The sequence below is a fragment of the Microcaecilia unicolor genome, chromosome 3 (assembly GCF_901765095.1).
Source record: "Microcaecilia unicolor chromosome 3, aMicUni1.1, whole genome shotgun sequence".
In the NCBI taxonomy this organism is placed as follows: domain Eukaryota; kingdom Metazoa; phylum Chordata; class Amphibia; order Gymnophiona; family Siphonopidae; genus Microcaecilia; species Microcaecilia unicolor.
In genome coordinates, this window is record NC_044033.1 from 261797235 (window position 1) to 262085592 (window position 288358).

Below are 288358 nucleotides of genomic sequence, written 5' to 3' on the forward strand. Positions count from 1 at the left end.
CCATCATCATCACTCCCTCCTCTATATTTCTCGCTGACACTGATGTTTTCCTATCTTCTTTTTCTCCACTTTTCTATTTGCTTCTCTGACCAATCATAGCTCCATTTCATCTCTTCTTTCTACCCTCACACACCATATTTTCCCTGTCCTAGTCCTTTCCTTGAGGTTAACATGGATGAGGCAGAGGACAGAGTATATGAGTGTACAGGATCCCTTGGGAAGATAATATATCTCACACCTTGATCTATGAATTGGTTTGGTCTTTGTCTTTTCAGTAGTCTGTGATTGCAATTGCCTTCTTGGTATGGACAAAATAGATGAAATCTCCCAGGAGTAATAACTTGTTGCTTCACTTTTTAAAAATTCTTCTTATTGGAACTGTAAACAGTTCATACTGCAATTAAGTGAAGTTTTAATACAAGTAAATTGTAAAATAATGTACTTTTATAATGTAGGTCTCTGTATTACATAACCTGAAATAAAAGATATGCCAGGATTTTACATTTGTTTGAATCTCAGTTGAACTGGTTGAGGTGAAGAGTCCTCCTTTTGCTGTGGCATTTTCTCTCCAAACCGTATTGCATTTGTCACCCTTTACGGAGTCTTCAACTGCTGCCTAACATCCTGGAGGCACTCTGCCATTTCATGGTTTGAACTGCGTAGAGCCCCATAGTTTTGCAAGATCTAGCAGCCCCATGTTCTTCAAATTGTAGAGAGAGACCAGAGTCCTGAACAGTGGTTCAAGCTCTTGGGGATGTTACTGGGAGCATTGTTCCTGAGGAGTTGAGGGTTACCTTGTACATTAATGTGTCACTAATTCTGTTATATAGAAGATTAATCTTTTACAGATAGACCCTTAACAGGGTCTCAGGTGCTGGGTGTTTCATTCTTTTCAGACAGATGTATTTTGTAGAATTAAATTTAAACAGAGATCTTTGTCTAGATTTCAGAAAGTTCTGAAAAGCTCTTCTGGTCTGCAGTCCAAGAGATATATCTGAAGGCTATAGCGATGTGAGCCATGTCACCCATGCTGGGTGGTTACCTGTATCTTTCCATTGCCTTTTTCTGTAGAATGGAGTGGTGGAACCGCTGCTTTTTGTGATGTACCCATCGTGTCCAGACGCTGGCTGCTTCTGCCACGTTCTGGCACTGGTACCTCCTGTCTCGTGGTGCTCTGGACACTGGCCGCTCCTGCTGTGCTCTGTCATGCGCCTCATGGCGCTTTGGATGCTGGCCGCTCCTGCTGTGCTCTGGTACCGGCGCCTCCTACCTTGCGACTTGTCTGCTTCCTGGCACTGGCCATTCCCTCCTACTGATGCACGGTTTCCATCGCGTTCAGCCTCTGGTGGCTTCCGCCACATTGCTCACCCTTGCAGTACCATAAACACTCTCTCAGCCCGCGGGCCAGGATGCAGGGTATTTCGGGGTGGGGCTTTGACGTCAGATGCCTCTCTTCCCCTTTATAAACTGCTCACATGCTGCAAACAGGGCCTCAGTATCAGGTTCTATATTCTGTGGTTTTGTCTGCATGTTTTTTGGTTTGCCTGATGTGACTCTTGCCTGGATGCCGATGCTGCCTGGATTGCTGCCTGACCTGATCCCTGCCTGGACGCCGATGCTGCCTGGATTGCTGCCTGACCTGACTCCTGCCTGGACGTCGACGCTGCCTGACCTGACTCCTGCCTGGACGCCGACGCTGCCTGACCTGACTCCTGCCTGGACGCCGACGCTGCCTGGATTGCTGCCTGACCTGACTTCTGCTTAGAATCCGGCTCTGCCTGGACCACCATCATCAGACCTAGAGTCGCTCTCAGCCCTTTCTGTTCTTGATGGCTCTGACCTGTGACTAAGGATTCCCAATGGCGTAGCTGGGGGGGGGGGGGCACAGGGGGAGCAACTGCTCCCTCGAAACAGATTTGGATAAAAACGGGGCCTATTTTGCTGCTGGACCCACTTCCTTCACTGGTCTGTCTTCCTCCCCTCTCTACTGATCATTTTGTTATACCTTTCAAGTTCAGCAGCAGTGCAGCAGCGGTATCAGCTGTAAGAACAAAGTGAAAGCACGTGGGACCATTTTCCTGTATGCACCACTGCTGCTCTGCTGATCACATAGCACGCCCCTCTGATCTTTCCCTTACTTTCCAACCTGCGATTCAGGCAAACATGCCTCTGTCCTCTGCTGCACACTTGTTGGCACCAAGCAAGGAGGTTGGTTGGCACGCCGCAATGAAATCATGCGCCCAAGTGCAATCTTATTGGCTGACTGCAGGGGAGGCTTGCAGGCATTGGCTGTGGCAAGCGCAAGGGCTGTTTTTGTTTTTCTCCGCGCCTCCCTTTCTCAATGCTTGTCTGTTGTCTCGTCTGTGTTTTTTGGCCCTCCTCCCAGAGCTGTGGCCGCCCAGCTCCCAGCCCTGATTCCTCTGCTGCTGCTGAGGAGGCTGTTGTTGATTTTGTTTATGTTGGCGGCGATTGGATTTGGCACAGGTACAAATTGTTGTGGATTGTGAATGAAGCAGCTTCCTGGGACAGAGGGAGTGTGGCTGACAGAGCAGCAGTAAAATGGTCCTGCGTATGCTTTCACTTTGTTTTTACTGCTAATACCGTGCTGCTCTTCCTCCAAACTTGAAACTGTTAAAGAAGATGATCAGGAGAGAAAGGGGAAGAGACAAAGGGGATGACACTGAATGTTGGGGTGAAGAGACCTACAAAAGGGATAAGAAATTCAGAAATGAGATGATATTTGATGAGAGAGTGATGGGGTGATACTTGATGGGTGGGGGGGGGGGACAGAGACTGCACATTGGTGGATGGGATAGTAGAGAAAGAGAGGAGAGATTAAAGGTAGAGAGAGAGATGGGTGATACTTGATTGGGGTGGGGGTGGGGGGGGGAAACAGAGACGTCACCATGCTGGATGAGGTACCAGAGAGAGAGAGAGAGAGAGAGAGAAATACTGGATGAGAAGAAGAGAGATAGTGATGCTGGGGGGGGGGGGTGATAGACAGGATAATGATGGAACTGGAGATGGGATGATATTGGATGGGGAGGAAGATTAAGAGATTATGCTGGATGGGGAATGAGAGACAGGGTGATGGTAGATAGGAAGAGAGAGAGATGGGGGATGAAAGGGAGACATTGATGCTGGGTGCGGGGCAGGAAGAGAGACAGGGTGATACTTATGGAGGAGGATAGGGAGTGATTTTGGATAGGAAGGAAGAGGGTGAGATGCTGAATGGGGGAAGAGAGAGAGACAAGGAGATGGTGGATGGGGTGAGAGATAGATGGGGTGAAGCTGAATTGGGTGGAAGAGAGAGAGAGGGCAATGATGGATGGGGAAGAGAGACGGATCACAATGCTGGATGGGAGAGAAGAGAAAAAGACACTAATGCTGAATGGGGGAGGAGAGAGAGAGAGATATGGGGTAATTCTGGATAACAGGGAAGAAAGAGAATGATGGGGCAATGCTGGATTTGGGGAAGTGAGAGAAAGAAAGAGAGATTAGGTGATGCTGGTTGGCAGGGAGAGAAAGAGATAGAAAGAGTGGAGATGCTGCATTTAGGTGGGGAAGAGAAAGAGATATTAAGAGGAGATGCTGCAAAGTGGAGGAGGGAGAAGGGGAGAAAAAGAAACAGAGAAGAGATGTTATATGACAGGGGGAAAGAGGAAAGAGTTAATGAAAGACTGGGAAATAAGAGAAAGGGGAATAGATGGGCTTGAGTGAGGGAAACATGGAAAAAATGTAGGTAGATTCAGTGAAAAGAGGCAGCTTAAAGACTGGTAGTGAGAATGAATAAAATCTAAATGGGTAGACATGCAGAAAAATAGAAGAAAGCTGAAAGATGTGTCAAGAGATGAATGTAGTGGAGGAAGTGTAGAAGAAAGGAGAGAGAAACAAGGAGAAATGGACAGAAAACCCTGGCAAGAGAGTTAAGAGAAGACTGAAGAAGCAGAACCCAGAGAAACTAAATGGCCAGACAAGAAAGGTAGAAAAAGAATTTTATTTGTAATTCTGATTTAATTAGTGTGGTAGCTACTTTAGGGCTTCTTTTACAAAGCTGTGCAAGTGATTCCTATGTGGCAAATGAGAGGAAGTCCATTGGAATTGAATGGGCTTCCTCTCATTTGCTGCGCCGGGAACCGCTAGTGCGGTTTAGTAAAAGAGGCTCTTAGTCAACTCCAAAAGTTAATTAACAAAAAAAAAAATTAAAAATGGAAAATTAGGTGATACTTTTTATTGGACCAACTTAATATATTTTTTGACCAGCTTTCACAGGCCAAAACCACCTTCCTCAGGTCAGGACAGTATACCTAAAAAGCATTATACCACCCTGGCCTGAGGAAAGAAGTTTTGGTCTTTGAAAGCTAACCAAAAAATGTGTTAAGTTAGTGCAATGAAAATATATCACCTTATGTGCTGTTTTTTTAAAATGTATTTGTATTTGTTAATTTCTAATGTAGTGATTGGAATATATCAGTTTTTGAAATTTGCAGCTGCTTTGTTTTGCACACATCACTGTTTCTTTATTTCTGGTGTTGCAATGTATTCAATGTATGGCTTCTTGGAGGTTCAGATTAATTTTTGTCTATATATTTATATTTTTAGGTTATGGTTACTTATTCTGTTTATGATGAGGGTCTGTATGTTCTGTGTGTGTGAAGGAGGCTAGGTATTCTGTTAAGCTGTGAATGTTGGTGTAGGATCAGTCTGTATTAATCTGGCTTGTTAATCTTTTTCAATAGGTATATTGATGTTCTAGTGCCCACTACAATATTTATGTTGCTGCTTTTTCCTAGGTAGACCCTAGATGCTCTACTGTTCCCAAATGACTTTTGTAGTTTTTTATATTACTTCATAATATGTGGGATGTGATCCCTGGCATCCCTGGTTCTCAGTCCACTTCTCTAACCCATTAGATAACAGTTAATACAGATAATTCTTTTTCAAAACATGTTTGGTAACTGTACACTAAACTAAAGACAGGCAGATCTAAAGCCTGTTGGCCATTTGGCAACTTAATAAAAAAAAATTTGATAGGGAGCTAGGACTGACTAGGAGTCTAACATTAAAGTACTTGCATATATTTCCAGAATACTGCAACTACTGTTCTGTTTAATTATTTGCATTATTGTGGTACATTAATGTTTTTGGCACATAATTCTCTGGAGTGTATTCAGTGTGCATACCAGTAGTCAAAAGTAGAGGCTGACAAAGGACGAATCACCACCGGAGATGTAAATCCAACAGTCTTTATTATTATTCCAAAAAGAAGGACCTGACAAGGGCTGTGTTTCGACGCATGCAAGTGTCTACATCAGGGGTCAAACAATAAACTCTTAACGGAGCATAGGATTGCAGTCCTGCTCAAGTTTAAAACTGTAGACTGTTCACAAATACTGTTGTAATCAAAGCAAGCGGACTTGTTTCTTAGAATGCATACCATCATCAGTAATAGAGATGCTAGGGGGTAATAGCTGGTGCATATGCACCAGAGACACAGTGAAGGAGTCCTTCACTGCTGTGTTCAAAAGTACCCCTACTATCCCTGTACTGCTTACGTGGTTATTGCCCCCACCCTAAGGATTTTAACTGGCCCACCCCAACCACACCCTAGCCTCCCAAAACAGCTGAGTCACTGACTGCATATGCCTATGAGGATTTTAACCCTCCCCTCCCTTCCAGCCTTTCAGCCTTGCACAGGCACCTATTTTAGAAAAGTCTGCTCTCCCTGATGTCAAAACCTGGCTACCTGCACCTACGGACTCAATCCAAGGGGAACGGTGGTTGATCCAGGTGAAGACCCCAGAGCTTATTGGCTGTCAACCATCTCTTGGTGATCACACTAGGGTTCACTTCTACTTCAAAGAGCGACATCGTGACACTTTTCAGGGAGTTAAGACTTTGGAATTTTAATTGGTGTGATAGTTCACCAATTACCTTAATTTAGCACCATGAAGTAGCATCCTTTCTTTTTAATCCAGCTAACAAATGGACTTCTTGATTTTGTCATACCTTGTATCAATTAAAATTTGCATGTACTATTGTACAGAAAATAAAAAGTTTATTATATTAATTAGGTACACATGACTAATCAATGAATGCTCTTTCTTTGCATCATACCTAAGTGGAGAAAAAAACCCCTCAGACTACTGTATATAGCTCCAAGACACAAGTCGTGAGCATGAACTGAGCCATTGTAGGTCAAAGAACTCCACTTCAAACTTATATATTTAAATAATTTGCTAAAAAAAGATTATTAAAGAAGCAGGAACAGTTCAAAGTAAAGCTCTACCAAAGTGCAATTGGGGAAATTCTATATATGGTGCAAAAAAAGGCATCCTATATAATAATTCTCACCTCCAACGTTCTAATGTGCCTGGTACCGTGGCTCCCTCGGAGGTGGTCTGCTAGGCAGTTTAGAATGCACTGACCTCAGTGATGTCACTGACAGCTGATTCCAAGGCAAGGGGTGTTTCCCTACTCCTCCCCCCTGCCTGGGAAACAGCTGTCAGTGCCCCTCCCTCGGCGCAACACCCAAGCCCCTGCCTTGCAAAACCGCGAGCCAGGCAGGGGGAGGAGTAGGGAAACACGCTCCGCCTACCAATCAGCTCTCAGTGCCCCCCCCTCGGCGCAACACCCAAGCTCCTCCGCCCCGACGCATCACCCAAGCCCCTCCCCCCGGCGCATCACCAAAGCCCCTACCCCCCCCTCTTGGGCACATCAACTCCCTCGCCACCCGCAGCCGCCAATACTAACGCTGTCCGGCCGCTGCTGCTTCTCCTGTGGAGCAGCAGCGGCCGGTACAAAAAGAAAAAAGCCAAAAAAAGATTTTTAACCTGAAACGCTGCTCCATAGACAGCCATCTGGCATTGGCTGTCGTCACTGCAGCCGCTCCTCCTCTCCCCTCCACGTCACTGCCCCTGCAGGAAGACCCCGGAGGAGCACAGCAACGTCAGAGGGGAGAGGAGGAGCGGCTGCAGAGATGACAGCCAATGCCAGATAGCTGTCTACGGAGCCGTGTTTCAGGTTTAAAATCTATTTTTGGCTTTTTTCTTTTTGTACCGGCCGCTGCTGCTCAACAGGAGACGCAGCAGCGGCCGGACAGCGTTAGTATTGGCGGCTGCGGGTGGCGAGGGGATTGATGTGCCCGAGGGGGGGGGGGGGGGGTAGAGGCTTGGGTGATGCGCTGGGGGAGGTAGGGGTTTGGGTGATGCGCCGAGGGGGGAGGGGAGGGTCGCTGGACATGGGTGGCTGGAGGGGGGCAGGGGGAGGGGAGGGTCGCTGGATATGGGTGGCTGCAGGGGGAGAGGAGGGTCGCTGGACATGGATGGCTGTGGGGGGGGCAGGGAAGAGGGAAGTGGGGAGGGGGTCCTGAGACCAGATGGGTGGCTGCAGGGGAGACAGAAGGGACGCTGCAGGGGGGCAGGAGGAGAGGAGGGTCACTGGACATGGGTGGCTGCAGGGGCGGCAGGGGAGATAGGTGGGTCGCTGGACATGGGTGGCTACAGGGGGGGCAAGGGGAAAGGAGAGGAGGGTTGTTGGACATGGGTGGCTTCAGGGGGCAAGGGAGAGGAGGGTCACTGGACATGGGTAGCTGCAGGGGGAGCAGGGGAGAGAGGAGGGCCGCTGCACATGCGTGGCTGCAGGGGCCGAGGAGGGTTGGTGGGGAGGGGGTCCTGAGACCAGATTGGTGGCTGCAGGGGGGGCAGGGGAGACAGGAAGGACGCTGCGGGGGGGGGGGGGGGATTACCTTGCTAGCGCCCGTTTCATTGCCTACCGAAACGGGCCTTTTATACTAGTTATTCTATAAACCGCTCTTAAAGTTAGACACGGTTTATAGAATAGCATCTATGCCTAGGGGTCATGCGTAAATATAGACACATTTGCACCAATGAAAATGCCTGAACCTAAATTTATGCCCAGAGACCCCATATCCTCTAATTATGTGCCAAACTCAAAACCACACCCCCAATCGGCCCCGAAGGCATGGATTTCTCACCTAAATTTACACGCGTACACGTCAATTAACTAATAAGTGCCAACAATAATTAGTGCCAGCAATTGCTTGTTAAAACACCAATTGGTGCTAATTAGCTTGTTTAAATTGCACACTCAGTTGTTAGCACTAGACCACTGTCCAGCTTTTCAGTTTCTTGAATACTACATTAAACGTTGTATATTTGTTTTCACTTGAAGAGCTATAAGCAATGCTTGGCACTGGTTCATAAGCTAATGCACCAAATTATATAGAGACTAGTAAAAAAAAGCCCCGTTTCTGATGCAAATGAAACGGGGGCTAGCAATGTTTTCTTTTGTGTGCATGTGGGAGTGTGTGTGTCCCTGCCCTCTGGCCTCTCTCCCCTCCCCTCTCTGAGTCCTTCACTGTTACAGAGCCAGCGATTTGATTTCGTGCTCTGCTGTTTTCCTTCACTGACTGTGTTACAGAGAGGGCGGGGCAGACACTCATAGGGAAACCGGATATCTCGCCCCCTTCACACTTCCGGCTGGAGGCTTCATAGAACGTTGGTGTTGCCTTTTATATAGAGAGATTTGGTAGTGTCTAAATAGCTTCAGCTATAGTTTTTCACAGAGGGCTACTGGGTGTGAGAGTTACCACATTACTCAGAAACAAATTGTGTTTGAACGAGTTCCTTTAGTAGCAAAGGATGATTATTTTACAGGTTACAATGCCTTAGAAGTAAATTACATTGTGGTAAAGAGACCTGAATACTTGGCGATAGGCTGTAACTTAAATGACTGTTATAATCATTTTTCCAATTATCTCCCGCACTGGAAACTTTTGATACTTAACTGGAAAAAAAAAAATCTAGCAAATGAGCAATCTGTTTATTTGTGCCTTCAGACCTCCATTTGCAACATGTTCTTTCCCTTTTTCTTATTTTTTAAGTAGAAATGTTTTAAAATCGTCCCTTTGTGACATGCAGCCACCTTGGGGATTCCTTTCTGAAACCTGATAATGAATGTAGGATATGACTGACTGGTGTGTGATCCTGTTGATGATTTGTCTTCTCTTGAGCCTGGTTTGAAAATCAGCTCTTTGCAGGGATGTTGCCCTGAGACTCGAATTACTGTTTTGTGAGCCTGCTGTGGGCAGCTTAGCAGCAGGTTGTCATGGCTGCCTGTAGGCTAATAAGCCAAAAGGATCTTAATCCCCTATTTGCTAGAAATGTTGACTTCTTCCCTTAAGCATGTCTTATTTGTCTTCAAATAAATAGGGCAAGGTTTTATTAAATTTTTGTAGAAATTACTTTTCATTTTCATTCACTTGTGATACAGGAAGAACATCAGTCATCTCTGTCCAGTTAATCATTACAGGTTGACTTGCTCTCCTACAGAGGTTTCTGGATTTCATGTTCAGCTGCATTCAGAGAATTTCAAACATATAAAATCAAGATAGAACCACTTAGGAACAAATGGCTGGTTGCTTGAGTACTGTTAATGTATATGTGTAGATATATAGAAAGATCCAGATGGATAGACATAGATATATGTAAATATAAATACACTGTGCACACACAGATATGGATATTCATACAACTATACATACAAATATATATATATATATATATATATATATATATATATATATATATATATATATGTGTGTGTGTATATGTAGAGAAAGAGAGAGAATACATATACACAAACACACAATCACTCTCTCGGGCCCAACACACACACACACTTGAATACATATATATATTTGTATGTAGAGGTGTACGTATATCTATATGTGTGTGTATAATCTCTGTCTATCAATATACCTGATATTCAAAGTGATTTGAGCTGGCAGGAGAAATTCCTGTCCACTTAAAATCACACTCAGTGGGCAGACTGATGATACTCAGCAGTACTTAACTGGGCAGTGCCACTGAATATTGGCACTAACTGGTCATTTTCAAAGCTAGGCAGGAGCCGGGGTGTTCCGGGGCAGAGTTGAGGAGGAACTGAGAGTTATGCAGCTCCTGGGAGTATTCAGTTTAGGTATCTGCATAGCTAACGGGGCATGTTTGACTGCATAAATATCAGTCCTAACTTTGCCAGGTGACCTATGCAGGTGCCGGCACTGAATATCAACCAGCACTCACATAACCTTCAGGTAGTGACCTGAAGCAGCACATAGTCTGCCCTTCTCCCAAAGAGCAATAGACCCCCTCCCTACATCCTGACCTCCCACACGAAGAGCAACAGCCCCCTCTTTTAGAGAAACAGCTCCCTACTAAAGCCCCCTAACCTCCCTGAAACCTGTATGCCCCACCTTCCTATCTTAACCTTCCCTGGTGGTCCAGTGAGGTCTTTGGGCAGAAGCAATCTTAAGTCACGCCTTCCTATGCCAACTGTGACCTCAAAATGGCTGCTGTGACCTCTAATGGCAGTCTTAGTACCACCACAGTATCCTCATTGAATATCCAGGTTTAATTTAGCTGGCAACAGTCAGTGTATTAAAAAAAAAAAACCCCACTGGCTTCATAAAAATCTGATCAATATGTAACCTGTTGCTGGGAGTTAACCAGGTATTACTGACATTCAGTAGCAGCACCCAGATGGCTACCTAGCTAACTTAGTACAGCCTTTTTGGTGGCAATGGCAGATACTTCCCAGAAGTTCAACATCAGTATCCAGCTAAGTGCCGTTGATTATCTGGTTTACACCCAGCAAGCAGGAAGTATACAGGGAGTAGCCGCTCCTAACTGGGTAACTCCCTTTTGGAAATGGACCTCAGTGTGTTTAATTCTAAGAATCCTATCAGGACCTTTACTACAGTGGCGTAGCCAAGGGTGGTCCTGGGTGGGCCCAGGCCCACCCAGTAGCAGCACACCTATGATGTGGTTGGCAGGGATCCCCAAGCCCCACCATCCTAAAACTCCCAACAACTGTCCCTCCTGTATACCTTGTAAATAGCAGATCTTTGCCTGCAGTGAGTAGCGACTGATGCATACTGCTCACTCTGGCCCCACAACCTTCCTTCTGATGTATTCCCGCCTATGCGGAAACAGGGAGTTGCATCAGAGGGAAGGTTGTGAGGCCAGCATGAGCAGTGGGTATTAGTTGCTGCTCGCTGCTGATGAAAATCTGCTAATTAAAAGGTTTGCAGGGGAAGGGGGATGTTTGAGACACCGTATGGCATGCAGGTGAGAAAGGGAGAGACCAAATCACTTGTGAGACAAGGCGGCGTTCTTCTGCCCACCCATCTTGGGCCCAGGCCTATCCAAAATTGGGTGTCTGGCTATGCCACTGCCTTACTAGTCCAGTATGCTGCTGGGTTCTGGACCATTATGTTAGTGTAGAACGGAAGTGTGCACCATTTGTTATAGTATCCCCATCTGGAATGCCTTTAATGGTTCTACCTGTCTCTATATAATCTTGAGACGCCCTAGGGTGTGTGTGTCTAGGATTTCTATGGTTGAGTGTCTTTGTGTTTCTTTGGACCCAGTTAGATTATGTTCAGTGGGAAGCTTCCCTTACTCCCTGTGCAGTTGCACTGCCTGCACAACATGCTATGGCACTGGGATAACCTAGCCTTGATCCTCAGTACAATCTATGTTGCAGGAAGCTGTTGAGTTTTTTCCCTTGGCTAGGTGCTGGATCGTGGCATGAGAGTCTCTGTTTTTAAACCAGGCAGCAGCGTTATCACACTGACTGGTTGAGTTTTATGCAGGGTCTTGGGAAAAAGGATTAAAAATCGGTGTGTGGGGGTGTACTTAAACCATTATTTCTTTCAGAGCAGTGGGGGTTAGCACACACATGCTTCCACCAATTCCTCTTGCTTTCTGTGCTTGTTCATGATGTCATGTGAGTTGCGGGGGGGGGGGGGGGCACAATTTTGAGGCTAGTTGGAGGCTAAAGCCCTGTCTGGGTTGAGGAGGCCTTTCTCACTGTTGGGGAGATGCTCAAAACTCTGGAGCTATATGGAACAGCACCTGAAAATACCACAAAAAAAAAACAGTGTAGCAAATTAACTTCCCAATGCTCACGCTAATAGTATGCAAATTTTATGCACGCTGTTAGCGTTGAGCATTGGGAAGTTAAGGAGGAGGAACTTGTCCAGTCAAACTGGAGAGCAGGAAACCCATGCTTGTGAGATTGTACAGTGCTTTTATAGTGAAATATCTTTATTGTCAAACATATCAGCAACTGCAAACAGTACATAGACGTAGAATCATTGACAAATAATAACAAACAATAGCTTATAAGAAAGACTAAACATTTTAGGAACTATACCCAACCCCATGTACAGCACTTTTAAATTCTCTCCCTCCCTCCCTCCCTACTTCAAAAACAAAATAAACCTTCCAGGATCAGAATCCACACATAGCCCAATCTAAGCATCCGCAGGTAGCTTTCCCCCCCCCCCCCTAAGCAAAAGTTTGAATATGTGACAGTAACACTGAAAACCCTTCCTCCAAGCACCCTACTGCCAGCTCAGAGCTGGCGATAGGTTTCCAGCATTAGAGGCAGCACTCTTTCCTGCGTTGTTTTCTGAACTTGAAAGGGAATACCGAATGACCCTCTTTAATATCCATTTGCATGCATTTAAATATCATTGGCGCTAATTTTTCGCGGACAGGTTGTTTCTGGCGCTAGAGCCTTCTGAGCAATGTGCACAGCTTAATGCAGTGGTATAGCTACAGGGGGTCTGTGTCCCCCAAATTGGCTCTGGGGCCCCTGGTTTGGCTAGTGGGGGTCCCCAACCCTCGCCAGCTGAAGCATTAGTCCAGCTCTGGTCTCCGGCTCTCTGCCACATTGCCCACCCTGCTCTTCCCCTCAAGTCGCATACATACTCGTTTTAGTGAAAATAAGCATGTGCGAAGCCTCGCATGCTCAGTTTCATTAAAATGAGCATGCACACGACGTAAGGGAAGAGTTGGGCAGGCAGTGCGGCGGGGACCAGCGCTGGACAAATGCTTCAGCTGGCGGGAGTTGGGGACCCCCGCTATCCAAGGTATGTGAGGTGACGGGGAGGCAGGCCAAAATGTGCCCCCCCACACTTTGTGCTCTGGACCCCCCCCCCCCCCCCGTTGAGGTGTGGCTACGCCACAGACCTAACGCCAGCACTATTCCAGTGCTGATTGCCTCTAGCACCAGCATTATGTTCTGAGTATCGGCCCATGAAATTGGTTAAAAGATTGCAAGTTGTGGTTCACTTGTGTTTTCATGTTTTAATGTCGTAGTATAGTTTCCATATTAATTTACTTGAATGAACAAAAATAAAGTTTAAGGAAAAAAAAAGTCTAAGGTGCTACTTCTTTCATTGTAGAAACATAAGACATTTCTCCCCGATTCTATATATGGCACCAGAATTTGGGTGTGCTCCTGTGATGCACCTGCAACTTAATTGGATAACGAGCTGTTAACCATCAATAGTTACTACTACTTAGCATAGCTCTACAAAGCGTATGCAGCGCTGTACACTTGAACATGAAGAGGCAATCCCTGCTCGACAGAGCTTACAATCTAATTAGGACAGACAAACAGGACAAATAAGAGATAAGGGAATAACAAAGGTGGTAATAATAAAATACAGGTACTTAACAAGTGAGTAAGGGTTAGGAGTTAAAAGCAGCATCAAAAAGGTGGGCCTTTAGCCTAGATTTGAAGACGGCCAGAGATGGAGCTTGACGTACCGGCTCAGGGAGTCTATTCCAGGCATAAGGTGCAGCAAGATAAAAGGACTGGAGTCTGGAGTTAGTGGTGGAGGAGAAGGTTGCAGATAAGAGAGATTTACCCAGTGAATGGAGTTCCCGGGGAGGAGTATAGGGAGAGATGAGAGTGGAGAGGTACTGAGGAGCTGCAGAGTGAATGCACTTGTAAGTCTCAATAAGAGGAGTTTGAACTGTATGCGAAAATGGATAGGGAGCAAGTGAAGTGACTTGAGGAGAGGGCTAATATGAGCATAGCAACACTGGCGGAATATAAGTCCTGCAGCAGAATTTTGAACAGATTGAAGAGGAGAGAGATGCCTAAGTGGGAGATTTGTGAGAAGCAAGTTGCAATAGTCTAAGCGAGAGGTGATAATAGTTGGATGCTAGCAACCAATTGTTGACATTAATTGGCACCAATTAGGATTTGCACCTTCATCTGGTTGCATGCTATTCTATAACTCTGGGCACCTAAATCCCATAGTGCACAACCCAAAAGGGGGTGGGTGTGTGGCCATGGGAGAGCCATGGGCGGGTCAGGGGTGTTCCAAAACGTTGCGTGCAGTGTTATAAAATGATGCTGTCAACGCATCCAACTTGGGTTCCAGCTTTTACACTAGGTTTTAGCAGGCGTAAGTCTGGCACCCAGAAAATCGGCGCAAGGCACAATTCTATAAAGGGCGGGCACCCTTTATAGAATCTCGTTTAGCAACAGTCTTTGAGTCCCCATTTCTGAGCGCTATTTATATTCCCCCTCTTTTTGACTATCTTTTGGGAACTAACACTCCCTTCTTTTCGAGTCAGAACAGAATGAGCCAAACAATGACTTTATGTGATTCATTTTGTAGTTTCTGGTAATATTATTTTGCCATTCTGACCCAAGGAAGAGCGACAGAACAGCTTCTAAGCTAGGTTATGGGGGGAAACTGATAGTCATCTAAAACACATAGTTTGAACTGAAGTGTCTGAAAAAGATACTGACAAGCCAGCACAGACAGAATATTCCAGGGGTGGGCAAACTTAGTCCTCGAGGGCTGCAAGCCAGCTGGGTTTTCAGGATTTCCGCAATGAATATGCATGAGCTCTATTTGCATGCAGCCTAGTGAATTACCCAACACAATATTTACTTTGTCATATGAAATGTACAGAGGTTGGTTTGCTCGTAGTGATACCCATTGTTGGCCTTCTTGACAAACCCAAATTCATAGAATGACCATCCGTTGGGAGTCAATGTCAACGTAAAGCTTGTTTGTTGCAGTTTCCCTTAAACAAGGGTTCAATATCATTTACAAATTAAAAATTACCCGACGTCAAAAGAAATATGTCTTCAACAATTTACAAAAGTTTAAATAATTCCTTTCAGCTCTAATAATTTCTAGAAGAGCGTTCCATAATGGTACCACAATCGCTACAAAAATTGTATTAAATATTTTATTGAATCTCATTTTACAAAGAATTAATTGACTGAAAAAATCTTGGTGTGTGGTTGAACAAATATTTTAAAATTATACTGATCAAAAGGTATGAGGTAGAACCAGAAAGAGTGAGGGTCAAGTCAATCACAATTTTTACCAGTGTTTGGTGAGCACATCATTAGTACAGTAATGGGTTAAAAGTATCCTATACAATAAAACGCACCTCCAACATTCTGAAGCTGACTGCATGGCTGAGGCATTCCTGCTCTCTGTATCCATCTCCTGAATTGACTTCACATACTTCAGGGTTCGTCACAAGCAGAAGTGACCAACCACACGAGGTTTCTCGGCTTCAGAATGTTGGAGGTGCATTCTATTAAATAGGATTGGTCAGTTCCTTGAAGCACAGCCAGAGCTCGGCATCCTGCACAGTAACGCTCAGACACCAGAGAGAGGGGGGGGGGGGGGGGGCTGACACCAGAGAGAGGGGAGGGGAGGTATCTCTTGTCACACACACTCTTTCTCTCTCACACACTCTCACAGTCAGTCTTTCTCTCTCTCACTCTCACACAGTCTCTCACACGCTCTATGTCTCACACTGTATCACATTCACTCTCTGTGTCACACAGTCACTCACACACTCTCTTGGTCTCATACACTCAGTCTCACAGAGAGACTGTCTCGCACACACACTCTCTCTCGCACACACTGTATCTATGTGAAACACACTCACACTGTCTCACATACACACTTGCACACTCATTCTCACACTCTCTCTCTCTCTCTCAAACACACATGCTCGCACATTCACTCTCTCACACACAGTCACTCTCACAGACACTCTCTCAAACATACACTCTCCAAGGAAAACCTTGCTAGCGCCCGTTTCATTCGTGTCAGAAACGGGCTTTTACTAGTAAAAGTATAATTTTGAGTTTGAGGCTTGCTAAGCAAGTAATGTTGAGACGTACTTTGCTCAGTCTTCCCTTCCCAGTATACCAGTAGAGAACCAACCACATTTTATTCGCACCTTGGGTCTTTTGAATTTAGCATTCATTGCGCATTGTAGCTCCCACATCAGAATTCCACAGTCAGACTTCAGAATGCTTCAGGGGATTTTTTTTTCCCCCACTGAATCAAGCTTTGGTGTTTAATAGTTTTGCATATGATTAACTTCCAGTTGCGTTCAGTCTTGTAGGAAGAAGCTTTTTATGTTCATCTAGCAAAATGTGCTGATAGCAGAAGAATGCAGTTTGTTTATGATGATGGTGGTGGTAGAGAAGGAAGGAAGGAAAAGCATAGAATGTGGCACATAAAACTCATATAAATTATTTCTTATAGTTGTGTTATACAATGTTTTCTTTAATTAAGGACTCAGATCAGTGATTCATATGAGTAAAGTGCTGCTTTTCTCCATGCTCATTATTGAGAAAAGATGGAGCTTGCAGTGCGGGTAGACTCTAAATTTCTAGCAAAACTCTTTTGAATCTCTTTTAAATATGTATTACTGAGTCTTCACTGTTTCTGCAGCCTAAAGAGCTCAGACTTTGGTGGGGGGTTTTTTTTTTTTTTGTTTTGTTTTGGGTTTTTTTTTGCTTGCTTTGGTTTCTTAAGATATTAAACAACTTTTGAGACACCCTATCAAGGTCACTTGCGTGCATGCATCATTAGCGCCAGTAATTGGCAATGACGTGTATATGCACTAGTCACTATTAAATAAACTCATTAAAATCATCCATAGTACCTGAAGATTGGAGGGTGACCAATATAATGCCGATTTTTAAAAAAGGTTCCAGGGGTGATCTGGGAAGTTACAGATCAGTAAGCCTGACATCAGTGCTATGCAAAACAGTAGAAACTATTATAAAGAATAAAATCACTGAACACATAGACAAATGGGACAGAGTCAGCGAGGATTCAGCTAAGGGAGGTCTTGCTTCACCAATTTACTTCATTTCTTTGAAGACATGACTTCCCCTGGCTGAATCCTTGCTGATTCTGTCCCATTTGTCTATGTAGTGTATCTAGATTTTCAGAAGCGTTTGACAAAGTCCCTCCTGAGAAAATTAAAAACCTATATGGGATAGGAGGCAATGTTCTGTTGTGGTTTAGGAATTGGATAGAAAAGAGAGGGTAGGATTAAATGACCATTTTTCTCAATGGAGGAGGGTATTGGAGGACTGGTGCTATTTAACATATTTATTAATGATCTGGGAATGGGAATGACGAGTGAGGTGATAAAGTTTGTAGATAACACAAAAGTATTCAAAGTTGTTAAAACACATGCAGATTGTTGAAAAATTGCAGGAAGACCTTAGAATGTTGAAAAACTGGGCATCCAAATGGCAGATGAGATTTAGGGCCCTGTTTAGTAAGGTGCGTTTGCGTTTTTAATGTGCCTACAGTTAGTGCGTGTGCTAACCATGTAGGCGCCTATAGAGAGATTGTAGGCATGTACACAGTTAACGTGCATTAAAAACAGTAATGCACCTATAACGCAGCTTCCTTAGCATCCCTCAGGACCGTCCCAGGGTTGGACTGATGGGTTGTGCACGCCTTCCAGCAGGTGGAGACTGAGAAACTTCTGACTCTAGATTGCCAATAAGAGCCCTGGCCATGTGACCCTATCCTCAGTATTTTCTCAGTCTCCAGCAGGTGGTAGAAGGTGAGCCCATTAGTCTCTCTCTCTCTTTCTCGCTCTCTACTTAAAAAAAAAATATTACCCTTCTGAGCATGGGGAATCCAGTATAGAAGCTAGGAAGAAAGCAATTTTTTCATCTCCTCTGGGGTGCTGAACTCGGGGGTTCCGGGTGCCTCCCTCACTTGCCCCCCCCCCCCCCCCCATCTCCCTTTGGTGCAAGGAAGGGCTAACCCTTTCGCAGGAAAGGTGTTTAGCCTTTGGGAGAGGCAGCCACTTTCACTTTTGATTGGAAAAAAAAAAAGCACCATTTGTTACCTTTCCTCTCCCCCAGGCAGCTCCATCGTGCTGCACTGATTTGTGAGCTTCTTCAGTTCCCCTCGTCTCTCAGCTTCTGTTTTGGGAACCCCCCCCCATGGCACGAACAAACAAGCAGCTCCGCTGGTTTCCTTTCAGCTGTCTCTCTTCCTCGCGTTCAGCGTCGGCTGCATTTGTAAAAAAAAAAGTAGAAAAAACTTCACAGGGGCGCAGAGCGAACAACGCTATGGCAGAGAAGTTAAAGCATTGTGCTGTGTGACAGCGCAGGGGAGTAGGTTCGCTCGGGGCGTGTAAATTTTGTACCGCGATTGCTGTACCAGAGCACCCCTTCTCCCGAATGCTTTGCAGGCTGCGCCTGTCTCAGCGTCCTCCGTTCATCCGCGGAGCTGGCTGGCTTGTTGGGTGTGGCAGGGAAGCTGGCCATCTTGCCTGCAACTTCAACCTCTGCAGCACGCGAGCTCCCATCTGCTGCACAGTCTTCAGTTCAGCCTGAGGCAGTGGCTGGAGGGCCTCAGGGGGAGGGTTTTTTCCCCCTGAGTTTGTTCTCCAGATGTACCAGGCTTTCCTCATGAAAAAGGCAGGGATGGGAATCACAGGTATAGGGGCATAGGCGTAGACTGGGGGGGGCGAGGGGGGGGCAATGCCCCCCCAAACGATGACGAGGCGCCGCCGCGCCATTAGTTTAAAAAAAAAAAACACACATGCAGGCATGCGCTCCTCTCCATCCGCTTGGCTTCCCTGCCCTCTCTGTCTGCATCCCGCCTTCCTCTGACGTCAGAGGAAGGCGGGACGCAGACAGAGAGGGCAGGGAAGCCAAGCGGACGGAGAGGAGCGTGTCTGTCTACCCCTCTCTCTTCCTCCCTTCCTCCGGCGCAGGCAGCAGTCTTTTTTAGCATTCCTGGCAGCGGTAGCAATGTACACGCTGCCTTCGGCTCTACCCCCAAAGCCTTCTCTTCAAGTTCCTGTTCCCGCATAGGTGGGAACAGGAACTTGAAGAGAAGGCTTCCGGGGCAGACCAAAGGCAGTGTGTACATCGCTACTGCTGCCAGGAACGCTGAAAAAGCTGAAGACTGTTGCCTGCACCGGAGGGAGGGAGGAAGAGAGGGGGTAAACGGAGTCACGATCTTGGACCTCGCGGGGGGGGGGCAGTAGAAGGAAGATGGATGGAACTGGGAGGGGTGGGGAGCAGAGGGATGGACCAGGAGATGGATGGGATTTGGAGAGGTCAGGCACAGCAGAGGGAAGGAGCAGAAGATGGATGGGACGGAGGGATGGTGAGCAGAGGGAAGGAACAGAAGATGGATGGGACTGGGAGGGGTGGGGAGCAGAGGGAAGGAGCAAGAGATGGATGGGACTGGGAGGGTGGGGAGCAGAGGGAAGCCTACTGGAAAGAAGACACTGCATAAAACAGAAGACACTGGGACCAAAGCGAATAGAAAAACTAAATGATCAGTCAACAAAGGTAGATAAAAGTATTTTATTCATAATTTAGCTTTTTGAAATGTGCATCTGTGATATTTTGCCTGTAAATTTCAATTCCTTCCTCCATATTAGCATATTCTTTTGCATATGTATATATGCAAATGGTATGCTAATATGCTCCGCCCATTCTTTGCCCCCCCCCCCCAAATGAAACAGTCAAACTACGCCTATGTATAGGGGAGTTGGCCTCCAGACCCTTTGCTTCCTCTAAAAGATCTCAAGCCTGCTTAGACCTGGAAGAGTATCCGGTTTTGGATCTGGACCCTTTCCTTGGTGAGGAGGAAGGATTAGAGGAAGAGTTTTGGGAAGACCAGCTACTTTCCAATCCCACGGCGGCTCCCTTGCCTCCGGGAAAAGATCCTTTGGTGGTCCGAATTTTTCATAAGGAGGACCTTCAGTAACTCATCTCCTTAATCTCATTCATGCTCCGTTTTGAAGAGGACCAGACCCCGTCTTCAGAAGTCCAAAAGGTGGACCTCTTAGTCAAAGGTACCAGGTCTTCACCGAGAACTTTTCCATGTATCAGGACATTCAGGATATCATTCAAACTCAGTGGAATGTTCCTGACTCCTCCTTTTGTCAAGCCCAATCGATGACTCACCTTTACCCGATGCCAGAGTCAGATAGGGCCCTTCTGAAGGTCCCAGTGGTCGACTCGGTCTCGGTGGACGGTGGTACTGTCCTCAGGGATGTTCAGGACCAGAGGTTGGATGCTCTCCTGAAGAACAGTTTTGATGTCTCCTCTCTGGCGGTTCAAGCGGCCATCTGCGGGTCATGGTAGCCAGGGCCTGCTTCTGCTGGTTGGAGAGAATGCTAGATAGGTCCTCGGACAGTCCGTCTTCTATCGATGCAGAGGTAGCCAAGATTGAGATGGGCTCTGCATTTTTGGCAGATGCCTTGTACGATCTCCTGAGAGCATTCTCCAAGTCCTTAGCTTTGGGGGTTTCGGCCCGCCACTCCCTATGATTGTGAGGTTGGTCGGCAGATGTGGCCTCCAAATCTAAGTTGAGCAAGTTTCCCTTCTGGGGTTCTCTGTTGTTTGGGGAAGATTTGGCCTCGTCTTCTGTGGTACCCAGACCTTCAGTGTCAACCATGCTCTGGTTGCATCGTCGGTCTACATCCCTGAATTATAGTCGTACCTGGAGGTTTTTTTTAGGCTTGGTGTGCAGATGGTGGTATTTCTCCCTTCCAGGCTTCGGTGGCGGAGATTATTTGCAGCATGGCTTTGATAAAGGCTTGTCTCTCTCGCCCCTTAAGGTACAGGTGGCGGCACTGTCCTGTTTCCGAGGATGGGTGCGAGGTAAGTCGTTGGCTACTCTTCCTGACGTTTCACATTTCCTAAAAGGGGTCAGCCTTCTTCGTCCACTAGTCAGAGCTGCCTTTCTGGCTTGGGATCTCAACCTGGTGCTTTCCGCACTGACGGGTCCTTCCTTTGAGCCGTTGTCTTCTTGTTCCCTTAAGGACTTAACTCTTAAGACCATGTTTTTGGTGGCTATTGCTTCTGCTCGGAGAGTCTGGGAGCTGCAAGCCTTTTCCTGTAGGCTCCATTTTTGGAGTTTTCTAAGGAGCGAGTGGTTTTGCACCCAGTGCCTTCTTTCTTACCTAAGGTACTGTCACGGTTTCATCTCTCCCAGTTGGTCTTTCTCCCTGTCCTGGGGTCTTCCTCAGGTAAGGGGTCTCAGAGGAAGTTGCGTACGTTGGACATTAAGAGAGTTCTTAAACGCTATCTGAGGGTTGCTGACTACTTTCAGCGCACGAATCGTCTGTTTGTACTTCACGCTGGTTTACATAAAGGTTTGGCCGCCTCTAAGCCCACTATTTCTCGGTGGCTCAAAGAGATGATAGCTTCTGCTTACGTGCTTGCCAGGAGAACGGTCTCGGAAGGTGCTAAGGCTCACTCCACAAGGGGACAAGCAGCTTCTTGGGTGGAGTGATTCTTGGTGCCACCCGCAGACATTTGTAAGGCGGCGACGTGGGCCTCATTTCATTCCTTTTCTAGACACTATAGACTGGATGTACAGTGTTGGCAGGAGGTGATTTTTGCAACTCAAGTGTTCACAGCGGGTTTGCTGGGGATCCCTCCCTTAGGTCTACTGCTTTGTTACTTCCCATCAGTCCAACCGTGGGCCGGTCCGGAGGGACGCTAAGAAAGGAGAAATTAGAACTTACCTGCTAATTTGCTTTCCTTTAGTTGCTCTGGACCGGCCCAGGTCCCTCCCGTGTTCTTTGAAGAGTGATTGTTTGTACATATAGTTCCGGAGTTCTACAATGGAGTTTCTCTGTGAGTTGACAGTTCATTTATTTATTATTTAAAAAATAAATAAATAAAACAAAACCCCGTTAAACCATACCTCTTCTCCTTGGCAGAGTTGTTGGTGAGCTTTGCTGCACGGCTTTGCCGTCCTTCAAGCACGGTTTATGACTGCTTGGTGGCTGCTTAGATTCCACAGAAGTTTGGGTCTTTCTCTTCTTTTCTGCTATGTTAGTCAAATACTGAGGCTAGGGTCACATGGCGAGGGCTCTTATTGGCTCTCTAGAGTCAGACGTTTCTCAGTCTCCACCTGCTGGAAGGCGCGTACAACCCATCAGTCCAACCCTGGGCCGGTCTGGAGGGACTAAAGGAAAGCAAATTAGCAGGTAAGGTCTAATTTCTCCTAATGGCCCTTAATGTGGACAAGTGCAAAGTAGTGGACAAGTGCAAAGTAATGCACATGGGAAGAATAATCCAAATCATAGTTATTTGATGCAAGGGTCTACCCTAGGAGTCAGCACCCAAGAAAAAGATCTCGATGTCATCATGGACAATACGCTGAAATATTCTGCCCAGTGTATGGCGGAGGGCAAAAAAAGCAAACAGAATGCTAGAAATTATTAAAAAAATGGATGGAAAATAAGCAAAGAATATTATAATGTGTCTGTATCACTCCATGGTGCGACCACACCTTGAGCATTGTGTGTGCAAATCTGGTCTCTATATCTTAAAAAAGATATAGCAGAATTAGAAAAGGTTCAAAGAAAGGCGACCAAATGATTAAGGGCATGTAACTCCTCTCATATGAGGAAATGCTTGAGAGGTTAGGACTCTTCAGCTTGGAAAAGAGATGGCTACAGGCGAGATATGATAGAGATCTACAGAATACTGAGGTGTGTAGAATGGGTAAACGTAAATTGATTTTTTACTCTTTCAAAAAGTACAATACTAGGGGACATTCAAGGAAGTTACACGGTATTACTTTAAAAATAAACAGGAGGAATTCATTTTGTACTCAACGAATAGTTAAGGTCTGGAACTCATTGCCAGAGGATGTGGTATCAGCGGTTAGTGTCTCTGGGTTTAAAAAAAAGGTTTGGACAAGTTCCTGGAGGGAAAGCCCATAGTCTTGTTATTGAGATGGACATGGGGAAGCCACTGCTAGCCCTGGGATTGGTAGCATGGAATCTTGCTACTGTTCGGGTTTCTGCCAGGTATTTGTGACCTGGATTAGCCACTGTTGGAACAGGATACTGGGCTAGATGGACCATTGGTCTGACCCAGTATGGCTACTCTTGTGTTCTTAAAATAATTATCAATGTGCCTAGTAGTTTTTCTTGCAGAGGCGATACAGAAGAATTAATACAAGGGTGAAAATTGTATCAACACTACCATCATCAGGAATGATTTAATTTATTTCCCTGAAACTTATTTATGAACCTCCAGGTTTATGAATAATAGATATATGCAGTTATGAAGACTCCTTAATATGGAGCTTGACAAAGGATTCAATATTTAACTGCATATTAATTTCTACATGCTATGAAGGTACAGTAAAAGCTTTTTAACTGGGAAAATGATAAAAAACTAGAACATACATTATTAAAATTCTTGCCTGCCTTAGCAGCAGAAAACAAGCTTAATTTGTTAAATAACAAAACACTATAAGATAATCTAATTTATTTTTACAAGCCTATGAAATAGTTCAAGTGACTAATGAGGAAGTAAATCTTCTTAAAAGGGGAACATTACACATGTGGAAGCAGGGAGTGGTTTCATCCATCATCAATTCTGAATGTAAACTATTATTTTAGAACAAATGGACAAGAGCCCTTTGGACACCTTTTTTTTCTGCACAAAGAGGCATTCATAAGTTACTTGCTGAAAGCACTCTTTGCAAACATTAGTTGTGATCTTTTGCTTTCATAATGCATTCTTTGACTTCTGCAGTCATTGGGCTCCAACTGTAATACTTTACCATAAGCATATCTGTTTTTGGTATGTAGGCTTTGTTTCAAAAATTTCTTTTAAATAGACTGAAAGCGGTTCAAAGAAAAGCTACAAAAATGGTATGGGATTTGCATTGCAGACTGTACAAGGAGAGACTTTCCGACCTGAATATGTATACCTTGCAGGAGAGGAGAAACAGGGGTTTCAAATACAGACGTTCAAATATTTGAAAGGTATTAATTTGCAAACAAACCTTTTCTGGAGATGGGAAGGCGGTAGAACTAGAGGACATGAATTGAGGTTGAAGGGGGGCAGACTCAGGAATATTGTCAGGAAATAGTTTTTCATGGAAAGGGTGGTAGATAGGTGGAATGCCCCCCTGCGGGAGGTGGTAGAGATGAAAATGATAATGGAATTCAAATGTGTGGAATAAACACAAAGGAATCCTGTTTGGAAGGAATTTGATCCACGGAATCTTAGCGGAGATTGAATGGCAACATTGGGAAGCGAAACCAGCGCTGGGCAGACTTCTACGGTCTATGCCCTGATCATGACTGAATAGATAGGGATGGGCTAGAGTGTAAATTTTAAGGGGCTTCAGAACTTTTAGTACAAGAACAGTGCTGGGCAGACTTCTATGGTCTGTGTCCTGAGTATGGCAAGGACAAATCAAACTTGGGTATATATATAAAGTATCACATACCATGTAAAATGAGTTTATCTTGTTGGGCAGACTGGATGGAGTGTACAAGTCTTTATCTGTCGTCATTTACTATATTACTATGTTACTTTTTACTGCGATGCTGTGATAGTGGAAAGATAACTTCCAGTAGGGCTGCATGCACACTTCCTGTATGTGGCCCTCTCAGTCACAGAATCCAGATTTCCCTCCCTTTTGGCCCTGGATTAAAAACTGGTTAAAAGAAAACAGAGAGCAGGGTTAAATGGTCAGTAATTTCAGTGGAGAAGGGTAGATAGTGGGGTTCCCTGGGGTCTGTGCTGGGACCGTTGCTTTTTAACATATTTATAAATGATCTAGAGATGGGAGTAACTAGTGAGGTAATTACATTTGCTGATGACACAAAGTTATTCAAAGTTGCTAAATCGCAAGAGGATTGTGAAAAATTACAAGAGGACCTTACAAGACTGGGAGACTGGGCATACAAATGGCAGATTACATTTAATGTGAGCAAGTGCGAAGTGATGCATGTGGGAAAGAGGAAGCCGAACTGTAGCTGTGTAATGCAAGGTTCTATGTTAGGAAGGGGACCTAGGCGTCATCGTTGATGATACATTGAAACCCTCTGCTCAGTGTGTGGTGGTGGTAAGAAAGCAAGTAGTATGTTAGGTATTATTAGGAATGGAAAACAAAAATGAAGCTGTTATAATGCCTTTGTATTGCTCCATGGTGCAACCACACCTTGAATATTGTGTGCAATTCTGGTCACTGCATCTCAAAAAAGATATGGTGGAATTAGAAAAAGGTACAGAGAAGAGCAACAAAAATGATAAAGGATGACTTCCCTATGTGGAAATGCTAAAGTGGCTAAGGCTCTTCAGCTTAGAGAAAAGACAGCTGAGGGGAGACATGATGGAGGACTATAAAATAGTGAGTAGAGTGGAATAGGTAGACGTGAATTGCTTGTTTACTCTTTCCAAAAATAGTAGGACTAGGGGGCATGCAATGAAGCTTCAAAGTAGTAAATTTAAAACAAATTGGAGAAAAATATTTCTTCACTCAACGTGTAATTAAATACTGAAATTTGTTGCCAGAGAATGTAGTAAAAGCAGTTAGCGGGGTTTAAAAAAGGTTTGGATAGTTTCCTAAAAGAAAAGTCCGTAAGCCATTATTAAAATGGACTTGGGGAAAATCCACTGCTTATAAGCAGCATAAAATGTATTGTACTGTTTTGGGATCTTGCCAGATACTTGTAACCTGAATTGGAAACAGTGTGCTGGGCTTGATGGACTTTCGATCTGTCCCAGTATGGCAATACTTATGTACTTATGTAAGACAGGTTCAAATCTTGCTGCTGTTCTTTGTGATCATGGGCAAGGTACTGAACTCTTCATTGCCTCAGGTACAAACATAAATTGTGAGTCCTCCAAGTACAGGAAAACAGTGTACCTAAATCTAACTCACCTTGAACTACTGAGAAAGGCATGAACTCAGTCCAAAATCTCTCTACCTATCCTAAAATTGGCATTTCAACAAAAGTTCTCTATTATAATAAAATTTCTTCAATTGTGATTATTTGGCATACAGTAAATTTACTGTATCGATTTCACATTCACAGGCAGTCAGGATTTCACCCTGTTAGGCTGTTCTTTAAGGCCCCTTTGCCTGAAATCTGTTTTTAACATTGACAAGCAGGATTGAATCAGGTGATGTGATCCAAAAGCCTCCAGGACAGAACTGCTCTCTCAGTGCTTGGAACCCAATGTAAATTTCAGAACATGGGCCGCCCTTCCTGTACACTGGAGTCTCCTCAGTTCCTCCTCCAGGGCATACTAAAAAGCTACTGTAATGGAGAATCTCCATTCCAGTTGTAAGTTAAATAATGGCTGCTTAGACATGACGTAATGTTCTTCACCGTCTTCAGTTATATTGTTCTTCTGCTGGACATATATTCATTGCCTTGTTATGAACCTTAAGTTGAAGTTCCATCAATCCTGTGTTAATATCTTTGCTTGATAGGTTAATTGCTAGCTGCTTAATTAACATTTTCTATTAAGTTGCTCCTGCTTCTGTTCGTGTTTACTAATGTGTTCCAGAAGGCTGACGGTTATGTTTCATTTGCAGTTTTTCTGTATCTTGCATACAAGAAAAACGGTCTGAACAGAATACATTCTTGCCTTTATGTTTGCTTTTTGCAGTTCTTTTCCTTTAGGGTTATTCCAAATGTGCTCTGGTTTCAGTTTAATTATCAATATGCAGTACTGAAAAGTCAAATCTCGGGAATGTATCCCTGTACTTACATCTTTGTCTATCATCCGGTCTTCTTATGTATCATTCTTATTCCCGCTTCCTAATGTGGTTGTGTACACATCAGTACTCAAGTTATGGAAAAAAAAGGATGGGGTGGGGAGTGGAGGCATGAAGAGCATGGCTTCTGCTAATATTTTTCACGGAGAGGGTTGTTGATACCTGGAATGCCCTCCCAAGGGAGGTGGTGGAGACAAAAATGATGACGGAATTCAAAAGGGCATGGTTATGAACACAGGATCTTTAATTAGAAAGAGGATAATATAAAAATGAAAATTAAATCACTATATGCATGTTGATGTTGTTGAGTGATACTTAGACAGTGACTGTGGCTCTGAGAAACTAAGGCTCGGGCAGACTTCTGCAGTCTGTGTGCTCATATGGCAAAGAAGGACCAGGATCAAGTATTTTATATCGCATTCATTGTTGGTTTAATCATGAATTGATAATGAGTGTGACTGTTGGGCAGACTGGATGGACTGTTCAGGTATTTATCTGCCATTGTCTACTATGTTACAATGGGGCTCATTTTCAAACAGAAAAATGTTTTAAAAGGCAGCACAAATCGGCATTTGGACATTTTGCTTGCCAAGAGGTTAAAATCGCTATTTTTGACACTCATTTTTTTAAACATTTTGCTATGTATTTCGTCAGTAGTGCATTCAAATCACAAGGCGGCATTGGGGTGGGATTAGGGCATTCCTAACATTTTTCCACCATAATGGAACAAACCAAAAACATCCAAGGCTACAATATAGACATTTTGGTCTAGACCTGTTTTTATCACAAATTCGTCAGAAAAACGTGCCCTAAATGACCAGGTGACCACTGGAGGGATTAAGACATGACCCCCCTTACTCCCCCCGTGGTCACTGACCCCCCTCCCAGCCCCCAAAGCTGTGAAAGAAACAGTACATACCAGCCTCTATGATAGCCTTATATGTTATGGCCAGTCCTGTTAGAGCAGCAAGCAAGTCCCTGGAGTAGCCTAGTGGTCGGTGCAGAGCACTGCAGAGAGGGAGACCTAGGTCTATATTCTACTTTACCTGTTACACTTGTGGTGGAAAGTGTGAGCCACTAAAACCTACTGTACCTAAATATAGGTGACACCTGCAGCTATTAGGGCTATTGTAGTGGTGTACAGTTGGATACATCAGGTTTTTGGTGGGTTTTGGAGGGCTCACCATACAATATAAGGGGGTAATGGTGAGATGTGTGCTTTTATATGAAGTCCACTGCATTGCCCCTAGGGTGCCCCATAGATCTACTGAGATAGATGCACTGAGTACAGCAATATCTAGCAAATGGCCGTTTTCAAAACAAAATGATAAATGTATTGCTGTTTTGAAAATCACTATATTCGACACTTGGATTTTGAATGTTTTGAGTAAAATGACCAAAGTCGGATTGAAAATATCTCTTTATGTTACTGTGTTGTGTTTCTAACCCCTCTGCATATGTATGAGTGTGTGTGTGTGTACAAGCATGTGAGTGTGTTTTATTGAGGCAGTAGTAGCAGGAGGGGTTGGGTCAGTTGTTAGGATGATTCGGTAGTTGCAGGAGGGTAGTTTTGAGGGATAAGGCAGGTGTTGGGACAGAGTGATAAAGAGGTATTTTTTTTAGGGGGGGAGGTTGGGCAGTTTGAGGGATGGTAGGGCACTTGCAGGGGCTAGTTTTTGGGATGGGATAGTTTGCAGGGTGGTGGGGCAGTTGTAGAGGGATAGTTTTCAGATAGGGTAGTTGTGAGGGCATACATTTTGGTTATGGAGCAGTTTGCAGGGTGGTGGAGTAGTTGTGGGGGCTAGTTTTTGATGATAGGGCATTTTGCTGGGTGATACAGCAATTGTTGTAGGGAGGGCTAGTTTTGGGGGATGAGGCAATGTGCAGGGAGAGAGGTTTTTGGATGGGCCAGTTTGTGCAGTGGGGCTGAGGATAGTTTTATGGGGGTAGAATCTATTTGGGAAGTTGGGGGAAGGACAGAATGGGGAGAGGCAGTGTGAAAGGAGGAATTCCCTAACTGCTGTGTTTCATTGTATGCAAGTTTCTGACCTACAGATGCTGGAACTCTTTCTCCTGTTGAAATGACACTGGGCCATTTTCTTGTGTGAGCTTAGCTCTATGAAATCCCCTGTCTGATTATGTCCATTTTTTAACTCTGTGTGGTTTTTTTCCTAGTTTTCCTATCCACCAGGTTTCATCTCATTCCATTAAATCTTAAAACAGCTATTTTGGCTCGAGATAGACAGGTGTTCATGCTTGATGTCTTCGTATAATACATTCCAACATTTGTTGGGTTGGAAAGACTAAATATTGGTTTCTCCTCCATCACTATGCATTGGACAGTTCCACTTGCTCATGGTTTCATAGGAAGTCATTAGTTGTTTAGCAGTTGATTGGTTTCCAACAACTATTTTTTTAAAAGAGTGAAAATACTCAGATAATTAAGCCATAACTGTATGTTTATTGCTCAACATGCTTCCTTTACCTAGTCAATCACCCTTGTGTAGACATCCTACAAGGCTTTACATTTCAAGGCCCATACCTTTTCACAAGGCTTTGTGACCCTGTTGTTGATTTTAAGTACAGTCCCACCCACCTTCCTGTGAATTGTTTTTTAAACGTCTACAGGAAGTGAGGTACCGTGGTGCTTGGGAAGAGCTGCGCATACTCAGAACTTTGCCCTAAATTCTGAGTTTTGGGAGAGCAGTTCTGCCCTGGCACCATTGAATGACATTACCCAGGTATGCCTTATTAATCCTACAAGAAAGTCTGCTATCCTCTTTCTACCTTGATGTACTGTGTTGGGCATAAGCTCCGTTTCTCCTTGGATGAGTAAAAAAACTTTGATCGCACCTCTGCAACATTGGCTGCCCAGATCGGTGTAAGTCATCTTCTCCCTGTATAATCACCATTCCTACTTGAAATGCTACACCAGATGTAAGGGATTACCTCATTCTATACTTCCCAAGCTATAAAAACATAAAATATAAGTCTGTGCTGACCAAACACTTTTCCCATCTTGATACCAAATGGTGGAATTCTGTTCCAGTGGAAGTAAGACTCATCAATAATTATATGACCTTCCGTAAATTCCTGAAAGCTTTCCTTATCAAAAAAATTCTTACACTTGCCTGCTACTGACCTGGCATAAATAGTTACACCTTAATTTAGGTGTGCCAATGAGGGTTTACGCTACTGTTCCAAAATGACATCTTGGCACCCAGTTGCCATTGTAGAATAAGTACTCTCTACTCTGCATTGGGATGTCTAAAAGGTGGGAGGGCACTTTATTATAGACTTGCCCTTAATTGAATTAAAATTCTGATGTAGTAGCAAATTTGTCTTCACTTTAAACCAAACTTATTTACTCACGAGTATACACACTATCTAACGTTTTCCCCTCTCACTTTGTATTGTGTAATTAATCCCATCTAAAACCAGAGTCTGTTGATCTCTCCACTGTTTTTGTTTCCCACAGGACCAATCATATTTTTTGCTTCTTTCTATGTGTTCAATATGCAAGGGGTTGGGAATGTCAGCTGAACTGAGAATGTTTCAAAACAAGGGAGGCCTCTGGAGAGGAACTGATTCTTTGGTAAATGTAATATGGTTAAAATATATTTTCCTTGTGGCAGCACAGGACTTGCACTGTTGCTTTAAAAGTGTAAATATTTCGAAAATGGGATTTTGTCAAGAAAATGGTAATGGGGAGGTGACAGGAGCTGTCAGAGCTGGCTCGAGATAAAGCTAGTCTTCAGAGAACTAAAAGGAAAGTGAAAGGGATGAATAGGAGATGCTCGTCACTGTTGAATATTTCATAACTCAGTTTTTTTTTAAAATATAGCTTGTACTTTCTGTGATCTTCATTCTGCTTTCTTCCAGTTTGACCAGGAAACAAACATTGCACAGAAAAGGAAAGATGGTATCTACAGAACTAATATTTATTTGTAGAATAATGTAAGCCAGGGAAAGTGTTTTCTACTATTAACCTGGGTCATGCTTAATTTTAATGCTTGCATACAAAGTAAGGCAATGAACTCCGTGTTTTGACTGTGCCCTTAGTAATGGGGATGTTGATTGCTATACAAAGGTTGGTGCTCTTTTCTCTTAAACTTAAAAAAATATATATATTGTCTACTTTAGGTTTCTCCTTGGTTAGTTAATGGTAAAGGGTAAACTGCTGTTTCCAGGAAATTAATTAAGTATGATGGTTAGAGAGTAACCTTTGTAACAGCAATTAAAAACCTTCTTTAGAAGAAACATGGTAACGTTATGCTACATGGGTGGCTGCTTTAAGCTGGAGCCCGAATTTGCTGTGGCCTCCTTTTGATGATATCCATTCATATTCTGAGGCTGAGGCAAAAATCCAGGCTAGAGAATTAGAATGAGTTTTTAATGTCCATGTTAGGAAAGTAGCCTATTACTGTACTCTACGTGATAAGCAATGAAATTCAGATCAGCATTGCATTAAAGTTCCACACTAACCCTGATAGCATAATTTTTACTGTGGTACTGTGGTAGGTGGCTTGATTGAATTTGTATTCTTGAGTGTTTTCTGTGTGCTGCCTTGGGAAGAGTTTCACAAATATTCTCAGAGGACTGGAGGTTGCGTATATGAGAGCCCCCAGACCTGCCTGTAATTGACAGTAGTGACTGGACCCCTTTATTCCATCTAAACTGAAACAGGACTTAAAAACTTCCTTCTTCCACCCTTTCCATTCTAGTAGCTGCTATCTGAGCTGAATGGCTTCATTTTGGCCCAATTCCACTATGTACCGATGTGTTATATTTCTTTGTTAAATTGGACCTAATACCTTGTTGATGTCACTGAAGTGCAGTTTTCAGGTCCCTAAAAAGGTTCAAATTGCTGAGCTCACTGTGTGGGATCTGTTAGAGAGAGGCACCAATTAATGATATCACAGTCCCTCTGTCCATGCTCACCCTATGTACCCACCTGATCTTACTTTTTCTCCCCGTCCAGGGATTCTATATTGCTTCCCACTCAATCCCACAGTCTTCACTCTCCCCTCCAAGTTCTTATTCTCTCACAGTCCTCACTCACTCATCTTCCCTATACCCAATCTAAATCCATGCTTTTCCTTCCCCAGATATCATTCTCCCCCATAATTATTTCCCTTTTCTAATCTCCTCCTCCTATTACACTCCATATTCCCGCTTTTGCACTCAGTCCCTGGCTGCCCCTTCTCCTATAACCAGGTCTCTTTCTCTCGCCCTGTTCTCCCTCTCCTCATACACAGAGAACACAGATAGAACCTCACCCACTATAGACTAAAGAACTACAAACAAAAAATAGAAATAATAGTGATAAACTAAACTGAACCCCCAATAAGCCAGCCTCTGTATATAGTGCAACGTTAGAGAAACAGCGATGCATGTTGTTCCCCATATTATATGAAATATAAAGACAGCAGACATAAATTTCAAACATCTGACAGATCCCAATCACTACATTACAAATTAACAAATAAAATAAAATAAATGGAAAATAATTTGATACCATTTCATTGGACGAAATATATTTTCCAATTAACTTTCAGAGGCTAAAACCTCCTTCCTCAGGTCAGGACAGTATACTACTGTTATGTATTCCGTCCTTACCTGCAGAAGGAGGTTTTGGTCTTTCTGAGTTAGTCAAAAATGTATTAAAATTGGTCCAGTAAAAAGATATTACTTTATTTCCATATGTAATATATATGTATTAACATTTATTAATATAGCTGCTACACTCCTATATCCTAAACTAAAAATAAGTCTTTTCTACCTTAGTTGCCTGGTGGCCATTTATTTTTTTCTAATTGTTTTATTCCCAGTCTCTGGTTCTGCTTTTCTTGTCATCTTTTAACTCTCTTGTCAAGATTTCCTGTCCATTTGTCATTTTGCTTATTTCTCCTTTTCCTTTCAGCTTTCTTCAAGTTAGCTTTCGGCCTCTCTTTCCAGATTGAATTTGTTCTAAATTATCCAGTCTTCACTTTCTCTGTTTTTAATGTGTCCACCTATATATAGCCTTTTCAACTGTTTCCCTCACACCAACTCTCCTATTTCCTATTATTCTTCAGTCTCTTACTGACTCTATTTTCAACTTTCTATCCAGCATCAACCCTCTCTCACTCCCACCTCACTCCCCTTCTTCTATTGAGCACTTGCCCCCACTCTCTTCCCCTCTTCCATCGAGCACCTGCATCCTCTGTCTACCTTCTTTTATCCAGAATCCGCCCTCTCTCTGCCCCCTACCATCCAGCATCTGCCCTCTCTCTCTCTGCCCCTTCCATTTAGCATGTGCTCTTCTCTCTCTGCCTCCTTCCATCCAGTGTTTTCCTCTCTCTCTGCCCCCTTCCTTTCAGAATCTGCCTCTCTCTCTCCCCCCCCCCCTTCCAGTCATCATCTGCCCTTCTCTCTCTCTCTTTCACTCTCTCTGAAGCCTTCCATCCAGAGTCTGCTCCCTCTCTCTCTCTCTCTCTCTCTCTGGCCCCTTCCATCCAGTGTCTAGCCCCATGTCTCTCCCACTCTTCCTTCCAGCATCCGCCCCCTCTCTCCCCCCTCTTCCTTTCAGCATCTGCTCCCTCTCTCACTGCCTTCCTTCAATCTAGTGTCTGCCTCTTCTGTCTTTCTCTTTCATCCAATGTTTGTCCCCTCTGTCTTCCTTTCTTCTATCCAGAGCCTGCCCATTCTCTCCCATTCAGTGTCTGCCCCTTGTCTCTTCCCATTTCATCCCAGTCTACCCCCCCTCTCTGTGGACGAGGTCCAGTAGGGGACCAAGGAAAAGTGCAGAATTTGTGTCAGTGGGGTCCAGTAGGAGACCAAGGAGAAATGGGAGAGTATGTGTCAGTCATATAAAGAAGAATTATTAAATTCATCTTTTGATGAGAGCTGTAATCTTGGAGGGAACGAGTTGTGAATATTATCTATTATCTGTAATTGCTGAACCAGAATGTACTATACAGGATCTTGAGAAACAATGCATAAGGGAGGAAATGTGTGTGTTGTCTAGCCAGGAAATGTGTATGTAGTTTAGCCAAAAATGATAAGGTGGGCTATGAATGTTGCAAGCAGTGTGTAAGAAAGAGAGAAGTATATTGTTCACCAAATTTGTAATTTTTTATGGAATGTACAGTCATGCTTATTTATTGCTAATAAAAAGCCAAAGCAGCTTAGAAGGGAAGCCAGTCAAGTAAGGCTGCTGGACTTTGCATCTATAAGACTGCTTCCCTAAAGCTTTAGCCTTATATATCTCTCTATTTATTTATCTCTCTCTCTCTTTTTTTTTTTTTTTTTTTGGTATGTGTGTCTTTATTCTTTCCTCTCGGACTCTGAGTCACAAGAGTCAAAGATACACATATTAGATACCCAGGCCAGAACCAGACCACATCTTTCCCCCTCTCTTTCTCTTCCATCCAGCATCTACCCTCCCCCCCCCCCTTGACAGCCCTACTGCTGCTGCTCTTGTCACTTCTCCAAACCATCAGCAGGAGTAGCTAAGCAAGTTAAAAACTATCATGGGGCCAACTCTGCAAATGCACTGCTACTGGCTCTACCCCAGAGCAGGAAGTGACATCGGGGGAGGGGGAGGGCAGAACCGGCTACTGCACCTATACAGAGTTGGCCCTGTGATAGCTTTGTTTAGCTGCTGCTGGTTTGGAGAAGCGGCAACAGCTGCAGGGCTGGCGGTGGGAGGGATGTGGAGAAAGTGGGACGTGCCGGGGCTGTGAGGCATGCTTTTAGATTTTTGCAGTTAAGCATGGAGAATCTTGGCTTATGAGTAGTGAGATTCCTAGCCATAGGAGCCAGCTTTGCTGAGCAACCCCTGATATTGAGCACGCTTGGTCATTGTGTCCAAGGAAGGGTACATTTGTGTTGTATTTGGCACCCCAAAACATTTTTACATTTTGGATGGTATGCTCCTAGCAATAGTATTTTCTTGTTTCATGACATTCTGCTGAGAAGAGTTGAAGGATCATCATTTGGTTTGCCATGCTCTTGCTTTCCAGTGGCTAAGAAGAAGATGATGCAACACCAGAGGTTCCACAGGAAGGATTGAGTTCTAAACTCTTAGCAATTTGGATGTAGGTTAGAAATAAAGTGAGAATTTAGGAGAAATCCCTGTTTATATCGTTTTGCTAACTTACCTCCCTTATCCACAACAGGTCGTCTAAATTGCATGCGTAAGTTTTATAGAACACTAGCACTTACATATGTGACTGCTATCGTTATGCGTGCTAGTGCTAGCCAAATATTCAGCAGTATTCTGTAACGTACGTGCACAACTGCTTTTAGCATATAAATGCAAGGCGGCATTCACAGGGGAAAGGGCATAGGCATGTCCAATATTTATCTGTATGACTTACAGAATACTGCAAGTTATGCGCTAATATGCTGCATTTGGGCAAGTCTATCATTGGCTGCTATGAACTTAACCTGCCAAAGCTGAATATCGACTGGGCCAGCTATGTTCTTGTAGCATGATATGAGGAATTTTTAGAGTTATTGATTTTGCTGGAATCAGATACAAATGTATATAAAATATACAGCTGCAAAGACTTATTGGAGCAGTATCTGATAAACTAGTCTGACTTTCACCCTCTCCTTGAAGCTGGGTTGATACTTACAGTCAATCACTACATCTCCAAAGAACAAAAGTCTGCATATTGACAGCAGTGAAAAAAATGGGATGAAACTCACAGACAATGACTCAGAGACTGAAAAGCCCATTTACCTACCTAATCTAACAAAGGAAAACGATCTACACCAGACAATGACTCTTTTAATCCTGTCAGATGCCTTCTGGATGTATATCACATCAGATAGCCAAACAGGAATTCTTATGATGTCATTAAACATGTGTCCAGTTACCATGCTCCATGTCAAAACTAGATGGAACTAGTTTTCAGCTATCCTTGAGTTTTCATTGGATCAAATACACCCCACCTGACTTGCTCCAACAAGAAATTATAAAAAGCCTGGAACATTCTCAGTTCTCTCTCTGCTTCTTCCTGATCTGCACCTCAATGGACCTTCACTGAATCCCTGGGCTTTGCTGGACTTCACACACATCCAAGATGAGACTCTCTCCAGGTTCCAGCAACAACTCTGCAACAAAAAAGACTTCTTTTCCAGCAAGGACCTCCTTCATCACTCCAACCAGCAGCCTCCATCAAAGTGAGTTACTATTAATCCAGCCTAATTTATAATTCAGACTTTCTAACAATATTTTTCTTGTAGCACATTTCCCTTGTGTAAGATCCCTAAAAACTGCATCTTTTTAATATTATTGCATTACCTGTATTGTAAATAAACATTTTAAAGTTTTATGTTCTGAGCACATGTCCTTAAACTTCACAGTACAGGTTAATGTAATTCCCCAAATATATCCCTTTATTCCCCCTTCCCCCGCCTTTTTTTTTTTACATCTTATCATTTTTACATTTTTAGCTGCCAAAAATAAACCAGATAGTCAATGCTGGTCACCAGAAACAGTACAGTATTTAATATCTAGCATCACCCTTGACCGCAAGAGTTAGTTGGGCTAACTTCCACAGTCTGAGTATCGGCCCCCATATTTACCAACATAAACTTTTTCAGTCACTTTATAGCGGGTAATAATATATCAAAATAAGAGAGTACTGTCATCAACTTATCTATACCATGAGTAGTTCTAATCATAAATCTTGTATTTTGTACTTTATTGCAATTATGATCAATAAATACACAAGTCAGTACATTATAATTAACATAAATTTAATGTAATCGATACTTGATGGGGGAGGGGAAGTTTTCACTGATGGTGGCTCAACAAATGGTATAGTAGACTAACCTGTAATCCTTCCTGGATAGGTCTAACTCTTTCAGTGGTAGAACCATAAGAATATAAGCATTGTTACTGAGACAGAGAGAGAGGCAGACACTGGATAGAAGGGGCCAGAGAGGTGTCAGAGAGAGAGAGAGGAAAACACTGGATGGAAGGAGTAAGAGAGAGAAGGGCACAGGGCTGAATGGAAGGGACAAAGAGAGAGAGGGCAGATGCTGGATGAAAGGGGCCAGAGAGACATAGGGGACAGACTCTGGGTGTAAGGCATCAGAGAGAGAGACAGGAAGACACTGGATGAGAGAGAGAGCGAGAAGGGCACATACTGAATGGAAAGGGCCCCTTGTTTTGCTATTGCTGCATCAGGGATATAAGTGAAATGAGGGACCGTTTGTCAGGGTTGTATTGCACACCGACAGGAGGAAGGATTTGACCAAATTTGAAAAATATTTAAGATAAGTGTGCCTTAATTTGCATTTATTTTTAGACCAAATTAAGTTCCCTCGGTAATTCTCTCTGTTTAAATTAAGTACTATTGCATAGTGAACTATGAATGGTTACGTTTTAAAAAGTGGAGCTTTTTTGTGCTTGTAAGTGCTTTTTTTCTCCACTTTTCAAGTATTGTAAGGTAGCTGATGATGATTTATGCAGTAGCACTTTGGTAGAAAATAAGGTCCCATGCTGGGATGTTTAGCACTGAGGCTCCTTGCTACTTTCTTGATTTAAAATTTGAAGTCTAGACATTCAGTTGGGGCACTATGGTATATTGCAGGTTTGAATTGAAGAAGATTCAAGATCTAGGCCAAGCATTAAGCTCACAAGTACATTCCTTATCATCAAAAGTTCAATCTCAAGATTCTCAAATAAAAAAATGTTTCAACGAAATGACTGTTTTAAAACAGACAGTAGAGGAAAATAAATCTAGTGTCTCAGCTGTTCAGAATTTGCACACACTGCTGATTAAAAATAATACCAATCTGAGAGCGAAGGTAGAGCTGCTGGAAAATGAAGCAAGAGCTACAAATTTACGATTCCTTAATTTTCCTAAACTGCCTTTAAGATCACCTTTTGAATTATTTGTTCGATATTTAATTGCAATAAAGGTACCATCTGAAGTGATTCCTCCCATCACAAAAAATATATTATTTGCCAAAACTAAAAAAAAGGACTGGAACCGCGGATGCTGAAACTCATTTTGCCTCTGATTTGGATATTTCCGACATTCTAGATTCATCAGACTCGGAGTTAGCAGTAGTTCCTACTTTGCTAGTCTCCTTTGCACCTAGATCTGATAGAGTGGCTGCGGTGTCTCTCTTTTTTTAAATACAGAGAAAAGTCTTTTTTAAGATGTAAGGTTAGGATTTTTCCAGATATTACCAAGGAAACTCAGAAGCGCCGGAAAGATTCTTTAATGGTGAGATGTGGAGTGACTCAGTTTGGGGGCCCTTTTCTTTCTTAAATTTCCATGTACATGTATTGGAAAGTACAAACCAGTTAAATATATTTTTTGCCAATCTGCACTCTGAACAGCCTTTTTGGCTGCCAATCCTCCTTTGGTCCCTATGATTTCCTCTCCTGTTTGAACCTGCCTTATGTTAACGTTCATTATTGTAATAGTAGCCGAGTCCTGAGTTTGGTTAGAGTGCCTTTCTTTTTCATTTCATTTATTACAACTACAATGTTAAGGGTTAGTTCTTGTTAATAATCTAAGTTGCTTCTCTCCAATATTGTGGACTAGAGTGGGAAGTATTTTAATTGAGTTATTTTCATCTCTTTTTTTTAAATTCTTAATTTGTTCATGTTTTTCCTTTGGAAAACAGGATACTGGGCTAGATGGATCAGTGGTCTGACCCAGTATGACCACTCTTATGTTCTTGTGGTTAGTGTATCTGGGTTTAAAAAAGGTTCAGACAAATTCCTGGAGGAAAAGTCTATAGTTTGCTACTGAGACCGACATGGGAATCAACTACTTGCCCTGGGATTTGTAGTATGGAGTGTTGCTACAATTTGGGTTTCTGCCAGGTACTTGTGACCTGGCTTGGCCACTGTTTAGAAAACAGGATACTGGGCTAGATGGACCACTGGTCTGGCCCAGTATGTATACTCTTATGTTATGTTCATATGTTCACTTTTCTGTAAAAGCATTTTTGCTTGGGTATTGTTCAAATACAATTTACAAATAAAAGTAAAGAAAAAAGAATGATCGCATATGCTCTTTGTTATATGTGCTAGGGAGGCTCAGTGATTCTGAGGCTTCATGGCAGAAATTCAAGTGGCTTGATCCTAGTAGGAAATGTGTTGGTCCCCTGGCAACAGGTAGATGGAAGAAGCACAATCAGGTTTTGATGTCAGGGGGAGCAGACTGTGTAAAAAAAACCCCAAACAAACAAGTGCCAGCATGAGTAGGTTTATAAAACGTAATTAAATTTAGGATGTGAAAGTACACAATCGTTAGATACAAACCAACAGTTACTTCCACGTAATGTTCATAATTGGCCAAAAAAACCTTTGTTCCTTGTCATCAGTAGCAGATGAATCCATTAACTGATGGGTTGTATCCGCCTACCAGCAGGTGGAGATAGAGAACACTGAAAGACCATAGTGCCTCTAGGATTCATCTGCTGTGACTAAAGGAAAGAAAATTACCAAGGTAAGAACCTAATTTTCCCATCTTAGTGTCAAGTCACCAGTTGCTGCAATAACATTGGTTGCTTCAAAACTCTCATTTAAATGCTGCTGCATCAGATGTTTCAACAACTATGACTGCATGGAAAATTTTTCAAAAGAAACTTGGCTTTCAGCCGCACTTGCTACCGGCATTTGTAACTTCTTTTGCTGGAGCTAGTTCCTTCTCCCCCTCACCACAAGCCGACGATAGCCAGCGTTTCATACTGCTGCTTCAGGGTCTTAGTGGCGGGGCTGCTTCTGCGAATGGAGAATAAGGGTAAAATCATTTTCAAGCGATCTGATGCAGCAGCATTTAAATTAGATGAACAGAGGATTACGTAAGATCCGTTTAGGCTCCATTAGATTGTGTTAATCCAGGAGCTCTGTGAGGCCTTTTTTCCTTCGATATACACATTAGTTTACAATAATGTGTATTGAGCTACATTTTCATTTCATGGAAGTAACTGTTGGTTTATATCTAGGTTTATAAAACCACATGTTTGTCATTTTCATTGGAAGTCTATTTGGAGGAGTGGCTGTTCCCCCTTGTGCCCCCCCACCCCAGCTATGCTTCTGGTAGATGTGTTTCTCTTCAGCCACTAGGATAATTCCAGGATTCTGAAGGGATGACTAGAGGTCCTGGGTACCCTGCTGGAAATTCACATCTAACCTCAACTTCTCCCTTTCTCCAGGTATGGGTATAATACCCATTTTCACTGTGCCAGTGACAGTACAGAGTTAAGCAACTGCTGATACTGCTAAGTACTCCTAGGTTTTTCCTTGTAGCTTGTCCTGGCTAGGGCAGCCAAGGATCTCTATCTTCTTCTAAATTTGCTTGGGCTTAGATGACCTGGGTCTTTGGGCTGGAAGGGCTCTCCCCTCATATGCAGGTTAGTGGCCAGGAGCCAAAGACAAGAATTTGAATTGTACTCAAGGTTTTATACCTCTGGTAAGTTTTCTCCCCAAATCTATTCCTTCCCCTTATGGCAATAGGGTAAACCTCCTCCTTTCTCTAGTGGAGCCTCTAGGTGTCACTATGGGTATCCATAAAGCAGGACCAAGTGATAGGACCATCCAAACATAATGTGCACGCTTATAAAAACAAATTCATAAATATTCTTAGTGTATATTTCATTTTTTATAACAACTAGTAAAAAAGGCCCGTTTCTGACACAAATGAAACGGGCACTAGCAAGGTTTTCCTCGGAGTGTGTATGTTTGAGAGAGTGTATGTGAGAGTGACTGTATGTGAGAGAGAGAGAGTGAATGTGCGAGTGTGTGTGTGAGAGAGAGTGAGTGTGGGTGGGTGTGAGTGTGTCTGTGAGAGAGTGTGTGTGTGAGAATGAGTGTGCAAGTGCGTATGTGATACACAGTGTGAGAGAGTGAGTGTGGGTGGGTGTGAGTGTGTCTGTGAGAGAGTGTGTGTGTGAGAATGAGTGTGCAAGTGCGTATGTGATACACAGTGTGAGAGAGAGAGAGTGTGTTTCACACAGATACAGTGTGTGCGAGAGAGAGAGTGTGTGTGAGACACAGACTCTCTGTGAGACTGAGTGTATGAGACCAAGAGAGTGTGTGAGTGACTGTGTGACACATAGAGAGTGAATGTGATACAGTGTGAGACAGAGTATGTGAGAGTGAGAGAGAGAAAGACATTGACTGTGAGAGAGAGAGTGTGTGTGTGACAGAGATACCTCCCCCCCCCCTCTCTGGTGTCAGGCTCCCCCTCCCTCCCTCTCTCTGGTGTCAGCCCCCACTCTCTCTCTGGTGTCTGAGCGTTACTGTGCAGGACGCTGAGCTCTGGCTGTGCTTCAATGAACTGACCAATCCTATTTAATAGAATGCACCTCCAACATTCTGAAGCCGAGAAACCTCATGTGGTTGGTCACTTCTGCTTGTGACGAATCCGGAAGTACGTGATGTCAATTCAGGAGATGGATACAGAGAGCAGGAATGCCTCAGCCATGCAGTCAGCTTCAGAATGTTGGAGATGCGTTTTATTATATAGGACTACTAAAAAAGGCCCGTTTCCGAAACCAATGAAACGGGCGCTAGCATGTGGTTTTTTTTTGTGTGTGTATGTGTCACAGACTTATTTTGTGTGTGTGTGTGTGAGAGGGTGCGGTGTGTGTGCGCAGGTTGTTGATGTGTGTCTTTTTTTGTTTTGTTTTTTGCTTGGGGTTTGGAGGATGTGCTGTGCTGGCAAAGTGGGTTGGATTGGTGTGTGGCTTTGAGGGTGTGTTTTTGTTGTATTGTGTGTGGTTTTGTCTGTCAAGGAGGTTTGTGGAGGGGGGTCTTTCTGTTGGTGAAATGTAAAGGTGGTTGTAGGGGGGTCAGCCTTTGTTGAGTGTTGTTTTTTTTTTTTCCCATGTTTTTTTTTTGTGTTGTGCTGAGGCAGCAGTGTTGTTTTAGATGTGCGGAAGGTAGAGGAGCACGTTCTTTGTCTGTCGGTATTTTTTGGCCGTTTCAGGGCTGCTGTAGGGGAATGCTGGAAGAGAAATGTGCTGTTGGAAGCAGCACCATCTTTTTCCATTGGGCTGGGGTTCTGGGCATCCTGGAGGTGGGTGACGGCTTGCCTGAGGACGGGGATGGTTGTTTTAAGTTGGCGGAAGGGAGAAGAGCACGGTCTCGGGCCGTCGGGGGGGGGGGGGGGGGTGATCCGGTATGTTTGGTCCATTTCAGGCCGGCTGCAGGGGAATGCTGGAACATTTATGCGCTGCAGGAATCAGTGCCGTCTTTTTCCGGATGCTCGGGGAATCCCCGAGGTGGGAGACAGCTTGCCTGAGGCTGGGGATAGTTGGGCACGTCCTTGGCCGCTTCGGCAAAAGGGGAAGAGGAAGGGGGTGGGGAGTTACCTGCAGCCGCCTGAGAAACCATGTATTCTTTGTTTGTTTTGTATTATTAGTTTGCATTTCTGTTGAAGAAAGAGTGGATGCCTTTCGAATGATGGAGGTGGTGCGTCGGTGTGCGGTTGTTTCGTTAGTTTGGCAGCCAGTCTCCAGCGATTCCTAGGCAGGGAAGGAGTACTCCTCCCCCTTCCTTGGTTGCTGTTTGCTGCTGGCTGGGTCGCGGGTAATCCTTCCAGCTGGGCCGCAGCTTGTCCTGTTTGCCCACGTCCCAGATGGTGACGGGCACGTTGTTTTCCGGCTCCTCTGACTCCATGTCAAGCAATCCCAAATATAGTCTGTGCTATAGGCCCTCTGGCACTCTTCAGTACCTGCATTAGGCATTTAAAAGTTTCTCCCCCCCCCCCCCCTCCCCTGGTCTATTTTTGCACATACCCACAGCAGGAATATTCTTCTCTCGTTCCAGCGGTGTTTCTGTGCTCTCCGTGCTGCACAGATAATGAGCTATTCTGCTGGGGAATGCTCCTCCCTTATTGTCACGTAGTTTCCTCTGATTGGTCCGTCTTACATTGCCTAGTGTTGCCTGGGAACGGTGTTGTGATGGTCCTTTGTGTTTCAGAATGTTGAGGGTGTTTTTTCTGATTGGTCCGTCATTCGAGGGCGGGGCAGAGAGACATGGTCAGTGTTGTGGCTTCACCACCATGAATCCATGAACCCTTCAGTGAGTGACTGAGTGACTTCAGAACGTTGTCTTCAGAACGTTGAGGGTGAGTTTTATTATAGTAGATGCTTACTCGGGAATCCATATTCCAAGGGTTTTATACAACATTAAGTACATAAGTACATAAGTAATGCCATACTGGGAAAAGACCAAGGGTCCATCGAGCCCAGCATCTTGTCCACGACAGCGGCCAATCCAGGCCAAGGGCACCTGGCAAGCTTCCCAAACGTACAAACATTCTATACATGTTATTCCTGGGATTTTGGATTTTTCCAAGTCCGTTTAGTAGCGGTTTATGGACTTGTCCTTTAGGAAACTGTCCAACCCCTTTTTAAACTCTGCTAAGCTAACTGCCTTCACCACATTTTCCGGCAATGAATTCCAGAGTTTAATTACACGTTGGGTGAAGAAACATTTTCTCCGATTTGTTTTAAATTTACTACACTGTAGTTTAATCGCATGCCCCCTAGTCCTAGTATTTTTGGAAAGCGTGAACAGACGCTTCACATCCACCTGTTCCACTCCACTCATTATTTTATATACCTCTATCATGTCTCCCCTCAGCCATCTCTTCTCCAAGCTGAATAGCCCTAGCCTCCTTAGTCTTTCTTCATAGGGAAGTCGTCCCATCCCCGCTATCATTTTAGTCGCCCTTCGCTGCACCTTTTCCAATTCTACTATATCTTTCTTGAGATGCGGCGACCAGAATTGAACACAATACTCAAGGTGTGGTCGCACCATGCAGCGATACAACAGCATTATAACATCCTCACACCTGTTTTCCATACCTTTCCTAATAATACCCAACATTCTATTCGCTTTCCTAGCCGCAGCAGCACACTGTGAGCAGAAGGTTTCAGTGTGTTATCGACGACAACACCCAGATCCCTTTCTTGGTCCGTAACTCCTAACGTGGAACCTTGCATGACGTAGCTATAATTCGGGTTCTTTTTTCCCACATGCATCACCAGCGCAAGCCACTTTTTGGCACACCTCAGTAAAAGGACCCCTGAATTTTAATAAACATGCCTCTAAGATCACATAATTTACTTTAATAGGACATTTCTAATGTACATTTACTGAAGCCATGCTGGTTCGAGACAGCGTACACAGAACCAATAAAAAAACACCCTGAACATAATATTAAAAACATTCATCTACACTAGCGCCTTTACTAGAACATCATAGTATCATAACTCCCCAAACCAACACCTCCCCTAAACCCTCTAGCTCAACCTATTTTAATTTTATCTCCATCTGAATACAGATTTCTTATTAGATTTACCAGCAAAGGGTGTATGTTCTGCGCAAGAGGAATTGATTAATCACTTATTAGTGGCAGCCGGTGTCTCAGTAGCTGCAAAATGGAAAGCAATTATAGGCCTGAATCTGAATGATTGATTGGACAGAGTCTGGGAATGTGCCACTATGGAGAAACTAACATTGGATAAACAGGTTATTATTATTAACCATTTATTTAATGCTACAAAGTGTACGCAGTGCACTTTTATAATAGAGAGTGGCTACTCCATAATTTAGTGAGACCACATAGGCAAAACAAATACGAAGTTTGAGGTTTTTTCAAAATGTTTAAATTTAGAAGGCCATGAGCAGAAATAATCTAGATTCAAGCTTTGATAGCAGTCTCAACGTGATGAGTTTTTTTAAAAGTGGGATTTGGATATGGCTAGAAGGAAGCATGAGACAGATATCCAAAAAGGCTGTTACAGAAAGGAATAGATTTCTTAACCTGCCTAGGGAAAGTCAAACCACCACAATGAATGGAAAATAATAATATATTTTTTTTAAATGATAAAGAATAGAGGAATAAAAAGGAATCTCTGCAAGTAGGTGTCAAATCAGTCATTTCTTCGAAGATGAAATCCCTTCCTGAGCTCTTTTAAAATGCATTTATGTAGCCCAAAGGTCACCAGGTGCACAGCTATTTAATATTATGTTAAATGGAAGATGATAATGGAAGTAGGTGTATTTATTAATTAAAATGAAGGCAGCTGGGAACCTTCACTTCTAGAAGCATAAATGGATGAGTCTAAAAAAGCAAAGGATAGGCTAACCTTGAAAACAAGGTGTGTAAAGCTTCCATTTATTCACTGCTTTCCGTTTGTTAGGAGCTGTAGTTTTTTTATTTTGTCTTGCTTTTTTCTGTACCTCATGTTATCTGGTAACTTTTTTCTTCTGCTAATTGATGGAATATCGTAAACACAAACTGTTGTGATTTGATGCTTCAGTTTTGGAAAATCTAATCAGAATTAAATTTTAAAAACTTGGAAGGAAGAAGTTATGGTACAATATCTAAATCCCTAAAAAAAAGTAGATCCTGATGTGTGTTAAAGGAATAACACACAATTTTTTCCTCTTACCCCAGGATTCTATACATGGCATCCAAAATTCTGTGCACAATTTAGTTGAGTAATGAGCCGATAACTAGCTATAATTGGGTGCTAACAACCAAATATTGCAGTTAATTGGCTTCAATTAGGATTTGCATATGCAACTTGCAAAGCGCTATTCTATAAAGGTATGCACATAAATCTTTTAGGGGTTCTTTTACTAAGGTGCGCTGAAAAATGGGCTGCGCTAGTGTAGGTGCTTGTTTTGGGCACGCGCAGATCCATTGTTGAGCGTGCCTGTAAAAAAGGCCTTTATAACATTTTTGCCGAAAATGGACGTGTAGTAAAATAAAAATTGGCTTGCGTCCATTTTGGGTCTGAGACCTTACTGCCACCAATTGACTTAGCGGTAAGATCTTGTGTGGTAACCATGCGGTAATCATCTGCACGCATAGAATGATGATTACTGCCCGGTTTCCACCACGCACAGGAAAATAAAAATTATTTCCTGGCACACGTAGCAGATATGCGTAAAAAAAGAAATTACCGTCCAGGCCACCCAGTAGCTCCAAATTGACGCGCATACATGCCTACGCAGCTTAGTAAAAGGGCCCATTAGTGTGCAACTGAATAGGGGAAGTGACCATGGGAGGGGCATGGGTGGGTCAAGGGCATTCATTTCAGATGCACGCAGTATTATAGAATTTGGGAGGTCCATGCCTAACCAGGTTTCATTTGGTTTAAATCCTCACTTCCAAGATAGTGTCGATCCCGGCACTAGGCGCTATTCTATAAACACTGCCCAACTTGGAGCACCGTTTCTAGAATAGCATTCAGTGCGCATTTTTTCGATGCCCAAATTTGGGCATCATTTACTAAATCTAATCCTTAATATGTATTAAATGGAAAAAAAATTGAGTTATTTTATCTTAACACACATTAGTGAAAGGTAGTGGTTCCCAAACCAGTTCTGGGGCAACCCCGGCCAGTCAGGTTTTCAGGATACCTGCAATGAATATTCATGATTTGTAGGCAGTGCATGCAAAATCTAACTCATGAATATTCATTGCAGGTATCTGAAAACCTGACTGGCCAGGGTTCCCCCAGGACAGGTTTTGGAACCACTGATGTAAGGAAATGTGGGCTACAGAATATGGAGATGCAAAAAAATGTGAATTTATTTAATTTAAAAAATGTCTAGCCTGCTTGTAACTAAGGAATCCTTTTACGAAGGTGCACTAACAGTTTTAGCATGCGCTAACGATTAGCATGTGCAAAGTGCTAAGACACCCATAGGAATATAATGGGCATCTTTTCTGTTAGTGCATCTTAATAAAAGGACCCCTAAGTGAGTTACAATAAAAATATATATAATGCATGCAAACACACTGTTGTTGTAAAGTGAATAACAGCTTGCAGTAAGCTGCCGTTACTTTTCCTGCCACAAACATATGGCACCAAGATACGAAAGAATCTCCACTCAACTCAAAAGAATTACACAAAGGTCTTTGTTCAAACTTACTATAAAGGAGGGAAAAGGGATCTGTGAGCTCTCCACTCAACCCATTATGTCCACTAACATATGTCCCAATGCTCTTAGTTGACATTTTAAAGGGACTGGCACTATCAAAAGGAGGCATTGTTTGAGGGATCCTCCTCCTCTTCCTCTATTCCCACCCCCAGCAAACACACACCCTGAAGATGCATAAGTAGCTAAGTCTTTAAGCTCCAAACTCACTCCTCATTGGTCCTCCCTTTGATACTGCAAGACACCCCAGCTTCCTGTAGCTCTCCCCAGGTCTACTTTAAGTAATCATTGGTGGACCAGGGGTTGTGGGACAGGTGTAATACCCAGTTGCTCCTATGCCTAGTGGCAGTAGGTTCAAAAAGACACTGTTGGCCCCTAGGAGTGTACCAATGCCATATTAGGTCCATTCAAACATGCATGGGATAAACATAAAGGAATCCTGTTCAGAAGGAATGGATCCTCAGAAGCTTAGCCGAGATTGGTTGGCAGAGTCAGTGGTGGGAGGCGGGGCTGGTGGTTGGGAGGCGGGGCTAATGCTGGGCAAGACTTCTATGGTCTGTGCCCTGAAAATGGCAGATACAAATTAACGTAAGGTACACACAAAAAGTAGCACATATGAATTTATCTTGTTGGGCAGACTGGATGGACTGTGCAGGTCTTTTTCTGCCATCATCTACTATGTTACTATTAGTCTGTATATGGATTCTGACCCTAACATTATGTGTGACATTAGCATCTCTCCTGCTCCTACTAGACACTAGGGATCCCTTGTAAAGCCAGGGGTGGCCCCCACATAGGAAAGGGTATTTGTTGCCCATGGTGTACTGGATGCTAGAGGGTCGGTTTTGCAGGGTTAGGGGCTCATATGTTTCTGGGTGGGTGAATTGGGCAGTGGTTCTGGCCTTGACCTTTATATTTGTCCTTCCAGCAAGCATTTATGCAGGACAGGTATAAATGCTGACATCTACATTTTTTCCCTGCAACATACATTCCCCTTGTAAAATGTGGAATACACATCTGTGATGTTGTTCTGCCCTCACCACTCCCTCTTTCTGCTCTCACCATGCCCCCTTGCCATTTGGACATGGTGTAGATCTTCATGGTCAACCGCCACCTGAAGCTGAACATGTCCAAAACCGAGCTCCTCGTCTTTCCACCTAAACCCACCTCTCCTCTTCCTCCACTCTCCATCTCAGTTGATAACACCCTCATCCTCCCCGTCCCATCTGCACGCAACCTCGGAGTCATCTTCGACTCCTCCCTCTCCTTCTCTGCGCATATCCAGCAGACTGCCAAGACCTGTCGCTTCTTCCTCTTCAACATCAGCAAAATTCGCCCTTTCCTATCTGAGCACACCACACGAACTCTCGTCCACGCTCTCATTACCTCTCGCCTTGACTACTGCAACTTACTCCTCACCGGCCTCCCACTTAGCCATCTATCCCCCCTTCAATCCATTCAGAACGCTGCCGCATGTCTAATATTCCGATATACTCACATCACCCCTCTCCTCAAGTCACTTCACTGGCTTCCGATCAGATACCGCATACAATTCAAGATTCTCCTCCTTACCTACAAATGCACCCGGTCTGCGGCTCCTCACTACCTCTCCTCCCTCATCTCTCCCTACGTTCCCACCCGTAACCTCCGCTCACAGGACAAATCCCTCCTCTCAGTTCCCTTCTCCACCACTGCCAACTCCAGGCTCCGCTCATTCTGCCTTGCCTCACCCTTTGCATGGAACAATCTTCCTCAACCCCTACGCCAAGCCCCCTCCCTACCCATTTTCAAATCTCTGCTTAAAACTCACCTCTTCAATGCTGCTTTCGGCACCTAACCTTTGTGAATTATAGTATTCCTATCAGACGGACTCTATACTCTATACTTGTTTTAGATTGTACACCTGTCTTTTAGATTGTAAGCTCCTAGAGCAGGGACTGTCCTTCTATGTTAAATTGTACAGCGCTGCGTAACCCTGGTAGCGCTTTAGAAATGTCAAGTAGTAGTATATATAAATGGCAGCTTTCTGAAATGGTTTTTACATGTATCTTACCATCTATATGTGGAACAGCTGCTATTTACAGGTGGGCATGATTCTAAAACAAGGGTTCTACTCTGTAATCTGAAATAAGACTGAAGACTTTAAAGATGCTCTAGGTTTGAGAAGGAGAGTAAAGGGATTGCTTAAAAATAGCAGAACACCATCTGCATACAGAGTTAATATCTGTGTCCCACACTACAATTCCAGCAATATCCCTGTTAAAAGATATACGCTTTGTGTAAAAAGCTCCAAGGATAATACAAACAGCAATGGAAACAGGATAGCACTGCCTTATTCCCCTATTTAACAAAAATGAAAATATAAATCTCCCATTACGCTTCAGGCAAACATAGGTATAGGTGTATCATAAAGAACTGGGATCACACTTGAAAGAACTGGTCCAAAGTTTCTTAGTTAATAGTGGAAAGAGAAAAGGATTATCATTCCAATCAAAGGCCTTTTCTGTATCATATGACCACTGGAGAATCAGAACTTGATGATGGTACACCAAATTTAATACGCTACACACCTTGCCTGAAATATTTCTATCTCTAATAAATCCTGATTGTTCCAACCTTGCAGATAGAGATCAATCATATCCAACTTTTTTCTCAAATAGTTTTGTGTTGATTTTTGCATCAGTCAACTTTTGCGGATGACCATACACATGTGCTTGTGTGAACGTCTTTGGAATAGCTCCAAATTCGAAAATATTGTTTAAAACTCGGGTTAATAAAAATCAGAATTTTTATTCTAAAATTCTAATGGAAAGCGATTGGGCTCTGCCACTTTTCCCATAGGCAATGAGCCAATGTCTCTATGTATTTCCAGTTCTGAAATAAGAGTATTTTTATTGATCATCCAATATTTCTCTCCCAAGGAATTTTTAAAAAGTTCTGATTATCTGAGCTAATAAATTCAGATCAGAAGAGATTCTGATAATAACTCAAGAAACAATTGGGTCAATATACAGCCAACACAGTCACTGCATCAAGTTAAACAGTGGTGCTCTATGGGTAGCAGCACTGAATGTATATATTGGGTGGTAATCACACTGCTATTATCCATCAGTTTTGCTAATCAGGCTTTACATCACTGTTAAATAGATAATTTTTAGGACTGCTTCTATCCCGCCCTAGCCTAGTCCACATTTATGAATACTATTGGGCCATTTAGCAATTTAAACAACCCGATACAATGACAGTCATTTTAGAAGCCCTAGTCACATTTGGATGTATAGAAAGCGGCATGTAGAGGTCTATATTGCATATCGGCCAGATTCTTCTGTGTATGGCGCCAAACTTTAGATGCTGGGATGATCTGTACCAAGCCCGTATTCTATAAAGGGCACCTAGTCTTTATAGAATACTAGCATAGTACGCAGGTCATGCCTAAGATTGGGTGCCAGATTTATGCCTGGTTCTATCAGGCGTAAGTCCGGCACCTAGGCATTATTTTATAACATGGCACCTAACTTTTGTGTATTCTATAACAGTGCTCATAGATTTTAGAATGACCTATCCATTCCACTCCCATAACCACACCTACTTTTTAACTATGCAACTTAGAATTTATGTGCATCACATTACACAATACGCTTAGCGAGTAGTGCACATAAACCTTAATGCCAGTTAGTGCTGATGATTGGTTGTTGACATCCACTTAACAGCACTGATTAACTAGTTAAACAATTAAGTTACATGCATTTTTATAGAATACACTTCGATTTCCATGCAGAAATTAAGGCACCATATATAGAAGCTGGGGGGATACCTTTTAAAAATATACTGATAAGCATAATTTGCTCTGTATATAAGCCCAAATGATTTCATCTGCATTGTTACAGATGTCCCATTTGTTATTTGTAAGTTGCAAATAATGTTCTATGAAATTCTGTGCCTTAATTAAGATGCTACAAGTTTCTCCCCGAAGGCATAATGCCATCATTCTGATATTATGTATTCAATCTCTTCTGTCAGAATGACTTTAATTTTACCCCTTATGATAAGTATCTAATGGGTGAATTCTTTAGTTTGGAGTCCTTTGCGTATGTTTATATTTTTTTTCTAGTGCTACAAAGTCTTTATTAAAGACAAGGAGGTTTTCTTTCTTCCATTTATAAGTTCTTGACCTTCTCCACTTTTTTTTAAAAAAAATATTTTTATTAGCAAGAGAAATGTACAAACATCCAAAATTCCTCAATACACTAATGTCACGAAATATTGCACAGGTGGCATACATTCGGAAGTAATATAATACAACAGAACACAACAATGACACAAACAAATAACATAGGCTATGGAGCCTTCGTGTGTCCATTCCTCTCAGTTTTCAATTTGTACACATGCCTTTAATCTCGGTGTGCAATTCACCAAGATCTGCCTGAATTTTCCTTAACCATTCATTTATTGCTGGGTTCCCAGAATTAATGTGGTTAAGAATTATCTCCAAGCGGGGTATCAATATTTGGTCCAGATTTGGTGAGATACTCTGAGAAACCAAGAAAGTCTGGGCCTGGAATGGCAGCCATGCCATATTTCTGCCATGTAGGCTGACACCCTTTCTGACCTATGCAGGGGTTTTTTTGAGATGTTTATGCTTTGATCACTTTTCTATATCTTAATTTAGAGATGAGGTGAGTTTGTCATGGTTACATTGGAGATAAAGTCCATCTTTTAAGTTTGTGCACCATGGTCGTAGGAACCCAGGGAGGCATCCCCTACCTCTCTGTCAGATATTATGTGATATCTGTTTAATTTTATTCATTTAAAACATACATTCTGTGATTACAATACAATCCTATGCAGTTCAGACTAGAATACAGGGTCAGCTTGTAAATCTCTAAATGTTTCTGTTCTACCTTATATTTTATGAATAAGTTAAAACACACCAGATTTTTTTCTGTATGACTAACTTTTTAAACTGAGGGTTAAATATGTCTTAGTTGTGTATAATCCCTCTTTGCTTAAATTACATATGCTATAGGAATGTGTGTGATAGGCAGTAATAGTTTGTTGCAGTGGTTCCCAATCCTGGTCCTGGAGGCACCCCAGCCAGTCAGGTTTTCAGGATATCCACAATGAATATTCATGAGAGATCTGCATGTAGTGAAGGCAGTGCATGCAAATCGCTCTCATGAATATTCATTGTGGTTATCCTGAAACCCTGACTGGCTGGGGTGCCTCCAGAACCAGCTTTGGGAACCACTGGCTTATTGCCATAAATGATAGGATGGTGTTGATCGTATTAAGTGAGGTTTGCCAAAGAAGAGTGGGGTTTTTGTTTGTTTGTTTTGTTTAGACTGTTCTCAGCATGCACAACATGTAATGCTCTTTAGGGAAGTCTATGTAGGTGTTTATGCATATCTGTCAATAATCTGTGATTGAAAGGTAAGCAGATTTGATTATATGAAAGGATACATTTTTATGAGAAAAAAATACATTAAGAAAAACACTGTAACAAACTCCTATTAATATCGAGTAGACGCCCTTGCCTGCTCTGTTAGAAGCTAATAAAACAAAACACCCTTGAGAAAGGACTGAATTGTTTCAGAGTAGTATATACCGCACTGCTATTTGTTTTCTGTTCTGATGTGCTTAACAATTAAAAAGATATACTTTTGCAGTCAGGAGTTTTGGGATATGAATGTTAGAACATGGATTTTTTTTTTTTTTAATTTTATTTTATTAGTATTAATCATTATTTAACAACAAATTTTTGTATTAGCATTAGGCATTGAAAAGGAAATAATACAACAAAGAATAAATTTTAAGGCCTATTCGTCCACAATTAAGGAAATTGGTTCCAAAATACAGGAAATTATATTACAAACATCAATAAAGAGGAAAAATAAAAAAAATCTACCTTTTGCGTATCTCGGGGTTACCGATCCCAGCCTGCTATTTACGGGGGGCACATAGGATTCATATCTGCTCTAGCATCGAGAAATTCCTTTAACTGTTTAGGGTCTACAAATTGAAACTGATTACCCTCAAGCATCAAATTACAAATACAAGGAAAACGTAATACAAAATTAAACCCCAAGGCCAACACCTTAGGACGCAGTTCTAAAAAAGCCCTGCGTCTAACCTGAGTAGGCCTTGAGAGGTCAGGAAAAACACGAACCTTTGAACCCATAAACAAGTTTTCTAAGTGTCTTAAAGAAAGTCTCAGTATAGCATTGCGATCAGGCTCTAACACAAAGGTAGCAAGCAGAGTAGACCTCTGCGTAATTATCTCCAGTGAGCTCTCAAGGAATGAAGTTAAGTTCATTTCACCCCCCACCCTTGGGAGATTTCGACCGTCTCCCTGTGGGTTCCAGATATAATAGGCCCTTGTTATGGGGGGCAATGAATCTTTGTCCATTCCAAGAATGTCCACGATATATTTCTTAACCATTTCAAGAGGTAAAATTAAAGGAGACTTAGGGAAGTTTAGGAACCTAAGGTTAAACCTACGAATCTGGTTTTCAAGGTATTCAGTCCGTTTATGAAGAAAAATGTTATCTTTAACCAAGGCATTCTCTAAATTTCCCATCTCTTGTAATTTAGTGTTCAAATTTTCCATTTTAGTGGCCTGTTGTGCTGCTACCTGTGCTTGGAGTAGCGCAGCTTCAGAAAGAGTTCTTATATTTTCAGTATTCTTTTTTAAAGTAGGTTGCATGGAGGTTTGAATATCATGTACCATATCCCATAGTGACTCTAAGGTCACAATTGCAGGTCTTACCACACCAGTCATTCCAGGAAGGGATTGAGCCAGTTCATCAACCTGAGAAAGTTTTGAAACTGTGTCCAATGGAAGTACCTGAATAGCTGCTTGAAAAAGTACTTCTCTGGGCTGAGAAACATGTTCTATCACCGCAGACCCTTCCTCGAGGAGGTTAGGCTGAGCGTCACCGTTCGCCGTTCCTGCTTGGGCTGCCAGTAATTCCCTTCCGGGTTGAGGCGGAGCAATGCGCTGAACGGGGCTCAGGGAAGCCCCGTTGACGCTCTCGATCGACGCCGACGCGTCGAGAGCAGCAGAGGGGGTCGAAGTTCCCCGAGGTCCCGGCTGCTGGCTAGGAAACTGCAGGGTCGTCTGTCGCAACGCTATGGACGCCCCGGGAGCCGAGGACTGCTCCCTGACTTTCCCCCTTCGTTTTCCCATCTAGGAGATCTCAAAGGCAGCGAAATCGACAGCAAACACCGGAGTCTCTTCGGCAGCTAACTCAGGTGCGTCCGGTCACAAGAACATGGATTTAAGGACATTAAAATAGATTACTTGCAAGTAAATGAAGAGCACTGGTAAACAACTTTATCATCTGAGGGCTGAAGGTAACAGTATATCTCTCTGTGTCTTTAAGAAAAACATTTTTTTTTTTAGACTGAGTCCTAGGAATCTTGCTGATGCTAATGTTGGTTGAATCTTTAAACTGAATTAGAGCTGTCATTATTAAATCATGTTAGATGTTGACAGGAGACTTTATTAGAGCTGTTGTTGTAGTGTAAAAATGGATTAGGCCATGTGTCTGCTTTTAACAGGAGGTGATCAAGTTGTGAAAGTTCTTGTATAGACTTAGAGATAGATGGATTAGCTGTTTCAGATACTGGGAGAGACAACATGGATCATGCACTGTTAACGTCAGCCTACATTAAGGTTAAAAGCAAAAGTGGTTAGCCACACAAGTAATATCCAAATCTATGTCCGCACTTGTACCTGAGAGAGAAGAATTCAGCGATTTGCGCTATCCATGAAGCACCCACTATAAAGATAAGTGTGGTGTTTATTTAACATTGATAGTAATATTAGTAAAGTACAACTAAAGTTAAACAATTGATAATTAAGTAAAATTAATGAAATTTAAAACAGTTTAAGCAGTAGCGGTTTTTTGTGCCAATGATGAAAGTAGGGTCCTTTGACCTGATATAGCTTCAACAGATCAAGACCTAGAAGCTTTTTGAGGCTTTTTCCGCTACTGAGGTATACTATTCAGCTGTTTGTAGTCATTTTTTGACAGCGGTTCTCTTTGTTTGTTCATTAGCCACACAAGTAACCTCGCTTTTTCCTTTTAATAATTTAGAAAATGTGTACATCGCCCCCGCCCCATCAAAATCTGTAGGGAAAATTAAAGTATAAGAAAAAAAATAGAACTCTACAATATTTTAGACAGTAGTTTATATTTGTACTAAAGAAGCTCTCTGCAAAGGTTTAGGAAGGCTGACATAGTTGTACTGGTATCTGGAGTTTGAATACGTCAGTGGTCTTCCCTAATTTTTAAGTGAGGCCACTTGGGATTCAAGTGAACTGAAGGACAGCCACTAAATATCTTCCCGTATGAGGCCTCAACACTGCTGATTTAGTGTGTGTCAATCAAAAGAAAGGGCATAGATCTTCTACAAAAAAAAACCCAAGAGCATAAAGAGGGTGGAAGAAGAATGTTCCAGGAGAATCAAATGAAAATAAAGTCCAAGCTTCTAAAAATTCTTTATTTTCCAACAGTTCACCAACAGTATAAAGTCTTGCCCCACCAGAGACATAAACCTGACCCTACACGGGCTGTGTTTCTGCATAAAGCCTTCTTCACGGGTTGCCAAATCTATTTTTCATGCATATATACTAATATATGTAATGTATGTATAATCAATTTACCCCATGTGAAAAAGTATATGCATTTGGTGTAAGCTTATATATTATTGAGATCATGTCCTCAACACAACAATTCTCTCCTTAATTTGCTGTTATGAACACTTGTAACATTTCACATGAACTAGTTTTTAATGGACTTTCAGAAGGTGGAAATCTTAGTTAATTGTGTTAGTACTAAAATATGTTTCACTAAATAGATGAAGCTGTCGCCTTGACAGGCTCCAACAGTGAAATCCACGCATCCTCACTGGATATAATCTTATTAGCCTAAAAAAAACAAAAAGCCACGTGTCTTAAGACAATCTACAGGGGACCAACTACTGACATGAGTCATGTTTCAGTATTTCTGTTTCAGGGTAGATGGTCACCTGAAAAAGAACAAAACCGTTAAAAAGGTCTACCACTATACCTTTAACAGTATTCTCACCATTAATCACGTGACTCAAGATTGGTTAGAGTTACAGAGGACACTGATTGGATTTGAGCAGTGAACAAAGATCCATGCAACAGTGGTGATCGCAAGAGGTCAAGCTTCCCAAATAAGGACAGTTGTTAAACCTCAAGTGGTCTTGATTGTGAAGTGTTGTAGAAGGACCTACTGAAACAACAGGATTGCGTGTCTAAATGATAACTGAAATTTCATGTGGACAAATGCAAAGTGATACCATGTGATACCTATATTTTTATGATATCATTGGTTATGGCCCATTATAGGATCAAATTTAAATTTATCATGCTTGCATATAGAGCATATTCCATAATATCTAGCTTCACTTTGTATCCCATATATCTGTGCCAGAGCTCTGAGATCCATCTCGGATCACAGGATGACCATTCTTTCACCTGGACATACATGTTGGGAGAAGATTACTAGAGATGACACGTTCTTTTGGTTGGCGCCTAGTTTACAGAATAAACTCCCTGTTCCAGTCCAACATAGGAAAGTTTTTAAAACAAACTTTTAAAGTCATATTACTTTGTGCAGGCTTTTGGCGTACCAGACACTTGATTTGTGATTTGGAAACAACTTCAAAGAAATATAAATATACTATAAGACAAACTAAAAGATTATACTACAAAACTAAAATTGGACCAAACTACAATGACACACACAAACTCTTCCAACTCATGAATCAACTACTAGATACTACACCAGTCTCAACCAACAGCAAAGATACACCAGGTGCAGACAATCTCGCGAAATACTTCAATGAGAAAATCATAAAACTGCGACTTAAAATACCTGTCAGCACCATTGATTACACCGATCTCCTTGATTGTTTAGATCCAGACCCTGGTGTATACCCAGCAGACAGAACCTGGACCAACCGAGATACTATCGGAGGATCTCATCTCCCACACCTCAAAAGATTCGCTAAGTCTCATTGCAAATTAGACATATGCCCAAACAACCCTATGACGTCTGCCCCTCAACAATTTATAACAGACCTAATGAACCATTTGAACTATATGTTACAAAATGGACTCTTCCCGAAGGAGAAAGGACATATTCTACTCACCCCCATACCCAAAGACGCAAAGAAAAGTGCGAGTGAACTAACCAACTACAGACCAGTAGCATCCATTCCCTTAATAACCAAATTAACGGAAGGAATGGTGACCAAACAACTCACAACCTACTTAAACAAATTCTCAATACTGCACGACTCCCAGTCAGGATTTCGGTCTAACCACAGTACTGAAACAGTACTAGTTACTCTCATGACTAAACTCAAACAATTGATTGCAACTGGCAAGAACGTACTACTCCTACAATTTGACATGTCCAGCGCCTTCGACATTGTTGATCACGGAATACTATACATATCCTAGAGTACTTCAGAATTGGAGGCAACGTTCTTGATTGGTTCAAAGGGTTCCTAACCACACGATCATACCAAGTGACATCTAATTCGACTACATCAGCCACATGGATACCCGAATGTGGAGTTCCACAGGGATCCCCACTCTCACCGACCTTATTCAACTTAATGATGATACCCTTGGCCAAACTACTATCAAACCAAAACCTCAACCCATACATATACGCAGATGACGTAATGATCTACATCCCATTTAAACAAGATTTAAAGGAAATTTCCAATGATATCAACCAGAGCCTACATATCATGCATTCATGGGCGGATGCATTTCAGCTGAAACTCAATGCAGAAAAAACCCAATGCCTAATACTCGCCTTTCAACATAACACAAACAAATTCACCACCATTAACACACCAAAACTGAATCTTCCAATCTCGGACACCCTAAAAATTCTTGGAGTTACCATTGATCGTCACCTAACACTTGAAAATCACGCGAAAAACACAACCAAGAAGATGTTCCACTCAATGTGGAAATTAAAAAGAGTAAGACCTTTCTTCCCAAGGACCGTCTTCCGCAACCTGGTACAATCAATGGTACTCAGCCATCTAGACTATTGCAATGCACTCTATGCTGGCTGCAAAGAGCAAATAAGAAACTTCAGACAGCCCAGAACACTGCAGCCAGATTCATATTCGGCAAAACAAAATATGAAAGTGCTAAACCCCTATGAGAAAAGCTACACTGGCTCCCACTCAAAGAATGCATCACGTTCAAAATATGTACCCTAGTTCACAAAATCATTCATGGAGACGCCCCAGCCTACATGTCAGACCTGATAGACTTACCACCCAGGAATGCTAAAAAAAAACATCCCGCACATTCCTTAATCTTCACTTCCCCAATTGCAAAGGTCTAAAATATAAACTAACGCATGCATCAACCTTTTCCTGTTTCAGCACACAATTCTGGAACGTGCTGCCACGCAACTTAAAAATGATCTATGAACTAACTAACTTCCGCAAACTATGGAAGACCCATCTCTTTAACAAGGCATACCACAAAGATCAACAAATGTGAACTCCTACACATATATCCAGTACTGCCTTACGATACTTGCTTGTTATACTACTATCATGCATTATCATTATCATGTTTACCCAAGATTTTTTGCAATACTAAATGTCTATTTTCTTATATATTTCCAGTATTCATGATGTATTGTAAGCCACATTGAGCCTGCAAAAAGGTGGGAAAATGTGGGATACAAATGCAATAAATAAATAAAAAAATAATATTATAGTGCCATTGATTCCTGACACAGGCTACCTTGCCAAACACAGGCCGTGTTGAGTTGTGCTCCTTCATTAGCAAGCACGGTCTTCATTTATGCTGAATACTTCAATAACTAGAAGTTTGTATTAGTTCCTGGGATTTTTTGGATGTGTTTGTTTGGGACCTCATTCGTTTTCTTCTTGCTAGTTCCTGATATAAGAACATAAGAGTAACCATACTGGGTCAGACCAATCCATCTAACCCAGCATCCTATTCTCCAAACAGTGGCCAAGCCAGGTCATAAGCACCTGGGAGAAACCCAGCAACATTCTATGCTACCAATCCTGGGGCAGGCAGCTGCTTCCCCTTGTCTGTCTCAATAGCAGACTATGGACTTTTCCTCCAGGAATTTGTCCAAACCTTTTTTTAAACCTAGATATGCTAACTGCTGTTCCTACATCCCCTGAGGACCTTGCTCTCCTTGTCACTATTTACTGTATTTTTAAACAACACCCACACCTGATTTAGGGGCCTTTTTACAAAGCAGTGGTAAGCCCAACGCGAGCTTACTGCATACCAATTTGGAACTACCGCTGGCCCAGCACGGGCACCATTGGTAGTTTCAGCCCCAACATGTGCCTTTTCCCATGCTGGGGAAAATAGGGCTCGATCTCTTTGCACGGCGGTTACCTGGCAGTAATCGGGCAGTTCCACGCACTATCCTAAAATGGGTAGCGGTAAGTGCTCTCCCTCGTATGGCCTTTCTTGCTCAAATTATTTAAAAACTAGTAAAAAAGGCCTGTTTCTGGAACGAATGAAACGGGCGCTAGCAAGGTTTTTCTTGGGAGTGTGTATGTTTGAGAGAGAGAGCCAGAGTGAATGTGCGGGTATGTGACAGAGTGAGACTGTCTGTGTGACAGTGTGTGTGTGAGAATGAGAGTGTGTGACAGGGCCCCCTCCCCTATTCCTAATGCCCCTCACCTCGTTCCCTCCCCTCCTTTTCCTCCTCCTTCCCACACTTTGGGTTCCTTAAGGCTTTCAAAAGTCTATGTACCCCCGTGGCCCTAACGCCCAGTATCCGGATACCCCACCGCTTTCCTCCTCACCCTTCCCCCAAGATGTAATACTTTCACGTCCTTCATTTTTTTTTAAAGTGTCCTATCTACCCTGTGTACAAATGCCCAGCATTCAGATTGTGTTCCTGTTGTAAATTTTCATTTCTTTCATTCATTCAGAACTTGCCCCCCCCCCCCCCCCGAACACTTTTGGTTCCTTCAGTCTTTTAAAACTGTCCTATGTACCCTGTGTGCTAATGGCCAGCATTGAGATTGTTTTCCTGTCCCAAATTTGCATGTCTTTCAGTCATTCACAACTCCCCCCCCTTCTCCAGTTTAACACTTTCCTTTCCTTCAGTCTTTTAAAACTCTCCTATCTACCCTGTGTCCTAATGGCCAGCACTCAGATTGTTTTGCTTTGCCAAATTGTCTGTCACTGAGGTCACTGAGGTCAGTGCTTGCCTGCCTAGCAGACCACTTCCGGCAGGCACGGTCCCAAGCACATTCTGTTGGAGGTGAGAATTATTATATAGGATGATTGTGAAGATGCACAAAAACACAAAAAGTGAAGGAAAATATATCACCCCACTCATTACTGAAAATATATACAGTGCCATTAAAAAAAAAATCAATGAAACGCCAATACTTAGCTTTATGGGAAAAAAGTAGGATTGCACAATTCTAAACCCAACAGCGATTCCTTGTTTCACTGAAAAGTTGTGTCAGGGGACTCAACCTCTCTCATTAGAATCAGCTTCCAATACTGAAGTCAAATCATATAACCAATATCACCTAACAAGCAGGCAAAACACAGCGAAGGTGACATCAGAGATGATGTCAAAGCAAAACGACCAAAGGACAAATAGTTCACATCAGGAGTTCTATTCAAAGTATTCCATGGACTTGACGGGAATCATGTTTCGGCCACGAAGGCTTGCATCAGGAGTCCCTGTAAAGTGGAAAAATTCAAATCCTCGGTGCTCTATAATCTCTGAAAACAACATCTAAACACAGATCTATCAGAACAGGAGCGCTCACTGCTCAAACTGCAACAAATGCATTTAAGCTCTTTGGATGTTTTGCTTTGACATCATTTCTGGTGTCACCTTTGCTGTGTTTTGCCTGCTTGTTTGGACCTGTGTGAGGGTCTTTTAGTCTTCTGTGCTTACCAATATCACCTAAGACATAACCTAAATGCAATTACAGGTTAAGCTGCATTGGGCTGTACATTTGGTGCAGTTCTATGTGTGATTGTGTGCTGTTTATTTCTGCTTTGTGGTTCAGAAAACAAAAACACCTGGCATCAACCCTGCAAAAACCCTTTGAAAGAGGAACTCCAGAGACCAAGAGACCTGGCAGACATTCTTTTAATTTACTTTTTTGTTACATATGGGCATCCATATGCTTTATCAACATACCCATGTGCTTTCCTTTTATGTGAAAACAAAAGTGGTTTTCTTGTTAACAATGACGACAAAATTTTATTAGTTTTTGCCCTGAATTTCCAAAGCAGCTTGCAGCAATCCAGAAAAACATGCTTTCAGTTTCCATCTTTGTGCTTTGCTCTTTCAATCATTCGATCAAGACAGCATTTCTTTTTTAAATAAATACACGAACGTCCTGTCAGTCAGACATCGTAGCCTACCTGGATCTTTTAGTGAGAGCCCTCTGCGATCCTTAAGCTAACTATTTTTGGTATAGTGGTTAGGGTGGTGGACTTTGGTCCTGGGGAACTGAGGAACTGAGTTCAATTCCCACTTCAGGCACAGGCAGCTCCTTGTGACTCTGGGCAAGTCACTTAACCCTCCATTGCCCCATGTAAGCTGCATTGAGCCTGCCATGAGTGGGAAAGCGCGGGGTACAAATGTAACAAAAAAAAAAAACACTCAATCTAAGTATGGCAGGCTTTAAAAAAAAAATTAAGTGATTATCACTCGTCGAGCCTCATTTTACACAGAATGTAGAGACTAGAAATGAGACATCTGGGTCAGGAGGTGCTCAGTTCCAGAGGTATTTTAGAAAAGTATCAAGACCTGGAATGCACATGCATCTAGAGCAGCCATTTTACCAAAATTCACATGGATAAAATGAATGACATTTTATCCATGTGGGAGTATCAACAACACGTTGGCAAGGAAGCAGGGATTTCCCAACTTCCATGTATAAATGGCGACATTCAACGTAGACACAGAAGAACACAGTCTTCGTAAACTTGAAACCACAAGGAACACAGCGAAGATAACACAAAAATATAGTCCTTAGACGATGTAGAATAAATTCCTATTTATTGATGGGTCCATAGGGCGGCATTCATACATATAGCAGCCCCATTTGACAAACCTACACAGGTAAGTGCCACAAATTAGATAGTGAAGCCACATTTTTAATTCGGTTTCATTTTGGAGGAGGAATTAAACAACGGGGGATTAAGGAGAATGGCTCCCTTAACCCCTTGTGTAAAGCCTTGGCTAACACAAGCAATTTTTTAAAAACCTGTGTGTGCCTTTGAGCTGGGGTAAATCACAATTTGGGCCAGCTTTGTCACCAGTGTCATGTAAACCTTTGCTGGTGGAAGTAAGCAATTCTTGCCTATGATACCAAAATAAAAATAGCTCCACAGACACTGACCTTTGTGGATGCTTCGAGGACTAATGTCAGGTGGGCCATGGAAGGCCTTGGTAAGGAATGGGAGGTGAAATGGTTCTGATGCTCTTGTCAGCTTGGGGGAGGGTGCAGAATGCCCCAGAAGTCCTGATCAGCTTGGGATTAAGAGGGTGTTTTCAGGGTGGAGAGAGGAGGGAAGGTTGGGAGGACCACCTTCGTGTATATTGAAATCTGGGAGTTCCCCAGGCAGATCAGTCCTTCTATTTTGAGCCATCTTAGTGCAGGGAAACCTGAACTGCTGAATGCAGCAGTGTTAGTGTGGCTGTGTGGTTTTTAACGTGACCATGGTAACATGCCACCTTTTATGTCTCATTAGTTTAGTACAACAGGTGTTAAAGCCTAATGAACCACTGGTGTTAAATCCAGCAGGAAACCATTGAGATGTTTAGAAAGTGCATGACTTCCCCTAATATATTATTTTGTTATATTGAGATTATATGGATTGTTTTTCATGAAATCAGGTAGTAAATCCTGTAAGTTTCTTTAGTATTGTTATAATAACTTGTACAAAACTAAGGATTTTGCTCTTTTCTTGCTTATTATACTGCATGGTAGATAGATCTTTCACTTGGATACTAATTCAGGCTTGCTTTGTGATACTGGTAAAGTACATTGTAAAGGGAAACAATTTATTTGCCTTTTTTATTGTCTGATTTTAGAAGTTCTTTAGGTTATCAATAGAAATCAAACAAAATAAAACATGGAAAAGAAAATAAGATGATACCTTTTTTTTGGACATAATACATTTCTTGATTAGCTTTCGAAGGTTGCCCTTCTTCATCAGATCGGAAATAAGCAAATGTGCTAGCTGACAGTGTATATAAGTGAAAACATTCAAGCATTACTATGACAGTCTGACAGGGTGGGAGGATGGGGGTGGGTCGGAGGTATGCATGGGGACATCAAAGCATATCATTGATATTCTAACAGGATGGGTGTGGATAGGTGAGGAGTGGGGTGATCAACAGAGACATACAGCTTTATGGTTTATAATGGGCTAGGAACCCCAGATCCTTGTTAAGTCCTTTCTGTTGGGTGCTAAAATATTCAATCATTCTGACTTCAAAGGTCTCACGTTCTTGTATGGTTTTAAAGTTACCTTTCAGGATTCTCACTGTGAAGTCACTGGTACAGTGTCCTGGTCCTGTAAAATGTTGACCAACAGGTGTGGGAACCCTACTGGCACCAGCATTGTTCATGTGATGTCAAGGACCTGGGGTTCCTAGCCCATTATAAACCATAAAGCTGTATGTCTCTGTTGATCACCCCACCCCTCACCTATCCACACCCATCCTGTTAGAATATCAATGATATGCTTTGATGTCCCCATGCATACCTCCGACCCACCCCCATCCTCCCACCCTGTCAGACTGTCATAGTAATGCTTGAATGTTTTCACTTATATACACTGTCAGCTAGCACATTTGCTTATTTCCGATCTGACGAAGAAGGGCAACCTTCGAAAGCTAATCAAGAAATGTATTAAGTTATGTCCAATAAAAAAGGTGTCATCTTATTTTCTTTTCCATGTTTTATTTTGTTTGATTTCTATTGATAACCTTAAGAGTGGACTAACATGGCTACCACACTCCTCTAAAGAAGTTCTTTAGAAATAATCCTGTCACATATACTGCCCTGTTTACTAAACTGTGCAGCAATGGTGACACAGCCCATTCAAAGTGAATAGGCTGTGTCGGCATTAACGCACCGCAGCCGCTAGCTCAGCTTAGTAAACAGGGTGGATAATTTATTAGAAAGATCACATGTAGCTTGGTCTCATCTCATGGTTGAAAAACAATCATGCTTATGTTTATTTATTTATGTTTTTAGGATTTATTTACCGCCTTTTTGAAGGATTTTCACTCGAGGACGCGTATAGCGAGAACAAGTTAAACATAAGCAACTAACAATATCAACACAATATCAGGGCTGGTGGAATGCAGTAAGCAGGGTATGCATGGCTGGGGGGAGCCAAAATTCGAGGGGCACCAGAAATTGCCGTACTTACCCTGCGTTACAGCACTCCCACCACACACACTGATTGATCGCCGCCCCATGTTTTCTGCAACAGAGGTTAGCTGCGTTAGCATAGAATGTGGATATAGCAGTAGCAGCCCAGTGCGTGGAATAGTCACCGGCCATCACGGTCCCTCATTAAGTTTCCTGCGACCACTTGCGCCTTGACGTCACATTCCTCATGCTTGTGCGCCCCCGCCATCCATTCCTGAGTCGCTGCTGTTCTTACTGCTACCGCCGGTTGCGTGCGTGCGCAGGGGGCCAGAGGGAAGATGGTGGCGAGTGCTCCAGAGACCCTAGCACCAACCCTGCACAATAATACAGTAAAACATTTTTGATAGCACAGGGTATAAGCAAAGATAGAACATGCAGATAGATAAAATAGAGTAAGAGGAGTTAGAAAATAAGGGGACTAATTTAAAGAAAGTTGCACATGAGGTCAGAAGGATACTTAAATATTATGGGCCCCTTTTACAATGCGGTGGTAAGCTAAAAAGGAAGTACCGCTGGGTTACTGCAGCAGCCCAGCGGTAGTTCCCACCCACCCCCAGCGCGCATCATATCCAGCGGTACAAAAATATTTAAATTTTTGTAGCACTGGTATGTACCCGGCGGTAATTGGGCAAGCCACGCTGCTGTCCAGTTACCGCCGGGTTAGCGCTGGAGCCCTTACCGCCACCCCAATGGGTGGCGGTAAGGGCTCCTCTCTGCCCCTCAAAATGGCTGTGCGGCATGTGCATCACTTGCCACACGGCCATTTTCTGTAAAAAGAAAGACCTACCCTTTACCTCCTGCGGTAAAAGGGGGCCTCGGTGCACATCAAAAACACGCAGCGATGCCAGCGCAGGCCCCCTTTTGCTGCAGCTTGGTAAAGGGGGCCCTATCTTAGCTAGGGCAGGAGTGGATAAACATGTCCTACTATAGTACCTGCATCCGCTGACACTCCTTGTATATATGTGTGACTAGTAAATTAGTTAAAGTTGGCTTTATTCTACTGTTTACCAATTGTGAAATGTAACTTATATAATTTCTATTCTTCCTTTTGCATGCAAATGCAGCAATGGTACCTATCCAACAATGAAGGACTGAAGATGTTGCTGTTTAAGGAAATGGTCTCCTTTTAGGGTGTCTTGTGATGTTTTGTGCTATTCATCTTAAATGTTGTTTATTTATTTGTTGCATTTGTATCCCACATTTTCCCACCTATTTGCAGGCTCATTGTGACTTACAATATTACATCATGGCAGGTGCCATTCAAGAGTAGATAAACAATTGGTTACATTAAAAAAAAAAATCAGTGCTTAAGTTACTGATTAGTGAGCGGCATGTTTGGCTGTGTTTATATCACGATTGGCTTTGCATTTGCAAGAGTGAAAGTTTTCGAGTAATGTAGAGCTGGAGACCTGAAATTACTTCAAGGCCCATTTGCTAAAGGTTTTAGGCGAGCACAGACATGCTTTTGCATCTGGTTTGACTCTCAGCATTGCCTGTGGCCTTTTGTAGTGTTTTACATGGTCTAGTAGGCTGTTGATAAATGTTCTATTAAGATGAAATTGGCCAAAGCTAGATAAAACCATTGTGTACACTAATTAAATAAGATATTCATCTATTCCCTTTGATTAGTTATTTCTGTCCTGCTTATTTCCAGCCTTTGAATGGATGAATCGATTTAAAAGAGAGAAAGAAATTTGAATTCTAATATAGAATTTGCTCTCAGTTCATCCTGCCTCTCTCTGTCTTTGCTTGCTTAAAAACAGATGCCTATGCAGGTAGCCTAGTGTAAGCCCTGGTGACATTTATGACACAAGCAGGCTCATTTTCGAAAGAGAAGGGCCTCCAAAAAGCGACACAAAAGGCACATGGGCGTCCCCGTGAAAGAAGGTCGCCCAAATCCAATAATCGAAACAGGGCCGTAAGAACGTCCTCAGCACAAGGACGCCCATCTATGGTCATCCCCACAGGGGGCCGTGTTATGGGCGGCATTACGAGATGGGCGCCCCCAGCGTATAACGTCTAGCGAAATGGTTTCGCATGGGTGGGAACATGGGCGTCCTTAGTTAGACCTGAAATAAAAGCGACCAGGGTAAGGGGGAAGTCGTCTTTAGAACCATTAGCGATTTTGTGCTGTTGGAGAGTGGCGAGAGCGTTGTTGGGAGACAAAGCTGAGAGTTTGTTGAGTACCTGTTACCTTTGTGTGCTGTAGTCGGAATGTTTTCACCCTCACCTGCCTCACTTGGGTTTTACATTTTCAGCTTTCCCTACTACTACTACTACTATTTAACATTTCTAGAGCGCTACAAAGTGTACGCAGCGCTGTACAAACACAGAAGAAAGACAGTCCCTGCTCAAAGAGCTTACAATCTAATAGACAAAAAGTAAAGCATTTAAATTTAAAATATTTAAGCAGTCAAGCACAAGAGAACAGTCACAGAAGGACAGAAGATGTTGAAGGGTGGTCAGTGTGATTAGGTGTAACTCTGGTTGGAGTAGTGGGAGAAGGTGATAGAAGAATAGAAATGGGTGAGGTAAAGTAATGAGTGGGTTGATAGGGAGGTTATATAAGACATGTCACTCTAGGGGTGGGTGGGTAGAGGGGTAGGGTGGGTGGAAGCAGGAGAAGGTATTCTCTGCAGCCTATCTGTGAGATGGAAAATGCTCTCTGAAGCTGCTGCTATAAGTTGTTAGTTTTCTCTCCCTGAAAGAGATCCAAGCCACACCCACGAAGTTCAAACTGTCAGTGGGGAGGGTGAGGGGAGGAAATGGCAGTGCTTGATGAAAAAGAGAGCTCAGTTTGATAGGAGATATACTATAGGATGTCATTCTGAGGCCAGGCTAAGTCTAAAGCAGGAGAAGGTATTCTCTGCAGCCTATCTGTGAGATGGAAAATGCTCTCTGAAGCTGCTGCTATAAGTTGTTAGTTTTCTCTCCCTGAAAGAGATCCAAGCCACACCCACGAAGTTCAAACTGTCAGTGGGGAGGGTGAGGGGAGGAAATGGCAGTGCTTGATGAAAAAGAGAGCTCAGTTTGATAGGAGATATACTATAGGATGTCATTCTGAGGCCAGGCTAAGTCTAAAGCAGGAGAAGGTATTCTCTGCAGCCTATCTGTGAGATGGAAAATGCTACCCCTTCTAGCCCCCAAACCCAGGCACCACTACTCCTTCCTCTATCTCCCCCGTCCCCTCTTCCTATCCCTCTCCATTCACTGTCCCCAAGTTCATATTTCATTCCCTTACCTGTTTGTAGTCTCTGTTTGTCTCTTTGTCCTGTGTACTTCTGCAGCGTGTTTGTGAAGACTGTCGTTTGCTGCTTGGAGAGTGTGTGGCTACAGGGTGTGGCAGGAGAGTTTGTAATGGGTCAGAGAGTGCTTGCAGTGTGGCTCTGCTGTGTGTGACAGCATTGTTTGTCGGTGGTGGGAGAGTGAGTGTCAGCTTCTGTTTGTTGCTGCTGTGTTTCACCAAGTTGGTAGGGAGAGGTGAGCACTGGTGGCACTGCATTGCAACTGTAGTGTGGGAAAGTGGAGGCAGTAAATGCATAGGTGGCTTACATGTTGGAGGAAGAGGGGAGGCACCGCAGGACTCAGGAGGTACTCACACCCCAGAGTTTTCAGGCCCCGTAGCAGTTTCCTGGACCTCATTGACCTGCAGTGTCTCACTAGGTACCGCTTTGATAGGGCTGCCATTCAACACCTTTGTGACCATCTCCAACCCCTCCTGCAGCCCAGGACCTGTAGGAACAACCCCATCCCTGTGCACCTAAATATCACCTCTTCTCTCTCTCTTTTCTGGCCACTGGGAGTTTCCAGTCAGTCCTATCTGTGAACACGGGTCTCATCCAGACTTCCATTTCTAACTGCCTCACCCAGTTCCTTGATGTCTTCCTTACCCACACCTCTGAGTACCATCACCTTCCCCATCACCCCCCCAGGCCCTGCAGAACAACATGGCTGACTTCTACGCCGTAGCTTGCTTCCCCTCGGTAATAGGTGCCATTGACTGCACACATGTTGCACTCAGACCCCCCCCCGGGCACGAGAGGCCACTTATAGGAACAGGAAAGCATTCCACTCACTCAATATGCAAGTTGTGTGTGACACCCAGGGGGAGATTCTAGACGTGTGCGGCCGATACCCAGGTTCCACCCATGACGCCTATATATTGCAGCACTCAGGAATATTCCACAGGTTTGAGCGAGGGGAGATCACTGGCGGATGGCTCCTAGGAAAGTGCAGCATGGATCTGCCCAAACTATACCTCCTCCACCGGGCAACCCTCAGCACTGTCTCCCTCCAGCTCACTCCACAACCCACTATTCCCTCCCCCCCCCCCCCCACCTCCATAAGGTACCCGCTCCAAACAATACACACTTATCTTTCTTGTCCTGCTTCTCCCCAAAGGTGACAGAGGCTACCCACAGCGGAGTTGGCTCATGACCCCCATAGTGTACCTACAAACAGGGTCAGAGGAGAACTACAACAGTAGACATCGGACCACCCGTGGCATCATCGAGCACACCTTCAGACAACTTGAGAACAGGTTCCGATGTCTGGATCATTCTGGAGGGGAGCTCCTGTACAGCCCCCAAAAGGTGGCAAAGATATTCCTGGCCTGCTGAATGCTACATAATTTGGCAATGTTCAGAGGACAGGCCCTCCCAGAAGAGCCACAGCCACCACAGCAGCAGGCCCCAGATGAACAGAATGAGGAGCCCCCTCCACCTCCCACCCACAGAGCAGAGCAGAGTGCACACCAGCTGGGGGTCAGAGCCAGGCAAAGACTGATTGAGACAAGTTTTGTGTGAGAGTAAGTTGACATTTATTTCTATGACATAGTATTTACACACCACCACCACCACCATCACCCACTCTGTGCATATTCGCCTCCCTCCAACCCTCACCCCCCCCCCCCCCCCCCCCAGCATGTCCCATCACTTTCCCTGCCCCCTCCCCTGGCCCCGGCCTCATCCCCGTCTCCTCCAACCCCTCCCACTGTGTTCCTTTGCAGCTGGTGCTGCAGGGGAACTCTGTTGAGAGTCCTCTGATGAGCTCCCACTCTCCTCCTCTGTGTCCACAAGGCAGCCTGCTGTCTCGGCTGCCCTGTGGAAGTCCGGCCACCTTGTGGTCTGTGGCTTGCCCTGCAACCTGGGCTCAGGACCCAGATAGGGAGCTGGTGTGGTAGCTGCTGGACCAGTGGCTGGGGAGGCTGAGGTTCTCAAGCTCCTCTTCTTAGCGGGTGGTTGCTGTGCAGTGGTGGAAGAAGACACCACGTTGCTGCATCAGGACTGTACTAGGTGCTTTCAGGTCATGGCGTAGGCCCTTGATGCTGTGCTCCAGCTGTTGGAGCTACTGTATCACTTCATGTTGGGCCTGTACTGCTTCCCGTGGCACCTGGAGCACTTCCCGTTGCAGCTCCAATTTCTGGCGCCGGTAGTCTTCCATGTGCACATTCTGGCCCAGCAATTGTGTGGCGAGGTGCAGTAGCTGCCTCCTCTTGCTGGATGGCCTCTGCTGAGGAGGTACCCCCCCCCCCCCTTCTGCATCTTCTTCTTCGGTGCCACCATCGGCAAAGGCTGCAGGTGGTGGAGGGAGAGCTGGCGCTGCTGCTGGGTCCTGTGATTCCACCCCATGGTCCTGTGTGCTTTCTTGTGCAGGCCCACTGGTTTGCTGCTCTGTGTGCTGGGGCTGGTGGCCACTAGGGCCAACTTCTTCCTCTGACTGGCTGTCATCACTTGCATAGCAAAAGGGGAGGAAGTGTGTTGGTCAAAATAACCCACTTTTGTTTTTCAGCATTCATATACATAGCCCCACACACAAAGACCCAGCAAAGAGATAGTCAGGAATGGGATTGGCAGGCAAACCACAGATGTCATTGTACATGGTACAGAGCTGGAGATGAGGAGCGCAGTGTACTACAGAGACTGATGTGCAAGAGACCCATACAGGCAGGTGGGTAGACATAGAACTGTGGAAGGAGTGCAGAGGACACAGTGGCTACAGCACAGAGGTGTGGGAAGGAGATATGCAGAGTTTGGTGATGGGGAAAAGAGGAGGGAGTGGGGAAGGCCCCCAAAGCTGTGAAACAGTGGTAACCTACACACACATTGCTAGAAACCCTCCCCTCTCCCCCCGGCTACTCCCTGTGTCATGGTCTGTAATGAATAGTGATTTGTATTGCATGTGGTGTTCTCACCCCTTCCCCTACTGAGGAGCACCACACTGTCCCTCACTTGTGTAAAACAGATACCCCAGCTTCCTAATGGTCAGCCTACCTGAGCCCTCAGGCTGTGCTGATGTATAAAAGGGACCCAATGCCATGCCCTCCTGGGGCAAGAGCCCATGAATGATGCGCTCGATGGGGGTCAAGTTAGCGGTGTCATCTGCTGGGGGGTTGGCACCAGCCTTCCTCCTGACATCACGCTTCAGCCGGTGCCACTTCTGTTTGCAGTCTTCCACATCCCTGCCACAGTGGAAGACCGCGTTGAGCCGGTCCCTTACTGCCTCCCATTCTCTCTGCTTTGTTGTAGCAGCCAGCCTCTGGCCCTTGGGAGCACAGAGATGCGTGTGCCTCCTATGGATTCCTGAACCAGCAGTTCAATTTCAGGGTCCCTGTAAGAAGGACGTCCTTCGGCAGTTCTGTGAGAAACACGTCCTTGTTACTGTACTTTACACTTATGAATGTTCCTTATATTTCCCCGTACCTGGATGTCTGCAACTACATGCATTGTACTTGCGGAACAACCAGGTACATCAAAGAAGTCTAAAGTATAGTAATAAGGACGTCTTTCTCGTAGAACTGGCGAAGGACGTTAATATGTCAAATTCAAGTACAGTGAGTTTTAGGGACGTCCTTTCGCGGTTCTGGAAGATGGGCGTCTTTTTTTACTGTAACATAGTAACATAGTAGATGACGGCAGAAAAAGACCTGCATGGTCCATCCAGTCTGCCCAACAAGATAAACTCATATGTGTATACCTTACCTTGATTTGTACCTGCCTTTTTCAGGGCACAGACAGTATAAGTCTGCCCAGCAGTATTTCCCACCTCCCATCACTGGCTCTGGCACAGACCGTATAAGTCTGCCCTCCACTATCCTCGCCTCCCAACCACCAACCCCACTTCCCCCACCTGCTCTGCCACCCAATTTCGGCTAAGCTTCTGAGGATCTATTCCTACTGCACAGGATTCCTTTATGCATATCCCACGCATGTATGAATTCTGTTACCGTTTTCATCTCCACCACCTCCCGCGGGAGGGCATTCCAAGCATCCACCACCCTCTCTGTGAAAAAATACTTCCTGACATCTTTCCTGAGTCTGCCCCCCTTCAATCTCATTTCATGTCCTCTCGTTCTACCGCCTTCCCATCTCCGGAAAAGATTTGTTTGCGAATTACTTGAGCGTCCCTGATTTGGGCGTTTTGCACTGCGATAATGGAATGTATAAGGACGTTCATACTATTTTTCGATTTTACCTACCTGATTTTGGCCGACTTCGCGATGGGGTCCTAATCCGTACTTGGACGACCTTTCGAAAATGCCCCTCAAGGTGTTCCTATTATTTCCCTGTACTTTTGGCTGTGCAAATTAGATAGCTGCATGTAAATTGTTTGCAAGAAAGTTATTGTACAATAATACGGTTATACCTAAAGGTTCGGGGAGATTGCATAGAATCAGCTTACAGATTTGCACAAGTAGTGCATTCATTTTTAAGACTCCTACTAGGATGAATGTTGGTCCTTAGTGTGGGTACCTACATATTGCAGAAGGCAAATTGGGACTAAGGGCACCTAAGAGTTGTCTATGTCTACCTTTGGAGCATTAGAGCTGTGAGAACCCACTGGCAGTCTTATGCTGGGGGGTGTGGGGGGGGGGGGGGTGAGGGGGAGAGGCAATTTAAAACATGCATTTAACACATGGTAAAGAACATTTCTATGCATTAACTGTATGGGAATATACCAGCAGATTTGGCTCAACGGATTATGGCGCCCTGAGCCAACTTGCTTTAGCAGTGCCCTGAGCCAAATTGCTTCTTTGATGCCCTGCCACCCCCATCCCACGGGTCTTGTATCTCTCCCTCCCTCGTTCATTCTAGATTGTCTCCTCTTTTCTTCCCACCCCCACCCCAGTCAAGTTTCTCTCTCTCCCCATGGATTTGGCATCACATTCCTCTTTTCCTTCCCTCCTCCCCTTCGTTCCTGTAAATGTTCCCCTGGTGGCCGGTAGCAGCAGCATGAACAACTGGACTACTTTGAACCAGCCCCTGGATCTTCACTCTTCTGTGTCCCACCTATAGGAAATTGCATCATCAGTGATGGGATTCAGCAGAGGTGAAGACCCAGGGGCTGGCCGGAAGCAGCCTGTTGTTCATGCTGCTGCTACTGGTAACCAAGGTAACATTTACAGGACTGTGAGTGAGGAGAGAGAAGAGGAAGCGGTGCCAGACTGAGGGACGGAGAAAGAAGGGAAGACTAGATGAAGAACTGATGGTGATGTCAGAGGCTGGGGATTTGGGCACACTTTATCACCAGTGCCCTAGGCCAGTACCTCACCTGGTCCAATGGTTAAGCTGTTCCTGCACACCAGGAACTCTCCCAAGAGATGGGGTAATTCTATAAAGTTGATTCTAACATTTACTTGCAAGTTAAGTGCATACAGTGGTGGAAATAAGTATTTGATCCCTTGCTGATTTTGTAAGTTTGCCCACTGACAAAGACATGAGCAGCCCATAATTGAAGGGTAGGTTATTGGTAACAGTGAGAGATAGCACATCACAAATTAAATCCGGAAAATCACATTGTGGAAAGTATATGAATTTATTTGCATTCTGCAGAGGGAAATAAGTATTTGATCCCCCACCAACCAGTAAGAGATCTGGCCCCTACAGACCAGGTAGATGCTCCAAATCAACTCGTTACCTGCATGACAGACAGCTGTCGGCAATGGTCACCTGTATGAAAGACAACTGTCCACAGACTCAGTGAATCAGTCAGACTCTAACCTCTACAAAATGGCCAAGAGCAAGGAGCTGTCTAAGGATGTCAGGGACAAGATCATACACCTGCACAAGGCTGGAATGGGCTACAAAACCATCAGTAAGACGCTGGGCGAAAAGGAGACAACTGTTGGTGCCATAGTAAGAAAATAGAAGAAGTACAAAATGACTGTCAATCGACAAAGATCTGGGGCTCCACGCAAAATCTCACCTCGTGGGGTATCCTTGATCATGAGGAAGGTTAGAAATCAGCCTACAACTACAAGGGGGGAACTTGTCAATGATCTCAAGGCAGCTGGGACCACTGTCACCACGAAAACCATTGGTAACACATTACGACATAACGGATTGCAATCCTGCAGTGCCCGCAAGGTCCCCCTGCTCCGGAAGGCACATGTGACGGCCCGTCTGAAGTTTGCCAGTGAACACCTGGATGATGCCGAGAGTGATTGGGAGAAGGTGCTGTGGTCAGATGAGACAAAAATTGAGCTCTTTGGCATGAACTCAACTCGCCGTGTTTGGAGGAAGAGAAATGCTGCCTATGACCCAAAGAACACCGTCCCCACTGTCAAGCATGGAGGTGGAAATGTTATGTTTTGGGGGTGTTTCTCTGCTAAGGGCACAGGACTACTTCACCGCATCAATGGGAGAATGGATGGGGCCATGTACCGTACAATTCTGAGTGACAACCTCCTTCCCTCCGCCAGGGCCTTAAAAATGGGTCGTGGCTGGGTCTTCCAGCACGACAATGACCCAAAACATACAGCCAAGGCAACAAAGGAGTGGCTCAGGAAGAAGCACATTAGGGTCATGGAGTGGCCTAGCCAGTCACCAGACCTTAATCCCATTGAAAACTTATGGAGGGAGCTGAAGCTGCGAGTTGCCAAGCGACAGCCCAGAACTCTTAATGATTTAGAGATGATCTGCAAAGAGGAGTGGACCAAAATTCCTCCTGACATGTGTGCAAACCTCATCATCAACTACAGAAGACGTCTGACCGCTGTGCTTGCCAACAAGGGTTTTGCCACCAAGTATTAGGTCTTGTTTGCCAGAGGGATTAAATACTTATTTCCCTCTGCAGAATGCAAATAAATTCATATACTTTCCACAATGTGATTTTCCGGATTTAATTTGTGATGTGCTATCTCTCACTGTTACTAATAACCTATCCTTCAATTATGGGCTGCTCATGTCTTTGTCAGTGGGCAAACTTACAAAATCAGCAAGGGATCAAATACTTATTTCCACCACTGTAAGTGTTTAGAACACTAGTATATATGCACATATCTATATATATAAAACTCACCCTCAATGTTCTATTTGCACTGACGTCACTGAAGCCAGGTTCGTAAGTTCGAAGCTCTGAAGCCACACAAAATCACAGTCTGTGGGCCCCGCCCTTGCGTCAAACATTATGACGTTGAGGGCGGAGCACATTCTCAGCTCCAATGTTGTACTGCACTGTAGCTCTTGCACGGAGGCTGCAGGGGGGCCAACGACACATGGGGACACAAAGGGACGGAGGGGAGCCTTGCTAGCGCCCATTTCATTGCGATTTGAAACGGGCCTTCCTTACTAGTATTCTGATATTCCGCTTAAGCGCTGTACTGTAACTATTTGCATATCTTTGATAGCATGTTGTTTGCAAGGAGCATACACAGGGCAAGGTATATGGATCTATGTGTAACTTATAGAATATTGTTTAAACATGTTGGGGCCTATATTCAGACTGTGGGAGTTAGACCGGCTAATTCCTGCGGTCGGTGCTGAGCCCAGATATTCAGTGCTGGGCCGTTCCAGTGACCGGCATTGAATATCCGGTTTATTTTTGGCCAGTTTAAAGATACCTGGCTAAATTCAATATTCATACTAAGGGGCCCTTTTACTAAGGTGCGTAAGCGCCTATGTGTGTCCAATTCACATCAAATTGGAACTATTGCCTGGCTACTGCATGCCCTGGGCGGTAATTCCATTTTTGATACGTGTTCAAGACACGCAGTAGAAAATATTTTCTATTTTCTACCGCGTGGCACTTACCTGTTGGTAATCAGCAGTTTACGCCTGCTGACGATTACTGCCCAGTTAGCGTGTGAGACCTTACCACTAACTCAGTGGGTGGTGGTAAGGTCTCAGGCCCAAAATGGATTTACGCTGGTTTTAATTTTGCTGCATGTCCATTTTTGGCCTCAAAAAAAGAAGGCCTTTTTCCAGGCTCGCTGAGAAATGGACTTGCGCACGTCTAAAACACATGCCTACACCAGCGCAGGCCATTTTTCTGCGCGTCTTAGTAAAAGAACCTCTTAGCGGGTTGTCTTTAAACCGGCCAAAGATATTCCACATTTTCACTTGGCCAAATATAGCTACTAAACCAGCTTTAAAAATCAGTGGATAGCTGGTTATATCGGCCGATATAACCGGTTATCTGGTAGCCGCTAACCAGGGATATTCAGTGGGGGCTAGCCCATTAACCCCTACTGAATATCGGCAGATATCCGCTTAAGGGCATTTTAACCGGTCAGCAGCCATTCTGCCCACATGACACCAGCTCCATGGCTGATATAAGTTCTTGCACCTTAGCACATATCGACCTGGTTAAGCTAGTATTCTGTAAAGGAAAGCAGGCCTCTATGTTCCTATTTAGAACAGGCTGCGGTATAGAGAACTTCCAGGCAATACAGTACTGTCTAACAAAAGTTAAACTGATGCGAACATAAATCCGTTTGACACACTGATCAATGCAAGAGTGTGTCAGGAATACTATTCATCTAATTAATCTTAGCTCAGCTAATAAATAATTTGTCAGCAAGTCTTTCTATGCTTTCTACTTCCTGGAGGTAAATTGTAGGAACAACAGAAAGTAACTCAGTGTCGTGACTGAGTATAAGTGGGGAATGTTGCCAGCAACTTCCTTCACGAGGTCATTGTTTCTTAGCTGGTATTATGGAGCCTGATACATTGGGGTCTTTTCCCATAGACACTGACCCTGGGATTCTATATATCGTGCCGAGATTTCCATGTGGAAATCAAAGTGTATTCCATAACAATGTGCATAACTTAACAAGCTAATCAGCACTGATAATTGGATGTTAAGCACTTAGCACTAATTGGCATTAATTAGAATTTACACACACTACTGTCTTAAGTGTATTCTGTAACGTGATGTGCATAAATTGTAAGTTGCGTAGTTTACAGTGGACATGGTTATAGGCATGGAATGCGCAGGTCATAGGTGTTTCTAAAATCTATGCACATTGCTTTAGAATTCACCTGCTCCGCATCTAATTTAGGCATCTGCATTTATACCAGCTTTTAGTTGGCGTAATTGACCATGACTAAATTTAGTCGCATGGACTGGTGCTCAGCGTATTGTATATACCACGCAGAAATTTAAAGCCTATTCTGTAAAATTTAGGCGTGCTTTAGAGAATATGCCTAGGTGTATTTTTGTTTTACACATGGAATTTTCAGGCGCCATATATAGAATCCAGCCCTGAATGGGGAAGAGCCTTGATGAATCATACTCCACAGTCTCAAGCAGACATTTTTTTTTTCTGTTATGGTATTTTCCACAGAGTTGATACTGAAATTAATGGATACTTTGAAATGCTTTTTAGTTCCAGCACTGCGTAAAATTCTGTAGACTATCATTATGGCTGTACGAGAATTACTTTAATTTTTTCCATTTCATGAAGTTGCAATCAGACTTAATGAGCCTGGCAAAAATTTTGACTGAATCACAAAAGCCAGTTAGTACAATGTCAAATGGAAATGTTTAAAAAAATCCCAAAACAACTTAGTGATATTTTTGTGTGAAATATAATGCAAAATTAATGGTTCATTTATAGTAATATAGGGCCAGATTCTATATATGGTGCTTATAAAATCCACATGGAAAACATTTCCACCTAAGCATATTCTGTAAGCGGCACCTAGATCTAGGCACGGTATATAGAGTACATTTAGTTGATGTCTTTGCGTGTAAAACTATGCACATCCATTTACACTAATGAAAACATGGCGTAAATCCTGGCGTATAGGTTTAGGCGCAGAGGGCCATATTTTGTAACAATGCACGTAAATTTTGGAACGCCCATTTTTCCACCCATAACCCTTTTTGCCTGTGCACATTAAAATTTAGGTGCAGTGCTTTACAGAATGCGCTTAGGAAGTTGTGCGCGTAAATTCTAATTATTGCCAAGTAGTTCTCATTATTGCTTGTCAGGGGCTGTTAACACTGATTAGCTTGCTAAGTCAATTAAGTTATGCGCATTGTTATAGAATATGCTTGGATTTTGGCGCGGAACACTAGGCACCATGTATAAAATCCAAGGGATACTGCTTCTGAAGCTCAGGGAAACACCCTCAGAGATTCCTCTAAGTTGTGTCTGTACAAATCAGTCTCCTAATTTCACAGAACATACTTTGCAAAAAGATACGTTTTTTTTTTTTCCCAAAACAATAAATAAGAAAAAGAGGAACAGATATATGCTAGACATCACCAAGAAATGCAAACCCAGAAACCAGAGGTTACCTACTACTTCATCTGTCGAACTGCAACAACATACTATACAAGTCCACCTACACAGCGGGATTTAGCTACCTGGGCTCAAAATGGTGGAACTCAATTCCCATAGTCATAAGAAACATCACAAACTACATCCAGTTCAGAAAAGACCTACAGATCTACCTGTTCAGGAAATTCTGTGAGTAAAATATGCACTAATCATTCTGAAACAACACCATAACCTCTAACTGTAACAGATCTTTTCATTTAAGAAATGAACTAAGACACAGTTTCTCAAGAAACCCAATGACTGTTCCATACACACTAATAGTTATCTTGCCAACCACTGTAAAACACAGCATCATGCAACCTTGTAAATATAATTTAATCAATATAATCTCTGACAACTGTTAAATGTAAGCCACATTGAACCAAAACTCATTTTTGGATAATTGTGGGATACAAGTATGAATAAATAAAGTTGTGGAAGAAGATTCTAAATTCTAATGGCATGGAAAACAAAAAATGTACCATATAACAACCTATGGGCCCTGTTTACTAAGTTGCGCTGAGGGTGTGTAAACCTTTTAGCATGCGCTAAAAATCAGCACGCGCTAATGCTAGACACACCCATAGGAATATAATGGGTGTCTCTATTGTTAGCACACGCTAAAATTTAATGCACCTACAGTGCGGCTTAGTAAACAGAGCCCAATGTTTCACAACATGGTAGCTTCAACCCTTAAAAGAAGTATCTGACCGTGAAAATAATAAAGGAAAATCTTTCAGAGCATTTCCGTATAATGTTTTAAAAACTAAACAACAAAGTTTAAAAGCAATTCTTACTTCTATAGAGAGCAAATAAATGGGGTCACTGATCAAATCTACTTTTCTTATGAATCAGCCTTACAACTGTGTTCTGAGTCAACCTTAGCTTCCTCAGTAATTTTTACAGAATTCCTACATATAATGAATTGTAATAATATAGAGATGACAAAATAATAGCCTGAATTAATACTCTGAAATGTTGAGGAAATAATACAGATTGAATTAAGTGTAATTGCTTCAATTTAAACATAGATTTTTTTTAACTACAGCATTAATCTGAGGTTCCATCATTAAAGATGTACTGACTCTGACTCCAGCTTTAAAATAAAAACTTACGTTATAATATATGGCATATTTATCATTTCATACATATATGTATTTTTTGTTCAGGTTCTTTGTTCAAACTTCAAATAAATCCATTTTGTGTTCTCTGAGTCCTTATTTTGTACATAAAGAAATATCCTTTGCATAATTAAATTTTATTTTTGATTTACTATATATAGTAATAGGAGTTGCAGTCGGATTTGAAGGTTTGGTGTACTGACCCCACAGTCTTGCCTGGAACTCCCCAGCCTTTCACCAGCCAGTGGAAATCAGTACCTCCTTTCCTCATTTGGAATTTGAAGGCAAAGCCCGTGGTTGCTCCTCGGCTCCATTATATTACATAGAATTTCTAGACCACCTAACCCAGTGATGGCGAACCTATGGCATGCGTGCCAGAGAGGGCATGCAGAGCCGTCGCCTCGGTCAGTTCCAGCCCCCCCCCTGCCCCACCCTCCGAGCACCAGGGCCCACCTCCGAAATGTAAAAGTCATACCTGGTCGGGGTTAAGGCTGCGTCAGCAGCAGCAGCAGTAGTGAAAAGCATGCTGACTCGGTGTGCCTTCAGCCTTCCTTTCTGTCTCTCAAGCTCTGGTCCCACCCTCATTTCCTGTTTCCACAAGGGCGGGACCACAGAGCTTGAGAGAGAGAAGGGAAGGCTGATGGCACGCCGAGTCAGCACGCTTTTCACTGCTGCTGCCGCCGACGCCGCCTTAACTGCGACCAGGTACGACTTTTACATTTCGGAGGGGGGCCCTGGTACTCGGACAGAGGGAGGGCAGGCTGCTCAGGAAAAGCTTTTGTCTGGAACTGGGTGGGTGGGAGGGAGAGGGGAGGGGGGACCCTTGCCCTGGAACTGAGAGGGAGAGGGGAGGGGGATCCTGGCCCTGGAACTGGGAGGGAGAGGGGACCCTGTGGAACTCAGAGGGAGGGGGGATCTTGTTGAACTGGGAGGGAGGGGGACCCTGGAACTCGGAGGGGGGATGAAGGGGGAGAGGGAACGAGAGGGAGGGGGATGAGGGGGAGAGGGAGGGGGGACGAGGGGGAGGGGGACAAAGGGGAGGGGGAATGGCACTTTGGATCCTGTTGAACTGGGAGGGAGGGGGACCCTGGAACTCGGGGGAGGTGGAGGGGGGATGAGGGGGAAGGGGAGAGGGAACGAGAGGGAGGGGGATGAGGGGGAGAGGGGGGGGGGGAATGGCACTTTGCGATAAATAATTAGATTTTGGGTTGCTGTTTGGGCACTCGGTCTCTGAAAGGTTCGCCATCACTGGCCTAACCCATAAGTTCTAGGCGGTTTACAATGCAGTAAAAGAGGAATGAACTGAGACAACCCTCGGGAATTTATACCATCTAATTAGATAGAAAATTAGCTAACAAATTTTTTTTTTAAAGAATAGTCTTCAATTATTTCCAAAAATTATCATAGCTTTTCAGATCTTCTAATTTTAAAGCAAAGGCGTTCCAAATATTAGGAGCCTGAGACATCATCAACTGCTTAAATAAGCCAAATCTTTTTATCCCCTTTGGAGAGGGAACTGCAGAGGAAGAACAATATGATGTATTTCTCCTAAAAGTTTTGATTAGCTTTCAATGGTAACCCTTCTTCTTCAAATTCCTTCTTGAGTAGGGTGATGTGGTAGCCATGTTCGTTCACTTTTAAAGGTAATAATAGAAATAAAACAAAACAGAGAAAAGAAAATAAGATGATACCTTTTTTATTGGACTAACTTAATACATTTTTGATTAGCTTTCAAAGGTAACGCTGAAGAAGAAGAGTTGCCTTCAAAAGCTAATCAAAAAAATGTATTGTTAGTCCAATAAAAAAAGGTATCATCTTATTTTCTTTTCTGTTTTATTTTATTTCTATTTATTACCTTTAAAAGTGGACTAACATGACTACCACATCACTCTCCTAAAATCTTTAGGGCCCTGTTTACTAAGATGCGTTATTGTTTTTAACGCGACTACAATTAGCGCGTGTGCTAACCATATAGTTGCCTATAGGGTATTGTAGGCGCGTACATGGTTAACGTACGTTAAAGATGTTAACGTGCCTATAACGTGGCTTAGTAAACAGGGCCCTTAAAGTCCACATGTGCTGCTAAATAGCTCGGACTGTCTCCAGTGAAAATTTTAAAAAATATGCATGCAAACATAAATAGAATCCTGGCTTCTTTTGGCAACCAGTGCAGTTGTAAATAGAACTGAGTAATGTGATCATATTCGTGTAGAGAAAAAATTAATCTAACAGCCGTATTTTGTAATCAACATCTGGGAAAACCCAGCATCAGAAGAATACCTACAGAACTGCAAACATTACTGCCTCCTTTCCATATCCTTGGATTACATCCTCTGTGCTTCGCCTTGTGACTCATAGAATCCCCTTCATACAGTTGACACCCATTCTTGAAGATGGACAGTTAAATCACTCAACCTACCAGGCAACCTCCCCATTCTAGAAAGATCCCCATTGTAATAAATACACATATATCTCTTGAGGTCTCTACAGATACATTGAAAAGAGTGGCAAAATGCTTTGATACTTGGAGCAGACGTGAGCTATCTAGCTGAAGAGTTTTTTTTGTGAGTTCATGTCTTACTTTTCCACCAACTCTGTGAACTTGTAAATGTCATTTTATCTTCTTGTGCCTCAGTTTGTGATCTCTATCTACTTCGACAGTGTAGGCCCAATATTCAGTTCTATTTAACCGACCAGTAAAGGCTTCTGGCTGGTTAAATAGCGCTTAACTGGGTAACCACTAACCGGCTGACTGGCTATGTCATCGACATAGCTGGTTAGCACCAATATTCAGTGTTGTGTTTAATGGTTAAATAGGACCGCGTAAATAGCAGTCCTATCTTTAACTGCTAGGAACTTAACCAATTAGCTCTGAATATCAGCTTAATTGGTTAAGTTCTAGTGGCCAAAAACGAACCCGGAAATTCAATACCAGTCACCGGATACAGCCCAGCATTGAATATCCATTGTCAGCGCTGCTAGCGGCAGTTAACTGCACTGCCTTCCAGTGGCTGAATATGGGGGGCTGTGTGTTTTTGTGTTACCTCCATCTCCCTTGTGCAAATGTGATATAGAGCTGGTAGACTCACTTTCCACTTGTTATTGTTCTGAGATGAAAGAGTATAATTGATGTATTAAACTGAATTGAAACAGCTACTGCATTGCATATCAGGTTTTGGTCTTGATATACACTATCTGTTTGCCATATATAAAATTTACCTATTAAATAGGGACAAAATGTTCAGGATGAATAACTGTCAGTTCCTCTTAGTTTTTGTCGTCTGATCTTGTCGCTTTTCCAGATGGAATAAACAGAGCCAAGGTCAACTTCAAATCCATCAGCTGGATATGATTTGATATGTATTAACATTCCTAGATGATAAACCTCTAATTTGTTACGAGACTTTGTCTTAATATTGTTCATGAAACTGAAACCTCGATCAGCATCTGCACCGGATGCCTGAAATGTGGCACACGCATCTAGTAACTGGAAAAGAAATGTGAACTTTGCATCATTTGTGATATAGATCACAGTGTCGTTAAACGTTTTCAGAGTACCAGTTTTTATCTTTTCCAATACAACAAAAACATTGTATTTTGCAGTCATTGTCTTTTTCATTATATCTTTTCACTTTTAATAGATTTCTCTCGTGAGCAGAAATTTAATTGAGTCCAACTCCTGGGTGGTAATTTCAGAATGTTTGTATACTTACACACAAGATTCTGAATTTCTTCATTACCAAAAACATAGTCTTGTCATTGTTGTAAGTTCAAATACAACCCACTTTTTCACTTCATCATCTGAGAATCTGTATTCCAGCACCATCTGACATGAACATAACCAGTATGATCTGCAAAATATGGTAATCAATATAGAATGTTTAAATTGCGGTAAGAATTGACTCACTATTGCATGCTGATAGCTGTATCATTCTAGCAAACATCGTTTTGTAACTCTCTTGTTTGTCCTGTTTGTCTGTCCTAATTAGATTGTAAGCTCCACCTGTTCCACGCCACTCATTATTTTATATACCTCTATCATGTCTCCCCTTAGCCGTCTCTTCTCCAAGATGAAAAGCCCTAGCCTCCTTAGTCTTGCTTCATAGGGAAGTCGTCCCATCCCCGCTATCATTTCCGTCGCCCTTCGCTGCACCTTTTCCAATTCTACTATATCTTTCTTGAGATGCGGTGACCAGAATTGGTGGATGTTTCCAGCATATGGATATCCATCTCATGTATTTTTGAACCAGCGTCTCAGCGTTTAATGCCAGCTAAAAATGCTAGTGCACCTCAGTAAAAAATCCCCCCATAGTTTGCAACTCTTCCCGCACTCCACCATAGAAGGCACTAGAGGCTCGGTCCATAAAAATCTGCAAAGTCATCACACCTACGGTTTACTTTGAATGGGCTGTGTTGGTGATGCCACGCGGAAGCCCCTAGCACGGTATTATAAAATTATAACCATAGGGCTCCTTTTATAAAGCTGCAATAAAAAGTGACAGTGTGCCTTCACACAGGTCTTTCCCATGTGGTAAGGCCATTTTTATGGATGCCAGAAAATGGCCAATTTTCCATTTTCTGAATTAACAACTTGCACGCTAACGCTGCGCTAATCAGCTAGTGCATGGAAATATAGCTGCGCTAAATGATTAGCACAGAAATGCCCACTCTCCGCCTCCACTGTGATAAAATAAAATATATATTTTTATTACGCAGTTTATGCGCACAGATCAGGACATTACTGCAGGATGTAGTAAACCCTACTGCTTACCATATAGCTTTAATAAAACGACCCCTTAAACAGCATTTAACTCTGCACAAGTGCTGCCCTGCTGAAATAGGACAAAATGAAGAAACCCACACAATCTCTTTAAAAAAAAAAAAAAAGAAGGAAAAACATGGTCAAATTGTTATAAAGAAATAGCTGTGCATTCACTGACCATCTTCAGCAGCTAATAAGGAACAGCCGCCAGAAAGTTTTCATTTTGTGTTCTTTCCTGCATTTGTGGGAATGTTCATTTTGATCATTTTTGTTGGCCATTTTTTGTTTAAATCTCAGGAGCAGTCATTGAGGGGTCCTTTTACTAAGCTGCGGTAAAAGTGGCCTGTGGTAGTGCGAGCGCGTGTGTTTTTTGGCGCACGCTGGGCCATTTTTTACTGCGGCTCGGAAAAAAGGCATTTTTAAATGGGCAGTAAATGGACGTGTGCCAAAATTAAAAGTAGCGAGCAGCTATTTACTTCTCGAGCCCTTACTGCCACCCATTGATCTAGCGGTAAGGATTCATGCACTACTCGTTTGACGATCATGCAGCGTGCACCAATGTGGCCGTGCTGCCAGTTGCCGCTAGGAACAACCTCTGTGGTATAAAACAGAAAAATATTTTCTACCACGGGACACATTGAGCGCCAACTTTGAAATTACCACAGGTCGCCCGCGCTACCCCTGCGATAGTGTTGATTTGGCACACGCTACTCACGCGTTAGCCCTACCGCTGCTTAGTAAAAGGGCCACTGAATACACACTCTTTGGAAAAAGGGCACACTCTTTCTGAAACATTGTGCATTGTTTCACAATAGCATATGCAGGCACAGTGTTTGTGCATGCATGATGGTGCATGCATGTGCAATGGTAACACTATCGGGGAAAAAAGAGTGAACACTGTTTGAAAGAGCGTCATTTTTTCCAAATATTGTGCATTATTATTGGTAAATGAAAAACGGATATTTTTCATGTTTTTTTCTGCTCATTTTCAGATTTTAACATCATACAACAACAAGGGATATTCCCCATCTCATGGCAAATGATAGCCCATCCCTAACAGCTAACCTAACCCCACATCTGAAAATTAATCCCAGCTATGTATTACTTATGAATATATATTATTTCACTCTAATACTTTTACAAGCACGGAAATCTAGGCATGGGATCTGCATCTAAATTTTTACACACAAATGAAAAAAAAAGGGTGCAAAAATGGGTGGGATGGGGTGTTCCTAATGTTTACACGCGTTCCTCCAGAATAAGGGAGGATACGCATCTAATTTAGGTGCATACATTTGCGGCACGTTTCAGTTGGTGCAAATGGCCATGCTAAAGTTAGGTGTAAGCTGTATTCTATAATCCGCGTCCAACTTGGCTACATAAGTACATAAGTATTAACATACTGGGACAGACCAAAGGTTCATCAAGGCCAGCATCCTGTTTCCAACAATGGCCAATCCAGGTCACAAATACCTGGCATGATCCCAAAAAAGTACAAAACATTTTATGCTGCTTATCCCAGAAATAGTGGATTTTCCCCAAGTCCAATTTAATTATGGTCTATAGACTTTTCCTTTAGGAAGCCGTCCAAACCTTTTTTAAACTCACTAAGCTAACCGCCTTTACCACATTCTCTGGCAATGAATTCCAGAGTTTAATTGCACGTTGAGTGAAGAAAAATATTTTTGGAAAGCGTAAACAGATGCTTCATGTCTACTCATTCCACTCCACTCATTTTATAGACCTCTATCATATCTCCCCTCAGCCGTCTTTTCTCCAAGCTGAAGAGCCCTAGCCGATTTAGCCTTTCGTCATAGGGAAGTCGTCCCATCACCTTTATCATTTTCATCGCCCTTCTTTGCACCTTTTCTAATTGCACTATATCTTTTTTGAGATGCGGCGACTAGAATTGAACACAATATTTGAGGTGTGGTCGCACCATGGAGCGATACAAAGGCATTATAACGTCCTCATTTTTGTTTTCCATTCCTTTCCTAATAATAGCTAACATTTTATTTGCTTTCTTAGCCGCAACAGCACACTGAGCAGAAGGTTTCAACTTATCATGAACAACGACACCTAGATGCCATTCTCGGTTGGTGAGTCCTAACGTGGAGCTTTGCATTACGTAGCAATAATTTGGGTTCCTCTTTCCCACATGCATCACTTTGCACTTGCTCACATTAAATGTCATCTGCCATTTAGACGCCCAGTCTCCCAGTCTCGTAAGGTCCTCTTGTAATTTTTCACAATCCTCCCGCGATATAACGACTTTGAATAACTTTGTGTCGGCAGCAAATTTAATTACCATCTCTAGGTCATTTATAAATAAGTTAAAAAGCATCGGTCCCAGCACAGACCCCTGGGGAACCCCACTAACTACCCTTCTCCATTGAGAACACTGACCATTTAACCCTACTCTCTGTTTAACCAGTTCTTAATCCACAATAGGACAGTACCTCCTATCCCATGACTCTCCAGTTTTCTCTGGAGTCTTTCATGGGATACTTTGGTTTATAGGATAGTGCTTTTTTCGGCACCATATAAAGAATTCACTCCTAAGAACAGATATTGCTTTTAAGCACAGGAAAATGAACTTGTTGCTTGATTCCTAGCAAACTTTGGTCCAATGAATTCAAAACATTTATTATGATATAATTTAAAAGATGTGAAGCTGGTCCTTTTTTATACCTTCCCCATTTACATTGGTGACAAACCTTTTTTGTATTTTTTAAAGTATGGATGTTTGTCTGCTGCACTAGAAGTGCTTTCAAACAACAGGTTAAAGCTTGCTTCCCAAAACAAGCATTGTGTGTGTACCACTCTCCTACATTTCATGTAATTGTACTAAGGAAAAAAACAGCAATTGTGCTACTGTGATATATTAGAGGTTTTTTTGTGTAAATCTGTTGTCAGTTTTCAAAAAGGAAAAGTCATGAAATGTTCAAAGGAAATCATCAATTTAGTAGTTTTAATGCAGTTGTTCCCATGTTGCCAGGAGATGAAATAAAAAGATGATGTTCAAAGAATATATTTATTACATTATGCAGAAAGAATGATAAAAAGCCATTTCTTGCCAATTGTTACAGTTGTATAAATAAAAAAAAGAGAGAGCAAAAAAAGAGAAGGTTATTCTATAAAGGGTGCCAAAAGTTAGATGCCAAGATGCAGTGCACCGAGTTCAAATTCTGTAATGGCATCTGGGAGGAGTGGCCTAGTGGTTAGAGCACTGGTCTTGACATCCAGAGGTGGCCGGTTCAAATCCCACTGCTGCTCCCTGTGATCTTGGGCAAGTCACTTAACCCTCCATTGCCTCACGTACAAACTTAGATTGTGAGCCCTCCTGGGACAGAGAAATATCCAGTGTACCTGAATGTAACTCACCTTGAGCTACTACTGGAATAGGTGTGAGCAAAATCCAAATAAATAATAAATTATACAATACTTCACTCTGGAATGCACTCTCTACAAGGCTTCACTTAACACAAGACTACCTCTACTACGGGAAGCAGGTGAAAGCTTAGCCAGGCCTTTAATGAAAGAAGTAACTTAACTTGCTAGTCTCTCTCGCACACACAAGAAATGACACTGGCTGCACATGTGTAAATCTTGGTGTATAAGTTAGGATCCCCTGAATTCTATAATACTGTGTGCACCCTTCCCATGGCCATGCTCCCTGTTCAGTTGCGTGCTACACAAATTTACACATACATCTTTATAGAATAGCTCCTAGCAAGATGCGCATGTAAAGCCAAATTGTTGCCAGTTAGCACCATCAATTCATTGCTAGCATCTAATTATTGGTGTTAATAGGTTTGTTACCCAATTAAATTGTACATGCAAATTGGGTGCATGCCCAAATTTGCATGTGCAGTTTTAAGTGCCATGGAAAGAATTTGGGGGTAAGTGAACTGTGCACCTAAATTAGAGAATAGCGCTGAGTACTCAGCTAACAAGCAAGCAAATATACATTCACCCACATAAGTGCTGGTATTCTAAAACAGTGCTCGCATTTCAGTACTAATAGAGGGGTCCTTTTACTAAAGTGCGCTGAAAAATAGCTTGCAGTAGTGTAGGCAGGGGTTTTGGGGGCACGCCAGTCCATTTTTCAGCGCGCCTGTAAAAAAGGCCTTTTTAAAATGTTTTGCGGAAAATGGACGTGCGGCAAAATCAAAATTACCATGCGTCCAGTTTGGGTCTGTAACCTTACCCCCCAGCCATTAACCTAACGGCAAAGTCTCACTCAGTAACCGGGTGGTAATTACCTAAGTGTGTCAAATGCCACTTGGCACGCGTCCAATACGTGGATCCGAAAATAAAAATGATTTTTTTGGCCACGCATATTGGACGCGCGCCAAAAATGAAATTACCACAAGAGCCACATGATAGTCAGGCAGTAACTCCATCTTGGCGCACATTGGGTGCATGTAGACACGTGGCTTAGTAAAAGGGCCCCAGAATGAGGAGGTACGAGGATAATTCTGGAGCACTGCATCTATTTATTTAGTAATAAATGTATATTCTGCTCTATCGCCAGAAGTTCTAGGCAGATCGCATAATCACATACACAGTTGTAAAAATTCATACATATTGTACAACAATAAAAAGAAACTAAATACACGCATAAAATTTCTCTTCATAGAACATTATTCTAAGTGCTCCAAATGCATATATATCATCATGCTGTGCTCATAGTCTATAACAAATTAGGCTGTACTGTAAGCCTCAATAAATACCAGGGTTTTTACTTCTTTCCTGAATTCTATTAAATTCTGAAACTCTCTCAACCTCTTTGGCACTGCATTCCAAAAAATGGGACCCGCTATATAAAAGATCGTTTCTGCATTCCTCCAAGCTAATCACTTCATATGATGCAGCATCAAATAAAGATTAGCCTCTGGATCCCAATAATCGTCTAGGCTGATATAAGGAAAATAGGTGCTTCCTTTCCTTTATGGTATACAAGTGTAACAGGTGAAATACACACTTCTAATTTAGGCATGATCACCAAATTTATCCCAGTCAAATCTTTTTGCGAGGGTTTATTCAAATCAGTATATACATCAGAGCCCTACGTTTATAATATTACGTGCTTTTTTCTTTCTTTCTTTCTTTCTCCGCACGTCTGGAACAATCTTCCTCTCGTGGCTTCTACTACTACTACTTATCATTTCTATAGTGCTACTAGACATACGCAGCGCTGTACACTTGGACATGAAGAGACAGTCCCTGCCCGACAGAGCTTACAATCTAATTCATACAATCTTTTGGAGGTCTGGACACATAAGGTTTGCTGCCTACCCTCTCCCTCATGTTTTTGTCCTCGTCACCATAATATTGTTTCCCCCTCCCTAATCCTTTTCCTAATGGTTATGGTTATTTTGTCTCCGTGCATGAATGCCTAGCTCTTTCCTATTAAGTAATGGAGTTCCTTTCCTTTCTCATATTTTTTGTAGAATGTATGCCGCTTTGTCCTGCTTGGTCAGTTTAAGTGGTATAGTAAGCATTAATAAACTGTGAACTATGTGAAGATACAACACAGCCTCAGCTGGTGACTTGTTTCACACGGGGACCTCACCTCTGCTTTTCACCGTCAGTTATCATTTGGGGCCAGATGCACTAAACCTAATGAGCCAGCAACGTGGGTTTTAAACTGGTTCTTGCCAGTTTAGAACGCAAGTCGTAAACCAGGGATATGCACAAAAGGGCATTTGCCTGTCACGGTAGCAGCCAACGAAAACTGTATGCAAATGAGCAAATTAGTATTAAAATACTAATCTGATGCGATGCACTACCGTTTTCCGAGGAAATCACCGTGCAAAACCTAACAGGAGGTCTGCACCTCCCGTTAGGCTTTTCTCGTTGGGGCTGCTGACTTTTTTTATGACTTCCATAAAAAAAAAAATCGCGAACAAAAAATCCCGTCCTTGTCCTCACCAACTACGTGGGTGCTGTGGATGCTCGAGCACCCCCAATAGTTCACCCACCACCGGAGTTCCCTGCCAGAATTTTAAAAGTCCTCTCTCTCCCTTCCTTTGAGTTAAAGGCCTCTCTCCCTCCCTTCCTCCCTTCGAGTTAAAGGCCTTCCTCCCTCCTCCTCCTCCTCCCTCCCTTCAAGTTAAAGGCCCCCCTACTCCTCCTTCCTTCCTTCGAGTTAAAGGCCCCCTCCTCCTCCTCCCTCTGAGTACCAGGCCCCTTCCGAAATTTAAAAGTCACACCTGGTCGGGGTTAAGACGGCGGCGGCAGCAGCAGTGAAAAGCGTGCAGTCTCGGCACGCCTTCAGCCTTCCCTCTGTCTCTCAAGCTCTGGTCCCCCCCTTGCGGAAACAGGAAATGAGGGTGGGACCAGAGCTTGAGAGACAGAGGGAAGGCTGAAGGCGTGCCGAGACTGCACGCTTTTCACTGCTGCCGCCGCCGCCGTCTTAACCCCGACCAGGTGTGACTTTTAAATTTCGGAGGGGGGGCTCTGGTACTCAGAGGAGGGAGGAAAGGAGGGAGGGGGCCTGGAACTGGGAGGGAGGAAGAAAGGAAGAGGGGACCTTTACAATTCTGGCAGGGAACTCTGGTGGTGGGTGACCTATTGGGGGTGCTCGAGCGCCCACAGCACCCTCGGAGTTGGTGCCTATTTTGGGCAATGGAGGGAGGTAGGCTTAGTGATTTCTGTCCTGTCTGACAGCAATTCTGTCAGCTGGCCGACGGAAATAGAATGCAAATGAGCTAAAGAGCGAGCAGCTCATTTGCATGTGATTTCCTTGATGCATGCCCGTTCCTTACCGATTCGCTAAGGAAATCGGTAAGGGAAGGGCTTTAACAAGTCTTTAGTGCATCTTCCCCTTGCTCTCCTCTCTATCTCACTTATCAAATACATTTTTGTCCCAACTTTCAATGTGTCAACTTTTAATTTAAATTGAATTTTAATCAGCATTAAAAATATCCGAAATGACTTATCTTAAGCACTGGTGGCCAAACGGCGACATAGGCCGTGCTTCAGGACTCAGTCCTATATATCTTGCTTCTCACTCTATTGGCCACTGTTCTCACTGATAAAAGACTATAATATTATAAGCATAGGGCTTATAATTTAGACGTGAGCATGTGTATACCAGCTATGGATATTATGTACTTAAGCCGAAATGCTGGAGATTCATATGTAACTTATAGTATTCTCCTAAGCCTGTTTAAGCAAAGCACCTTTCTGAAGTCATTCTGTGTTATGAAAATCAAATGGTCCTCCCAGAAGCCTAGCTTTCCCCCTGGTGGTTAAGGGTCGTGAGGTAGCACAGCTTGCATGATGCACTCAAAAGTAATTAAACCTGCACTAACTGCACAACACTTGATGATAACCTCATTTTGCTAGAAAATAGGAAAAATGGGAATCCTGCTGGCCAACATGTTCTGGCTCCAGTCACAGAGAAATGCTTGCACATTTCATTTCTATTTTTTAATTTTCACCTCAGCATCTTCTTTCAGGCAGCTGACCTGTTTCAAGGGTCTCCAGGAAAACCTCTCTGCACCCTGTCCTCTCACTGCTCATTGCAATAGAAATGCAGAAGGAGGTTGGGGTGGGTTGTCTTGGAGTGTAGTCTTTTGCCTTTGACACCCTGCACGGCCTGCCACACACAGCTGCCAGTGTGATGACAAGTCTGCTACAGCAGGATAATTGGGTGCTTTGGAAAGACTCATAAGGCAATACGCTACAGAGTATTGTGTTTTGCCCTGGGGCAGAGAACAATAAGTGAGAGGACCAGAGAGATTCTGAAATCTCTTCCTGATAAATAAAGATCTTGTTATGAGAAGGAACTTGCGGGTTTCTTTGCTGTATACAAAGTGGTTGGCAGGTTTCCGGATGATTTGGAAGGTTCTAGCGTAAAATCTGAGGTGGGAGTCCACGTGGCCTGCAAGACTGGAGAGGTCAGGGAAATTCATTTTACTTCTCTGGCGTGCTTATTCATTCTAGGAAAGTTTGATGTAAAACTGGCCCTGTAATCCTGCCCGGCCGGCATTCCTTTATTAGGAAATAAGCAGAACAGACTATTGCTGTTCTGTGTCATTTGAACAAAGCACTCTTAATTTGCAGTTGAGGAATTATGACAGTTCTGGAGCTTCTTCACAGCATCTGTCAGGGAGCATTAGATGGGGAAGTGATTTGGAGTTTAAAGGTAGAACAATGGACTCCTGTCTTCTCCAGAGAAAGATTTTGTTTCACAGTTGTACTAAATGATCACAGTATATGGCATTCACAGTAAAATGTTTCCTTTTATGATACAGCACTAAGAATATCATATTTCTGTTGTAAAGAGCCCTGTGGGTTTCATGGCTGGAGAGCTGATAGCCATTCCAGAGAAGGTCTAGTAGATCGATTCCTTCTGGGTTGACTAGTCAGCGATGCAGGGAAGCAGGCTGTGGGGCACAGGGTTACGGGGGCAAGAGCACACTTCTAGTGGCGTAAAAGTCATTTGTTTGCAAGAACAACCGGTAAAGTCCAGACAGATTGATCTAAGGGGGGGAAGGATGGCCCTGAGAGAAGATAATAGAGTGGAGCAGTTGGGACCACTGTAGATAAACAGGGGGGCCAAAACCTAGGAGAGTAGGGGCCATGTGCACAATGTCAAGCAGAGGGTCGCAGAAAGACATCAAACCCTACTGAGTGGGGGCAGAAGAGGCGGTTAGTGCATAGGAGGAGGTGAGTCAGGGAGACCAAGACTCATGGTAAAGCCACAGAGGATGTTAGCATGGTGGTAACTCAGGAGGGGGAGCACTTGTATAATATTGAGATGGGAAGGTATCAATGTGGGCTACCATTAAGACTGGACATTTTACTGTTAACCCCAGTTATTAGTAGCTAGGTCTCATTGCATAAAATGGTTTCTGTGCTCAGGGATAGTAAAATAACAGTTCTTAACAGTAGCACACCTTGATAAGAATGCCTCTTAAGAAGAAACAAACCCTATCTTGGATAAGGAGAGATGTCTTACAGTGGCAGTTTCTATGACATGCAGCTTGGACATATCCATGTCATCTGGGCAGGAATAATTGGGCAGATTAACTGGTCTTATTTTGCTATCATCTACCATAATATTGGGAAACTAGCTGATGAGAAATCTAGAGGGAGGGGCATAATTCCAGTCTCCTCCTCCTTCTGGCTTCTGTAGCTCCTTGACCACCCCTGCCCCACTCATCCGGAACATCCTGTTCTCCTTCAACATGGGCTCCCTGCAAGAAATATTTTGTTCAATTAACTGTAAGGCAAACTATGAAGCTTCTAACTTCACATCCCCCACTGGACATTGTGGGTATAAGTAAGCACTAACATTTACACACCAGATAGACGCATAAATGTTTTGAATACTAGCATATACAGAGGCGTTTGTGCATATATATGCATAAATATTAAAAATGCTCCTAAGCAGCAGGGCTGTGGTCAGAGTCAGAAGCAATGTTGGGTGGAGTTGGAGTCAGTAAAAATGTTCTGACTCTGACTCCAGCTTCAAAATAAAAACTTGCAGCAGTATAATATATGGTATTCTGTTCAGGTTCTTTGTTCAAACTTCAAATAAATATATTTAGTGGTCTATTGGTACTAATTTTGTACATAAAGAAAATATCCTATGTCTGTAATTAATCAAATTTCTCATAGATTTACTATACATAGTAGGAGTTGGAGTCGAACAGTAGAAAAATAGAGAAATTGGGGTTGAAGGTTTGGTGTGCTGACTCTGCAGCCCTGCTAAGCAGTACTCTGTTGATATGTGTTTACAGATAGATGTACATATAAATAGAGCATGGGCGAGACTCACATGCACACATTTCCAGAATCAAGGCACTAGCGTTTCTACCAGCTCTATGGTTGGCTTATGTGCTTACACCTAACAGCAGATGTATATGTGTGTGTGTGTGTGTGTGTGTGTGTGTGTGTGTGTACATATATACACACACACACACACACACACGCACCAGCCTTGCACTAGTATTCTAGAAAGGAAAGTATACCATCCTTGCACTAGTATTCTAGAAAGTATACCAGCCTTGCACTAGTATTCTAGAAAGTATACCACCCTTGCTCTAGTATTCTAGAAAGGAAAGTATACCAGCCTTGCACTAGTATTCTAGAAAGGAAAGCACACAAGCCTTGCACTGGTATTCTAGAAAGGAAAGCACACAAGCCTTGCACTGGTATTCTAGAAAGGAAAGTATACCAGCCTTGCACTGGTATTCTAGAAAGTATACCAGCCTTGCACTAATTTTCTAGAAAGGAAAGTAGGTGCTATATATAGGTGCACTGTGACAGAATTGTGCTTGTAGTTCATGTGTGTGAGTGAGGTAGGAGGAATGTGAGAGCTTTAAGGTGGGGTCTGAGTGGGTAGATGGGAGGGATATATATGTGGGAGGAATGGGGTGGTCTGTTTTTTTTCCCCTTGGCCTTTAAACTCCTCCATTTTCTGTTCCATTTTCCAGTGTTCAGTTCTTTCTCACTCTTTCATCCCTCCCTCCTCATTTTCTTCCCTCTTCCCCTTCCACTTTGTACTTCTTCCTTCCTTTCTTTACAGTTTACTGACAACTGCTTCAGGTCATGTGCTCCAAATTCCAAAACACTCTCCCAGAGGAGAAAAAGTGATAGTACAAAATGAATCAAAGAAAAAAAGAAACTCCTCAACATATACAAGAGAGAGAGGAGGAGATTCTATATATGGCACCTAAAAATCAGTGCCAACCAAGCATATTCTAGAATCTGCACCTAGATTTAGGCACAGATTATAGAATAAGCTTAGTTGATATTTCAGTGCCTAAATCTGTGCGCATTCATTTACACGAACTGAAACATGGCGTAATCCTAGCACATAGATTTAGTCGCACTGGGCCATATTCTATAACTAGGTGCCTAAATTTTGGAATGCTCATGAAACGCCCATTTCCCCACACATAACCATGCCCCTTTTTGCCTGCATGCGTTAGAAGTTTGGCACACATTGTTATAGAATGTGTTTAATGAGTTGTGCGTCTAAATTCTAATTAGTGCCAATTAGTGCTCATAAGTGCTGTTATCAACGCTCATGAGCTTAAGCCCATTAAGTTACACACGGAGTTATAGAATCCGTTTCGATTTCGGCGCCTAAATCTAAGCGCACTATATAGAATCTGGGGGCAAGTGACAGATAAGTGAAAGACTACTGGCCTCATGTGTGAAAGTTTTGAGGATGGGCTCCCCACCCATGTGTAGAGTCATCTGTGGAAAGAACAAGATTGTTAGGAAGAGGATTGAAAGGTGGTATGTTCATTAAATTGGATATGTCTAGCACAAATGGAGACCTTGTTGATTTGTGGGGTTAAAATTACCTTGTGATTTAATCTTTATTTGCATTGGTCCCATTGCATCTTCAAACCCCATTGAGTAGTATGTATTCGGAGTTTTGCTGTAGTGAGTACTACTATTGTGGTTGATATGTGTCCCAACAGTCTCAGGAGGGATTTGGTCATACAGGTATGTGCTAGTAGCTATATTATAAGGATATGGAAGATCCACACTCGGTCCTATGGAAGAAAAGCTTGAGTTTGCACTGTGTCCAGGTGTCCTCCATGAACTGGATAGATTGAGTTGGTGTTAGGATAGATATTTGTTTGTTGATGATGAATCTCAATGATCTTAATGTTGTTATGGTGGTATGAAGAGCTTATAATAGATCTCGTTTGGTGTGCCTAGAGATGAGCCAGTAATCTAGGGAAAGACAAAGGTTCCTATCCTTCTGAGAGATGCTGTTACCACCGCGAGGGTATTTGCAAACACTCTGGATGCAGAGGAAAAGTCAAATGGTAAAACTTTGTACTGAAAATGGAAATTTTGGAATGTGAAATGAAAATATTTCTAATGAGTTGGATGAATGGGAACATGAGCATAAGAATCTTTCAGATCCAGAGTTGATAACCAACTGTTTTGTAGGAGTAATGGTAGTATGGTTTGTAAGGAGTGCATTCTGAACTTTTCTGTTTTGACAAAAGGATTTGTGTCTGAGATCTGACTTCTTAAGAATTAGAACATAGCAAGAGTAAAATTCTTAGAGACTGAGAGGTACAGGTTCTATTGAATGCACTAATACACGCATTCTGATATCTCTTCCTTTAAAATGGTTGATTGATGGAGGGATGGAGGAGGAATGTGATCAAAATTTATCCTGTGTCCATATTTGACCAGATTGAGAACCCATTCGTCTGTGGTAATCTTTTGCCAGTTTCTTAAGAAGAACTGGATGCGACCTCCTAGTGGCAAAGTGGCAAAAGCTAGGAGTAGATTGTGCTGGTACATTGATAGATGAAGATTGAGATTTCTTCTCATGTGATCTTGAACATTGGAATAATATTTGTTGGGAAGATCTGGATTGAGAATGGCGCGAATATAGTTGAAATCTTTTGCAATATGAAGACTGGTATTGATAATTCCTTCATGTGGATGAATAATCCCCTCTTTTGTAAGGTGATGAATTGTCCGAAAGAGGATTAAAGAGCTCTCTAAATATAGAATGATCATCTTTAACCTGTGATACTGCATCTTTGACTTTATCTCCAAAGAGATTGCCCCCTAGATACGGGGCATCTGTCAATCTGTCATATCCCGTAGGCCTGATGCATGCAACCATGCCATTTTACTTCACGTAATGGAAACTGCTCCAAAATATGATTTTGTATCATAAAGAGCTTCTTTATTTGTTATTAGATGAAAAATAATTTCTTCCATAACATTTAGAAAATCTGTCAGTGGTTCAGAGAACATAGTGGAAATTGTTTCCTGAGCAGCATAAAATTTGGAATGTTGGAAGTATAGAATTTGTAGTTGATGCCAACACTTCCCATTACAAATCTTTCCTTCCCACTGCATCAAGAGTCTTTGGTTCTTTTCTAGGGGGGAAGAAAGGATTTGACTTGAAGGACTTTGACTTATTTATCACTGCTTCAAAAGCTATAGAATGGTGTGGAAGTTGAGATTTTTCATGCCCAGGAGGTCGTTGAACCTTATATTTAGCATCTAATCATTTGGATATGGGTTGCTGAGTATAGGGGTTTTGATAAATTTTTGTCTGTAGACTCTGCAGTATAGAGTTAATGGGGACTGCAGTTGGTCTACAGCCTTTAAGATACTCTGAAAATCTTTTTCATTCATGGTGGTAGTTTTTGCTCTTAATGCAAGTTCTGTGAGCAATTTTTGTATAAATTTGGTGTAGTTGACATCCTCAGGGAGTGTGTCTGGTTTTGAAGTATATGTTTCCTGCGGCTTCATTGAAGAAGCAGTGGGATGCTCAGAGTCCTGAAGGAGTTGCTCTGTCAGTTCCTCGTCTAATGAAAAAAAACTTCTGTAGGATCAGGAGGAGAAAGGTACCATTGTTGAGACATCGGGGAGGGGCTTCTTGGTTTAAAAGAAGGAATCAGTGATGGTGTATGAGGCACTGGGAAAGGAGCTGGACATGGGTGAGGTTACATGTTATATTGAGGTGAAGGCTGTTGAAGAACTTTTTGAAAGAGCTGTACTAGGAGAGAGGCAACAACCTGAGTAGCCAGAGGGTTACATGGAGCAGGTGCTCAGGGCTCCTTTTGAAGGGTCTTGTGTGGACTTTAAAAGGTGTCCTTTTTCATTTTTTTTAACAGCAGCTAGAGAGTCATAGGATCACTTAGATGGTGTGGTAAGAACCAAAATCGCTGCTGATTGTAATTTCCAATGCACGGTTTTTGTGATTGTTGACAAAGCCTCATGAGCATGTTTATTATTTTAGAATTCTGCTCTACTTTAGAGGACTTCCCCTTAGGAGCCTTGGAAGTATTTGTGCTATATGTAGGAGGCATAACTAAAGACCTCTGATGGTGCTTGAACACTTAGGTACTTCAATGGAGTCCATCGAGTCTGAGGAAGCTGGAGTGGTTCCTGTACTTAAGCCTGCCAATAGTTTAATTAGACCCTTTGTGTCAGCACAGCTCTGTTCCATCATAAATATGAAGTGAGATTTTCAGTTTTCCCTTTCCTCAGAGAGAGACATTTCTGTTGCACAACACAGAAAAGAAAGAACTGGAGAACCTGATGACTTATTCAGAGCGAGAGGGAGACCCACGAATACTATTGGCTAATGCTGTTTGACTAAGATGCTAGGGAGAACGCACCTGGGCAGGCTGCCTGTGCAGAAGGCTATCAAGTGTGTCTGCATTATCCTGTGGACATGGAAAATTTACAATACTGTGGAAATCATAGGTAGGTAGGTACATCCTGTTTGTAAGCAGGAAATTCCCTCAGGCGCGTTGGGGGGAGGGAAGACCTATTAATATTAGGTGTGAATTTTAAGTCACAACAAAAGCAGACAGCTGAAGATGGTAATGGTAATATATTATTTATATTCCGTCAACTCCTACACCAGGTTCAAAGCGGATTACATACACAGAAAATTTATGTTTTAATTCCCAGATTGAAATAATTAACAGAAAATTTTTCAAAACAAGTATGTCTTTAAGGTTTTATGAAATAAAAGATAAGAGTTTGAAGTTCTCAATTCAGTAGGTAGAGGATTCCAGAACTGAACAGATTGACAATAGGAGAATGCGATAAAATTCTCAGATATAAAGTAACCCAACAGAGGGGAAGTGTAGTGTACAAAAAACAGCTACGCTAAGAGTACACAGTCTACTTGGAAAAGAAAATCATGTAACTAGGTACTCTAGGGATGAACCAGCAAAATTTTTAAAAACAAGACATGCAGACTTAAAAAAAAAAAAAGGATCCAGGCTTACGCAATGAAGCAACTTGGGGCAAGAGACATCTCTTAGGGGTGTAATGATGTTTATATGCATATTAAGGACTACATTGTAAGCTGTAACAGTTGGCAAAGAATGATAACTTCACCTAGCTTCCATTACGAGTCAGAAAGTGTGAGGTTACAGAAAATATTGATAAATCTGACAGGTCAGAAAGATTGCTACAGGCCTGGAGTGTAACTGCTCTGCTTGCACTACACTGGCATTTCTCAATTTAAACTGGCGTTTCCTTTTAACCAGATCTGGTGTGCACTTTAGATCACCCATCTTTCAGACATGTAGATGAAACTACCCAGACACCGTGAGGTCAACATTCCAACATGAAAAGAATGCGTAATTTGAAACATCTAGCCATCTAGATGGTTTCAAATCATACATATATTCAGCCAAACTGTCCATTTAGGTAGCACCACTGAATAGCCACATATAACTTGAAAAAACACTAGTCCGATGTATACAGGCCAATGCTCAGCTACATCAGTTAGGGGGGTCCTTTTACTAAGCTGAGGTAGTAAGTGGCTTGAGGTAATGTAGACACGTGGAGTGTGCGAGTGCTGAGGCCACTTACTACCACGAGCCTTTAATGGCTGTGTGCTAATAGAAAAATTGGTGTTCGGCCATTTACTGCCTAGGCCTTTACTGTCTCCTGTTTAGGAGGTGCTAAGGGCTCATGCGCTACCTATGCAGCAATGGCCGTGCACTGCCCAATTACTATTGGGCATGCCTCGCATACTAGAAGATAAATTTTATTTTCTGGGTGCTGGAAACGGCACATGCTAAAAACAGATCTACCGCCAGGTGCCTGGACACACTCGATTGTAGCTCTACCGCCCTTTGGTAAAAGAGCCCCTTAGGTCTCTGTTTACTAAGCCGTGTTATAGGCATGTTAGCGTCTTTAACACGCATTAACCATGTATTCGCATTAACTGTTAATGCGCCTACAATATCTCTCTATAGGTGCCTACACAGTGAGCGCGAGCACTAATTGTAGGCACGTTAAAATTGCTAATGTGCCTTAGTAAACAGGGCCCTTAGTGGGTTTTTTAAAAAACTACTGCTATAGTGATCACAGAAATCTGGATATTTAGTGCCACTATCCTAACAGTGGCTGGTGTTGAGAATCCAGATAATTCCCAACAATTTGTATGTTTTGTGGAGAGGAATATAAATAGATCTAAACAAACTCTCTTCTGTTTGACATCAGTCTACTGGCAGCACTAAACACTATTTAATATGATTTCCAATATCTATATCCACTTATTTCGATTTTGTTATTTTTGATGATAGATATTGTTTGTGGATTGGGAGAAACTCAGTGAAACAAACACTCTCTTGCCTCCCTGTTTACTAAGCCACGCGGCAATGCTGACATAGCCTGTTCAAAGTGAATGGGCTGTGTCGGTAATAGCACACGGCAGCCGCTAGCACTGCTTAGTAAATGGGGGGGGGGGGGGGGGTCATTGTTTCCAAAAAGACATAGTTTTGGCATTTTGTTAACTGACAAATTACTGGCATAGCCTGCTAGCTTGTCACATTATATAGTTACCCTAACATCAGTCTCCCAAAGTAAATCAGTGCTAATATATCCAATATAAAAGTGTTTTGTGCCCCAAAAGTTTTCCTAAAAGGTTAGTAGTACTGTTCAAAGTTTTTTATAATGTACTTATCTTGAAAATGAAACGGATTATTTGGCCACGGTCCAATGAGTTTCCCCGTTTTGTAGTCTGCTTCAAGGACTTTCCCAGGCTCTCACCATCCACATGTAATCTTTAGGTGGTGTATGCGCAAAAAATAAAGTCAGGTTTACCGAGCACAAATTGGGGACTCCTCCTTAAGCCACACTCTGATAATAAAAAAAAAACAACAAAATGCACTTGAGAGTGTAGGAGTAGCATAATGGTTGGTGCAGTGGGCTGTCAAGCTGAGTTCAATTCCCACTGCAGCATCTTGTGACTTTGGGCAAGTCACTTAGGGAGTCTTTTACTAAGGTGCGCTAGCGTTTTTAGCTTCCATTAATAATTAAGATGCGCTAAACGCTAGAGACGCCTATACATTCCTATGGGCGTGTCTCGCGTTTAGCGTATCCTAACCATTAGCGCATGCTAAAAACGCTAGCGAGCCTGAGTAAAAGACCCCCTTAACCCACTATTGCCCCAGGTACAAAAACTTAGATTGTGAGCCCTCTAGTGACAGAAAAAGTACCTGCATATAATGTGTAGAGTGCTGTATACATCTAGTAGCACTATAGAAATGAATAGTAGTAGATTAACATAATGATGCCACCACTGAGTAATGTTATGTATATTACACAAACATTGAAGAACACAGAGGAAAACAGAAAAATACAATGCAATATAAATATACAAGTTATATTATGGAGTTCCATTCAACTGACTCATTGAGACCGTGGTGCCCCCTAGCCCCTAATTAGAAGATACAACATTGTTCTTGTGATGTTAAATGTAATCTGTCTCCACCAATAGAGGACGTTAAAGTCTGTTCAATAATAAACCATTTAATTTGAGAGAAATCATGATGCTGCTGTAAAATATGTTGAACCACAGGGGCTGCCACTGATTTAGTATGGAACCTACTGCAATTTTTAATTGTGTGTCTTTACTTTCCTTATGGTATGCAGCTCCTGTTAACGAGATACATTTTCAAGTGTTTAAACCTTTTAGAGTTTTTAAGTAATAAATTTGATTGAGAAATTATATGAAAGGTCAATATATGACTATCCATGGGTCCAGGGTATCCATGTAGAAAGAACATGCATAATTGAAAGGTCAGGAGCTGAAGGATTCTGAGAAAAATACAACGTAAGCTGTAAATTCTTAATAACGTGGGTGATGTCTTCAAAGATAGAAAAAGAATCATAACCAGTAGGTACAAATGACAAGCCCTTACTCAAAACCGAATGTTGCTCAGTAGTAATTTCTGTACCCAAAATGTTTACTACTAGGTTTTGTTTCGGGCTGTGTGATCTGGTTCGTGGTCCAGTCCATTCCATGCTAGGATCGTAATAACAGCCTCTTTGTTTGTACTGACAAGTACGTCGTTTCATCTTGGATATATTCCAATTGATAGAAAAGAAAAAGGGCATTCTTTATTATCTCCATTACTGGAATTGCCCAATCAATATCATTGGGTAAAACAACCACTGCTTTGCTGTTATCCTGAGTGGTGTCTGATTGGTACGTATTCATCCACAAATAAACTCTACAATTTACATAATCCTCCTGGTGTCTCTGGAATATTTGATTTTAAAGAGACGTGGAGGGGCATAATCGAACGGGGCGCCCAAGTTTTCCTGAGGGTGTCCTCGTAGAACGTTCTCTGGAAGGGGCAGGGAAACCCGTATTATCGAAAAAAGATGGGCGCCCATCTTTTGTTTCGATAATACGGTCGGGGATGCCCAAATCTTAACATTTAGGTCGACCTGCATACTGCTGTCAGGGCGCTGGGTATGACATTTGAGGCTGGCAAAAATATATATTTTTTAAATTTATTTATTAACTTTCACTTTATAACAAGCATTAAACACTTGTGATAGAAAAGGTACATTCGTCAAGAAAGAAAAAAGAAAATTATAAGAAATAATAGTTAAAGGTAACATTTCCTGAGTCAGTACACACAAGTCCTCAATATTGATCCAAGATATAACAATATATAGAGGATATCATAAGAAAAATATAAGGAAAACTAAACTGGTCAAAAGAGGTTTCTCATTTTACCATATACGAGCTCATTCTCTTCGATCCAACAATTCTTTTTTAGCTGTTATAAATTCACTGAGTTGTACAGACTCAAAGAATACATACTTGACTGATTGATAGCAAACAATGCACTTATAGGGATATTGCAAAAAGAATGTTGCACCCAGCTGGAGAACTCCTGGCTTCAGTAACAAAAACTGCCTACGCTTCTTTTGGGCAAAAATATTTTAAAAGTTTTTTTTGTTAGGGTGGGAGGGGAGTTAGTGACCACTGGGGGAGTAAGGGGGGGTCATCCCCGATTCCCTCCGGTGGTCATCTGGTCAGTTCGGGCACCTTTTGAGGCTTGGTCGCAAGAAAAAATGGACCAAGTAAAGTCGGCCACGTGCTCGTCATGGACGCCTTTCCCTTTCACTGATCCGCCCTCTGATGTCATCGCCAGGGCGGACCAATGGGAAGTGTGTTGCGAACCCAGGCATCCAGACGTAGAACGTTGGAGGTGCAAATTATTATATAGGATGCCCCATCAGGTACCCTCTAGGCTAGGAATTACTGCTGGGCTACCGCAGCAGCACAGCAGCAGTTCCAACCCCCAGTGCATGCCATTTCCAGCACTACCAAAATGTGTTCAATTTTTGTAGCGCCGCTGTTTACCCAGCGGTAATTGGGCAGTGCCACACGCTGCCCAATTACTGTCGGGTTAGCGCAGGGGCCCTTACCGCCATTTCAATGGGTGGTGGTAAGTTCTCTCCCTTGAAATGGCTGTGCGGTATATGGTTCACTTACCGCACAGCCATTTCTTTTAAAAATAGAAGACGGCCTTTTACTCGCTGCAGGAAAAGGGGGCCTCAACACGTGTCAAAAACACATGCTGATTCTAGTGCAGACCCCCCTTTTACCACTACTTAGTAAAAAGGCCCTGTACAGCATATATAGGGCACAGTGTTATAGAATTACTCCCTTAGATTCTAAGTACTTTGGAGTATGTAATTAAAGCGCTTAAAACTACAAAGTGCTTGCAACTTGTGGCACATTGCAATGCATGGAAATGTTATCGTGTATCTCCTTTGCTAAAGAGACTCCTAATTATAGCACGGATTCAATTTGAGATGTTGACATAAGTCCATAAAGCATACTATACACCAAGTTTGTCCAAGTTCAGTCCTCGAGGGCTGCAAGCAGACATGGTTTTCAGGATATCCCTAATGAGCATGCATGAGAGAGATCTGCATACAACGGAAGTAGAGGGCATGCAGATCTTTCTCATGCATATTCATTAGAGATATCCTGAAAATCTGGCCTGTTTGCAGCACTCGAGGACTGAACCTGAATAAGCCTCCTTTACAACAGACTCCATTGTATCATGCTTCATTGCTTCACCCTATACCCCCATTCACCATTTACCGTCCTCTCCAGCTGGCATCCTTGTTCTTCCTCCCTTGAGTTGTTTCTGCCATGATATAATATGAGAGTCACTTTTTTTCATGTTTGGGGCCGCAGCTTTGGAATTCTTTCCCAATGGACTTAAGCCTTGAAGCATCTTTCCTCAAGTTTTTTTTTAAACATCAAAACCTGGCTCTTCCAGTTTGCATTCTCCTCTGTTTAAACAATTTAGGTCAAATCTATTTTTCTATGCTCTTCTCTTTCTTCCAGCACTCTGTGTGCACTTCTTTCTTTTTTTTTCTTTTCATCTCTCTTCTCTTTTTTCCTCCCGTGATTTCTCCCTTCCCCCATTTTTCATCTCCCATGCTCTTTCCCTATTAACTTATGATGATTTTTCAGTTAACCACTTTGGCCTTAAAGGCAGCATATTAAGTTCTCACAAATAAATTGATAAATGTATACTTTAGCATATGTGAATTCTAACAGCATCATACAGCACTGTAAAGAAAATTTTGAATTTTGCTTGATTTTATTTTTGTTCAGCATCAGGGCAACAAAGTGAAGTATTAACATCACACAGTATGCATTCTGCTTTCACTGAATATTAAGAGGCCCTTTTACAAAGGCGCGGGAGGGCCTACGTGCATACAGTGTGTGCCAAATCAGCAGTACCACATGCTTACCGCGTGGTTATCGTGTGAGACCTTACCACTAGGTCAATGGGTGGCGGTAAGGTCTCAGGCCAAAAATGGACGCATGCTGGTTTCAATTTTAGCGCACGTCCATTTTCTGTCCCTTTAAAAAAAAGGCCTTTATTCCTAGACGCGGTAAAAAACGGCCCAGTGCACACCCAAAAGACGCGCTCACAGTACCGCAGGCCACTTTTTACTGCAGCTTAGTGAAAGGGACCCCTAAGTGTACATGAGATGTGGTTCTCCTTTTAATATAACACTACTGAACAATTTAGTGCACACAAGCTTTAATGTCTCGGTTGTCCAAGTGAAGTTGGCTCACTTGTTGAATGGGTGAAAAAACTTCTGCCTAATGTACTCCTTGTAGATGGAATACATTACACCAAAGGCCATTGCTCCCACAACAAATCCTTGGGCAGCGACACGCATGTGGATGAGATGTACAGACATTTTCTGGTGTCCTCTGCTCTTCAGTTTATACAGACCGTATGCAACCACTTCTAGAAAACCAGCCATCCTTATGGGAACAAAGGGAGACTCAAGGGTTTTGGATAAAAACAAAAGAATTGCTATTTATTAGTAATTTTATATGGCAAAGTGTTTTACCTAGAAGGTACTGACTGCATGGGTTCTTGTTGATTTGCTTGTGCCAGGGCTTTTATAGCCTGAAAGAGAGAGAATCTGCCATATCAGAATGTGTGTGGAAATATACAGATTTGTTAAAGAAGCGTAATTTTTTCAGATCTTAAGTAATAAATAATATTGTCACTGAGGGCTCAACAATAAGTAAAAATATTGCACTATCTTAAAAAAAAAATAAAAAGGTTTATAGGTCATGAATCACTAGAGGGCGCCGAGGCAGGAAAGTCATATAGACATGGATGTATCATCTGTCTTTTGAAAATTATCCGCTTTAAAGAGGATGCACACATTTGTGCCAGGTTCTGATGGAAGTACAAATATGGGCACATAGATGCTGAAAAGAATAAATATGTGCATATTTTCTAGAGTATGCATATTTCAGTTTTGCCCATTCTCTGCCCTGGGAATACCCACATGCATACTGGCTAAAAATAGGCAAATCACTCAATTTTATAACAGGATTCCTAGATAAAAAGCCCAAAAAGGAGCATAGTCTAAGCCTAAAGTCAACATAAGTGCCTATGTGCTTTTAGAAAATCGGCTTCCAGAACCAGTCCCAATAGCATGCAAATGCTGGCACACAAAATTGCATCTACTGCAAAAATGTCTAAAGGCTCCTTTTACTAAGCCACAGTAAAGTGGCCTGTGGTAGTGTAGGCGCGTGTATCGGGCGCACACCAGGCCAGTTTTTACCGCATCTACAAAAAGTTTTTTTTTTTTTAATGGGACGGGAAAAGGGCCTGCGGTAAGAATAAAACCAGCGCGTGCCCAAAACCGGCCTGAGCCCTTAATGCCACCCATTGATCTTGAGGTAAAGTCTCATTCTCTACACGTGCGGTGACCAATTGGCGCACGCCAAGTGTCGATTACCGCCAGAACTGGCACGTGTAGGAGGAAATAGATAATTCATCCAGGCGTTATGGGCATGCGCCAAATCTGAAATTACCACCAGGAAGGTGCGCTGACCTGGCAGTAATCTCATTTTGGCACGTACTGCATGAATGTAGACCTACTGTGGCTTAGTAAAAGGGACCCTAAATTTCTGCGCATGCTGTAGCCTTGAACATGTATATCCTATATAATAATTCTCACCTCCAACGTTCTAATGTGCCTGGTACCGTGGCTCCCTCGGAGGTGGTCTGCTAGGCAGTTTACAATGCACTGACGTCAGTGATGTCATTGACAGCTGTTTCGAAGGCAAGGGGAGGAGTAGGGGAACACGCGGAGCCTACCAATCAGCTCTCAGTGCCCCCCCTCGGCACAACACCCAAGCCCCTACCCCCCCCTTGATGCATCACCCAAGACCCTCCCTCCCCCTTGATGCATCACCCAAGCCCCTACCCCCCCTCCGGGGCACATCAACTCCCTCGCCACCCGCAGCCACCAATACTAACGCTGTCCGGCCACTGCTGCTTCTCCTGTGGAGCAGCAGCGGCCGGTACAAAAAGAAAAAAGCCAAAAAAAGATTTTTAACCTGAAATGCGTCTCCGTAGACAACCATCTGGCATTGGCTGTCGTCACTGCAGCCGCTCCTCCTCTCCCCTCCACGTCACTGCCCCTGCAGGAAGACCCTGGAGGAGCGCAGCGACGTCAGAGGGGAGAGGAGGAGTGGCTGCAGAGATGACAGCCAATGCCAGATGGCTGTCTATGGAGCCGTGTTTCAGATGGGTGGCTGCAGGGAAGGGCAGGAGAGACAGAAGGGATGCTTCAGGGGGGGCAGGGGAGAGGAGGGTCACTGGACATGGGTGGCTGCAGGTGGGGCAGGGGAGAGAGGTGGGTCGCTGGACATGGGTGGCTACAGGGGGCCAGGGGAGAGGAGAGTTCGCTGGACATGGGTAGCTGCAGGGGGAGAGGAGGGTTGCTGGACATGGGTGGCTCCAGGGGGGGGGGCAGGGGAGACAGGAAGGATGCTGCAGGGGGGGGGGGGATTACTTTGCTAGCGCCCGTTTCATTGCCTACCGAAACGGGCCTTTTATACTAGTTTTATATAATGTGTAGGTACATCACAAGTCCACCTCTGTTCTGCCCACATTCTGCCTCTGCGAATGCCTATTATTTTATTTATTTATTTATTTGGATTTTGCTCACATCTTTTTCAGTAGTAGCTCAAGGTGAGTTACATTCAGGTACATTGGATATTTTTCTGTCCCGGGAGGGCTCACAATCTAACTTTGTACCTGAGGCAATGGAGGGTTAAGTGACTTGCCCAAGATCACAAGGAGCAGCAGTTGGGTTTGAACCGGCCACCTCTGGATTGCAAGACCGGTGCTCTAACCACTAGGCCACTCCTCCACTCCACGCCTATGTACGGATTATATAAAAATAGGCAGATACTATCTGGAAGCAGCCTAGTCATCAGAGGGCCTAGTCAATCTGGTCACATCACCACTGCATGCTCTAGCAGTTGGCCCTTCTGAGGTGGGAGGAGCTAAGGTCTGTTTATATTAGCAGAACTGTCACTGCTGATGGCTCATGCGCCCTCACTGACCCCCTTGAGAAGCACCATTGTGGACTTTACACTCTCAGGATCAATTTCCAAACTGAAAATGCTCATGTTCATTTCATTGTATTGTCTGTTGTCCTCCACCTGATTGTGTATGTACTTTTGAAAGCTGCCTAGAATTGCTTAGAGAAAGTGGGTTATAAATGGTTAAAATAAAATACATAATTTTATGGTTGTATGCGGTTGCCCAATTTTATCAGAAACTTTTACTGGATGTAAACTGGATGTAAACTGAGCTTTGTATAAAGAAAAACCTTTGTAAAATTCCCAGCTATAGCAATTTTATAAGAGGGTTATGCAGGAGTGAGTAGTGTAGGGGCAGGAAACACTACTTCACTGATGCAGTTAAGCCCCCTTTTGGCAGATGGTGTTAGTCTGCTGAGGCTGAGACTGACTCAGTTCAGTCACCTGGCAGCAGGCGGCGCTAGGCTTCAGAAGCTGAGCCTGAGCCAGAGGGGCGGGGCTCAGGCCAGGAGGGAGCTAAAAGCCCTCTGGCAGTACAGATCAGGGAGGCCCCAAGGAGAAAAGAGAGAGCAAGAAGCCCCGATACAGAGGCTCCAGTTCCAAGGAGAGAGAGTGATCAAGAGGCCCTGATACGTAGGCTCCAGATCCAAGGTGAATGCATAGTACCTGAGTCAAGGACTAAGGAAGTGGTATGTTTCCAGCTTAAAGAAAACTACAGAGCCGGTATCAGAGAACTGGCAGGTAGGAGACACCTGAATTACAATCAGGAAATACTTGCTGGGTTGTATGTTTAGAAGGAACCTAAGAGAATGTGTTAATGGACCCTGGGTTGGGCTAGGCTGGGAGCCAGCCAGCCCTGGAAAAGAGTACTAAACATGTTATGAAAAAGTACAGAGAGAAGCACAAAGACTGTATTTGTACTGGACTGAGCTTGACAGATTTTACTAAGAGAAAAAAGACCTGTGAGGAAACAGGCATGTTTAATTTCCCTGTGACTCAGAATAATGCCTTTCCTTTTTACTTTTGCACTGCCCTCTGTGTTTTTCTGAGGACTCCACGCCCTGCCAGGGCACACATTATCACAAGGGTACCTATGTCTAAGTAGTAAAAAATTGCACATTTGAAGCCTGTTTTATAAAAGGAACATAAGTTCCAACTCCCAAGACCCAGGCCTTTTATAGCAAAGGAGCTCAGACCTTTTCCTGCCTCATATACTGCTATGGTCTCAGCTTTATGATGCAGCACCACCCAGTTGGTCCTTCTGAATATTCCATACACTGATTGAGCCATGTACAACACACCCTCTGATTGGCTCTCTGTATCTCTACAACCCTGGAACTCCCAATCTTTTGGCCTCGGATATGTCTCTCGTGAAAGCTTTAAGGCCCTTATTCTTTGTTGACCTGTGGTGTCTGATTTCTTCTTGATACCTGAGTGCACATCTGTTTTGCCTACGCTGATTTTTGCCTGTTCTTGGACTCTGCCTCTGTCATTTGGATTTGGTTTTGTGCCTGTTTCTTCTTCTGTCTCTTCCTCTGCCTGGCATCCACTATTCACTTCTCTTTGCTGGGGAAAGCTATTGCTTATCCCTGGGGGTAAGTAACATGAAATGTTGGCATTTCTTGGGATTCTGCCAGGTATTTATGACCTGAATTGGCCATTGTTGGAAACAGGATACTGGGATAGAAGGACCTTTGGTCTGATCCAATAAAAAGTTCCACTGTATCTGTGTCTTTTCTAGGCGTGTGTATTGGATTTTTTTTTTTCATTGTGTTTCTTTTATTGAGTCTATTTTTCTCTCATTTTGTTTTGTTATAAAAAAATTCTTCACTTAAATCCCATACTGCCCCACCCTTGACCCAGTGATTGATTAAACTGTGGTAGATTTACGAAATGGAACAGCTCTGGGTTGTTTGTTACCATACGCTGTCCAAGTAAGAAGCTATCTGGGCTCCATTCCTAACTAATTGTTCTTGTTTATCAGAGGGATAGATAAGGAGGGGTGGGTAGGGAGGAGGGTAAGTGTGTGTGTGTGTGTGTGTGGGGGGGGGGGGTGATGTGGGGTTTTTTTGGTGGGGGAGGGGGTTTGCTTTGATCTGGAAAATCTCTCCTTTATAAACCTAAAAGTGATCTTTGGCTTGCTTCTTATGTTTTCAGATTGTTGGTCTGTTCTGTATTTGAATGTTGAAGAAAGGAAATGGAACAACTCCTTAGTCATTGGGTGTGTTTGGTACAATATGAATAACTGTATTTTGCCCCCTGATTTGTAGGGGTATCCATTTTGTGGTTGTAATGTTCTTTATTTAATAAAGACTTCCATAAATTAAAAAAAAAAAGAATTCTTCACTTTAGGTTGTTGTTAATCCATAGCATTCAGTATTCTACACAATTGAAGAACAGTGCATGACGTTTAAAAATACTAAACAGTATTGACAAATGACAAAAAGCCAACATTTTGGGGTTTTTTCCTATCATTTTATCATTAAAATAGAATGAAATGACATTGGAAATGTTGTTGATATTCCCATTGTTGTTCCAAATTAATGCACATCCCTAATCTTCTCCCCCCCCCCCCCCTTCTATCAAGAAAATTTCTTCTGGTACTTAGTTCCAGATGCACAAAACTTACCATGCCAGCAACGTGTGATCTTGACTGGTTCTAGCCGGTTTAGCGAGCATGGTATTCAGCAAGAAATGCACAAAGTGGTTCTGCGCTCATTTTATTGTTTGTGATAGCAGCTAATGAGAATCCCATGCAAATTTATGTATTGATTGATTTATTTACTAGCTGTTTGAAGGAATTCACTCAAGGTGGTGTACAAAATGTATTATACTGAGCGGATTTGTATTCCAGTGCGCATTCTCAAGCGATGCATAGCTATTTCTGAGCCATGCACAGAAAGGAGTGCCCACTCTTTAACGAGAGAAATTTTTGGGAGGTCAGGAGCTGCTGTAGCATAATGGTGGCTTCCCAGAGAAGCAGTCTTGCTATTGCGTTTGCATGTGTGTGTTGAAGGAATTGTCTTGGAACAATTAAAAAAGGCTGTAGCATGTTGTGGAGGCATGTCCACGGCACCCACATGACTTTCATACATGGTTTTTACACACGGTCTTCATATATCCACATAAAACCAGGGCTTGAAAGTTGCCATGAAACCCTACAAAAAGGAAGTTGCCATGGATCACGGAGAAGGTGCGTCCACAGTTCACATGATTCTGGGCATGTGCACAGCATCCACGCTTTGCAAGTTACTTTTCTACGCATGAGTTAGGCACTTTCCCTACTGGGCCGCTTGTTGCAATTGTGTGCAAATCATTTGCATGTGATTTCCTTCCAGCATAGTTCGTTATTTAGAAATTGATAACTTTTACCGGTGATCGAAAAGCACACTTTTTTTGCAGGTGCTTTTGTTCATCTGGCCCTCAGTTGAAACTGTTTGTAGAGCCCCTTAGAAAAAATGACTTAAGGAATTCAGCTGTGTTTTGTTTTTTCTCTCTGCTGGGCTGTATTCAATGCTAGCGTTCAGGTTTATTTTGATTGTGTTTCATCTTGCATACTGACTGTCTGCAATTGTGCTTTTGGTTGGGTTGGATAATTTTGTTAGCAAAGGGAAATTTTTAATCGTGAAACGAGGCATTCTGCATAATGAAAAGACTAAATTAAAGAACTGGACCAACACAGAACAAAACAAAGTAACCCAAAGCCCTTACAAAATGGGTAGGCCCGATTTAGCATTCAATAAGCCCTGCGTTGAGCTTACTGACGCTTTGTAAAAGACCCCCTGAATGAGGGAGGTGGTGGAGATGAAAACGGTAATGGAATTCAAACATGCGTGGGGGATAAACACAAAGGAATCCTGTTAGAAGGAATGGATCCACGGAATGTTAGCGGAGATTGGGTGGCGACACTGGTAATTGGGAAGCAATACCGGTGCTGGGCAGACTTCTACGGTCTACGCCCTGATCGTAACTAAATAGATATGGATGGGCTGGAGTGAAAATTTTAAGGGGCTTCGACGTTAGCTTCAGAATTTTAGTACAAGAAGAGTGCTGTGCAGACTTCTACAGTCTGTGCCCTGAGAAAGGCAAGGACAAATCAAACTAGGGTATACATATAAAGTATCACATACCATGTAAAATGAGTTTATCTTGTTGGGCAGACTGGATGGACTGCTCAGGTCTTTATCTGCCATCATTTACTATGTTACTATGTTAGTTTAGGACTTCCTGAAAACAGCTGCTGCAGTTCCAACAATTTATGACACAAATATGAAATGGAGACCTGGTAGCTTTTACAATGCAGACTGCAAAACTTCAAGATCTTATTTTTACGACTAGTTTACAATGTTTTTGTTTTCCATTATGTCTGCTTTCTACAGTAAAAGCAGTTTACAATCCACAGCTTTAGTTCTTGAAATTGAATAGTCCTGAAATGGAACGATCACCCTCTCTTTTTTGCTTTCTGTTACAATTCATGATTTTTACACACGGTCTTCAAGGTCATCAACATCGCAGCTTCCAAAGACTTTTTTTTTTTTTTAGCATTTATCAGCTGCGCATGCACAGTAGAACTAAGAAATTAATTTGTGATTAGCGGAATCAGACCTGAACTTCCCTGATGGTTTTCTCATTTCTGCTAATTAGAAGCATATGGTGTCAGCCAACTAACCTGTGAGTGAAAGAAAAGAAACAGTGAGGGCCATTAGCTCTGCAAGTAGTTTTTACAAAAGATTAATTTGTATATAACTAAGAATGCACTGCAACTTTCAGCAGTATGAAATATAGTTGAAACTCATTCAGTGGAAACGTTTAGAAGAAGAAAAGTAAGAAAATGATCTGGCTTTACTGTGAATTTTCATAGCTGAGTGACTTTATTAACAAAACATTAGTGCCCAGGGCCTGTACTCTGTTTCTCATATTTAAAAGGTGTACAAATGATAATACTGCTCTTGGTTATGATCACGCAGTTAAACCTTCACTGTAGGCTTGATCAATGCTTTGGGCTGATTGACTCGTTTAAGATCTAATTGGTTGTATATATTTCAAAAGTTGATGCAGAAGTGAAGGAATTTAAATGAGAAGGGGCTTCTGCTTTATGAGCTGCACATTTCTGCAAAGGCTGTGATTTAGTGTATGTGAGTGGGTTATTTTGTTTGTTTCAATTATTACATCAAGATAACATAATATTGAAAAGCAATTTTCCAATTTTAAGAAATATCATAAACAGGAAATAAACATATATCAATTAGCACAAAGTACTTACATCAGAAAATGAAAATTCTAGGCCATAATAAGGATCCAAGATTCAAGAAGAGAACAGAGATATTATTCTATAGGGTTTCTGCTAGGTAGTTGTGACCTGGAATGGCTACTGTTGGAAGCAGGATACTGGGCTAGATAGACCATTGGTCTGACTCGGTATGGCTATTCGTATGTTCTTGGATCTGACTCGATATGGCTATTCGTATGCTCTTGGAAGGGCCCTTGTACCTTTCCTGACACTTGATTCAATATGTTCCGCCTCAAACTCTTAGATCCCTCAACCACAATCGTCTCTTTACACCAATAGAAATTATCCATTAAATTGATTTGCACTTTTCTGACCACTGACAGTTCTGTTATGACCCATGAACTGCATAAGCTAAAGGCTCTAAAATACTGAGAGCTGTGAATTCGAGGTCATACTGAAACAGCAAGGAGTGCTTTTTCCCTCCCTGACGTAGTTTAGTACCGCTGACTCTACAAGGACACTAAAAGAATGTACACAGTTTGAAAGTGAAGATGTGTTGAGATTTCTAGACAAAACAATGATAAGACTGGGTCTTGGAAAGATTCCTGTAGCAAGTGGCGACTACAATCTCCTGTGAAAGAAACCTTGGACTTGTTATAAGATGCTGTGTTCCATAAACATTTAGATATTGTGTTCTGTATTCCATAACATTCAGATAGTGTTTTCCATTTTATGTAAACAATAAAGTAAGACAAATTAGCTGAAATTGCAAACTGCATGATTTTCAGAAGGGAATTGATGACCAATGAATGCATTGTACAAAGGGTATATAAGTCACTTCTGTAGTGTATTTAGTCAGAGGCTGAGATGATCAACAGTGAGCAGGTCTTTACCGCGTTGGTCTCTCTCTCCCTCTCATAACAAATTGCTATTTGTTGTTATCTAAACTGGTAAGGAATAAAAACTTTCTCTTTGGAAGAAACATAGCCCCTGTCTTTTTTTGTCATCCCTTATCTTGGGGGTGGCTGGTCCACTGTATCTTGGGGTGGGTGTAAGGAGGCAGAAAACCCTATTGGTATATTTCTTATGGTAAGTAGAAAGACCAGAAAAAGAATTACCACATATTATAGCCTGAGACTGGGTGGTTAGCAGAGGGGACCATACAACCCCAGACTCCACTATACAAGAGAGAGCATTTTCTCTGTTCAGGGTCCTCTTCTTTGGAATTTCCTACCTGCTTACACCTTCATCTTCAAACTTCATTGGCACAATTCAAAGCTGACCTGAAAACATGCTTATTTCAAGATGCCTTTTCTTAGATCACTCTCTCTAGAATCCTGTGCAGTAATCCTTGTAAGACACAAATAATACCTTTCGTCTGACCTTCCCCTACTTTCTTGTCTGCAATTGTAGTTCTGCCCCTCCCTTCACTGTGAAGTATCAAGTCTAACCTTTTGCACTCTCCTTCCTAAAATTTTTAGATTGTTAACTTCCTAGATGGCATGCCCGTACAGCAGTATAGAAAGAATGAAAATAAACTTGGAAACTTCTCATGTAAAAAATATAAAATGAAAAAAGAAAGACTACAGACTATCACCAGACCATATACTTAAACCTCCTAAATTCAAACTGTAGAGGTAGGAATTGTTTGCAGATAAGATGGTTCATAAAATGTAAAGGAGGCTTCTCATAAGAGCATAAGCATTACCATACTGGGACAGTCCAAAGGTCCATTAAGCCCAGTATCCTTTTTCCAATAGTGGCCAATCTAGGTCACAAGTACCTGGCAAGATCCCAGAACAGTAAAACAGATTTTATGCTGCTTAACCTAGAAAGAACCAGTGGATTTTTCTAAGTCTTTCCTAATAATGGCTTATGGACTTTTCTTTTAGGAAATTATCCAAGCCATTTTTAAACACTACTAAGCTAACTGCTTTTACCATATGCTCTGGCAACAAATTCCAGTGTTTAATTACACATTACAGTGGTGGAAATAAGTATTTGATCCCTTGCTGATTTTGTAAGTTTGCCCACTGACAAAGACATGAGCAGCCCATAATTGAAGGGTAGGTTATTGGTAACAGTGAGAGATAGCACATCACAAATTAAATCCGGAAAATCACATTGTGGAAAGTATATGAATTTATTTGCATTCTGCAGAGGGAAATAAGTATTTGATCCCCCACCAACCAGTAAGAGATCTGGCCCCTACAGACCAGGTAGATGCTCCAAATCAACTCGTTACCTGCATGACAGACAGCTGTCGGCAATGGTCACCTGTATGAAAGACACCTGTCCACAGACTCAGTGAATCAGTCAGACTCTAACCTCTACAAAATGGCCAAGAGCAAGGAGCTGTCTAAGGATGTCAGGGACAAGATCATACACCTGCACAAGGCTGGAATGGGCTACAAAACCATCAGTAAGACGCTGGGCGAGAAGGAGACAACTGTTGGTGCCATAGTAAGAAAATGGAAGAAGTACAAAATGACTGTCAATCGACAAAGATCTGGGGCTCCACGCAAAATCTCACCTCGTGGGGTATCCTTGATCATGAGGAAGGTTAGAAATCAGCCTACAACTACAAGGGGGGAACTTGTCAATGATCTCAAGGCAGCTGGGACCACTGTCACCACGAAAACCATTGGTAACACATTACGACATAACGGATTGCAATCCTGCAGTGTCCGCAAGGTCCCCCTGCTCCGGAAGGCACATGTGACGGCCCGTCTGAAGTTTGCCAGTGAACACCTGGATGATGCCGAGAGTGATTGGGAGAAGGTGCTGTGGTCAGATGAGACAAAAATTGAGCTCTTTGGCATGAACTCAACTCGCCGTGTTTGGAGGAAGAGAAATGCTGCCTATGACCCAAAGAACACCGTCCCCACTGTCAAGCATGGAGGTGGAAATGTTATGTTTTGGGGGTGTTTCTCTGCTAAGGGCACAGGACTACTTCACCGCATCAATGGGAGAATGGATGGGGCCATGTACCGTACAATTCTGAGTGACAACCTCCTTCCCTCCGCCAGGGCCTTAAAAATGGGTTGTGGCTGAGTCTTCCAGCACGACAATGACCCAAAACATACAGCCAAGGCAACAAAGGAGTGGCTCAGGAAGAAGCACATTAGGGTCATGGAGTGGCCTAGCCAGTCACCAGACCTTAATCCCATTGAAAACTTATGGAGGGAGCTGAAGCTGCGAGTTGCCAAGCGACAGCCCAGAACTCTTAATGATTTAGAGATGATCTGCAAAGAGGAGTGGACCAAAATTCCTCCTGACATGTGTGCAAACCTCATCATCAACTACAGAAGACGTCTGACCGCTGTGCTTGCCAACAAGGGTTTTGCCACCAAGTATTAGGTCTTGTTTGCCAGAGGGATTAAATACTTATTTCCCTCTGCAGAATGCAAATAAATTCATATACTTTCCACAATGTGATTTTCCGGATTTAATTTGTGATGTGCTATCTCTCACTGTTACCAATAACCTACCCTTCAATTATGGGCTGCTCATGTCTTTGTCAGTGGGCAAACTTACAAAATCAGCAAGGGATCAAATACTTATTTCCACCACTGTAAGTGAACTTAAGAATAGCCATACTGGGTCAGACCAATGGTCCATCTAGCCCAGTATATTGCTTCCAACAGTGGACAGTCCAGGTCACAAGTACCTGGCAGAAACCCAATTAGTAGCAACATTCCATGCTACCAATCCCAGGGCAAACAGTGGGTTCCACCATGTCCATCTCAATAACAGACTATGAACTTTTCTTCCAGGAACTTGTCCAAATATTTTTAAACCCAGATACGCTAATTGCTGTTACACATCCTCCTGCAGTGAGTACCAGAGCTTAGCTATTCGTTGAGTGAAAGAATATTTCCTCCTATTTGTTTTAAAAGTATTTCCATGCAATTTCATTGAATGTCCCCCGTCTTCGTACATTTTTGGAAGAGTGAAAAATTGATTCACTTCTACCCGTTGTACACCAGTCAGGATTGTATAGACCTCAGTCATATCCCCCCTCAGCTGTCTCTTTTCCAAGCTGAAGAGCCCTAACCTCTTTAGCCTTTCCTCATATGGGAGGAGTTCCACCCCTTTATAATTTTGGTCCCTCTTCATTGACTCTTCTAATTCCACTATATATTTTTTGAGATATGGCGACCAGAATTCAGTGCAGTACTCAAGATGAGGTTGCTCCGTGGAGTGATACAAGGCATTATAATATTCTTGGTCTTATTTTGTATCCCTTTCCTAATAATTTCTAGCATCCTGTTTGCTTTTTTGGCTGCCACTGCACACTGGGCAGAAGATTTCAGCATATTGTCTACAATGACATCTAGATCTTTTTCTTGAGTGCTGACTCCTAAGGTGGACACCTAGCATCAGGTAGCTATGTGTCCTGTTCTGTTTCTGTTGGTGAGCTCTCAGGTTCCCTAAGGCCCCGCAAGGCCCCAGAGGACAGCCGAGCACCCCGAATCTTCACCCGCGGCGACCGCCGTTCACCGAGGGTTGAGCCCTCAGCTGCAGGCGGCCAGCAGGACTGCTGGAACCGCGGGGTGACGGCTGACCTGGATGGTAGTCAGAACGCAGTCTTTAAGGGAGGACTAGCAGAGGCGGCTAGCTCTCCGAGAGGGAAGAGTCACTGGAGGATAGCTGGCAAGGACGGCCAGCACGTAGCACAGACTATGGAAGAGGGCTAGCCGGACGGCTAGCAAAAGTCGCAGTCTCTGAGGGTGGCTAGCAGGGACAGCTAGCTGAAGAAGACACAGTCTCTGAAGGGAGCTAGCAGGACGGCTAGCAGAAGTCACTGTCTCCGCAGGAGGGCTAGCAGGACGGCTAGCAGGAGATACAACACTAAAGAAAAGGCTAGCAGGACGGCTAGCAGGAGATACAACACTGTCTCTGGAGGTGGCTAGCAGGACGGCTAGCAGAAGATACAACACTGTCTCTGGAGGTGGCTAGCAGGACGGCTAGCAGAAGTCACTGTCTCCGCAGGAGGGCTAGCAGGACGGCTAGCAGGAGATACTGTCTCCGCAGGAGGGCTAGCAGGACGGCTAGCAGGAGATACAACACTGTCTCTGGAGGTGGCTAGCAGGACGGCTAGCAGAAGTCACTGTCTCCGCAGGAGGGCTAGCAGGACGGCTAGCAGGAGATACTACACTGAAGAAAAGGCTAGCAGGACGGCTAGCTGACGAGGAACACAGTCTCTGGAAGTGGCAACACTCCGGGATCTACTGTGTCGGCTTCTGACGAACGAAACGGAAGCACTGGACCTCTTCCGTTTCGTTGTTTAAATCCCCCGCCCGTCCTTCCCCTCACAACAGCTGGAGCCAATCCCCTTGGCCCAGGCAGGCAGAGGAGGCCTGGATTGGCCCACCTGCCCGGCGGGCGGGGTCTCCTGGGCGATGCGCCAATCCGGCGCGAGTAGGCGGGGCTGGTTCGCTGGTCCTCTCCAACGAGGAAGACGCCGGCGCCGCCATCTTGGCTGGCGTATCTCCTTCTCCGAGGCCGGCGCTTGCTCCCGCGGATCGCCGGCCTCGGAGCGGCCCGCGGCAGCGCTGGCCCTGTCGGCGGCTCCTCCTCGCCGCCCCGGATCCCGCGGCCTCCGCGGGTCCTCACCCCCTACTGCGGGCCGCCAGGTAAGAGCCCGGGACGGGACAGTATCCTCCCCGGATGCCCCCTTCTCCCTGCGCCCGGGTTTGTAAGGATATCGGGCGTGGAAGGCTTTGACCAATTCTGGAGCATGTACATTCGCAGCGGGCTCCCAGGAGTTGTCTTCGGGACCAAAATATTTCCAGGATAACAAGTAATACAGCCTTCCCCGCCGCTTCTTTGAATCTAGCACCTCCTCTACTTCATACTCCGGATCCGGAGTAACCTCGAGAGCTTCATCGTCGGATTGGTGAGGGTGCCATCTGGACCCACGAAATTTCTTCAGTAAGGAGATGTGGAAGGAGTTGTGCACTCGTAGGGTCCTCGGTAACCGCATCCGGTACGTTACCGTTCCAATTCGTTCTTGGATAGCAAAAGGTCCAATGTACCGAGGTCCCAGCCTCCGGGAGGGCACCCGGAGTCTCAGGTACTTTGTGCTTAACCATACCTTCTGCCCCGGCTGGAGCACTGGGGCGGATCGCCGGTGGCGATCGGCAAAGACTTTATCTTTGGCAGCTGTTTTCTGTAGTTGTTCCCGAGCCATCTCCCAGACCCTCTGCAGATCCGCTATGGTTTGGTTCCCCACGGGGGTTAACGCTGGAGAAGGGAACGGCCCTGGAAGCCGAGGATGTCGTCCGTATACTAAGAAGAACGGAGAGTGTCCTGAGGATGAATGGTCACTTTGGTTATATGCAACCTCAGCCCATGGAAGCAGAGAGGCCCAGTTATCTTGACGTTTGTTGACAAATGCCCGCAAGAATCCTTTCAATGTTTGGTTAATCCTCTCGACCATGCCGTTGGTTTGGGGGTGGTAGGCGGATGAAAAGTGAGTCTCTACCCCCAAAGCCGTGCACAAGGCTCTCCAGAAGCGTGAGGTGAATTGAGGTCCTCGGTCACTGACGATCCGACTGGGCAGCCCATGTAACCGAAAAATGTGCTGAATGAAGGACTGTGCTAGAGAGGCCGCTGATGGAAGGCTCGGTAATGGAACAAAATGAGCCATTTTAGAGAAACGGTCTACCACAACCCAAATCACGGTGTGACCCCGGGAGCGGGGGAGGTCGGTGATGAAATCCATGGATAACTCCGTCCAGGGAGCGGTCGGTACAGGCAGTGGTTGCAGGTCCCCCACGGGGGGCCCAACTAGTGGCTTCGTCCGTGCACACACAGGGCACGAAGTAACAAATTGGAGAATATCCCGCCTCATATGCGGCCAGTGATACTGTCTTGCAATGAACCGGAGGGTCTTCTGATACCCGAAATGCCCGGCCCATCTAGATGAGTGCCCCCATTGCATTATTCTTTCTCGGTCGGCGGCCAGCACTAACTCCTTAGTCAGCGCGACTTCCCCGGTAGCCGCACTGAGACAAGCTGGGTTTAACATAGGGTGGATCTCCTTGGTTTCCTCAGGAACTTCAAATGCTCGGGAGAGCGAGTCCGCCGGGGTATTCTGAGAAGCCGCCCGAAACACTAACTGAAAGTGAAACCTGGCAAAGAATAACGACCATCGGGCCTGTCGGGGATTTAACCGCTGAGCCTCTTGAAGATACAGGAGATTTTTGTGATCAGTGATTACCGTAAATTGGTGCTCCGCTCCCTCCAGCAGGTGCCTCCACTCCTGCAGGGCTAATTTCAAGGCCAAGAGTTCTCTATCCCCTACCTTATAATTCCGTTCTGCCGGGGAGAACTTACGCGAGAAGAATGAGCAAGGTTGACGCCGGCCTTCGGGGTTGACTTGCGAGATGACTGCCCCGGCCCCCAAGGCGGACGCGTCCACTTCTACAATAAAAGGTTTTTCGGGATCTGGAGCCAACAGGATGGACGCTGAATTGAACGCCTCCTTTACCTGACGAAAGGCCGCTTGCGCCTCAGGCGGCCAATCCCGGACCTTCGCGTTCTTTTGGGTGAGCGCCGTCAGCGGAGCTGTCAGTTGGGCATACTGAGGGATAAACTGGCGATAATAATTCGCGAACCCCAGGAAACGTTGCAGTGCCTTCAGTCCCAGCGGTTGTGGCCACTCTCGAATCGCCCGGAGTTTGTCCGGCTCCATCTGGAGGCCCCCGGGTAACAGAATATGTCCTAAAAAGGGTAGTGATCGCTGATGAAAGGCGCACTTACTGAGTTTAGCGAATAGACGGGCTTGTCGTAACCGGTGCAGCACTGCACGGACGTGGCCCGTATGCTCAGCGGGGTCTTTGGAATAAACCAGGATGTCATCCAGGTATACAATCACCGTGGAGTTCAGCAAATCCTCAAGCACATAGTTGATAAGTCGCTGAAACACCGCAGGGGCATTACATAGGCCGAACGGCATCACCCGGTACTCGAAATGTCCCTCGTGGGTGTTGAAGGCCGTCTTCCATTCGTCCCCTGACCGGATTCGAACTAAATTGTAGGCCCCCCGCAAATCCAATTTAGTAAACATCTGTGCTCCCTGTAGCTTGTCAAAGAGCTCGGGAGCGGTAGAGGAAAGCGATCCTTCACTGTGATGGCATTTAACCCTCGATAGTCAATACAGGGCCTCAAGGATCCATCCTTCTTGGTGACAAAAAAGAATCCCGCCCCAGCTGGGGACGTGGAGGGCCGGATGAACCCTCTCCGCAGGTTCTCCCGGATGTATTCTTGCATTGCCTTGGACTCTCCTCGGGACAGGGTATACAGTCGGCCCCGAGGTGGCATGGTATCCGTCTTCAAATTAATGGCACAGTCGAAAGACCGATGAGGCGGTAGCACCTCCGCTTCCTTTGGATTAAACACATCTGCGAAGTCTCTATAATCCATAGGCAGAGAGCCCAGCTCTACCCGTCCCCCACCGGGCACCATATTAAATGCCGGGCAGCTGCCGGTCAGGCCCTTACAACCGTTCTCCTGACAGGAGCTACCCCAAGCCTGGATACTTCCCCCGGTCCAGTCGATAACAGGACTGTGACACCGTAGCCACGGCAATCCTAGGACCACTGGGTGAATGGTCCGGGATAGCACCAGGAATTGGACTTCCTCCCGGTGATCCTCCCCCACCTGTAATCCCAACACGGGGGTGATCTCCGTGACCGGTTGGGGTAGAGTAGTTCCTTGGATGGAGGTTATTTGCAGCGCCGGCCTCCGCGGGAGCGTAGGCCAGCCCATTTGCTGCAGCAGTTCGAGCCCGATGAAGTTACCCCCGGACCCAGAGTCCACCAGGGCTCGGGTCTGGATCGTGGCCTCTTGCCAACGTAACGTTACTGGCAATGTTATCAAGGAGTCCGGTAGGGGAGCGGAGTGCCCCAAGAAACCTCCTCTCAGGGTGCCTTGGGGGAGGCGTTTCCCGGCCTGGCGGGACATGTCCGGATGAAATGTCCAGCCTCACCACAGTAGAGGCACAATCCGTTCGACAAGCGTTTCTTCCTGTCGGAGGGAGCCAGCCGTTGACGGCCCATTACCATCGGCTCTTCCCCATCCTCCTTGGAGTCCCGGTTCCCATGGCGAGGGGACGGCCCTTTGCCCATCCGGGACGTTCCCCACGCCCATTTCTGCCGCTCCGCCCGGGCTCTAGCCCGCTCCTGGAACCGGGTGTCTACTCGTATACAGAGCGAAATCAGGGCATCCAATTGTCCTGGGACCTCCCGTCCAGCCAATTCGTCCTTGATCCGCTCTTGTAAGCCTTCCATAAAGATGGCCATCAAGGACTCCGGATTCCAACGCAGCTCCGTGGCTAAGGTCCGAAACCGAATGGCATAATCGGCCACCGTCCCTTCTCCCTGATGGATCCGCAGCAGTTCCGACGCCACGGAGCATGGTCTGCCAGGAAGGTCGAACACCATCCGGAACCGGCGCTGAAATTCACTGTAGTCATCCAAGATGGGGTCCTGTTGTTCGTTTAGTGGGGCCACCCATGCCTGGGCTTTCCCTTCACAAAGGCCCATAATGTAGCCCACTTTACTTTGGTCCGAAGCAAATGCCTCCGGTTGCATCCGGAAGGCCAGGTTGCACTGGTTGAGGAACCCCCGACAACCTCCGGGGGTCCCATCATATCGTGCTGGTTCAGGGAACCGAGGTCCCGTGCGGAACCCTCCCAAACGGGGAGCTGCTGCGGCCCCCTGGACCGCAGCGGCCTGGTTCTGTACCTGAAGCGTAGAAAGTTGAGAGCATAAGTTCTGGAGCGCCCCAGACAGGGCGTTCAGCTGCTCCTGCTGCTGCTGAAGTACCTTGGCCAGGTCCCGTAGGTCAGGTTGCGTCGGCGAACTCATGGCTTCCGTTTCCTGTCCTGTTTCTGTTGGTGAGCTCTCAGGTTCCCTAAGGCCCCACAGGGCCCCAGAGGACAGCCGAGCACCCCGAATCTTCACCCGCGGCGACCGCCGTTCACCGAGGGTTGAGCCCTCAGCTGCAGGCGGCCAGCAGGACTGCTGGAACCGCGGGGTGACGGCTGACCTGGATGGTAGTCAGAACGCAGTCTTTAAGGGAGGACTAGCAGAGGCGGCTAGCTCTCCGAGAGGGAAGAGTCACTGGAGGATAGCTGGCAAGGACGGCCAGCACGTAGCACAGACTATGGAAGAGGGCTAGCCGGACGGCTAGCAAAAGTCGCAGTCTCTGAGGGTGGCTAGCAGGGACAGCTAGCTGAAGAAGACACAGTCTCTGAAGGGAGCTAGCAGGACGGCTAGCAGAAGTCACTGTCTCCGCAGGAGGGCTAGCAGGACGGCTAGCAGGAGATACAACACTGTCTCTGGAGGTGGCTAGCAGGACGGCTAGCAGGAGATACAACACTGTCTCTGGAGGTGGCTAGCAGGATGGCTAGCAGAAGTCACTGTCTCCGCAGGAGGGCTAGCAGGACGACTAGCAGGAGATACTACACTGAAGAAAAGGCTAGCAGGACGGCTAGCTGACGAGGAACACAGTCTCTGGAAGTGGCAACACTCCGGGATCTACTGTGTCGGCTTCTGACGAACGAAACGGAAGCACTGGACCTCTTCCGTTTCGTTGTTTAAATCCCCCGCCCGTCCTTCCCCTCACAACAGCTGGAGCCAATCCCCTTGGCCCAGGCAGGCAGAGGAGGCCTGGATTGGCCCACCTGCCCGGCAGGCGGGGTCTCCTGGGCGATGCGCCAATCCGGCGCGAGTAGGCGGGGCTGGTTCGCTGGTCCTCTCCAACGAGGAAGACGATGACGCCGGCGCCGCCATCTTGGCTGGCGTATCTCCTTCTCCGAGGCCGGCGCTTGCTCCCGCGGATCGCCGGCCTCGGAGCGGCCCGCGGCAGCGCCAGCCCTGTCGGAGGCTCCTCCTCGCCGCCCCGGATCCCGCGGCCTCCGCGGGTCCTCACCCCCTACTGCGGGCCGCCAGGTAAGAGCCCGGGACGGGACACTATGATTCAGATTATTCTTCCCAATGTGCATCACTGTGCATTTGTCCACATTAAAATTCATCTGCCATTTGGATACCCAGTCTTCCAGTTTCTTAAGGTGTTCCTGCAATTTATCACAGTCTGTATGTGTTTTGACTTTTGAATAGTTGTGTGTCATCTGCAAATTTAATCACCTCACTCGTCATTCTGTTTTCCAGATCATTTATAAATATGTTAAATAACACCTGCCCCAGTACAGATCCCTGCGGCATTCCAGTAGTCCAATAACCAATTCCTAATTCACAGTTGCATCCTTTCCCATGACTTTTTAATTTTCTCAGGAGTCTCTCTTGAGGAACGTTGTCAAAAGCTTGCTGAAAATCCAGATACACTACATAAACCGGTTCACCTTTATCTATGTGTTTATTTACGCCTTCAAAGAAATGAAGCAAATTGGTGAGGCAAGACTTTCATTGGCTGAACCCATGCTAACTCTGTCCCATTAAACCATATTTGTCTACGTGTTCCATAATTATATTCTTTATAATAGTTTACACTATTTTCCCCGGCACTGAAGTCAGGCTTACCGGTCTGTAATTTCCCTGGAACCCTTATAAAAATTGGCATTACATTGGCCACCCTCCAATCTTCAGGTACTATGGATGATTTTAACAACAGTTTACAGATTACTAACAATAGATCAGCAATTTCATGTTTGAGTTCTTTCAGTTCCCTGGGCTGTATGCCATCCGGTCCAGGTGATTAATCACTCTTTAGCTTGTCGGTTTGGCTCAGTATAACTTCCAGGTTCACCAAGATTTCTTTCGGTTCCTCCGCATCATTACCCTTGAAACCCATTTCTGGTACAAGTGGATCTCTTACATCTTCTTCCGTAAAGACCGAAGCAGCATTTTTTAGGGTTTATTTTAGATTTACTACCTAGTAGCTTCATTACATTTCCCCTAGTCCTAGTATTTTTGGAAAGAGTAAACAAGCAATCTGCATGTACCTGTTCTATTCCACTCAGTATTTTATAGACCTCTATCATATCTCTCCTTAGCCATCTCTTCTCCAAGCTGAAGTGCCCTACCCACTTCAGCCTTTCCTCATAAGGAAGTTGTCCCTTCCCCTTTATTTTTTTCTCACCCTTCTCTATAACTTTTCTAATTCTATATCTTTTTTTGAGATTTGGTGACCAGAAATGCACATAGTATTCAAGGTGCCAGTCGCACCATGGAATGATACACAGGTATTATAACGCTCATTTTTTTTCCATTCCTTTCCTAATAATTCCTAACATTCTATTTGCTGTCTTAGCCACCGCTGCACACACAGCAGAGGGTTTCAACATGTTATCAACAATGATACCTAGGTCCTTTTCGAGGACACTGACTCCTAACGTGGAACCTTGCATCACGTAGCTATAGTTTGGGTTCCTCTTTTCCAAGTGCATCGCTTTGCACTTGCTCACATTAAATGTTATCTGCCATTTGGGTGCCCAGTCTCCCAGTCTCTTGCAATTTTTCACAATAAAGAAAAGAACAACAAAAACATTTTGGCTCTGTGTGCATCCTTTACCACACTCCAGTGCCACACAGTATGGTTCAGTTTATTTTTCTTTCTCAGAATAGATGGTTGTGTTTCTGAACTCTACCTCCTGCAGTTTTTCTCTTAGGTTGTCTTCCAGCTTCCTTAGTGATGTACTTGAGAATCAGTTTTTCTTTCGTCTATATTTTCACTTGGGTTTTATGACTTTGTAAAGCTGTCTGTTTTCAGTGCCCCTGCCAGACCCATTTTACAGCTGTTTTTGACAGGCCTTTTTAGTTGTTCTTTTTTGGGCTGTTCATCTATTTTTGGGTCGTTATTCAAAGCCAGTTAACCAGGTAAGATTGCCTCTTCCCTGGTAAACCAGTACTGGGAGGGCACCCGAGGGAATATTCTGTGATTTTATAAGTGCCCAATCTGAATTGTGCATAGCATATGTGAAGAGGATATGACATTTCTGAGACAGCAGTGAGAGCCTCTGCAGCGACTGTAGATGAGCACAGGCCATTATGGCTGTTGGAATTTAGGTTATATTTATGTTATGTTTATTAAAATTGAATATACTGCTTAACTTATATAGATCAAAGTGGTTTACAATACATATAAAAACAGGTAAACAAAACTGGCATAATAAAAAATAAAATAGAATTTAATGAAAGGAACTCCATTGTTTTGACCTAGAACACACTCACAAGAATCATTCAAATCCATCCCATTCAATTGCAAATCATATTCTGCAGAAAAGCTAGAATATTATGTTATCCACCACCAAGTTCAACATTAAAAGCTTCCTTTAAAAAAAAAAAAAAGTCTTCCAGAAAACTTTAAAGTTTTAAAAATTGTCTTCAGCACGAATGGAAGGCAATTCCATAAAAAAGGTGGTAGATTTTTTTTAAAAAAAAGGCTTTGAATTGGGTCAATTTCCAACTAGCTTTTTTTTTAATGGTATTACTAATCTATGATCTTTTACTAAGCTGAATAAACGTCTACATGTGCCCAGCGCGCGCTAAAATGGAGTTACTGCCCAGCTCTTGTGGTAATTTCATTTTTGGCGTGTATCCGAAAAATAATTTTTATTTTCAGACTCTCATATTGGACCCGTGCAGGTCATTACCGCCCGGTTACTGTATGAGACTTTACCGCTAGGTCAATGACTGACGGTAAGGTCTCATACCCAAAATGGATACGAGGCAATTTTCATTTTGCCGCACATCATTTTCAGTAAAAATTTTAACAAGGCATTTTTTGCAGGTGCACTGAAACATGATTCTGCGTGCGCCCAAAACACATGCCTACACTACCGCAGGCCATTTTTCAGTTCACCTTAGTAAAAGGACCCCAAGGGCCCTGGTCGGGTTATATGGAATGGTTAGTGAATACAAATAACTTGGTTGTTGACAGTAATATGCCTTATGCGTCAAAGTTAGGAAAAGCTCACTAACATGCCAGTTATGCAGATTTATCATGTACTGATTAGTTTGCTTTACTTTACTATTGTTTGATTACTTTCCCCACCCCGATAAGTCTAGAGACGGGTTACCATCCACCTTGTTTTTCATTCCTTCTCCCCCATACCTTTCTCTCGAACTGTCGTCGGAATACTTTTCATGTTCCATTACTGTGTGTGTGTGTATATATATATATATATATATATAGAAATTGTCATCTTGTGCTCATATTTGACCTGATGAAGGTGGTTCTGGCCTTCAAAAGCTTGTCGTAAATTGTATTAAGATAGTCCAATAAAAAAGGATATCGCCTTAGTTTCCTTTCATTTTATTTTACTTCTGTGTATTATCTTTACAGTAGACTAACACGGCAACCACACTACTTTGTGCAGGAAGGAATCTTTTTCAAGATAAACTGTGGAAGCCTTGAAAACCACCAGTTGATGCTTCTTGTGTTTTCCAGTACCACTTCTGAGCCAGCCTATACACCAAACGTCTACTGGTGTCATAAAAAAAATTAGGGGGGAAATCCCTAGCTTATTGCAAATGAAGGTTTGTGGTGCCAGTTAGGATTCAAAGGAACAGTAGAAAACTGCTGCCTCTTACCCCATAATTGCATATGTTGAAGAAGAAAAAGCATAGAGCCAGAAATCAAGCCCTTGAACTAATAGTTATTACATGTCGCTGTAAGAAGGTGCCATCAGTGACTTTTTCACCTATGCAGTGTGGGGAGAAGAGGTAAAGTGGTTATTGGAGACCCATCAGTTCATGCCTGCCTGTATAATCTCCTTTGTACGCATGGCAGGGTTTGAAGTAATAGAAAATTGATTTTTGGGCTTTTATTAGAGTACATGGCATATTCTTCCAGGTTCTATATAACCAGGGTTGGCACTAGCTGAGGTAGTATTAAAAAACGAGATGTGCTGAAGCACTGTATCTTTAAGAACAACATTATTGTGAACGATGACAGTTAATGTGATTTGCTGGTGGTAAATTGAAATTACTGATTAAATTACATCTCTGGCCAATAAATTCACTGGGAGAACAATCTGCAGGAAATGCCAGCACAGCAACAGCCTGGGGGCATAAATAAAGGTTATCTGATTGATGAGGAAGATAAATCAGGGTAGAAGCTAGTTGCTTGTTAATGTGTTTGTCTGAAATTGTTTCCAACTAGCGCAAAAGATCCTTGAATCTTATAGCCCCGGCTGTACTAAACAGCCTTGAGTACCCCATAACTATACACACAAATCTGCTTTTAAATGCCACTGTCTTTCCCTTTGAAAGTGTCATTTTTACGTCAGATGGGAACAGGGCTGGTGCTGCCTTTTTTTGCTGCCCTGCAAATGATATCTGTGCCACTTTTCCCCTCCCAACAATAACTTCATGAGGGTCTGAACATGGTTGACATGTGCAATTTAGAGTAGCAATAACAGATTTCTAGTGGGGGAAACTATGACAGCTATCTTTATACTGCAAGTAGAGGGGCAGTGAAGGGGTGATTAGTGGACCATAGAACTTTAAAAATATGCTTAAAGGCGCGTTTTTAAAATTTTGTTACCATGGATTATTTCAAACTCATGCATCGGGACTGACGGATATGTTCTACATACAAGAGAATTTATAATGCACCCACAAATTCAAATCAGCCAACAAAATCAAGATGTTAATGTTCAAAATCTGTGTGGGTGTCATACTCACTTTGAACTAAGTCCCAGAGAATGCTATGCTTATTCGCCATCAGGTAATAACATATTGCCATCCTCTGGTGTCTAGATTTTCTGGCACAGTATATCTTTTTTATTTGTCTCGGGTGCTTTTTTGCTTCTTTCTCTTGAACCACTTTCTTCTTTTTTCTTTTAGTTCTCTCTCCCTCCTTTATTTCTTTTCTTTGCCGTGGATAATTAGAACTTTCTTCTTTTCTCTTTGTCTTTTTGTTTTTCTCCTTTCTTCTCTTCCTCCTTGTAACTTTTCTTATTGCTTTTCTCCTCCATTACTTTCCTGCATTATCAGAAAAGCCAGGATCCTCTTCCCCCATCATGGATTCTTTGTTGTTGTCCCTCTCCCTCAGTCACCAGTCCCCGTTCCCTCTCATTTCACCCTCATTCCTTCCTCCCCCCACCGAAGCCAGGTCTTCCCTCCTTTAATCCTTAACCCCTGCTCCTCATCTTCAATTTTCTCTCCCTGGTCCTGTTCAACCCCCCCCCCCCCCCCCACGGGTTTACAAAGCCGCACGGCAATGTCGACACAGCCCATTCATTGTGAATGGGCTGTGTTGATATTAGCGTACCGGCAGTCGCTTTCACAGCTTTGTAGACATGTGGGATCCCTCTCCTTCTTCTCAGTTTGGATATCCTCGCTGAGCCCTGACAATCTCCAGAGAGCTCTCCACTAAACAAAAAAATCTTTCTCCATATCCCCTCCCTGGAAAATTCTCCCTGCATCACCTTCATTTTTGGAAGGTTCTCCCTATTTTCTTATTTATTTATACATGTATTTAGCCTGCTCTACCAATAATGCCCAGAATGAATTATAAAAATATATACATAATAATGATGATAACAATATACATACATAAAATATCATACTATAAATCACAGGGTACAAAATCCATCTTCTAAAATATCTCATAACAGCATTAAGAGCACAATAGCTATCTTGTAATTTTTGGAATGTCTACCTAATTAAACAACCAAGTTTTAATATATTTACGAAACTCAAGATTATCAGTATTCCTAATGAATAAAGGAAGACAATTCCATAGAAATACTAAGGAAAGTTCTCCTCTTTCTCCCCCGTCCCCTGAAAGCAGTGACCCACTAGCACATTATTCCCCCTCCATTAGTGTTGCCAGACCCCCCTCCTAATCCTCTTTAGGCAACCCTTATACAACCTGGCCAGAAAGCTAACATAGCCTGGCTTCTTTTTTTTCCTTCCTTTCCTTGCACCCAATCGCCTATCCCTCCCGAGGCAGGAAGAGGAACAGAGAAAAGCCAGAAGGTTCTGTGCCTAGTTTTCATCCTGTGGAGCTCCTCTTCTCACCCATCTCCCCTCCCCCAACCCCTCAGGAGCAACACAACAGGTGTGTTTCTTTGCTTCTGCATCCTCCTGCCACCCACCCGCGAGAGAAGTAGGCTCTACTTTAGTGAAAAGTGAGGGTCTGAACATGACTTCAGGAGGCCCTCATGACTTCATCTTTACAAGCCATTCTTGCTAAATATGGGCTTATACTGTGAGACAAACTCACAAGTACATAAGTATGTAAGTAATGCCACACTGGGAAATGACCAAGGGTCCATCGAGCCCAGCATCCTGTCCACGACAGTGGCCAATCCATGCCAAGGGCACCTGGCAAGCTTCCCAAACGTACAAACATTCTATACATGTTATTCCCGGAATTGTGGATTTTTCCCAAGTCCATTTAGTAGCGGTTTATGGACTTGTCCTTTAGAAAACCGTCTAACCCCCTTTTAAACTCTGCCAAGCTTAACCGCCTATCTGTTCATCAAGGTGGCACCAAGGGGAAGGAGTAAATAACTGGTTGTACTGCTCCTTCCAAAGGATTGGGGGGGGGGGGGGTCATAGGAGCCAACCTTTTGAAATTATTGTGGGTGCTAAGCGCAGTGGAACTAACTCCTCTCTGGGCACATACAAAGAATTTTCTCAATGTTGGGGATGCTCAAGCACCCACAGAGTCAGCTCCTATGGTGGGGGTGGGGGGGGGGAGTGTTGTTGAGGAGAGAAAGAGTGGTGGGAAGGAAAACAGAAGCTGGCAGATTCTGTGCCTGTCTTCTCTCCTCCTCCTGTCTTGGGAGGAGAGGGATATTTAGAGGAACTCTGAGAGGGGAAAATAAGCCAAGCTCTACTCCACTACCTGCCAGCCCAGTATACACTGTGCCCTCTAGGGCTGCCATCCTCTGCAAGTGCATGGGTTGCACAGTGGGTTGTGCTGGCCCTGGATGAGAAGTTCCTAAGAGTATGGATACATAGACTCTGAAATCTACTTCAGGCATCATAATCTTGCCATCGTTACTACAAGAGATACTCCTTACTCCACCAGCACTGACCTTCCAAGAACCACCTAATCAGCAGCCAAATGCAGAGGATGGCCATAAGTAGGATATCTATATGTTGAATGTCTTTTTACTAGTCTTGGGGTAAATATTCTGCCGTCACTGCTCAGCATTATGCCTGGAAATTCAATGCTGGACCATGTCCAGGCTTTGGCATTCAATTTTCAGGTTTGAGGAGCCAGCAAACGCAGAGCTGGTTACGTGAGATATTCAGTACCTAACTGACTATGGGGCACCACCTAAAGATAGGACTGATTTTTATGCGGTCACCTCAGCCAGTTAAGTGCTGAATATTGCAAGGCCTCAAGATAGCCAGTTTTGTGATAGGTTCTAACTTGGTTATTTTCAGCAGCTTTAACTGGTTTAGTGACACTGAAAATTAGTGGTTAGTCCTAGATAGGCAATTTAACCAGCAGAAGCTGTTTCTGGCTGATTAAGTCGCTTTGGAATATCGACCCGTTTGTATATATTTTTCAAGGAAGAACATGTGATAGATGCTACACTGGGGACACAGGCCAGATGTTAAAAACACAAGATTCAATTCACAGATATTTTTTTATTTTTTGTTACATTTGTACCCTGCGCTTTCCCACTCATAGCAGGTTCAATGCGGCTTACATATTATATACAGGTACTTATTTGTACCTGGGGCAATGGAGGGTTAAGTGACTTGCCCAGAGTCACAAGGAGCTGCCCGTGCCTGCAGTGGGAATTGAACCCAGTTCCCCAGGACCAAAGTCCACCACGCTAACCACTAGGCCACTCCTCCACTCCGATATATGATCAGACACCACAAATATTAACCTTTATAATCATGGCGCTCAAAGGAAACTTTTTAAAACAATCCAGGAACATAAGACATTTGATACTGTGAGACCAACAAGCAATGACTGAACAAAGACCTTGGATTTATAATCCATTATAAGCTATAAAACTCTCCTGCCTAACATCATTTGGCCACCCATCACCTTTTCCCCCTTCAGGCTATTATTGGAATACTTTTATGGTTCCCTTATATTTTCTAATGTTGACATCTGTGTCCTGACCTGTGGAAAGGACTCTCAAATGTTAGTCAATATATTCTTCTTTTTGGAGTAATTTTATAAATATTTCCCTGCCTATGGGCAGGGCCACTGAGGATAGAGCCGCCCCCCACCTCTTGGCGGCCCAGCGTAAGTGGGCTTTTATAAAGTTACCCCAAGGGTTTCATGTATAAAAGTATTCATGGTGACAGGAGATGTGTACTTTTAGGTGACCCATGTGCAAGCATGTTCAAGGGTGAAGTTTGGGTGTAGCATGGGCAGACTCACCAAGTATGCATGTTGTTTATAAAATACAAATGTATGTACTTTACATGCTAAATACACACACATGTAAGTACTTTAAATGCTAACATTTACACTGGCTCCAAAGCAGGTGTAAATATCCACAGCTTCAATTTAGCCATGATTTCTGCCAGTCAGGGCCGGATTTATGTATAAGCTAGACAAGCTACAGCGTATGGCCTTACACTTCACTACCATGGAAAACTATTAAATCTAAAACTTTCTTCTTAATCAAAGGGGCCTCCTAAGTGTTACCATATGCATAAATCCAGGCCTGCTGTCTGTTTATATCTACTGTTTTATAAAGATATCTAGCGGGGCATTTTCAAAGAATGTCCAAGTCAGAATTGGGACGTCCTGCTCATAATGTCCCAAAAAAACCATCCATCTCATAGTAACATAGTAACATAGTAGATGACGGCAGAAAAAGACCTGCATGGTCCATCCAGTCTGCCCAAGACAAACTCATATGTGTATACATTACCTTGAATTTGTACCTGTCCTTTTCAGGGCACAGACCATATAAGTCTGCCCAGCAGTATTACCCGCCTCCCAACCACCAGTCCCGCCTCCCATCACCGGCTCTGGTACAGACCGTATAAGTCTGCCCTCCCCTATCCTCGCCTCCCAACCACCCCCCCTCTTCCCCCCAACTGCTCCACCACCCAATTTCAGCTAAGCTTCTGAGGATCCATTCCTTCTGCACAGGATTCCTCTATGCATATCCCACGCATGTTTGAACTCCGTTACCGTTTTCATCTCCACCACCTCCCGTGGGAGGGCATTCCAAGCGTCCACCACCCTCTCCGTGAAAAAATACTTCCTGACATCTTTCCTGAGTCTGCCCCCCTTCAATCTCATTTCATGTCCTCTCGTTCTACCGCCTTCCCATCTCCGGAAAAGATTCGTTTGCGGATTAATACCTTTCAAATATTTGAATGTCTGTATCATATCACCCCTGTTCCTCCTTTCCTCCAGGGTGTACATGTTCAGGTCGGTAAGCCTCTCTTCATAAGTCTTGGAACGTAAATCCCATACCATCCTCGTAGCTTTCCTTTGCACCGCTTCCATTTTTTTAACATCCTTCGCAAGATACGGCCTCCAAAACTGAACACAATACTCCAGGTGGGGCCTCACCAACGTCTTATACAGGGGCATTAAAACCTCCTTTCTTCTGCTGATCACTCCTCTCTCTATACAGCCTAGCAATCTTCTAGCTACCGCCACCGCCTTGTCGCACTGTTTCATCGCCTTCAGGTCCTCAGATACTATCACCCCAAGATCCCTCTCCCCGTCCGTGCCTATCAGACTCTCTCCGCCTAACACATACGTCTCCCTTGGATTTCTACTCCCTAAGTGCATCACTTTGCATTTCTTCGCATTGAATTTTAATTGCCAAACGTTAGACCATTCTTCTAGCTTCTTGAGATCTTTTTTCATGTTTTCCACACCCTCCGGGGTGTCCACTCTGTTGGAAATCTTGGTGTCATCCGCAAAAAGGCAAACTTTACCTTGTAACCCTTCGGCAATGTCACTCACAAATATATTGAACAGAATCGGCCCCAGCACCGATCCCTGAGGCACTCCACTACTCACCTTTCCCTCCTCTGAGCGAACTCCATTGACCACCACCCTCTGGCGTCTGTCCGTCAACCAGTTCCTAATCCAGTTCACCACTTCGGGTCCTATCTTCAGGCCGTCTAGTTTATTTAAGAGCCTCCTGTGGGGAACCGTGTCAAAAGCCTTGCTGAAATCTAAGTAGATGACGTCCATAGCACGTCCTTGATTTAATTCTCCCGTCACCCAGTCAAAGAATTCAATGAGATTCGTTTGGCACGATTTCCCTTTGGTGAAACCATGTTGTCTCGGATCTTGCAACTTATTGGCTTCCAGGAAATTCACTATCCTTTCCTTCAGCATGGTTTCCATTACTTTTCCAATAACCGAAGTGAGGCTTACCGGCCTGTAGTTTCCAGCTTCTTCCCTATCCCCACTTTTGTGAAGAGGGACCACCTCCGCCGTTCTCCAATCCCTCGGAACCTCTCCCGTCTCCAAGGATTTATTAAACAAATCTTTAAGAGGACTTGCCAGGACCTCTCTGAGCTCCCTCAATATTCTGGGGTGGATCCCGTCCGGTTCCATGGCTTTGTCCACCTTTAGCTTTCCAAGTTGTTGATACACACTCTCTTCCGTGAACGGTGCTATATCCATTCCATTCTCAGGTGTACTTTTGCCAGTCCCTCGTGGTCCTTCTCCAGGATTTTCTTCAGTGAAAACCGAACAAAAGTAGCTATTTAGTAAATTGGCTTTTTCTTCATCATTATCTACATAGCGGTTCGCTGTATCTTTTAGTCTCACAATTCCCTTTTTAGTCCTTCTTCTTTCACTAATATATCTGAAGAAATTTTTGTCGCCCCTCCTTACATTTCTAGCCATTTGTTCTTCCGCTTGCGCCTTCGCCAGACGTACCTCTCTCTTGGCTTCTTTCAGTTTCATCCGGTATTCCTCCCTGTGTTCCTCTTCTTGAGATTGTCTATATTTCTGGAACGCCAACTCTTTAGCCTTTATTTTCTCAGCCACTTGCTTGGAGAACCATATCGGTTTCCTTTTCCTCTTGCTTTTATTTACTCTCCTTACATAAAGGTCTGTGGCCCTATTTATTGCTTCTTTCAGCCTGGACCACTGCCCTTCCACTTCCTGTTTGTCCTCCCAGCCCATCATCTCCTTCCTCAGGTATTCCCCCATTTTACTAAAGTCAGCACGCTTGAAATCCAGGACTTTGAGTTTAGAGTGGCCGCCCTCCACTTCAGCTGTTATATCAAACCAAACCGTTTGATGGTCACTGTTTCCCAGATGTGCACACACTCGCACATTTGACACACTATCCCCATTTGTGAGCACCAGATCCAGCATCGCTCCCTCCCTCGTGGGTTCCGTCACCATCTGTCTGAGCAGAGCACTTTGGAAAGCATTAACGATCTCTCTACTTCTTTCTGATTTGGCAGATGGAACCTTCCAATCTACATCCGGCAGATTGAAATCTCCCATCAATAGAACCTCTTTTTTCTTTCTTAATTTTTGAATATCTGCAATCAGATCTTTATCTAGTTCCTCTAATTGTGTGGGGGGTCTGTAGACAACACCCAAGTGGACAGTAGTTCTATCCTCTCTTTTTAAGGTGATCCATATCGCTTCTTCTTTTCCCCAGGTCCCTGTCATTTCAGTCGCCATGATATCATTTCTCACATACACAGCTACTCCCTCCACCTTTACGACCCTCTCTATCCTTCCTAAATAGATTATAGCCTGGTATGCTTGTATCCCATTCGTGGGAACTGTTGAGCCACGTCTCTGTGATTGCAACAACATCTAAGTCTGCTTCTACCATCAGGGCTTGAAGGTCATGAACTTTATTGCTTAGACTACGAGCATTTGTGGCCATTGCTTTCCACCTATATTTCTTGGTATGTGTTTTAACATTAGTGATTTGGGGGTGTCTTATCACTTTGGGTACCTTCATGTCTTTTTGTTCCAACTTTGCTTTTTCCTCTGCTTCAGTTCTATTTTCAGGAGCATTACAGTGCACAGCCATTTTCAAAGAAGAAAACAGCATTTCCTGTTCGAAAATACATGAGAAGAATGTTCTTGTGCTGAAAATGTCCAAAATAAACAGCCGTTTTCCAAGATGAAACGTCCAAAATATGAATGCCAAAAAAGCAGGCACAAAAATGTCTTATCTGGCATCAGTTGTACAAAAATGGCCACAGAGATGTCCCTGCAGAGCAGAGGGGCAGCATAGTGGTCAGTGAAGTGGACTTTAAAAAAAAAAAGGCACCCAGGTACAAATCACACCTTAATTCTTGTATATGTTGTTGTGCACCTTCCAGGAACAGATAAAACCCCACCTTACCTAAAGGTACACCACTGTAATAGCTGTCATATACATAAGTACATAAGTATTGCCATACCGGGAAAAACCAAAGGTCCATCAAGCCCAGCATCCTGTTTCCGACAGTAGCCAATCCAGGTCACAAATACCTGGCAAGATCCCAAAAAAGTACAAAACATTCTATACTGCTTATTCCAGAAATAGTGGATTTTCCCCAAGTCCACTTAATAATAATAATAATAATTATTAGCATTTGTATAGCACTACCAGATGCACGCAGCGCTGAACACCTGATACAAAGAGACAGTCCCTGCTCAAAAGAGCTTACAATCTAAATAATACAGACAAGACAGTTACGGGTGAGGGAGTAATGGGAGCTAAAAAGCTAATGGTCTATGTACTTTTCCTTTAGGAAGCCGTCCAAACCTTTTTAAAACTCCATTAAGCTAACCGCCTTTACCACATTCTCTGGCAACGAATTCCAGAGTTTAATTACACGTTATTGAAGAAAGATTTTCTCCGATTCATTTTAAATTTACTACATTGTAGCTTCATCACTTGCCCCCACTTGCATAAACAGACGCTTCACATCTACCCGTTCAACTCTACTCATTATTTTATAGACCTCTATCATATCTCCTCTTAACCGCCTTTTCTCCAAGCTGAAGAGCCCTAGCCGCTTTAGCCTTTCCTCATAGGGAAGTTGTCCCAACCCCTTTATCAATTTCGTCGCCTTTCTCTGCACATTTTCTAATTCCACTATATCTTTTTTTGAGATATGGCGACCAGAATTGAACACAATATTCAAGGTGCGGTCGCACCATGTAGCGATACAAAAGCATTATAACATCCTCGTTTTTGTTTTCCATTCCTTTCCTAATAATACCTAACATTCTATTTGCTTTCTTAGCAGCAGCAGCAGCAGCAGCACACTGAGCAGAAGGTTTCAATGTATCAATGACGACACCTACATCCCTTTCTTGGTCTGTAGCTCCTAACGTGGAACCTTGCATGACGTAGCTATAATTCGGGTTCCTCTTTCGCATATCCCTCACTTTGCACTTGCTCACATTAAACGTCATCTGCCATTTAGACGCCCGGTCTCGTAAGGTCCTCTTGTAATTTTTCACAATCCTCCCGTGATTTAACAACTTTGAATAACTTTGTGTCATCAGCAATTTTAATTACCTCACTAGTTACTCCCATCTCTAGGTAATTTATAAATATGCTTGCAGGTGTCATATAAATTCAGGGCTCACATATTTGTACAGAAATAAGAGTTAAAGTGGGAGTTACCAGGTCCCATTGTTCAAAATTCAGTGCACTGACCACAAGGCTACGCCTTACACTTGCTGCCTGCTCTATTAGGAATGGCCATAATACCTGAAGCTGTTATAGAGTCTGGTATCCACTGTCACTTTCACTTCTTAAGGGGGTGGGAGGAGGTCAGTAACCACTGAGATGAAGGAGGGGTCATGCCTTCATCGCTCCAGTGGTCAGCTGCTCAATCAGGATACCTTTTTGTACCCTTCTTTTTTGCCCTGGATGTGTCTTCCCATTCCATTATCACTGAATGACATCCTAATTTTGGGCCCACACTAGACCTACCAAAAACACGCCTCCAACACGCCCCCTTGTTATTTTGACAAACTCAGTGGAAAACATCCAAATTCTATCTTTCCAAAGTTGTTCGAAATGCTATCTGAATGTTTTTGGCAGAAGATAATATTTTGGCCATTTTGATTTGTCCATGTACTTTGGAAATGAACACCCTAGACTAGAAATAGGCACCTGCGTACCTTCCAGACCTAGGGGACCTGTTGTAAAATTGCCTTCCACCATGCTTTATGTTTTTATTATTTATAACATGATAGGAGCATTCTTATTCAGACTAGCAGGAGGGAAATTTTCAGAAATCAAACAGATGGGAGTAGCAAAAATGTTCTGTTGCATAAGTACTGTAGTTTATAGGTGCTCTTTTACTAAAGTATGGGAAGATTTTATACTTACCATGTGTTAGTTGAAGGATCTAGTGCGCATGTTAAGTGCAAAGCTTGTGCAGTAAATGTAGACAGAATGTCCAACATCTGCTCTGCATTTACTGCATAGAGTAGACACATACCGCATAGCTTGGCGTGTGCGATGTGAGGGGAAAAGCAGCCGCAGGGCAGGCAATTCGGCGGGGAACAGTGCTGGAGGGAGGCTTCTGCTGGCGGGGCTTGGGGACCCTTCCAACCAAGGTATATGCTGCGGCGGGGGCAGGGAGGTGGGGCAAAATATGCTCCCCCCCCAACTTTGGGCTTCAGCCCCTCTCCCCCAATTTTTGTGGTCTGGCTATGCGGCGGTCCGGGGGCCCAGCAGCAGCAGTCCTGGGGGGGCCCGTAATGGTGGTCCTGGGGGGGGGGGGGGTGACATGCGGTGACCCTGCCCCGGGCCCGCCTCAGTCTCTCAGCGGCCTTGCCATGATCCAATCCCCCCTGACACCTCTCTTCCCGTTCCATTTCCCTTGATCCTGCCATCCCCTGATCCAATTCACCCAATAAGGTTGGCACCCACATGCAAGCCCCGCACACAGATTCAAACCCAACCCCTTCTCCCAGACCCCGCAACATCTCTGGGACTTACCCGAGGGCCTTTCCTGGTGATATAGTAGGATAGGGTAGGAGCAGTATCTCTTTGTGGCCGCCCCATCTGGCTGTGGGTGAAAAATGGCACCAGCTGATTCCTACCACAAGGGATATGTATACATAGACTGATGAAAAGTAGCAGGCACAAAAAGAGGTTGAATTAGCAGAAATGTGGGTGAGCAGTAGCACTCACAGTTATTGTCCATTCATTCTTCTGTGTGATTGTGTATGAAAGATGTATGAATGGACTCTAGCCATAGTTACAGCCTTAATTGTTGGTGCTAGTTCTTACAGGTTTCAAACTTGTGCTAATTCAGCTCCTTTTTGTATCTGTTTAAAATGAATAATGTAATCCCCCATTATAATGGGGAATATTAAAGATCACGAGAGTTACAGAGGGAGGTTTCTGAGATTGTGAGTGGTAAAGGTTCCAGCTTAAGGGGGTGGGTTCCTGTGTAAGAAGAGGGGAGGTGTTAGAATTAATAAATGTTAGTGTTGAGGTTTGCACAAGGTCTTTGGTTGCCTCTACCCCCACTGGGACCCATGAAGAGAGGGGGGGGGGGGTGTTCTGGAAAAGCCAAACTAACCTGAAGCTGATCTGAAAGGGGGAGTTATTGTCAGATAAGGGCAGTAACTGGAAGAGTAAAGTGGTCTGGGTGGGTAAAGGGAAACCAAGCCAGGAACAGGGAAGAGGCTGTTCAAGGCCAGAGGGTGCAGCTTAGGGAATTGCATCTCTGGAAGTAAGGACAGACAGGGAGGTCTGATACTGCAGGAGTTTCCTTGTGACAGCCAATGCTACAAGCATAGCCTTGGATTATGCAACCTAAAGGGATGGGTGATGGACAGGAGGCGCTGTGAATGTGTATGTCCTTTAGGATTATAAATTGCAATTTGGAAGATATACTATATCACATCTGATATCACGTTGGATTACAGACTGACTGCTTGCTTCAAGAAGGATTTGAACTGCCTGTTGCAGAAGTTACCATTGCATAAAATATAATCCTTGGTGTGGAGAGTATTCTTGGAAGTGAGAGTGAAGTGCTTGCTCCAGGACTGATCAAGAGTACTCGGGTAAAGCCCAGCTTAACATCTGGTGGCCTGCCGGAGGAAGTTCAGCCCCGGCGTACACCCAAGCTCGAGTGAGACAGACTGAACTATGTGAGATTGGAGAAAAGAGTTCATTTTTGTTCTGTGGCCCTAGTCGATGGGTGCCTAACCCCGAGAGCTAGTCGATGCCCTAGGACACTGCGCTGGAGGCAGGGGACCCAGATTACAAACAAATGGTATGTGTCATGGGGGGGGGGGTGTTGCTCAGCACCTCAAATTGGGCACTACAATGGGTTTTACTAGATGCCAATTATATAATGGCACTTAGACACACCTATGACATCATAGAATACTAGTGCAAACCTGCTGTGGCACACTAAAGTTTAGGCTGGATCACTTATGCCAGATCAATTGTTGCAGCAAGTGTATGCGCCTAGGTGCACTGATCGATGTGCACATCTGACAATATTTTATAAGTTGTGTGCATTGTTTTGTGCCACACCTGTGGCCCGCCCCTGCACTACCCATGTTCATGCCCCGATGCAGTTGCATGCATGACCGAGGGGTAAAAGGGGCAATCAAGGAAGACAAAGATGTAGCAGAGAGATTGAATGAATTCTTTGCTTCGGTCTTCACCAAGGAAAATTTGAGTGGGATACCGGTGTCGGAAATGGTATTTCAAGCGGACGAGTCGGAGAAACTTACTGACTTCACGGTAAACCTGGAGGACATAATGGGGCAGTTCAGCAAACTGAAGAGTAGCAAATCTCCTGGACCAGATGGTATTCATCCTAAAGTACTGATAGAACTGAAAAATGAGCTTGCGGAGCTACTGTTAGTGATATGCAATTTATCCTTAAAATCGAGCGTGGTACCGGAAGATTGGAGGGTGGCCAATGTAACGCCAATTTTCAAAAAATGTTCCAGGGGAGATCCGGGAAATTATAGACCGGTGAGTTTGACGTCGGTGCCGGGGAAAATGGTAGAGGCTATTATTAAAAACAAACTTACAGAGCACATCCAAGGACATGGATTACTGAGACCAAGTCAGCACGGCTTTTGTGTGGGGAAATCTTGCTTGACCAATTTACTTCAGTTCTTTGAAGGGTTAAACAAACATGTGGACAAAGGGGAGCCGGTTGATATTGTGTATCTGGATTTTCAAAAGGCGTTTGACAAGGTACCTCATGAAAGGCTACAGAGGAAATTGGAGGGTCATGGGATAGGAGGAAATGTCCTATTGTGGATTAAAAACTGGTTGAAGGATAGTAAACAGAGAGTGGGGTTAAATGGGCAGTATTCACAATGGAGAAGGGTAGTTAGTGGAGTTCCTCAGGGGTCTGTGCTAGGACCGCTGCTTTTTAATATATTTATAAATGATTTAGAGATGGGAGTAATTAGCGAGGTAATTAAATTTGCTGATGACACCAAGTTATTCAAGACAGGATTGTGAAAACTTATAAGAGGACCTTATGAGACTGGGAGACTGGGCGGCTAAATGGCAGATGACGTTTAATGTGAGCAAGTGCAAGGTGATGCATGTGGGAAAAAAGAACCCGAATTATAGCTACGTCATGCAAGGTTCCACGTTAGGAGTTACGGACCAAGAAAGGGATCTGGGTGTCGTCGTCGATAATACACTGAAACCTTCTGCTCAGTGTGCTGCTGCGGCTAGGAAAGTGAATAGAATGTTGGGTATTATTAGGAAAGATATGGAAAAGAGGTGTGAGGATGTTATAATGCCGTTGTATCACTCCATGGTGCGACCGCACCTTGAGTATTGTGTTCAATTCTGGTCGCCGCATCTCAAGAAAGATATAGTAGAATTGGAAAAGGTGCAGCGAAGGGCCACTAAAATGATAGCAGGGATGGGACGACTTCCCTATGAAGAAAGACTAAGGAGGCTAGGGCTTTTCAGCTTGGAGAAGAGACGGCTGAGGGGAGACATGATAGAGGTATATAAAATAATGAGTGGAATGGAACAGGTGGATGTGAAGCGTCTGTTCACGCTTTTTAAAAACACTAGAATTAGGGGGCATGCGATGAAACTACAGTGTAGTAAATTTACAACAAATCGGAGAAAATATTTCTTCACCCAACGCATAATTAAACTCTGGAATTCGTTGCCGGAGAACGTGGTGAAGGCTGTTAGCTTAGCAGAGTTTAAAAAGGGGTTAGACGGTTCCCTAAAGGACAAGCCCATAAACCACTACTAAATGGACTTGGGAAAAATCCACAATTCCAGGAATAACATGTATAGAATGTTTGTACTTTTGGGAAGCTTGCCAGGTGCCCTTGGCCTGGATTGGCCGCTGTCGTAGACAGGATGCTGGGCTCGATGTACCCTTGGTCTTTCCCAGTGTGGCATTACTTATGTACTTGGGGTCCTTTTATCAAGTTGCAGTAAAAAGGGCCCTGCTGTAGTGGTGGGGGGCATTTTTGCTGCATACTGTGGCCCTTTTTACCTCAGCAGGTGAAAAAAGGGCTGAAAATAGCCATAGCCATGCAGCAAGATTGCTCTTACCATGTGGCCATGTGAGGGAGAGCATTTACCGCCACCCATTGAGGTGGTGCTAAGAGCTCTTGTTCTAATCCAGTGGTAACTAGGTAGCACGCAGCACTGCCTGATTACAGCCGGGTTAGCGCCACACTAAAAATTACAGCCCTGTTTTCCCTAGCACGGAAAATGGATCATGCTGGGGCTGGAACCACCACTGGCACCTATGTCAGGCCGTCATTAGCTCCAGATTAGCGTGCGGTAAGCCTGCGTTGGGCTTACCCTCTGCTTTGTAAAATGGCCCCCTCAGGTACCATCTTACAAGAATAGTACCTAATGCATGTACACGTGTCATTGTTGATTATTGTTACCAATGATGCACGGAAGTGGTGCGTAATTCTAGGTGCCCCTTTATAGAATGGTCTCCATGGCTTTCTATAGCTTCCAGTGAACGTAAATAACCATGGAAGTACTTTTAATGTGAAGAAACTGAAGCTGAAAAAAGGTAGGGTATTTGAGCAACAGCAACATACCTCAAAATCAACCTTGAATTACTTAGAAGGAAGAAGGTTTTTGAATGGTCTTTGCAGTCCCCGGACTTGAATGCTGTTGAAAATCTGTGGGGAGATCTCTAACATGTGGTACATGCAAGGATAGTTAGAATTATTTCTGAGACAGAAGAGTTCAGCAAGGAACAGTTGGGAAAACATTCCAAATGCAAGAATAGAAAGACTCTTAGCTGACTGCAGGAAATGTTGGAAAGTCGTTATTTCTGCAAAATGAGGCTTTACAAAGTACTGACAGGAAAGGTGTCCAAACTTTTATACGTTCCATATTCATTTAAAAAAAAGGTTTGCATAACTTCCTAAAAGAAAAGTCCATGAGCCATTATTAAGATGGATTTGGGGAAAATCCACAGCTTATTTCTAGGATAAGCAGTATGAAATGTATTGTACTGTTTGGGGATCTTGCCGGGCACTTGATTGGCCACTGTTGAAAACAGGATGCTGAATTCAGTCTGTTCCAGTATTATTATTATTTGTTGAATTTGTATCCCACATTTTCCCACCTATTTGCAGGCTCAATGTGGCTTACATTATTCCGTAATGGCGATCGCCATTTCCGGAATGAGAAATACAAAGTGGTATTACATTAAAGTTCATAAGCGACAGAGTAGATCAAGCAGTCAAGTATAGAGAATTCATATTTGGAATGAGAAATAAAGTGGTATTGCGTTAAAGTTCCTTCATGACAAGGTAACTGAGGCAGTCAAGTATAGAGAGTTCGGTTTTGTCCAGTTCTGATATGAGTTTCATTGTCTGATATTTAGGATGGATCATTGTGGTATGCCTTATTGAACAGGTTGGTTTTTAGTGATTTTCGGAAGTTAGTTAGGTCGTGCATTGTTTTTATGGCGTTTGGTAGTGCATTCCATAGTTGGCAACACTCATGCTCTTATGTCCTTATTTTTGTTTTAACTTTACTTAAATTGTGGGTATTCATGCTTAAAAACTTCCCTTATGATATTCAGCTGGCGGCAGTCAGCATTTGTAAAGGCACTGACTGATGACACTTGAATTTGATCTGCATATTCAGTGCTAGGTCTTAATCCAGGCGTCAGCACTGAATATCCAGGTACCAGCCAAACTGAGAACTGGGTAACGACCTAGATAAAGTTAGGGGACAGGCTTTTCCTGGTTTAGTGGACTGAAAAATCACTGCTTAGTGAGTAACTCCCGACTCTGCCCCCCCAGACTGCCCTGCTGCTAAACAGATACCCCCAAATTTTGTAAATAGTGTCTAAAGTTAGGCACGCAATGGGTGCACAGTTATAGAATAGGGTAAGTTTTGCTCATAAACTAATTGGTTTAATTGGCAGTAACTATCAATAATTGGCACATATTAGCAGTTACACACGTAACTGATATACGCTCTTTTCTATAAATAATTTGCCAAATTCTTAGTGTGCAATTCCAAAGAGGGGAGGGACATGTCGAGTGGCGCTTTAGATGACGTCTCTGGCTGTGAAGAACTAAGGCTGGTGCTGGGCAAGCTTGTACAGTCTGGGTTCCATATATGGCAGTCCGGTTTTGGACGGGCTTGAGAGGAACTTTTTAAGAGATCTATATGTATTGATTTTATCATATTTATTTGTGGGTTCACAAGTCTTCATTATTCATATTTCATTTGTGTACGAGTTGTTTATGTATCATCAATCAATTTAAATTTTAAACAAATGATGTCACAAGCTTGTTTATTTATATCTATATTATTTTTATCTCCTAGATTTGTTTGACCCTTGAGGTAGGCCTTTGTGCTGAATCATGGCCATGTCGAGTCGTTTTATGACTTTTACAATAAAGGCTCCTATATTTTGAAATCCTTTTTGGATCCACCTCACTTCTTTCTTTTGTTGCTGTAGAGGGCTTCAGCAGAAACTCCAGTAATTTGGAGCATGAGGACAGTGCCGGGTGGACTTTTACGGTCTGTGTCCCACAAGTGACAAGACAGATTTGGGTAGGCTGGAGTGGGCTTCGACGGCAACTTCAGTAGTTGGAACCTAAGGACAGAGCTGGGCGGACTTCAGTGAATAATGTCCCAGAACTGCCAAAGCGAGACAGTGATCAAGTATTTTAGATCACATTCATTGTTGGTTTAATCTTGATTTGATAATGAGCGTGACTGTTGAGCAGACTGGATGGACCGTGACCGTTCAGATCTTTATCTGTCGTCATCTACTATGTTACTAAGACATGGTGTAGGTCAGGGGTGTTCCCAGCATTTAGGCGTGGTTTTATAGAATATCTGCATTTATGCACCTAAATGTCAGTAGTTCGGTGTGAGCATTTACACCAGCCAAATGCTTGCAGCTAAAGTTAGGTGCAAAAATGCAGGCTTAAGCTAGTAAACACCCGACCTTCACTGATCCGACTATTCTGCAGGCTTAAGCTAGTAAATATCCGACCTTCACTGATGCAACCATTGTACATATCCGACAGACTACCGGTGACATTCTGCAGCTTCTCTTTCTATTTTCTGAACTGGAGACCCTACTTTAACAGCACTGTTATGAGCCGGGACCCTGATTTTAGTGCCTTGGTTTCTCCGTTGTTTGAAGGGTTACCATTGTTTTCTATATTATCTGACTTTTCATTATTATTATTATTACATTTGTACCCCGCGCTTTCCCACATAATGCAAGCTTAATGCAGCTTACATAGTAATTTGAAATACAAAGTTAATAGAATTTTAATAAAACAGTAGTAAAACAATGTAAAGTTGGGCTTAGTAGTGTATGATAAGTTGAGCTAGATAATATATGACTAGGATAAAAGAGGGTAGACAGGATGGTCTGTCCTGTTTAGGTCAGATAATCGAGACGTTACTGTATTCTATAACGACAGTTTGGCACTGAATTATCATTATAGAATTTGCATTTAGTGCTCTGTATCCCAGTGCCTCGCTTTTGGTGCCATTTACTGAATCTACCCCATAGTGTCATGGCGGTCAGAGCAGATTTTCAACAGCACTATCCAGTTAAGTGCCTCTGAATTTGCTCTGGGACTTGCCAGCAAAATTTTAACCGGGTAGGACCCTTCCTACCGGGTTCAATCCCTCTGAATATCTACCCCTTCATGTTTTATAAATACCAACAAATTCAAAAGAACATTCAAACCAGAATAAAGAAGGAGTAACTATTATAATAGGCATAGTGATCTGTTCCTGTAGCTCTGGGAGCCAATACCATAAATGTCTTTCAATCTCCGCCTTTTTAAAAAATTATATTCAGTGGATGGTTCTCGATACTGGCTTGGTGGCTAACCTTTATTGTGTGGAGTGATTAACATGTGGGCTGATATTCGAAAGAAGCTAAGGGGTCCTTTTACTAAGGTGCACTAATGGACACTGTTCCCCTAAGATGAGTGGTAGTAGTTTAGTAACTGAAATATGTCAGTTTTGAGAGTTTACATCTCCTGTCTGTATATTGCACTATATAGGAGAAACTTGAGGGGCGCTTTATATGATTAAGGAAGCAAGTAAAATTTTAATCGCGTGGTTAAACCTTTTAATCGTTGTATAGCCCTAATTTATATATTTAATTTAGTCCTTTTAAATACCTGGCCTAAATTAAATAAATAGTGCCATCCGGTGAAATTATTCAGCACTACTACCTAGGGATAGTGGTGCTGAATATACATATTAACTTAAGTACCTGCACTGTGCCGTCTCAGCATCAGGCCAGTGGTGGGTAATTTTTTTAACGGGCGCCTTCAGAGAGTTAATTCTACAATAATGTGTCAATATTAGGCACCTACTTTTCTTTATAGAATTCTAGCATAGCAGGTTAGATAGACACATATAAGTTAGTGCTTATGCCAGCCATAGAATTGGTGTAAGTGGCAGCACCTACATGCTGGAGATACATGCATAATGTATAGACGTCTATAAGTTATGTGCATAAGTGAAAGATTCCATCCATGCTTCCACCTGTGCATATATCCACCTGTAAAATATGTACTGTGTAAGATATGTACATATTTATAGAATAATGCTTAGGTAGATTTTGGCATGTACCTTTGTATGTGTACACATTCTTCCGTATATGGCATTCTAATTATTTATGCAAATAATTGGCGCATAAATGTTAGCGTCCATTTTATGAAATTACCTCCAAATGTTTTCCTTCATGTTATTAACAAGGTTAAAATTATTATTTTTTTAGCCCTTCAGGCAGGCTCAGGGACTTTTAATTCAATATAGGGAAAGGGAAATGGGACTTGATATACCGCCTTTCTGAGGTTTTTGCAACTACATTCAAAGCGGTTTACATATATTCAGGTACTTATTTTGTATCAGGGGCAATGGAGGGTTAAGTGACTTGCCCAGAGTCACAAGGAGCTGCAGTGGGAATCGAACTCAGTTCCCCAGGATCAAAGTCCACTGCACTAAATATTAAATATAAATATATTTATATATTTATATTTAATATAAATTACTATATTTAATATAAATATTAAATATAGTGATCCTGCTGTACCACGGAAGAAAAGAAAGCTTTTTAGGATTAAATGTCATTGGTAGACACTGGTAGACCGGCCTACTTTAAGCACAGACACTTTGCAATTAAAGTAGATGAGAAAAAGCAGAAGACAAGCAAGACAGCTGCTGCTCTCTTCCACTGAAATGACTTGAGGTTTCTACTTGACGCAGGTTAAGTGTGGAAGATTGAATTTTCAGATCTTCCAGCCCAGTGCTTGAATGGAAAATGAGGGTTACTTTTGTGAACAATCTCCTGCTTCCCGAGGGGTCAGCAGGCTGGTGATAAGGCACTGCAATCTTTTTACCTCGCTGAGCCAGCAGATTAGCTGAAAGGTGGATTGGTTCAATGGTGCAAGGCTTTCAGCTATGCTGCGGTTTTTCATCACCGGTAAGTGTGGCCTTGGGCAATGACAGTTCCAGCGGACGTCCATCACGTTGATTATTCCCTGGTTGTAGGTGGCCATAGATAAAGATGCTGTCCTCTGCCACAGTTTGCAGAACTGTCTAGGATTACAGGATGTATGGACTAGTTATGTCTCTCTGTAGCGATGCAGAAATTTACAGACTCCTTAAGTTAACATGAAATATGTGCTACCGAACACTCTCCACTGTCTGCTGGAACAGAACTAAGATAAAGTTATCAAATCAAATAACTTTGTATTTTAATATCTAGACCAGATCATATGCTGTTCCTTATGATCTGTCTTTTGTCAGAGGGGCTGAAGAAAATGCAGGCTATTTTCTCTCGCATCCTCTTTCACAGGAGAAACCTGCAAAACTGCCAAATTAGTTCCAGGAGGGGAGATTATAAGCCAGTTCTGGATTTATTATCCTATCAATACAGTATGCAGCATAGTTTTCATTGGGTGGAATAGAGAGGTGTGGTAGCCGTGGTAGTCCACTTTTAAAGGTAATCAATAGAAATAAAATAAAACATGGAAAAGAAAATAAGATGATACCTTTTTTTATTGGACATAACTTAATTTTTATTGGACATTTCTTGATTAGCTTTCGAAGGAATGAAAGAATACAAATACCACCCTGTATTAGAGGTCAAGTTAAAAAAACAGGACTGACCAAAAAGTTTTGTCCGTGGAACTGATTAACAGTGGTGTTCCTTGGTTGGCTGCCACCCGGGGCGGATTGCTGCTGCACACCCCCCCCTAGGGTGCAGTGTCGTCCCCCCCCCCCCCCCCCCCCAATCTTACAGCACTGCAAATTGAAATTAGAATGAATGGGAGAAGATACGCTGGTGTTGCAGACCAGAAGTCTGTATTATAAAACCCATGAATGGCTAGAAAAAGAAGAATGTGGTTAGTTTGCCTTTTTTCTTCCCTGAATCTGATCAGTTGTTCTTACCTCCTGGGGTGCTGGGAGCAGCCATGCGGCTGTCTGTCCCGCCAGTTCCCTGCTCCCTCTGCCCTGGAACAGGACGTAACATCAGAGGGAGCAGGGAACCGGTGGAGCTGACAGCCGCACAGCTGCTCCCTGTACCCCCTGCAACATGTACCCTGGGCGGACCTCTCCCATCACCCCACCCTTGGTACGCCACTGCTGGTTAACTTGGCAACTCTGACCTTGTGATTACAGGCAGATTGCAGTTCCCTGGCTCACTAAACTGCGGTAAGCACTAATACGTGCTTACCGCAGCAAAAAAAAAAGCCTTATCGTGGGGCGCACTCAGGCGTCCCATGGTAATTTTTGTGATTGTCTATTTTTTAGTGCTGGGGACAAGTTGGGGGACGGAGAGTAGGCTTGTTCTGTGCTAATCATTTAGCACTGGTACATTGATGTGTACTAACTGATTAGCACATGATTAGCTCGTAAGCCCTTACCACTTACAAAATAGGTGGCAATAGGCGGCTCACATGCTAATGGCCACGTGGTAATGGGAAAATTAGCATGTGGCCATTAATTAAAAAAAAAATTTAAGCAGCCATTTTACTCATGCGTTACACATGTCCTTAGTGCATGGGAATGACACGCTAAAACCACTTTTTACTGCAGTTTTCTAAAAGGGCCACTAATCTAATTCTAACCTATGCTGGTCCTGTCAATCTCATATAGGTAATATTCAACTTCTTACATTTGACTGCGTGTGTATCCAAAACTATTGGAAAGAAATTTGGCCACAGCTGGTAGACATTTTCCATCTTCCTGGTTCAATAACTTTTCAGTTTGTCATAGTTAAAGATCAATACCTTAAAAGCTTATTGACTCCCAATGAATGTATCCTTATTAATACTATTACAATTAATAAACGGGTTAAACTTAAACTTCTTAATGGTCACTTAATTATTTATGTTATACTCTACATGACCTTACAGTTCTTTTAATAACACAATATAATACATGTATACATTACACATGATATACATATTTCCTTTATTCATCCACACCATACTAGGATACCATCTCAAGTGAAACTCCACAAAACATATTCACTGGCATACCCAATAGATCAAGAGATTCCCAGTTACATTAGTTCTTACAACTATTTCCACCTTCTCAATATCTGAATAGCTCAGACAACTCAAGTCAATGTCCAAATAGTTGACACATCATCTCATGAGTCTTATATCCACATTGAGGTTCTGTCCATCCGCTGTTAATTCCTTTTATCAAACATCCAGAAATCACATGAAGGATAAGTCCACATTAGTTAAATGCAGCTGATAAACTCAGTCTTTACATTTATATCCAACGGAGTTCCACTTCCGGTATCCGTACTACTTAGATATATCATTCATAGATCTCAACACAGGCCGTGTTTCATATTTACTTCCTCAGGAGATCCTTTATAAATAATATAACAAAAAACATAATCATACACATTCACCAAAACATTTCAAACAAAACATACATTTTTTCTAATATCCTACCAGCCGCATTGAAGCACTGAGCACATCATATGGAATCTCAGCAGAGAACGTGATGATATCACGATAACTTGAATACTCCAACTTTATGCAGTGCTTAGCTTTATACTAACATCAATAAAGCCCAATCTACCTCCTTGTTTAGAAGGCTGCACAGTTTTCCAATTAAAGATAAACCGCTGTTCTCTCTGAATTAATTCTGATTCAGCATTCCCATAATTCCCTTGCAAGCTATTGATGACAACAAACTGCAGATCCTCCACCGAGTGATCCAATTGTAACCAGTGATTAACTAAAGGGGTCTCAGTTTTTTTCAAACGAATATTGCTCAGGTGTTGTGCAATACGCATCTTAACCTTCCGCATTGTTTCTCCAATATACCATATCTGGCACGGACAGCGTATTGCATAAACCACATTCTGTGTGTTATAATCTGTAGTTGATCTTAAATAGAAATACCTGTTAATAGATTGTATCCAAATACGTGTGGTACAAATAGCATGTTTACAATATACACACGCGTTACATGATGTATGACCACCTACCCCTCGATCGCCCATACGGGTATTATACCTTTTCCGTGATAGAATTTCACCCATATTTCTATCCCGATTACATGCAAAACGAGGTTTAGAATTTCACCCATATTTCTATCCCGATTACATGCAAAACGAGGTTTAGCATTCAAACTCTGATGTATAGGCAGAACTGGCCAATACTTCAAAATGATATTTTGTATATCACGTGTTTGTCTAAAATAGGGAAGTATACAGTTGACTCGTGTATCTCGATTATCAACGGTATTCCTACCTCCAATCAACCAACATCTCTGAGCATATTTAGCACGTTTATATGCAGATTTAATAGCATATTGAGGATAACCTCGTGCTCGAAAGCTTTGTGACATTAACACAGCTTGATCATTATAATGATCAGAACACAAGCGTTTAATCCTCAGAAATTGTCCTGTAGGAATACCGTCTTTTAGTTTACGCGGATGATGACTATTAAAATGCAGTATAGTGTTCTTATCCGTCATTTTACGATACACACCTGTACAAAACTGACCATTGGATAACTCAATCTCTATATCCAAAAAATTCACAGCCGTGCCTTTAGATTGTAAAACAAATTGAATGTTAGTGTCGCATCCATTCAAGTATTCCACAAAAGTCTCAACTTCTTTAACGGTACCAGACCAAATGATGAATACATCGTCGATGTATCGTTTCCAAGCTACAATCTTAGCTGTCAGAGACGAAGAAGTATATATATATATACAAAGACTCAAATTTCACCATATAGAGACAGGCTACCATGGGGGCTACTGTAGCCCCCATGGCAACCCCTCTAGTCTGAAGAAAGAACTGTTCACCAAATTGAAAATAATTTTTTTCAATCACAAATGATGCCATGTCTAACAGTAATTGAACTTTAAATTGAGATAAATCTTGTTGTTGTAACACCTGATCAATAATATCTAGACATGCTTTTTGGGGAATACTTGTATACAAGGATACGACATCTAACGTCAACATAATACAATTTTGATCGTGAGGTAGCTGCATAGAACTCAAAAATTCTAGCATATCGCTAGAGTCTTTTATATAAGATTGAATTTTACCCACTTCTGTATGCAAATGATGGTCTACATACTGAGACAATGGCTCAAACAATGACCCCACACCAGAAACAATTGGACGACCCGGAGGATCAATCAGCGACTTGTGGATCTTCGGTAAAAAATAAATATAAGGTACATTAGGTTTTTTCCGCAACAGATATTTAAACTCTTTAGGAGTGATCGCAACAGATATAACAGCACTGATCTTAATTTCTAGAGTGCGATGATAACAGCACTGATCTTAATTTCTAGAGTGCGATGATAACAGCACTTATCTTAAAGTTCAACAGGGCCACCGTTTCACCTGTCTTGAGGCTTTTTCAGGAACTGATTTTGCTTAATTTCACCGAAAAAATTTCTAGTGTCTAAGCATTTCCTACTTCAAAATGGCGCTGTTAAGCTTCGATTCTCCAAATCGTCCAATTTGGCCTCCAAGTCCACAACTGTCTTTTCCAACTTTAGTTGTGCCGCCAACAACGTTGTAGTGTGATGTTCCAAGTCCAATGTTCATTGGAGGCCTGAGTCGAATTCTAAGCATACATTATCCAATTGTTCATGCACCTCTTCTGCTCAATCATAAACCTGCTGCAGCTTTTTGTCAAGGGCTGCTTTGGCTGCCGCTATAACTTCAGCTGTAATTTCAGTCACCCATGCCAAGCTGACCGTTGCTTCCACCGGGCTGCGTTGTTCGGCCATTTTGTGGTCTGTCGGCTTCAGTTTCTCCCTTCCTTTCTGATTGTTTTTTGTTGTCATCGCTTCAGCGAGCCTACTCCTTGCCAGTTGGTGAGGTGAGGTAACCAGATGATTCCTGCCAAATCTGGAATTAAATCTCTGATGTGTAAGCTGATAAATAGTCAATTATTGAGAGGGATGCACGGAGCTCAGCTTTTCAGCACCCACCCCACAGCATGGCGACATGTGACCCCTGGAGATGCAGTTTTTATGTGGGAGAATGTTGGTAAATGGAACTTCTTGGTCTAAGTGTTAAGTGATAGATTTAGTGTAAAACAAATGCAGCACCAGTGGCGTAGCAAGGGCGGGGCGGTGGGGGCGGTCCGCCCCGGGTGCCAGCGGGTGGAGGTTGCTCCGTCTTCTGCCACCACCCTGCCTTTTTTTAAAAATCCATGCAGCCAGCAACACAGGCAGCGCTTTGCGTCTGCCCTGCGTGCTGTGAAGGCAGAAAATCATCTCGCTGGCGTCGGACCTTCCTTCACTGTGTCCCGCCCCCTTCTGAGGTAACTTCCTATTTCCTCGAGGGCGGGACACAGTGAGGGAAGGCCCGAGCCCAACGCCAGCGAGATGATTTTCTGACTTCACAGCACGCAGGGCAGACGCGAAGCGCTGCCTGCGTCGCTGGCTGCATGGATTTAAAAAAAAAAAAAGGCAGGGTGGTGGCAGAAGACGAGAGCTGTCGGCTCCCAACGGAGGGGGGGCTCAGATTGGAGAGGGGGATTGGGGTGCTCAGAGGGGAGAAGGGGATTGGGGAGCTCAGAGGGGAGAAGGGGATTGGGATGGGGGAGCTCAGAGGGATTCTCAGAAGGGAGAAGGGGATTTGGGAGCTCAGAGGGGAGAAGGGGATTGGGGTGGGGGAGCTCAGAGGGATTCTCAGAAGGGAGTTGGGGAGCTCAGAGGGGAGAAGGGGATTGGGGTGCTCAGAGGGGAGAAGGGGATTAGGGAGGGTGGGGGAGCTCAGAGGGGAGATGGGGATTGGGGTGCTCAGAGGGGAGAAGGGGATTGGGGAGGGTGGGGGAGCACAGAGGGGTGCTGAGAGGGGAGAAGGGGATTGGGGAGCTCAGAGGGGTGCTCAGAGGGGAGAAGGGGATTGGGGAGCTTAGAGGGGAGAAGGGGACTGGGGAGGGGAGTGCTCAGATGGAAGAAGGGGTCTGAAGCTGGAATTGGGGTCTGACAAGGGGGCAGGATGGAAAATGGGTCCATGCCTGGGGCAAGTGGGAGAATGGGTCTGGTGCTGAAAAGGGGGGATGCAAGGCTGTGGTGGATGAAGGGGGCTGGAACTGGGAGCTGAAAAGGAGGGTAGTTGGGATAAGGGGGCTAGTACTGGAACTGGGGGCTGAAAAGGGGCAGGGGCTGAAGCTGTAGGGACTGGGGGCTTTAAAGGGGACAGGGAGAACTGGCTGGGGCTAAAGCTCGGCACTGGTGAGAGAAAAGGGAGAACTGGCTGGGGGCAGAGAGAGAGGGGGCAGACCCTGGATGGAAGGGGGGAGCTTGAGGGAGGGCAGACCCTGGATGGATGGGAGAGGGAGGGCAGATGGATTTAAGGGGCAGAGAGAAAGGACAGATGTTGATGGAAGGAGGAGAGAGAGAGATGGCAGACTCAGGCAGATGGTGGATGGAAGGGGCAGAAATAAAGGGCAGATGTGGATGGAAGGAAGAGAGAGAGGGCAGACAGTGGATGGAAGGGGCAGAGAGAGAGGGCAGACAGTCGATGGAAGGGACATTAGCAGACACCGGATGGCAGAGAGAGAGAGCGAAGACAGATGCTGGATGGAAGGAAGACAGTGAAAAGAAGATGAGAATAGCAGAAACCAGAGACAACAAACTGTAAATAAAATATATTTTTTTATTTTTTGTGCTTTAGGATATAGTATTGTAGCTGTGTTAATAAATGTTTATAAATAGAACATGTAAATAAGGTAATCTTTTTATTGGACAAATTTTAATACATTTTGACTTAACTTTCAGAGAGCAAAACCCCCTTGCTCAGCTCAGGCTAGGATACTGTAACAGCACTTTACTGTATTGACCTGAGGAAGGAGATTTTGACCTCTGGAAGCTAAATGTATTAGTCCAATAAAATGGTATTATTTTATTTTCTGTATTTGTTTTATTTCTATTTGTTAATTTGTAAAGTGGTGATTGGTATTTTAGTTTTTTCAAATTTACATCTGTTGCCTTTATATTTTGCACAGTACTAGGGGACATTTTCTGTTTCTGTGGTGTTGCATTGTATGCAGAGTCTGGCATCGGGGGTTCAGTTTAATTTTTGTCTAAATAGAAAGTTTATGATTACTTATTCTATAGTGGATTAGGGTGTATCTGTGTTTGTGAAAAAGACATGGCTTTCGGTTGGCATTGACTGTGCAGGATCTACGATCTGTACTAATCTGTCTGTTTTCGTTTTACAATAGGTGAATTGATGTTCTAGTGCTCACTGTAGTGTTTAAGATGCTTTCCTTTTCCTTGTGTGACTCATACAAATTACTTGCTCTATAGGTCCTGAGTATTTTGTATTCTCGGTATGCCTAGTACTGGATTTGGGGGTGGGGGGGGGGGGGGTGTTAAAAAATGACCGGCCCTGGGTGTCAACTACCCTAGCTGCGCCACTGTGCAGCACATTATCTTGCTAATACCACCCCTATTGTAAAGAATGATGGTGTCAGCATTATGTTGTTTGGGATGTTTTGCTACTATGGGGACAGGGAGGCTTGTGAAGATCAAGGGATAAGTGAATAGTGCAAAGTACAGGCAGATTCTGGCGGAAGACCTTTTCCAGTGTGCTTTAGACCTAGAACTGGGGGGAAGATACACCCTTCAGCAGGCCAATAATTCTAAACACACAGCAAAAAAACAAAACAATGGAGTAGTTTAGCAAGAAAGTGAATGTCCTTGTGTTGCTGAATGCTAATAGGAAATCTGTAGCAATCCTTGAAGACTGTAGCCCAAAGATGATCCCCAGTCAAGCTGAGAGAACTTGAGCTATTCTGCCAAGAAGAATGGCAAAAACTGCAGCATCCCACTGTGCAAAGTTGGTAGACACTTATCCTGAACAACTCATGACTGTTATTGTTTTCTCTCACCTAGAATGTAAACCACACTGAACCCTGTATAGGGGGTATTGGTGGTATACAAGATTTGATTTGAAGAGTGGCTTCCACCAGCTGCTGAAGGATTATGCAATGAAGTCTTTTTGGTTTCTTATTCATAATGACTTTTTGATTATTTCTAGAACTGTTCTTTAATATTGAACATAGAGAGTATGTTGTATAGATCAGTGAAACAAATGCCTACTTTTTAATGCATCGTGAATTGTATTTTTTACACAGCAGAATGTGGAAAGTACTCAAGGGTCTGGAGACTTTTACAGAGCACTGTAGCTGATTTTGTTGGTGTGTGTGTGTCATTTTTCCACTTTTGTCAGATGATTGCTATAAAATGAGTAACTTGCGAATTCCCTTGCTTCTGTACTATGACATTTGGTTAATCTTTTTACCATGCAAGGAAAAGTTGTCGTCTTGAACACATTCATTATTGGTTTCATCAAGAATTGATAATGAGTGTTGGGCAGACTGAATGGAGTATTCAGGTCTTTATCTACTGTCATCTACTATGTTACTCTGTTATGTTACTTCTTATGTAATCATTCCCTCCGTCATTCAGGAAGAGGATATATGCTAATTATGGGCTGAGTGGTGGCCATTTCTGAGCCATGTTGGCAGCAGTGCTGTTTTAGTTAATGATAGGGTAGAGATAAGATTTTGTAAAATCAGATGTCTAAAAAAAAAGTATAGATACACCCAGAGCTTCAGTTAAATGCAATGGAAGATTATTTTTGTTTTATGATCCAAACCAAGATGATAGTTGTCCTTTAGGGTTTCCATTTTTACATCTGATAGTTTAGCTTTCAAACTAAACATGAGAAGATGGGGATGTTTGATTTCTCAACAGGGTGTAATTTTGTCGTGGAAAGGAGTGAGTAGGCCAGGGCAAAAGCAACAGGAGAAGAGGGATTGGATTAGGGAGCAGGATTGCTGTTCTCACCCCGTCCCCTTCTCTTTCCTGCAGGCTTCCTGGAAGGGAGGGGCTGGAGCAGAAACCTCCTACTGTTCTGAAGTCTGAAAAGAAGGGGTGGAATTGTGTTCCTCAGAAGTTAAGGCCTGTTTCTAAACTAATAAAATCACTGTAGAATTGCAGTGAGGTCTGCTTTTACATTCCCTCTTGTACTGTTTGAGTGTTCAGAATGTTTTTATGTTAAAGTGATCTGCCCTGTTCACCCCACAGGATGTGGAGCAGAATAGAAATGCTTAAGATCATGTTGTAGGTGCTCATTTTTATAACATGTCCCTACTATACCTATCCATCTTGTATACAATCTGCTTAATGTATAGGTAACCCAGTTAATTGTATCTAGTTTTCTAGGATGACAGTAAAAAATACCTTGTGGATGCATGGTTCACATGGATTACCTCATACTGCTGAGTGTATAATCCATCACGTCTGTGATGTGCATATTTGGCAGCAATGTTTGTGATCTGGGAGTTAATTATTTAAAGCATGTTGGTTTTTTAGACATGGCATTTTAAGCATACATTCTAATTGGGGGAAAAGAAACCCAAGCATCTCCGGTGTTTACTGGAGAGTTGGTTTATATGTCAAGAAGTTGAGGGGGGTGGGAAAAGGGTCAAGATGGCTTCAGGAGCGGACGCATGATCGTGGTGCTTCTCCTTATCTTCGTGAGCTCCAGATGCTACTGCCTCTGCCCCCTGCTCTTGTGGAATGGGGAAGCGGAAAGGTGCTCTGAAGAGCTGCCCTCCAGCTCAGATGGCGCCGAGGAGTCTCGTGCAGACTGCATTGGAAGGAGCGTTATCACAGGATTGGAAGGAGCGGTATCACAGCACGCTATAACTGCAGAGCGGACCTTAGCGTAGACTGGGTGCTTCTTAGCCCGGAACAGTAGCCGACCCCCACAGCCTGGAAGCACATCAGCAGCAGTGCCGGCAGTGACGTACTGAGGATGGTGTGGGTGGCCCACCCCGGATGTAGGTCATAAGGGGGTGCTGCCATTTGCATCTCTCCCCCCCCCCTATTCATGCGGTGCTGCCATGGAAGTCTCCCCCCCCGCCACACCCTGGGATGTGTGGTGCTGGTGCTGCTGCCTGCTGCAATTGGTGTTCCGTCCCCCTCCGACTGGTGTGGTATGACGTATCGCACTCCTTCCTCTCTCCACCCCTGCCCCGCTGTGCAGGCCTTTAAACTTCCAGATCTCTGGTAGTGTGCATCAGTGATATAAGCACTGCCTTTAGCCAGCCCTGGAAGCCTTCTCTATACAACATCTCGCCTATGTGGGAAGCTGTACAGAGAAGGCTTCTGGGGCAGGCCAAAATCAGCACTTACACCGCTGATGCTTCCGGTGGGCCTGGAAAGCTTGGAGGCCTGCAGAGTGGGGTGGAGGTGGAGAAAGGTGGGAGAGTGATGTCAGCTAGACCACAGGGAAAGGGGGGGGGGGGTGAAGAGAGGAGGAAGATGGAGATGCCAGTCTGAAGGGGAAGAGGGGGGTGGAAAGAGGAGGGAGAGCGATTCCAGACCTCAGGAGAAGGGAAAAAGAAGATGGAGAGAGGAAGAAAAGCGATGCCAGGCCGAAGGGGAGAGCGATGTCAGTGAGACCAGAGGGAAAGGGGGTGGGGAGAGGAGGAAGATGGCAATGCCAGGCCTCAGGGGAAGTGAAAAAGAGGCTGGAGAGAGAAGACAGGAGGAAAAGCAATGCCAGGGAAAGGGAAGAGGGGGTGGAGAGGCATATAGGAGGACAGTGATGCCAGACCACAGGGGAAGGGGAAAACGGGGTGGAGAGGAGGGAGAATGATGCCAGATCAAAGGGGAAGGAGGAAGCGAGGGCAGGGATGAAGGGGGGGGAGAGAAAGGTGGGACACATGAGGGAGGGGAGACTGGGAAAAAGCTGGATCTGGGGAGAGGTAGAACGAGCTGCAGTACTATGCGGCAGGGGAAAGAAGAGAGAGAGATACAGGCTCTAGGGTGGGAGTGCAGGAGAGAGGGAGAAAGAAGGGTGAGGAACAGGGGGAGGGAAGGGGGACACAGTGGGTAGATGCCGAACATGGGGGGAATAGGGACAGGGACACAGAAGGGAGATTATGGACAGGAGAGATAGGGAGCATGAGGAAATGACAGTGGACATGAAGAGAGAAAAAAGTAAAATATGTAGGAGATACTAGAAATCAGAAGATGGATGGGGAGAGGATATAGATAAAGGTGGAGAGGGGGTACAAGCTGGATGGAAGGGGCAGAGAAAGCGGGCAGACACCATGTAGAAAGGGGGAGAGGGCAGACGCAGGATGGAAGAGAGGGCAGACAGTGAATGGCAGGGGCAGAGAAAGCAGGCAGACGCTGGATGGAAGGGAGAAAGAAAGAGGGCAGACACTAGATGGAAGGGGCAGAGAAAGCAGTCAGATGCTGGATGGAAGGAAAGAAAGAAAGAAAGAGAGGGAGCAGATGCTGGATGGAAGGGAGAGTGAAGAGAAGATGAGGAAAGCAGAAACCAGAGACAACAAAGGTAGAAAAATGTTGGGGTTTTTTTTTTGTTTGTTTTTTTTGCTTTAGGATAAAGTAGTATTGTAGCTGTAGTGATAAATAGAAAATAAGGTGATCTTTTTATTGGACTAATTTTAATACATTTTTGAATAACTTTGAGAGACCAAAATCCCCTTCCTCAGGTCAGTACAGGATACCATAACAGCAGTATACTGTACTGACCTGAGGAAGGAGGTTTTGGCCTCTGATAGCTAATTGAAAAATGTATTAATCCAATAAAATGGTATTATCATATTTTCCATTTTTTTTTTGTTTTATTTCTGTTAGTTAATTTGTAAAGTGGTGATTGTTATTTGTCAGTTTTTTCAAATTTACATCTGTTATATTTATATTTTGCACAGTACTAGGGTGGGACATGCATCACTGTTTCTGTGGTGTTGCATTGTATGCAGAATCTGGCTTATTGTGGGTTCAGTTTAATTTTTGTCTGCATATTTCTATTTTTAGTTTGTGGTTACTTATTCTATACTGGGTGAGGGTGTATCTGTGTTCTATGTTTGCGAAAAAGACATGATTTTCTGTTGACAGGATCATCTAATCTGGCTTCTTTAGTTTTACAACGGGTGTATTGATGTTCTAGTGCTCACTGCAGTGTTTAAGGTGCTGCCTTTTCCTAGGTATACCCTTGTTGTGTGACTCATGGATTATTACTAAAAATAATTTTTTCATATAGAGAAGGGGGGGGGGGGTGTTAAAAATGATCGGCCCCAGGTGTCAAATACGCTAGGTATGCCACTGAGTGCTGGAGGTAGTTGCCCATCCCAAAGTGGTTGGTAGATGTTGTCTCCAAGGAAGGGCGGCTAAGCAGGAGCAGGGGCGTATCTGCGTGGGGCCACAGGGGCCTGGGCCCCCGCAGATTTTGCCCCGGACCCCCCTACCGCCGTTAACCCGCCCTCCCTCGCCTACCGCCGTCACCTACCCCGAGGTCCGCTTCCTCCGGCTTTTTAAAATATTGCTTCAGCTGGCGGGGGACCCCAACCCCCCCGCCAGCCCAGCCGCGATCTTTAACTTTTTCATCCTCGTCGTGCAGCGCGCTGTGAAAGCTGCATGCAACTTTAGTTCCAGTTGGATGGAGTCTGACGTCGCAGCACGTTGCCTCCTCTTGTAAGAAATGTATATTTAAGCTTAGGAGTGAAGCCTGGAAGTTCTACTCTAGTTAGAGAGAAGGGAGATGAGCCAAATGATTTGGATTTAACAGCTTTTTTTGGAAAGCTCCTTGGAGGTTGTAACAGCTAGGACGACTCTGTTAGGTCCCTGTTTACTAAGATGTGCTAACGTTTTTAGCACACGCTAATGCTAGAGACACCCATATATTTCTATGGGTGTCTCTAGTGTTAGCACGTGCTAATTTTTAGCGCGCGCAAAAAACGTTAGCGTACCTGCAGCGCAGCTTAATAAACAGGGCCCTTAATGACTTTTGCATTGGAACATGATAGGGATTTTGTTTTCAGATTATATTTTCGTCATCTTAATGATCATTTTTTAGGTTCTAATATATGTATATTTCCTGATTTGTCACAGGTGGCACAGAAGTGTAGGAAAGAGTTCTTGGTTCTTAGGTCTAGAGTTCTGGCCCTTAGGAGCCACATTTATTTTGAAATTTCCTATGAAAAATTACATATCAGTCAAAAAATGTTGTTTTCTTTGAACCAAAACAATTGATTTTTTATTAAGGCCAGGGAAGGTTTTGGTTTAATAGTGAGCTCTGACATCACACCATTAAAGTACTACTACTACTACTACTCATCATTTCTATAGCGCTACTAGACGTACGCAACGCTGTACACTTGAACATGAAGAGACAGTCCCTGCTCGACAGAGCTTACAATCTAATTAGGACAGACAAACAGGACAAACAAGAGATAAGGGAATATTAAAGTGAGAGTGATAAAATAAGGGTTCTGAACAAGTAAATAAGGGTTAGGAGTTAAAAGCAGCATTAAAAAGGTGGGCTTTTAGCTTAGATTTGAAGACGGCCAGAGATGGAGCTTGACGTACGGGCTCAGGAAGTCTATTCCAGGCATATGGTGCAGCAAGATAAAAGCAGTCTGGAGTTAGCAGTGGAGGAGAAGGGTACAGATAAGAGAGATTTACCCAGTGAACGGAGTTCCCAGGGAGGAATGTAGGGAGAGATGAGAGTGGAGAGGTACTGAGGAGCTGCAGAGTGAATGCACTTATAGGTCAGTAGGAGGAGTTTGAACTGTATGCGGAAACGGATAGTTAGCCAGTGAAGTGACTTGAGGAGAGGGCTAATATGAGCATAATGACACTGGCGGAATATTAGTCGTGCAGCAGAATTTTGAACAGATTGAAGAGGAGAGAGATGGCTAAGTGGGAGACCTGTGAGAAGGAAGTTGCAATAGTCTAAGCGAGAAGTGATAAGAGTGTGGATGAGGGTTCTGATAGTAAAGCTAACCGGCTGCAGGTTTCTGTTTAGCTTATGCTGCTGTCTTTGAATATATATATATATATATATATATATATATATATATATATATGTATTTCTCTTACATTTGTACCCCGCACTTTCCCACTCATAGCAGGTTCAATGCGGCTTACATATTATATACAGGTACTTATTTGTACCTGGGGCAATGGAGGGTTAAGTGACTTGCCCAGAGTCACAAGGAGCTGCCTGTGCCTGCAGTGGGAATTGAACCCAGTTCCCCAGGAACAAAGTCCACCACTCTAACCACTAGGCCACTCCTCCACTATTTTTTTTTCCTTTTTTTACTACTACTACTTATAATTTCTATAGCGCTACAAGATGTACGTAGTGCTGTACACTTGAACAAACAGGACAAATAAGAGATAAGGGAATAACAAAAGTGAGAATGATAAAATATGGAAACTTTTTCTTATTAGATCTTTGGTTTGACCCTTTGATTATTGTGGACTAAATATGGATTTAGTTTTTCTTTTTGATTATATGGCTTTATGTATAATTTTCTTATCTTTCAAGTCTATGATGTGTGTATATTTGATATTATTGAAAAAGCAGTTAAAAAAGAAGTTGAGGGGGTAGAGTGAAGGACTGATTTGCTATCTGGGTGTCATCATTTTCAGTAGTCTTCTAGCAGAGAACTGGTTAATGGGAGGACAGCAATATTCTGTATCACATTAGAACAGTGGCGCAGCCAAGGGTGGGCCCAGGCCTGCCCACTTTGGGCTCAGGCCCACCTAGTAGCAGCACACCGATGAAGTGTCTGGCAGGGATCCCCACCAGCTGAAAATTCCCAACAACTGTCCTTCCTGCATACCAGCCTTCCCTCTAAAGTATTCCCGCCTATGCTGAAACAGGAAGTTGCATCAGAAGGAAAGGCTGTGGGGCCAACACAAGCAGTGTGTATTAGTTGCTGCTCGCTGCCAGTGAAAATCTGCTATTTAAAAGGTATGGGGGAGGGGGATGTTTGAGAGACCATATGGCATGCAGGCAAGAGAGGGAGAGACCAAATCACTTGTGGGACAAGGTGGAGTTCTTCTGCCGGTCTGCCCACCCAAAATTGTGTGTCTGGCTACGCCCCTGCATTAGAAGGAAATGGGTAGCAAGTTCTTGTGTGTATGCTTATTGTGTCAATCAAAGTTATATTCAAGACTGTTTTGCATAGATGTAAACACCCGGATTCCATATATGATGCTTAGATAAGCAAAGAGGGAGAAAAGGGGAAGACTCACTACAATATAAGGGGGTAATGGTGAGATGTGTACCTGGGACCTTTTATGTGAAGTCCACGGCAGTGCCCTCTAGGGTGCTATACTGCTCTGCTGGGATGTCTGTATGGCCAGTCTACTAAGAATTCTGCCCCCCCCCCCCCCCCCATACATCCCAATGGCTTGTTTTTGCTCATTTTTCCCTCGGATTTATTTGTTTTTTTCAAAAATGATCCTAAAAGATAGATGCAGTGAGCAGAAAAGCGTCTCACAAATGCCTATTTGTGAAACAAAAGGTCGGACATTTCCTGGTTTGAAGATAGCCATGTTTGTACTGGATTTTTTGGAGGTTTTTCACAAACCATCCCAAATCAGATTTAGACATCATATTATAAATGCCTCTCTGTATCTTCCGAGTAATTAAATGCTGAAGATATTTTACATTCACCAGCTGGTTGGTGCTTTAATTTCTCCATTTACAAGCAAGTTTTCCACACAGAAAATGACTGATAAAAAAATTGCATGGGGCTGTACACATGTAAAAAGTAGGTGCTTCGCTAGACTTATTTCATTTGATGTTTTTTTTCACCTGATTTGCATATAGGGTGTAGTTCAAGCATGAGTATTGTATAAATACAGGGATGGAATGCATACATAAATTTATGCCTTCTTTGGCCAGCTGTAAATTCACACAAATCTTTTGATAAAATACCTGTAAGTCTACAAGAAATACATGCATATGGGCTGCACATGCAGCAGGAGCTGCTAACTTTTCAAAGAAACATATTCAAGTGTCACTTTTGCAACCCACATGTCATAGGTGCCTTTTTACTTTGCCACACGTCCATTTTCAGCAAAAATTTTAAAAAGGCATTTTTTCAGGCGCGCCCAAAACATGTGCCTACACTACTGCAGGCCATTTTTCAGCACACCTTAGTAAAAGGATCCCTAAGTCTGAAAGGGAAATGGGACTTGATATACCGCCTTTCTGAGTTTTTTTTGCAACTACATTCAAAGCGGTTTACATATATTCAGGCACTTATTTTGTACCTGGGGCAATGGAGGGTTAAGTGACTTGCCCAGAGTCACAAGGAGCTGCAGTGGGAATTGAACCCGGTTCCCCAGGATCAGAGTCCACTGCACTAACCACTAGGCTACTCCTCCACTTGAAAATAAACTCGAATCTAGTATGGTTTTGGAGGACAAGATTAAAAGTATTTCTGTAGCAAATATGCAAACATTTTGCTTTCTAATTAACATTTCCTGGCCTTTGAGAATAGAATTAGAGATTACAATTGTATCCACTTACTCAGGCTTCTTACCCTGAAAATGTTCCATAGATACCAACATGTTTGAATCGGCCTTTGAAAGTTGCATATTTCCACTGAGGATTGAGAAGAATTCTTTTTGCTAATGCTTCTACATCTCATTAAAGAGGACACAAAGTCTGGTAGGAAAAGCCACTTCTTGTTTTGAATTCATAATGCTGTAGTTCAGCTGGTTCAGAAAATGTATTTGAATCTGTGCTCATACACCATACTTCTATGAATGTAAAATCAACAGTGCTGGAAGGCACAGGATCTTGAATTAGGAATAATGACATACTTCAAAATGGAAATTTTTTTAGTGGGAGACTACGGAGCTATAAGGTGTTCATTCATATTTAGCACTTTATCTCGGTTCCAACATTTGGGACAAAAATACAAACAGTACAATACTGGAATACCAAACAATTGATAGAAAACTTGGGCAAGAAGACTGAAAGTGCCACTCGAACCTTTAGAATGGAAGATGAAGAAGCAGACGTGATGAAAGATGAATTAAAAGCCCGTATTGTAAAAAAAAAACAGGTAACAGGGTGCCCGACATGGCCATATTTCGCCCAGCAGGGCTGCTTCAGGGTGATATTTATACTAATACACAAGCAAAAACATAAATTAGCAAAAATAAAAACATGGAAAAATCGTAACTATAACATAAATCAATTTACTATTAAAAAGTCCATATGATTTCACACCCTCAAGGTTTGATAAGTTTTTAATTGTTGCAATATTAGATCTGAGGACTTTTATCTTTGGTGAAGTGATTTTTACACCTTGAAGGGTATGTACCGACACCTTAACTGGTTCCAAGACAGTAAAAACTACGCTCGACCACCTAAATTTTCAGAAAGCACTAAAGACAGACCTGTTCAGAAGAGCATACCCCACCGACCCAACATAAAAATACCTGGTCACCTGTGACACAATGCAACCAAAGACCGTAACGGACATTACCTGACTCTTCTTCCCCTTCTCCCTCTCTAAGTTCCCCCCAATTGTACCTACCATAAATGTACCTCATTCTACCACAATATCACTTTGTATTCATTCATACCATATATTTGTTCAGGCCGTTAATGGTAATATGTAAGGCATATTGAGCCTGCAAAAAGGTGGGAAAATGTGGGATACAAATGTAACAAATAAAAATAAATTCATTTATACATGTATTTATATTTATGTAATTATGCTATTGTTTCAGTTTTGCTGGTCAGTATTACACACCGGTCAGTATTACACCTCAGGGCTTTTACCTTTGCTGGAATGACACCAAAACACTTTTTAAAGGGTTTATTTATATATGTCTTCATATTGATATATTTATTTGTCTACTTATTTATGTATAATTTTTTTATCATGGTCTTTTTAACAGTCAATTGATTTGCTATATTTATTCATATTTATGAGCAATCTGCTTTTATTTTTGTTAATTTATGTTTTTACTTGTTTATTAGTATAAGTATCACCCTGAAGCAGCCGTGCTGGGTGAAACACGGCTGTGTCGGGAGCTCTGTTACCCATTTTCTACAATAAAGGCTTTTAATTTACCTTTCATCATGTCTGCTTCTTTATCTTCCATTCTACTGGGACTAGCAGACTGCTTGCCCTCTGTTTCTTAGGGCCACACAAAACTTTAGGGCAGTAGTTCCCTATGAACTCCTGTCTGTTGGGTTTTCATTGGAGAAGAAAAGGAGTAGGAACAGAATCAGGCTCTTCAAAAAACAGACCATAAGGTGTCCAAAGTTGATAAATATTTATTTAAGGATGACTCAACACGGTACCATGTTTCAGTACTAAAAAGTGCCTTCTTCAGGAGTCTTGTTAAACGTATCTGACAATCCTTATAGATGATATCTTGAAATTGGAGCTGTAAAGGTAGTGGTCTTAAGAAAGACCTTTGTGAAGTGTAGCAATAGTATATTGCTAAAGGATGTGGCTTATAAGTGCCACAGCATTCCAGCCGAAACATGAAACCATGTTGAGTCAGCCTTAAAAAAATAATATTTATCAATGTCGGATGCCTTTTGGCCTGTTTTTTTTTTTTTTTTTTTAAGAGTCTGATTCTGTTCTCACTCTTTTTTTTCTCCTGTGACTTTTCTTGGGATACAGTTGTTCTTTCCACTTTTGTGGTTGTGTTTGCCTTGTTGGGGAGTTTTTTTTTTTAACATTCACAGTGAATATGCGTGAGATATGTGATTGTTTCAGGGAAGGAACAGCAGCAAAAAAGAAGTAGGGAATGCTCCTCCACACGTCAATAGAAAAATTTATTGAGAAAGCACCATGTGATAGCACATGACGTGGGATCGTGTTTCAGTGGGGGAACCACCTGCCTCAGGGGTCACACAATCTGTCAGATGTGATGAGAGGATCTCACTGGACCAGTGTGGTGCATCAAAGCAGTAGAGTCTGATAATAGCACAATGGGTACTGCTGCTCACAGTTGCAGAAGCTGAGTCCTAAAACTTGGGATACTTATTTTCCCTTTCCCTTTTCACACATATGTACCCACCTGACTTCAATTGATTGCAGATATATATCATTCCTTATGAGTATCCAGAGAACACAACTGGCTTATTTGCATGCTTATTTTTCTGATTTGTGGCATTTATGAGTTGTTTTGCATTATTTTGCATCACAGCAGCACATTTAGGGCAAATTTAAATAGTCACACATAGTGACTGTGTCAAACCTTATTGCTTTGGTTTAGTTACAAAATAATTTTGCAGAAGTGCACTTTGCATTAAACATAGCACAGCATGCTTCAAATTTGGTGTTTTTACCTAGTAACATAGTAGATAATGGCAGATAAAGATCTGAATAGTTCATCAAGTCTGCTCATCAATCACACTCATTATGAATTCATGATTAAACCAACAATGAGTGTGGTAATGCCATACTGGGAAAAGACCAAAGGTCCATCGAGCCCATTGTTTGTCATTTTTTGGACACAGATCCACGGATTCTACACAGGTCGCCAAAATATGGGTGCAGATCCCAGATCCACGCACAAACTAATTAGTTAATGAGCTGTTAACAATCACTGATTGGTATTATTGGCACTCATTTGGGTTTACATGTGGATCTGCCCTACAGCCTGTTCTGTAAAATGCACACCTAAATGCTAGTAGAGTTTCTCCCTTATATAGTACTGAAGCCACACCCAGTGCATCACCATTTTTGGGGCACTTGCAGGAGGAGGGGGTGCTTTTAATTGATAAATCCATTGCTGTTCTTTATAATTAAGAATTATTTGCTTATCAGCATTTATTTCAGGTTTCAGCAGGCATAAGTGCCACACCCAAGTTAGGCGTGAGATCTGTGCTAAACTAGTATTCTAGTTTGGTGCGGATCTTCCCGATCCCTAACTTTGGTCACCATTTTAGAATTCCCTCTATACCATATGTCTGTCTGGCACTGTCCTTACATTCCAGCTACAAGAGTTGCTGTCGAAGACCTCTCCAGTCCATCCTGATCTGTCTTGCCATATACAGAACACTGACTGTAGAAGTCTATCCAGCACTGGCCTTAGTTTCTCACAGCCGGAGTTGCCGTCTAAGTACCATTCCACACATCAATACACATGCAGTCATTTAAGTTTTTATTTTTATACCGTCCATTTTCTATTTACAGATCCTCTGTGTTCATCCCGTGCCTTTTTGAATTCTGACACCATTTGTGTCTCCATATTTTATGAGCTTCCAGGTATTTTGTTCTATTTTTCTTGTGAAACACGTTTGCTATCACTTTGCATATCAGTAGATAATCCCTTTATGTATTAACTTTAGACCTAACTGTAAAACTAACACACAGTATTTTGCAAATCTTCACACTCTGTATATTGTTCACATTCTATTGTCTAAAAATACAATACAAAAATTAAAGTAGGCGTTTTTCACTTATCTACACAATGTATTCTACATGATCAATATGAAAGAATGCTTCTACACTTATTCAAAAAGTAATTAAGAATAAGAATACAAACCATTTGGATTGTATAAATTTTCATACTGTTATAGCAAATCCAAATTATCTCCTGTTCCAAAAATTGCCTTATCAAGGCCCATAATGAGTTGAGCTGATTCCAGTGATTCAAGAATCAAACTGTGTCCGTTGTATGAAGTAAAGATGACCAGAAAAAGGAGATGCAGGTCCAACACAGAACACACAAAAGCACACACCAAGCAAAGACATCAAGAAGATGTCACTTTATTATAAAAACATTAAAACTGACACGACATACTCATAATGTAGACTAAACTGGCACATGATTTTCTTAATTTTTGGTTATGTGTCATGTTTCTTTGCATAATATGAGTTTGTAAAATGTTCAAATTCTCAATTAAAAAAAAATGACCCGACATGGCTATGTTTCTGATGTCTCCTGTTTCAGGGGTTTAAATTACACATACATGCTTTATTAAAACCTACAAGAACATAAGCATATTTTATCCATCTCATAAAATAAATTGTATAAATAATAAAATCTATGAAAACTATAGAAATAAATAGCCCTTAAGAACAATTTTATATATCTCCATAACTAAATGATCAAAATCTATAACCCTTAAAACTGTTATATATCATAATTTTAAAAAAACATGTATTTCCATATTTAGACTCTACAATTCTGTTGCAGAAAAATTAATAGAAATGTGTATTAATTAACAATACCTTCCTAATGTTTTTCATAGAACAAATGTGAAAAGAGAATAACATATCTATAAAAAAAGGATTTATTTATTTGAACTCAGCCATGCAGTTATGTAGTACAAATCCCGTATGAGTCTGCAATACCCACTGATTCTGGGACTTCCACAATCTAAAAAATAGAAGCCAAACCTGCTTTTTTCTCACAGCTTACATGCTAAAGAGTATAATGTAATTCTTTATACTAATACTTATGACTCTTTACAATTGACAAAACACCCCTTATCAGCATTATGCTTCAAGAGACACAACATCTAAGAACCTGGTCACACAGTAATTAAAGCAACATATCCTTCTCCGCTCAAAACTAATTTCATCTCATCACAAACCTGTCCTACCTAGTTCGTGCCACAAATGTCTACATGAAGAAACAGACGTGATACCAGTTCCTTCGTTTATAAACCAAGGGGTCCTTTACTGCAAAAAAGGCCTTTGGGGGGGGGGGGGGCAAAAATGGATGTGCAGCAAAATAAAAATTGGAGCGTGTACATTTTGGGCCTGAGACCTTAACCGCCACCCATTGACCTAGTGGGTAAGGTCTCGTATGTTAACTGGGCGGTAATTGTCTATGTGCATACAATGCCGATTACCGCTTGGTTAGCGCCGCAAGCTGGAAAATTTCTGGCGCACTTAGTGGATGCGCGTAAAAAATGAAATTAATGCCCGGGCCACGTGGTAGTTCAAAACTGCCGTGTGTAGGATGCGCTTATGCGGCTTAGTAAAAGGGCCCCCAAGTGTATTTTATTGGTGACCCGATAGAGGCCGTGTTTTGGTGTAAAATAACGCCTGCCTCAGGGGTCAAGTCAGCATATCAACACTAATAGCATAAGATGTTGCTCAGGATATAGTACACAATATAATAACAGTACATTCGGCTGGCGGAGAGTCAAAGTTTCTGTGCAGAGCAAACTGCCATATAATTGCGCGATTACATGGCGGTTTGCTCTGCATAGAAACTTACTGTGTACTATATCCTGAGCAACATCTTATGCTATTAGTGTTGATATGCTGACTTGACCCTTGAGGCAGGCGTTGTTTTACGCTGAAATATGGCCCGTGTCAGGTCAGCAATAAAATAAACTTGTACCATTCTTGAAAGCTCTTTGTGCTTCTTTTTTTGGGACTGGTTGTGTTTTGTACTTTGACCTTCTCTGCTATGTGCTCCATTTTTAAACCACCATTTCTTGCCCAATTTTAGATTGACAGCAAACCTTTCTTAAACTCAGCACACAAGGAAACAAAATTGTACTTTAAAATAACTGATCTTATTATTGCAACATTCATGCCAACTTTGATTACACACTCCCACTCTGTCTCTCACAGAGATACATGTCTACAAACATTACTCAGTTGTACATAATTCTAGGTACTGCTTCACACACATATATACCTGCACGGGCACAACCATATCCCCACTCACTGATACACTCGCTCCCCTTCACGAAGACAAACACAAACCATCCACACCTCTACTTGTAGATACATCTACCCCACCTTAACCCCTACTCAGACAGATATCATTTCCCAACACCCCACCAATATACCTGAAAAACCCATTCATTGAAAAATAGACCAATATGCATCCTCCCATCCCTACATTTAGCCCCATGACAAACTAACGGGCCCTTTTATAAAGGCGTGCTGAAAACTGGCTTGTGGTAGTGTAGGCACGGGTTTTGGGCGCACACAGAATTATTTTTCAGCGCACCTGTAAAAAAAGACCTCCCCCACCCTGAAAATGGACGTGCAGCAAAATCAAAATTGCTGCGTGTCCATTTTAGGTCTCAGACCTTACTACCAGCCACAGACTTAGTGGTAAAGAATTTGAGCGGTAATGACCTACGCACATCAGATGCCACTTGGCGCGCGTCCACTACGCGTGCCAGAAAGTAAAAAATATTTTTCAGGCATGTGCCAAAATGAAATTACCACAAGAGCCACGCTGTAGTCGGGCGGTGAGTCCATTTTGGTGCACGTTGGGTGCGCATAGGCGCCTACTTGGCTTAGTAAAAGGGGCCCTAAGCTAGTGCCAGGTGATACATGGAGAGCTCATCACTACCTAATAGTAAAATCCAGACCAGCACCACACAACAACAAGAGACTCCAGAGGTAGCTCTTCAACATGTAGGAGCTTTCTTAGAACAGCTGTAGTCACAAATGAGGACTGGATTATGAGAATTAATGAAAGACATGAAAGCCATTGATATCTAGAGCATGCTTTGGATTGAACACGCATTGCACACAGCAGATCCTTCTGTTCCTGTATAAGAACATAAGCGTTGCCATACTGTGACAGACCGAAGGTCTATCAAGCCCAGTATCCTGTTTCCAACAGTGGCCAATCCAGGTGAGAAGTACCTGGCAAGATCCCAAAAGAATAAAACAGATTTTATGCTGTTTATCCTAGAAATAAGCAGTTGATCTTCCTAAGTCCATCTTACTAATGGCTTATAGACTTTTCTTTTTGGAAATTATCCAAACCTTTTTAAATCACAATCTCTGTTAACAAATTCCAAAGTTTAATTACATGTTGAGTGAAGAAATATTTTCTCCAGTTTGTTTTAAATTTTTTAGTAGCTTCACTGCGTGCCCCCTAGACTTGCCATTCCTTATGGTGTTACCTATTATTTTCAGTTGGATCCTTCTTCCATTTTCTGAAGGATTTTATTTTAGCTCTAATACCTTCCTTCACCTCACTTTTTAACTGTTTGGCCTTCCTTCCTCCTTTTTTAATATATGGAATATATCTGGTCTGGGCTTCCAAGGTGGTTTGTTTGAATAGTATCCATGCCTGATGTAAATTTTTGATCTTCGTAGCTGCTCCTTTTTTTTTTTAATAACCATTCTCATTTTATCATAGTCTGCTTTTTGAAAGTTAAATGCTAACGTTGGATTTCCTATCGGGCTCATTTTCAAAAGAGAAAAACGTATACAAAGTGGCATAAAGCAGCATTTGGACGTTTTTCTCACAAAAACATTGAAATCAATATTTTCGAAACCTATTTTTAGACGTTTTTCTATGAAGTCCGTCAGAAGTATGTCCAAATCTCAAGGGGGCGATTCAGGGGGTGTTCAGGGCAGGACTTGGGCATTCCTAAGACTTAGACGTTTTTAGCCATAATGGAACAAAACAAAAACCTCCAGGACTAAAACTAAGACATTTTGAGCTAGACCTGTCTTTGTAACGAGTAAGGCACAACAAGGTACCCTAAATAACCAGATGACCACTGGAGGGAATCGGGGGGGTGACCTCCCCTTATTCCCTCAGTGATCACTAACCCCCTCCCACCCCCCAAAAATGTGATGAAAAACATTACTTGCCAACCTCAGATGTTATACTCAGGTCCATTAAAATAGCATGCAGGTCCCTGGAGTAGTCTAGTAGTGGTACAGTGCACTGCAGACAGGTGGACCCAGGCTCCTACCTCCCCCTACCTGTTACACTTGTGGAAGAAACTGTGAGCTGTCCAAAACTCACCAGAAACCCACACTACCAACATATAGGTGCCTCCACCCATAAGGGCTATGGTAGTGGTGTACAGTTGGGGGTAGTGGGTTTTGGGGGGCTCAGCAGACAAGGTAAGGGATCAATGGTGAGATGTGTACCTGGGAGCTTTTTGTGAAGTCCACTACAGTTCCCCCTAGGGTGCCCTATTACTGTCTTGGGATGTCAGGGGGACCAGTCTACTAAAAATGCTGGCTCCTGCATTCCAATGGCTTCATTTTGTTTGTTTTGCACTTGCACGGCTTTTTTCTTCGAAAATGGAACAAAATAACCCGGTCTAAATCACAAAATGTCCAAAAAACAAAACAAAACAAAAAATGTCCACAGTATTTGTATCAAATCTGATCATGTTATGATCACTGTTATCAAGTGGCCCTGGCACCATTAACTCCTGCACCAGATCATGCGCTTCACTAAGGACTACTAGATCTAGAATTGCTTCCCCCTCTTGTTGGTTCCTGAACCAGCTGCATCGTGAAGCAGGCCTTGATTTCGTAAGAACTATTCATTATTTCCACCTCGGTAAAAATTACTGAGGTGGAAATGGTGAACGATTCTCAAAAGAAATCGCCTGCAAATGAGCTGCTCGTAAAAACAGCGAGCAGCTCGTTAGGGGGAAAGCCAATTGCTAAGCTCCACATGCGCAGAACAGTCAATAGCTAAGCAAGGCTGCTGTGCACATGCTCAGAACAGCGTGTTCTACCCACGGCTTTCATACATACAAGCTGCATATATGAAAGCCATGTGTACTTTTTTTTTTTTTTTCAAAAACTTTTTTTTTTGTTCCAAGCCTCAACCACCCTGCAGACAGCTTCTGTGTGAGCCATATCCAAGTTGTTATAAGGATCAAAACAATTCACGCTTGCAGTTCCTCCAGGCTTTCCTGTTCTCCCTCACTGCTAAGTTGTCATCGGCATGACGTGCCTGTGCAGAGCTACATGTATACACAATATCACCCGCTCCCTCCCTGCTGGGCTCAGGCATCAGCCCAGAGATGTGTGGACTTCTTCCAAGATTCCAAGATGCTTCTGCCTTTTTACCTGGACACCAGCGGTGATCTGATCACCCTGATCACTGCTGCATCCTGCTCCTTAGGACTGAGCTGCTGCAGGTACCTGTGAATTTATTTCAGCTTCTCAACCCCCCCCCCCCCCCCCCAATGGAAAGAGAGATCCTAACTGTGGGTGCAGGGCCCTTAGCTGATGATTCTTCTGGCTACTCCTGCTGTGCATTACATCAACCTTGAAAAACATTGGGCTAGCAAACCCTGTCTGAACAGACTGCTGGCTCTTAAAGGGATACCATCCCCTTACACAACAAGTACAAAATATTTAATTTTGAGCTGGTAGGAGTGGGGAGGGAGTCCGCATATCAGCCTTCGGCTCACTCGTTCATCACTGTGCAGACCTTAAGGGCTTTTTAAAAAATATATATATTCATTCATGCGGAGCTCCAAAACAAGTTTAGCATTCAAGAAGTCCATCCAAAAGCACTTTAAAGCACTGTCATGAGGCAGTTTAACCCTTTAACAACTTGGAGATTGCAGTCTATCTCCTTCTCTTGCACACTGCCCTTTAGACGATGTGATCTCAGCACAGTTCCATCTTGCACAAAAACCTGCTTGAATTCCCCTAAAATGATACAATTCAACCCTTTTAAGCTTATGGTCATAGTTCTTCACTTCAATACTGGAATGCTGGGGCACAGAACAGGCAGTCAAAAGTAATGCAGGCAGTAATACAGTAGGTAGGTCATGTTTCCATGCAAAAGGTAGGGGCTGCTTCTGTGCATCACCTGGAAAATGGCTGGGCATCCCTTGAAATGCACATTTGAATAACGATCAGCTCATTGAAATAAATGGCCATGCTATTCCTGTTGTCTGCTGCCATGAACCTTAAAAAGCCCGCAGAACCCCCTTTGTGCATCTCCCGCTGAATAACGTGCTCACTAAACCGGCTGGAACCAGTCAAAAATGTAGGTTGCTGCCATAGCAGACCATTTTTCAAAATTATTGGGGGTGCTAAGCCCAGTGGACATAAACCTTCCCTGGACACATACAAGGAATGTTCTCAATATTGCACCCACAGAATCGGCTCCTATGGTTGCTGCCCCAGTAAGTTTTGTATATCGGGTCCTCAGTCAGCATTCTCAACCCCTGGTATGAAGGAAGCCTTTACCAGGGCTCAAAAGTGACACCTACTGGGCAGACACCATTATTGCACAGTCCAAAGGTGCATAGTTATGTGATGTCAGGATGAGAATCTTCACTGCACTAATCAACATAAGCTAGGAAAAGATTTTTAAAAATAGTATGTACCATGTGTAATTGAAGGTGAAGGCTCATGTTGCTGGTTTTGACAGAGCTAGAAGTAAAGGTGTGAAGGAAAACACAGGGCCAAAACGACATAAAACAACATAAATTGTGCAGATACTTCCCAAATCATTGGAGGGAAAACCCAATCTGCAGAATTTAAGAGTTGTGCCCTGATGTGAAGGAGCTGTATAGTAATTTATTGTGTGTGAGTGTGTGTGTGTGTCTGTTCTCTTGTACTGCATGGCAAGCTGTAGTTTTATGATTTGAAGTCCCAGTTCTGAAGCAGCTGAACTGAAACCACCAGACTAATTTCACTTTGGTCCTTCCTCACTTGGCTGATCAGAATGATTTTCAGTCACTCTACTCAGGGCTGATATCCAGCCAGGGTCCCAGAGGTGAAGAGTCAGCAAGTAATCCATTTAGCCACCCAGTCCTCCAGGTGTAACTCAGATAACTATAACAGTGATTGCATTCTGCATTTTCTTGAGGGGGAGATGGGAAGCCAGAGGAGGAATGGATAGTTTGACAGGATTTCATTTAATTTGGGCAAGAGCTGTTTAGAACTCAGATCTAAAGGAGATCATGGCAATTGCCTGGAGTACGGGTTAAATAAAGTAAGGATATCTAAGGCAAAACAAATAAATAAATAAAATAATGTTGCCTTCTCAAACTATGCTTCAAGGTGGTTTCCTCATTCTGTCTGTTAAGCAGAGGTGTAGATTATATCTAGTCTAAGCAAATTTAATGGATACCTTATAAATATGATTATAAAGAAAATCCTTCCACCCTATTTTCCTTCCTCCTACCCATGTGCACTGTGATAATTTAAGGTAGCTGTCGTTCACAGTAATAGGAAGCTTTGTGCTCTATAACCTCTGCATTATTCACATTTCTGATTTTCTTTTTGAAATTGGTTTGTTGAGCACATTGTAAGTTCTGTCTTCTGGTGTGTTCCATGTGAAAAAGGGCAAAGCTAATGTTTGGCTGAGCGGGGTCGGGGAATAGGTGATGCTACGGTACTAGCAGTATGGAGTACCAAGGTTTTCTTAGGGACAGTTTCTCCAAATGAGTTAATTTTGCACATCCAGTGACAGTCATGAACGTCACTCAAAAGCCAGGGTATGTGGAGTATGCATTTAATCTCTCAAATGTACTCATGTTGTACTTGCACTGTGCTATAGTACCTGTAATAGAAATTGTAAACCGCGTGGAGGGGCATAATCGAACGAAAATGTCTATCTCCATGGGCGTTTATCTCCGAGAACGGGTCCGTGAAGGGGCGGACCGAACCGTATTTTCGAAAAAAAATAGACGTCCATGTTTTATTCGACAATTTGTGAGCTGGGCGTTTTTGCTTTTCAGCCATAATGGAAAATGAAAGCGCCCGGCTCAAAAACGAATAAATCCAAGGCATTTGTTCGTGGGAGGGGCCAGGATTCGTAGTGCACTGGTCCCCCTCACATGCCAGGACACCAACCGGGCACCCTAGGTGTCCCGTTTCCCGGGCCTACCTGCGCTCCCGGGGTGGGGAGCGATGGTCGACGAGCCTCGCGGCGTCCAGGGCTGCGGGAACGGACCTCCGGGGAAGCCGGCGCTGCCGCGGGTCGGGCCGAGCCCGGCGACCCGCTGGAACAAACACGGACCCCGGAGAGTGGAGCATGGCGCCAGCCAAGATGGCAGCGTTGGCGCCGACGAATCCCTTGCCCTGGGCGGATCGGTGCGGAGGCTCCTCCCACGACACACCAGATTGGCGCACCAGGACTCAGACTCCGCCTGGAGGGCGGACCGGCCAATCCGCAAGCCCCATCGTCTTCCGGGTCCGGGTTGGTTGGTTCTCCTTCCGACGAGGGGGCAGAACGACGCAATATTTAAACCTAGGAGCTAGAAGACTCGGGGCTTCCGTTTCGTTTCTCAGAAGCCTGCACAGTGGGATTGTCTGGAGTGCTCGCCACCTCCAGAGACTGTGTCCTCTTCAGCTAGCCATCCTTGCTAGCCACCTCCAGAGACTATGTCCTCTTCAGCTAGCCGTCCTTGCTAGCTACCTCCAGAGACTGTGTCCTCTTCAGCTAGCCGTCCTTGCTAGCCACCTCCAGAGACTGTGTCCTCTTCAGCTAGCCATCCTTGCTAGCCACCTCCAGAGACTGTGTCCTCTTTAGCTAGCCGTCCTTGCTAGCCACCTCCAGAGACTGTGTCCTCTTCAGCTAGCCGTCCTTGCTAGCCACCTCCAGAGACTGTGTCCTCTTCAGCTAGCCGTCCTTGCTAGCCACCTCCAGAGACTGTGTCCTCTTCAGCTAGCCGTCCTTGCTAGCCACCTCCAGAGACTGTGTCCTCTTCAGCTAGCCGTCCTTGCTAGCCACCTCCAGAGACTGTGTCCTCTTCAGCTAGCCGTCCTTGCTAGCCACCTCCAGAGACTGTGTCCTCTTCAGCTAGCCGTCCTTGCTAGCCACCTCCAGAGACTGTGTCCTCTTCAGCTAGCCGTCCTTGCTAGCCACCTCCAGAGACTGTGTCCTCTTCAGCTAGCCGTCCTTGCTAGCCACCTCCAGAGACTGTGTCCTCTTCAGCTAGCCGTCCTTGCTAGCCACCTCCAGAGACTGTGTCCTCTTCAGCTAGCCATCCTTGCTAGCCACCTTCAAAGGCTGTGTTCCTTTTCTGCGCTAGCCGTCCTTGCTAGCGGCCCTTTAGAGACTGAGTTGCTGACTACCAGCCAGGCCGACCGTCACCCCGCGGTTCCAGCAGTCCTGCTGGCCATCTGCAGCTGGGGGCTCAACCCTCGGTGAACGGCGGTCGCCGCGGGTGAAGATTCGGGGTGCGCGGCGGTCCTCGGGGGTCTTACCGGGCCTCAGGGAACCTAAGGGCTCACCAATCATCGGAACAGGACACTAGGGGGCACTTTTACAAAACAAAAAAAAAAAGGTAAAAGAGCTCCCAGGTGCATAGCACCCTTCCCTTGTGTATTGAGTCCCCCCAAATCCCCCTCAAAACCCACTGCCCACAAGTCTACACCATTACTATAGCCCTAAGGGGTGAAGGGGGGCACCTACATGTGGGTACAGTGGGTTTGGGGGGGTTGGACGACTAAGCATTAAGCAGCACAATTGTAACAGGTAGGGGGGGGATGGGCCTGGGTCCACCTGCCTGAAGTCCACTGCACCCCCTAACAACTGCTCCAGGGACCTGCATACTGCTGCCAGGGAGGTGGGTATGACATTTGATGGTGAAAATAAAAAGTTGTGAAACATCATTTTTTGTGGTGGGAGGGGGTTAGTGACCACTGGGGGAGTCAGGGGAGGTCATCCCCGATTCCCTCTGGGGGTAATCTGGTCATTTAGGGCACTTTTTGGGGCCTTATTCATGAAAAAACAGGGTCCAGGAAAAGTGCCCTAAATTCTAGCTACAAATGCATACTTTTTTTCCATTATCGGCGAAAGGCGCCCATCTCTGTTCGGGTGATAACCATGCCCCAGTCCCGCCTTCACCACGCCTCCGACACGCCCCCGTCAACTTTGTAGGCTTCCGCGATGGAGTGCAGTTGAAAATGTCCAAGTTCGGCTTTCGATTATACCGTGTTATTCGTTTTTGTGCGATAAATGTCCATCTCCTGATTTAGGTCGGAACTTGGGCGTTTTTCTCGTTCGATTATAAGCAGGATAGTCATCTCAGGGATCACTTGCAGTAGATCAAGTGCTAAAATAAAAAATAATAAAAATACAGAGAGCTTTCTGGTGGAGTTCATAGGATATAACGTGTGTAAACAACCGATCAAGGAGTGCCTTATGGGAAGACTTTGGTTAGTTTTTTGCTGTATTTTCACTGTCCACTTTAGCACTCTTGGCCCTTGCTCTTTCAGAGAGTAAGGGAAATGGTACGTGATACACCACTTTTCTGTGGTATTTTGCAACTACATTCAAAGCGGTTTACATACAGGTAATATTTGTACCTGTGGCAATGGAGGGTTAAGTGACTTGCCCAGAGTCACAAGGCGCTACAGTGGGAATTGAACCCAGTTCCCCAGGATCAAAGTCTGCTGCACTAACCACTAGGCTTTGCCATATTAAACCTCTAGGCTTTACCATATTAAACCTCTAGGTTTGCTGCTGATGTGTTGTTATCCTTTTGGATTGAGAATTTTATTTCATTGGAGGACACTTGACTGAACTTCCAGTTTATTTTAGGGATATCCAAGCGCTGTAGCATAAGGGCCCTACGTACTGAACGTTTTCCTCATGGGCTCAAACGGGGTCATCTAAGAAGCCACCTAGTTTTAGGTGCTCAGAATGCATGTAAATAGGTCTTTTAAAATTCTGACTAGTGTGAAAGTACACCTGTAACTGCACACTCACTGTGGGCTTGCATGGGGCGGAGAATGGGTGGAGGACAGATGAAATCAGCACTTAACGTGCCTAGATTTTAAAATTCCTGAATTTCTACAGGGGCTTGTGGAAAGTATGCATTGACATTTACCTCCGTCCCCCAACTACTGTCTGTATGCACATGTACTCTTTTGCACCTACGCTAGTAATGTATACAGTCAAGAAAGCATGGACTTGACTTTCTAGAACAGCTGTGTGCAGCCTTTTTTTGAGGGGGTACTTGGAGGTACTGAGTACCGGCATCTTTTCCATTGTCTGCTAAAATTGACTCATGGTCCCCAAGTTTTAATGAAAGCGCTCAGCCTCTACACACCAATTCTGCCTTGTCATAGATTCTGTGACTGGTTGCAGGGGGCCTGGCTATTGTGGGGTGGGTCCCTCAGTGATCCCCCCACCCCAGAATGGTGGCCTGGCATTTGAGTACTGGCACCTTTTTCACTAGAAAAAACGCACTGGCTGTGTGAATGTGCATGTTACCTAGGCGTGAAATTTTACAATTACTCTCAAAATAGGCAAAATGTTTAGGGGTAAATATACAAACAGGGGTGGTCAGCTTCTTTGGCCTGTGGTGGCATTAAGCCTGGATATCAAATGCTAGTTCATGTCCAGGCACCAGCATTGGACATCTGGATTTGTGCAGCCTACTATTCCTTATTCAGATTCTGTATATACTCATGTTTAAGTTGAGGGTAGTTTTAGGACTAAAATGGTCAAAAATGCTGTGACCTGTGTATAAGTCAAGGCTGGGTCCTACATTGCTGTCTCTCCCTCTCTAGCATCTCCCCTGCCTTTCTCAACCCCCCCCCCCCCCCCATAGCGTACAGCTTCACAGATTTCAACAGCGGTCAGAACAGATTTAAAGCCTAAGGGAAACAGCTAAATGATCAGAATTCAGTATGCGAGGATTATGTATTATTATATATCCCCCACTGATAAGTCTTCAATTCAGTTTTATTCACCACTATCTCACTCTAAACTTGGGGGCAAGTTCACTATAAAGCAGCATGTTCAAGAAAAATATTTTCACAAATCATTCATTCTTCCTAGCCAAGAAGAATATTTTATTCAGGAATCAGTATTTCTGAGCATCCACAGGCACGCCTGGTTTTCTTTCACCAAAAAAATAAAATAAAATTTCACTCACCAGCTCTTTCCACATCAACCCTCTCTGCTAAAATTCCTCTTTGAACCTACTGCTTAACCCATCAGCCAATCAAATAGGTTTTATCTGCCTCCAGGTCACCTGGAAATTGTCATGCACACTTCCCTGCAGGCATGCCCTCCTCTCAATATACATGCTCAGCACAAAGTTTCAACCAGCCAGAACACTTACAGATTTTAAATAATCACTACGGTTTATTTTATCACTCCCCAGTCTCACTTGCACATCTCCTCCAAAGCTCTTCTCTTTAATTTGAACACTGTACAAGTTCACTCTGAATTAAGAGTTTTTTCCACACCAGGGACATCCATAGCACTGGCTCTAGACTACCATACTTTTTTGAAACTAGCAATATAGCAAGAGTTCTGTGGCACTGGTAAGATTGACCCTGATTTATTAAAGACTAGTAAAAAAGGCCCGTTTCTGGAACGAATGAAACGGGCGCTAGCAAGGTTTTCCTGGGAGTGTGTATGTTTGAGAGAGAGAGAGCCAGAGTGAATGTGCGGGTGTGTGACAGAGTGAGACTGTCTGTGTGAGAGCGTGTGTGTGAGAATGAGAGTGTGTGACAGGGCCCCCTCCCCTGTTCCTAATGCCCCTCACCCCGTTCTCGCCCCTCCTTTTCCTCCTCCTTCCCACACTTTGGGTTCCTTAAGGCTTTCAAAAGTATATGTACCCCCGTGGCCCTAACGCCCAGTATCCGGATACCCCACCGCTTTCCTCCTCTCCCCTCCCCCAAGATGTAATACTTTCACGTCCTTCATTTTTAAAATAAAAGTGTCCTATGTACCCTGTGTACAAATGCCCGGCATTCAGATTGTGTTGCTCTTGTAAATTTTCATTTCTTTAATTCATTCAGAACTTTTGGTTCCTTCAGTCTTTTAAAACTCTCCTATGTACCCTGTGTGCTAATGGCCAGCATTGAGATTGTTTTCCTGTCCCAAATTTGCATGTGTTTCAGTCATTCACAACTCCCCCCCCCCCCCCCCCCCCTTCTCCAGTTCAACACTTTCGTTTCCTTCAGTCTTTTAAAACTCTCCTATCTACCCTGTGTCCTAATGGCCAGCATTCAGATTGTTTTCCTTTCCCAAATGTTCATGTCTTTCAGTGGTTCAGAACTCCCCCCTCCCCCCATTTAACACTTTTGGTTCCTTCAGTCTTTTAAAACTCTATCAACCCTGTGTCCTAATGGCCAGCAGTCAGATTGTTTTGCTTTGCTAAATTGTCTGTCACTGATGTCACTGAGTTCAGTGCGTGCCTGCCTAGCAGACCACTTCCGGCAGGCACGGTCCCAAGCACATCCTGTTGGAGGTGAGAATTATTATATAGGATGAGAATGATGCTGGTTTAGGGATGGGATTTTTAAAGCCAAAATTTCTCAGCTTATACACAAGTACATGCATTTATTTATGAGTATATATGATAAGTGTAATATGCAGCACATAACTACACAAGTGCCAACTCTGTCCCCAACCTGCCCACAAAATAGCCGGCTATGGCTTTTAGCAGTTAGTGCTGATATCAGCGGCACCAGCCAGTTAAGTGCCACTGAATAATAACAGACCCACACAACTGACTTAACTGGCCAGGAGCCTCTCCTGCCTGGTTAAATCACTTTGAATATCAACCTCTTAGTAAATAGGCCTCCAAGGTATGAGCCAGTGAGATAACACCATTGCAATATAAGGCTAGTAAACATACTTTCATAAAATCATTTAGGAAAAAATGCTTTGTGCTCTGACTTTGTCAAAGACTACTCCAAAATGCCTTAATGCAGTTTGTCAACTGTGAGACGCTAATTAGTGTTTGAGCAGCTTTAACACTGCTAGGTGACTTCACAGTGTACAGAAACATGTATGGAACTATTTGAGATAGAATAATAGAAGGAAAGGATGGTTGATAAGTAGTAGTAGTAGTTATTTCAGTGTTAAAATCGAAGTGCAAAGCTTTTTGTCATCCCAGGCCATAAATGCAGTAAATGCTTTGCAAGCTTTTGGTATCAAGCTCAATTATGCATCATAGGCCAGGGCATGGTATCCGAATTCCCTAGCACAGTGGTTCCCGAACCTGGTCTTGGAGGCACCCCAGCCAGTCAGGTTTCAGGATACCTATAATGAATATTCATGAGAGAGATTTGCATGCTGTGGAGGCAGTGCATGCAAATGTCTCTCATGAATATTCGTTGTGGGTATCCTGAAAACCTGTCTGGCGGAGGTGCCTCCAGGACCAGGTTTGGGAACCACTGCCCTAGCAGAGCAGTTATCAAACTTGTCCTGCAGAACCACTAGGCTAGTGGGTCTCAACTAGAGAGCTGCACGGGAACGGGGTTTGCGGGGAACCCGCGGGATTCCCGCAGGGACGGAAGCAGTTCTGTGAGGTTCCCGCAGGGATGGAAGCAGTTCTGCAGGGTTACCGTGGAAGTGTAAGCTACACCTGCACCAGCCTCTCATCTACCGAGTACCAAGTTCTTTGAGTGCTGTCTCCTCCTTCTCCTCTTCTTCCTCCTTGCTTTAACAGCACAAATGTGGAAAATTTTCCATTAAGGAGGTGGTAGAGACACAAATGATGATGGAATTCAAAAAGATGTGGGATGAACACAGAGGATCTCTAATTAGAAAATGAAAGTTATAAAAAAAACCTAACCTTAAATGGCTGCATGTGTGTGGATGTGTGAAGTAATGCTTAGATGGCGACTCTAGCTGTGATTAACTAGGGCCAATACCGGGCATACTTGTATGGTCTGTATCTAATATATGGAAATCTGTTTTAGGATGGGCTGTTAAGGGCTTAGACAGCAACTTCAGTGGCTGTAACGTAAGGACAGTTCTGGACAGATTTTTACGATCTGTGTCCCACAAATGAGAAGACGCATAGACTGGAGTGGGCTTCAATGACAAATTCAGCAGTTGGAACATAAGGATAGGGCCAGATAGACTTCTATGGTCTATGTTCCAGAAACACAAAAGAAAGACCATAATCAAGTATATAATATCACACTCGTTGATTTAATCATGAATTGATAATGAGTGTGACTATTGGGCAGACTGGATGGACCATTCAGGTCTTTATTTGCTGTCACTTACTATGTTACAATTGATCCTCTTTGCTCCCGGGCTGATAAGCAGACCTCAGCTCTGGCAGGCTTGAGCATCAGATGTCACCTGACCTACTGGCGCGTGCATGTGGTGACCTCTCAGCACATTGTGCCAGTAAATCAGAGACAAATCTTACATGTGCACACCAGAGTGTTCCAAGTTTCAGCTTCCATTCCTTCCTTGCCTACAGTGCTGTGGCTCAAATCCAGAGAGAGACTGAGGGAGCTGACTGGAATTTTCTTTTATGTACCATTAAATTCTTACAGTGATGGGTGGGGATGGGTTAAATTGTTGCGGGGACGGGTGGGGATGGGTTACATTTTTGCGGGGATGGATGGGGATGGGTAAGATTCCGGTGGGGACGGGTAAGATTCCAGCAGGGACAGGCGGGGATGGGTAAGATTTCTTTCCCCGTGCAACTCTCTTGTCTCAACCCAGTCCTCACGGCACACCCAGCCAGTTGGGTTTTCAGGATACCCACTATGAATAGGCATGAGATAGAGTTGTACACCATGTAGGCAGTGCATGTAAATCTGTTTCGTGCATATTCATTGTGAAAATCTGACTGGCTGGGTGTGCTCTGAGGACTGGGTTGAGAAGCACTGCACTAAGCAGTTGGGTTTTCAGGATATCCCAAATGAATATGGATGAGAAATCTGCATGAAATGGATGCAATGCATTCAAATCCATCTCATGAATATTCATTTTAGATAGCTTGAAAACCTGACTGGCTGGTGGTCCAACAGGGCAGGTTTGAGAACTACTGCCCTAGCTAGCATGCAGCTTGCATTGTCAAAGTTCCTGTGACCTAGTTGCTGTTTCCTGTGTTTTCAGTGTCCACTTTAGCAACCTTGGCCCTTGCTCCTCGCATTTACGGATCGAGTGCCCCAGACACCAATTTGATTCATTTCTTTAAAGATGTAAATAATTATGTGGATAAAGGTGAGCCAGTTGATGTAGTGCATCTACATTTTCAGTAAGCTTATGACAAAGTTCCTCATGAGAGACTCCTGAAAAAATTAAAAATTAATGTGAGAGGAGACAATGTCCTTCTGTGGATGGGGAATTGGTTATTGGACAGAAAACAGACAGTAGGGTTTTTTTTCTCAATGGAGGAGGGTGAGTAGTGGAGTTCCATAGGGATCTGTACTGGAACCGGTGCTATTTAACATTTATAAATGATCAGAATGATGAGTTAGATGACATAAAACTATTCAGAGTTGTCAAAACACATGCGGATTATGAAAAATTGCAGGAAGAGCTTAGGAAACTGGAAGACTGGGCATCCAAATGGCAGATGAAATTTAATGTGGACAAATGCAAGAGTGGAGGAGTGGCCTAGTGGTTAGGGTGGTGGAGTTTGGTCCTGAGGAACTGAGTTCGATTCCCGGCACAGGCAGCTCCTTGTGACTCTGGGCAAGTCACTTAACCCTCCATTGCCTGCCGCATTGAGCCTGTCATGAGTGGGAAAGCGTGGGGTACAAATGTAATTTAAAAAAAAAAAAAAAAAAACGTGATGCACATTGGGAAGAATAATCTGAATCATAGTTATCTAATTCTAGGGTCCACTTTAAGAGTCAGCAGACAAGAAAAAGACTTAGGTATCATTGTAAACAATATACTGAAAATTTCTGCCCAGTGTGCGGCAGCGGCCAAAAAAATCAAACAGGATGCTAGAAATTATTAGGAAAAGAACGTAAAATAAGATGAAGATTATTATAATGCCTCTGTATCGCTCCATGGTGTGACCTCACTTTGGGGCCCTTTTACTAAGCCACGTAAGCGTCTATGTGCACCCAATGCATGCCAAAATGGAGTTACCACCTGACTACCGCGTGGCTCTTGTGGTAATTCCATTTTTGGTGCATGTCCGAAAAATATTATTTTCGGGCCCGCGTAATGGACATGCGCAGGTCATTACCACCCGGATTCTTTACCGCTAGGTCAATGGCTGGTGGTAAGGTCTCAGACCCAAAATGGATGCACGGCAATTTTCAGGGGAAAAAAAGTCCTTTTTTTTACAGGCACGCTAAAAAATGGATCGGCGTGTGCTCAAAACTCGCGCTTACACTATCACAAGCCATTTTTCAGCGTGTCTTTGTAAAAGGATCCCTATGAGTACTTCATTCAGTTCTGTTTACCGTATGTCAAAAAAGATATAGCAGAATTAGAAAAGATTAAAAGAAGAGCGACCAAAATTATAAAGGGGATGGAACTCCTCTGGTATGAGGAAAGGCTAAAGAGGTTAGAGCAGCTTGGAAAAGAGACGGCTGAGGGGGGGATATGATTGAGGTCTATAAAATCCTGAGTGGTGTAGAACAAGTAGAAGTGAATCGATTTTTCACTCTTTCAAAAAGTATAAAGACCAGGGAACACACGATGAAATTACGTGGAAATACTTTTAAAACAAATAGGAGGAAACATTTTTTAATTCAAAGAATAGTTAAGCTCTGGAACTCGCTGCCGGAGGATGTGGTGACAGCGATTAGTGTATCTGAGTTTTAAAAGGGTTTAGACAAGTTCCTGGAGGAAAAGTCTATAGTCTGTTATTGAGATGGACATGGTGGAAGCCACTGCTTGCCCTGGGATTGGTAGCATGAAATGTTGCTACTATTTGGGTTTCTGTCAGGTACCTGTGACCTGGATTGGCCAGTGCTGGAAGCAGGATACTAGGCTAGATAGACCACTGGTCTGACCCAGTATGGCTATTCTCATGTTCTTATAACACACTTGTTTGTGCTTTTGTGCTGTACTTAGATTTGTTTGGTCTGACATGTATTGAGTCTCTATACTCTTTTCATTTCCTGCATGCAGTTGTGTTTTCTAGTCAGTGGGCTACATATTTTTAGGAAGCCAGTAGATTATTAGAGGAGAACAGTTGGATGAAAATCAGTGTTTCTAGAAAGATATTATTTTTGTGCTTAAATATTCTAGGCTTGAACCTCAAACTATTGTTGCAGCTAAATACTATATTTAGTTCTGCATTCAGGGTCTTGTTTTTCCGCCAGCCATACTCTAATAGTTGGCAACCTAATCCATGGAAAATTAGCCTGCCTCTAATAATAACATCAGAATGATGCACGTACCTGCACCTAATGTGTCTGCCAAACTCACACAGTTAAAGCCATTGCAATCAAAAGGGGCAATTATTAAAACCTATTTGTCATTTTGGTTCCTAATGGTAGAAATGAGGAAGGCAACGGGCTAAGCCTTCTTCAAACAGCTGCCCCATTGTTGTTTTCAAAAGAACCCAGAACCAGGTCTCTTTTGAATGGTATTGTTAGTGCAATTACCTTGGAGCCGAAGAACCATGATCAATATTCAATTATTAGTGTTGCAGGTAATTGATGGCAGCTTGTCTCTTTTCTTAGCTGTGGCATGCACAGGGACGGTAACTGCTTATTTTACCGTTTAGTTTTTCTGTCTTGCATTTCTATCCAGTTGTACGACATTATTAAAATGGTACTGGGCTAAGTATGGTTACCTTTCCCTAAGCTTACAGGTAACAGAAGATGATTAATATTGATTAATAACCTTGCGGTTAGATTTACTACTAATCATTTCTGTAGTGCAACTAGACATACACAGCACTGTATACATTGTATAAAGGTACTTTCTCTGGTCCTAGGGGGCTCACAATCTAATTTTTTTGTACCTGGGGCAACGGAGGGTTAAGTGACTTGCTCAAGCTCACAAGGAGCTGCAGTGGGACTCGAACCCAGGTTGCCAGGATCAAAACCTGCTCCACGAACAGGCTACCATGTTAGTGCATGCTAATGCACTGTTAAACGTGTGTTATTAGTGCATACATTGCACTGCTTAAAATAACATGCATTAGCAGAATTAGCACGGTTTAGTAAATCTATCTGTCAGTGTTTTATCCTTGACTGTTTGGTTTCTGTTTTTTTTTTCTAATTAGGTCACTGCGATTTTTGTCCTATGTCTCATGCCCTGTTCATCAGTAGTATTTACTGATGACTTTGCATATTGATCCGAGACCTCTCTGAATTCTGTTGCTCAGCTGAATGAAAAGTAATCCCCTGTGAAATAGAGTTCAAGACATCTTTGTCTAACAGACTGTTCAAATGTTGGTTCTGGTACTTGCTATGCATAGTTCATGTCTGCCAGTGGAGAGCAATTCTATAACGGGCTGCCCGGCAGGATCCTGCTCGGTAAAGGAATGCAGACACCTACTTTACTTTCTAGAATAAAAAACGTTTAAATACATATGCAAAAGCTAGCCATGAGCATTTACACCGGTTGTAAGTGCTCACATCTAAATTCCAGCGGAACAGGCATAACATATAGGGCTCCTTTTACTAAGGTGTGTTAATGGATTTAGCATGTGCTAAATACTAAGAAGCCCATTTTATTCCTATGGGCTTCTTAGCATTTAGGGTGCTCAATCTGTTAGTGCACCATAGTAAAAGGAGCCCATAGTATTTTATAAATTATGCATGTAAGATGGAGTTTCACCTAGGTTCTGCCCATGTGTTTGCCTACCAGTGAAATAATGCGCTCTGGAAGTGATGTTACGCACACATTTAAGGAATAACGCTTAGATGCACACATACACATGTATATGCCATTATTAAGAACATAAGAACACAAGTGTTGTCATACTGGGACAGACTGAGGGTTCATCAACTCATTATCCTGTTTCCATCAATGGCCAATCCAGGTCACGATTACCTGGCAAAATCCCAGAACACTAAAACAGACTATACGCTGCCGATCCTAGAAATAAGCAGTGGGTTTTCCCAAGTCCACCTTAATAATGGTTTATGGACTTTTAGGAAATTATCCAAACCTTTTTTAAAACCCTGCTAAGCTAGCTGCTTTTACCATGTTCTCTGGCAACGTATTCCAGAGTAATTATACCTGTAGAAGGCATATAAATGTGAGCAACTCTTACCCCTTTGAAAGGTGAATCTATAGGAACATGCCTATTTTTAGGTGCCAAGAGGGCACCTATGTGAAGACTATTGTTTGAAGAAAAGTTAACGCCTACTTTCCTTTATAGAGTATTATTTATTTTGTTTATTTAGATTTTGCTCACACCTTTTTCAGTAGTAGCTCAAGGTGAGTTACATTCAGGTACTCTGGATATTTCTCTGTCCCAGGAGGGCTCACAATCTAAGTTTGTACCTGAGGCAATGGAGGGTTAAGTGACTTGCCGAAGATCACAAGGAGCAGCAGCAGGATTTGAACTGGCCACCTCTGGATTGCAAGACCGGTGCTCTAACCACTAGGCCACTCCTCCTGTAATTACCATTACAGGTCTGACACACCAGTCAGAGAGCTGGTGTAAATGCTCACACCTAGATTGCAAAAGTACAAAGCATGGATGGATGGAAGGGGGAGAGAAGATGGAAGGAGGGAGAGAAGGTGGGCAGAATCTGAATGGAAGGTGAGGAGAAGGTGGAAAGAGGTTGGATGGAAGGGGAAGAGAAGGTGGAGAGAGGCTGGATGGGAGAGGAGGGCAGACTGATGAAAAGGGGAGAGCGATGGAGGGCACATGCTAGCTGGAAAGTGGGAAGAGATTGAGGACATGTGTGGGAATGCTGGTGTCAGTGGCTGAAGCATGCTGCTAATTTGCTCTAGAGCTCAGTCAGGCAGTGGACCTCATCAGCTGATGGGGCTTGGGCAGTTCCACCAATAAAGGTAGGACTCAATACCATCTGCGGCAGCAGCAGCGAGGGGGGGGGGGGGAGACCTGAGAGTAAATGTGTAGCCTAGGGGCGCCGTGACCTGATTAAGTTTGGAAATCACTGTTGTAGGGTATACTGGAGAAATAATTGTCCAGTACTCTGAACATTTAAAAAAATATTTTATTAAAAAGTTTAAACATATAGCAAAGTTAAGGGGGACTTACTGGCAGACCCTTGCATTTCATAAAGGTCGCCCAAATTTGGGTGCTCAAAATTGAGTGTGGAGCCCAGATTGGTGCACGAAATAATTACTTAATGGGCTCCAATGATATCATTATTGGAGCTAACAAGCACGGCACTAATTATGATTTGGGTGCCAATCTGGCTATGTGCTTTTCTATAACAGTGAACACCTAAATTGGATCACGAGCAACTCAAAAGGGATATGTCCATGGGAGGGGCATGGGTGGGTCAAGGGTGTTCACAAAAAAGATGCACACAGTGTTGCAGAATAGCAGGAATCTGCTCCTAATTTGCGTGCCAGGATTTACACTAGGTTTCAGCTGGCATAACCTCGCACCCAGTACCGAATTCGGCATCCAAAGTTGAGCATCGACTTTAGCGCTCAATTCTACACCATAGAGTGCTCATCCCAAAGTGCCCTTTATAGAATAATGTTGAGCACTGAATTTTATCGGTGCCAAATTTTTGGCTCCATTTATAGAATCTGGTCTAGAGTAGACACCTGTTGAGGAAATTCTAAAGAAGGAGAGTCAAATTTAAATAAATCATTCCGGTCTACTCTTGACTAAGTGGGCAGGAGAGAGGGTTAGACGGTTAAAGTATATTCACCTGTGAGAACAAGGCATTGAAGAAGGGGAGAAAGAATGGAAAGATATTTTTAAGCGAACAGCACTCTTGCAAGCCATATTTTGGAAGAAGTCTACAAGGTTTTGGCTTGTTGATGTCTATACTCCAGAGCATTACGAAGAAGGCTGTCAACTGGAATGGTTTATGCTGGAGGGAGTGTGGGTGCAGAGGATCCTTTTACACATACGGAAGGAATGTGTCAAGATCAAACCCTATCGGGAAAATTGCACAAGATGCTGAGTATGATGGTTTGGAGAGAGTATTGCCTTTCGATGGTGGCTTTGCTCAATAGATGGATAGGAGTGGTACAAGGAGCACAAGACACGATGCTATTGAACATTTTTCTCTCTTCTGGTGTGAAAAAAGCTAGATACTTATTCTCTGTGTTGCACATTGGAAATGTAACTGGTAAAAGACTTTCTCCAGCAATCTTGTGACCCCTGAGCACCCTCCACAAATTGCTCTGGAAGTTGCAGGTCTTAGCCTTGAGAATGTACCACTAAGTACTGTCTGTTTATGTTACAGTTCAAGAGGCCTCTAACTATGCACTACAGTAATTAGATAATAGTCCTGAACCAAATTACTCTTACTGCAGTTCTCTAATATTTGCTTTTTTTTTTCTCCATACTTTCTTCTTTGAACGGGAGAAAAAGACATTACATAAGTGGACCAGTTTTTGTATTATGAAAGAGATGGGCTGGAGAAAGGCATGAGCAAAAGGACTTTCTGAGTTGTGATTCATTACTGCCTCTGTACACTGGTGAAACCTGCACATTTTCAAGCAGACCATTTGCTTAGCCCACTGCCTTCCATCTCCCCCCCCCCCCCTCTCTCTCTTAGCTTGTCTGTATTCTTCCTACCTAATTTTGCTATTTTTCTTCATTGTGATTTAGCTGAGCAACACTTAATTAAACTCCATTTCCTGTTTTTACGCTTCAGGTACCATTATGCGGCTCCCTTCAAGATGTAATTTGTGTGCTGTTTATTGAAGCTGTGGATTTAATAATTTCTTCCCCTTGCTATTGCAGTGTGATTGTAATGAAATGTATTGACATTTTTTATAAATGGGTTCTTCCACCCCCCACCCCTACTTTAAGTTGCGGCTCCTGTAAGGAGCAGAAAGTGTTTCTTGTAACACAGACACAGTAAAAGCAGCGTCTGTTTTGTTGCAGCAGGCAAGGCTTTTCATCCACACATCACAGAATCAGAGTGGTCTCGTTTGTGTAACTAACAAACACACATACAGTACTGGCTGGTTTAGCGGAAATTTCTATGCAATTCCAGGGTCCCCCTTGTTGATTAGGGATGTCTTAGAAGCAATGCTAACAGCCCCTGGGGGTAAGGGAGTATCAGCCATCACTCAAAAGTGCCTCCTATTGGCCAGATGTAAGTTGTACATGAAATCTAAAGGTTCCAGAGCAAAGCAAAATTGCTGCAGTGGCTTGGATTTGCTGGTTTGTGGAGGGAGGGATATTAAAAAGAAAATGGCGGGGGGGGGGGGGGGAGGACAGGCCCAAATGTATGTATAATCTAGACAAGCTACATCATATTACAAAGGGTCTCATCCTTTTGTGAATAATAATAAAAATTACAATATAAAATAATCATAGTTATTTTTTTATTATTGACTATTGTTGGTTTTATTTATTTTTTTATTTACAGTTACAACTTTTATATTCCGCTTTAACCAACTATAGTGGATCACAAGTAAAGACAAAAAAAATAGACAACTTTGCTTATAAAGCTGATGTTGCAACTATCTAGATAAAACATGATTATGAAATTAATTTGTTTTGATCTCTTTTTTTTTTAAATATCAAAGCTTGTTAAGAATCTGACTTCTTGAGGCAAAATAGCCCAGGTACTTTTTGCTCGATAAGAAAAAAGAGAAACATTCTCTTAGATGAAATGCCTTTAGGATTTGGAAATGACAATATTTTATTTATTTATTTATAAAAAAAATGACCGTCTTTTTGAAGGAATTTACTCAAGGCGTACAGTAAATAACATTAGATTTCGAGAAATGTAATACTGATTAATAGTTGGTCTGCATGTAAGCGAGATCATATATTGAGGTATTATTCTGTATAGGTACAAATAACACTTAGGGCTTCTTTTATAAAGCCACGCTAGTGATTTTTGCGTGTCAAATGAGAGCAAGGCCATAGGAATTGAATGGGCTTCCTCTCATTTGCCACACTCAGAATCGGTAGCCCGGTTTTGTAAAAGAAGCCCTTAGATTGTCAGCCTACCTGGGCTGAAACTAACTGTACAAATACATGTGTGTGAACTGCTTAGGTGTAGGTGGTATATAAATTGTGGAAATTAATAACATAATATATATAAAATTCTCACCTCCACTGGAAGCCAGTGAAGAGCAATAAAAAGAAAAGAAGTAGTTATCCTATAAGATATTTTAAGGGCATAGATTATGGTCATGCATAAATGTAAGTGCAACCATTTAATCAACAAAAATGTGCAAATGTCCATGCTTACATTTATGCGTGGTGGCCCCTACGTTTAGCCATGCCCCCATTATGCTCTGAAATGCCCATGGCTGTCCCTTTTCCGCGCCTAACTTTATATGTGTAACACCAAATTAAATCTAATTAGTGCCAATAATTGCTAGTTAAAAAGCCAATTATTGACACTAATTGGCTAGTTCAATTAATTTGCACACGCAATTTTTGGCAACCTTTACAGGATAGATATTCATAAGCTTTATGGATAGTGGTAGGTTAAAATTACATCAAACCATACTGGTACTATCTGTATAATATAGGGGCAGAGGGAAGATGGAGCAAGGGCAGCACCCAGAAATTATGGACCTCTTTTACATAACTGCGCTACTGATTCTTGGTGCGGCAAATGAGAGGAAGACCATTCAATTCCTTTGGGCTTCCTCTCATTTGCCGAGCAGGAATCGCTAGTGCGGCTTTGTAAAAGAAGCCCTATCTGTGATAGCCAATATATGGTTACTTTATATGTTAAGTTTAGGCCTAATAAACTAAGTGGATTGAAATAGTGGCAGGCAGTTACCAATATGTAAATTCAGCATCATTGATTATATGTATAGCAGCACTGAATATATTTATTAATTTAAATGCCAGCGTTTAAATTAAAACACTGGGCACCATTACTGAAAATTACCTCTTTCATTTCCAGTGGAGCTGTTTGGTCACACCATTACGATATCTAAGAATAGATTCCCCAGGACCATGAATGTATCCTCTGTACATTTTAGGAATAGGAATATTCTCTTTTTTTTTTTTTTTTTTTTTTGGGGGAGGTGGGGAGTAGGGGAATGTGGATTTATCTGGACCTTTGTAAAATTACTCAGGACTGGCCTAGGAGAGCTTCTCCTGCCTGGTTTTAAGTTGTTTTGAATATTGGGCCCCATTTTTCTTTGAATCCTTCCAATTAAAACATTGTTTTTACACTGCAAGAAGCTTCTGGGGTGAACTTATTCACCAGTGACAACGTAAGAGTTGTGTCTAGCAGTGTCTTGGGTGGATATGTACTTCTGCTAGATTACTCTTATTTTTTGCATTTTTCCACAGATTATACCTTCTTGGGTGCTTGAGCCCCCTTTATTGCGGACAGGGTCATTGCAGAGAAACACAGACTAAGGTTTCATTCTAATGCTGTAGAATCTGGCCTTAATGCGGGTTAATGCAGGACTTTTCCCATATGCTAAGCCCAGATTGAATGAGGCATTTTTTTAGAGCATTTGTCACTTATCAGACTACTGTAACATGGTTTATGCGGGTTGTCCTAAATATTTACTAAGAAAGTTGCAAACATCGAAAGCCCAAGGCAATCTGCCGCGCGAGGCATGGATGAGATGCCGCCCGCTCCCACACCCGGTCTATCATCTTCCCCCTTCCCTATGTTTATCTTAGTTTTTTTTCCCCGAAAGGCGGCAAAGATTCCCATAATCTGTCGTGCCACCAGCACCGGCCACCAGCTGACAAGAAGTAAAAATTCTAGACCTAGTCCTTAGTGGAGCGCATGATCTGGTGCAGGAGGTAATGGTGCTGGGGACGCTTGATAACAGTGATCATAATATCATCGGATTTGATATTAGCTTTGAAGTAAGTATACATTGGAAATCAAATACATTAGCGTTTAACTTTAAAAAGGGGACTATGATAAAATGAGAAGAACGGTGAAAAAAAAAACTTAGAGAAGCGGTTTTGAGGGTCAAAAATTTACATCAGGCGTGGATGGTGTTCAAAAACACCGTCCTGGAAGCCTAGGCTAAATATATTCCCCTTATTAAAAAAGGAGACTGGAAGACCAAACGACAGCCGGCATGGTTAAAAAGTGAGGTGAAGGAAGCTATTAGAGCTAAAAGAAAATCCTTCAGAAAATGGAAGAAGGAACTGACTGAAAATAATAAGAAACAGCATAAGGAATGTCAAGTCAAATGCAAAGCGCTGATAAGGAAGACTAAGAGGGTCTTCGAGAAAAAGATTGCGTTGGAGGCCAAAACACATAGTAAATTTTTTTTTAGGTTTATTAAAAGCAGGAAGCCGGCAAAAGAATCGGTTGGACTGCTAGATGACCGAGGAGTAAAAGGGACGATCAGGGAAGACAAAGCCGTAGCGGAGAGATTAAATGAATTCTTTGCTTCGGTCTTCACCGAGGAAGATTTGGGTGGGATACCGGTGCCAGATATGGTATTCGAAGCTGATGAGTCGGAGAAACTTGATGAATTCTCTGTAAACCTGGAGGATGTAATGGGGCAGTTCTATAAACTGCAGAGTAGCAAATCTCCTGGACCGGATGGTATTTATCCCAGAGTACTGATAAAACTGAAAAAATGAACATGTGGAGCTATTGTTAGTAATATGTAATTTATCCTTAAAATCGAGCAGAATACCGCCGCCAGACTCATATTTGGAAAAACCAAATACGAAAGTGCAAAATCCCTAAGAGAGAAACTTCACTGGCTCCCACTCAAGGAATGCATTGCGTTCAAGATCTGCACGATTGTACACAAAATCATTCACGCAGACGCCCCAATCTACATGTTAAACCTCGTGGACTTGCCTCCCAGGAACGCCATAAGATCATCCCGCAAATTTCTCAATCTGCACTTCCCCAGCTGTAAAGGACTAAAATACAAGCTGATACACGACACCACCTTCTCTTACATGAGCACGCAGCTGTGGAATGCATTACCTACAGCCCTGAAAGCTATTGACGAAACAGCCAACTTCTGCATATCCTTGAAGACACATCTTTTCAACAAGGCCTACAAAGAGAACCCATAACCTCACAAAACTACCTCACCAATCCTTCCAATTATCAAAGTCCACCTTCCATACTATCCTGCCTAACACCTTCCTACTCTCTTCCCTTACTTAATCTTTATTCAGTACTATGTATATCTGATATCATGTAATGACTATGTCATAACAAACTCTGTAAGCCACATTGAGCCTGCAAATAGGTGGGAAAATGTGGGCTACAAATGCAATAAATAAATAAATAAATAAATAGGAGATAGTGTTCTATTGTGGATTAAAAACTGGTTAAAAGAAAACAGAGAGTAGGGTTAAATGGTCAGTATTCTCAATGGAGAAGGGTAGTTAGTGGGGTTCCCCAGGGGTCTGTGCTGGGACCGCTGCTTTTTAACATATTTATAAATGACCTAGAGATGGGAGTAACTAGTGAGGTAATTAAATTTGCTGATGACACAAAGTTATTCAAAGTTGTTAATTTGCGGGAGGATTGTGAAAAATAACAAGAGGACCTTACAAGACTGAGAGAATGGGCGTGTAAATGGCAGAGGACGTTTAATGTGAGCAAGTGCAAAGTGATGCATGTGGGGAAACAGGAACCCGAATTATAGCTACGTTAGGAGTCACGGACCAAGAAAGGGATCTAGGTGTCGTCGTTGATGATACATTGAAACTTTCTGCTCAGTGTGCTGCCACGGCTAAGAAAGCAAATAGAGTGTTAGTTATTGTTAGGAAAGGCATGGAAAACAAAAATGAGAATGTTATAATGCTTTTGTACGCTCCATAGTGCGCACCTCGAATATTGTGTTCAGTTGTGGTTGCCGTATCTCAAGAAAGATATAGTGGAATTAGGAAAGGTGCAGAGAAGGGCGACGAAAATGATAAAGGGGATGGGACAACTTCCCTATGAGGAAAGGCTAAAGTGGCTAGTGCTCTTCAGCTTGGAGAAAAGGCGGCTGAGAGGAGATATGATAGAGGTCTATAAAATAAGGAGTGGAGTTGAATGGGTAGATGTGAAGCGTCTGTTTACACTTTCTAAAAATACTAGGACTAGAGGGCATGCAATGAAGCTACAATGTAGTAAATTTAAAATGAATCGGAGAAAATATTTCTTCACTCAATGTGTAATTAAACTCTGAAATTCTTTTGCCAGAGAATATGGTAAAGGCGGTTAGCTTAGCGGAGTTTTAAAAAGGTTTGGAAGGCTTCCTAAAGAAAAAGTCCATGGATCATTATGAAATGGACTTGGGGAAAATCCACTATTTCTGGGATAAGCAGTATAGAATGTTTTGTACTTTTTTGGGATCTTGTCAGGTATTTGTGACGTGGATTGGCCACTGTTGGAAACAGGATGCTGGGCTTGATGGACCTCTGGTCTTTCCCAGTATGGCAATACTTACGTACTCTTCGCTACTGTGTCCTGCCTCTGAGTAAACAGGAAGTTACGTCGAGAGGTGGGCCACAGTGGGAGAAGAGGCCAGTGGCAGGGCAGCCTATGGGAATTGCCACCTTTTGGAAAAGAATCAAGGTAAAGGGTTGAGGAGGGAGGGGAGAGTACTATTCCTGGAGCATGTCGCCTGAGGCCCCTGCCTCAGGTGGCCTAATGGTAGAGCCACCACTGGTTACAAACACTACAGAACACTGCAGCACATCTGATCTGTCAGGTATCAAGATTTGATAATGCCTTGCCACTTTTAGCAAAATTACATTGGCTACCAATAGAAGCTAGGGTGATATTTAAATTTTGTACTACTGTCTTTCTTATTTTAAGTGGTCAAGCTCCTGAATATAACTTGAATTTGGTTAGTATTTTAGCAAAAAGAAATATGATACTTCTTCTGAACATTACTTAATGCTGCAGTACCCTAGTAGCTCGAAGATCAGGTATGAGGCTATTTACCACAGCCAGTGAGGACTTGGATTGAACTGCCTGTACTGCTGAGACATCTGGAGGGAGCATAATCGAACGGGGCGCTCAAGTTTTCATGAGGGCATCCTCGCAGGACGGCCCCGCGAAAGGGCAGGGAAACCCGTATTATCGAAACAAGATGGGTGTCCATCTTTTGTTTCAATAATACGGTCGGGGACACCCAAATCTCAACATTTAGGTCGACCTTAGAGATGGTCGACCTAAATGTTGAGATGGTCAACCTTAGAGATGGTCATCCCCTGTTTTCGGCCATAATGGAAACCAAGGACGCCCATCTCAAAAACGACCAAATCCAAGCCCTTTGGTCGTGGAAGGAGCCAGAATTCGTAGTGCACTGGTCCCCCTCACGTGCCAGGACACCAACCGGGCACCCTAGGGGGCACTGCAGTGAACTTCATAAATTGCTTTCAGGTGCATAGCTCCCTTACCTTGTGTGCTGAGCCCCCCTAAAACCCACTCCCCACAACTGTATACCACTACCATAGCCATAAGGGGGGCACCTACCTGTGGGTACAGTGGGTTTCGGGTGGGTGTTGGAGGGCTCACATTTACTACCACAAGTGTAACAGGTAGGGGGGGATGGGTCTGAAGTGCACTGCACCCGCTAAAACTACTCCAGGGACCTGCATACTGCTGTCATGGAGGTGGGTATGACATTTGAGGCTGGCATAGAGGCTGGCAAAAAAAAAATGTTAAGTTTTTTTTTTTAGGGTGGGAGGGGGTTGGTGACCACTAGGGGAGTAAGGGGAGGTCATCCCCGATTCCCTCCAGTGTCATGTGGTCAGTTTGGGCACCTTTTTGAGGCTTGGTCGCAAGAAAAAATGGACCAAGTAAAGTTGGCCAAGTGCTCGTCAGGGACGTCCTTCTTTTTTCCATTATTGGCCGAGGACGTCCATCTCTTAATCATGCCCCAGTCCTGCCTTCACTACGGCGCTGACACACCCCCATGAACTGTGGTTGTCCCCGCGACAGGAAGCAGTTGACTATGCCCAAAATCGGCTTTCGATTATGCTGATTTGGGCAACCTGAGAGAAGGACACCCATCTCCCAATTTGTGTCGGAAGATGGGCGCCCTTCTCTTTCAAAAATAAGCCTGATGATGTACTACAAACAGTTCCTAGAATCTCTGAAAGCTATTTATTTCGTAAATTTGTACTAAGAAAGAATTTGTTTTGCAGTCTTGTAGCTAATTGATGCATCAGTTCCTGAAAATGCTCAGTTATTTTTTATTGTGAGCTGCCTTGATTCTTGTATTGTAATGTAATGTCATTTGGTTTAATCGCAGGGTGTTAACCCAAAGAATTAACGCAGAAGCTCTTACTGCCTCTCATTTAGTATGCACTACGTACCCCTGCGTTAACTCTGCATTATCTAACGAGCACATAGTAATTATAACGCACTAAGGGGCCCTTTTACTAAGCTGTGTAAGCGTCTACGCGCGCCCAACGCATGCCAAAATGGAGTTATCGCTCGACTTCCTGTGGCTCTTGCGGTAATGTAATTTTTGGCGCGTGTCCGATATGCGCTTCTGAAAAATATTATTTTCTTGTACGTGTAACAGACATGCGCCAAGTGGCATTTCGCATACGTAGGTCATTACCACCCGGTTACCACGTGAGTCTTTACCGCTAGGTCAATGGCTGGTGGTAAGGTCTCAGACCCACAATGTATCCGCAGCAATTTTCATTTTGTCGCAGGTCCATTTTCGGCAAAAAAAAAAAAGCCTTTTTTTTTTTCCAGGCAAGCTAAAAAATGGATCGGCCTGCACCCAAACCCACGCCTACACTACCACAATCCATTTTTCAGCGCGCCTGTGTAAAAGGACTCCTAACTGAATAACATGGGAATGCCCACTCTCTGCCCCTGACACTTCTTTTCCAAAAATATTTCTAAAACATTAATAACACAGGGGGCACACGCAGACAGGCAAAATACTGCAAAATATGTTCTGTGGTAGCCTGTTAGCATACGCTGACTGTGCATTAAGGGCTCAGTGCTCTTTAGTAAAAGGACCCCAATATCTCATGTTGGTGATTCCAGACCACTGACCCTGCTGAGAGGTGGTTTGGCAGCCCTTCATAGAGCCAATAAGGCTGCTGTTGGTTGGCTGACTACATGTGGTGCTGTTTGCCCACTAGAATAATAATAACAATAATAATAATAATATTGTGGTGTGATATAGCAAACAAGTAAAGAGCACTGTCCACCTGATATTCAGCCGGTGGTGTACAGATTTATTTGTCCACCAGCGCTAAAACCGGAAATTCAGTGATGGGCTCTGTGTGGACATTGGCATTGAATTTCTGTTTTTTTTTTTAAAGTCGACTTGTGCATGACCAGGTTAAGTTAATATTCAGACTTAACCGGCCATGGGTTACAGGATAAAGGGTCCCTTTTACCAAGCTGCGGCAAAAGGGGGCCTGCGCTGGCATCGGCATGTGTTTTTGACACATGCTGAGGTCCTCTTTTACCGCAGCAGTTAAAAGGTAGGTCTTTCTTTTTTTTAAAGAAATGACCGTGTGGCAAGAGAAGCATTTGCTGTGCGGTCATTTTGAGGGGAGCCCTTACCTTGAGATGGCGGTCAGGGCTCCCCTGCCAACCCGGCACTACCCGGATAAATATATTTTTGTAGCGCCGGATATGATGGCATGCTGGGGGTGTGAACTACCACCGGGCTGCTGCGGAAGCCCGGTGATACTTCTATTTTAGCGAGCGGTAAGCCTGTGTTGGGCTTTGTAAAAGGGACTTAAAGATAGGATAGCTATTTATATGGTTTTATTTATCCAGTAAACCTGAGTGGTTATGTCTGAATATCAGCTGGCTTGAAGTAACTGGTCTTTTTCAGTGGCAGTAACCAGTTATGTGCTGCTGAAAATGATCAGATAGCCACAAACAAGCGAGTTAACCGGTCGGCGGCCGTTCCCAGCCAGTTAACTCACTTGAATTTCGGCCAGCGTGCAATTTCCATTGATGTACATGCTCCATTTTTCTTGGATTTGTTTCTTTCAAGCACTTACTTTATTTATTAGGATTTACCACCTTGGAAGAAATTAACCCAAAGCAGTGTACAGCAAAAGTAAACCAGATATACGCAATAAGTGATTATAGGAGTAAAAAGAAACATTCAAATAGCCTTGCAAATTATAACATAGCATGCCATTTACAGTTTGAACACAACACATATTAAAATGTCTTGGGGGTCCCTTTATTACACTGCAGTAAGTATTATCGCATGCTTACCACAGGTTAAAAAGCACTTCTTCAGGGTGCACTCAGGTGTCCCACAGTAGTTGTGAGATTGGCGCATGGTTCCTACAAACTAAAACATAGAATTTATATTTTAGCATGGGGGGAATGTATGGGGGTGGAGAGTAGGCGTCTTCTGCACTAATTGGTTAGTTGCAGCTGCATCACTGCATGCTAACTAATTAGCACATGGTTGGCACGTGAGCCCTACAAAATAGGTAGTAATAAGGCTCACACGCTAATGGCCCCCATGCTAATGGGGAAATTAACATCCTCAGGGGAGATCTGGATGAGACAACTGTGGATTCCATTTGAGAATACAGCATAAGCTAAGTCTACTTTGATCAGTATATGAGAAAAGTAGTTTGCAGGCGATGTTTTCTGGGAAGGGTGAGATCTAAGAGAACTAATAATAGACGCCCAATACACCTGGTCAGCACTGCATACTCCCATATGACATCACGGAGGTTTTGCCTATGATAAATATCAAATCCCCTCAAAGACCGAAGAATCGGCAAACGGGATTGATTGTGTACCGAAAGGAATTACTATAGACCTTGGCACTTTGAGGCTTTTTTCCTCCATTGACTATAACACGATTACATTAGAATATATCATCATATCTTTCTTACTAAATAGTGGAGATGTAAATAAAGTACTATATTCATTGTGAAATTAACATATGGCCATTAATAGGAAAAAAAACGGAAAATGGGACCATTTTACCACCGTGCTAAAAGTGTTCTCAGCGTGTGGGAAAGACCCGCACTGGGGGACGCACTGGCCACTTTTTAGCATTGCTTAGTAAAAGGACCCCAACATTTTGTTATTTTCTGAATGCAAATAAAAAAATTGCGAATACTTTTCTTCTAAAAACATAGGGGTCCTTTTTACTAACCTGCTGTAAAAAGGGCCCTGTGCTGCGGGTAGAAAAGGCTGAAAATAGCCATGACCATGTGGTAAGATTGCTCTTAACGCATGGCCATATGGGGGAGAGCACTTACCGTCACCCATCGAGGTGGTGGTAAGGGCTCCAGCGCTATTACCACCAGGGTTAGTACCACACTAGAAAATATAGGTTGATTTTCCCTAGCACAGGAATCGGTGCGTGCTGGGGTTTGAAGTACCGCTGGCGCCCACGTAGCTCCAGATTAGCATGCGGTCAGCCTGCATTGGGCTTACCGCTGCTTTGTAAAAGGGCCCCACAGTTTGCTAGGTCCAGGCTGAATGTCCAATGTCCACGGATTTTTATGTAGTTTGCTTAGAAACCAGTAACATCCAGACTGCTCCAGCTACCTGGAATAAATACAGGCAGATTGTTTATTTTTATTTCAGATGAAAATGTACAAAATAAACAAAAAAAGTACATGTGAAAAAGAGCTAAAAATTAAAAATGGAGTATAACCAAAGTAAGAATTGCAACATATTTTCAAGCTACCCAGAGAGACAGACAAGGTAAAATAAAAATAAAGGAATAAAGTGTAGATTTATTTTTGAAAGACACTTTTAACTATACCACCAACTGAGGTGGAAAGAAGTTGACAGAGCTGTCTGAGAGGTCTGCCCTGTCTACCATCTAAGAAACTGAGCTGGAAAATCAAGTGGGCGCTGGTGTGAATTGGCCTAGGGCTGCTGGTTCTGCACCATTACTGTTTATACAGTGTTTGGACGTGAACTTTGCTGGTAGCGAGATCAGAACTGTCATACTTTGCAAATACAGCTAGGACAGAAAAGCTGCGCTGTGTCCAGGCCAGGCATTTAAAAGCTGTATATTTGTTGTTGTGTTAGAATTGAGTGTTAACCAGTATATTTAAATTTCCCTGTCCTGTGGAAAAGCTTATGCTTCTACATCTTGGCATGGGAATCATTCAGGCAACACTGTAGGATTGTTTCCCAGTGATTGACTTAGACTTTTGCAGCCCCCCCCCCCCCCCCCCCCAAAGAACTGTCATTTCTTGCACCTTGACCTTGGACCTGGCTTCTAACAATGCTTTTACTCCTGCAGACCTTTAATTCCCTCCCCATTTCCTCCAGCACTATCAGCTGGAGGCAGTGAACGTGGGGACTGTGAAGGAAGCAGGGCCTGTGAGTGCAGGCTGACGTGGTCTCCATGCTGATTGCCTTCTGTTGAAGCCGCTTGGAACCTTAATGCCAGAGCTATGACACCTGTAAGAAGTGGTATGCATGAAGGGTGCCCTGAGGGAGAAGCAGAGTGATGAGGGGCCATGTGCAGAGACTCATCATGGGACCTCTTTTGAATAATATAGTAGCCCCGCTAACTCTAGTAAGTCGTGCACACAATTTAAATATAAAACCACCTACGCGTCCAATTTCTCATACTTAAGTATTCAGAAGTGGAATGCATTACCAAAGAGAGTGAGAACGATACATGACCATCAAGAATTCAGGCAATCTTTAAAGACCTATTTGTTTTGCAAGGCCTACCCTGCTGATTCTATTTAAAGGTTTCAACTCTACAATGATTCAAAGGACAATTTGTCAATTATTATACCCACTTAACCCCTACTTTACCTGACTCTATTCTAATTGTATCTGTTTAACCCCTACCGTACTTGGCGTTCGCCAGTTCTGCTATTGTAAGCCACATTGAGCCTGCTAGCGTGTGGGAAAATGTGGGATATAAATGCTGCAAATAAATAAATACGATAAGGTCAGTTGTGCATGTAACTTAATGAATTAATTAGCTGCTAATTGGCCTTAACCAGTTTTTGGCTATAATTGGTGCTAATTTGTACCGTTTGGTAGTTATGCATGGAATTGCCCTTAGTCAGTATTATATAAGTTAGAAACATGATGGCAGATAAGAGCCAAATGGCCCATCCGGTCTGTCCATCCTCAGTAACCCTATCTCCTCCTTTTCCTAAGAGATCCCATGTGCCTGTCCCATGCTTTCTTAAATTCCGTCACATCGCTGTTCTGGCTCTATGAACTTGTTCACAGATGACAACATACGTTCCTTACAGGTAAGAATTTTTAGTTCCCTTTATTGTGTCTTTTAAATTATTTTTATGGATTTTACTGATCAGGGGGCCCTTTTACCAAACTGATAAAAGATGGCATTAGTGCATCCTTGAGCGAGTCATTCCCGTGCACTGAGGCCATTTTTTCCACGTGGGTAAAATGACCGCTTTTTCTATTTTTTTGAAATGTTTTTGTGATAGTAAGAAGCTGGACAATAGTGATGTGCAGAGGGAATAAACTTTCAATTTTTCAGATTTATTTGGCTTTTTTTCCTGGTATTTGCACTTTTTTTCAATTTGTTTTACAGACTCCATCCAATTCAGTTTTGCACACACTAAGGGGTCCTTTTTCTAAGCTGCGGTAAAAAGTGGCGTTAGCACTCTTTCACCATTTGTACTGGCCTATATTCACTTTTTTTGCATTAATGGCCAAGCATTAATTTTCCTATTGGCCTACGGCCATTTTTTAAATGACCAAGTTAACACCACCACCTATTTTTAGGTGGTAAGGGTCAACACATTATCCAGGTGCTTAACCACTATGGAGGGATTCTATATATGGTGCCTAAAAAATCTGCACAGAAAACATTTCTGGCTAAGCATATTCTATAAGCGGCACCTAGACTTAGGCATGGTATATAGAATTCACTTAGTTGATATCCCAGCACCTAAAACTACACACGTCCACTTATGAAAACATGGCATAAATCCCAGTGTGTAGATTTTAGGCGCACAGGGCCATATTTTATAACTAGAATGTCCATAGAAGGCCCAAAACCACACCCCTTTTTGCCTATGCACATTAGAAGTTAGGCACACTGCATTACAGAATAGTTTTAGTGAGTTGTACGCGTAAATTCTAATTATTACCAACTAGTGCTCATTGTTGCTTGTTAAGTGCTGTTAACAATGCTGTTTAGCTTATTAAGCCAATTAAGTTACACATGTTGTTACAGAATACGCTTGGATTTTGGCGCGGCTCACTAGGCGAGCTATTTAGAATCCAGGGGTTAGTGCACGATAATGTAGATGTGATAACTAGTTAGCACAGGAATTCTACTCTCCGCTCCTGACACGCCCCCTCAAAAAATTTGACATTTTTTTTTTAGTTTGCGGGTAGAGTGAGCAGATTTCAGTCTTACCCCAGGACACCTGTATGTGTTCCAAGGTACTCTATTTTTTTGCTACATTAGGCATGCAGCTTAGTAAAAGGATCTCTAAATTTTGTAAGGCTTGCTAATGAATTGAATGTTCGTTAATGAACATTAACGATAATGTAGATGTGATAACTAGTTAGCATAGAAATTCTACTCTCCTCTCCTGACACGCCCCCTCAAAAAATTTGACATTTTTTTTTAGTTTGCGGGTAGAGTGAGCAGATTTCAGTCTTACCCCAGGACACCTGTATGCGTTCCAAGGTACTCTATTTTTTTGCTACATTAGGCGTGCAGCTTAGTAAAAGGATCTCTAAATTTTGTAAGGCTTGCTAATGAATTGAATGTTCGTTAATGAATGCACACCCTTATTGTGGATAGTCCTGTAGGGAATGCTGTAACTCTACAATAAACAGCCCATTCTCCTTTGCCATTTCTGCAATCTCCTTAACGATAAGTGCTCTCTCCTGATTTACAGTTTTCTCTTTGCTGTTTTCATTGTTTATTCTGTTGTTCTCTGGTTTTCTGATTACCTCTTCCTGAAGCTGTGGATCTTATTTGCATAATTGTGTTTGTTTGAGGTCTTTAAATGTTTATTTGATGGTTTAGTCCATTGTATTCTATTTATTTGATAATACCACCCCTTGCAATAAGCATTAGGTGATTTACGTTTGCAATATATCCAGAAAGCAAACATATACTCACTATCACTGTGTGTTGTTAAAATTGGAAATGCAAATAATAATCTACTTGCATATTTTCTTGGTTGATGAGACACCACCAGGAGCAGGAGATATTGCATCATCTTTGACCTTGATTAGGGCTGATTGCATCATCTTTGACCTTGATTAGGGCTCTTCAAGTGATGGGCCCAGGAGCTTATCTTTGACTCTGATCAGGTCTTTAGAGGCAACGTAGGGAAATGGGAAAGGGTAGGGAGAGTGGGATGCTGCACAGATGGGGGATTAGAAAAATAGAGCAGGAAGGGAGGGCAGAAAATGGGAAGCTGCACCAGATTAGCATAGGGGCACGTATTTGCGAGGGAAGAAACACACTCTTCTTTGTCATCAAGCAGATGCAGCCATTACAGATGGGTTGTGTCCATCAACCAGCAGAGGGAGATAGAGAGCACACTTTTTTCAGTGCCTCATACCAGCTTGCTCCTCTGCCTCTCTTCAGTATTCTCTATCTCCCCTAGCAGAGTGGCTGCAGCTTCTTCGAGCTCCATCTAAAATCTGCCTGGAGGTTGCTCCTGTGCTTTTGCCAGTTGTTAGCAGGGGTGTTGGAGGCTATAGCAGCTTCACTTTAAAGGTACATAGGTTCGCCCTTTCCCTGCCTTACCCATACCTCCGCGGATGTGGACACATTGCTTAGCTTTCCCTGTCCTTCCCCACCAACAGTGGATGCAGGCACATAGGTTCGCCCTTTCCCTGCCTTTCCCACTCACCTGAGCCTCCGGAGTTCTATTTACCTCTGCTTTCCTCACAGCGTTTAAAAAAAAAAAAAAAAAAGGAACAGAGGTTTTTCCTTGCATTTTTCTGTGGGACCGGAGCTGTGATACTCGGTCCAGTGAGGTAAGAGTGTTTTCTGACTCCTCCGGGGTGGGCCCGCGATCGGGGCGATTTTGGCGCAAACTGCCATTTTGAATTTTACCGCCATTTTCGGCGATGGCTGCGGAGACAGTAAAGCGCTGTTCCGTCGGCCTCCGCCTGATGCCTTTAAGGCGCATTCCACTAGAGGAATTTCCTCTTCTTGGGCTGAAACTGGAGCACTCTCTCTTCAAGAGATTTGTAGTGCAGCAACATGGGCTTCTAAGCTCTCTTTTGCCCGACATTACAAGCTGGATGTGGCTGCCAGGAGGGAACGCACATTTTGGAGCGCAAGTGCTGGCGCGTGGTGTGGCTTGTTCCCGCCCTATCTGGGGATTGCTTTGATACATCCCATCTGTAATGGCTGATGACAAGGAAGGGAAAATTAGGTTCTTACCGTGATAATTTTCTTTCCTTTAGTCATAGCAGATGCAGCCATGATCCCTCCCTCACTGTCTGATTGCTATCTGCTGTAAATCTATTTCAGGTTCTGTTCATGTTTCCTGGAGATTCTGTCCTTGGGAGGAAGTCGGAAAACAGTCTTCAGGATTCTTGTTCAACTAAAGAAGGATGACTTAATTCCCTCCAGTTTCATGTTTTGGAGGATGAGTTTATTCCCTCCGGGAGGATGAGTTTATTCCCTCCAGTTATGTCTCAGTGGAGGATAAGTTTATGCCCTCCGGGAGGATGTTTCATTCCCTCCATTCTGAGTTAATGCCCTTTGTTGTAGGGCCATCGTTCGCTGTGAGGAAAGCTCATGTTATTCCCATTGCAGTTTGCCATACTGCTTTGGAAGCTTCAATTACTGAAGGAGAGGCAGTGGAGCAAGCTGGTATGAGGCACTGAAAAAAGTGTGCTCTCTATCTCCCTCTGCTGGTTGATGGACACAACCCATCTGTAATGGCTGCATCTGCTATGACAAAAGGAAAGAAAATTATCACAGTAAGAACCTAATTTTCCCCTACTCACCCCTCCCCCACAATTTTTTGAGGGGAGGGGGAATAGATACATAGATGTATTTTATGCCTGGTGAATAAGTCTTGGCTGAATTTTTGAATTCTTGGTTCTGTAGATCTTCTTCTAAACACCAGGATAAACCATCAGTTTATAAAACAAACCATAAAAATTCATGTAGTAATGACAGTTCATTATTAATGTTCATATCTTGATTTGCGCAAATCTATGTACACCAGTCTCCAGAGCTATCTCTATTCCTTTTGGGGGGGGAGGGGGGAGAGCTGAATGGTGCATTGTTTTTTTTACTTTGCCAGCCTGTGAAAGTACTGATCGCATTCATCTGTCATACACTGCTAGACTCTCGCTAGAATTTCAAACTGAGGAGTGAAAATGGTGTGGTGGCTTATGTGGTCATATTAAAGGTAAAGAAGTGAGATGTGATTGTTATTACTGGAAATGCCTCTCCTCTGAAGTGGCAGCTTGAGTTAAATGCTAAGGTATCAGTTGCCCCCTTTCTTGGTTCCATTACATCTCCCTTTGATTTGGGAGTGGAGGAGTAGCCTAGTGGTTAGAGCAGTGGACTTTGATCCTGGGGAACTGGGTTCAATTCCCACTGCAGTTCCCTGTGACTCTGGGCAAGTCACTTAACCCTCCATTGTCCCAGGTACAAATAAGTACCTGTATATAATATGTAAACCGCTTTGAATGTAGTTGGAAAACCCACAGAAAGGCAGCATATTAAGTCCCATTCCCTTTCCCCTTCTTTTGTTTGTGCTACATTTTTATAATTTAGGGGAATAAAATACTTCCACCTTTTAAAGTTGGCTATAGCTCCTTTTTTAAAATCTGTCTCAAAGTAATAGGAAACATGTACAGAAACAACAAATTTTTTGTATACTACTTTGTTTGAGAATTGAGAACTTCTGTGCCTGTCTCACGTTAGAATGACTCCCTCTCCTTTGTTCAGCTATCGACCACATACATTCATCCAATCTTTAGAATGTTCTTATAGTATCTCAGGAACCTCAGCTGTGTATATTGCCAACTTAACTTTATGGCAATAAAACTTGCACACAACTCTTCATCAGCTCACCATGATGCCACATTTTTAATGTATTTTTTCTTTTCTTTTATATACATTCTTTTAACTCTATACTTAAATACTCATCTTATTTCAAAAAATCGGACCCAGGGGTGGTGGTGGTTGTTATTAACGTCCGACATGCACATTTCGCCCTTCCCCAGGGCTGTCTCAAGGACAGACCCCTACAAAAAATAGAAAAATATAAAAATACATCCCAACATTAAACGGAACGGTGGACAGCAGGTACAGTTTAACATAAAACTTACAATTTTGTTAACAGCGTAACAATAGTAAAATAACCAAATAGAAACATAAATACAATAAATGAGGTAAACTTGAAAACATTAAATTGAAACCTAATAATAGGACTACTACCCTGTTTCCCCGAAAATAAGACAGTGTCTTATTAATTTTTGCTCCCAAAGATGCGCTAGGTCTTATTTTCAGGGGATGTCTTATTTTTTTCATGAAGAAGAATTCACATTTATTGTTGAACAAAAAAAATGAACATTTATTATATACTATACAGTAGTTGTCATCACAAACCAGCATAACCAGACAAACTGTGAATCCTATCAAGAATTTCTTGTTACTACCATTATTTCCATGTACAACAATCTATGGTACATTTACTGATCCCGATATTTATGAACACAAAGCAAGATTTATTCAATGACAATCATACTCCTTTGGCAGGAAGCGGTGAGGAAGGGTTGTGCTCGTTTTTCATCTTTTCTTTTGGGAGGGAGAGTCTCTGTGCACTGACTTGGCTCTGGATAATGCGGGGAGGGGGAGTTGTTCAGCTCTCTCCACCCCTACCCCACTCTGCATGCCTCCAAGCTTTCCAGCTCCACTGGCACGCAGCATCAGCTACGGGTATGTAAGAGCTGCCTTTAGCCTGCCTCAGAAGCTTTCTCTGTACAGCTTCCCGCTGATGCACGCTGCTGGAGATCTGGAAGTTTAAAGGCCTGCAGAGCGGGCGGGCGGGCGGCGAGGAGGGAGAGCGATACATCGCAGTGATCGCACAGTAGTTGGAGGGACGCCGGAACGGAACCGTCATGGCAGGAGCACCAACACCGAGGGATGTTGGGTGGGCGGGTGGGCCTGCTCTTCCGCCAAACTTGAAAGCTGTAAAAGATGAAGGAGGAAGACAGGCCAGAGAAGGGAGTGGGTCCACAGCAAAAATAGGCGCCGTTTTTGTCCAGGTAAGCGGCGAGGGTAAGCATGGCGGGCAGCGCCCTCCAGAGGTCGGCGCCCCCCTGCGCTGCTTACCCTGCTTACTGTGTTGGCACGGCCCTGCCTATCGGGTCCATACAAAAACTTTGCTAGATCTTACTTTCGGGGGAGGCCTTATATTTTGCAATTCAGCAAAACCTCTACTAGGTCTTATTTTAAGGGGATGTCTTATTTTCGGGGAAACAGGATATGAAACAGGATTAAAAAAATGTACACATTTAGCACACTACAAGGAACAGAGATTTAATACGATGTCAGCCAGGGGCGTATCTGCGTGGGGCCACAGGGGCCTGGGCCCCCACAGATTTCGCCCTGGACCCCCTACCGCCGTTAACCCTCCCCCGCCTACCGCCAACCCTTTCCCCGCCTACCGCGGTAACCTACCCCCGAGGTCCGCTCCTGCCGGTTTTTTAAAATATTACTTCAGCTGGCGGAGGACCCCAACCCCCGCCAGCCCAGCCGAGCTCTTTAACTTCTTCATCCTCGTGCTGTTAAAGCTGCAATGCATCCTTCCAGTTGGACGGAGTTTGACATCGCAGCACGTTGACGTCCTGCACGTACAATGTGCTGTGATGTCAAACTCCGTCCAACTGGAAGGATGCATTGCAGCTTTAACAGCACGAGGATGAAGAAGTTAAAGAAGACCTCGGCTGGGCTGGCGGGGGTTGGGGTCCCCCGCCAGCTGAAGTAATATTTAAAAAAACCGGCAGGAGCGGACCTCGGGTAGGTGACCGCGGTAGGCGGGGAAAGGGTTGGCAGTAGGCGGTGGGGGGGACGGCGGCCGGGGGGGAGGGGGTTATAATGTGCCTCCTCACTCTAGCTCCTGCCCCCCCTACCGCCGAACCTCAGATACGCCCCTGATGTCAGCATAATACTAATTAGCTGAGATTGGGTGGCAGAGCCGGTGGTAGGAGGCAGGGATAGTGCTGGGCAGACTTATACGGTCTGTGCCCTGAAAATGACAGATACAAATCAAGGTAAGGTATACACATAAAGTAGCACATATGAGTTTATCTTGTTGGGCAGACTGGATGGACCGTGCAGGTCTTTTTCTGCCGACATCTACTATGTTACTATGTTATGTTAATGAAACACCTAATAATCACACAATTAACATTGCAATGATACTAATGCTTTTCTACAATAGAGCTTACCATATAGCAGAGGGGACAAGTACAGATATATAGATGAGGACAAGATGGGTGGTACAGTCAGTTGGGAGAAATAGATGGGTGGCTAAATTCAAGACAAGTTCTTTGTATATTTAAACAAGATACAGGGAACTGGACTGAGTTACAGTATGTGTAGCGAGCTAGCTCAGGTGCAGAATGGGTGTATAGTCAGTCACCCTATGCATGAAAGGCTTGGGAGAAGAGCCGGGCTTTCACTTGCTTCCTAAAGTAGAGGCAGTCTCGAGTTATAGGTAGCCCCTCTGGGAGTAAATTCTAGCGCATGGGTGATACTCCTGAGAAGGCTTACTGGTGGGTATCAAATCGTACAATTTCTTTTGACCAGGGTACAGATAGCAGTGATCCTTGAGAGCACCTTAGAGGTCTCAAAGGTGTGTAAAGGTTGACGTATTCTTTAAGTACTCTGGTTTGTCTGAGAACTTTGACAATCAAACATACAGTTTTATCTCTGTAAGCTACTAGTAGCCAGTATAGTTTTTGTAGGAAGGGTGTGATATGGTCATGCCGCTTGCAGCCTTCTGTCAGTCGTGCTGCAGCATTCTGAGTTAGTTGCAGCAGATGCAAACTCTTTTGGTTTGACCAGTTTCATTGTATTATGGTTTAATCATTGTCTTGTAATTTTGATGGTGCGAATACCAATTGTGTAAAATGCCTAGGAAGGATACAGGTCATCAAATTTGGACATACACAATTTGCAGTGAATTTTACAAAAGGCTTGCTAACTGTAAAGCTATTTTAAAAGCAAAAAAAAAAAAGAGAGAGAGCAAAATGACTTCAGAAAATCCACTATTTCTGGGATAAGCAGTATAAAATGTTTTGTACTTTTTTGAGATCTTGCCAGGTATTTGTGACCTGGATTGGCCACTGTTGGAAACATGCTCAGGGGCAGAGTTTGGGCAGATCATGCATGAAATTGTGATTTATACATGTGTTTTAAGCACAAAAGGGCCTCCAAGTTTGGAACAAGGGTACAATATGTTACAATAAAATGGACCCAACACAGGCCATGTTTTGGTGCAAAGGGGCGCCTGCTTCAGGGGTCGAAACAAATTTCTTTAGAGTGAAAAAAAAATTGTGTCTGAAATCGTCCTTTAAAATAACTTTTAATCTGCATCAGATTCTATCGCACGCTTCTGCACCATTTTGCCTTACCATTCCCTGATAGCAGTGTCTGTTCACATTTATATATGGTACTCACTCCAGTTTATTTGACTGTACTGTTTTCCAACATCCATCAGTGTCTCTACGACCCCTGAGGCAGGCGGGTTTGCCCCACCGAAACACAGTCCTTTGTTATGGAGGGGCTTCCATACCTGTCTGAAAGTGAAGGAGGTTGGAGGCCGCCTCCTACATTTCTCCTCTGGGCCCCATAATGTGTACCACCAGCCCTGTCCAGACCTCTTTGTGCCCAGCAGTGAGGACTGAGTTTCTCATAGAGAATCTTGTGTGCTGCTATTGGGACCACCCAATCTTCTTCTCGTACCCTTCCAGCACTTTCCACTTCCTCTTTACACATGCAGTTCTGTCATTGTACTTTGCTCTTCCAGTGACATAATAAAGTACAATGACAGAACTGCATGTGTAAAGAGGAAGTGGAAAGTGCTGGAAGGGTACGAGAAGAAGATTGGGTGGTCCCAATAGCAGCACACAAGATTCTCTATGAGAAACTCAGTCCTCACTGCTGGGCACAAAGAGGTCTGGACAGGGCTGGTGGTACACATTATGGGGCCCAGAGGAGAAATGTAGGAGGCGGCCTCCAACCTCCTTCACTTTCAGACAGGTATGGAAGCCCCTCCATAACCTTGACCTTCAAGCGGTTGCCCTCTGAGGTGTTGCAGCCGAATAAGAATTTATTGCCAAGCTCCAGTGCCATGTTATTGGCATGGACCCATCATGTGTTGCAAGACAAACACTCCAAAATGCCAGGAATGACAGCTGTCTAAAGGTCATGCAGCTAGCTTTGTTTTCCTTTAATTAGGTACACATTGCTATTGCTTTTCATGGCTCATATGACAGCAGAAGGCTAACCTTTTTGATTTTCTACTCCAGTGACACCGACTGCAGCAAAATGGTGGTTTTGTGCTTAACCATTCATAGACCATTTAAATGCAACAGCAGCAGCTTTTGTCTTTCGCCTTCCTCATTGGTACCATTTTCTTTTAACCTCTATTCTGGAAAGAATCAATTTTTATTACAATTGAAATGTAACTGAGATCAGAAAGTGAGCTCCTGGTGCCTCATGTGCACAGCCTGTCTAGCTTGACTTGTCACTAAATTGTATGTAATGGTGGAACAGTGTTTCCCATACTACAAAAAGGTAGAGATCTGTTTAGTGACGTCTCCTGTTTTATTCCTTTTTTTTGCAAACCACAGTGCAAGATAGGAGCTTTATCAGAGAAAAATGTGATGGGAACAGTCAAGTCTATGAGCCCAGAATACTGATTTTATTTTTTTTGATCCAGGAATGTATGTCTAGTAGCGCTATAGAAATAAGTAGTAGTAGTAAAATGATGAAAGATTTTGACACGTACCAGACAGGTCTTAACAAAGATCTGGGTTTCCAATTAGATTATAAACCATTAAATTATACTGTTTTGTCACTCTGAGCACTCCTCCCTCTATCCCATCCATCTTTCCCTTTCTCCCCCCCCCCCCCCCCACCCTGTCTTCTCCCTTGAGATTGTCACTTTTATGTTTCACTTTATATTCTGATATTTGTCATCTTTTGCCCATTTCTGATCTGAAGAAGAAGGTGTTTCCTTCAAAAGCTAATCAAAAAATGTAAAGAAAAGCTACAAAAATGTATGGGGTTTGCGTAGCAAACCGTACGAGGAGAGACTTGCTGACCTGAACATGTATACCTTGGAGGAAAGCAGAAACAGGGGTGACATGATACAGACGTTCAAATATTTGAAAGGTATTAATCCGCAAATGAACCTTTTTTGGAGATGGGAAGGCGGTAGAACAAGAGGACATGAATTGAAGTTGAAGGGGGGGCAGACTCAGGACTAATGTCAGAAAGTATTTTTTCACGGAGAGGGTAGTGGATATGTGGAATGCCCTCCCACAGGAGGTGGTGGAGATGAAAACGGTAATGAGATTCATAAATCTTTGATTAACCCTCCAGGTTAACCAATTGTGTCAGGCATAGGCTCTCTTTTGGAATCACTTTCCAAATTTACTGATGTATTTTTAAGACCTCTCGTTCCATCTATTCCCTCATACATTAGAGACTGACTCCACACACATCATTAACATATTAGAACATCTACAAATTAAAAATAAAGATATCATTCTGGTTACATTTGATGTGGAGTCTCTCTACACTAATATCCCCCAGGATGAAGCTCTAGATGTGATTAGGAAAGCATTATCAAATAGGTGTGGGTTTAGAAGGATACCCACTGAGTTTATCATGGAACTTATCACTATAGCATTGAAAGAAAACTATTTCTTTTTTGAAGGTACTTTTTACAAACAAATAAAAGGTACCGCCATGGGTGCAATGGTAGCACCTTCATTAGCTAATCTGTTTATGGCATGTTTTGAAGAGAAATTCTTGCAAAATAATAATTTCACAGAGAATATTATGCTTTGATGATATTTTTGTGGTCTGGACTGGTAGTGAATCACGGTTGATGGATTTTTTCAAATGGCTTAACACAAGAGATAGCAATTTGAAATTTCAGGTTAATTTCACTAGAAAGGAAATTTCATTTTTAGATATTAAAATTCAGTTAGAATCTGGTAGATTATTACTTCACTATATAGAAAACCTACTGATAAGAACAAATTCCTACATTTTGATAGCTTTTTTTTTTGTTACATTTGTACCCCGCGCTTTCCCAGTCATGGCAGGCTCAATGCGGCTTACATGGGACAATGGAGGGTTAAGTGAGTTGCCCAGAGTCACAAGGAGCTGCCTGTGCCTGAAGTGGGAATCAAACTCAGTTTCTCAGTTCCCCAGGACCAATGTCCACCACCCTAACCACTAGGCCACTCCTCCACTCAATAGTCATAGTCATGCCTTAAAGTGTAATCTTCCTTACAGCCAATTTTTAAGAGTAAAAAAATTATGTTCAGAGGATCGTGATTGTAAAGGGCAAATAGGAGAAATGGCTTATAGATTCACGCAAAGAGGCTATCCTGTAAAATATATTGAAAAGGGTATAGCAAGAGCAAAACAGGTCCATAGAAAAGACCTTTTGCAGAATAAGGAAAAGAAACATAATGGCCAAAAGGTTATTTGCACTTTATATTATGATTATCTATCTTCTGATATCATTAAAATATTAAGATCTCATTGGCCGTTGATCCAGAACATTCCATCTTTTGCAAATAAAGAATTGTTGATAGCACACAAAAGAAATAAGAATTTGAAGGATTTTTTGTCACCATCAGCATTACCAGTCCCACTTTATAAGGATAGAGTAAGGGGTCATTGCCCATGCTTAAATTGTTCAGTTTGTCCAGTCAATCTGAAAAGAAAATGTTTTGAACACCCTGTAAAAGGAGAAAAATATCAGTTAAAACATTACTGAAATTGTGCGTTGCCGACAGACGGGCGGCACCCCCCCCCAGCGGCGATACGACGGACACCTCCCCCTGGCGAAACGATACCCCCGGGTGCATCTTTACCTGCTGGGGGGGTGCCACGCACCTGTCGACTTCGCTCATTCCCTGCTCCCTCTGCCCTGGAACAGGAAGTAACCCGTTCCGGGGCAGAGGGAGCAGGGAACGAGCGTTGCCAACAGACGTGCGGCACCCCCCCAGCGGTGTGCACCCGGGGCGGACCGCCCCCCCCCCCCTTGGTAAACCACTGAGACTAACACAGCTACCATACCATTTCTTCTGATCAATAAAACTTGATTGAGGGTTGTAAGATCCAGCAAAAGTCACTACCCCCAGAGAAGATATACAAAGAGAGGAAAGTTTTAGTTTTGGACCTCAAATATCACAGTCCCATAATCTATCCAGATTTTAAAAAACACTCCCCTAATCGTCAGTCAAATAAATCGTCATTCATCATCTGTTTTACCTAACCGTTATCTCATAAATTGCAGTATAGTATTACAGTGCTTTGTTTTTAGTTTTCTTAACATTTTGTTTCCGTGTTAGAGAATACAGATTATGCAAATATAGAAGACATTTTATTACATCGAAGAGAAGGCATTTCTTAAGCTGCAGAGAGTGGAACACATCTGTCTCTCAAGGTGCTTGGATGAGAGGCCCTGTGCAGAATTCCAATTAGATTTCTCTCTTTACTGGTAAGCATGATCCAACTTGATGACATTCAATTACAAAGTGGAAAATATCAATATAACAGGAAAGTTGTGCCTAGTATAACCGGTGATACCTATTGCCATAACTGAAGAGGAAGCACGGCTGCTCGTCATTGGTGTTGGCATTTTTCTTGTAGGATAAGTGGGCAGCTTTGGACTGATATATTCTTTCACTGTTATATTGACTAGCCCTTGTAGTCATGTGATAATATGTCGAGGCATGGAAAGGGAAAGGCTGAAAATGGCCAGTGAGACCTCTAGCATAATACCACAATATTGTCACTAGAGGTTAGGCTTCCATAGCTGACCCCCTTACCATCTACATGTACAAAAGCTTCTCCACATCTGAATGGCCCCTCGACCTCACTTCTTTTATCCTTCCCTGTTCTGAGATGTCATTTAAATATCTGTGTCTCATGCTTATAAAATAACTACCAGAATATAATATTAGAGACCGACCAAAACTGGTGGCTATGGTTTTGATAGACACTGAATTCGTGGCCAAAATTCACCACTCAATTTTGGCCAGAACCAAAGCTGAAACTGAACCCCCCCCCCCCCCACCCCTGCAGAAGATGCGCTTCCCCTGCCCCTGTAGAGACCTGGCTCCCTGGGCTGCTCAAGCAACTGTAGGTCCTCCCCAGGCCTACTTTAAGAAACCCTGGTGGTCTAATGGCCCATTTGAGGACAGGAACGAAGCCCAGTTGTTCATGCCAAGTGCCGCACTTCAGTCAAAATTACTACAGAGACTTCCTTTCGCAGCTTTGCAAGACTGCCGCTGGAGGTCTTGAGAGCCATTTTGAGACCAGAATCGGCATTAGCAGAAGCAACTGGAAATTGCTCCTGCTTATGCCAGTTCCAGTCTCAAAATGACTGCTGGAACCTCCTTCAGCAGTGTTGCAAGGCTACCGTGTGAAGCACCCATTTCAACTGAGCAGCAGCACCAGGCAGGAATGAGTGAGCTTTCTTCTTTCCCTTGAAGAGGCCACTAGGTAGGCCTGGTGGTTGGGCGATTTGAAGGGAGGCAGAGAGTGATCGTGAGTGTGTGTGTGGGGGGGAGAGTTTTGGTTTCAGAAGAAAATGCACTGGCATTTTCAACTAAAACCTGATCCCAGGTTTTGGAGTGGTTTAGGGTTCTGAACCCGAAATTCAGTTGGCCTCTATATAATATAGTATTCTATTCTCTTATTTTGTGTGATAAATGGGTCATAGAAGAAGGAATTGAGACATGCAGGTCAGTGCATCTCAAGTGTCACCAGTATTTTTGGAACAGAATTTGCCGATGTTGATCCTGTTCTAAAACACAGGAGAAATAAACTAATGGGTTTGAAAGCCACTATAACCGGTTATGACAGTGACTGGTTTCTTTTGCCAGTGTATTATTTTGAAAGAGTTCTGCTCAGTAGAGGCTATTTACCAACTCCAAAGCATGTTTGGTGTTAGGAAAAATTCCCAACTTGGATCTTTTAGGACATAGACATTTTGGGTGGAATTCAGTGAATATCGCTGTAAGTTAGATGCCAGGATGATCTGAGCTAAGGCCCCTTTTACTAAGCGGCAGTAAAAGGTGCCCTGTGGTGGTGTCGGCGCACGAGTTTGCTGCGTGTTGAGGCCCCCTTTTACTGCCACCCGGTAAAAGTTTTTTTTAATTTTTATAATGGAAATGGTCATGTGGTAGGTTGAACACTTGCCGCTCGGCCATTTTTTTTGGGGGGGGGGGGGATCCCTTCCACCTCTTATTTAGGAGGCAGTGAGGGCTCCCGTGATAGCCTGGGGGTAACTGGGCATTGATTGTCGCTGCCTGATTACCGCCAGGTGTGCCCCTGCCGCTGGACTAAAAAAAAATGTTGACGTGATGGAAATAGTGCACAGTGGGGTCAGAACTATCGCCAGGCTACACTTTAGCAAAAGGGCCGCTAGACTAATATTCTCTAAAGGGTACTCCACGCCAAGCACCTTTTTTTTTTTAATTATTTTATTTATGCTTTTCAACAAATTACATTCATATTGATATAAATGCAGGATTAAAGATATATTACAAACAGAGATAAATCTCTCCATTATTAGGATTAATAAAAAGGGAACAAAACATATATATATTGACCACAATAATTTGGAGGAACAAGATATAGGAAAAAAAAGAACCTTAAGGAAAAACAAGGAAAAGAAAATCTTTTCCTTCACAATCACTCAGAGAGATGAGTATTAGACATCCACTAGATGGTACAACCAGCATGTCATTGGGGCCATTCAAGGCTGAACAGTTCCCTTTTCCTTTACAATTATAAATTCAGCCATTTTTTGGGGGTCAAGAAAAACATAAGTGGCATTACTAACAGTTACCAGGCATCTACATGGATACTTCAAGATATAAGTCCCTCCTAAGGCGAGAGTCCTCGGTTTAAGAGCCAAAAACTCTCGCCTTCTCCGTTGCGTATCTCTATTAAGATCCGGGTAAATCAAAATTTTACCCCCCAAAAACATGGCTTGCATATTCTTAAAATATAAGCGGAATATATTATTCCTGTCAACTTCAAAAGCAAAAGTAACTAATAAAGTCAATCTTTGTGTAATTGTCTCAAGAGAATCTTCTAGAAAAGCTGTTACATTCAATTCAGGTGAGCATTCTGGTTTAGAAGATTTCCCAAATATATATTGAGTCTTAACCACAGGAGGGAAACTTTCTTTAGGAATTTTTAGGATTTCTTCAAAATATTTCTTAAGCAAATCAATAGGTGGTATTAAAGGTGCTTTAGGAAAATTGAGAAATCTCAAGTTGTTTTTCCTATTCTGATTATCAAGATATTCAATTCTTTTTACCAGAGTCTCTTTATCTTTAATTATTAAAGTCGTAAGATTTTGTAAAGATTTCAATTCCACATCCATATTTTCAATATTCTCCTTATTTTTTTGAGCTTGAGAAGCTGTCAGGGTTTGCATAGATTTAGCTGATAATAAATCTTCTCTTAGAATATCAATTACCTGGATCAGGTTCTTATTCATGCTCTGCATGACGTCCCAGAGATTCTCTAAAGTTATCACTGCTGGTTTGACTACTCCCCGAACTTCTCCGGATACATCCCTCGAAGCATTAGTAGAAGTGGGGTTTCCCCCAACTTTCACGATGGAAGTCGCTTCTAAGGGCTTACTTGCAGCAGGACCTCCTAACGCAGCTAGGGAGCTAGGCACTTCGGTCCGCTCTTCTAGCTGTTCTCCGACTGCAAAAGAAGTTCCGGGTCGAGGAGGGGCAGTGAATGAGGGCGAACTCAACGAAACGCCTTCCATGCTGTAGTTCGATGAGGAAGCATCGAAACTGACCCTCGTGGGCGTCTGCAACTCCAGTCTTCGAATTCCACAACTCTCGAGCGTCTGTTGGCGTGGAGTGGAATTAACGGGACCAGAGGAGGTTGGTTTCACCGCTTTCCCCTTTCTTTTCCCCATGATGGTATCGGGTAGAAAGTTCACTACACCGCCGACTTTAGCAGAGACCGGGAGCTCAGAGATCTACTTCCTCTCTGGTCGCCATCTTGTTCCGCTACCTTTTATATAATACTAGCTTAATGTGCATTTTGCACCGAACTGTGGGCCAGCATGTATTTATTTAGATTTGCTCACACCTTTTTCAGTAGTAGCTCAAGGTGAGTTACATTCAGGTACTCTGGATATTTCTCTGTCCTAGGAGGGCTCACAATCTAAGCTTGTACCTGAGGCAATGGAGGGTTAAGTGATTTGCCCAAGATCACAAGGAGCAGCGGTGGGATTTGAATCGGCCACCTCTGGGTTGCAAGACCGGTGCTCTAACCACTAGGCCACTCCTCCACTCCACTTATGTTTGCCAAAACCTGGTATAAATGGCAGGTAGGCACACAAATGACAGTATTCTATAACATGGTGCCTAAGTTCTGGGAACATCCCTGACCCACCCTTGCCCCTCCTATGGCCACGCCCCATAAGTGCATAAAAATTACTACCAATTAATACCAATCATTTATTATTACTAGCCTTTGAGCCCGTAAAAACGGGCTATTATAGGAAGGGGGGGGTTGAAAGGCCCCCCCCCGCGCCGCTGAGTTTGCCGCTGCCCCTCCCCCTTTGAATTCGCCTCTTCCCCCCCCCCCGAGCCGTTGCCGTCGCCACCCACCCTCCACCCGGTCGGGCCCTCGCTCCGCTACTGAAACAGCGAGGGTCAGGGAACGCAGCACTGAGGTCTGCTGAGCAGCCGATGTCGGCCTTCCAAGTTCCTTCTTCTTCTCTGCCTGTCCCGCCCTCGTGTGACGTAACGTCGTCGAGGGCGGGACACAGGCAGAGAAGAAGAAGGAAGGCTGACGGCAGCTCAGCAGACCTCAGTGCTGCGTTCCCGGACCCTCGCTGTTTCAGTAGCGGAGCGAGGGCCCGACCGGGTGGAGGGTGGGTGGCGACGGCGACTCCGGATGGGGGGAGCGTTAGCGACGGCAGTGTCCCTCCCTCGCAAATTGCAGTACAGACCCTCTCTGTTCCGCCCCCATCATCACGTATTGACGCGGGGGCGGGGCAGAGAAGGTCTCTACTGCGCATTTGCGAGTGAGTACGACACTCACCTTTTATATATATTGATTACCTGATTAATTAATTAGTTTACGTGCGGATCTGGCATCCATGCCCAAGTTTTTGCACCTAACTTTGGGCAGCCTATATAGAATCCTGCAGTTGCGAAATGAACATCTATAAACTTGTCACGCCCTTATCATTACTTCTTTCTCCTAGTATCATCCATTATCCTTTCCTTAGGGGTGTGAATACTAAGGTGCGTTATAGGCACGTTAGCGTTTTTAACGTGCATTAATGGTTGATGCGCATTAAATGCTAATGATCCCATAGTAGTGTATTGGCACGTTAGTGTTTAACGTGCCTTAACTTTAAAGGCACATTAAAAATGCTAATGTGCCTTAATAAACATACCCATAATGTTTTTAGTCTCATGCATTAATCCAGTGGTCTATAATGTTTCTCAAACTTCACACTAACACTATTTGCTTTTGTCTCACGTAGAATGTAAACTGCACTGAACCCTGAAAACTGGTTAAAGGATAGAAAACAGAGAGTAGGGTTAAATGCTCAGTATTCTCAATGGAGAAGGGTAGATAGTGGGGTTCCCCAGGAGTCTGTGCTGGGACCGCTGCTTTTTAACATATTTCTACATGATCTAGAGATGGGAGTAACTAGTGAGGTAATTAAATTTGCTGACGACACAAAGTTATTCAAAGTTGTTAAATCGCAAGAGGATTGTGAAAAATTATGAGGACCTTACGAGACTGGGAGACTGGGCATCTGAATGGCAGATGACGTTTAAAGTGAGCAAGTGCAAAGTGATGCATGTGGGAAAAAGGAACCCGAACTATAGCTACGTCATGCAAGGTTCCACGTTAGGCGTCACCGACCAAGAAAGGGGTCTCAGCTTCGTTGTTGATGATACGTTGAAACCTTCTGCTCAGTGTGCTGCTGCGGCTAAGAAAGCAAATAGGTATTATTAGGAAAGGAATGGAAAACAAAAATTAGGACGTTATAATGCCTTTGTATCACTCCATGGTGTGACCGCATCTCGAATATTGTGTTCAATTCTGGTCGCCACATCTCAAAAAAGATATAGTGGAATTAGAAAAGGTACAGAGAAGGGTGGCGAGATTTGATAAAGGAGATGGGACGACTTCCCTATGAGGAAAGGCTGAAGCGTGTAGGGATCTTCAGCTTGGAGAAAAAACCGTTGAGGGAAGATAAGATAGAGGTCTATAAAATAAGTAGTGGAGTGGAATGAGTAGAAGTGAATCGTTTGTTTACTCTTTCCAAAAATACTAGGACTAAGGGGCATGCAATGAAGCTACAAAGTAGTAAATTTAATACACACCTGAGAAAGTTTTTCTTTACTCAAAGTGTAATTAAACTCTGGAATTCGTTGCCAGAGAATGTGGTAAAGGCGGTTAGCTTAGCAGGGTTTAAAAAAGGTCTGGACAACATCCTAAAGGAAAAGTCCATAGACCATTATTAAATTGACTTGGGGAAAATCCACTGCTGTTTCTGGGCTAAGCAGCATAAAATGTATTGAACTTTTTCGGGATCTTGCCAGGTATTTGTGACCTGGATTGCCCAGTGTTGGAAACAGGATGCTGGGCTTGATGGACCTTTGGTTTGTCCCAGTGTGGCAATACTTATGTATTTATGTAGTTATGGAAAGGGGATATTAGCAGTATACAAGAATTGATTTGAATTGAATACATGCCCAGACCATGCCTTCTTGCCATTTGCAAACACTTGGGTTTGATATGTCCATGTCCCAGCTTTATAAAATGGGGACTTTGGGGTCCCTTTACTAAGGTGCACTGAAAAATGGCCTCCACTGGTGTAGGCACATGTATTGGATGCGTATAGATCCATTTTTCAGCGCACCACAGAAAAAGGCCTTTTGGTTTTTGGCTGAAAATGGACATGTGGCAAAATAAAAATTGGTGCGTGTCCTTGTTGGTCCTGAGAACTTACCACCGCCCATTGACTTAGCTGCATTAACCGGGCGGTAATCATCAGCACATGTACACTGCCGATTACCACCTGGTTAGCTCCACGCGGTAGCAAATAAAAAATATTTTTGGACATGTGTATTGAACGCATGGAAAAAATGGACTTGCCACCCGGGGGACGCGATAGCTGGGCGGTAGTTCCAAATTGACGTGCGTTGGATGCGCGTAGGTGCCTACGCGCCTTGGTAAAAGGGCCCCTTAGACATTTATGCATGTGCCAGTTCATGCATGTATCAAATGTGAATGGGGCTTGTAAAATGAAAGTCATTATTTTATATTTTTATGTATTTTATTGCATGTTTTTATTTTCATTTTTTTATTTAATATGTAGGTGTGTATATGTATTTATGTACTGTATATCAAATTAATAAACTGCTATAGGTTTGAGGGGCTTCCTTGCAAAAAGGGGAGTATTGGAAAAGGGGCAAATTTCTTTCTTTTTTTTTTTGTCGATTTTCACAAAAATTAGCTAAAGTAATTATTTTATTTCCATATACAAATACACAAAGAGAACAGTCTAATAAATGGATGCCTAACTTGTACAGCAGATAAACATATAAGTCACATGTATTTCAGAAAAAGAATTTATTTGCCTTTATAAAAAGACCCTCTAGAAGCAGCCATAGACATATACACCTTCTCTGAGACTTGTGGAAATGTCATGGCAAATTTTACACACATTTGCTTGTATTTTATAACATATGTTTCCTTGTCATCAAGCAGATGAATCCATTATGAATGGGTTGTGTCCGCCTACCAGCAGGGGGAGATAGAGAGCACCGAAAACCATAGTGCCTCTTGGCCAGCTATAAAGTGCACACCCATGCCTATATACACAGTAGTGCCTACCCATATTAACTCTGGGCCCACCCAAAATGTCAAGTCTGGCTACGCCATTGTCTAATATCCCATTCTTCACCATATACGCCCAAGTCTCTATAACCGAAACAAACATGGTGTCAGCTTCCCTTATTGTATTCAAGGAAAATATCCAATATTGGCAATTTAGGGCCCAATATTCAAAGCGACTTAAGGGAACAGAAGAGGCTCCTAACCACTTAAATCATATTCTGTGGGCTGGCCGCCAATATTTTGCAATATTTACTTAACCAGATAATGCTCCTGAATACTGGCACTAGCCAGCCATTTCTAAGTGGACAGGAGAGAGGTGTTCCGGAGCCAACAGCTATGCTGGTGCTGGCAGTATTCAGTGTCGGTGCCTGCATAGGTAAGAAACCAAGTAGGACCGCATAATTATCAGACCTTTGGTCACTTTGCTATGTGAGTGCCATCACTTATCTTCAGGGTAGAGGCTGAAGATGTGGATGTCCTCCCCCTCCTGCCCCCATCCTATCTGGTCCGACCGCCCCCAGAGATCAGCCGCCCTCCTGAACCCACCCAAACTCAACCCCCTCCCAGGGATTGACCTTCTCTGTCACTCCCCTTGAGCTCAGCCCCCTCCCAATTCCCCTGAGATTGCCCCAGCCCACCTGAGCTTAGAGCCTCCTCCCTCACCTACACACCTGTAGACCCCTTCCCCAGAGCCTGCCATATGATCCCCGGTAGTTCAGTGGGGTAGTCCGGGCAGGAGCTATGAAAACCTGACCTCTAGTGGTTGTTGCGCAAGACTACTGCTAGAGTTCGCCATGGCCGTTATCCAGGAGGAGCTGCTAAGGGCAGGAGTGAGTGGGGATGGGTTCCTGTCTGGACTACCCCATATAAAAATGAGATCTTCCAAAAATTGCTTCCATAGAAAAACATAGTGTAGGAGTAGCCTAATGGTTAGTGCAGAGGCCTGAGAACCAGGGGAACTAGGTTCAATTCCTGCTGCAGCTCCTCATGACTCTAGGTACATCATTTTACCCTCCATTGCCCCAGGTACAAAATAAGTACCGGTATATAATATGTAAACCGCATTGATTGTAACCACAGAAAGACGGTATATCAAATTTCATCTTCTTTCCCCTTTCCCTTGATAAAAAAAAACTGATAAAAAACCCCTGATGAACATAAATACTGTTCTTCAAAATAGTTAACATCCCAAGTAGCTACAGATGGGGCTAGACTAGTCCTCATTACAGTACTGTGTATTTGATAGTAATATTTATCATTTATCTGATTTCCCCAATTCCTTCCTATCTTTCTCGTGTGGTTTGCATATTCAATTATAATTGTGTCACCAGCAATTTAAGAATCTCTGCCTTCTCTGAAATCAAATATTACAATTGCAACAAAGAATCGTCCAAGAGTTAGCATTAAAGTATTTATGCTCTGCAGCCGTCTCAATGATATGTCTGTCTGAAAGAGAGAATTGCAAGGCTTCCTGGGATGCAGGTCACCCTTTGGCACTGGATATAGATTGTTTCTTGGACAGAGCTTTTCTTGCCGACTAACCTAATTGGGTTGGGCAGGCCTCATCTTCAGTTTCACACTGCCCACTATTTAGACTCTATTTAGACACTGTATAGGTCTCATTTTTGCAGGTGGCCCCACTGTTTTAACTCTGAGCCCACTCTACATTTCTGTCTTTGCTACTTCTCTGTATGTTTCTTTGGGACCGTTTTAGTAAGATGCACTATGAAATGGGCTTAGCATGGCGTATCACAGGACTTTCCTGCACACTAACCCCCGGATTCTACATAGCGCGCCTAGGGATCCGCGCCGAAATCTGGGCATATTCTATAACAACATTGGTAACTTAATTGGCTTAAGCTAAGCAACTTTGATAACAGCACTTAAGAAGCAATAATGAGCAGTAATTGGCAATAATTAGAATTTACGCGCACAACTCGCTAAGCATATTCTGTAATGAACTGCGCCTAAATTCTAATTCACGCAGTTCAAAAAGGGCGTGGCTATGGGCAGGGAAATGGGAATTTCAGGGGCGTTCCCAAATTTACATGCGCAGTTATAGAATATGGCCCAGTGTGCGTAAATATACGCAGAGGGATTTAGGCCATGTTTTCGTTGGTCTAAATGGACGCACATTGTTTTAAGTACCGCTTATAGAATATGCTTAGGCGGAAATCTTTACCACGTGGATTATTTAGGCACCATATATAGAATCTAGCCTAAGCCCTTTTCTAGTGCATCTATAAAATAGGTCATAGCCAGCGATGTATTTATTCAAGGTGCATAAGTTGCATACACACCCCTTCTCAGTCCCTCCCTTCTCGGACCCACAAAGCTCTCGCAATTCCCCCCCCCCCCCCCCCCGTGCTTTAAAATCAGCTCCAGTCTTCGTCCAGGCAGTGCTAGTGGCACGACACTGATAGGCTGCCTGTGGCCTGCACTAGGTGATGCTTTCTTTCTGAACCATTCTGCCCCTTCTGAGGCAACTTCTTGTTTTCTGAAGGATGGGACGGTTCACAGAGAAAGCCCTGGCGTAGGCCAGTCAGTCTATGACTGCCGCTGCTGCTGGTGCTGCCTGGGTAAAGACTGTAGGTGCTTTTAAAGTTCTGGAAGTGTAGGGGGGGGGAGAACAGAGATGAAGTGGAACTTGGGAGGGAGATGCAGCGTCAGTTGCACCCCTGTTTAAAATTCCTGGCTAAGCCACTGCTCTATGCACTAAATTTTTACCTACTGTCAAAACAGGTGTAGTGTCTATGTGTCAGTGTAGGTGCTATCGCTGCTGGATTTATGTTAGTAGTTTATAAAGACACATGATAGATGCCTCTATATCTTTATAAAACATGGCTAGATAGACAGTTTCCAGCCCTACTAAGCTAGGGCCTTTGTTATGAAATGACTCTCTTTGGGGGTCATTTTATATAAACATTTTTCTGCATGTAAAGCCGATTATATAAACTGAAAAGGGCTTTTGTAAAATTGCACAGATGTGTACATGTGTAGGCCTACCTGGGGACATAGTTTGAGCAGAGCAGTGACGGAGTTGCAAAATGTGTATATGTTTTTATAAAATACACCTATGCATTTACACCTTTTATGGGGAAAGGAGTACATTTGTGCAAAAGGGTTTGTGAGCTGCAGAGGCTAGTATTAGGTACCCATTCTATAAAGATATAACATTTTTAACTTTCTCAGTAGGCACCACTTAAGAATTTACTCCGAGTACCTGCAAAGCTCCATACAAATAATAAGTCGGCTTTTTTTTACCGAAGGGCATTAAGCTTTTGATGCGGCATTAGCACGAGAAAACAGGCTCCCACAAGATGTGTTGAAGCGTTTGGTGGTCTTATGCCTATCTGCATGTGCTACCTCACACGTTACATATTTTAAACAATTCTGTTTGGAGGGGGCATGCCCACTGTTCCCTCTAAGCTGAGTGGGCATCCTCCGCCCACAGTCCTGCCAGTGGGGGGTGCTGTTTAACTATTACATTTTCAATACTGAGAGACAGGCAAGCTCTGCAGGACTCCAAGGAACCTTCCTGCAGAGCTCTAGTGATTGAAAACACAATATTGAAACATCTCCCCCCCCCCCCCCACCCCCATAGCAATGCAGTTGGAGGACTCCTGCTCAGCTTAAAGGGAACAGGGGCATGCCATAGGCAAAGAGTAGGCATTCCCATGTTATCCAGCTAGTGTGCTAGGATAACTGTGCTGTGACTGGGTTAACATGGGAGCACTTAGCACCTCCTAAATAAGAGACATTAAAGGGAATGGGGCTTGATATACCCCTTTCTGTGGTTTTTTGTAACTACATTCAAAGCGGTTTACATATAATATACAGGTACTTATTTGTACCTGGGGCAATGGAGGGTTAAGTGACTTGCCCAGAGTCACAAGGAGCTGCAGTGGGAATTGAACCTGGTTCCCCAGGATCAGAGTCCGCTGCACTAACCACTAGGCTACTCCTCCACTCCCAGGTTATTTGTTTGCAGGCCGCACACCAATGGGAACATTAATGCACAACCTGCAAAAATAGAAAAAGCCCAGCTTTAATATTATGTTAATTCTGGGCTTAGCGTGCAGGAAAGTCTTGGGTTAGAATGCACTAAACCCAGATTTCATCACACCTTAGTTAAAGGATCCCATAGTTTGTTGCAGGCTGTTTTTTTGTGTCCCCTTAATGCACTTTTAACCTTGGTTTGTGTCAGCACTGCATAAAGAGAAACCCCTCTTTATAACACCAGGATCTTTGAAACTTACAAGTTTTCATGCAGAAAGTTTTGTTTTGCACATTGCATGCTGTGCCATTCTGTCTTCTCAATTTCTGTCGTCATGTCTACTAGACGCAGTAAAACTGTAGTTATGTCATCTGCAGGACCAGGGCTCATCAACTGGTGTTTCCTAATCGTGTCCTAGAGTTGCATCTAACCAGTCTGATTTTCAGAATATCTGTACCCAATATGCAATGTGTGCAAATCTACTTTCTGCATGTTCATTGCAATAATCTTGAAAATCCATCTAGTTATGTTTGTTTCCTGGCTTGAGGGACACTGCCATAGACTAATGACAGAGAATAGAAACTGTCCAGGCTTCATTTAGAGGTTCTGCAAGGATAAGATGTAAGCAGTGTGATAGAAATTAAACAAGACTGCAGTGTTGCAAGACACATTTAAGAAACAACAGGACATCTTGTCCAGTTTCATTCTTTTTATCATAGTTCAGCTGCCACTGTGTATAAGAAAACAAAACAACATTCAGATTTCAAACTAGAAATAGTAGAACTAATAGTCTCATTTGCTAATAACCAGTGTTAAGGTATGAACACAAGTTAATATGAGTTGGCACACATTATTCTGCATTAACTAAGAGGGTAATTTCATAAAAAGATGCTTTTTATACTAGGCACCTAATCTTTATAAAATACTAGCACAGCTTCAATTAATCTATCAAGAGCTAGTTTAAATTAACGTTCAAACAGTACATGTAATTGTGTATGTTTTACAAAGTACTGTACATGCATAAATCACAACTCTTCCTTTGCTCCACTAAAACTCTGTCCCAGACCACACCTGTTCCACAGTTGCATACAAGTCCACGTGTTCTTGTTGTTTTGCAAATGAGTTGTTCTGCCCCCATATTCATGGAGGCAGGGTGCTTGTTGTTTATATGTGTTTTGTGCCCTTTAAGTAGGATAGGTCTACAAAGTGATGTAATTGTAGTTCTCTTTTGATAAAGGCTCTTCCTGAGTACCTGTTCCTGTTCCCTTTGCCTTATGGGACTTTTCCTATTGGCTGGCCCTTGTCCCTGTGTATGCTGGGCTGTAGCCTGCCCCTTTTCTCCCCTTTTGGGGTTGAGAGTGTGTCTGCAGCGTGGTTTTCTAAGAACTGTGAGCTGATTTTGCTGTACCTGTTGCATACTCCCATTTCAAGCTACTGTAAAATAACCAAGTTTTTACCAGCATCTACTCTTCTCAGCTTGCTGTTGAGGTTACCTGGCTCCCCTGGTACAGAAGTCACACACATTAATGCTATTTTGAAGCAGAGATTCTCTTTTCGCCACATGATTGGAGGAATTCCCCAAGGAAGCCGGAAAGGCAAAATGTGGATCCAGGGCCGTGCCTAGGGTCTCTGGTGCCCCCCTGCAGACTATCGGTTGGCGCCCCCCCCCCCCCCCCCCCGTCCAGCAGAGCAGGAACAGAAGGGAGCAGGCAAGTAAGCCGGACCTCAGGAAAAAATAGCACTGTGTATGTATCCCTCATTGATAAGTCTCTGACTCTAAAGTTTAGCAATTTCATTAAAGCAAAATGTATTTTCACATATCACATCCTATCCAAGGAGAATGTTTTATATATGTCACTCGTCTGTGGTAAAACTTCACACAGTATCAAAATACCTCTAATATGTAGTCGTGCCAGCCGAGGAAACTAACTGTGCTCAGCTCACAAGAGACAGAGTGAACATAAAATAAAACTTCATCCTTAAAAGATAATATTGGATGAATGCATGAAGGTGAATATGAATTCCTGTGAATGGAATCAATTTGATTTACAATAAATCCAGATACTACTCCCTCATATATATAACAAAAAATTATTTAAGTGGAATGGAATTATTTGACTGTACTGGTAAACAGAAAGAAATACTCTATTGCATTCTAATCTCCTTTGCACCAAAGGATATAATTCAGATCAAACATTTATCTCTGATCAACTGTCTCAGATCAAATATTTATTTCAGATCAAATATTAAGGTTTTCTTGCTTACAGTCACTTAAATCTACCTAGCCTTTATATAGCTTATAGGATTTAAACACTCTTAAACTGAAATTCACCCTTTTCTATTCTTCATAAACTTCAAGTAATCCTGAAATATTCAGATCCTTTTCTCACTAGAGAAACTTCAATCGCCACCAATCTCTTTTCACTTATATTTTCTCATTTACCACAATCAGGCACTCTTTTATAACTTCAGTCAACAAACACAGGAAGTCACAGCTGGATGTCTCTCTTGGCAAAGAACAGCTCTCACTCTGTCCACTTCCTGGGCAGATTTCTTAACAGAAGCTGATCATCCAATCAGAAAGCTCTATTTGAATGCAGATTAACATACAGACACTCATGGGAATGTTTAGTGAAAAACACCGGACTAATTTGCATATGATTTAAACAAATCTGAGCATATGACAACCAAGTACAGACTCCCAGCACATGAATTCTGCAATTAGATTTAAAGCAAATACTTTTAAAACTTATTTTTAGCACTTTTAAAATTTCAGGTTCTCTTTAATTTGAATGCTGTTTCACACTCTGAAACTCACCCTGACTCTAGGAGCTAGCCCCAAACTGAAGCATAAATAGCAATCTGGTTGTATTCTCATGTAACTTGAAGAGCATGCCTGCCTCAATTAATACTGCTCTTTTGCATGAAAAGGGGAGGGCAGCTGAGATAGGAGAATCACAAGTTCAGGTGAAAGATTTTGCAAGTGAGCAGTGGCGCTCCTCGAAGGCAAGCGCCCCCCTGCGCTTACCTCGCTTACCGCATCAGCACGGCCCTGTGTGAATCCATGTTGGATTTATTTTAAGTACTGGAATATGGTATTGTGATCATTGGCTTTGAAGAACCAGTCCTTTTGGGGGGGGGGGGGGGTTTGAGATTGTACCTGAACAATAACTTGTTTTACATCATGGTTACATTGGATTAATAGCAGTTTGAGCTGGGCACTTGACTTTTGGATTGAGTGAAACATCTTCATCACCTGGATTCAGTTACAGATAAGTTCTAGTTTTCAGTCTGATTAGGCGCTATTGTGAACATTGTTATGACTGACCTGAATCCCAATATAATGTGTGATAATAGAGAAAATGACTATATCCCTGCTGTGCGGTCACATTTGGTTTTCTGAGCACATTTTACTTTATCGAATTATGTTTCTATGTTTTGTCAAAAATTATTGATATAAATAAATGATATAAAAGATAATTCTTGCACTAGATACATATATGAACAGTGGACATAAACACTTTATAAATGACCCTCTATGCCAGGGGTTCTCAACCCAGTTCTCGGGACACACCTAGCCAGTCTGTTTTTCAAGATATCCATAATGAATACTCATGAGATAAATTTGCGTACAATGAAGGTAGACAAACAAAAAAAGCAACACTGGGCCTTCAAGACTGGAACAACAGGAGTATTTTATTGACGTGACCCGACACGGGCCGTGTTTCGGCGTTAAACATTTTGTTTTAAGTGAATACAAGGCTAACGCAGGAGTTCTCCACTCTACATCGCGGTCTGTCCACCCTGGCAGGCGAGCTTGGTTTTCACAGATTTTCCCCGTTCATTTTGTGAGATATTGGACATAAATACAATTCTAAACAAATTACATTTAGACCTTGACCCCTGAGGCAGGAGTCTTTTAACGCCGAAACACGGCCCGTGTCGGGTCACTTGTCAATAAAATACTCCTGTTGTTCCAGTCTTGAAGGCCCAGTGTTGCTTTTTTTGTTTGTTTACTTTCTATGTAGGCTGTTTACCCTCTCTGTTTGGATTGTACAATGAAGGTAGGGCATGCAAACCAATTTCGTGCATATTCATTGTGGATATCCTGAAAACCTGGCTGGTTAGATGTGTCCCAAGGACTGAGTTGAGAACTCCCTGCTCTATGCACGTAGCCTGCATTAATGTGTGTTAATACTTATTTATATGGAATAGACCAGTGATGGTGCTGAGCAAGTAATAAGTGACTGCCTAATGTTAGCGTCTTCATTAATACACTAGTAAAAAAGGCCCGTTTCTGACAAATGAAACGGGCGCTAGCAAGGTTTTCCTCGGAGTGTGTATGTTTGAGAGAGTGTGTGTGAGATTGACTGTGTGAGAGAGAGGGAATGAGAGTGTGTGCCAGGGGCCCATCACTCCCTCCTCCCTCCCAGTTGCAGGGTCCCTCTCCCTCCCTCCGAGTTCCAGGGTCTTCCCCCCCCTCCCTCCCTCCCAGTTCCAGGGTCATCCCCCCTCCCAGTCCCAGGGTCCGTCCGAGTTTCAGGGTCCCCCCACCCTCCGTCCCTCAGAGTTTGAGTCCCCACCCTCCCAGTTCCAGGGCCACCTTCCCTCCCAGTTGAAACAGCTGTAGACTTGTTTCTGATGGAGCAATAATCTAAAAACGACAATGTGGAGCAGCAGCTACTAGGTTTGTTTGGTTTAGAGTGTATGGCAATGACTGCAGCGTGGCTGAGTAAAGGCAAGCTCCTAAGAATCTGGGAGGAGTTAATTGTTTTAGTTGCAAGGAGCTGTGCACCCCAGCTGACCTTGTTAATCACCCAGGGCAACCACTCCAGGTGCCTGAGAAAACAATCATCTCCCTCAGCTATTTCTCTCTGCTTGTTTTAGTACTCTCTTTTCCTTTGTGTACTTGCTAAACCGGATATCTATGCCACCTCAAGTTTCCGGCTGGAGGTTTAAATTAGAACGTTGGAGGTGCCTTTTATATATAGAGAGATGCTTCAGTAAGTCACCAGTTTTCACAGTAGTGACTTCTACTGACACTGAGCTCCTCCAGTTCACAACTAAAATACAAGCCTTACAGATTGTTCAGAATGCAGCAGCTCGTTTGATTGGGGGAGTGAAGAGATTTGAAATGTTTACACTGGTTACCGGTGAAGTTTTGTATACAATATAATATCTTAACTTTGATACATCTACAGTGGTGGAAATAAGTATTTGATCCCTTGCTGATTTTGTAAGTTTGCCCACTGACAAAGACATGAGCAGCCCATAATTGAAGGGTAGGTTATTGGTAACAGTGAGAGATAGCACATCACAAATTAAATCCGGAAAATCACATTGTGGAAAGTATATGAATTTATTTGCATTCTGCAGAGGGAAATAAGTATTTAATCCCTCTGGCAAACAAGACCTAATACTTGGTGGCAAAACCCTTGTTGGCAAGCACAGCGGTCAGACGTCTTCTGTAGTTGATGATGAGGTTTGCACACATGTCAGGAGGAATTTTGGTCCACTCCTCTTTGCAGATCATCTCTAAATCATTAAGAGTTCTGGGCTGTCGCTTGGCAACTCGCAGCTTCAGCTCCCTCCATAAGTTTTCAATGGGATTAAGGTCTGGTGACTGGCTAGGCCACTCCATGACCCTAATGTGCTTCTTCCTGAGCCACTCCTTTGTTGCCTTGGCTGTATGTTTTGGGTCATTGTCGTGCTGGAAGACCCAGCCACGACCCATTTTTAAGGCCCTGGCGGAGGGAAGGAGGTTGTCACTCAGAATTGTACGGTACATGGCCCCATCCATTCTCCCATTGATGCGGTGAAGTAGTCCTGTGCCCTTAGCAGAGAAACACCCCCAAAACATAACATTTCCACCTCCATGCTTGACAGTGGGGACGGTGTTCTTTGGGTCATAGGCAGCATTTCTCTTCCTCCAAACACGGCGAGTTGAGTTCATGCCAAAGAGCTCAATTTTTGTCTCATCTGACCACAGCACCTTCTCCCAATCACTCTCGGCATCATCCAGGTGTTCACTGGCAAACTTCAGACGGGCCGTCACATGTGCCTTCCGGAGCAGGGGGACCTTGCGGGCACTGCAGGATTGCAATCCGTTATGTCGTAATGTGTTACCAATGGTTTTCGTGGTGACAGTGGTCCCAGCTGCCTTGAGATCATTGACAAGTTCCCCCCTTGTAGTTGTAGGCTGATTTCTAACCTTCCTCATGATCAAGGATACCCCACGAGGTGAGATTTTGCGTGGAGCCCCAGATCTTTGTCGATTGACAGTCATTTTGTACTTCTTCCATTTTCTTACTATGGCACCAACAGTTGTCTCCTTCTCGCCCAGCGTCTTACTGATGGTTTTGTAGCCCATTCCAGCCTTGTGCAGGTGTATGATCTTGTCCCTGACATCCTTAGACAGCTCCTTGCTCTTGGCCATTTTGTAGAGGTTAGAGTCTGACTGATTCACTGAGTCTGTGGACAGGTGTCTTTCATACAGGTGACCATTGCCGACAGCTGTCTGTCATGCAGGTAACGAGTTGATTTGGAGCATCTACCTGGTCTGTAGGGGCCAGATCTCTTACTGGTTGGTGGGGGATCAAATACTTATTTCCCTCTGCAGAATGCAAATAAATTCATATACTTTCCACAATGTGATTTTCCGGATTTAATTTGTGATGTGCTATCTCTCACTGTTACCAATAACCTACCCTTCAATTATGGGCTGCTCATGTCTTTGTCAGTGGGCAAACTTACAAAATCAGCAAGGGATCAAATACTTATTTCCACCACTGTACATGTATATGGTAAGATTCTACAATATTTTGTGGATTCTTTACTCATGTGTAAACCACAAAAAGAATTACGTTGCTACAAACCTCTGTCATTTATCTGAAACAAGAAATCATGCGTTCTCTACAGCAGGGGCGTATTTGTGGAACGGTCTGCCAGGCTATTTAAGACTTTGTACAGATTTTCAGATTTTTAAAAAATTATTCAAGACTTTTAATTTTGTAGAAGCATATATGGAATGATAGGGATTGGTTTGTCTGGACAGCGCTTTCCATAAGTCAATGATGTAACATAGTAAATGACGGCAGACTGTACAGTTCATCCAGCCTGCCCATCAAGATAAACTCATATTACATGGTATGTGATACTTTATATGTATACTCGAGTTTAATTTGTCCTTGCCTTTTTCAGGGCACAGACAGTAAAAGTCTGCCCAGCACTGTTCTTGAACTTTCCATATCTATTCAGTTACGATCAGGGCGTAGGCTGTAGAAGTCTGCCCAGCACCGATTTTGCTTCCCAATTACCGGTGTCGCCACCCAATCTCCGCTAAGATTCCGTAGATCCATTCTTTCTAAACAGGATTCCTTTGTGTTTATCCCATGCATGTTGGAATTCCATTACTGTTTTCATCTCCACCACCTCATGTGGGAGGGCATTCCACGTATCTACTATTAATGAAATTTTATTTTGGTTGTCAAAGTAATCCTCTACTTCCTGTGACACAGGAAAATATGAACTGTACTAGACTTTATCACCATCCCCTCATTATCTCTTTGTTGTCTTATGTTCTTACATGCCTATGAATTTACTGTGTATGTATATTATTGAACCGGAGCCTACCGCTACGGTATTGTGTAAGCCACATTGAGCCTGCAACTAAGTGAGAAAATGTGGGATATAAATGTGTTAAATAAATAAATAATGTGTGTTTTTATTGTAACCCGCTTTGAGTTTAAAGCGGGATATACATTTGTGAAAATAAAATAAAAATTATTTATAGGCACAGAGACCTTTTGCACACACATCTTTGAAATACACATTCCAAAGGGGGGTTTTGTGTGGTGATAGTTTATTTGCTCTTTGGCTATAGGGTTTTATATATAGTTGGATTAATATGAATGAGATCAATATACGGTAACTCGGGTGTGGAATCACACTTTCCATGAAGAAAACTATCTCAAACAAAATGATCCACTCATACAAAAAGAGAGACTAAACATACACATAAGTATGCTCTATTAAAGGAAGGAAAAACCTCAAAGAGCTCCAAACCCAAAGATTTCCAGAACTAAATATGATCTCAAGGATCATGATGAAGAGCAGATCCTTAAGATCATATTTAGCCCTAGAAGCCTTTGGGTTTGAAGCTCTTTGAGGTTTTTCCTTCCTTTAATAGAGCATACTTATGTGTATGTTTAGTCTCTCTTTTTGTATGAGTGGATCATTTTGTTTGAGATAGTTTTCTTTATTAATATGAATTAGCGCATGTTGATGAAGATTGGTAAATGAGGCCCTTTATTTCCGGAGGATAGCAAACGGCATGTGTAATTCTGAGGGAAAAACACTTTCTAATGATCTTCGACCACTGTTCATTTTGTAGTCTGGTGCTCTGAGAAGTTTGTGCGTCAGCTCCCAGTGGCAGGCTGCTCCGCCGCCCTTGTCATGTGTCTGCAGCAGGCATGTCAGGTGGCAGATTAATATGAGAGGGCTACAGGTCACAGCCATTACAATGAAGATGTTATATCAATTACTTAAGCAAAACTACCCCACTGAATTTATATCCTCTGGTTATTCAAAACTGGCAGCTATCTTAAATTACTTATGGGAAATAAAAAAATTCAGCACCGGGGATTAATCACTGTCATGCCATGTGCATAGTTCTATGTTTTTTGTAATGTATGGTGCACTCGTGTAGGGAGGAAACTGTGCTATTATGGTCTGCTTGATAGAAACAGACAATCATACATATCTTAATTTAAAACATTTGTCATGGTCATAAATCATAATGGCACGCTCGAAGGGAAGGAAAGGAGCCTTACAGCTCTGGTATAGACAGGATATTACACAGGTCTGCTTGGATATGTTACCATACACTGTTTGTACTACATGCCAATGGGTGATTTGTACACAAGAAAAGCTAGTACCTGGACGTGAGATATGCAGTAATTCAAGTCATTATACCACTCTAATATCCTTTGCTCTTCCATGTTAATCCACATGCTCCCAATGGGTTTATTAGTGTGTCTAAATAGATATCATGTGCCCTGAGTGGCACTGAATTAGAGGAGCTTTCTGACTCTGAAGCACTGGAACGATTTGTAAGTATTTATGCACTAATTCAAAGATTTGTTTCCAGAAGTTGGACCAGCCAACCGTTAAAACAAGACTAGGCATTCGCCTAGAGTAGATCTTCGAGAGGGTCAGCAATAGGATTGCCAGCTTTTGCCAAAGAAACAAATCGACACCTGCCCTGCCACATGCCCCACCCCCATGCCCACTCCTATTCTCTTACCACACCCACTGTTGTGGGTAGCCTAGTGGCTGGAGGAGTAGCCTAGTGATTAGTGCAGTGGACTTTGATCCTAGGGAACTGAGTTCGATTCCTACTGCAGCTCCTTGTGACTCTGGGCAGGTCACTTAACCCTCCATTGCCCCTGGTACAAAATAAGTACCTGAATATACGTAAACCGCTTTCAATGTAGTTGCAAAAACCTCAGAAAAGCAGTATATCAAGTCCCATTTCCATTTCCCTTCTCCCTTCACTGTCTGCACTAGGGTTGCCATCTCAGAAGAAAATTGCCATGTGTATATACGTTTTGTGATTATTTCACAAACTTGACATAAGAGAAACAGAGCTCCAGTAACCAAACCCTGCAAATAAACACATTTCATACATATAGGAAGCCTGGCATAATAAAGCAGCACTAACATCCAGCTCTACTTATGAAAAGGCATATAGTCCCTACTGGAAAATCAGGCTGCTACGGCTTCCTACCTAGAAATTAAACACTAGCAGAACACCTCACTGCACCTTAGTCATGTGCACAAAACATGAGAAACCCTCAACAAATCTAAAACAAGGGACTACACATCAGTAATAGAGAACTGGAAACCTCAGGAAGTCAGATTCTGCATGTGCAGCAATAGTAGAGAAATAGAAACTGAAATGCAAGATATCAGAGAAGAACATTTGCCAAAGAGGTGATAGTACCCTTGTTTATGTCTCTAGTGAGGCCCCATTTAGAGTACTGCGTGCAATTCTGGAGATCGCACCTACAGAAAGATATAAATAAGATGGGGTTGGTCCAGAAGGCAGCTACCGAATTGGTAAGCGATCTCTGTCATAAAACATATGAGGACAGGCTCATGGACCTCAGCATGTATATGCTGGAAGAGAGGGGATATGATAGAGACGTTTAAATACCTCAGTGGCATTAATACACAGGAGGCGAGACTTTTTCAAATGAAGGAGAACTCTGGAATGAGAAGGCATAGGAAATAGGATATGATAAATACCTTCAATATGATACCAGCAGAATAATAAACTCTCACAATTTCTGGTTACAGATGGACGGTATTCATGACCGTCTCTAACCGTCCATGCATGGGGAGGGGGCAATGAAGGGTCTGACCTGCATAGACTTGTGGCTATATCTCCACATTGCACAGAAATGGAATATCAGAGCAAAAAAACAAAGAAAGGAAAAAGCTCCAAAGAAGTTCCTTCAAAAAATACCAGTGCATTGTGCAGTTATACTCTTGCTCTGCACACCCTAGATAAAGTGGGGCAGGACCTGACCAGGATAACCGACTGGAACATATGCACACTTATACAAAACCTGGCCAGGGTAACATAAATGTGTACACAGAAAAAGGAATGTTTCTCTCCCTCAGTTACTAACTCATAAGGGATGGTGAAGGTCTCTGACAAAGCAGTGTAAAGATATCAGATTTTAAAAAACATATGTGAGGCCGAAGGTAAGGCCTTGGATAGTTAGGGAGAGGCCTCTAAGCCCAATTCACAGCTATGTGGGCCTAATTTCCACTGACAAAAGCAGGTTGATACCATTCTGCATCACTGGAACATGCATATCAGGGGTGTGGATCCAGGAGTAGGGTTTGCACTGGTGTCAGCTGGGGTCTTGCGAAAGAAGTCGAGTTGACACTAACACAGATTTGTGTGCACATTCATCCAGTGTTAGTGTACATTTTTTGTACCATACTATTTGGTTACTACATTGGGGAGCTAAATGTTTGTGATAGGAGGCTGGTTGCTCTGTTTTAGTACACAGCTCTAATTTGAGCTTACTGCATTTGACTCCCAAGTTTATACGTGAGTCAATGGAGGGTTTCCCAAGATGACAAGGAACAGCAGTGAGAGTTGAACCTGGCTTTCCTGGTTCTTGCTCACTGCTCTAACTATTAGACTGCTCCTCAATTCCTCCAGCAGTATCTAGTCATATCAAAACCATGAAGGAGACTAAAGAGAGGGGCCAGAAATAAATTAAACAGCATTGGTGCCAAAGTGGACTCTAGAACACAGTACAAGAAATGGCCGTTGGTTTAGAAAGTTGAGAGTCAATGTAACCTGAAAAAAAAAAAACATGACAGGTAAGATCAAAACCAGCGAAGGATTGTACTTTCCAGTCCAAGCCCTGCAAAGTCAGATGATAGAAGATCATGGTGGTCCAAGTCAAAGGCCACGATGAGATCAAGTTGGAATGTACTTGAATCTTTACCAGGCTCTGAGTTACTACTACTACTATTTAACATTTTTAAAGCGCTACTAGGGTTACGCAGCGCTGTACGCTAGGCCCCCTCCCTACCCATCTTCAAATCCTTGCTCAAAGCCTACCTCTTCAATGTGGCCTTCGGCACCTAACCTTTATACCTTTCAGGAAATCTAGACTGCCCCAATTTGACTGCCCCTACTTGACTGACTGTACACTTGTCCTTTAGATTGTAAGCTCTTTGAGCAGGGACTGTCCTTCTATGTTAAATTGTACAGCGCTGCGTAACCCTAGTAGTGCTTTAGAAATGTTAAATAGTAGTAGTAGAGTTAATCCTAGTCCTGTTCACCATGGAGATCAATGAGTTTTTCTTATTGTGGCCTACCCAAAAATCTGGAATGATGTGGATAAAACAAATTGGTCCTTGGAAACTAATGTAGGACTAGCAGGGATTTACGTCTAATAATTGTTCAGTAGTTCTGCTGAATTCACGGTTAGGCTTCATCTTCACCACCAGACTAATAAGTAAATATTTAACTCAAATCCAGGACCTAGGCTAAGGAAAAAAAAACTCATTGTTCTACATGTCAGATGCTACAGCTGCTTGTGTGTTAGCAGAACCTTTTTTTTATTGATTGCACAGCAAGTAGTGACAGAGGAAACCTTTGATTTGAAACGTGTATGCTCACATTATTTGCTTGTGGGTTATGCATGCTGTGTTCACTACAGGTCTCAATTTAATGAAGATAATTATGAGGGCATTAAAACTATTGTATAAATAAAATCCATTGCATTTAAATAAACAGATGTTATTTAATTATTAATTGGGCCAACTTATTACAGGTGTGAGATCCAGTCCAGTGTTGTCTCTCCCTGAATAGCAGAACATTTATTTGTTTGTTAATGGCCGTGAGACCCCCCAGGCACCTGGAGACTAATGTAGGACTAGCAGGGAACTGCATCCTATTGTACACAAAACCACATCTTTAAACCAAAGCTTCCAAAGGTAGCGATTTACCTACTTATCTGTTATCAATAGAAATCAAACAAAATAAAACATGGAAAAGAAAATAAGATGATACCTTTTTTATTGGACATAACTTAATACATTTTGCTTTTTCATGCGGCTGTATGCGGTATCTTCCATCTTAAGTAGAGGAGTGTGGTAGCCGTGTTAGTATTAAGTTATGTCCAATAAAAAAGGTATCATCTTATTTTCTTTTCCATGTTTTATTTTGTTTGATTTTTATTGATAACCTTAAGAGTGGACTAACACGGCTACCACACTCCCCTACTTATCTGCAAAGGCACCCAGGAATAACCTTGTCACATTTCCCTTTGCCTTTGGTATAGTGGGTGTGGAAGGGCCTCCCAAATCTGTTCCTGTTGCTCTCAGGGAATATGACAACAGAAAAGGACATTTACGCCTGTGAATTCTGCTAACCTTCACCCCTGCAGCAGTGCCACAGACTCAAGCCAGTCTCTGAATTTTTTCTGAGTAGAAATTTTTTGTGCTGATCCAATGCTTATGTAACCCTTTCTTCTCCAAAATAACTAAGGTGGCTTGCTTTATATAAAATATAACAGTCTTGTAGGGGGATCAGGGCCAGGACCAGCTTGCACTGAGAGACCGTTGACACAGTAAATTCACTCACTCTGCATTCATCTTGCACTAAAAAAGTCAGTCCAGGCCTGAAGTTTAGTTCTGAACCAAAGAGTTCACTTAAACTTGGATTCTTGAACCAAAGGGGCAACTTCTCAACAGTATGTACAGGCAGAAGTAGAAAAAAGTAGTTTCCAACGCTTGCATCCTCTATTCTGTTTCCCTTATGGGCATTCTCTGGATAGAGGTTCCTGAAACAGTCCTTTATAAAGCTTTACTCTCTGGGGGCCTGTTCCCCCAAAAGAAGCTTCTCTGTCAGTTTCCTATCAATTTCCTCAGGACACTTTGAGCCTTTAGTCACAGTCACAAGCCCCCTGATATTCAGCCCACATAACTCCAGGCTCCTCCCTTACTGCACGCTAAAACTGAACTACCACTTGGCTGCCGGCGGTAGTTCCGGGTTGAGTATGTACCATTTCCAGCACTCCCCAGAATTTTTTTTTTGTCTAGCACAACTCTAACCCCACGGTAATTGGGTATCGCCGTTCTGCCCAGTTAGCTCAGGAGCACTTACCACCACCTCAGTGGGTGGCGGTACGTGCTCCTTTGCCGCATGGCCATGCAGTAAGAGTTATCTTACTGCATGACCATTTTGGGGGAGGCTTTTTACCTGCTGCGATAAAAAGGGCCCTGGCAGGCGGGAAAATGGCCCCCGCCACTACTACAGGGCCCTTTTTTCCTGCAGCTTAGTAGAAGGAACCCTTAATGTGGGAGCACTTAGAAGGTGGTAAGTGTTCCAGTGTTGATATTTTTGCGGGTTTCGTGCGTTAATGGAAAAATAAATGCAGGATCTGCAAACAGAAAAAAGCCTTATTTTAAGGACATAACTATCAATAGAAATCAAACAAAATAAAACATGGAAAAGAAAATAAGATGATACCTTTTTTATTGGACATAACTTAATACATTTCTTGATTAGCTTTCGAAGGTTGCCCTTCTTCCTCAGATCGGAAATAAGCAAATGTGCTAGCTGACAGTGTATATAAGTGAAAACATTCAAGCATTACTATGACAGTCTGACAGGGTGGGAGGATGGGGGTGGGTCGGAGGTATGCATGGGGACATCAAAGCATATCATTGATATTCTAACAGGATAGGTGTGGATAGGTGAGGGGAGGGTGATCAACAGAGAAATACAGCTTTATGGTTTATAATGGGCTAGGAACCCCAGATCCTTGTTAAGTCCTTTCTGTTGGGTGTTATGCTTGAATGTTTTCACTTATATACACTGTCAGCTAGCACATTTGCTTATTTCCGATCTGACGAAGAAGGGCAACCTTCGAAAGCTAATCAAGAAATGTATTAAGTTATGTCCAATAAAAAAGGTATCATCTTATTTTCTTTTCTATGTTTTATTTTGTTTGATTTCCATTGATAACCTTAAGAGTGGACTAACACGGCTACCACACTCCTCTACTTAAGGACATAACTAGAAACGGGCTTTGCACATGTGAAAGTCCCACATTACTGCTTAGCCCATTTCTCAGCATGTCTTAGTAGAAGGGCCCCTTAGCTTGCTGTTTTTTTTTAAGTGGGGAAGCTGTCCTGTTTTTTTACTGTGCAAAAATGCCAGGAAAGGACCATAAAAGAACCATGTTCTTGGGTGCCAGGGAAGGCAGCTTTAGTGGCAGCCATTAGAGATGTATCTGGGATTGTGACAGGGGGGAGACAAGCACACATTTTTAGTGACACTGTACTGTGAGTGATGTCAGGTCACAGAGCTGGAAATTGTCAGATCAGAGTTGTACAGCAAAGAGCGGAGAGATTTCTCGGACCAGCTGCTTTCAGAGGGTAGCCACAAACCTCTAAAGACCATTCTGAAGTACATGAATAATATTTTAAAGGAAAAGAGAGAATCTGAAGCTCTATTTGAAGTTGTCAAAGATTTGCCTAGACTGAAAAAGAATTGTGATAGATCAGCAAACAGGTTGTGGGTGATACATTTTTATTAAACTCCCGAAAGCTAGTCACAGATATAAATTAATCCAGTAAAAAGATATCAGCTAGAATGTGTTCGTTAATCTTATATCCGTATATGTTAGACAGAAAGAAAACAAATGATAGAAAATAAAATTGTCAGGTCCAGTAAGTTTGTTCTTTTCCATTACCACCTTCAGCACTGCAGTTTCTGGATCTCCCCTTACTTTGCTTCCAGTAAGAATATATTTTTTTCTGCCTTTTCCGTGCCTCTTTGAATTCCAGCGTTGTTTGTACCTTTCTGTCTACATTGATAAGCTATATTACGCCTAGGAGCCAGCTCTGTGGGTGCTGAGCACTTCTAATATTGAGGAAGCTCCTTCAGGGGTTATTTGTATTGTGTCTGGCACCCCCAAACATTTTGGAATGTTGACTCCTACGAGGTTATTTATCTCCTGAAAACCTGGTGGGACTAGGTGTGCCGCCATTACACTACAGGTATTTCTGCTGCTAGTATTAGACACAAGCAGGCTCAACTTTTGCTGACCTCCGTGTGGGAAACTGTCAGTCCGGAGTTGACTGAGGTAGAAATTGAGACATTCCAGTTTTATAAATATTATTTATATTGTGTGTGGTTTCATGCTTTATTGTGTAGAGGATTGTGATTTTTATAGTTCAGTCTCCTGAAGATGCTGTATGGCAAAACATGAGTTCATGATGGGACTAAGTAAAGAAAGACTTGATAACAGTATGAGAATATGGTGGTCAGTGTCGTATTCCTCACTGACTTGCTGTTTACTCGGTATTGTTGACCATTGAAATCGAAGAGCCACAGCCTTTCTTATGACAAAATGTGCACTTGCAGCAATATCAAGATTTACCAACTGGATTTTAGTTACCAGCAGTCATCAGTTCAGCACAAAGTGAGACAAGATGTGCATTGAGAGACAGGCGTTATCGAGCACCTATCGTATTAGATTGGACTATATCACTTCATGATAGTTAGACAATGCAATTGTGGATATTACATTAACATTGTGTTTTGTTATAGTTAGTAAGTCAGGTTTTATTATGTGATTTATTAATAAAGTACATTTTTAACTTTGTATTGGAGTGATTTCTGGTATTGATATAATATACTAGCTGTCCCTGCTGGTGTTGCTCAGTGATAGGTTAGTACTTTGTAATTGAGAAAAGCAAGGCTTATTTGTGTGAAATAACACTGTATAAGTTTGTATTTTTAACTCATTTATGATGGTTGTTACATCTTGCTTGATGTCTTTAATGCGAGAAATGAAACATAAAGAATAGGTATAGATATATGTATATAGATATATTTTTATTTGCATAAACAGAAATAGACCACAAAGGAGTAGATAAATATTAACTATGCTTAATATAATTTGTAATAAGTTCATATTCAAGTGCATTTTGATAGACAACATTTTTTGTTTGTTTGATTTGGAGCATATATGTATAAAGACTTATTTTAGCCAACTCGTGAACAGGCAACATATAATTGGCCATATGAAAAACACGGGTTTTGTAAGTTGACACCATATGAGTTTATCTTGTTGGGCAGACTGGATGGACCGTACAGGTCTTTCTCTGCTGTCATCTACTATGTTACTATCTTGCTTATTTTCGAAGGAGAAGGGCGCCCATATTCTGACACAAATCGGGAGATGGGTGTCTTTCTCCTAAGGTCGCTCAAATTGGCATAATTGAAAGCCGATTTTGGGCATCCTCAACTGCTTTCTGTTGAGGGGACGACCAAAGTTCAAGGGGGGGCGTGTCAGCAGTGTACAGAAAGCGGGATGGGGGCGTGGTTAACAGATGAGCGTCCTTGGCCAATAATGGAAAAAAGAAGGGCCTCCCTGACGAGCATTTGGCCGACTTGGTCCATTTTTTTTCACGACCAAGCTTCAAAAAGGTGCCCGAACTGACCAGATGACCACCGGAGGGAATCGGAGATGACCTTCCCTGACTTTCCCAGTGGTCACTAACCACCTCCCACCCCGAAAAAAACAACTTCAAAAACTTTTGTCTTTTTTTTTCTAGAGTATGTCCTTCGCTATGCCTCCGTCAGCAGTTGAGGATGTCCAAAATGTGGATGTTTCTGTGAGAAAGACATCCATGCCTTTGCTATGCCTCTGACACCCTTTTTATTTATTTATTTGGATTTTGGATCATAAGTAGCAGCAGTGGGATTTGAACTGGCCACCTCTGGATTGCAGGACCAGTGCTCTAACCATTAGGCCACTCTGCCACTCCTCCACTCCACTCCCTTGAAATTTGGCCATTCCTGTGGGGGGGGGGGGGGGCAGTATGCAGGTCCCTGGAGGGGGAGGTACGTGTGTGTCAGCGGAGGCATAACGAACGCGTGGACGTCCTTCCTTCTTTCAAACATTTTGGATGTCCACAACTGCCGCCCACAGGGATGGCCAAATTTCAAGGGAGTGGAGGAGTGGCAGAGTGGCCTAGTGGTTAGAGCACTGGTCTTGCGATCTAGAGGTACCCGGTGGCTGGTTCAAATCCCACTGCTGCTACTTGTGATCCAAATAAATAAATAAAGGAAGGAAGTCGTGTGCAAATGAGCTAACAGTGAGCAGCTCATTTGCATTCAATTTCCTTCATGCGTGCCCGTTCCTTTCCAGATCGGTAAGGGAAGGGCTTTTTCCATTCAGTTAGTGGGAACAGTGCACTAAAGATGCTGGCTCCTCCCACGACGAAATGGCTTGGATTTGGTCGTTTCTGAGATGGGCGTCCTCGTTTTCCATTATCGCCGAAAACCGGGGACGACCATCTCTAAGGTCAACCTAAATTTAATGATTTGGGCGTCCCCGACCGTATTATCGAAACGAAAGATGGATGTCCTCTTGTTTCTATAATATGGGTTGCCCCACCCCTTTACAGGGCCATCCTTAGAGATGGGCGCTCTTGTTCGATTATCCCACTCAATGTACAAGTACAATACTTGAATAGGCAATGCTGGCTTAGGTATATTTTGTGTAAGTTAAACCATAAATAAAAATAAAAGAAATCTGTTATGCCCTCTTTAGACCACAATAATAAAGAGAGGAGTGCCATATTCAGGAGAAAACATAAAGAATAAAGTACTCGAATGAATATTACTTTACACACATTAAACCTAACCCTTACTAATCTTATTCTCAATCATACTTAAATCAGACATTAAAGTGTCCCCAACTTTAAAACACTTAATTGTTCAGGTTGGAGAAAGATGTATTTAAGCCCTAGATATTTTATTACACATTTACAAGGGTAATTTAGGTAAAAAGAAGCCCCTATTGCTAGGGTCTCTTTCCTAAGGGCTAAAAAAGCTCTTCTCCTTCCTGAGTTTGTCTAGTAACATCAGGGTACATCCATATCTTTTTCCCATAAACTAAAGATTGTGATTTCCTGACGAATAAGCGTTTTACCGCTTCTAAATCCTGCTCAAATATAAAGGAAACTAGTAGAGTCATTCTTTCAGAGTCCTCTGATATGGATGATTCTAATATATCAGTCAAATTCAAATTCAGTTTTTCTTCATCTTTTTGTTGCAATTGTTGAGATTCCATATCCAAGCCGCCTTCTAAATTCTTTTTGTTAGGAACATAGTATATACGATTAATTGGAGGAATAACATCCAGGGAATAATTCAAAACTTCTATTAAGTATTTTTTTAAAAGCATCTAGGGGGCTAACCCCCAAAGTTCTAGGAAAATTTAAGAAGCGAAGATTCAGTCTCCGATTATAATTTTCAATTTGTTCAATTTTCCTATGAATCAGATTTTTGTCTTTAATTGTCATAGTTGAAAAATCTTGTAGCTTTCTCACTTCTTTAAGCTCAGTCATTTGGTTAGTGGAGTCTATCTTAATAATTTCAAGGGATTTAGAAAGTGTATCAACAGTACTTACTTACTAAGGTAGAAATTTCTTCTGTCGAGTTGGTCAGTTTAACATCTAATTGTTGGAGGGCTTCCCAAATGCTCTCCAAAGTCACCGTCTCCGGTTTAGATAATAAAGCTTTACTTCCAGTCTGAGAGCTCGAAGGCCCCAGACCTCCATTGGTAGTTCTCTCCACAGAGCCTCTATTCTGAGGCCTTTCTTCAGCAACTTCTGATTCAGGTGACCTCAGCTGGGCGAGAAATCCTTCGGGCGGAGGCGGCGGATTGTGTACCGGGGGAGAAAGAGTAACATCAAGCCCCAAGTCACAAAAGTCTCCTCCTCCTGAGACAGCGGGGCTCCTCCCGGCAATTTGGTCAGGCGTTCTCACGGCGAACCTCTTGATAGTCAGTTGCGAAGGGGAAGAGGTTCTGGTCGCCGAGGCCCCAGCCTTGACCATACCTTTCCTTTTGGTATGAGGCATATCAAAAATATCAAGGAATATTATTATATAATAGCAACTCTACTCAAGAGAACTCAAACGTGATCTATGCGTGCCGCCATCTTGCCAATCCTCCCTCTCTACATCTTGTACTAGTCCATTAACTTTCATATATATTTTAGAGGAATAGCCACCATCAAGTATGCTTCGTCATCGGTAGAACGGAAAGCCATCTTATGCCATTTGAGTTTCAAGACGAAAGTTCTTTAGATACTTTTTTGAGCGTGTTCCTTCTTGCATGCATGCATGCATATAGATTTTGGATTGAGATAGCCACATGGGCCATGTATCATATTTTTCATTATTATATCACACAGGATTGGGTCTTTACGTTTATCAGGTATTCCAGCACTGATGATTTCATCAATTTTATTTGGATTTCCACTTTTTTGCCATTCAGTGGAGTATATCCAGCATCTACTGGTTTGAAATATATTTTGCTTTGTAAGGAAATACATCAACTTGATTATTTTTTGTCTGAAAAGCCATGCAATTATGTCATGCCGGTGTGCTGATGTTTGCCCAGGCTGAAGCTCGTGTTGAATTTCGGTCCATTTGGGTTTGCATGTAAATATAGGAAATAGGTCAGGTCATCCATAATTCCGAACATCTTGTGTGTATGTATGTATCTTATGTATATTTATGCATATAATGGGGACTACCAGTAAACGCTGAAGGTAAAATTACCATTATTCCATGGGAATTTGCATTAATGTTTCCATTATGAGTTATGGAATCACTTAAGTGAATGTATTCATCAACTCAAAGTTTCTTTTGGTTGAGTTGAATAAAAAGCAGTTTTTCACTTTTGATTTTTGCATACTTGTCAACCACAAATGATGAAACAACTGTTGTCACTTTACGATATAATTTTCTTGTCCCTCTCTAATCAATAGATGAGCGTAGAATTCTAGAGCTGTTACCTTTTTTATGTTAACAGGCTGACCAGTCTATGTATTTACTTTTGATATTCCAAAATGATACCCATCTTCTCCTTGCCAAAAAAATTAAAGGATATTGTAAAGCGTCATAAGACCTGTGGGTTTCATATATCCTTTGAAACTGACTGTATTTTTTTTTATGATATCGCATGGATCAAACTGATTAACTACCATGGTAATTTCAACTTCATTTACCATGTACATTATGTCGACCTTTATGGTAGCCACTTGGAGTTTTCTCAGCATGAATTACAACACGGTATTCATCATCAGGCATTGCTTCTAATGCTGTTTTAAAATTTTGAACATAGTTGTTATTGTCTTGCAACAGTCGTCGTAGATCATGTACAGTGTTATAATCTACACCAGGCACAATGCCACAACAACGTTTAGCTTCAACATTTTCATTGTCCATAAAATAGATTTGTAGAACTGTATGTGTTTCATTAGGTAATGGTAATAATTATCCTGCTCTGGGATAAATCTAGTCCATACTCTTGAAAGTAGGCATAAAACCACCTTCTTTGATTTCATGTGCCCCAAAATGAGGTAATTTGAAAACATGAGTTGTATTTTCTAATGTTTTCCAGAAAATGCATTGCAGCTGGTGTACAGCCATCGGATAAGGATTTTAGTGGTTCTGGAGGAGCATTTAGTAAGTTCTGCCTTACATTTTAGTGCACAACATGATTTGCAGACAATGTTCATTTTGTCAATGCTCAATTGAGGAGACTCTTCATATTTGTTCATTGAATTGTAAGAAAAAACTTCCTTTGTTAATAGTCTTCTAGTGGCTTCTGTTTTACGATTACTTTCTAAACGTTGAGCATTTCGCTGTCCGGTTTCTTGGGATCTGACATCAGCTTGTGTTTGTCTTTGATACTGAAGTTATATTTCATTTTCTTGTTGGTTTTCAGTACTTCTTATTTGAGCTTGCCTTTCCCTTTGGTGCACAAGTCGCCTCTGATTTTCAACTGATGTTTCATCAACTCTTAGCTTAGCCTGCCTTTTTCGCAGACCTGCAAGCCATATTTCATTTTCCATTGTAGTTTCAACTACCCTGGATAGAAAACAAACTATTTAGTATCTGGATCCATGACTGGCCCAGAAACTATGGTCTGCTTTAAATATATTCTACTTTAAGCGAGCCTTAAACATTGACAGTGCTGAGGGATATGTGAAAATGGCTGGGTGGGGGTGTACTGCTGAGAGTGAGTGTGAATGGGTATGGTAGAAGGGGTGAGGGTGAGGGTATGCTGCTGAGGAGTTGTACTGTTGAGGGGAGAATGAGAATGAGTGAGTGTGAATGGGGTGTGTGTTACTGAGTGGGTGAGAATGTGTGAGTGGGGGTGTACTGCTGAGAGTGAGTGTGAATGGGTATGGTAGAAGGGGTGAGGGTGAGGGTATGCTGCTGAGGAGTTGTACTGTTGAGGGGAGAATGAGAATGAGTGAGTGTGAATGGGGTGTGTGTTACTGAGTGGGTGAGAATGTGTGAGTGGGGTGTATTACTGAGGGGGGTGAGTGTGAATGGGGGTGTGCTGGTGAAAAGGGTTTGTGTGGGGGTTTTCTGTTGTGAGGTTTGTGAGAATGGGTGAATGTGAGTGGAGGTGTTTTACTGAGGGGTTGTGTGAGAATGGGTAAGTGAGTGGGAGTGTTTTGCTGAGGGGTATGTGAGTACAGATGAACATGATTGGGGTGTGCTGTTCTGTGGTGTGTAAGTGGGGGTGTACTGCTGAGGGATGAGTGTGCATGGAGGTGTGCTACTCTAGAGTGTGTGAGAATGGGTGAGTGTCAGTGGGAGTGTGGTACTGAGGGGGGAGGGTGAGTGGGGGGTGATATTCTGGGGTGTGTGATTGAGGTTGTTTTGCCGAGAGGTGTGTGAGAATGGATGAGTGTGAGTGGGGTGTTTTGCTGAGTGCTGTATTAGAATGGGTAAGTATGAGTGGGGGTGTGTGAGAATGACTGAGTGTGACTGGATGTTTTGCTGAGGGGTGTGTGAGAGAGGGTGATATTGAGTTTAATATGCCCTTAAATCAGAAAATGTGGAGACTGGATCCCTACCTAGCACTAACTTTTCTGATCAAATTTTTTTAGGTTGATTTTCTTGATTAGTTGTTTCTTTCAGTCTAGCAAGTGCTTGCCGTTTGGCTTTCACCGTGTTCCTGTCAAAACACAGCCTTCTTTTCAAGGGCGTATTGAAATTCAGTTTCTTGCCCTTTTTGAAGAGCATCATTCCCCTGGCGGGGTAGTGAATTTATGCACACACACACACTTCCCAGCCTGACCTCATACTTTCTCCCTACCCTGTTCCCACCAGTTTCTGAACCTCCCTTGTACTGAAATTGATAGGGAAGAGGGTATTAGAGAATGAGAGGACAACTGCACAGCTGCTGTCCATGTTTCTCCCCACCAGTCTCTGAGCCCTCATCTTGTCCCAAGCAGTTTGTCACTTAGCAACAGCAAGAAACAACTTTCTGACCTTTAGTCTATTCATTTAATGGATGGAGGTATTGCTCCCCCTCCCCTGAATGTCCCCATGAACTGAATCACTTCAAATGACACAATAACCTTGGCAACGACGGGTAGAGTCTGCATACTGGGTTTGGTGGCCGTAGCTCTTCGGGGGCCGGAGGAGTTTGGGCACGAACAAACAAACAAGCATATGCATTTGTGTTATATATATATATATACTAGGAAAAAATGCCCGTTTCTGAGCGCAATGAAACGGGCGCTAGCAAGGGGCCCCCTCCCTCCGTCCCTCCGAGCTACTTGCCTTGTTGGGGGTTGGCGTTCGCCTCGCGTTTTGGCCCTCCGAGTGTTATAGCTCCGCCCTCGACGTCATAACGTTTTGACGCGAGGGCGGTGCAGACCCTCCCTCCCGTCCCATTTGCGTTGTTCGAGGTTCGCGTTCGCCTCGCGTTTCGGCCCTCCGGGTGTTATAGCTCCGCCCTCGACGTCATGACGTTTTGACGCGAGGGCGGTGCAGACACTCCAGGGCACACCGGATATCTCGGGCGCCTCAACTTCCGTGGAGGCTTCAGAACGTTGGGGTTGCCTTTTATATATATATATATATATATATATATATATATATATATATATATATATATATATATTTATTTATTTATTTATTTATTTATTTATTTTTTAAGGGGAATCATATTGTGAGGGTAGCCCAGTATTTGTTAGTTCAATGAATATGCAAGAGAGAGATTTGCTTGCACTGTCATCTTGGAATACACATCGATCTGTCTCATGCATATTCATTGTGGATATCCTGAAAACTCAATTGGTAGGCTTTGGCGCAAATGTTTCAGCATCGACTCCCTGGATGGGTGGGATTTGGGGGTGTGGAAGGGGTTAAGGTAGGGGATAGAAAATAGGTTTAAATGTGAGGTTGATCTGCTAATACAATTACATGAAGGGTGCAACATTTAGAATAAATGCATGTTATTTGTAAATGGAGGAAGTGTACTCTAGATTTTGTACCGGAAAAACTGGAAATAAACATTTAGGGGCCCTTTTACTAAGCCGTGATAGAGCTACTGCGTGGGTAGCGTGCTCAAAACCGGCACTACCATCAGGGTAGCACAAGCGCCTGGCGGAAATTCCAAAGTTTGCACACACTGTTCTCCATATTTTCTACCGTGGGGGCATTTCCGGCAGTAATCGGCAGTGCAGCCACATTGCCGCGTGCTGCCTGATTACTGCATGAGTAGCTCTTGAGCCCTTACTGCCAAGTAAAGAGGTGGTGGGAAGGGCTCAGATAGTAAGTAGCCGCACGCTACTTTTAATATTAGCACATGGCCATGTATTGCCCCATTTTAAAAAAGTCCTTTTCACCTGCTGCAGTAAAAAGTGGCTCAGCGCATGCCAATTTCATGCGCCCACACTAGCGCAGGCCGCTTTTTACCACAGCTTAGAAAAAGGGCCCCTCAAAGGTAAATAAAATCTACTATCTCTCAAAATAATCTTTACTTATATTATTCAAGCCTCAGAGCCCTAGTTCCAACATGATTTCATGTTTTGAAGGGTATCTGTGTCAGGTAACTCTTCCCTTTAATCTGAAAGTCCATTTTCTCTGCTTCCATTCTAAAGAAGAATATGATATCAACAGCTTATATATTCTCGCATGACTCACTTCAGCCAATCTTTTAATAACTAGCCGTTGAGCCCGTTAAAACGGGCTACTATTGGAATGGGGGGTTTCCAAGGCCCCCCCCCCCCGTGGTCGCCGCTGCTCCCTCCCCCCCCCCCGGAGTCGCCATCGCCAGCCGGCCCGGGCCCTCTGTTCGCTATTAATTCAACTTACATCGCCGCAGCACGCAGATCAGCTGAGCTCCCGTCGGCCTGGCCTTCCTTCTCTGCCTGTGTCCCGCCCTCGTGTGACGTACCGTCAGCGAGGGTGGGACACAGGCAGGAAAGGAAGGCCGACCGGAGCTCAGCTGATCTGTGTGCTGCGGCGATGTAAGTTGAATTAATTGCGATCAGAGGGCCCGGCCCGGGTGGCGGTGGCGGCGACCTTGGGGGGGGAGCTCAGTTTCCCTCTCTGTCCTGCCCCCGTCATCACGTATTGACGCGGGGGCGGGACAGAGAGGGAAGTCTCTACTGCGCATTTGCGAGTGAGTTCGGTCACTCGCCGTTTATATGTTTGATATTTCACATTTCTTTTGCTACCTGAAAGCGTGGTCAAGGCTAATAAGTTTCCAGAAGGCACACCCATTAGCTATAATTTAGCCGGAAAGCCTTAGGAATCTCTATTTCCCGCTTCTCGGAACAAGCAAAATGAAATGGGCTTTCCTTTTTGCAATCTGATGTGTTTTCTGGGGGATCCAGATAAGCCACTGTCAGATGCTAGGCTTGATGGACCATTAGTCCGACCTGCAAAGCACTTCTTATATTCTCATGACTTCTAACAGAGAAACATGGGGCCTGATATTCAAAAAGGTTTAACCGGCTGGAAAGGTTCCACGCAAGCAAAATAGTCTTTATCATGGCAGAAAATGAGTCCTCAAAAAGAGGAAAACCTCTTGCAAACTCACCAGCAAAGCAAAAACAGCGGGGAACTGGGGTTCAGAAGGAATGAACCCAATTCCAAACGTTTTTTTTTTTAAGTTCCCAGGGATTTTATCCAGTCTGGAAGGATGGAACAGTGAAGCATAAGCCAAAGATATCCAACAAAACCAAAAATGCTGAAGCCACTTTTAATAGTTTCTGCATTTCATCAAAGACACCAGTAAAATGTCAGTACTGAAGCCTGCCTTGAATTTTGATTGCTGCACATGGAGCCCTTCTTTTTCTTCAAGAAAATCCTGAAATTGAGTCACCACCTGCTCAATAACTTCTGTATCCTGCGATCAGTGACAGACATTTGCTATGGGCAAAGTTTCATGTCAGAACACTTGAAAACTGAATGAAATGGTGACAGACAACAGCACTTTAGAAAAACGGCTGACATTATGGATCCTCTACCACATAAATTTGTCATGACTAATGCAAGTTGGTAAGGATGAGGAATCAGATTTGTAGAGCATAACACTGCAGCTCTATAAACTCCAAAGGAGAAACAGTTCATGGGAGCATATTGGAAATGAAAGCACTACCAATTCACCAAATCTGATCAGGCCTCTTTTGATCAACAAACCTGAGGTCAAGTAAGGTCAAACAATGTGAAACAAAATGTGATTCCTTGAAGACACTGAGTGAGCCTTTTACTAAGCCGTGATAATTTGGTGTCCACTAAAAATAAGTGTGCTCTAAACGCTAGAGACGCCTATACATTCCTATGGGCGTCTCTAGCGTTTGTCTTGCACTAAAAACGCTACCGCAGCTTACTAAAAGACCCCCTAACAGTTATGCTGGGCAAAAAAACACAACCCGTGTAATCTAAGGCCCCTATTACAAAGCGGCGGTAAGCCCAATGCGGGCTTACTGCTTGCTAAAAAGGAAGTACCGCTGGGCTACCGCAGCAGCCCAACGGTAGTTCCCACCTCCAGCGTGCTGTCATATCCGATGCTACAAAAATATATTTATTTTTGAAGTGCAGCTGTGTACCCAGTGGTAATCGCCACCTCAATGGGTGGCGGTAAGGACTACCCCCCGAAATGGCCACGCGGCAAGTGCTTTACTTGCTGCATGGCCATTTCCTGAAGAAAAGGGGGCCTCGGCATGCGTCACAAACATGCACTGATGCCAGCGCAGGCCCACTCTTGCCACAGCTTGGTAAAAGAGGCCCCTAGTGTGCTACTGTCCTCTGGTAAGCTCCATCCCAAGCCATACTGTGCCAGCATTTTTAACACCATAGGTGAGCACTTCCTGTCTCTGCTAATCTTGCTATACACAGGATTAGAACAGGTTATTCTAGCCCATAAGATTTGAAAATGTTCACCGTTATCAGTGGCGCTTTGATCCGCAGAAACACGGGACATGATGGCAGATAAAGATGGTATAACCCATCAGATCTGCCCATCCACACTTGCTCAGCTCTGCAATTCCTTTCTCTTCCTCAGATAGCCTCTGTGCTTGTCCTGTGTTTTCAACGGAGGTCAGGTGTGCACTAGTGGTAACATTTCAATGGTGGGGAACCATCTGGAGCAGATATTGTGTTTTGGCTTTTTTGGCACTTTATCCAAATAAATATTACTGACTCCTTTTTAATCAGGTGGATTGGTTAAATTGCTAGCATCTTCTTTCGAGCAGAATGGGAGACGAAAGTCGAAATTTTCCAATACGTAATTCAGAAACAGTGGGCAAGGCTGCTTGTTCATATATAGTACATAAGTAATGCCACACTGGGAAAAGACCAAGGGTCCATCGAGCCCAGCATCCTGTCCATGACAGCGGCCAGTCCAGGCCAAGGGCACCTGGCAAGCTTCCCAAACGTACAAACATTCTATACATGTTATTCCTAGAATTATGGATTTTTCCCAAGTCCATTTAGTGGCGGTTTATGGACTTGTCCTTTAGGAAACCATCTAACCCCTTTTTAAACTCTGCCAAGCTAACCGCCTCCACCACGTTCTCCGGCAACGAATTCCAGAGTTTAATTACGCGTTGGGTGAAGAAAGATTTTCTCCGATTTGTTTACTACACTGTAGTTTCATCGCATGCCCCCTAGTCCTAGTATTTTTGGAAAGCGTGAACAGACGCTTCACAGATGCTTCACATCCACCTGTTCCACTCCATTCATTATTTTATATATAGTGGTGGAAATAAGTATTTGATCCCTTGCTGATTTTGTAAGTTTGCCCACTGACAAAGACATGAGCAGCCCATAATTGAAGGGTAGGTTATTGGTAACAGTGAGAGATAGCACATCACAAATTAAATCCGGAAAATCACATTGTGGAAAGTATATGAATTTATTTGCATTCTGCAGAGGGAAATAAGTATTTAATCCCTCTGGCAAACAAGACCTAATACTTGGTGGCAAAACCCTTGTTGGCAAGCACAGCGGTCAGACGTCTTCTGTAGTTGATGATGAGGTTTGCACACATGTCAGGAGGAATTTTGGTCCACTCCTCTTTGCAGATCATCTCTAAATCATTAAGAGTTCTGGGCTGTCGCTTGGCAACTCGCAGCTTCAGCTCCCTCCATAAGTTTTCAATGGGATTAAGGTCTGGTGACTGGCTAGGCCACTCCATGACCCTAATGTGCTTCTTCCTGAGCCACTCCTTTGTTGCCTTGGCTGTATGTTTTGGGTCATTGTCGTGCTGGAAGACCCAGCCACGACCCATTTTTAAGGCCCTGGCGGAGGGAAGGAGGTTGTCACTCAGAATTGTACGGTACATGGCCCCATCCATTCTCCCATTGATGCGGTGAAGTAGTCCTGTGCCCTTAGCAGAGAAACACCCCCAAAACATAACATTTCCACCTCCATGCTTGACAGTGGGGACGGTGTTCTTTGGGTCATAGGCAGCATTTCTCTTCCTCCAAACACGGCGAGTTGAGTTCATGCCAAAGAGCTCAATTTTTGTCTCATCTGACCACAGCACCTTCTCCCAATCACTCTCGGCATCATCCAGGTGTTCACTGGCAAACTTCAGACGGGCCGTCACATGTGCCTTCCGGAGTAGGGGGACCTTGCGGGCACTGCAGGATTGCAATCCGTTATGTCGTAATGTGTTACCAATGGTTTTCGTGGTGACAGTGGTCCCAGCTGCCTTGAGATCATTGACAAGTTCCCCCCTTGTAGTTGTAGGCTGATTTCTAACCTTCCTCATGATCAAGGATACCCCACGAGGTGAGATTTTGCGTGGAGCCCCAGATCTTTGTCGATTGACAGTCATTTTGTACTTCTTCCATTTTCTTACTATGGCACCAACAGTTGTCTCCTTCTCGCCCAGCGTCTTACTGATGGTTTTGTAGCCCATTCCAGCCTTGTGCAGGTGTATGATCTTGTCCCTGACATCCTTAGACAGCTCCTTGCTCTTGGCCATTTTGTAGAGGTTAGAGTCTGACTGATTCACTGAGTCTGTGGACAGGTGTCTTTCATACAGGTGACCATTGCCGACAGCTGTCTGTCATGCAGGTAACGAGTTGATTTGGAGCATCTACCTGGTCTGTAGGGGCCAGATCTCTTACTGGTTGGTGGGGGATCAAATACTTATTTCCCTCTGCAGAATGCAAATAAATTCATATACTTTCCACAATGTGATTTTCCGGATTTAATTTGTGATGTGCTATCTCTCACTGTTACCAATAACCTACCCTTCAATTATGGGCTGCTCATGTCTTTGTCAGTGGGCAAACTTACAAAATCAGCAAGGGATCAAATACTTATTTCCACCACTGTACCTCTATCATGTCTCCCCTCAGCCGTCTCTTCTCCAAGCTGAAAAGCCCTAGCCTCCTTAGTCTTTCTTCATAGGGAAGTTGTCCCATCCCCGCTATTATTTTAGTCGCCCTTCGCTGCACCTTTTCCAATTCCACTATATCTTTTTTGAGATGCGGCGACCAGAATTGAACACAATACTCAAGCTGCGGTCACATCATGGAGCGATATAAAGGCATTATAACATCCTCATTTTTGTTTTCCATTCCTTTCCTAATAATACCTAACATTCTATTTGCTTTCTTAGCTGCTGCAGCAGCACACTGAGCAGAGGGTTTGAACGTATCATCAACGATGACACCTAGATCCCTTTCTTGGTCTGTGATTCCTAACTTGGAACCTTGCATGATGTAGCTATAATTTGGGTTCCTCTTTCCCACATGCATCACTTTGCACTTGCTCACATTAAACGTCATCTGCTATTTAGTCTCCCAGTCTCGTATGGTCCTCTTGTAATTTTTCACAATTCTCCCGCAATTTAACGACTTTGAATAACTTTGTGTCATCAGCATGTAGCATGATATGAGTTTAATTGTCAGAGTTATTGATTTTGCTGGATCACATACAAATATACTTCAGTTCCCCCTGAAAACTAAACTAGCTGGGTGGTTACCTAAGCCCATCAACACATCTACTACACCTAACAAAAGACAGTGAAACTCCACCTATTACTCAGACTGAAAAGCCCATCTATCAGACAAAAGAAGCCCAATTACTCTCAGACAATGGACCAGCAGATGTCCAGATGATGTCATTAAACATGTGACCCATTACTAAAAATAGATGACTACAAATAGGTGAAACCAGTTGCTAGAGGTGGATGGGACCAGCTACTACAAAAGGGGGCTTCTCTTCCTCTGGATACTTGGCTCATGGATTCCTGACCGGTCTCTCTCTTTGGACCTGCTTCCTGGCTCTCTGCTGGACTTCACATACACCCTGAGAAGACTTTCTCCAAGCTCCAGGCTCCAACAACTCTGCAAGAAAGATTTCTATTTCAGCAAGGAGCTTCATCACTCCAACCAGCTACCAGCAGACTCTATCAAAGTGAGTTACCATATGCAGCATAATTTATAATTCAGACTTGATATCTTGAAAAGCACATTTCCACTTGTGATAAGATTCTTAAAAACTGCCTCTCTCTTGTTACAGTATACATTACCTGTATTGTAAATAAACCTTTTTAAAGTTAAATATATGGTCTTTATGTTCTGAGCACATGGCCTTAAACCTTGCAGTGCAGGTTAATGTAATTTAACAAATATAATATTTAAATCCCCTTTTCTTACATAGTCTTATGCTTATATTACCTTATAGGTAAATTGGTGGAGAATAGAAATATATATTATTCCTACAAGCAAAGTTAATTACCTCACTAGTTACTCCCATCTCTAGGTCATTTATAAATGTTAAAAAGCAGCGTTCCCAGCACAGACCCCTGGAGAACTCCACTAACTACCCTTCTCCATTGAGAATACTGACCATTTAACCCTACTCTCTGTTTTCTATATTTTAACCAGTTTTTAATCCACAGTAGAGCACTACCTCCTATCCCATGACTCTCCAATTTCCTCTGGAGTCTTTCATGAGGTACTTTGTCAAATGCCTTCTGAAAATCCAGATACACAGGGGTCACATGATGGTTGATGCCTGAGCGGATGTCTGTTGGCTCAGCTCCTCTCCCCTTCTCTCCTTAAACCACTGAAATGCTGTCTTTTTCACGATTTGGCTTGCCCTAACAACCGTGAGTGTCCTACGAAGATCGGGAACCGATTGCGGTGAGGTGTTTGGTGCTTTCTAAGTGGTGGTCATGGAATGCCAGTAAAATCATTGTGGTCGGGGCAGGAGAAATCGGGCAGAGCCCCCAAAAAGAGGGCGTCGATGGCGTTACCGGCCTCGCCAGCCTTGCTGCCACAGATTCCCATGACATTGTCAGTTCTGGAAGAGGATAACGTAAAGTGTCGATGAGACACTTATCCAAATTATTGAATGATAAACTAGCGAAACTCCAAGCAGGAGTGGAGGAGATCAAAGATAGTGTTGCAGGCCACGTGGTGCGGATTCAACATGCAGAAGAACGCATCTCGGCCCAGGAAGATCTACTATCTGCAGCAAAGAATCAAATTGGTGTTCTGGCATGTCAGGGGGACCAGTGCAGTATGAATGCTGGCTCCTCCCATGACCAAAGGGCTTGCATTTGGTCGTTTCTGAGATGGGCATCCTTGGGTTCCATTATTGCCGAAAATCAGAAACGACCAAGTCTAGGGACGACCATCTCTAAGGACGACCTATATGTCAAGATTTGGGCGTCCCTGACCGTATTATCAAAACGAAAGATGGACGTCCATCTTTTTTGATAATACGGGTTTCCTCTCCCCTTCACCGGGACGTTTTGCGAGGACGTCCTCAGCAAAACATGGGCGTCCCTTTCAATTATGCCCCTCCACATAATGTAGCAGCGGTCCTGAGATGGATTTATGAGAATACACTCAGGATCTTGTGTTTTTTTTCCCCCTTAGGGGTATGGGAAACCGCCGCAGCGCCATCTTCGGTCTTTTCGGCTCTCCACAACAGGCGATCCCAGGTTGGGCTGTCACCGCTCTTGCGTCCGCTTTGGCTGACCTGGAATTGGTGGCAGACTAGGTTGGGGGGGGGGGGGTGGCTGGTACTTCTTCGTTTTTGGAACTACTGAACAACCCACAGTTCCCTGCAGGGCAGGGAGGGTCGCCCTTCCAGACATGAGCTGGGTTGGGGTGTTGCTACGTGGTCCAGTTGACTGGTGCGGGTGAGGGAAGACCCCCTTCCTTTTTGGTCTGCCAGGCCAAATGGCACCTTCCTCAGAAACTTTTCTCTACCTATCTACAACTTGTGCATTACATTCAAGCCCTGAGATCCGCTGATAATACATATCCTACTTTTACTACACTGGACACAGTTTTTATGCAGATGCCCGTAGAGCACAATAGATTGTCCCACCGGTACCAATTGGGAATGGTTTGGCGCCCCTCCCCCTTTTATTGCCCAGCTAGCGCAGCATTGGAGTTCACTCTTGGGGGAGGGGGGGGGGTGGAGGTGACAGAGAAGGAACTCTTGCGATGCTTTATCTTGGCTTTCAGGATTACTCCTAATGCAGGTCTTCATGAAATCCAACTCAAAATATTACACAACGCATACATTACCAGATGCAAGGGAAAGGCGATGGGCCTATGGGATTCCGAGGATTGTAATAAAGGTCTGAGGGGTAGAGGCACTATAGTACACCATTTTTCAGAATGCATGATACTGTGAGATTTTTGGAGAGGAGTTCTGGACAAATTGGAGGAGGTTCCCCACTGTTTGTTGGAGTGGTCCTACAGCATTTTACTGTTAGTCTCAGACTCAGATCTTACAGACCAGGGGTTCTCTACTCACCAATGCAGGTTTATTCTTTTGGCTGTAGTGCTAGCTAAGAGAGTCATTTTACAGCAGTGGGTGGATAGATCTCCATGTCCCTTGGTTAAATGGCACGCTAGCATGCTACAGATGGCAGAGAGGGAGGGACACATGACCCAACCCACAGGCATGATACCCTGTACAATATCCTTTGGCGGTGTTGTCAAGAAATATACAACTGTATGGGATGTGCCCCGTATGGGAGGCACCTGCAAAAATGAGAGGCTTCTTTCAGTTAGGGGTAGGGGGAGGAAGGGACGGAGAGAGACAGGGGGGGTGGGGGGAGGGGGGTGGTAGCTTGGGGGGGGTTCTTTTTCTTACTGTTTGGGGGAAAAGTAAAAGGAGAGAGAGACACATTTGTGTTTGATGACTGGTCAGCTGGTTATAATAGTGGGCGAAGGGGATGCATTCAGCTGAAAGAAAATCCAGATACACAGTATCAACCAGCTCACCTTTATCCACATGTTTGTTCACCCCTTCAAAGAAATGTAGTAGATTGGTGAGGCAAGATTTCCCTTCACTAAATCCATGTTGACTTTGTCTCATTAATCCATGCTTTTGAATATGCTCTGTAATTTTGTTCTTTATAATGGTCTGTACCATTTTGCCTGGCACCGACGTCAGACTCACCAGTCTATAATTTATTGGATCTCCTTTGGAACCTTTTTTAAAAATTGACGTTACATTGGCCATTATCCAATCTCCCAGTACCACACTCGATTTTAAGGATAAATTACATGTTACTAACAATAGATCCGCAAGTTCATTTTTCAGTTCTATCAGTACTCTGGGATGAATACCATCCAGTCCAGGAGATTTGCTACTCTTCAGTTTGTAGAACTGCGCCTTTACATCCTCCAGGTTTACAGAGAATTCATTAAGTTTCTCCAACTTGTCAGCTTCGAATACCATTTCTGGCACCGGTATCCCACCCAAATCTTCCTCTGTGAAGACCGAAGCAAAGAATTCATTTAAATGGCTTTGTCTTCCCTGATCACCCCTTTTACTCCTTGGTCATCTAGCGGTCCAACTGATTCTTTTGCCAGCTTCCTGCTTTTAATATACCTAAAAAATGTTTGCTATGTGTTTTTGCCTGCAACGCAATCTTTTTTTCGAAGTCCGTCTTAGCCTTCCGTATCAGCGCTTTGCATTTGACTTGACATTCCTTATGCTGTTTCTTATTATTTTCAGTCGGTTCCCTCTTCCATTTTCTGAAGGATTTTCTTTTAGCTCTAATAGCTTCCACCTCACTTTTTAACCATGCCGGCTGTCGATTGGTCTTCTGTCGTCGTTTTTTAATACGCGTGCATTCCTCCTTGATGGATTTTTGCCTCTCCCTTTTTTTTTTTTGTTATTGTGCCAACATATACAGTACATTCTTCTAGGTATACAATTAATGCAGAAAACAATGTACTTACAGAGCATTAACTGTAGTAGAAAGTAGTCTGAGCATGCCCTTATGTGGCTCTTTTCCGCCCACTAAGGCCATTTCTACTGCAGCCAGAAATGGCTGATTTTTCCATTTTCTGAATTAATGACCCTGCACTAATGTTAAAAAAAACACAAGGAGCCTTTAAAATGGAGAGCGTCTGAGCTACACTTTAACGATGAGACCCGACATGATCCGCGTTTCGTCGGCAAATGCCTGCATCAGGGGTCTATGTGTGATGTTTGATGCTAAGGAAATCATCCAATGATGAAAAACAAACGTCTTTAAAAATACAGCTCCGCTAGGAGCTAAATGAAGAGACATCAGAAAGCGAGGGAACTAAAAGTAAAAGTCAGACATAGATCACATTAGAACTGCCGCCCAAGTAAGGCTAGTAAAACCAACTGTCAAACATCAGCTGATTTTGACGGCTCCTTGTGCTTGTTTGGCAATTTTTTCTTCTGCTTTGTGCCATTAGCTCGCAGCCATTAACAAAAATTAGTGTGTGAGCCCTTATTGCCATCTATTTTGTAGTTGGTAAGGACTCATGCGCTAATCCTGCTCTAATTATTTAACATGCAACTATGCCGACATGCTTATTAGCACAGAAACACCCGATTTCTACCCCCCCAGACACACCCCCTCAGCCAAATAATAAAACATGTTTTTTAGCGCGTGGTAGCATACACACATTTGAAATTTACTGCAGCATGCCCTTCGTTAAGCCCTTTTAAGCTGTGGTAAGCATGCATTAGCGTATACCACAGATTAGTGAAAAGATCCTCTGTTGACGTGTCATTAAATGTTCCACTTTTGATGTTGTGTTAAAAGTTAATGTATGATACCACACCACATGTTAAGTAAAATGCACAGTTCTCACCCACTCCTTGTTTAATTTTTGCCCCATTCTTCATTTGTCAGTTAATTAGGTGCACATTAATCCCTAGTTTATCTCTCCTGATAGAGCAACTCTGATGCAGTGTTTCCTAAGTGGATCCTGGGTTACAGTGAAATATTCAGGATATTCACAATGGATGTGTAGCAGGTAAATTTGCATGCAGTGGAGGACGTGTATGCAGATCTATCTCATACATAATCATTGTGGATATCTTGTAAACCAGACTTGCTTAAGGGTACTTCAGGACTGACTTGAGAAACTCTGATTTAGTCATCTGCAGCTTGGGCATTCATCTTCATCATCTGGAAAAGGTACTCGGTGCTGCAAGAAGTCCTGTATTCGATTCAGAATCAATATTCTTGCTCCTTGAACCAGAAGAAGGATAGCAGAGTCAAATATTACTCTTAAGGTGGATGCTGCTGATTAACTGAAGAGCATTAGTGGAAGCCTGTGTGTAATACCATCCTTTCTTAACTGCAGAGCAGTGTCCTTCTATAACTGAGATAGCTTAGAGAGAGATAGGGAAATGGGTGAATATTGGAAGTCACGTCCTGTGGTTTCTTGGGGTATTTCCCCCTCTTCTCAGACAATTGGATCAGTTTCTCTGGCTGTCTATACTTTTCCCAAGCATGTGTGGTGCGACTCTCCATGAAAGAAATTGAATGTATTTAATTCTTTAAATAGTGCCTTTTTATGATCGATCAAAGCAGTTTACATATTGCATTCAGGTACTTTCTCTGTCCCTAGTGGGCTCACAATCTAAGGGGCCTTTTTACTAAAGCTTAGCACGCATTAACAGACATTAGTGTGCGCTAAGTACCACAGGACTCATAGGTATAAAATAGAGCATGCAGCATTTAGCGCACGCTAATATCCAGTAGTGTGTGCTAAGCTTTAGTAAAAGGGCCTCTAAATTTTGTACCCGGGGCAACAAAGAGTTAACCCCTTAGATTCTGTATAGCGCGACCGGAATTGCATGTGCAAATCCAGTCGTAGTCTGGATTTGCACATGCAATTTAATTATCTTAACAAGCCAATCAGTGTTGATAGCAGCACATAAGCAATTATCAACACTAATTGGCATGAATTAGGAATTTATGCACACAACTTGCTAAGCATATTCTGCAAAGCGGTGCATGTAAATTCTAATCTGCGCCGCTGAAAGGGGGGGGCGTGGAATGGGTGTTCTGAAAGCTAAGTGCAGGGTTACAGAATATACCTGCTCTGCGCCTAACTTAGGTGCTGGTATTTTATACCAAGTTTTACTTGGTGTAACTGGATGGGCCTAGAGTTAGGTACCATCATGGCCGCTAGGCGTATTCTATAAACCCCTAGATATATTCTATCTAGGTGCGATTTATAGAATACTGTTAGGTGGAAATTTTTTCCGTGCTGATTATTCAGGCACCATATATACAACTGGGTTCTAAGGGGGATCTTTTATTAAGTGGCGGTAAGACCAATCTGGGCTTATCGCTTGCTAAATTGTAAGTACTACTGTGCTACCGCAGAAGCCCGGTGGTAGTTCCCATCTCCAGCGTGCGCCATTTCCTGCGGTAATTGAGGAGTGCCGCTCGCTGCCCAGTTATTGCTGGGTTAGCACGGAAGCCCTTACTGCCACCTCAATGGGTGGCAGTGAGTGCTCCCCCCAAAAAAATGGCCACGTGGCAAGTGCCTCATTTGCTGCATGGCTATTTCTTTTTAAAAAGAACCAGCCTTTTACCTGCTGCGGTAAAAGGGGACCTCAGCGCTTGTCAAAAATATGTGTTGATGCCAGCGCAGTCCCCCTTTTACTGCAGCTTAATAAAAGGACCCCTAGGTGACTTGTCCAGGGTCACAGTGACCCACAGTAGGAATCAAACCCAGTTCTCCAGATTCACATATTGGTATAATAATGAAATCTAAGGCAAGCTTTAGGAGCAGCGAACAAGGCCTTGAAAGTGTCAGACACGATGCAAATGCAAATCTGCTACGGTCTTTTATTTCAGAACATTCACAGGAGCGGTGACTCCTGCGTTCTCCCAGGAGCGGTAACTCCAGCATTCTCCCAGTCTTTGCAGTTCTATTAATTAGTGATAATCTGTAAAAGAAATAGCAGTCTTTAGAGATTTAAGAAGCCTCTATTGATTACAGTCCTGCAGTGAATCACCACAGGGATCGGTAATAGAAGGCTGTATATATGACTTTTAATTAAATGCTAGAAAAGGCAAAGCTTTCGTTGGCAAATATCACAATAATCTGAAGTCTCTAGCAGTGACCTTAACTTGAGATGAATGTCATGAGGATGTGCTTGCAGTGCTGCAGTGTTTTCTACATAAAATATTACTGCTATAAAGAGAGAATCCATATTGGTATAGGACAGAACACATTGTAATTGAGGCATAAGCACTGTTTGCATAGTTAATCTGCCACTTTTTGCATATAAGAAATCTTTAGTTGGTCTAAAAACAGCCGATAAATGCTGTAGGCGGAAGACTGTGTGTACTGAATATTTTGCGTCAATAAAAAGGATTGAGTCAAGCAGACAATTGGATGATATTATCCGACAGTGCTAGGACAGAACCTCTCTCCCAGCGCTTAGAACTTTATGTAAAGTTTTGAGCGAATGTGGTCCTTCCCACACATAGCAGCCTCTTCAGGAGCTCAGTTTTCTTTTTTGAGCTTAGCTGAACCGCAGGTTCTTCTGTGGAATCTGAAGTTCCAATGAAGTCAACACTACCAATCTCTTTCCTTAATTCTTTTTACCCGCCCATCTTGGCTCTGCCTCATGTTGTTGTAATGGATTCAGAAACCCAACCTATCTTTCAGCAGTCCCATCACATTGTTTTAGCATCAGTTAGTCCTGAGTTTAGATGCTTCAAACCAAGGTAGAGAGTTCCAGTAAACATTCACAGGGAAAGTGGTCAGATTCTGAACCACCAATTCACATTAACCACTTGGAACTCAGAGCAATCTTTTATGTTCCTTGTGCCCCTTTTACAAATCGGCAGTAATCCCAACGCAGGCTTACCGCTTGCTGAAAAGGAAGTACTGCCGGGCTACTGCAGCTGCCTAGTGGTACTTCCCACCCCCAGCATACCGTTATATCCGATGCTACAAAAATATTTTTATTTTGTAACGCTGGTGTGTACCTGGCGGTAATTGGGTTAGCGTGGGAGCCCTTACCGCCACCTCAATGGGTGGCGGTAAGGGCTTCCCCCCCCCCCCAAATGGCTGCGCGGCAAGTGCTTTACTTGCCGCATGGCCATTTCCTGCAGAAAAGAAAGACCTACCCTTTTACTCGCTGTGGTAAAAGGGGGGGCCTCAGCGCATGTCAAAAACCTGCGTCGATGCCAGCACAGGCCCCCTTGTGCTGAAGTTTGGTAAAAAGGGGCCCTGTGTTTCTATTCTGCCTTCACAGTTCTTCAGTATTTATTCAAACGGACAAACCAAGCAAGAGGGCACAGGCCGAGTGATTAGAATCTGAGACTTGCCATAGCCAACAGCATTCAGTCACAGGCTAGTTCCATACCTGGTCCTAGCCAACTGACGCAGCAGAGTGATTTGTGCTGATGAGTGGCCTCTGAATGCAACTCCTCTGAGTTCCTTCTTCAGGTCTCACTATTCTATGTAACCAAGCAAGGGGGCACAGGCCAAGTGACTAGAATCTGGGACTTTGCCATAGCCAACAGCATTCAGCTACTGGCTAGTTCCATACCTGGTCCACAAAATCAGTTAGCCAACAGACGCGGCAGAGTGATTTGTGCTGGATGAGTGGTCTCTGGATGCAGCTTTTCTGAGTTCCTTCTTTCAGGAGCGGGGAACATCTCAGATTGACCAACATAGAGAATTAAAAAAAAACAAAAACCACCCCCTCCAAATCCTCATTTCTTTGTAAGGACTGCCCTTTAAAATCCCCCTGTTCACCTCCCAACCCACCTGGAACTTTGAATCACCACAGGGTCCAGGTGACGTCAGGGGCAGGAGTGATTCTCATTTTCTCTTCTACAACATTGGTGTCTTTTTATGGTTTAAATGTTATGGCTTTGTTGGAGTCATTTCAGGACCAAAGTCTAGCCCCTGCTGTTTCTAGAGGATCCTTATTAATCATCAGTCTTTCCTTAGGTTTAGACAGAGATGATTATAAAGCTCTTTCTCAAGAACTGAGCCTTGCTGTTTTTTAGTGAGAAGATAAATACTTATTTTCTGGTCTTTCCAAGTTAAGGGGTCATTTTACTAAGCTGGGCCAAAAAATGGCCTGAGCTAGTTTAGATGCGTGTATTTGGACGCACACAAGTCCATTTTTCAGTGCACCCATTGACCTAGCGGTAAGATCTTGCATGTGAACCGGGCGGGTGGTAATGGTCTACACGCATACAATGGTGATTACCACCTGGTTAGCGCCGCACACTGGAAACTTTCCGCTGCACTTAGTGGACACGCGTAAACTCTGAAATGACTGCCCATGCCACACGGTAGCCAGGTTGTAGTTCAAAATTGATGCGCGACCTACGCGGCTTAGTGAAAGGACCCCTAAAATAGGTGACGAGGAAAGCCTTTCTGGATCTGAAGAAGAAGGTCACTGATATTGGTCTGTCCTTCTTTATTAGAATCCATATGAATATTTTTGATAAACTTTAAGGAAAATAAGTATCCCTTATAACCCTATCAGTTAACTTTGTTTTGTCAAGACAATATTCCATTAGATGCCCCTGTTAGCCCTCCAGAGTAATTGGACTCTGTAACTAAGGTATTGCCTGGCCTCTTGATTATTATTCTTTCTGCTCCTTGCATTAGGAGGACTTTTAGTGAATCCATGTCTTGCCTTCAGTTAGTAGTAATTGATAATGTCGCCAGCTCCCTTTTCTTTTTATCTGATTTTTTTACGGGGTCAATGAGATGCTCAATATTTTTTTTGCTGTATGTTTGGAATGTATAATACTATTTAATGGCAGTATTAATATACAAGAAAAAACTAACTACTACTAGCATATCCAAGGATGACTGGTGGTGCTGTAAAACAAAGGGGAAAAGGTTATGTTGAAAAAAGCAATACAATCTCATCATTTGCCATAAATGAGCATGTTGTAGTTAAGCATTTCCTTCTGTATAAGGTATTTATCCAGTTCAAACACTTGAGAAAGGATTGTTCTTTTCAAATGTCATGGTAATAATGTACTGTATGTGATTAGTTATCCCTGTTGTACTTTAATTTAAAAAGTATGTTTATTCAGCTGTTATGTATAGTGAATGGATTTTTCATAACATTGTAAGTGCAAATACTTTAACGCGAATAATAATTTTTCCTAGGCAATATAGAGCCCCATACTTTAAAAGTTGGTAAGTCTACCAGTCTCATCTTTCAAACAATATCTACTGCATTTACCCTCTAATCTAAAAGTCACCAAAACTTGCATGTGCAAATTTGGGCATATCCTGAATTTGTGTGCACAATTTAATTGAATAATGAGCTAATTAGTGCCAGTAATTGGCTTTTTAACTAATGCGATTTAATTGGCATGTACACACGAGTTGAAAAAGGAGTCAAGGAGATGGGAGGGTCATGGGCAGAATAGGGGGGGAGGCGTGACTAACATGTACACATGTTGTTGTAGAATGCGCCTAACATAGGCATGTACATTTGAATCGCATTTCAGTTGCCCCAAATAGCCATGCCTAAAGATAGATGCGATTCCCAAGCATAAACGCTATTCTGTAATCCACGCCTGACTTTAAGCGTGGCTTATAGAATAGCATGTTTTTAGCGCCAATTTTTTCATCACTATGTATAGAAGTCACCCTTTAATATTATGTTAGTAGAGATTGGCCTGAGAAATAATTATTTTTGGTTTGAGAGAAAATATTATTTTCTAACCCATGGCATAGTGATGGGGGCAGCTTTAGAACCCTCTGTACCCATGTTGTATGTGGCAACATTTGAAGCAACACATCTACATCTATATCCATCTTCATGGTTTCAAAAGATCAGAACTTGACACTTATTTTTGGATGGTCCCGAGAAAAAACAAGGCAACCGGCTAACCAGATCCAATGTGGAAAAGAACAACAGTAAGCCGATAAAAAGAAAAGTTCATTTATCCGTTATGCTTTCTCCAGGTTGTTAAAAACAGATGCCTGATAAGGCTATGTTTTGCCAAGGGCTGCTTCAGGGGCATACTGCAGCTCGGGTTGGGGACACTGATTTGATAATTTGGTGAAGGTTGAATTTTAGAACCAAGTGGTATTTTCTGTACCCCTGAAGCAACCCTTGGTGAAACATGGCCTTGTCGGGCATCTGTCTTTAACAACCTGGAACAAGTGTAGTGGATAGATGAATGAACTTTTCTTTTTATCGACTTATTGATTTTTGGATGACATGTTTTTGATTTGGACTGCATTTAATCATGAATTAGAGACATTTGAACTATGCTTAAATTCATTAACTATGCATTTACAGTTCAAAATGACTAAAATGTTTGAAAAGATGGGGAATATAGTTATGACACAGTGTAGAAAGCCATGGGAACACACGAATATGTTGTGGTAACACAATCACCAAACAAAAAGAGTAGAGGTGGACCGATGATGCTCTCACAGTAAAGTAAAAGAGGCAAATAATAACATATAAATCAGTGTATTACATTTAACCTATATATATGTGAATGGACCCGACACAATGCCATGTTTCAGCAAAGACCACCTGCTTCAGGATTTGCAAATCTAAAAGAACTCAGCTAATAGTATGCACTGTAGCCTGAAATGGATTCAACATGGACCACGGTACATGGGAAATGATACAAAATCAAAAATTTCTGGTTGCCCATCCATAGTAATATTTCATGCTGGAACAGAAAGGATTTGTGATTTTCTGTGTGTTTGTAAGTTCCCATGTTAAAAAAAATTACATTATACCAGAATACAGCTTCTGCTATTTTTCAGCTAATAGTCTAAGATCTAGTGCAAGAATGTTAAAGTAAAATCCTGGAGGGCTGCAACCCAATCTGATTTTCAAGATGTCCCTAGTGAATATGCATATTTCATAGAGTGAGGCAGTACATGCAAATATCTCTCATGAATACTCATTAGGGATAGTCTGAAAAACTGACTGGTTTGTAGCCCTCCAGCATTGAAAGTTAATACCCCTGATCTATGGTATGGTAATGAATGAGACCTTTCATTTCAAAAAATGTCAAATAAATTTATTTGGAAGTATCTTCAAATTCTGTCCTTTATGGAAAGGTGGTGCATTATGTATGCTTATAATTAATTTGGTTTTAGTGGTTTGGCTATATTTATTTAGTAACATATGATATACTCAAGAGAGATATCATAGTGGGCTACAATGGGCCCAACATATTGGTATCAGGGAGAGAAGAATGGTATAATAGTAGCCAAAACAGGAAAGAGATTGATCTATGAAATTGGCAGCATACAAACTGGAGGGAGAGCCTGACAGCAGAAGGAGAGGTGAGTCCTTATGCAGTGGCAGGGGAATTAAAAACCAATTTAGAAAGCCAGGATTTCAGGAATTTTTAAAATTTGACATGGTTGTTCTCAGTAGGGAGGTCCAAGGGTAGCGAGTTTCAGAGGGTAAGGGTGACGGGAAAAAGGCGGACTGGTGTGTGTGCTCAAGCCTGGTACGTGATGGGACAATGTGGGAGGCTTAGGAGATGATTCTGAGAGGACTAAAGAGCATGTGGAGGACAATATGGGGTGAGAATTCAGATAAAGCAGCATACTGGAATAGAAGGCTCAATGAACCAAGGGGTCCTTTTACTAAGGTGCGCCGAAACATGGCCTGCATTGGTGTAGACGCGTGTAGGTCCATTTTTCAGCGCACCTGCAAAAAAGGCCTCTCTCTTTTGGCTGAAAATGGACGTGCGTCAAAATGAAAATTGGTGCACGTCCATTTTGGGCCTGATACCTTACCGCCACCCATTGACTTAGCAGTAAGGTCTCGCGTGTTAACCAGGCGGTAATTGTCAGCATGCGTACAATGCTGATTACTGGCTGGTTAACTCCGTGCACTGGAAAATTTTCCAGCGCGTTTAAAAAATGAAATTACCGCCTGGGCCACACGGTAGCTGGGCGGTAATTCAAAATTGACACACATACGCGTCTACACAGCTTAGGAAAAGGGCCTCTCAACAAGAACCTTAAAACAAAATCTTGGTATGATAGCTTTGTTCTATATAGAAGTGATGTGCCATGGTCCCATTTTTTCCCCATTATACACAGGTTTGACACCTGTATTGTGTATAAACTGATGATATTTTAGAGAGGAAAGGGGAAGTGCAATAAAAAGAGCATCAGAGTAGTTAAAGTGAATAGTAACGAAGACGTGAATGAGGGTCACAAGACCAGTTTATTATGGTAAGTTTTTACGGAACAAATTTTCCTCCGTGCACAAAAGGATTATTTGGCTACTTCTAAGAAGTGAGCTTTAAAGAACAGATTACTATTAAGAGCAACTCCAAGAGCAGGAAAGAGGAAGATATTAAATGATGGAAGAGAAAATAAAATGCCCTCGGAGAGAAAGGATTAGAGCCCTGAGAGGGCAGTGTCAATGATACCAAGTTCAGACAGTCTCATTAATAACAGAGAAATCCAGTGTGTTACCTTCAGGTATTTGTATATTTGTTTTCTAGGTTGTTTCTTCAGTGACTTTTTGTGATATGTTTGCACTTTATCATCTTGATATACCTGTTGTATTCTTTGTAAGCACAAAACAAGGGGGTGAAAGCAGAACAAAGTCCAAATGACCAGCGCAAACAAGGAGTAAGAGCGTCCAAAATGTTTATTCGCAAAGAGTCAACTGACCCAAACATCTTTGCGAATAAACATTTTGGACGCTCTTACTTCTTGTTTGCGCTGGTCATTTGGACTTTGTTCTGCTTTCACCCCTTTGTTTTGTGCTTGCTTCTTTAGTGGAAGTTGTGGACCCCCTTTTTTATTTTTTTTTTTGTATTCTTTATAAGCTTCTATTATACAGGTGGTTTTCTAAATCGAGGGGTCAATATTCAAATGAGTTTAAGTGTAAACTGTAATGAGCCAGCTGTCTGGCACTTAACCAGATAGTACCACTGAATATCTGCACTGACCATCGCAGCACTATCTGGGTAGTGCCAAGGTGGTCTGTGGGCAGAGCTGGCACTTATCCAGTGAATGGTGAATTTCAGACCGCTAACTGCATAGTTAAATGCTTAACCCCTCCCCTCCCCCCCCCCCCCCCCGTTTTCAAAGCCACATGGCAATGCCGACACAGCCCATTGAAAGTGAATGGGCTGTGTTGCCATTAGCGCATGGCACGGCTTAGTAAACAGGGGGCTAAGTTAGGACAGAAAAAAAGGCTGTCCCAATTTTAACTGTTTAAGCTTTCTGGCCACTGGTCTGAATACTGGCCAGCACCAGGATAGCTGCTGGGGGTTGGCGAACTCTGGATAATCAGGGGCCCTTTCACTAAGGTGCGCCGAAAAATGGCCTTCGCTGGTTTAGATGCATGTTTTGGATGCGTGCAGGTCCATTTTTCAGCGCACCTGGAAAAAGGTGCTTTTTTGTGGCTGAATATGGACGTGCAGCAAAATTAAAACGAGTTTGCGTTCATTTTTGGCCTGAGTCCTTACTGCCACCGATTGAGTTGGTGGTAAGGTCTCATGCGCTAACCGGGCAGTAAGCGTCAACACGCGTACACTGCTGATTACCGCCCGGTTAGCGCCATGCGGTAGAAAATAGAAAATATTTTCTACTGCGCATTGTGGACATTCATCAAAAATGGAATTACTGCCTGGGGCACACAGTAGCTGGGCGGTAGTTCCACTTTATTTCTTTATTGTATTACATTTGTATCCCACATTTTCTCGCGTGGCAGTAGGCTCAATGTGGCTTACGGGTTCCGGAGAGGAGAGTACCAGCTCCAGGAATATATACAGAGTGGAAAATAGAGTAACAGTAGGTGCAAGGAAGCTGATAACGTTCCGGAAAAGAGAATACAACTCTGGGATGAATATATAGTAGCATATAGAGAGAAGTAATCCCAATGAGGCTGATAAAGTCTCTGGGGATGGGACTGTAGTTTCTAGTGAGCAATACAGAGCAGGATAAGGGTAGAAGTACACTTAATTATAACTGGAGTGGTAAAATTCATACAGTTTTTGTCGCGCGTAGGTGTCTACATGCCTTAGTAAAAGGGCCCCTCAATGCCTGTGCCTAGACATAGCTCAGAATTGAATATTGAACTGTGAAGTTATAAATAAATGATACTGGATTCCAACCTAGTGGTCCATCCGGTCTTTTCAATAGATATCCATCCAATTAAGGTAGAAGCATCATCCATTTTAGTTCGACGCATACACAAAATTCATTATGCAATCTAACACCAACTTTTTCCTGCCTCTTAAGTATTTTTTTGATTGGTTGGGGTGACCTGGGTTTGACTCAATTAGCAGGAGTATGAGGAAGCTGGAAAGGTTGTTTTTTTTTTTTAACACATCATTATTAATCTTGGTGATTGTGGAAAATATTGAAATATTGAGTATGCGACAAGCAAAACTGAAGACAGCAGGGCCTCTGATGGCCTTCTAGCAGAGGAGGTGAAACATCACATTTGTAGATTTTGGGCATGCTAGGGATAGATGTAGAGCTTTGCTTGTTGCATATTCAATACAACTCCAATACCGAAGCCAGAGCTTTTCCATTACTCGATATTTCAATATTTTCCACACTCACCAAGATTAATAATGATGTGTTTAAAAAAAAAAAAAAAAAGCAGCTTTCCAGCTTCCTCATGCTAATTGAGACCTGGGTTTGACCCAGGTTACCCCAACCTTTGTAGAAGCCCCTATGCTGTGATACTGCTGCTGTTCATGGTTGCATCTGCCCCTCCAGTAACATTTATCTTGATGCTCTTTTGAATGCCTAGTGTAGACACAACTGTGCTCCTTGATACTGAAACCACCATGTCATGCAAGGTAGTCCAGCATTTGCTGAGTGGGGTGTAACTGCCACTCCATACATTCAACCCCCAAAGCATTATCAGAAGCACAAAGCAGTCCTTGTATTGCAGTTATGAACTTTTACCCTGTACTTAATATTGTTTCCAGACATCCTTTGCATTTATTTAAAAAAAACACCTTGTAACCTTGCATCTACCATTCTGAGCAAGGAAGAGAAAAACATACACAATATACAGACAGAGAAGATAAAACAAACCCCCAATTCAATTAAAACAAACAGCAGTAAAACCACTGCATCGCCTGTCACCATCCAACCCCCAACTCCTCACTCAAAAGCCTCCTTAAACAACTGAGCCATAAGATGTTTCCTAAAACTCAAGACTATTTACACAACTCCAGATGCAGGGAATTCCAAAGCATAGCACCTGCCACAAAAGAAATAGAAGCCTTATAACTAGTCAATCTCATTTCATGACCGCAGGGCAGAATGCGAATGATAAAAATTAATGGAGGAACCAAAAAATATAGATGCATCTTATTCAAAATCTTATAGACCAAGGACAAGATCTTAAACGCAACCCTCCAAAGAACTTGTAACCACTGCAATTGCTGCAGTCCTGGAGAATTATGGTCAAAATGAGACCATCCCAACACAAGATGGAAAGCAGAATTTTGCGCAATCTGCAATGCCCAAAGATGACAAGAATGCATGTCCCCCAAAAAGAGCATTACAATAGTCAAACACAAGCATAACAAGAATTGCACAACAGTTCTAACATTGTCTATCGTCAGTAAATCTTACAACCATCTAACCATTCCACTGTTTCTTAAATTCTATTACAGTTTTTGTCTACAGCACCAAGCAAAGTAGAAATATTAGCTATGGAAAACAACGACTTAATGATTGTGCACAACCCTTGAAATGAAAGCTATACCAGATACAAAGTAACAAAAATTAGGTAACTGTAAAACTGCTGCTCAGACAGGAGCGAGAAGTTTTAGGGTTGCACTAGCCCAAGTAGGAAAACTGGTGGTGAACCTTTCAGACGTTTGAAAAATCTAGAAAAATTATTTCTTGGGAAACTGGTGCAAGAACACTGCCAGATATTACTGACTAGGTTGTCCTTCCAAGGAGGAATTAGAAGAACATACCCACAAAAACTTTTATTAAGTTCCATACTCAGATACAGCCTTTTGCAGCAAAATGCCTTTTCTTGATCCTTCGGTAGGGCTTCCTTTTCATAAATGAGACAGGAACAACTTGATCTTAAATCTAGAAAAAGAACCCCAACCCTATTCTGTGTCACAGCAAAAATCTCTCCACAATCAACACCTTCATATAGTTCCTGAATCAGAGAACCCTAAAGCCAGCACCCAAAGTCAAGCTACAAAACAGCAAATGAAAATCATAAGGACCTGCAGCTGCAGGAGTGGAGCTTTTGCGGTCTCTGTCTTCTCAATTCCCTTCTGTAGAGCAATACATTTACCCTTGGTATCATGAAACTCATGGGGCTCCCAACTTAGTTGTTAGAGGTATCACACACAATAGAGCAAATGTACGCACAGAACTAAGGTGAAAGGAAATACAACTTTTCAGGAGATACTAGGGTAGCCAAGGAGACAACCAGTGTGGCATTGGACTTCATTTTACATCTTGCCATACTGGTTGTCTCCTATTGTTTCTTGACCACTCTAGTATCTCCTGACCAGGTTATATTTCCTTTCACCTCATTATTGGACCACCTTTCTTTTGCCTCACACAGAAGTAGGGGGCAACTTTAATTGAGAAGGTTGGTATTATTGGTCTAGTTTGCTTCTTACTTGGGGGTGGAGGAGGGGAAAGATAAGGACCTTATACTGGCATTGGGGGACAAGAGGACCAATTTCATATTTGCACCTGCATGTTTGGGGGTGCTGCACCCCCTCCATGCCTATCCAAAGTTATGCTTATGGTATTCATATGTATATTAAATGTTCTAAAGATTTTTTTTTAATATACCATCATAGCAGCCGATTTTATTTCATTTTTCTGCCTATGAATGAGAGATCCACAGTTCTATATACTGTGGAGGGGGAAAATATCTGGAGCACAGCCAGAGTGAACCACCACATCTGCTTGCTCAGTGGGAAAACTCCCAGGGATCTGTAAAGAGGTGTGGCTATAACTCTTGCCATTGTTAAGGTTCTGAAATTAAATTCAGTTGAGCAGAAGCATTACTGCAATGAATTTCAATGTGAGCCAAGGGCCTGGACGTGAATAAGAACTAAGCTTGGATATGAATGAGAACTAAATCTGTGTGAGCAGATAGCCTTAGTAAAACACACGCAGCTTGGCTAGCACAGTTAGATTGAGTGCTGAATTGTCATTGATGGGTTTCTCAATCTTGTCAGTAATGATGGGCTCCCATGGTGCCAGCAAACTGCGAGCAATTTTCTGCAGTAGCTGCTGTGACCGGATTGTATTAAGATGAAATGTTGTCATGAGACAAATATACAAAAGCTTTTATTTCTGTCAGATGCAAAGGGGGAAAAAGTAAACAACATTTTTCCCTGGTTGGCGAAGCGCAAAGATCATTCTTCGAAACGAGATTGAAAGAAAATGTATGTGTGTTTCAGTGGCATGGCATTTTATTCTGCCTTTATTAGGTACACAGTTTTCTAAGCTCGGATAAAATGAGATTCTGTATGTCCAGGCTATTTATTTACAAAGCGTAAGGAATTGCTTGTGTGTTTACAATTGTCCATGTCTGCTAGTGTAACCTGTTCCTCTGTACAGCAATGGACAAACTGATGATAATTTTGAGAGTATAGGTCCTGACCAAAATGAGCATTCTAGCACTAAGCAATTCTGAAGTAGTTTTGTGCCATCTAGATACTTTGAAAGTGTATTCCACTTATATTAAAGTGCAAAAAATAATTCTTCCATTTCATGCCCCTCACAGGCTCCTCCACTTGTGGTTCAGGTCCCTCCAATGTCCCCAGGAGTATTGTGATTAGTGGAAATCCTCAAGACCCACCAATTGAAAACACTTCTAAGTCTAACATCCACTCTGCCCATTTGCTCCATCCAACCTCCACCACCTCTGCTCCCTATGATGGTTCTGCAACTGTGTGATTTGAAACCTCACAAGCCTACATGGCACCCACAAGGTTTGAGCATATGTGTGGTTGCAGTTCCATCAGAGACAACAGAGCTTTCCAAGACTTACATGGTATTGGAGCCTGCAAAAGAGAAAAGAAAGGGAGGGAAGAAGGATTCTGAGGAGGTACTGGTGAAGTGAGGGAGAGAGGGAAGAAGATGCTGGTGGTGGAGCAATGTAAAGGGGAGGAAGAAGGAGGAATGGAAAGTGAGAGGTTGGGAGTGGTGAAGAGAGAGTTGGGAGAATGGATGCTGGGGAAATAGAGGAGGAGGTGCTATGCATTAGGGAAAGACAGGGAGGATAGATGCTATGGAAGGAGGTAGGCCTATGGGTGGATGCTTGGGAAGGGAGTTAAGAAGACAAGAGAGCAGTTGTAGGGAAGAGAGTTGACATGCAGGATGGTGGGTGCTGGGGATATAGGGCTATGAAGAGCAGGAACTGAGAATTAAGTGGGATCTTGGGAACTGGGTGGGACAAGAGTACAGGTGCAGGACTTGGCTGTTTGTTGGGTAGAATGAGGGGAATGGGGACTTGTCACTCAAGTGGAGGAACAGTAGAGGCTGAGTTTAAGCAGGGACTCAGGGATTAGGAAGTCAGGAGTGACTCCATGATTAGGTGTGGAGAGTAGGAGTGGGTTAGATGGGTAGGATTCAGGATGGAGAAAGGTAGTGATGAGTTGGGACTCAGTAGAAACGGACAGGGGATTATGGAGGTGGGCTAGGGAAGGAGGAGAGGTCTTTGAAGAGAGTGAGGAAAGGTGTAAATGGAGGCGATGAAAAGGGAAAATGATAGGTTAGTTAGGGAGTAAAAAAATAGAAGAAAGAGACTGGGAGATGAGTGGCAGAGAAGGTAGATAAAGGATGGAGAGAAGGCGTAAATGAGGGATTCAACTCCACAGGGTTTCGCAACACAGTCTTTAGGGAACCAGAATCCAATCTGGTTTTCAAGATATCCACAATGAATATTCATGAAATAAATACATAGTAACATAGTAGATGACGGCAGAAAAAGAGCTGCATGGTCCATCCAGTCTGCCCAACAAGATAAACTCATATGTGCTACTTTTTGTGTATACCTTACCTTGATTTGTATCTGTCATTTTCAGGGCACAGACCGTATAAGTCTGCCCAGCACTATACCTGCCTCCCAACCACCGGCTCTGGGACAGACCATATAAGTCTGCCCAGCAATATCCTCGCCTCCCAACCACCAGCCCCGCCTCCCACCACATATCATACATTAGCATACAATGAAGGCATTGCATGCTAATATATCTTATGCATATTAATTGCCAGCAATTCCCCAAGTAACTCTCCATACACTGTTATTCAATATTACCATAATTCTTTATTTTTCTTTATTATAGTATAAACCAGTTATCAAAAAATCAAACTCTCAATATTAAAACCTTCTCTCTCACACCACATCCTGCTATATTACGCCCCTCCCATACCACATACAGCTCAATCACAACCACATACTCACAAAAGCTAACGTGAATACACTTTCTTTTGAGGATCCACATACAGTGTTATACAATATCATGACACTTTACATATTAATGTCTCTTAATCCTAGATCTTCCTACAACCATTCCATTAGTAAAGGAAATCAATCTTCCTCTATGTATAATGGGGATTATTTAACTCCCAGTGTACAGTTCGATAACAAGTCCACACACGGGAAATTCTTTATATAGTGGAAACACACCAATCAGTGTTCTCTTCTGTGACTAAACAGTATTGATTCCAAGATCTTCTCAGAATTTCTGTTTTCAATGAGGTTCATACATCATCTTTTTCTATACACTGTGCTTGAATCCTTTCCAATATTTCGATTCACATGTTGCAATAGTTTCTTCAATCCATTTGCCCAAACAACATTTCAAACCTTGAACACACCACTTGCACCATTTCTTCTCCGACTGTATCAAGGCCCAACAAAATTGTGTTTCGCACCATGTGTTTTCAGGGGCGATGACTCTTAGATAAACACAATCGTTTCAACTCAGGGATAGGGTACTGAGAAAGGGGAAGGATGAGGAGTAAAATCTAGCCATGAACCTATACGGAGAAAGAAAAGAGAAGTACGTAAGTATCACCATACTGGTACAGACCAAAGGTCCAACAAGCCCAGCATCCTGTTTCCAACAGTGGCCAATCCAGGTCACAAATACCTGGCAAGATCCCAAAAAAGTATAAAACATTTTATGCTGCTTATCGCAGAGATAAGCAGTGGATTTTACCCAAGTCCATTTTAATAATGGTCTATGGACTTTTCCTTTAGGAAGCCGTCCAAACCTTTTTTAAACCTCGCTAACCTAAGCGCCATTACCACGTTCTCTGGCAACGAATTCCAGAGCTTAATTACACATTGAATGAAGAAAAATTTTCTCCGATTCATTTTAAATGTATTACTTTGTAGCTTCATTGCATGCCCCCTAGTCCTAGTATTTTTGGAAAGAGTAAACAGACGCTTCACATCTACCAGTTCCACTGCACTCATTATTTTATAGACCTCTATCATATCTCCCCTCAGCCATCTTTTCTCCAAGCTGAAGAGCCCTAGCCACTTTAGCCTTTCCTCATAGGGAAGTTGTCCCATCCCCTTTATCGTTTTCTTCGCTCTTCTCTGCACCTTTTCTAATTCCACTGTCAGGCTCATTTTCGAAAGAGAAGGACGGCCATCTTTCGACACAAATCGGAAGATGGGCGTCCTTCTCACAGGGTCGCCCAAATCGGCATAATCGAAAGCCGATTTCAGGCGTCCCCAACTGCTTTCCATCGCGGGGATGACCAAAGTTCACAGGGGTGTGTCAGAGGCGTAGCGAAGGCTGGACTTGGGCATACCTAATACATGGGCGTCCTCGACCGATAATGGAAAAAAAAGGGCGTCCCTGAGGAGCACTTGGACGACTTTACCTGGTCCTGTTTTTCTTACGAACAAGCCACAAAAAGGTGCCCGAACTGACCAGATGACCACCTTCGGGGATGACCTTCCCTTACTCCCCCAGTGGTCACCAACCCTCTCCCACCCTAAAAAAAACCTTTTTAAATATTTTTTACCAGCCTCAAACGTCATACCCATCTCCATGACAGCAGTATGCAGGTCCCTGGGGGTGCAGTGCACTTTAGGCAGGCGGACCCAGGCCCATCCCCCCTTACCTGTTACACTTGCGGTGGTAAATGCGAGCTCTCCAAAACCCACCATAAACCCACTGTACCCACATCTAGGTGCCCCCCTTCACCCACAAGGGCTACGATAGTGGTGTACAGTTGTGGGTAGTGGGGTTTTTTTTTTGGGGGGGGGTTGGGGTCTCAGCATGCAAGGTAAGGGAGCTATGTACCTGGGATCAATTTATGAAGTCCACTGCAGTGCCCCCTAGGGTGCCTGGTTGGTGTCCTGGCATGTCAGGGGGACCAGTGCACTATGAATGCTGGCTCCTCCCATGACCAAAGGGCTTGCATTTGATAGTTTCTGAGATGGGTGTCCTTGGTTTCCATTATCGCCGAAAATCAGAAACGACCAAGTCTAGGGACGACCATCTCTAAGGACGACCTAAATGTCAAGATTTGGGCACCCCTGATCGTCCATCTTGTTTCGATAATACGGGTTTTCCCGCCCCTCCACCGGGACTTTTGCGAGGACGTCCTCAGCAAAACTTGGGCATCCCTTTCGATTATGCCCCTCTATTTCTTTTTTGAGATGTGGCAACCAGAATTGAACATAATATTCAAGGTGCTTTTGCACCATGGAGCGATACAAAGGCATTATAATGTCCTCATTTTTGTTTTCCATTCCTTTCCTAATAATACCTAACATTCTATTTGCTTTTCTAGCCGCCGCAGCACACTGAGCAGAAGGTTTCAATGTATCATCAACGACGACACCTAGATCCCTTTCTTGGTCGGTGACTCCTAACATGGAACCCTGCATTACGTAACTATAATTCGGGTTTCTCATTCCCACATGCATAAACGTCATCTGCCATTTAGACACCCAGTCTCATAAGGTCCTCTTGGAATGGAGATCAAAGTTGAAAGGGAAAATTGTGAGATGTAGAGGAAGAAGATAGGGAGAGAGAAGAAACAGAAAATGGAAGAGATCCCGAGAAAAGACTTAAAGCGGACAAGTGCAAAAAAGACAAAAGGAATAACCCAGTTAGAAAAACAAAATGTTCAGGTGTGGCAAAGGTTAATTTTTTTTTATTGATTGTAATATGCAAGCTTTGGGAATGTGCATTTCTTACAGTTTGTATGTTGCTGTAGTATAGGAGGACACTGCTCACAGTCTGGTTTCTGCTGAGTCAACCAGTTCCACAAGGTAGATTATTTCAGCCAGCCCTAGATTGAAGCATTATGATAATTTCAGCATTGATTTCAGTAGATACCAAATACTACAAATATACCACATTGCTTTTGGGATGCAAGTTCAAAATTACGACTGGCCAAAAAGTCTACCTCCTGGAACTGGCTAACTTTGCAGCTCTACTATAGTTTTCTGGCCTGTTTCTGTTGCTTGCTAATTTTAAGCAGGGCCAGATTAACGCACAGGCAAACATCCAAAAATTTAGGAGGGGAGAGGGGCTGTCAGATCCATATAGAACTCAGGAGGCTAGGATTGCCAACTATCTAGATTTTTTCAGCATTCTACAGACTTGTAACTAACTATATGGAAAGCAGATGAATGGCTAAAGTGTCTGGATATTTTTCAGAATTTAGACATCTACAGCTCTCCCTTTCTCACCCTTTCCAGTGCAGAGACTGTGGTAGAGTCTAGCCAATGGGAAGACTGCTTAGTCACAGGAAGGAAGGGGCTTAACAGTAGGTGCTGAAAGGGGGGACATTGTGTTCTGCAGGGGGCCTTGAAGAAAACTAGTGGAATCAGTGAGTGTGGTGAGTGGGAGGAACATTGAGGAGGGATGGGAAAGTGAGAAAAATGGGCGAAGTGTGAAAGTCTGCTGCTGCAGACTCAGAAAACTGACTGCAAACACAAGAACATTGTATGATGGGGGCAGAGCTGGGGGGTCACCAGAAGAGACAGTGTGTGTGTGTGTGTCAGTCAAAAAAAAGTGTTGATGTTTGTGTTAGAGAATGAAAAGCAACAGTGTATGCCTGTGTTTGTCTCTTGTGGGGACAGACTCGTATAGAGTTTCCCTTTGAAATTTTGAGATGGGACTGAAAACTCCACTGCTACTGATGTACTTGTGCATATACTAAGAGCCCTGTTTACTAAGGTGCACTAGCGTTTTTAGTGCATGTTAAAAATTAGCACACGTTAACTGTGTAGGCGCCCATAGAATTATTATGGAGGTTCTGCACGGTCAAGGCTTTTTTTTGTGCCGGTACGCACCGGTACGGTGTACTGGCACTGTTGTTTTTCCTGCGAGTCTTGCAGCTAGTCTGCACCCTTCCTCTCGTTCCCCTCTTCCCCACGACCTTCCTTACTTTTCTTTAGCGACTTGGCAGCGCGGTTCAGCGATTGAGAGGCTGCTGGTGTCGGGGCCTTCCCTCTGTGAGTTCTGCCTATGCGGAAACAGGAAGTTGAAACAAAGTAGGCAGGACTTGCAGAGGGAAGGCTCCGACGCTGGCAGCCTCTCTTAATCGCTGCACTGGCTGATGCTGGGGGCCCGGACTCCTGAGCAGGCAGGCTGGCAGGCAGGGGGAAGGAGTATCGCTGTGCATGAGTAGCAGGGGAGGACGGGGGGGGGGGGGGGGGGGAGAGAAGAATCGCTGGACATGAATGGCAGGAGAGGATGGGAGAAGGAGAATCGCTGGACATGGAAGAGGGGAGGACAGGGGAGAGAGGAGAATTGCTGGGCATGTGTGGGAGGGGAGGAGACATGCTGGATGTGGATGGTAGGAGAGGGCAGGGAAGAGAGAATCGCTGGACATGGATGGGAGGGGAGGGCAGGGAAGAGAGGAGAAATGCTGGAAATGGATGGAGAGGAGAATTGCTGGACATGGATAGTTGGAGGGGAGAGATTTTCATTTTAGTGTTTGGAATATGTCCAATTTGAGAACTTACATTTCAGTGGCGTAGCCATACAGCCAATTTTGGGCGGGCCCCAGAACAAAGTGGGTGGGCCAGCATTTTATCACTGCCCCTCCACCAACCTAAAAACCCTAATTTAGTTTGCACCCCCCTCCCAGCACCCCACTCTAATTAAAACAAAACCCTAATTTAATTTCCACCTGGTTTCAGTTAAATCTTGGATCCCCTGGATCTCTTCAAGTAAAACAAAACCCTAACTTAATTTCCGCACCCTACCAAAGTAAATGAAGTACCTTTGCTGGCAGGGATCCCCAAGCCCTGCCAGCTGAAGACCTCCTTCCTGCTGAATAAACTTATCTCGGGTGGCTGCCGGGCAGTTATAAACTCTGTATTTTGTGCTCATTTTTCTATACAGTTACATACAATAGAGATGGTCAAATTCAGTGAGGATATCCTTTTTCCTGATGGGTTCATCTTAAAAAAAAAACACCCAGTGAAACGCCTCGCGTCTGCTCTGCTGTAAAGTGAGCAGCAAATCGCTTCATCGCGTCGGCCCTTCAATCACTGTGTCTCGCCCTCTGACGTAACTTCCTATAAGCAATTTGCTGCTTGCTTTACAGCAGAGCAGACGCGAGGCGTTTCACTGAGGTTTTTTTTAAGGCTGGGTGGCAGAAGAGGGTCGTCTGCTTGTCGATGGAGCTGGTAGCAGGGCCGGTCCTAGGGTCTCTGTTGCCCCCCTGCAGACTATCAGTTCGCACCCCCCCCCCCCCATCTAGCATCTTCATTCTCTCTTCTCCCACCCTATCCCCTTTTTCAGCCCAGGGGGTTGGATGCCAAGAGAGAATGAGCCGGCAGCATTTCAATAAGAAATTGTTTCAACTGGGCATTCTTAAATACGTACCACTGGCTGTAGGTCATATTGCATTTTCAAACATGCATAATAATCCAGAAATTGTGCATGTCAATGTAAGCACGAATTCCCTGCAGTAAATGTTTTAGAGAATACAAGCATACTTTCATTTTTACAATTAACTGAAGCCCACAGAAGGAGAAATAATGTGCGCAGCTTTCATGAGTGCATGCAATTATAAAAAATTACCTGCTAAACTCTGAAAAAAATAAGGACATGCTGCAACAAAAGGGACAAAGAGAGAGATACTGGTACAACTAAAGGCTTTAGTTGTACCAGTATCTCTCTCTTTATCCCTTTTGTTGCTGCAGGTCCTTATTTACTTAACAGATCAGACTCTCATAAGGGTTTTTCAATTATTTTCCAGATCACCCCTCATGGGAGCACATGAAGTTATAGGGGACTAGGACTGGGTAAATGATAGTGGGGGGACAGGAGACTGAGGAAAGGGAGAGACAAAAGGGCCAATGGGAGACCAACTTCTAAAAGTCAGCTTTTGTGCAGGCTTAAACAACTTACTATATTATGTCTGAGACGCGAGAGATGCTCACGCTGGCTTCAGCTTCAAGCAGGGGAGGGCTGCAACCGGAAGGCGTGCACAAAGGTGCCGCAGGGGGAGGAGACGGTGTCTTGACGTCATCGTGATGAGTGGAAGGCTGGAAGGAGACAAGGCAAGAGCAGCGCCACCACGGGGGAAGCCGGGAACCGGGAAGGTGCATGGGCAGGCAGAGCAGAGAGGACACCACCGGTTGGACCCCCCCTCATTGGTTTGTACCCGTCCCGACCCGTCGTCAAACAGCTGGGCAGACCGCCGGAAGGGATGCGCCCTTGAAGGCAGGCGCCCCCCTGCGGCGCTTACCCCGCTTACCGGGTTGGACTGGCCCTGGCTGGTAGGCAGGTGGTGAGTGCTGACCACCGGGGCGGGGCGGACGTTGGCTGGGCGGGCCTGGAGGCAAAGTGGGTGGGCCTGGGCCCGCCCGTGGCTACGCCACTGTTACATTTGCTGTCTTATTTTGCACTGGGTATACTGGAGCTGTAACAACTTACAGAAATTATTTATAATGAAAAAGGAAATCACAATTTTTTTTACTCCGATACTGGTATAATGTTTTCAATGATGCCTGTTTGCATGTGCCATGGCTAGTATAAGGGGTGTGGCTAATATGGGTGTGGCTACCATAGGGGCAGAGCCATAGGTGATGATCCCGCCCATAATGTGTACCGGTACCTTTTTTCCTACAAAAAAAGCACTGTACATGGTTCGCGTGTGCTAAAAACGCTAGCACGCCTCTAGCACGGCTTAGTAAACAGGGCCCTAAGTGAAGGGAGGTTTTCAACCTAAAGAATTTATCAAGCTAACTTCACCTGAGAAAATTCCTTTGAAAACTGTCCCAATACTACTGCACTCTGCCTATATCCTTTCACCCAGTTCCCAAGACTCCACTTAATTCTCAAAGCTTCTTCCGTTTGTGAAGCTTTTTCACTTTAAATTTATACCTCAGACACATTGCTCAGACATCTCATTCTTTGGAGCAATCCACCATTGCATCTCCAATTTGTCCCAGAGGCAGTGGAGGATGAAAATGACTTGCCCAACTACCCTGGATCTCAGCCCGCTGCTCCAGAGCTGCCAAATTACTCAATTCCAGGAGGGAGACTTCTTTGCCAGCCCTGTTGAACTTACATCCCAATTCTGTGGGCTATTTTTAGTCCCTGAGTCTACCCATTGTAATCAATGCTGCAGATCTATTAATGTCCTAGGATGAAGTTGTCAGAAATCCAGAAATGGCCTGAAATCTCCCTCTTGGAACTGGGTAACTTGGCAACTCTCCAGCTCTATTAAGCCACTCCATTCTAAGCATGTACTTGCCTTGTCCACAAGTTCACTCACAAACTGTCAGCATGGTGGGTTCTGCAATTTTCCCTGCTGTATCTGGAGTGATGACATATATGGGTGTTGGGCAATGAATGAAGATCAGAGTGGGGGTGAAAAAGGAATGTGACTGTGACTTGTGGGTGAGAAAAGACGTAAATGGGGAGAGAAGCACCGAAGAGGAGCTTGAGTACAGGAGAAGGTACAGTCAGGGGCGGCCCAAGACAGTCTGCCGCCTGAGGTGAGGAATGAGCTGCCGCCCCGGCTCCTCCTCCGCCGCCCCGCCCACCATCTGACATCTCCCCCTTCCTTCCCCAACCCCCATCCCTGAATTTACCTTTTTTTTTCTTGATTTTTAAAAGGTGGAGGCGGCAGCAGCAGCGATTCTCATAGGCTGCCCTGTCACCCATCCTGATCCCTTCTCTCTACTGCAGCCCACATCTTAAGAAACAGGAAGTTACATCAGAGAGGTGGGCCACAGAAGAGAGAAGGGGCCGGGACTGGTGGCAGGGTAGCCCATGGAAATCACTGCTGTCGCCACAGCTTTTTAAAAAACAACAAAAGAAAAGGTAAGTTCGAGCAAGGGGGCTGGGGAAGGAAGGACAGAGGGTGATGCCGCCTCAGGTAGCCTAATGGTAGTGCCACTACTGGGTACAGTGCAGACATATTCCCAGGGAAAGGGAAAGAGCGTCCCCAGACCAAAGCGAAATTCAGTCAAGAGGAGAATAGGTGCCCAGCATATGGGAAATCAACAAACTCTAACAAACTGATAATTACTGGAGTGGAGGCATAGCTTAAAGGTTAATGCAGTGGCCTGAGAACCAAGGGAACTGGGTTTGATGCACACTGCTGCTTCCTGTGACTCTAGTCAAGTCACTTAACCCTCCACTGCCCCAAGTACAAAATAAGTACAGTGGAACTCTGATATAACGTGTCCCGCAATAACACAAATCTGCATATAATGCGATCATGTCTTGGATCCCCCCCCTTTTTTTTTTTTTACATACAGCTCCTTTTGCAACAGGTCAATTTCTGGTTCAGTTGTGTTCGTGTTCTATTGACACCTGCATTTAACATGATGATATTTTATGGATCCTAATCATAGCACTATAGTTCCACTGTACCTGCAAATAACAGGTAAACCACTTTGATTGTAACCACAGGAAGCTGGTATGTCATGTCCCAGACATGCACAGACATCGATGAAGGAGGTAGATGCTGTACCACCTCATGAGTTTCCTCAGAGAAACACTTGTTTTGCAGCAGGTCTCAGTAAAGTCACTTGGAGCATCCAATACCTCAGGAAAAAAAAAACCAAACAAGAGAAATTTATGCCTGGGCCTTGAAGAGATATTCCTCCCCCTGCAAGGCCTCCAAGAGTGTGTGGGGGGGGGGGGGGGGGGGGGGGGGAGAGATTCCCAGGGCCTGGCCTGGACTCCAAGGAGGGGCCTGGCGCTGACAAGATATTGAGGAAGCAGAAGCTTCTTCCTGCCTGCCTGCTTCTGGGTTTGTCTCTCTCCTGCTCCTGTGTGCCAGCACCTGGATGTTTGCATTAATGTGATAACCCGGGTCGCAGCACACAGGAGCAGGAGACGACAGAATGAGGGAGGAGCAGACATAGGAAGGTAAGGGAGCAGGGGCAGGCACGGCGGCCTGAGTGTTGGGGACAGCCTGAGTTGGGGGCACAGCAGTGGTCCAGGTGGTGGTGGGGGGGAACGGTCCTGCTTCTGGCCAGGCTGTTTCTCTCAGCGGTCGTGACCCCCCCCCCCCCCCCCCCACATACACACATACTCAGAGCTTGCTCACTTGGAGAAGAGTGTGTATACACTGAGCGAAGGAGGGGCGAGAACTTGGAGACAAATAGAGGGGCAGTATTATAAAGTACACCAAAGTTCTGGCACCAAAATACTGGACACTAAGCACAAATTCTATAACGGGTGCACAGACTCCATTCTAGATAGGGTTGCAACTAGATCCAGATTTGCAAGACAAGGTTGATCCAGTCCTCCTAAGCTTACCCCAATGCATGCAGGAACTTGCAGCCTTGCTTTTCTTAGGGAATCCAATAGGGAAATAATTATAATACATGACACTTGTATCCCACAAAAGTTCAGTGTGGCTCACAAAAGAGTAAACTGGACCAACTCCAGGAATATTACATATTACATGTGATGGTCACCTAACCGTCAAGAAAAATAACACAGTCATATTAACAATTTCTTAAACAAGGTTAAAAAAAAAATCATATAATCACTACTATTACTAATCATTTCTATAGCGCTACTAGACTATGCAGAGCTGAACACATTATATGCAGGTACTTTGCTTTCTTTGATCAATAGGTAATTAATTTCAGTGGCTAGCTGCCAAATAAGCAAATGTGTCAGAAAACCTGTTTATAAGCCACCTGTTTTGGATCTGGATATTGTAAAAGTAGAAAACATCTAGATCCAGTCGTAAGATTTTTGTGCAATAATCGTAAGAGACTCACCATATACTCCGGTACTTCACCATTCACAATTTGAAAAACAAGGCAACTGTATCAATAATGGGGAAACTCTGTTAAATCTAGATACCCTAGATATTAATCAAACGGTGGTATTTAATAAAATTTGAATTTTATTTTTACACTACATCCTTACAACCTAGGTAAGTAACGTTACAATAATCAATATGCGACAGCAGAATTGCTTGCACAATTGATCTACACACTTCCGACGTAAAATTTGATCTTATACGACATAGCTTTCACAGCGCAATACAAGAGATATCAAGTTACTCCTTTTTTAAGGGTAGACTCCAGTGGAAAATCAATATTAACACATAACTTTTTCTCACTTCTCATATTGAATTTGCTACCAAACGCTATAAACTTTGTTTTATCCTTACTCACCTTGTTTTCTAACTTCTCTTACTCTTACCCATATATGTGTTCCATCTCTGCTTATACCTTGCACTGTCAATTAAAATGCTCTATTACATATTGTGATGACATTGCAAGTAATATACTATGCCATACTTTTGTATTGTTATTTGAATATTTTTACTGCTGTAACTGTCTGTTGCTTATGTTTGATTTATTCTTACTCTACACCGCCTTGAGTGAATTCCTTCAAAATACTAGTTAAAAAATCCTAATAAATAAAATAAAAAATAGTTGTCCATCCTTCTATTATATTAATCACCTTAGATGGAATACAGTTTTATTATCTGCATACATTAACATTCTAAACTCCAACCCAGCTAGCTTTTTACCCAAAGGTGCCATCATTAAATTAAAAAGAATGGGGGACAAAGGAGAACACTGAGGGACTCCACAGCTCAGAATCCATACATTCATCCTTACTTTATAACTTCAGTTAGTCAAAAAAACTTCAAACCATCAAAGAAACACACCTTTCACCCCATAAAAATCCAAAATAGATAACAGTACCATATGATCCACTGTTTCAGATACACGAGAGATCGTATTGCATCAAAAGAACCTTCTTACTCGTACTAACTTCTTGCTAAAGCTCAGATGACAGTGTAGCCAAAACTATCTCTCCTGAACCCTGACTGAGATTCATATAAAATATCATAACGAAATAATTTATTTGTCAATTGATGCACTACAAGTCCCTCCATTACCTTAATTAAAAGTGGTATGGAAACTACTGGTCTATAGTTTAAAACTGTGCTAGATTGCACTGATGGATTTTTAGGGGTAGTGGTAAGGATAATTAAACCATTCTCCTTTGGAAATTGACCATTATCCAACATTTCCAATAAACCTTGATACGA